At 39.4% G+C, this 288358-nt stretch overlaps 3 protein-coding genes, 1 long non-coding RNA gene and 1 pseudogene across 4 annotated transcripts; 2 read left to right on the plus strand and 3 right to left on the minus strand.

Moving 5' to 3' along the window:
- Positions 1 to 7570: 7570 nt before the first annotated feature.
- On the minus strand, positions 7571 to 11934 carry LOC113186248 (uncharacterized). The gene is made up of 3 exons (XR_003301254.2): positions 11877 to 11934; positions 8748 to 8761; positions 7571 to 7612 (listed from the first exon to the last, which is right to left on the minus strand). It is a non-coding gene; the product is annotated as an uncharacterized LOC113186248 (long non-coding RNA).
- Positions 11935 to 47060: 35126 nt separating this feature from the next.
- On the plus strand, positions 47061 to 132027 carry Ints6 (integrator complex subunit 6). Its single transcript, XM_077795163.1, has 18 exons — positions 47061 to 47658; positions 48030 to 48107; positions 48908 to 49057; positions 71965 to 72054; positions 100882 to 101065; positions 106736 to 106861; positions 108187 to 108341; positions 112453 to 112605; positions 112737 to 112869; positions 113976 to 114070; positions 116298 to 116408; positions 117336 to 117551; positions 119575 to 119701; positions 120461 to 120603; positions 121247 to 121478; positions 125240 to 125608; positions 126596 to 126689; positions 128634 to 132027. Exons 1-18 carry the CDS (start codon positions 47548 to 47550, stop codon positions 128725 to 128727), a joined length of 2661 nt encoding a protein of 886 aa, XP_077651289.1. The 5' UTR covers positions 47061 to 47547; the 3' UTR covers positions 128728 to 132027.
- On the minus strand, positions 130260 to 159672 carry Serpine3 (serpin family E member 3). The gene is made up of 8 exons (XM_026393695.2): positions 159414 to 159672; positions 153782 to 154015; positions 151217 to 151414; positions 149063 to 149261; positions 139422 to 139522; positions 133480 to 133566; positions 132898 to 132981; positions 130260 to 130308 (listed from the first exon to the last, which is right to left on the minus strand). The coding sequence occupies exons 1-8, from the start codon at positions 159670 to 159672 to the stop codon at positions 130265 to 130267; spliced, it is 1206 nt and encodes a 401-aa protein (XP_026249480.1). The 3' UTR covers positions 130260 to 130264.
- Positions 159673 to 194362: 34690 nt separating this feature from the next.
- Positions 194363 to 195072, plus strand: LOC113186290 (keratin, type II cytoskeletal 8 pseudogene; annotated as a pseudogene).
- Positions 195073 to 221924: 26852 nt separating this feature from the next.
- Positions 221925 to 275889, minus strand: Fam124a (family with sequence similarity 124 member A). The gene is made up of 4 exons (XM_026393706.2): positions 275785 to 275889; positions 267502 to 267533; positions 245839 to 246572; positions 221925 to 222821 (listed from the first exon to the last, which is right to left on the minus strand). The coding sequence occupies exons 1-4, from the start codon at positions 275850 to 275852 to the stop codon at positions 222015 to 222017; spliced, it is 1641 nt and encodes a 546-aa protein (XP_026249491.2). The 5' UTR covers positions 275853 to 275889; the 3' UTR covers positions 221925 to 222014.
- Between the last annotated feature and the right edge of the window lie 12469 nt (positions 275890 to 288358).

Consider the following 288358-nt stretch of genomic DNA (forward strand, 5'->3'; position numbering starts at 1 on the left):
AGTTGGAGAAATTATTCTAATTTTAAAAATTATTATTAAAAAGCTATAATGAGAAGAATGGCTAAATAAGTTGTGGTATGTTTTTAAAATGAAATACTACCTAAGGACAAAAATGCATACTGTTCCAATATGTGCAAAAATGTGGGTGAATCTTAAAATAATTAGGCTGAAGCCAGGTGCAGTAGCATGCACCGGTAGTCCCAGCTACTCAGGTGGCTGAGGTAGGAGGATTGCCTTAGTCCAAGGGTTTGAGGCAGACTAGTCACCATAATGAGACTCTATCTCAAAAACCAATAAAAGCTGGGTACCATGGCACATGCCTGTAATCCCAGCTGCTTGGGAAGTTGAGGCAGGAGGATCCCAAGTTCAAAGTCAGCCTCAGCAACTTAACAAGGCCCTAAGCAACTTAGCAAATTATCATGTCTCTAAGTAAAATATAGAAAGGGCTGGGGATATGGCTCAGTGGTTAAGTACCCCTGGGTTCAATTCCTGGTTGGGAAAAAAAAAAAAAACAAGAAAGAAAGAAAATAACAACAACAACCAAAAAAACCCAAATGTTATGCTGGATGAAAGAAGCCAGATACAAAGAACACATACCATATGATTTCATTTGTCTGAAATTCTGGAAAAAAAACAAATGAATCTGTAATGACAGAAAGCAGATCAGTGGTTGCTCGGGGATGGGGGTAGGTAGAAGAAGCTGATATCTGGCCTGTGTTGTTTCACCAACTAACTGCGTGGGCTTGAGAAGGTCACATCAGTTCCCTGTTCCAAATGGAACAAATAAGTAAACTCAGGTCTTAGGTACCAATAGAACTTCAAGGTCCCTTTCAGCCCTAACTTCTTTTTTTTCCTTATTTATCTTCTAAAAGTTTTTATTGACACACAATAACCGTACGTATCTGTGGGGTAGTGGGATAATCCAATATAATAAATAATCAAATCAGGGCAATTGACATTTCTATCTCCTGAAATAATTATCTTTTTTTGTGTGTGTGGAAGGAAACTTCAAATATTGTCTTCTAGTTCTTTATAAAATGCATTATAAATTGTTGTAAACCAGTCACCCTACTGTGCTGTGGGACACTGAAACCTGTTCCTCTTATCTAACTGTGTTTTAGTAACTGTTATTTGATCTTCTTCTATCTTCCGTCTCTCCTACCCTTCCTATCATCCACCAACCACTATTCTACTCTCTACTTTTATGAGATCAACATTTTATGAATGAGAACATGTGTTATTTGTCTTTCTGTGTTTGGCTTATTTCACTTAACACGATATTCTCCATTGACATCCATGTTCTAGCAAATAACAGGATTTCATTCTTTATATGGCTGAATAATATTCCATTGTGTATATATACCATATTTTCTTTATCTGTTCATCTGTCAATGGACACTTCAGTTGATTTCATGTCTTGGCTACTGTGATGCATTCAGCATTAAAATCATTGATCTTTTCTGCATCTAGACCCATGGAAGAATAAAGGGAAATGATTTGTTCATGGTTTTTTCATTGAATTCCTGAAACTTAGCATAATTTTCATGAAGTGTTTTTGCCAGATTAGGAAGGAATGATTGTCTAACAATTTTTCCAGAGAAAATTATGAATTAATAGTAAGATAGGCCAAAAAATTGAAAATTATGAATTAATAGTAAGATAGGCCAAAAAACTGAAGAAAGCGTTTTTCTTCCAGTAGAATTCTGTGCTTTTGATAGGAAATGCTGAGTAAAGGGTTGATGAGCAATTAGCAGAAGGTAGTAAAAATGAAGAAAGACAAGGAGACACCACCAACAAAATGAAGGTGCTTACCACCATTTAAATTGCTTTCTTGTTACATATTCAGTAACTGCAAAAGTTAGATCCATTTATTTTCCTGATAAGGTATTATTCACAAGCCAGTATTATTTTAACAGTCAAGGAAACCCCAAAAATGCATTTAAAAGGGCATTTGGTTAGACTTTTCTCTGAAGGAATACATTGCTTATTTCACAAAAGTCCCCTGAGGGAAACATTGAGCTCATATTTTACAGATAGAGAAACCAAGACAACTACTACTCTATTATATTTCTAAAATTAGACATTCTGAATTCATAAGCATAGCTGGCCTCATGGCATTGGATAAAGGACCATGGTCTGTGATACCTAACTTGCTGGTTTATGATCCCAATTAAATGTGATAACATATGTAAAGTCTCTGGCACACGAAAATATACATTGGAGAATAGACAGCCTTTTTAACAAATGGTGCTGGGAAAACTGGTTATGTATCCATATGTAGAAGAATGAAACTAGATCCTTATCTCTCACGCTGCACAAAGATCAACTGGATATAGACCTAGAAATTAAGACAGGCATGGTGGCGCATGCCTATAATCCCAGCGGCTCCAGAGGCTTAGGTTAGGGGAGGAAGATCAGAAGTTCAAAGCCAGGCTCAGCAATTTAGCAAGGTCCGAAGCAATTTAGTGAGACCCTGTCTCAAAATAAAAACACAAAAAGGGTTGGAGATGTGGCTCAGTGGTTAAGCTCCCCAGAGTTCAATTCCTGGTACCAAAAAAAAAAAAAAAAAGAATACAAATAATAATAAATACTGGAGAGGATGTGGAGAAAAAGGAACACTTACCCTATTGGTGGGATTATAAATTAGTACAACTACTATGGAAATCAGTATGGAGGTTCCTCAAAAAACTAGGCATGGAACCACCATTTGGCTCATCTATACCACTCCTCAGTATTTATCCTGAAGAATTGAAGTCATCATACTACATTGATACATGCAAAGTCATGTTTATAGCGGCACAATTCGCAATAGCCAAACTACGGAATCAGCCTAGGTATCCTTCAGTGGATGAATGGATAAAGAAAATGTGTTATATATATATATATATATATATATATATATATATATATATATATATATATATATACAATGGGATTTTATTCAGCCATAAAGAAGAATGAAATTATGTTATTTGCAGGAAAATGGATGGAACTGGAGATCATTATGTTAAGCAAAATAAGCCAAACTCGGAAGGTCAAGGGCCATATGTTTTATCTCCTTTGTGGAAGCTAGAGCAGAACAAGGAAAAGAAAGGCGGTGGTGGTGGTGGTGTGTGGGGGAAGTCTCATGAAAATAAAATGGAGATCAGTAGAGGAAAGGGACAGGGGTGGGAGGGGGGAAGAGAGGATGGAAGTGCTGGGGAGTGAGATTGGCCAAATTATATTGTTATATTTGTATTGTGTGCATATATGAATACATAACAAATCCCATCATATGTACAATTATAATGCATCAATAAGAAACCTGGGGAAAATGTTATCCCTGGCACATATTAAATTTTTTATAATTCATAGTTATTACTAATAAAAGGAGTAATTAACTTTATTTTATTTTTTTAGTTGCTGATGGACCTTTATTTTGTTCATTTATTTATACACGGTGCTGAATCGAACCCAATGCCTCACACATGCTAGGCAAGTGCTCTACCACTGAGCCACAACCCCAGCCCACAGGAATAATTAATTTTAACTGTTAAAATTCATAAGATGTCTTAGGAAGATCCTGAATGGTAAGACTGCTCAAGACAAAGGAATGACTTAGCAAAGTTAATTGTGTAATGATAAAGAGATTATTCTGGAATGTGAAATAAGGAAGGTGTTTTGGGTTTGGGGACTACAGAAAAGGTGAGAAACTTTGGTTGGGCTACAAACTGTAGATAGTTGGATTGTTTACATGGCACCGCAGAGGGAATTCAAAACTTTATGTATGTCAAGGGAGAAGGGGTACTGAGGTTTGACAAGATCTTATCAGGGTTTCAGGAAAAGGATTTTGGTGACCTTGCAGAATATGGGTTGAGGTGGGGACAGAGATAGAGGGAAAAGTCAGGATGTTCTATCAGGGTTTGAATTGAAATTTAATGAAGGCTGAACATGGGACTGCAAGGGAGATGGAACATTTGCAGCATAATGGCAGATCCGATTAGGACTTGGCAACCAGTCATGGCTGAGGAAGAGTGAGAAGGGGCATTCTGGAAATGTTGCTGAGACTTCAAGCATAAGCCACATCTAGCACAGTTCTGACTGGAGATCAAGTGTTTAAATAAAAGGAAGTAGATTTACACAGTGGAATGGGTTTGATTTAGGATGTGCTGAGTTTGAGATGTTTACAGAACATCCAGTTGGAAATATGGGACTGGGGTTGGGAGATGAGTCAGCTGGAGGCGGATGGAGAATCCTTCCCTAAAAGATCCCGGTTGAAACTGACCAAGTTGATGAGATCATTGGGGAAGAACAGTAGCACAAGGCAAGCACTGTTAAGAGTAGTAACCATTATAGGGGTGTGCATATGATTGTAGTGAGAAGGGCCTCAAAAAAAACCTCAAACATCTGAGTGTAAGTCCTGCCTAGGCTTTGATATGCATTTTGTCACTAATCTTATGAAAGCACAGATAACATTATGAGACAGAAAAAGGGGAAAGAGGGACAAACCTTTGTTGAAGTCAGTATTTTCGAGGTTTAAATAGAAGAGCAACCAGAAAAGGGAAGGAAGACCAAGTTTTGAAAAGGTTACATCAAACTTCCAAGAGCCAGCTTATCATCATGTGATAGAGACACTGCCTCCAATGTTCTTGGCCTTGGTTGAGGGTCAGGATATACACATAAAAGATAAGTAACAAGCTGAGGGGACATTGGGGAAATATGAAATGCTTGACATAGACAAGAAGCATTATTTAATCATGGTTTGGGCTGGATTTGGTCCAGGAAGGCTCAGAGCAAAGAAGACAGGTGAGCCCAATCTTGAAGGTGTCAGCAGATTCTGGAAGAGTGAAGAGAACACTGCAGGTCAGGGGAGCCATGTCCTTAAAGGCCAAATATTTTCTTTTAACCTATATTTACTACCAAGGTACACCAGAAAGTCTCCTCCAAACTCATAACACTTTATAGCCTGTCTCCATTTTAACTCCTAAGTTTTCCAATCATTCCTAATGCTACTGAATACACTTGTGTGGTCACCAGATTTGACAAAACAATGGTGTTTTATTTTCATCTTAAACATCAATGCATTTCAGCTTTTCTTTCAGTTTCCTATTTATTTTAGTTCCCACATTTATTAAATTATCATTGATTTTAATTTTTAAATTTAACTCTCTTAATGTCAAGTCGGTTGGCATTCTGAACTAGTAATGTTATGCCTAGAGTTTTTAAAAGAACAATTAATTCCATATTAATGTCTGAAAGTTACCCCGCACCCCTAACTCAGGAGGGACCCCAGAGTGATGGGAATCCTAGATTGCAGTGGACATTTGCTGCTCCTTGGCTTCCCAGCATGCATTCCGCCTCCTGCTCCTAAGAGGGCTCTGGATTCCTTGCTGGGAATTATTGGTTCCTCCTTGTGGCAGTTCAGCGGGACCATTGTTAAGGAACCCTGCTGCCATCTTGCCAAGTGGTCTCTGACGCTGAAGTTGCCCAATCACATTTTATTCTAGGATAGTACATATTGAACAAGGTAACTCAAGAACTGGTTAAAAAAAAAATGGAACAGGATTTATTTCAACAATGATCCTGAGATCATCAATTACTACTTAAATAATGCAGGGCTGTCCTTTCCAAACATCATTCTTTGGATTTTTTTTTTTTTTGTGTGTGTGTGTGTGTGTGTGTGAGAGAGAGAGAGAGAGAGAGAGAGAGAGAGAGAGAGAGAGAGAGAGAGAGCGCTGTCACATATCTTTCCAATAAATTCTCTCTGAACTTAGCCAGAGTCAGTTTCTATTGTTTACCAAAAAACAACAACAAAAACCTCATTCACTGACCAAACTAGAAAATCCAGTGTTTTCCACTGTCTGCCAAATTTATTACCATTGATGTGGGAAATCAAGTGAGTAGGGTGGGTAAGAAAGTATATAACTAGGTTCCCAGCTACTTGGGAGGCTGAGACATAAGGTTTGCAAGTTTGAGGCCAGATCCAGCACTTTAATGAGACCCTGTCTCAAAAATAAAATAAGAGGGGCTGGGAATGTAGCTCAGAATTAGAGCCCTCCTGGCTTCCATTCCCAGTACCACAATAATTTAAAAATTAGGGGACTGAGATGTGGCTTAGTGGTTGAATACTAATATAGCAGGCATGAGTTCAATCCTCAGAAATGCATTTAATAGAAAAAGTATAATTAAGAGATATTTTGGCAAATGATACTTTGTTTCTTTTTCAGTTAACTGAGTCACTGTCTACAGTTGCTTGCTAGAGATGATGGAGAGTCATCTTGATAGGGAGCCTTGCTTTGCTTTGATCTATTCTAGCAGAATCCTCTTCCAGCTTGCCATCTGCCTCAGGGGATAGTTTGTATAGAGTGTACAGGGGCTCCTGCGTTCAGGGGCTCCTGCGTTCTCTGGCTTCCAGGATGAGTCTGGTCCTCTCTCAGTCTTAAGAGTGAGATCTGGGTGTGATTTCTCTCTGTTAACATCCCTTAGGAGTTGCCTCAGCCTGGTTGTGTTCAGTGGTATGCTGGTCAATGTTTAAGAATTGGGTCTGTGGGGAAAAAAAAAAAAGTTCCGATTTGTAGTATTTGCTTATTTCCATGGGATACTATTCCTGATATGCCCTAACTGACTTTAGGGTACCAATGTGACATCATTGAATACAGTTTGTAAAAGATGCTAACATTCAGCTCCCTCCCATGTGTCCTATGAGCTGGCTTGAGTACATCACTGGCTATGTCTGCCTCCCAATGTCATGCCTCTCTTCATGAGTCTCTTTTCTTCAGTGTTCCAATAACTTGCATTATCTCGGTGATCTACCTAACTCCTGTACACACCTTTGTAAACTGCCACTTTGTAAGAAAATAAGCAAAACAGTTCGCACACATGCGTACACATACAAAATTTCACAAATTATCCTCATTTGAAAGCATCACTACATGGTGGTGGTCAATAGCCTTGGAGGTAGCCCCTAGTGATGCCCACCTCCTTCCTGGTATTCACCTACTTGTGCAGTTCCTTTCTAAGTGTATTAGATTTAGTCAGCATGACCTGTAGAATACGGTAGAGGTGATAGTATGTCACTTCTGAGATAAGTTGTAAAGTTTCTTTATTTTCTTCCTCCTCCTCCTCCTCCTCCTTTCTCCTTCTCTCTCTAATTCTCTCCTGGATTTTCACATGGGGGAAGCCAAATTCCATGCCAGCTGGCCCCATGGAGAGACCCACACTGTAAGGAACTGAGGCCTGCAAACAACCATGCAAGTGAGATTGGCAGCAGATCCTCCAGCCCGGATCAGACTTTGATGACACAACACCCACCAACAGCTTGATTATGGTCTCATAAGACACAGCACCATAACTAGGTAAGCTGCCGCCAGATTCTTGACCTTTGAAGATGCTATGAAATAATGATTTTAAGTCACTACCTTTTGGAATACTTGGTGATTTGTGTGTAGCAATAGATAACTGACACAGGCATGCCGACTGACGCGCTCCGTCCCTCTTACTCTTTAGGTCCCAGCAGTCAACTCCGGAGTATGAGTCATCTGTTCCCTTCTTGCCTCTCCACTGCCCTCAGCCTTGTGCAGGTCTGGACTGCTGCAGTTGGTAATAGCTCACCTCTTTGCTGACCACGCTTGGGCTACAACATCAATGGAAAGCTGTTGCTGACATTGCCCTTGTTAAAACCCCTCCCTGGTGACCCATTGCCCTTGGAATCAAGATAAAAATATTTATATCACTCTTATGACCCTGGATGAGCATAACTTGTCCTACTTCCACAGTTCGTTTCAGGCCATTCACACTCACCCAGCCTCCGGGCCTTGTCTTCACTGGTCCACTTTCTGTTTTCATCTGCCAAGGTTCTGCCTTGACTCCAGTACTGTAGTCAGGCTGTTCATACACCCTTCCCTGCAAGCTTCTCCTATCTTCTAGTCAGCTCAAGTCATCCTTCAAGTCTCGTCTTCTCAGAAGGCCTTCCCTGGCCTCCACTGAGAGAGGACTAAGTCCCCATTATGTCCCTTCACAAAATCCTTATTCAATATTCAACCAATAATTGTCATTCATCTGAAATAGGCACTATCTTGTTATATTTTATATCTAAACTGTCTAGGAGTTTGGAATATATAAGTAAATATGTTCTACCCTTTCTTCATGGTGTATATCATAATTTTAATTCAAATAATTATTTTACTAAATGATTAATGTCTATCTCCATTGCTAGGTCGTAAACTCCATGTGGACATGGACCATTGTCTTCTTATTTTCCAATGCCTGGCTCAATTAATATTTGTTGAAGAAATTGAATGAGAGCTTTGAAGTCAGACTGGAATTTGACTATTTGATCTACTATTTACAAATAGTGGGCACAGTTTCACTATCTATAAGCTGTGAACAACAACAGCACCTACTTCTTTGGGTTGATGTGAGAATTAAATCACATCATGGATGTGATGTGCTTAGAACAGTGCCTGATACTTTAATAGGGGCATATGCAAATTATTATGATTAAAATGAATTTTATATCACATTCATGTGACAAAATCATAATTTTGAGACTATTTATTGCAGTTTACATTTTCCTGAGTCATATCTTCCCCAGAAATGAGCATTTTGCTGTTGCTCAGTTTAGCTAAATGTACTTGCTTTAGGTCCTTCAGTGCTTCTCTGAAAATTTGAACTGATGCAGCATTTTCAGTTTGCTATAAATTTCCCCACTTAGAGGAAAGATGTTGAACATGTGTGTACATTTGGTAAAAAATGAGAATGATACATACCTTTCACGAGGATTCTGTGTCAAGGAGTTAGCAGCAACAAACAGGAGTCACAGCATCGTAAAGGACATGGTAGATAAAAATCAAAGTGAAAGACAAACAGGAAATAAGATGGCTACTGTGTTTGTTTATCCTGATCAGGATTTTATATAGCAAATCTTTGTTTATGTTTTTGTTGAAGGTAAAAAATGAGTAGAAGAAATAATTTGAAACATAGCCATCAACCTGCCAATGGCAGTTAGCTCTTCTAAAGAAGCATGGAGGAGGCTTTCAGTTCTAGTTTGTTTGGTAAGAATCCCTTATAACAAGAGTACATTACTTATGTATAACGTGCACATACCCAAATATGATTTAATGAATAATTAAAGAAAGAAAGAAAAAGAAAAAAGTTGAGCAAGTTTCAGTTGGCTTCATTATGATTTCTTACACAAATTATTTTTTTGGTGAAGGTACCAGGGATTGAACTCAGGGGCACTTAATCACTGAGCCACATCCCCAGTCCTATTTTGTATTTTATTTAGACACAGGGTCTCACTGAGTAGCTTAGTGCCTCACAACTGCTGAGGCTGGCTTTGAACTTGTGATCCTCCTGCCTCAGCTTCCAGAGCCACTGGGATTACAGGTGTGCACCACCACTTCCCACTTCTCATACAAATTTTATCAGCTATCAAAACTCTCTTTAATGTAGAGGGGAAAGAGAAGAAGTACAGAAAGAGGGAAAACTGGAGAAAGGGAGGTGGGCTATTCAGATACCTTTTTATTATATGGCTTCATTATTACTTAAAATATTGTAAATTTCTCAAATGTTGAAAAGTATTCATCAAGTATTTATTGATACTGTTTTCATGTGCTAAGTACGAGGAGGGACATGAGCCTTCATACAACTTTCCACCTAGCTAGACAGATGAGTCCAGCAGCAGACCCTAGAACACTTTAGAATAGGTTGAAAGCTTTAAGGTGAACACACCTTAGTCAAAGCTCATATAGTTCAAAGAAGGCAGAACTTTGAAGGTTCACATTGTAGGTGTAGGGAGAAATATAACATTGTATGAAGAGGTCACAGAAGGGGGGGATTTGCATTATGCCAGAGCATGATATCAACACTAAGCCAGAGGTGGAGCTGGAGAGTGTACAATGAAGGGGTAAAGAGCTTCAGGATATGGGTAAATACATCTTTTCTCCCAGAAACATGTTTTGTAAGGAAAGGGGAGAAAGAATAGCTGATACAGTGATTGTTGGGATTGAAAATTGTTTTCTTTTGCATCTTGTTTTTAAATATAAGAGATTTACGATAAGAATGATTTGGGGCAATTAAACAAGGTAAAGATTGGAGAAAGAATAGGTAAGCAACAGGAAAAGGCATGACAATGTGAAGAGACATGACAAGCTGAGAGGAACACAGTGAATTTGTTGGGCTGGAAAAAATATGGGGCATTTCTTGGCAATAGATGCTTATCACGATTATCATCTTAATTGGTGAAAATAGAAACATGTAGAGGTGGAAAAGACAGTGACTTGAGAGGCAGGCTTATCTACTAAGCACACAAGCAAACAAACATACATACAGGAAGTGAGGTCATCTTTGGGAATTTGGGGATAGGAATGGTGTTGAGAAGTATATAAAGTTTTGTTTTAGCCACAGTGGGAAATTTGATAAGCTGTCAAAAAGTATGAATCTAAGAGTGGTAACCAATAGCAAATAACTCAGATTTGGAGAAGACCCAATGGATACTTTTTTTGTGATTTTAGCAACATTTGGTTGACAAGGAGTACAAATGACATAATGAGTTTGGGGTTCGAAGTTTGGGACTGAAAATGGATGTGTAAATGTGAAATTAAAGAGAGGCTGCTATAATAAAAACTAACTCTCTAGAAATCTTCTCCAGAAATGGAATAGACTGCTCTAGGAAGAAGTGAATCTGCTATCACTGGAGGGTTTTATAGGTTAGATGACCACTTGGGGGCTGTTGTTTAGGATTAAGTATTGGGTGAATGGGTGACATGACTCTCTATTCCCTTTACTTGTAAGATTTTGTGATTCTAGAGCAAGAACAGCAATACCCACTAATGCAAAAAAAAAAAAAGCATCAGTTAATTGGTTGACTGATTTTATTTATTTATTTTTTATATGGTGCTGGGGATCAACCTAGTGCCTCATGCATGCTAAGCAAGCCCTCTACCACTAAGCCACAACCCCAGCCCAACTGTTATTCTTTTATTTTTATTTTTTAGTTGTCAGTGGATCTATATTTTATTTATTTATATGTGGTGCTGAGACTTGAACCCAGTGTTGGACCTAGTGCCTCACATAATGCTAGGCAAGAGCTCTACCACTGAACTACCACCCCAGACCCCAACTGTTATTCTTATTTATTTATATTTTGGTACTGGGAACTAAACTCAAAAGGGTGCTTTACCACTAAGCAACATCCCAGTCCTTTTTATTTTGAGACAGGGTCTCACTAAATTTTCTAGGCTGGAATTGAACTTGCAATCCTGCCTCAGCCTTTGGAGTTGCTGGGATTACAGGCTTGTGCCGTCTCACCTGGTAGTTGACTGTCATTCTTAATGTCAACACTAAGACTACAGATGAGTTGGAGCTAATTTATCTTTGCACTTTCAAAGGGAAAGAGCATGCCCTCTACTCTCTTATCTCCAGCTTGCTGTTGAATTTAACCAGACATCTTGGACCATGATGTTAAGGACCACAAACTAGGTTGACATATTAATATGATAGCAAGCATTGTGAAGCTGCCATATTGACCTTGAACTGCTTGAAGTTATACTTTCATACTGTTTTGTGTTATGACAGACAAACTGATATTGAACAGATGATAGGAAAATCTGTTAATTGTGAAATAGTAAGTTTGTTCAGTAACAACTGGGATATGAAAGATGAACTAAAACTATAGAAGCAACCTATGTTTTTCCTGGGAGGTGCCATCCGTGGCTCCAAGTTATGATCTCTAGTATCCTTTCTAACTAGACCACAATTAGTGAACCCCAGCCAGAGCTCCTGTGACTGAATTTCCATTTATGATTTTACATAGAACTATCAGAACCAACTCTGAATTCCTTGAGCCTTTCCTCAGCAAACTTGATAATGTGATGGCATCTGGTCATTGTCCTTACCCTTGTTCTTGAGATTCTCTTCTGTCTTCTGATAGAAAACAAGAACTGGAGACTGAAGCTTCAGAGACCACTGTAGTAAACAAAGAACAACCTAACTTAGACCAAAAATCATTGGGATGATCACTGATTTAGTGTGTTTATGGTTCTTCCCCATGTTGATGTGTTGGAAATAGAATCCCCAAAATCATATTGTGTTAGTCATCTTCACATCATGGTGACCAAAATCCCTGACAAGAAAAAGCTAGTGGAGGGAAAGTTTATTTTGGATTTAGTCCATGATGGGCCGACTCCATAGCTCTGGACCCAAAGTGAGGCAGACTATCATGGTGAAATGGCATGTAGAGGAGCTTTGCTCTGTTCATGGCAGCCAGAAAGCTAGAGAGACAGCAAGGAGGAACAGCCCCAAGGAAGAGAACCCTTCCAAGGCACATCCCCAGTGACTCACCTCTTCCTCCAGCCACACCCCAGTTACCACCTACTGCCTACAGTTACCACCCAGTTGTATTAAAAGTGGGATGGACTGATAAAGTTACAAATCTCACAGTCCTATCCTTCCACATCTGAACATTCCTGCATTAACACAGGGGCTTTAGGGGGACTCCTCACATCCAAATCATAACACATATGTTAATGGTATTTGGAGGTAAGGCTTTGGGAGAGGTAATTAGGATTAGATGAGGTCATGAGGGTAGTGCCTTCCCTGATGGAATTATAGGCTTTATTATAATAATAAGAAGAGAGACCTAAACTAGCACACTTGCTCTATCTTGAAGTGTGAGACTCTCTGTCATGTTATGGTACAACAAAGAGGCCCTCACTAGACACTGAACTGACACTAAGCCAATGCTCTTATAGTTCTAGCCTCCAGAATCATGAGACAAATAAACTTCTGTTCCTTATAAATCACCCAGTTTCAGGTATTTGTAATAGCACCAGAAACAAAATAAGAGAGTGCTGCTCAGATCTTTCTTAGTGACCAAAATTTAGGAAATTCCCTATATGCACAAGGAGAACTCCTTTATCATTACTTAGCTTGAAACTTATTCTGGTTACCACAAACTATGTAGGTTTTCTCTACATATATTTTATACAATTATTATACTCCAACATTTACAAAACTGATGAATACACTTCTACTTCTCATTTAAAAATTCTTTACTGTGATCTAATATACAAAGATTTGCAATTGTAACCACTGTTTCAATGTAAAATTCAGTAGCATTAAGTACATACTCATTATTGAGCAACCATCAACTACTATCTTCTCCAGAACTTTTCCACCGTCCAAATTTAAACCCTGCACTCATTAAACAATAACTGACTGTGATTACTTCTCGTCCCCTGGGAATGGCTACTCTACTTTCTGTCTCTATGAATTTGACTATTCTAGATTTCTTATATAAATGGAATCATACAATATTCATCATTTTATGTCTGGTTTATTTAGTTTTGCATAATTCCTTCAATATTCTTCCACATTGTAGCATATATCACTTCCTTTTAAGGCTGAAAAATATTCCATTGCATGTATATACCACATATTGTTTATTCACTCATCTATTGATGGATATCTGGATGCTTCTACTTTTTAGCTACTATAATCAATGTTTCTATGAACAAGAGTATGTGAATATCTGGCCAAGTCCTTATTTTCAATTCTGCCTAATAAAGCAATCCTTAGTGTGGAAAATGAAGCGGGAAGCATCCTAATACCATTCCTGAAATTATACTACAGAGCTACAGTAACAAAAATGGCATGGTATTGGCCCCAAAACAGACACATAGACCAACAGAACAGAATAGAAGACACATCAACCTAAATATGGTTATCTCATACTAGACAAAGGCGCCATAAACATACATTGGAGAAAAGATAGCCTCTTCAATAAATGGTACTGGGAAAACCAAAAATCCATATGTAGCAGAATGAAATCGAACCTCTATCTCTCACCCTGCGCAAAACTCAACTCAAAGTGGATCAAGGACCTAGGCATTTGACCAGAGACTCTGCACTTACTAGAAGAAAATGTAGGCCCAACTCTCCACCATGTCAGCTTAGAAACCAACTTCTTCAATAAGACTTATGAGACACAAGAAGTAAAATCAAGAATCAATAAATGGGATAGTATCAAACTAAAAAGCTTCTTCACAGCAAAGGAAACAATCAAGAACATGAATAGAGAGCCTACAGAATGGGAGAAAATCTTTACCACCAGCACCTCAGAGCCTTAATCTCCAGGTATACAAAGAACTCAAAAAACTTAACACCAATAAACAAATAACCCAATCAATAAATGGGCTAAGGAACTGAGCAGGCACTTCACAGAAGAAGAAATACAGCTGGGTACAGTGGGGTACTCCTATAATTCCAGTGGTTTGGGAGGCTGAGATATGAGGATTGCCAGTTCAAAGCCAGTCTCAGCAACTTAGCAAGGCCCTAAGCAACTCAGCTAGACCCTGTCTCTAAAATAAAATATAAAAATGGGTTGGGGATGTGGCTCAGTGGTTAAGTTCCCCTGAATTCAATCCCTGGCCCAAAGGAGGAGGAGGAGGGGGACGAAGAAAAAATACGAATTGTCAACAAATATATGAAAAATGTTCAACATCTCTATCAATCAGAGAAATACAAATTAAAAACCACACTGAAATTCCATCTCCAGTCAGAATGGAATTATTAAGTATACAAGCAACAATAAATGTTGTCAAGGATGTGGTGGGACTGCAAATTTGTGCACCCACTCCTGAAAACAGTATGAATATTCCTCAGAAAGCTTGGAATGGAACTACCATTTGACCCAGTTATCCCACTCTTTGGCATATGCCCAAAGGACTTAAAGTCAGCATATTACAGTGATGTAGCCACTTCAGTGTTTATAGCAGCTCAATTCACAATAGCCAAGCTATGGAACCAACCAAGTACCCTACAATAGATGAATGGATTTTTTTAAAATGTGGAATATTACTCAGCCATAAAAAAGAATGAAATTATGGCATTTTCTGGTAAATGGATGGATCTGGAGACTATCAGGCTAAGTGAAATAATCCAGTCCCCCCAAACCAAAGGCAGAATGTTCTCTCTGATATGTAGATGCTAACACACAACAAGGGAGGGGAAGATTAGAAATTCATTGGATTAGACAAAGGGGAATGAAGGAAAGGGATGAGGTGGTAATAGGAAAATAAAATGAATCAGACATATCTTTCCTAACTTCATATATAAATACATGACCAATGTAATTCCGCATCATGTGCAACCACAATAATGAGAAAACATGCCTAGTACCAGTCGTGATTTGTACTACAGTTTGAACGTGTCCCCCAAAATTCATGTGTTAGAAAATCAATCTCTAATGCAACAGTGTTAGGATGCACGGTATTGAGGAGGCATGTAAGAGCCCTCATGAATGAATCAATGCTGTAGTAGAAAGGTTTGATGGAGCAAGTTTTGTTTCTTGTCCTTCTGTCCTTCTGCTATGTGAGGGCACAGTGTTCTGCCATCCAAAGATACAGCAACAAGGCTCTGTCTACTGAACCTGTCAGCACTTTGATCTTGGACCCCTAGCCCCCAGAAATGAAAGAAATAAATTTCTGTTTTTTATAAATTATCTGGTCTCAGATATTTTGTTATAGCAGCACAAAGACTCTCTCTCTCTCTCTCTCTCTCTCTGTATGTATGTATATATATGTGTGTGTGTATTTGGTGTGTGTGTGTGTGTGTGTGTGTGTGGTGCCAGGGATTGAACCCAGAGCCTTGTGCATGTGATGCAAGCACTCTACCAACTGAGCTATATCCCCAGCTCCTGAACTAAGACAATATACATGAAGTCTTTCATTTACTCATTCATTTCTTCAACATATATTATACACATTATTTAGCTGCAAGAGGCTTTATTTATAAAATATATTACTCTCATTGGTCTTTATCTTTTACTAATCTGACAGGGAAGGTAATAAGGAGTCAGAAGACTGAGACATGCTGTTATGATTTAGATATTAGGTGTTACTCAAAAAATCATGTGTGAGACACTACAAAAACTTTTAGAAGTGAGATGATTGGGTTATGAGAGCCTCAACATAATCAGTGAATTAATGTCCTGGTGGGGATTTACTGAGTAGTAACTAGAGGCAGGTAGGGTGTATCTGGAGGAGGTGGGTATGGGGGTATGTGCCTTTGGGGTATATATTTTGAATCTGGCGAGTGGAGACTGTTTCTGATGTGATATCCTGAGCTGCTTCCAGCCACTACACTCTTTCACCTGATATTCTGTCTCACCTCGAGCCCCGAGGAATGCAGTTGGCCATCTATGGACTGAGATCTCTGAAATGTGAGCCCACAAATATATTTTTCCTTCTCTAAAATTGTTCTTGTCAGATATTTTAGTCATAGCAGCGAAAAAGCTGACTAAATCACATGCTCTGGCAAACACCCTCATTGTAAACAAGAGACCACACTGACAGTGAGACCCCACGCCTTTCTGCCAGGGGAAATCACACATGGAATATAGTCATGTTGGACAGTATATAATATAGTCAGTTCTTTCTTTAAAAAAAAAAACTATCATGAATCAAAATTTTAATGTGGCTGAAAAATTAAAAATATTTCTGTGAAGTACCCTACATTACTATTGTAGAAAATGGAACAAAGTTGGTATAGGCCATGCTTCTAAGAAGCTTATAATATAATATAAGGGTAAGATGAAAAACAGAAATACTCTATAGGCTAGTGTAAAATAAAAGAGCAGAAAAATTTTTAGGAGTTCAAAAAGGAAAAGATCCTATGCAGTTAAGGAAAATCCAAAAAGGCTTTGTAAAATATAAAAGATCTTTGGAGGGAAGAGTGCTGTGGCATATGCTTTGATTTTAAGCACAGAGAATTTGGAGAATTGATGGAGAAAAGGGCCAATTCATGCACAGAGAAAATATTTGGTAAGTTTTATGTTATTTTAATATATTTATTTATTTATTTTCTGTGGTGCTTTGGATCAAACCCAAGGCCTTGTGTGTGCTAGGCAAGTACTCCACCACCAGGCTCCGGGCTCAGCCCTTTTTCATCTTTTCTTTCCCTCGGGGCTGAGGATTGAACCTGGGGCCTTGTGGATGCTGACCATGCACTCTACCAGTCAGTTGCAACCCCAGCCTGTCTTTTATTTTTTAATTTTAATTTTTTTGACAAAACATTTGCAAAGACATTAATAAGGACAGTCACCAGTGGAATTCTAGGTAGAGGACAGACTATGTACAGGGTGATTGCATGATAAAGGAATGAAAAACTGAGCTGGAAACTCATGGAAACAGCTAAGAATGACAAGCTACAAAAATTATGCTCTGCTAACTAGACAAGTAAGAGGAAGTTATCAAGTGTTATTTATTTTTTTAGAGCACTGGGCTTAGAGGAAGGTTATGTATAAGACTGAACGTGTAAGAATGACTAACAGGAGGAATGTTGGTGTCGGTAGGAGGATGAGCAGTGTGGAGCTGAGTGCGTGGGTTTGATATGAAGGTACTGATAGCTATCTGAGTCTAGTTTTTCAGCAGGCAGTTGGATTAGTTTAGAGCTGGGACTATATTCCAGAATCCTCATAGTGATAATAATTAAATCCATCAGTACGACTGAGAGGGAGCAGCTATAATTTGAATGTTGAACATCTCCCTAAGACCCAGGAGTTCAGGGGTGGTGCTATTAGGATGGAGCAGAATTGTTGATAAGTGGAGCCTAGTGGGAAGTCCTTAGGTCACCGAGGGTTGCCCTGGAAGGGGATAGTGGGACTCTGGCCTCTTTCTCTCTCCTTTGCCTCCTGGCTATAAGATGAGCAGTATGGCTCTATCCTGCACTATTGCCATGATGCCCTGCCTTACCACAGGCCCCAAAGCAATGGCGCCAATCCATCATGAACTAGAACCTATAAAACCACAGCCAAAGTAAACCTTTACTTTTTTTTTTTTAAAGTAAATTATCTCAGGTATTTTGTTATGCTGACAGAAACCTAACTAAGGCAGGAGCACTTTGAGGGTGCAGCCTTGGGAGATGATTATGTTTAAGAACCATCTGGGGAAGAAGTGAGGGACCAACCAGTTATAGAGGTAGAAGGGGATTCTGTTATGTTTCAGAAATCCAGAGATGCCAGATAATTTACATTTACTCCTGGGGATTCGCTCTCTATCCTTCTCCCATTTCCTGAGGCTGCCCTATAGGGGTCCATGCTCCTGGCTTCAGGATGCATTTAGTTAAAGGGGATCAAAAGGAAAAAGGGGAATGGCTTGCCTTGGGCTGGCTGTGACCCTTATCCAAAGGTGACTAATCATTTCTCTCAAGGCATCTGCTATGCATGGATTCTGTTTCCTTACAGGCTCCATAATATTCCCTCTCCTCCTTCCTCTGGGCCCAAGAGAAGTAAGTGCTGTTCTTCTGAGTTCTTCCTATCCCCTATCATTTCCTTAACTCAACTGTGTTAGTCAGCTTTTCATTACTATAATAAACACCTGAGAGAATCAACTCGTAAAAAGAAAATATTTGGGTTCACAGTGTTAAAGGTTTCAATCCATCATTGGTTGGCCTTGTTGCTTTTGGGCCTGTGGTGAGGCTGTACATCATTGTGGGAGCATGTGGCTGGAAAGTAAGAGAGAGGGGAGGGGAGGAGGAGGCGGTAAGGGTTCCACACTCTGTTTCAGGAGCATGTACCCCAATAACCTAAGTGCTTCCCACTAAGCCCACCTTTTAAAGTCTCTCCACCTTCCAATGGCATTCAGCTGGGGATCAGTCTTTAACATATGGGCCTTTAGAGGACATTTCAGATCCAGACTCTAGCACCTTCCCTGAAATTAGTCCATTATAAACCCACCCAAGTTGCCTTGATGTGAGTGTTCACTTTGCTTTGCAGTGAGATACCGATCAATGTACCTGTTATGCTTGCAAACCTTAACATGGACAGTTAAGTGCTGGCCAGGCATGACTGGAAATACTGGGGTTGTTCTATATCCAATCAGTGGCTCTTTTATCTATTGGAATAACAATAACAGGAAATTTTAATTTTAGCCTGAATTCTACCTAATTCTTAGACTCCTATGCAGATCCTGGCATGCAGATCCTGCCATGCAACTGAATTGGAGGGACCTTTGGTAATTAAACTAGACTTCATAAAATTAATCCCCTACTTTTTAACAAAGATGCCAATTTATGCATGAAGAAAGTGAGCACAACTACAGATAAGAGGGAGGCGTCCCTAAGTCTTGATCTTCTCAAGATGCTACCAGAGAAGCCCTTCATGGCCAGGGATGTAGCTCTGTGGTAAAATACTTGCCTAACGTGCACAAGGACCTGGGTTCAACTCCCAACACCACAAAAGAAAAGAACAAAAATGAAAATAAAGGAGTCCTTCAGGCTTACTGTCTGTCTGTCACTAAGTGTTTTAATCCAATTAGCTGAAGTTTACCTAGCTACCACATTTATTTGGCCTTCATCTTATCCTCAGAACCACTGCTGGACCCAGGCTGGTGGTCATAATGTTGTTCATTGATTTTTCACTGAGTCACTGTGACTACTGGTGCTTCATTGTTGTGAGAAACTCTTTCCCTGCGACTTGGAACATGCCTTGCACTTTAATTTCTTACTTTTAGAAATTCCCACCCTGAGCATTTATTTCATTTACTTAACATATTAATAATTGCTTGTACTCTCCCCGAATGAGTGAATTCCCTGGATCTAGAGTACTGAATCCAGTCAGCTATCTTTGACTTGGATTGATTTTTTTTTGGTTGTGGATTTGCCTTACCATTTACACCCTTGTGTGCTCCTTCTTAAGAATTGGAGATTGGCTGTGCTTTGAGATACTCAGTTATGACCTAACCCTGTAGATCTGTCTTCATTCCTGAGCCTGACAGGATATAATATGGCTCATTTCATTGCCACACAAGATTCCCAGGAAATCAGTGGTATTAAGTACATTTTTCACCCTATGCTATATGTTTCACAATACTGTGAGTATATCCATTCCCTACACATCAATTCACTAAGGAAGTTATTTTCTTCATTTTACCATGAAGTAATAGAAGGTTAGGGATGTTAAGTAGTTTTCCTTGGGTAACTCGGAGCAGAGGTAGGACAGCATACTTCCTTGTAGGGAATTTATTACAAATATAAATTACACTGGTGTAAAGAAGGGTGTTTAAAGAGTTCAAGGAATCCAGAGTTAAAAAAAAATATTCTGGTTGAAATAGTCATAGGTTAGGGAACAGATGGGTTTTGAGGAATAGATAAGATTCTTATAGGTATTGATACAGCTAGAATATTACAGGGAACCCATATGTATGTGTGTGGGGGTGTGTGTGTTTGTGTGTGGGTGTAAAAAGGGGAGTGAGAGAGAGAGAGAGAGAGAGAGAGAGAGAGAGAGAGAGAGAGAGAGATTTTTTTTTTTTTTTTAGGAAGTTGGTTCACTTGATTATGGGATCTGGCAAGTCTGAATGCTACAATATGTGCCAGCAGGGAAGAGCTGATGTTGTAGCTGGAGTTCAAAGTCAGTCTGGAGCAGAATTTCTTCTTCCTCAGGAGACCTCAATGTTCTCTGTCTCTTTCTCTATTTTTGTCTCCCTCTCCCTCTCCCTCTTCCCCTCCCCTCCCCTCTCCTCCTCTTCTTCTTTTCTCTCTCTCCCCCTTCTTTTTCTTCTTTTCTCTTCTCTTCTCTTCTCTTCTCTTCTCTTCTCTTCTCTTCTCTTCTCTCTCTCTCTCTCTCTCTCTCTCTCTCTCTCTCTCTCTCTCTGTTTTGGGGACCAAACCCAGGGCCTCATGCATACCAGGCTCTACCACTAACCTATATCCCCAGCCAAACTTTTCCACATAGACCTTCAACTGATTGGATGAGGTTCATGCACATCACAGAGGATAATCTACTTTACTCTATCTGTTTTAATTGGGCTAATGTCATCTAAAAATACCTTTATAGAGACATCTGGGCAGATGCTTGACCAAATATCTGGATAACATGGCCTACCCAAGTTGAAATAAAATTAACCTTCATACCTAATAAGAGGAGAGGCAAAATTGGATGGGCTATGAATGCTAGGTGAATGGTTTGACATTCTATTAAATTATATAATATATATGTAGTATGTGGGACATACTAGGCACACACATAATTTATCTACAAAAAAATCTGAAAGATATCAAATGATTCACTTGTATGTTAAAAGCAATACTTATAGAAGTTTTTTTCTTTCTTTCTTTTTTGGTAGTAGTGGTATGATATACAGAGGCCCATCAACTAACAATGGGATTACATCCTGATAAACCCATCTTAATTTAAAATATAAGTAAAATATGTATTTAATACACCTAGCCTACCAGACATCATAGCATCATAGTTTAGGCTTACATTAACCTACAGTTGAGCAAAATCATCTAACATAAAGCCCACTCTAGAATATGGGTAAGCATTTACATATATATACATGTGTGTGTGTGTGTGTGTGTGTGTGTATATATATATATATATATATATATATATATATATATATATATATATATTGTGTGTGTGTGTGTGTGTGTGTATGTGTGTATTAGTGTACTGGGGATTAAACCCAGAGCCTGTGCATGCTAAGCAAGCACTCTCCCACTGAGCCACATCCCCACCTTGAAAGCCTATTCTACATAAAGTGCTGAAGATGTCCCGTGGTTGACTGGGAGGGGTGTCTCACTGCTGCTGTGCAGCAGAGCAAGAGAGTATGGTACTGCATATTGCTATCCAGGGAAAAGTTCAAAATTCAAAATTTGAGGTATTCTACTGAATGTGTATTGTTTTTGCACCATTGTAGAGTCAAATCATTCTTAATCAGAAGCTGCATGTATTAAAAAGGACAGGGTGTAGCCAAGTACAATGGCACATGCCTGGAATCCCAGCTATGTGGGAGACTGTAGCAGGATTACAAGTTTGAAGACAGTCCAAGCAACTCAGTGAGACCCTGTCTCAAAATAAAAAATAAAATGAAAAGGATTGGGAACATAGCTCAGTGGTACAGTGCTCCTGGGTTCAATTCTCAGTACCACCAAGAAAAAAGAGAGAGAGAGAGAGAGAGAGAGAGAGAGAGAGAGAGAGAGAGAGAGAGAGAAAGATAGAAAGACAGGAAAGGATAAGGTATAACAGAAAACTATTGGCATAGATCAGGCACATGGTAATAAATTGATTACCAGTATGTGTCAGGTATGTATACTTGTTTTAGATATACTGTCATATTTAATATTTACAATCATCTTGTAAAGTAGGTCCTAATTAATCAATGAGAACCTGAGACCTCCCTGACCCCTACTCCCAATAAACCTGCTCAAGATCTAGTCAGTGGTAGAGACAGGATTCAAACCCAAGTCTGATTCCAATCTATGCTATTATTAAAAACAATGGTAACAATAAAAGTGATTCTGATAACAGATCCTGATAACACTGTAAAATTGGAAGACTTCGGTAACTAGTCAGATGTTCTACTGACATACAAATAAAAATGTAAAATTTAGAATATGGATTAATGTTTACCAAGAGAAAACTATGGATTTTCTGGGAAAATAGAATAGTTCATATTAGAAGCTGGTGTTTGAAGACTCAGAGATTTTTGGGTTCATTCAAGAAGTATTCATTTAATGGCAACTGAGTACTAAGTTGTGTTCTATGCACTAGGGATGCATTAGTGAACAAAACAGAAAACATCCTGATCCCCCATGCTTTCCAGTGTGGGAAGACAAAAACAAACAAACAGCAAAAGCCAATAAATGAGTAAATTGCAGCTTATGTCAGTGGTAAGTATTGTGGAGAAAATAAAGGAGCAGCCAGGTACCTCACAGAAAAGTCATAAAAGTGAGGACCACAGGAGAGGAGGGAGCAGATCATGCAGATATCTGGAGGTGGCACATTCCAGCCAGAGTGAAGAAAAAAAGGAAGGAGCAAGGGAAGAAGAATAAGAATGGAGGTGAGCTCGGAGGCTCACTGCGCAGGATCTTCTAGATCCTAGGAAGTATGGCTTTTATTCTGAATGAAATGGATGCTCTTGGAGGGTTTTGCTCAGAGCTATGTCAGGATGTGATTTCTGTTTTCAAAGCATCACTCTGGCTGCTGTGTGCACAAGAGTGGGAAGTGGAGAGAGAGTGAAAACATGGAGAGCAGGGAGGAGCTATGACAGCAATCCAGGAGGAATTGATGGTCAGGGATGTGACAGAGGCAGGGAAAAGCAATCAGATCCCAGATGCATTTTGAAAACAACAGATCAGATATGCTGAAGGTCTGGTTTTGAGATGTAAGGAAAAAATGAAGGCATTTTAGGGTAGAATATCTAATAGCTGAGGAACATCAAGACTGAAGTGCCAGGGAGGGAAAAATTGTGGAGACATTCACAGTAGACACAACCAAACAAGGCAAATTTAGAATCTCTGAAGAAGGGCTGATGGGTGTGTATGACAGGAATATGGAGCTAGAGATGACAATGAAACATACTGAAACTTCAGTAATGCCAAAGAGATAAAAACCAAGAGTGGTAGGAGAAGCTAAACCTAGAGGGGCGTGCCTGTGATCCCAGTGGCTTGGGAGGATCATGAGTTCAAAGCCAGCCTCAGCATCTTAGTGAGGCCCCTAAGCAACTCGTGAGATCCTGTCTCTAAATAAAATATAAAAAAGGACTGAGGCTGGGCATAGTGGTGCATGCCTGTAATCCCAGTGGCTCAGGAGGCTGAGACAAGAGGATGGCCAGTTCAAAGCCAGCCTTAACAATGGTGAGGTGCTAAAGAACTCATTGAGACCCTGTCTCTAAATAAAGTATAAAACAGGGTTGGGGATGTGGCTCAGTGATTGAGTTCAATTCCCAGTACCAAAAAATAAATAAACAAATAATAAAAAAGTCTTAAGGACTGGGGATGTGGCTCAATGTTTAAGTGCCCCCAGGGTTCAAACCCTGGTACCCCCATCCCCCCCCAAAAAAAGTGATAGGAGAATAGGAGGATTGCTTGCTGTCCTCAATTACAATTCACAAAGCTTTGTACTTTATGATAGTCTTTGAAATAGAATGGATCAACACAGTACTATTACTGCTATTTTTGGAGGTCTCCTTCTAATGGTGATAATATCTGATCTCATGTACGATTAAAGCATTTGTCAGTTGAATCATCATATAACACATCTGACAGTTGACAGAACTTTGATTTGAAGAATTGGAAAGACAATTGGTATTCTTTTACCTTTTTGGTGCCTTTTGTTTCAGGCTGCTTGATTTGTACTTTTGAAAAATGTGTTACATTCACCTGTGGTGAGCTGTTCTATTCTTCCCACAGTCAGTAACCTCATTCTTGTACGGATTCCTTGTCTTTCTTTTCTAAATGTATCCAACACTAGGATTAATTCCTAGTTCACTGCTGTGCCTATAAATCCATAAAAGATGTCACTGCATCCACTGGCTTTTCCTTCATGTGTTCAAAGGACTCTGAATTGTAGTGGAAAGTAAGTGTCCATAAGTGAGGACTTCTGTAAACCCACAACAAACCCAAGACTGAGCTGCAGAAGTGAGAACTCTTCTCTTTATGGAAAAAGGCTTTGAACTTTTTGAAAATGTTTCATGTTGGCACTGATAGGATTTTGATGGCACAGAGGAGCAGAGTGTCCTACAAATGACCTCCAACTTGACCGTGATTTGGATTTGATTTTCCCTTAAAATCCTACATCATCATTTCTTGGTTGGATCACATCAGATATAGTCACCCCAGTGCAACTTGTGGTTATGATTTGGCCAGACCTTCTCTGTAAAGTGTCCACCATACACTCTTTTATAGACCACACAAATTTTCTTCTGCCTGAGAATACTTCACTCACCCTTTGACCATCTTCCATTGCTTTGTGTGGACACATTTAGATATTGTGTACATTATGATTGTCAAAAAAATCAAGAACTGTCTTCTAACATACAATGGATTCTAGCCTGTAGATTTTTAAATTTAGGAGTTTTAGGTTTCAAAAAATATATTTATTATTCTCTCACCAACATTCATTAAGATAGATTGAACTTTAGTGGGCCTGTAATAGCAATAGTTAGCACTAATTGAGAGCTTACCACAAAATTTTATGAGGCAGGTACTTGTATTATACCCATTTTTTTTTTTTTTTTTTTTTGCAGGTGGGGCAACTGAATATTAGACTATTTAAATAACATGCAGGTCATACAGCCAGAAACTGGATTTGAACTCAAGCTGTCTGACTCCACAGTTCCTACACTCCTATTTCTGCACTTGTTCAAGATGAACACTTTAATATTTAGGTCCTTTGAGTTTTTTCAAAGATGTTAGTATTACTGGCATTTGAGATGGGATAATTCATGGTTTTTCAGGACAGTCAGTTTCACATTTTATAGGATGCTTCAGATCCTTAGTGACTGCACTGAATGTTCATAGCTCACTGCCTGACCTCCCTATATCACCGAGAAACCAAAAATGCCCTCATATATTTCCATACGTTTCACAGTTAAATGTTTCCAACTGAGAACCAACAGGGGGAAAGTTTGTATCAATTAAAAATAAGGGCTGGAGATGTGGCTCAAGCGGTTGCGAGCTCACCTGGCATGCGTGTGGCCCGGGTTCCATCCTCAGCACCACATACAAACAAAGATGTTGTGTCCGCCGAAAACTAAAAAAATAAATATTAAAAAATTCTCTCGCGCTCTCTCTCTCTCTCTCTTTAAAAAAAAATTAAAAAAATAAATGCAGGGCTGGGGATGTGGCTCAAGCGGTAGCACACTTGCCTGGCATGCCCAGGGCGTTAGGTTCGGTCCTCAGCACCACATAAAAATAAAATAAAGATGTTGTGTCCACTGAAAACTAAAAAAATAAATATTAAAAAATTCTCTCTCTTTAAAAAACTAAAATAAATGCATACATATACACACTCATCTATCAATCTCAGAAGTTTTCTGAAAGTTTTGTTAAGTTTTTATGAATTTATAACTTATTATTATTATTTATGAATAAACTTTTTTGAGGCTAAAATATCTTGGATAATTTAACATTTGTTATAAAATAAGACAAACTCTACTGTTTACCCATGTGCCTAGCAAACTTTTTTTTTTTAATAGTGCAAAGGTAAACTTGAATTCAGCCTGTGCCAAATCTCAAAGTCACACATCTGAAAGTCATGATTCTTTTCCTGTTTCCAGACCATACACAGATGCCTATTCTCCTTTACCAGCAGATCCAATCCTTCCTCAAGGAAACAATAAGAAATAAAACTATTTATGAGAGTAAAAGTGAATTCTTGGGTCTTCTATTTTGTAAACTTAGGCTAGGCCATTTGAAAATGACTACTTTCCCAAGAATGTTGTAACAATGTACTGAGCTATGTAGTAGGAGGGATACATTCACTTAGGGAGGAAGAATGGTTAATTATAAAATGGATTCTGTAATAAATATGCTTAGAAAATTTCCCCTATTTGGTTCAGTTGTTAAAACTGTGTCTTAAATAAAATGTTTTATAATTTTATGGTATATCTTAGGAATTATCAACAAGGTAACCACATTAGGTTTTGTTCTTGCCCTCTGTTGCCTGTAACTTATCTTTTTACAATGTGCTGCCAGAACTTGACTAATACAGCAGATGAGATCTCTCGGTGTCCCTGAAGACTTAAAATTTAGGCCTCTTATTGGAACGATTTTAAATGATGTTATAGAGTTGTTTTTCTTTCTGTTTTTGTACTGGGGATTGAACCAGGGCCACTTTCCCACTGAGCTACATTTCCAGCCCTTTTTATTTTTTATTTTCAGACAGGGTCTTGCTACATTTCTTAGGGTCTTGTTAAATCACTGAGGGTGCCCTTAAACTTGTGATCCTCCTTCCTTAGTCTCCCAAGTCACTTGAAATACAGGTATGTGTCACTACACTTGGCTTGATGTAGAGATTTAAAAATAAGAATTTCCCTTTGAACACTGTGATATGACAGATAAACTTACATATTAGTGGCATAGCAAAATGTTTGAAATTCATATTATAAATCAGACAAAATAAAAGCAACTCATAAAAACGTGTTTTAGTAGTTTCTTAACATTTGATTTACTGTAAATGCCTGAAATATTTAAATACCTGAGGAAACAAGGCAGTATTTTAGAAAGTAGTTTATCCATAATATGTGTGTGCCCTAATTTTTCATTTTTAAAACAACCATGTACCTATTTTACTTACCCTTTTCTTGGGTAAGCATTAGAGATGGTTAAGAGAAATAGGGCATTGCTAGCACTTTCTAATCCTTTCTGTGAAGAAATATGCAACATCCTGTAAGTGGATTTCTGGTGGGTTTCTGCAAGGAGAGTTTGCTTAGCCTGATCTGTGAAAAGAAGCAAATCATTGGATCTGAGTAACTAATAAACTTCAGGTTCTTTATGAAAGTGAAAATGGCACTCTTTAAAGTATAAAACACTCTTGCTGGATGCTTTAGAAAAACAAAGAGCACTTTAACTTAAAAAAATGTTCTGTGCAAAAGATTGAATGAATTGAAGGGTGACATTGAGTGACAGCACAAAATGAAATGTGCAGAATAAGCTCAAAATGAAAAAAAAAAGTATTAATGTAAAATGACAGTTCTACACATAAACATATAAACGAATTAGACTAGGATTTTGTAATAAGGCATTTGATCTAACCATTCACTAATTTAATAAATATTTGTGTATTTCCATGTTATGGAAAGTAAGACACAGTCCTCAACTCTGCTAAATACTGGAATTGAAGAATGAATCAAGTGAGTCAGGAGTAGTGGTTTTCTGAATTGGGCCTGGAAGAGTGTGAAGGAGTTTAATTAGATAAGGGGGCTGTTGAGGAAGGCAAGGGGGTACTAGTGATGCAGACATAAGGAGCGAGCTATGGATTAGCAAAGTCATGAAAGATACCCAGTTGTCCTGAGAAACTATCATTTAATTGCATTTAGTGAAACATTCTATAAATGTGGGAATGAGAAAACATAAAGTAAGTTGGGTATTATAAGGATTTTGTAAAGAAACCATGAAAAACTAGAAAGAAGTATAATATAAACATGAATAGAGAAAAGGAGTTAGAAAAGTACCATTTGTGGCTAAGAAGTTTGAAGACAAATAGAAAAAAAATAAACATGTTCATTTTATTTCGGTTATTTTTAAAAGCTATTTATGGGGCTGGGGATGTGGCTCAAGCGGTAGCGCGCTCGCCTGGCATGCGTGCGGCCCGGGTTCGATCCTCAGCACCACATACCAACAAAGATGTTGTGTCTGCTGAGAACTAAAAAATAAATATTAAAAATTAAAAAAAAAAAAGCTATTTATCCCTAAACAATTTCTCCTCTACAATTGATTCTGACTTCAAACAGCAACGTTGTGGCTGACCAAATGATAATGCTGATACAGGTATTAATGGGTCAGAACAGTACATATACTGAGTTGGGGGTGGGTGGAGGTAGTAGTTGTGGAGTGGAGATGTAAGAGGTGGAATTAGGTTAAAAGAAATAATTCAAAGAAAGACAAAAGTTTCTAAAACAGGCTTAACTGTAGGTTATGGGATAAATCTAGGGCAAGAAAAAACAAGCAAGGAAAAATTCAAAAGATAAAAACACGTACAACTTCCTGGTAGAACTGTGGTAGTTAAAAACTGCCATTTGAAGATACACAGATATGTAAAGTTAATCGGATAATAGAGTCAAATGTTTTTGGTAATTGTAGAGAAAAAAAGATAAATCTTATAATCAAGGGGAAAAGTTTGGGTTTGAACTCTGCCAACTGAATTCATCACTTAATTATTAATTTCTTCAAATTTCATTGCTAGTACTGTCTTGGACTGTATTTGGGAAACGAACCTGAATGTCTTCATCCCATGTCATTCCCTTTACTGGAATAATAACTACTTAGAATTATTGTAAAGGTAGAAGTATTTGTAAAGCACGGAGTAGGATGATTCCTATGTAGAAAGACTTTTCAAATGGCGAGATTCCCTTCCTTTTCTCACACACATACACATTTTATATTTAGTTCACTTTAAAGAAAATATTTAGACAAATGTTTTTGTATGAACTATATTTTTTGTCCACGCATTTAAAACCAATTTCTATGATAAAATCCAAGAAAACAAAGTACTGAGTTGTGTCAGCTTTTGTTTCATTGTGAGATTCCATACAATGTATCCCACATGTGAGACAGCTGTTAAACCCCAGGTGCAATTTATATCTATGAAATTCTGCTATTTTATTTCTGTATGTGAAAAATGTTAATTTTCTTAAAAAATGCATATTTGTCTTTCTTCTTTGGTTTCACAAAGTCCAGTGCCTTGCATAAAGCTTCTGGCATTGTGTAGAAGATAAGGCTGGAGCTCAGGTTTGTGCAGGATTTCACATTTCTTTCAGCTTAAATGTCCACCTAAAAGTTTGGGGGTCTTCCCCCACTGTACTATACATAAGTTAGAATCCATGATATCTCACCTCCTAACTCCTGAACACCACAGTCTAATCCTAAGTAGAAAGAAATAAACCTTGTTAGATCAAGGCACTATTCTGTAAGGGAAGGCTTGCTCACCTGGTTTTGCCCATTCTCTGTTAGAATCTTGTCCTATTAACATGTAGGATCCAAACATCTATATAAAATAATTCCTGATAATGGTCATTTTTGACAAGGATAAAATAATTTATTGAAAATGACTTGATTTGCAGTGAGGCAATACAGTTGTTTATAATGTTGTATATATAAAAACAACTTTTCATGCTGTCATATTAGTGGTAATGCCAATAGCAAACTAGTATTTCTTCCTGCTGAAATCAGAAACCCAGTGATCCCCACAGATGAAGCTTTTGAAAGTCAAGATCTTTACTTAACGATATATGAAGAGTACAAATAAATTTCTGTGGTAAAATTGTAATGGTTTAATAGTTGCTGTTATCCCAACATGTGACTAATTTAAATATTATATATATATATATATATATAATAAATCATAAATTAATGATAAAAACAAATGTTAATGATAATAAACAAATGTTTTCCAACTCATAAAACATATGGAGAGAGCAAGACCATTTTTGTTTCAAAATTTTGAGACTATGGTGTGCTTTCATTGACTGTTGTCCAGATGATAATCTAGTTAATCAAATAATCAAATAAGTTTTTTAAAAAATTACTGCACCATGGCCAATTTGGAAAGCAGTTTGGAGATTCCTGGGAAAGCTGGGAATGGAACCACCATTTGACCCTGCTATTGCCCTTCTTGGACTATTCCCTGAAGACCTTAAAAGAGCACACTACAGGGATACTGCCACATCGATGTTCATAGCAGCACAATTCACAATAGCTAGACTGTGGAACCAACCCAGATGCCCTTCAATAGATGAATGGATAAAAAAAATGTGGCATTTATACACCATGGAATACTATGCATCACTAAAAAATGACAAAATCATGGAATTTGCAGGGAAATGGATGGCACTAGAGCAGATTATGCTTGGTGAAGCTAGCCAATCCCTAAAAAACAAATACCAAATGTCTTCTTTGATATAATGAGAGCAACTATGAACAGAGTAGGGAGGAAGAGCAGGAAAATAAGATTAACTTTAAACAGAGACATGAGATGGGAGGGAAAGGGAGAGAAAAGGGAAACTGCATGGAAATGAAGGGAGACCCTCATTGCTATACAAAATTACATATAAGAGGTTGTGAGGGGAATGGGAAAATAAACCAGTAGATGGGGTAGAGAGAGAAAATGGGAGGGGAGGGGAGGGGGGACAGTAGGGGATAGGAAAGGTAGCAGAATACAACAGTTACTAATAGGGCATTATGTAAAAATGTGGATGTGTAACCGATGTGATTCTGCAACCTGCATTTGGGGTAAAAATTGGGAGTTCATAACCCACTTCAATCTAATGTATGAAATATGATATGTCAAGAGCTTTGTAATGTTGTGAACAACCAATAAAAAAAATTAAAAAAAAAAGAAAAAAGTATAAAAAAAAAAAAAAAAAGGAAAACACGGGCTGGGGATATGGCTCAAGCGGCATGCGTGCGGCCCGGGTTCGATCCTCAGCACCACATACAAACAAAGATGTTGTATCCACCGATAACTAAAAAATAAATATTAAAAAAAAATTACTGCACCAATATTTTGGTGCAAAATGGTAATTTGGTAAAACTTTCTTTTTTTTTTTTTTTTTACAAAAAAGTATTTTGTTACCACATTGGAATCCTTACATGTATGAAACACTTCTTCATAATTAATATAAAAAACTTGGAAGACATCATCACTAGTTTCATTTTTTCTAACAAAATAAAAGCTACCAGCTTTTCAGCAACTACTAGGGGTCAGACATCTACTAGTTAAACACCACACATTCGTTCTTTCTAATCTTGGCAACAGTCCCGCAGTGACAGAGTCTGCTTGTTGCCCTCCCAACATCCATTCTCTCCTTCATCCTGACTGCCTCAGTTTTATTGGAGGTGGCAAAATGCCCCAAACTACATTTCCCAACCTCCCTTGCAGACATTAGTTGCGATGAGATCTGAGAGGAAATTATTAGGAGCAGTTCCAGAAAAATCTTCTTTTAAAAGAAGGCCATCTCAGCTGGTGTACTTGCTTTTCTTCTTCCCATTGCTTCTGCCAAAGCAAATCTACAATATCTGAGGTGAATTAACTAATTATGAAATGACAAGAGAACAGCTGAACAAGAAAACTGAAAAAGCTCAATGCTACTGATGACATTATGAGACCCAGAGTGGACAGTTGAGCCTGGACTGCCTACCTCTGACAGACATGATAAAAATAACTCTTGGTTTTCCTGTTTCTTATTCACAGATGAATGCAACTCTCAACTGATGGCCTGAAAAGACAATGCTGATCTTTGAATCAGTGTCTGACAGGAGCCAGCTCAGCTGTTAGAAAGTAGAATCATTTGATACATAGTTAACAGAACATTTAAAAATGCATGGAGATCCCTAGATTTAAAGTGTTACATATCATGGGGAAGATACAATGTACAATGTAAAGGGCTATATAAACATTTCTTTTAATTTTATTTCAATATCTTTTTTTTCTTAACGGTGGGCAAGTTTCCTTAATCCTAGTCCAGTTTACTTGTGTGTGTGTGTGTGTGTGTGTGTGTGTGTCGCCATGGAGATTATACTCAAGAGCCTTGTGGGTGGGTGCTAGGCAAGCGTTCTACCACCAATCCACATCCGTAACCCTACTTTAATACAAGAGAAATGCACAAGATTATTTCTAAGATACCTTACAGAGAGAACTATTAAAATGCCATATACATTGCCATACAATAAAACCACCACCACCAGGATGAGCCCCCAAATGTATAATTCCTGGTAATCTTATGAACACTAGTGATACAAAAACATTCGTGACACAAACTTTAATATATAAAAGTAATATATCTCTAAGATTTAGAGGAACTATCTAAGAAAGCATATATATATTCTATATTGACATTTCACAATAAAGGGCTGAAACGGAGTCAGAAAAGTATGTGAACTCCAGTTTTTATTTTTGCTTTGCTAGATTATGCTTTTATATAAAGAATAGTCAAAAGTGCTTTACAAATACAACATTGAGTGTAATAAAATCTCTCTTGTTAAACACTAGTAAGTGATTGGTCATTGGAAAAAGTCGGTTAAAACAGAAATTTAAAAACTACATATGACTGGATATCAGTGGTGGAGTGTGTGCTTAGCATGAGCAAGGGTTTAATACCCAGTAAAAATTTTTAAAAAAGATATTCAAATATTTTTCTTTCTTTCTTTTTTAAACTGGAGATTGTACCAAGGGGTGCTTTACCACAGCTGTATCCCCAGTCTTCTTTTTATTTCAAGACAAGGTTTCACTAAGTTGCCCAGGCTGGCCTCAAACTTGCAATCCTCCTATCAGCCTCCAGAGTTGCTAGGATTACAGGCATGTGCCATGGTGCCCAACTTCCATTTCATCCCTCAATTTCTTTAGTGACTTTTGTTTCACATTTAATTGGTTAATATAATTAATTAACATAATTCTAATAACAAGTATAACTGGTATAAACAGGTTTGGGGAAACTGCAACTGACTCCATGAGCATTTAAGCAGGAGCAGAGATTCATAAATGTATAGAGGGAATCTAGTTTTGAGCATATGCCATGCTGTGGGCATGTGTTAAAGAGGGAATGAGAGGCTTCAGTGAATCTGGAAAATGAAGTGGATGTCATAAGAGCTCCTATGTGCCCACCATCAGTGATAGATATTCCATTATAGGATGTTAAGCTATTTTATCTACTCTTTTAGAACATGGGAGATTAATGAACTGAATATTAGGATCATATTCTTACAACATTCCCTTTTATCCTTCCCATCTTGTTCTTATGGGCAAATTCTTGCCTGAGAATTTGTTTTGTTGATTGTCTCCCTGTCATTTCCCTCTGTGCCTGAGTGTTTCCCTGGGTCCCAGTTCCTATAGCTCTCATGGGGATGAGAGCCCTGTCCCTAGGCCCCAATTCCTATGGATGGGTCAACAATAACTACTGTCAGGCTTACCCAACATTTTGTCTCTGATGTTTGATCCAGGTTCTAGTGCTATTCTACTCTGCAACCTCAGACTATGTTTATTAACATAATTTAGTTTTCGTTTACTCCTCTGAAAAAATTAGAAGACTTAAGTTTGCAGGTTTGATAGATTATAGAATAGGGATGCCCAGATAGTAAAGTGTTTCTTTTCTTCCCATTTACTTCTCAGTATGTTCCTGACCCAGAGCATTGAATGCTCACAGGAACACTTGTTGAATCTCCTAGCAGTTGACTACTGGTGTGCTGGCATCTCTATTAAGAGCCCAGATGATGATCATGCTTGTCCATACTATCCCATAGTAGCCACCAGGGGGATTTCTCTGGAGCACTTCACTTGACCATTTGTCTCACTGGTCACCTTGGACAGTCATCCACTTCTCATATCTGAATTTGCCCTTCAATATAAAACATTAAATATAATGGGTATGTTAGGGTATTCCAGAAAAACAGAACAAATAGAAGACACAAAAAGTAAGGAATTGGCTTCCACAATTATCACAATTATGAAGGGTGAAGTTCCAAGATCTGCAGTAAGGATGTTGGAGATCAGCAGAGTTGATGGGGTAGTTCTACTCTGTCTGAAGACCTGAGAACCAAGAGAGTCTAAAATGTAGTTGCAATTCGAATGTCAAAAGACTTAGGACCCAAGAAAAGTAAAGGTTTCAGCTGGGCACAGTGGCGCACACCTGTAATTACAGTGGCTTGGGAGGCTGACTCAGGAGGATTGTGAGTTCAAAGCCAGCCTCAGCAACTTAGCGAGAAACTCAGCAAGACCCTATCTCTAAATAAAATATAAAAAGGGTCTTGGGGTGTGGCTCAGTTGGTTAAAACCCCTGGGTTTAATCCCCAGTACCAAAAAACAAAACAAAACAAAAAACAGTAAAGGTTTGAGACTGAAGGCAGGAAAAGATCCAAGTCTCAGCTTGAAGGCAGTCAGGTAGAAGAAATTCACTCTTACTTAGCCTTTTTGTTCCCCTTAGGCCTTTACCAGATTGGATGAGGCCCACCAACATTAAGCAGGGCAATCTGTTTTACTCAGTCTATCAATTCAAATGTTAATCTCATCCAGAAATACCTTCATGGATAAACCCCAAATAATGTTACCAAATACCTAGGCATCCTGTGGCCCATTCACATTTACATATAAATTAACTATCATACCAGGAACAGTGCTAGTTACTTTGGTCATATTCTTGTCATAATTTTTGGTTTCAGAGAAGTCAGTACCTTTTTTTTTCACACCTTAAGGTTCCCACCTATGCTCTTGGTCCTGTTCTTCCCTGCTCCTTAGACCTGCCCATACCAACTGTACTTTTCCTATGATTTTCAGTTTTCTCTTTCCTTACCTAAAAATATCTTTAGGTGTTTCCTTAAGGTGTTTGCTTAACCTCAAAAAAAAAATAAATAAATAAAAAAGTCATCTTTTATCCTTCAATTTGCCATCTCATCCCCCCCCTTTTTTTTAAGCACAAAAAGTAATATTCTCTGCCTTCTATCAATCACTAAAATTCCTGGTGATCTAATTTACCTTATTTCTTCTGTCTCAATTTTCCACTAAAAAGAACCCTATAAAGCCAATAATGGCTTTCTCAATCTAATGGCTTTTGTTCAGTCTTCACTTTATTTGATATTTCAGTTCTTTTGAAAAAAATATACTCTCTTTTCCTGACATTTTCTTTTTACTTTGGCAAGTCAGGTTTCTGATTCTTTACATTCTTCTGTTTAGTTCCCTTTTCTTATCCTGTCCTCAGATTTTGAACTTCTTCCCTTTTTCTCATTTACCAAATTCCACTTCACTTTTAGTTATTTCAACAGTTCTAACTTCCAAAGGGAAACATCTAATCTTTAATAATCCATACCTAAAAGATTTTCCTGCTTAAAATGTGTCAACATCTACATGCAAAATTTAAGTAAATCATTCAGGTCCTTAATGATTGTATACAAACCAAAGTATTTAAAGATATTAAAAGATTTAAAAAATTCTGGCTAACAAAGCAATCCTTAGTGAGAAAAGTGAAGAAGGAGGCATCATAATACCAAAACTGAGATTATACTACAGACCTATAGTAACAAAAATTGCATGGTATTGGTATAAAAATAGACATGAATGCCACTGGAAGAGAATAGAAGACACAGAGACAAACCAACATAAATATAGTTATCTCATACTAGACAAAGGTGCCATAAACATACATTGGAGAAGAGATAGCCTCTTCAATAAATGGTGCTGGGAACACTAGAAATCCATATGTAGCAGAATGAAATTGAACCTTTATCTCTCATCCTGCACAAAATCCAACTCAAAGTGATTGAGGACCTAGGCATTAGATTAGAGACCCTTCACCTACTAAAGAAAATGTAGGCCCAAATTTCCATCATGTCAGCTTAGTTACTGACCTTCTCAATAAGACTCCTAAACACAATAAGTAAAATTAAGAATCAAATAAATAAGATGGTATCAAACTAAAAATCTTCTTCACAGGAAAGGAAGAAAACATGAAGAGAGATCCTACAGAATGGGAGAAAATCTTTGCCACCTGCACTTCAGATAGCATTAATCTCCAGGATATACAAAGAACTCAAAAAACTTAACACCAAAAAGCAAATAACCCAATCAATAAATGGGCAAAGGAACTGAACAGGCACTTCACAGAAGAAGATATATGAATGGCCAACAAATATATGAAGAAAAGTTCAATATCTCTAGCAATATCAAATCTATCAATATCTAGCAATATCACTCTAGTCAAAATGGCAATTATCAAAATACAAGTAACAATAAATGTTGGTGATGATGTCAGGATAAAGGTACACTCATACATTGATGGTGGGAATACAAATTGGTACAACCACTCTGGAAAGCAATATAGTATTCCTCAGAAAACTTGTAATGGAACCAGTTATCCCACTTGGAATGACCCAGTTATCCCACTCTCCTCAGCATATGCCCAAAGGATTTAAAATCAGCATACTCAGTGATGAAGCCACATCAATGTTTATAGCAGCTCAAGTCACAGTAGCTAAACTATGGAAACCTAGGTGCCTTTCAACAGATGAATGAATGAATGAAAATGAAATAAAGAAAATGTGGTATGTATACATAATGGAATATTACTCAGCTATAAAGAAGGATGAAATAATGGCATTTGCCAGTAAATGGATGGGTCTGGAGACTATCATGCTAAGTGAAATAAGCCAATCCCAAAAAACCAAAAGCCAAATGTTCTCTGATATGCAAATGCTAACACACAACAAGCCGGGGAAGGAAGAAGTTTATTGGATTGACAAAGGGAAGTGAAGGGAAGGGAGGAGGATGGGAATAGGAAAGACAGTAGAATAAATTGGACATAACTTTCCTATGTTCATATATGAATACACCACCAGTGAAATTCTATATCATGTACAGCCACAAGAAAGGGATCATAATAAGAATAAGTTATACTCTATGTATGTATAATTTGTCAAAATACACTCTACTATCAAAAATAACAAATTAAAAATTTTAAAAAACACTAAAATATTCTGGTTAAAACACTTCAAAAACTTTTATAAATCGTATTTCATATAGAATACTCAAAGTATAAACTGATAACTTTTCAGGTGAATATTTGTCTACATGTATAAAGAACTCTTAAAACATATCTAATAATTTCCACCTCTAGAAATGCATCATAAAGGAAAAAACTGGAGATGGCTGAATTCATACCTGACTTTTTCTCACCTCATATCCAAGCTAATAAAAACCCGATCTTCATGACTTCGACTCTTAATCCTGTTGTCCAAAAGCCACTATAATTCCCCACCTGAATTATAGCAATAACCTTTTCATTATTCTGTTTCTAATCTTCTTTCTACAATTTACTCTCATAAAATAATCAGATAGCCCTCTGCTCAGTACCCTCCTATGGCTTCCTGTTAGTCAGCAGAAAACAATTTCTACCCCTCATAGCAAGGTCCTGATATGAGCTAGCTCTACCTCTATCACCTCCTGGATTTGACCTCAAACAACTTTCCTTGCAACTCTGCTTCAGTTTGGGGGGCCTCCTTGCTATTCCCTACAGCAGATCTACTACAAAATCAGGGTCTTTACATGCTTTTCTCTGGAATGTTTCTCTCTATATTCACCTGATTTGCTGGCTCATTTCAGGTGTTTGGTCATACGTTATTCTCAGGTTCTTTACTGACCATCCTATTTAAAAATATGATCCCCAGGTCTCTACCTCACCCATTTCCCATTCCGACTTTATTTTTCTCTGGACCATTTATCACCATCTGACACATTATACAGTTTACATCTTGTCTCTTTCCTCTCTCCCACTAGGGCAGGGATTTGTTCCTTGTTCACTAATTATCTTCAACATCCAGAGTATTAATTACTTAATATTTTTGGTATAGAACTATTCAATGCATTATTATAAATAACAGTAAAACATAAAATAATGAAGTGCTAATAATAAAAGAAATCATAATATATCCATATGTGGAATAATATGTACTTAATTAAAAGTCATGTTAAAATATTTAATGAAATAAAAAATGTTCACATTATATTAAGTGGAGGAAAAAGCAGAACATAAAAGAATATTTAGGACTGAGGATGTAGTTTAGTGATAGAGTGCTTGCCTAGCATGTGTGAGCCCCCTTGTTGCAAACCATAGTAATGAGGATGGGGAAGGAGAAGGAGGAGGATGAGGAAGAGGAGGAGAAGGAAGAGAAAGAAATATATAATAAGACTCCAATTTTATAAAAAAATAGCATTATATATATATATATATATATATATATATATATATATATAATTTGCTATCTCAAGGTGATGAAATTGAAACTAATTTTTGCTCTTCTGATAATTTTTTTTTTTTTGTATTTTGATGGTTTTTAAAACAAAACTTCTACATTTATTTTTTATGGTACTCAGAATTGAACCCAGGGTCTTAAACAGGCTAGGCAAGTGCTCTACTACTGAACTCATCCCCAAACAATAGTTTCTATTTTTAAAATTAAAAATACAGAAAATTGTAAAGCTTTGAAGAAAAAAAATGCTTTTCATTCAGTTGTTTCCTCTAGTCCCCTCTAGTCTGAATGAAATTCCAACTTCAATTAGAGATATGATATGTACATGTCTTTTGGCACTGATTAGATTCTGCTAGTATTATATATCTATTTTATTTTCTTAGGCAGTATTCCTTCTGAAGGCAAAAACCCATGTATGATCTATTTTTAGAGCCCATAAAACTCATTTCTATTTTCAATTATTATTTGAAAGAAAAAGTACTTGAAATGCTTTAATAGCCAGGAATGATATATAGTGTTAGTTGCTTAGGGAAACCATCAAATGATGTAATTTTCGGGTGTCTCTCACAACCACCTTAAAAACAGTTTAAAGGTATATTAGAATGATGACTAAAATGGAAGCATTTTTAGGGTTTGGTTTATCTCCCTGTTGCCTTTACTTACATATATTTTTATTACTTGCTGGTACATTATATTAAAATCTGATTCTGGAGGAAATTTGAGAATGATAGTGGATTTCAAGACTGACACTTTATATTAGAAAAGGCTAGGCTAGTATAGCAAAGACAGCAGGGCACAAATGGGCGTAAACATTTAATGCCTCATACATGATAATATATATCTTGATCTAAGGGTGGGTGTTTTTGATTGGCAGACAGGTTTCCTCCACATATTTAGGGTCCCAGTGATTGTTAATTTATGGCTTTTCAGGTTAATATAGCATGTCCACTGTATGCTAGTTGTACTTACTATTCTTTGCCTTCAATGTATTAAATTCTTCATGAGGCCATAGCATGGCCAGACTAAGTAAATAAAAATACAGGATATTCAGTTTAATTTGGATTTCAGCTAGCACATAAGTTTTTAGTGTTAGTATATCCCAAATATCACATGGTACATATTTGTACTAAAATATTATGTATTGGGCTAGAGTTGTAGCTCAGTGGTAGAGTACTTGGCCTAGCACATGTGAGGCACTAGGTCAGTACTACATAAACAAAATAAAAAAAATAAATAAAATATGGTTAAAAAATTGTTGGAATTTAACAATTAAAAAAAGTAAAAACCCCACTATGTGTAGTTTATCTGAAATCGCAATTTAATTGTGAATCTTATATTTTATCTAGCAACCCTACTAAGATAGGGACTAATTCTACTTGATTTACTACTGAATTCCCAGAATTTAAAAACAGTACCTATTTACTATAAGATAAATAAATCTCAATAATTCTTAATAACTGATGTTCTGCTTGTCTGAGAGAACCCATATTAGCAAAGAATATATATTATTATTAGTATTAATACCGCTTTAAAAATATGTATTTAGTGCCAACAAGGTATATTTTATGAACACTTGTTATTAATTTGAATAGTTATTAAGTATCAGCAAATAATATTTACCAACAGATGAAACTTTAATATCTATTAGCATATTAAACTGCCAATGTTTTATTATATTTCATGTTTTAGTCTTTTGGGGCGTCTGGAACAAAATAATATGAGTAGCTTAAAATGACAATTTTCTTCTCCTCATAGTTCTGGAAGATGGGACATATAAGGTTCTACCTTGATTCTGATTCTCAATCTTTATATTATAGTCTCTTGATATACAAGATGGCAGATTCAGTGTCTGATGAAGGCCTAATACACAGATGGCTCCATCTGTGTCCTCACGTGGTTGAAGCAATGAGTGATATCCTTGGATATCTTTCATAAGGGTGCTAATACCTTTCATGAAGGCTCCACCTTCATGACCTAATCGCCTCTCAAAGGCCTCACTTCCTAATATCATTACTTTGGGGGTTAAGATTTCGGCAAATAATTTTTTTCTCGCACAAACATGTAGACCATAGCACTTCAATAAAAATCAATGGATAACATCCATCTAGGTAACTGCACAGCTCTCACTTCTTTTTAGTCTCTACTCAAATGTCATTTTCTTGTTGATGCCTTCCCTGTTTCTCCATGTCCAAAGCTGCAACCTTCTGCACCACTTATTTTTCTTCCTGAGCACGTAGTGTGAATATAGCATAGTATAAAATGCCAACATATTGTCTTCTCATTATCTGCCTTCTGTCTTTCCATTATATTATAAACTGACGCCCTATCACAGTGCCTGACACAATACTCAGTGTGAAACTAGTATTATTTGAAAGGACTGCCATGATCATGCTCTTCCACTAGAGAAATCGTTCTACCCTGATTCTGATTCTCAATTTTTATATGTCTCTGTCTCAAACTATCTATTACAAGTAAATATGTTACTTGTCTACCTCTCCTATTAGAATGTAAAATTCATTAAGGAAAGGCGTTTTCCCCCTCTTTTATTTACTGCTAAATTCTTAGCTTCTGTACAGATTGGGTATTCAGCAAATATTTGGTGAACAAAAGACCATTGGTCAGTCAAAGAATACATCTTATTAGAATTTATAATATTGATGATATTCACTTTCCATGACCCAAGATGTCTTTAATTACACTAAAATATCATGATTTTGCCTACATCAACCCATCCATCATTCATCTAGTCCCGTCCATTCTCTCAAGTCAGTGTCTCTGCTAATCCTCTCCCTTGGTGATTCCTGTGTTCTGTGGATTACTGCAGAAAAATGCCTAATGATCTCCTTGCCCAGTGCCTTCCTATTTTAATATATCCTGCAAATTGTTACTGAAATTGTCTTCCTAAAATGACAATCTGATTATTACCCTTGACCCCCAAACTTTGCCTCCCTATCACCCAAAGAAAAAATTTCAAAATGTTTCAGTTGGGCACAGAAAACCTCATGATGTGGTCCAACCTCTAATTCCACCACTCTTCTATACACAGGATCCAGCTCATCCTGCCCGCTTTTACCTATTCATAATCTTCATATGGTTTCTGTGTGCTCAAACATCACTTTGTGAGAGTTAGCTGTTCTATCTTTTGTGCTTATATATTCCTCTAACATTTATTTTAATAGCTACCAGCACTAAATGGTATTTTACTGACTTAAACATGTACATTTTTTTTCCATTTAAATATCTAAAATTGCAATGGCATCTTATAATGCTGTCACCAGGAGGTAGTTGTGAGTAGTTGTGATTAGTTGTGATAGCCTGCACGTGTGCAAATTTTGTGGTTATTCCTGGTAGCATGACTAGACAATCCCAAACCTTCCAACTTTTTAGTCAACCATTTAAAGAGAGGCCTGGTTGTGGTCTGAAAACCCTTCAATGTCACTTACTACTAGATCAAGGAAATACTAGCAATAAAACTCATAAAATGGACACCAAGGGTTTAGAAGAAAATATCAAAGACAAGAGAATTGTATTTAAAAAATGTTGTATTACTAATATTCCTGTTGGCAGAATTCAGTACAGTGTAGACAAACTCTGATAAGAAACCACTGAATTATAGTTTAATTAGCAGCATTCCCCAACTACCAGTGGTCCGAAAGTAATAGAGTTTCTTACAATTCACAGTGTCCCAATCAGTAATTCGATTACCTTGAATTTTCAAAGCAACTCTTTAAGACAAATCTTATATCATGCCTGGGGGCTGTGAATATAATATTATATTCTCATTATCTGTTTGGCTTCTGTTTTTCCATTATCTTATAAACTCTTTGAGGACCTACCATAGTGCCTGTCACAACACTGGGTGTGTAACTAGTAGTAGTTGAAAGAAGGACTGCAATGCTCACTCTCCTCCACTAGAGAAATTGTTCCACCCTGATTCTAATTGTTAATTTTTATATGTCCATATTGATAGCTGACCTTGAATTGTCTGAGACTTCAATACTACTGTGAAACAGCGCTTGTTGAAAAGATCTAATTTCTTAATAGTAGCCCTTATTAAAAACCCTCCCCTGCCCAAGGACCATATTAGTATAATCAAAATTAAATTCCATTATATATATATATATATATATATATATATATATATATACTATCTGATTATATTGGCTGCATGGTTTCACATCTAATTTTTTATGTTTATTACTTTTCCACATTTTTTGAGGTATCTCAGTATGATCTAAAAGGGAGTGGAATGGCAGAGTCAAGGAAATGGTAAGACAGCCAAAAGAAACTTTGTTAGATTAGAAATGAGGAACACTGAGTTCAACTGATTATTTTGTTCAGATGGCACATCCAGATAGCATAAGCCAAATCATTGGCATATAATTATTTTTAAAGTGTTAACCTGCTTATTTGGTTTAAAATAATTTAAAAGGGCTCTGGTTGGCTCCTACAAATGAATTTATCAATTCTTAATTCTGTTAGAATAGCTCTACTTCAACAATTTAGGCTATTGTCTCAGCCAGAGTCACCATTCTCTTTCAGAGGTTTCCATATTGTTGGGAAAACATATAAGGCAGCAGCACCCCAGAGAAAAACCCCAACATGGCGACTAACGACCCTCTTTCTCCTCTTTGTTTCTTTCATGGCGCGAAACGTTCCCGCCAGCGCCAATGTTCAAATCCTGCTGGTGGGAAGCCTTAGCCCCAATAAGAATTAACTTCTTGGGCTCCGGAAATGACATATGGAAGAGCTTGCCAATAAACGGGGGACCCGTTATCTACCTCAGCCTGCTACCTCTTCTTAGACCTATATAAACACGCAGCCTTTGGTAATAAAGTGGAACCTCTTTGGTGATCCGTGTCGTGTGGTGTAGTGTGGTGTGGCGTCTTCCAGTCTTACACATATAATTTTCTTTCTTTTTTTGGTGCTTGGGTATGGAACCAAGGGCCTCAAGCATATTAGGCAAGTATCCATTTAATTTATTCTCTTTTAAATTGGAGCAAGAGCATTTGTATAGCATTCCTTTAAAAACAACATTAAAAAGCAAGGTTTTTTTTTTTTTTTCTTTTCCCACATACCTCTTCTGACCAATGCCCTCCCAGAAAAATCTTCCCTAATCCCCTAGACTGTAATAGCATGGGGCTTAGCACACACTACTCCAACTAGTTTTCCTCTAGCATTGCAAGAGCTCACTGCTTCTTCAGTTCAATCTGATGAAATAGGTGGCAATGCATTTAGGGGCTACATTTCAGAAAAACAAGCCTGAATCTTTCTAGAATCACCGAGAATGAATGAAGAAGAGATTACATTCCCATCTCTTGCTTACTCCAAGGTCTACACTCACTGAGGAACAGTGAGACTCTCTAGCACTCCTCCCCACCCCCTATATTCCCCCAGTCAAATTCAAACAATTTAAGCACATGTCACAAATCCACTTTACAGTGGTGATCATATTTATTGTTGTTTCTCCTTTATTGTTCAGATTTTTGAGTTTTAAAAAATTACAGTAACATTAAGGGCACATGAAGAGTACTAATAGATGCCAGTTTATTCTTATACTTAAAGCATGTAGTTCTTCATTAGTATTATTTATAATGAATCACTAAAAAATATTTTTAAAATGAGATGATCAGGGCCTGTCCTAATTCTACTGAATCACTTTCTTTAGGTATGGAAATTTGGTCCACTATTTTATGGTACTGGGGATTAAACCCCAAGTCTTGTGCTTGGTAGACCAGTGTTGTACCACTGAATTATATTCTCAGACTTTTTTGAGAAAGGGTCTCACTACTAAATCCTCCTGCCCCTGAAGTAACTCAGATTACAGGTGAGCGCCGCTGCACCTGGCAATACATTATTATTATTATTAGGTACTGGGGATAAACTCAGGGGCACTCGAGCACTGAGCCACATCCTCAGCCCTATTTTATATTTAGAGACGGGATTCTCAGTGAGTTCTTACCGTCTTGCCATTACTAAGGCTGGCTTTGAACTTTGGGATCCTCCTGCCTCAGTCTCCTGAGCTGCTGGGATTATAGGTGTGCACCACAGCATCAGGCCATTATTCTTTGAAAATATTTTTTTCAAATTGTAGATTTTTTCAAAATGTAGATATAAAGAAAAAAAGATACCTTTTTTTCTTTATTTTTATGTGGTGCTGAGGATCAGAACCTAGTGCCTTCCATATGCTAGGCTAGCGCTCTACCACTAAGCCACAACCTCAGCCCATTATTTTTCTAAAGCTCTATTCATGATGCGGATGTGTATATCTTGGCTTAGAACCCCTGCTTTAAGCCATCATCAACCAAAAGCTAAATTGTCAACCAGAGTCACTGAGAATAAAGTTGGCCTATTTCGCTAGATATTGTCTGCTTGTTAATGTTTCCTGGTTTCTGATTGCCTCTTACTTTGCTGCCTTTGTATGCCCTGATTTCTTTACTGCTTTGCCCCAGGGCCTTGACTCCCAGTACTTCTGAACTGAAAACCTGATCTTTGATCTCAGATGCCATCATAAGCATGGGTTCTGGTTACAAGCTCCAGGTTGGCTTTCTGGACTTAACTCTCCCTTATCTTTGCATCTATCCCTGTTTCTACCATACACTTCTACTAATGTCCCTAGTATGACAACCTGCCAAAATCACTTGAATCAGGGAAGAGCAAGCAGTATTCTGTATCTTGAAAGATGATTTCAAATAACTGTAATAGGCAAGGTCATTATTAATGTGTGCTTATCTATTTCAGTAGACTAGTTCAATTCTCTTCAAACATTGCTGCCTTACTTACTATCCCATCTAAAAACTCTTAATAGGAGGAAAATCCCTTAGCTTGGAATAATGGTCCTCTACTATCTACTGACCTTTCTGGATTTGATACCATTGTTGATACATCAGGGCTTTGGCCTAGCTGAACTTCACTGTTCCCCAGGAAGCCCCAGCAATGCTGTCCAAACTTCATTTTCAATATCTGGAAGGATTTTTTCACCAGCAACTTCCCCTTCCTTTATCTATATCTAACCCTGTCAGTACTTAAAAGCAGTGTTTCTCAGAACAGAGTACTGTGCAAGAAGAAAAATTTGTTATGATCCTAAAGAATGTTTCCAGACAGGCAAGGGGCCCATAGACCACAGCCAAAAACAATGATATAGAAAATGAAAGACTAACTCTATTAAAATTATGCAAACGATCACTTTGAAGAAAAGTATTGTTAAAGTACTTTGTATATTGTCACAGAACTCTTTAGATCTACAATCCCAGTTTGAGAATCACTGCAGCACATATTGACCTTGGAAAATGCTCATCATCCCCAAATAAAATTCTCTTTTCTCTTACTATCTAATCGCTTTCTGCCTTAATTAATAATATGTAATATTTTCCTAGAAAAACATAAACTCATTAAAAATGGGGACATTTTATTCATTTAAAAAATCTCTATCATACCTAGATATAGCAGGTCCTACGCAAATAGGACCTGTGTTCTATTTTATTTTGCAGTCCATACCTACAGAAAAACGTACTACTAAAATTGCACTAACATAAATTAACAAATATTAGGAAAAGTCCAAGTTATGAAACTCAAGATTTTAAAAAAGGGCCACAAAGTATGTCTTTTCTGTGTTAATAAAAACACTTTCCATGTTCAGTAGGCAAAAAAGAATTTCAGGATAAAGAATAAAATCCGGAAATGCAAGACTAGTGGGAGAGTCCCTATAAATATCTCCATAGTCTTATAAGGGCTGGGCTGTATGTCCTTAATTCAACTTGTATTTAAGGCAGTGTCTTGGTTTTCCAATTCGATGTGAGGAAACTGTTTCTCGGACTTGTAGGAGGGTACTCATGACTTTATGATAACAGGAACTTAAACAGAAAATGTTTTCCTTCACACAGTATTTCGAACGAGTTTGAAAGTCAGTTTCTTTCACATTAAAACGAAGGTAATGGACTATGATTTGTCTAAATTCCTTTCGGTGAAACAGATACTGTATTGCCCTAAACGGCTTGAGAACAGAATCTCTCCGTTTCCCTGTAGCTCGGGGATTGGGTGAGGGTCTGTTCTCTTTCTAGTGGGTCCTCCGACAAGGATCCTGGCTTGCTGCAGGTCAGGAGGAGCGAGGACCAGCCCTCCGTCCCACTCCCTGGCGGGAGCGGTGTGCCGGGAGGAGATTAGTCCCCGGTCATAAACAACCTCTCACTTCCCCTCCCCCTCCCGGCCCGCCCGCGCTGGGGCCGGCCCTCCGAGGCCCAAGAACCTTCTCCGGCGGCCGCAGGCCCCGAGCCTTCCTCGGGAGGGCGACATCGGGCCTGCCCTCTTCCCCTAACCGGGTGTTTGTTCACTTTACTCAGCTCTCCTCACTGTCCACGCTACATCGACCTCAGAGGGGAACTCGGGTTAGCCTCCATTTCCCTTCCCTCGACCCCTATCACCTCCAACAGCCAAGAAGGCCAGCAGCCCTGCCGCGCAGGCTCACAGGCTCGGCCGCCCTGCGCGCGCCGACGCGGCCCCCGCCCCCAACCGCGGTCCTTCCGCGGCCCATCCCCGCCCCTTCCCGGAGCCCGCCTCCGCGTCTGCCGACCCGCCTGCTCGCCCCTCGCGCTCGCTCTCGCGCGCACCCGACGCCCCGCCTCCGCGCGTGCTCAATAACTGTCCCCGGAGTCGGCCTACAAGCTTCCTCCGCCCCTGAGCTGTTTGAATATGCTAATGAGAGGCCAGGGACTAGCCAATAGAACAACGGGGCGGTGTGTCACGTGGCTCGGGGACGTGTCAGGGGGCGGAGCCTCTACAGCCCCTGCCCAAGTTAAAACCAGAGTGTGAGAGAGAAAAGCGCTTCAGTAGCGAGAGGGGCTGAGAAAGTGGTGACACCGCCGGGGTGCGGAGGGAGTCCCTGAAACTTCTCCCAACAGCCCCAGGGCCAATCTCCCCTCAGCCCACTCCCCTCTTCGCCAGCTCCCTGGTCCCCACTCCCTGCACCGGGGGTGGGGTGGGGAGCCAGGCCCGTCTCCCGCGGGGACACACACAGGGACCGGGAGCGGGGACGGGACCCCCAGGCGGGGGGGACGGACCGACAGACAGACGGCCGGGCTCCCGCCCCAGCGGGCAGGCAGGCAGGAGGAGGCGGAGGCAGGGGTACGACGGGGAGGACTGGGTCTGGGGAGTTTCCTCTCAACTATCGGGGGAGAAACTCCCCGCAGCCGGAGGAAAGACCCAGACGGTGTTTTCCTCCCGGGGGCCGCGCTCCCCCGCCCCGCGTAGCGGCGGTCGCTGCCGCCGCCACCGGTGCCTCCACCTCTACCATCTCTTTCTCCACCACCTCGGGCCCCGGTGTCCCCGGCCAGCACTATGCCCATCTTACTGTTCCTGATAGACACGTCTGCCTCTATGAACCAGCGCAGCCATCTGGGCACCACCTACCTGGACACGGCCAAAGGCGCGGTAGAGACCTTCATGAAGGTACCGACTGACCGAGCCCGGGAGGCGACCCTGGCCCGATGGCCCGCGGGCGGCAGGGTGGGGGGGAGGGCGGCTGGGGGCAGCAGGGCGGGGGTGTCGGGGACCTGACTGCAGGCGCTGCCGGGCTCGGGGACCCCCTCCCCCACCGCGCGGGCGGGCGGGCGGGCGCTGCGAGCTGGGCTCGGCCGGGGCCCGGGCTCCGGCCCCGGGCGGTGTGTAGGAAGAGATCTGTGTGTGGGGCGGCGTGGAGGGGCGGCCGCTGCGTGTGCGGTACTGTGGGGGGTGGTGGGGCTACTGGGCGCCCCTTCTCTGCCTATTAACCTCGCCTGTGCTTCCCTCTTGCCCGCCCGGTTCCTCCTCCCGTCCCGCAGCTCCGTGCCCGGGACCCTGCCAGCAGAGGAGACAGGTATATGCTGGTCACTTTCGAAGAGCCGCCCTATGCTATCAAGGTAACAGCCCTCGCCCTCCCCCTTCTCTTCCTTCCCTTCCCTGTTCCTTCCTCGCTCGCCCTCCCCGCCCCCCCATTCACCCTTCATTATGCTCCCCTCCCCCACCCGCTGCGCTCCCGGCGCCGAGGTCTCTTCCCCTGCGGGCTCCCACCCCCTCCCCCGCTCGAGAGCGTCCTGGCGCGGTACAGAATCGCCGGGCCACCGCCATCCCCTCCCCGGCCCGGCTCGGCCCGGCGGCGGCGGCGGCGCTGCGATCAACATGGCCGACATTTCCCCTCCGCGGCGTGAGCGGCAGCAATGAACTGTGGGGGATATTTATTCAAGTTAGCCCGAGTGACAGCCGGGCCCGGCCGCGCCGAGCCCCGGTTTGCATTAAAGGGGAATGGGCCGGGCTATCAAGGGAGTCCTCTGAGGGGCTGCGAGGATTGGTCATCTCTAGAGTCTTCCTAAGGCTGCCTACCGATGGGACAGCCTTGGGCCAACTTCAGAAGTCATCTGCTTTCTACTAATACCTTCCCACTCCCGGATTTTGGGTATTAGGTTAGGTAGTAAATTTCTTGGTGAAGTTATAAAGTATTGAGGCCATTAACCACCAAGAACTATAGAGCATGCAGATTTTTTCTTGGCCACCTTTGGAAGAGAGATTTCTCAGGAGAGAGAATTAACAGGTTAACTGAAGCCACACCAACCAAAAAGCGACGTTAACCAAACATCTACTTGGTAAATGTCAGATTATAAAGGTTGTCCGTGTATATATGAGTTTAAAAGGTGAAAAAAAAAATCTTAATTTTTCTTTTCAGGCTGGATGGAAAGAAAACCATGCAACGTTTATGAATGAACTGAAAAACCTTCAGGCTGAAGGACTTACGACTCTTGGCCAATCCCTAAGGACAGCTTTTGATTTATTAAATTTAAATAGATTAGTAACTGGCATAGACAACTATGGGCAGGTAGGTTGAATGTTAAGGTGGAAAAATAGTTGATGATATATATATATATATATATATATATATATTTTTTTTTTTTTTTTTTGTGGAAAAACACTTTAGTACCAAACTAGAACACAAAACTCCAGTATAAAACATTTCAGACTGAAATACAGTGTGTACATGGTTCAAATGTGAAATTCACCCTACACAGTGTATGGTTTTGTATCCCTCATCCCCCCAACATATGCATTTGTATTCAGAATTAGAGTCTGAATTCTTTGCTATAAAGTTGACATAGATTTGGTTTCAGTCCCCTGGAAGTTGAAAGACATGAAAGGGAAAATACCTTCCTTCAACATACTCACACTCTCCATAGTCTACCTGCAGACATGGTATACAACTATTGAAGTGGCTTATAGACATTAATTGATCAGTGGTCTTCATTTCTAAATGTTAGAGAAAATTATTATTTTTTTGATTTGGGATTTAGTTTAACCATATTGTGTAACTAGCTTGAAAGGTAAGACTTTCTTTGCAGTGCAGTAACTGGCTGAGTACATTAAGATTTTTAATGAGCATACATCATTAGCAACTATAAGGGGATGAATATTGAGTTAAATGGCAGGTCCATAGTTTGTTTTTAAATTATAAATCTTTGGAAAATAAGATGTCTGGAAAATATAAACCCCATTCTTCCTTCCTTAAACCGCTCAAGTCCCTCTCCCATCTATTTAAGGATGAGGCAAGAGATTTAAGTCATTCACTAAGGAATAATATGAGGTGGTCCATTATAACTTTTTGTAATGTTATGAAATACAGGATGCTGATGAATGTATAATGGTACATATAATAAAGGAATATTATACCCAAGGAATTTAGTTCTTACATAATATTACAAAGCAGTATTTATTAACTATAATGCTTAGATATACATTGCATTCTTTCCCAAGTTCCATAATCCACAAGTTTCATGAGTTTCACATATTTCAGGGAAATTTGTCCTGTGAATACAATTTTTATTTGCCTTAGATAGAACTAGGAAAGGTTCCCTTGTAGAAGTTTTTATGCTTTACTTTGAAATAACTCTTGAGCTCCTAGGCATCTTTAGAAATGGTTTAATTTGGTCCCATAGCATTTAAAATATATTTTGCAATTCACAATTACTCCCTTCTCCTCCCCCACCTCGTTTTGCTTTATTTTGTAACTCTTTGCAAGGTGTTGTAAAGAGTTTCTGTAAAATCTCATACTCCACTGTTATGTGTTACATGATCTTTTCTTAAGGTTCTGATTCAAACTTTTTTGAGTACAAAGTCATATTTGAAACTCCCCATTATTTAGTTGATTGTCAGGTTGTGTCAGTGTTCTGCATCACATTTTATAAGACATTTGGACACATTGACCTTCAACCACATATTAAAAATATTTCTAAGAGTGTTTCCAAAGAAAAACTGCTTGTCATAGAGGGGCTGGGGATATTTGTAACTTAAGCCTATATTTTCCTTTTCCCAGTTGCCATCTTCCACCAGAGAACATTTTAGTTCTTATAGATAAATCTAACAAAAAGTTTGAAGGGTGAAGGTGGTCTTGCTGTGCTGTTATCACTTTGACTAAGAGAAGAGCATGAAGATGAAAATGTTTTAACATGTCAGGGTTTATTAACTCAACAATAGGCAGAGATAATGCTTCTCAGTTATCTTGATGAATAAGCAAGGATACATGGAGCAGTATTAATGCTTATGTCTTGACTTGGCACATAAAAATGCAACTAGGTTTAAGATAATTTAAGAGCCACAATTTATGAATACAAATGAAGTGATCATTTAAGTGTTCAGTTAGAAGAAAATATCCTTCCAGAAGATTTTTTTTCATCATAAATCTTTTTCTGATTTAAATATTTAATAATTTCTATTCATACAAAGAATATAAACTATCAGGGATTTTTGATGTCTTAAATATTTAATACTAAATATCCTTCATGAGTTTTCCTCTATCTGTTTTCTGTGGAATATCTTTATTCTGTAACCTTGGTATTTTTATATTACTACTTAATGCTCTAAAATAAGATCTGTGAAGTTCAGAGCACCAAATTCTATATAATCTCATTAGTTGAGGAAAATGAGAAAAGGTGAGTTAGTTGGAAAGCAGAGCATGTCTGTTTTAGAGTATATAAAAAATTTAAGTTTCTGAATTATTTTCTTAACTAGATTGGGGTTAATGTGTATATATTTGTGTGTTTACACACATGGTTCCCCCCATGTACAGGCAAATATGTGATTTTCTATAACCAAAGCATAATTTATGTTGCATTTATTAGTTTACTTTAGTACACTTAATTTTTTAAGTATTAGCTTGGATGCCTAGAATTTGTAGGATATCAGTAAGTTTAAAGTGTTTGAAGAAGAGTGATTATCGGTGAATGTTTTCCTCAAGCACTAAGGATATCCTGCTAAAAATTTTAAAATTTTCTGCCTATAGAAGTCCTTATAAATATTTGATTTTGATGATCAGTACCATTTGCTGATATTTATATAGTCATGGAATAATGTAGCTTCTAGTTACACCTTCCCATTATAGTAGCACATTTTAAAATTTCTTATAATTGTAGATACATTGGATATTTTTCTACATATGTTCAAAAATTTTGAATAATGCTGAACTTCTGAGAACCACTAAAAATCTGAATCAGCCCAAATATCTAAAATTAGGAAATGTATAAAATTTTAGAGGTCTTATTAAAATTTTATATGTAAATGGGTTTATTTTCATACTGTTCCAGATTGTTCTGTTTTTCTATCAATGTTTTCACCATTGTCTTTTTTTTTTTTTCTTTTTAAAGTTACGTTCCAGTTAGGATTACTGAATCTTACACTGGCTTACAAATCATCATTTTTGCCATTGGCTTGACTCTACACCTCTACTCCCTAATAAACTAGTACTGATTAGATTGATTGGAATGATACCTGACCTACTGTGTGCCCTTAGTGAAGATAATCCTTGAGTGGTATCTTAAAAGATAATATATTTAATATATATATATATTTTTTTTCTAGGAACGGGTATTTGTGATTAAACCCAAGTGTGTTTTACCACCAAGCTATATCCCCAGATCTTTTTGTTTTTTTATTTTGAGACAAGGTCTTGCTAAGTTGTTGAGGCTGATTTTGATCTTTTGATCCTCCTGTCCTAGCCTCCAGCATTGCTGGGATTATCACATGTGCCACCATGCCCAGTGTATACTTAATTTTGGTGGGATTTTAAGTGCTGGTGGCTTTTGGATAAGGTCAAAATGAATGACTCTTAGGGAGAATAATTTTAACCCATTTTATTCTTGAGCATAAAGGTCTTTTTGTGAATCAGAAGATAATATAGGTAGAGGTATAATGCTTTTTCCCGTTTATCCATGTAGTTGCTATGTAGTACTTAGGTAGTATAAAGTCCAGACTTTCCTTTTAATGTTGATTGGTAAAGTAGTGATTCCTATTTGGGATTAGGGTTTCCCTTAGGTTATCAACATTTTGATATTTATTAAGCTATAGAAAATTTAAAAATGAAAGTAGAATAGAAAATTTTAAAATGAAAGTAGATTAGTGAACCTGAACATATGGCTGCTGAATATGAAATGGAAACCATTAGTGAATTTTTTTTTTTTCTTTTTTGAGGCAGTGCAGGAGATGGGATCCAGAGCCTTATGTTTGCTAGGCAAGTGCTCTACCACTGGGCTTCACTTTCTCACCCCTTTTAAAGATGTTTATTTTGTGACAGGTTTTCACTAAATTGCCCAGGTTGGTCATAAACTTGAGATCCTCCTCCGTAGCCTCTGAAATAGCTAGGATTACAGTTGTGTGCCACCATGCCTGGCCTATTGTGTAAATCTTTAAAGATCTTTAATGGAGGAAAAATATTTAATAGTGGTGAAAAGAAACATTTATAAATGTGTACTTCCGTAGTGTTAATAGTATTCACACTGTTGTGCAACTGATATCCAAAACTTTTTCATCTTGCAAAATTAAAACTATACCCATAAACAATAACTCCCCATTTCTTCTCCTCAGTCCTTGTGGATTATTATTCTGCTTCATGTTTTTTATGAGGCTGACTACTTTAGATACCTCAGAATGAGTGGAATCATGCAGTACAGTTGGCCCTCCCTGTCCAAGAGTTCCATATCTGTGAATTCAATCAACTGCAGATCAAAAATTTGCCTCTATAATTTAATGAAAATTGCTTTGGTAGAAAACTGAATTTTCTTTTCTTTGTCATTGTACCCAAAACAAATATCACATGAACTAGTTACATAGCATTTACATTGTTAGGTATTCTGAGTAGTCTACACATGACTTAAAGTATATGGTAGAATGTAGGTTATATGCAAATATGCCATTTTATGTAAGGGACTTGAGCATCCTTGGATTTTGTTATCTTGGAAGTGGGGGGAGAGGTTATGTGGGTTAGATCTGAAACCCACATACCTCTCTTCCATGGATATTGTGGCTGTCTTATTTCATTTAGCGTAATGTCCTTAAGATTCATCCATGTTGTAGCATGTGTCAGGATTCTTTTTAAGGCTGAATTACATTCCATTTTATGTATATACTGCACTTTCCTGTGCATTCATTTGTTGATCATTTGGATTGCTTCCACCTCTTGGCTATTAGGAATAATGGTATAATGAACATGGTTGTGCAAATATCTTTTCAAGATCCTGCTTTCAGTTCTTTTGGAGGCATACTGTGAAGTGGAATTATTGGATCATATGGTAATTTCATTTTTAGTTTTTTGAGGAAGTACCATACCATATTCTTTTCCATGGTAATTGATCCATTTTACATTCCCATCAGCAGTATACAAGGGTTACTTCCTCTACATCCTTGAAAACATTTGTATTCATTCACTTTTTTTTTTAATATTAGCCATGCTATCGAGTGTGAGGTGTTATGGTTTTTATTTGAATTTCTGTAAAATCTTGAATATCTTTTCAAACTGCCATTTGTCTACTGTCTTTGGAGAAGTATCATTTTTTCCCCCTATTCCAAAGGGGTTTATTTTATTTTATTTTTTTGATTTGTAAGAGTTCTTTGGCTGTTAACCCCTTGTCAGATAATTTAAACATATTTTCTCACATTGTGTGGATTGCATTTTCACTCTGTTGATTGTGTCCCTTACTGCACAAAAGTTTTACATTTTTATGTATTCCAGTTTGTCTACTTTCACTTTTGTTTCCTGTGCTTTTGGTGGTGTAACCACAAAATCATTGCAAAATGCAGTATCATTGAAACTTTTCTCCTATGTTTTTTTTTTAAATATTTTTTTAGATGTTGATGGACCTTTTATTTTATTCATTTATTTATATGTGGTGCTGAGAATCGAACCCAGGGCCTACCATGCTAGGCAACTGCTCTACCACTGAGCCACAACTCCAGCCCTTCTCCTATGTTTTAACTGTTAGACTGTATGTTTAAGTCTTTAATCTGTTTCAAGCTGATTTTATAATGCAAGGAAAGGATTCACCTTTTCTTTTGCATGTGGATCTCTTTAATTTCCCCAGCAATGTTTTTTTTTAAATGAATCCTCTTTCCCCATTGGTTGGTTTTGTCCTTGAACTTTTAAGTCTCCTTAAAGTATTTTTAATAACTTGGTGGAGGAACTGGGGATGTACCTCGATGATAGTGCTTGTTTAACATACATGAATCCATGGGTTCAATTCCCAGTACCTTAAAAAAAAAAAAAAAAAAGAAAGAAAGAAAGAAAAAAAAAAGTGTGTGTGTGTGTAGATACCCTTATTCACCCCTACCCATATCTATACACACAGAGAGGGAACTTTACAGCAAACCTAATATTTTCTCCCCATCTTTGTTATGTAGAAATGACTAGGAATATGAGAATTGGTATTCTAATTTTGACCTTAACTTTGAATTACTATGTAACATTGGGAAGTCAGCCTCTACTTCTTATTCCTAAATTGGCAATAATGAAACCATTATGCCCTTTTTCTTATATACCCTACTTAAACCTCTCATTAATTCTATATTTAAATGCACTTAAAAAATGAAGTGCTCAGTAGACAAAATGCATTGTAAATTAGTTTACCTCTCTTCATTTTTAAGTTTGAAATTATAATTATAAAAATTTAGTGAGACTTAAAACTGCTGTTATATGCTTTGAAATCTATTAGTTGCATATTAAATATATATTTTTCCTTGGGCTTTGTATTTCATCTTAGGGGAGGCAGGTGTGAATGAAAATAATTTGATCAAACTTCTCTCAGTGGCAGTTGGTAAACATGAGATGAAGTTTTTAAAGAAATAGGTTAAATGAAAACTTCGGGTAAAATACCGGGATGGTATTTTAAAGAAATTTATTAAAGGAAAACTGGATGTTAATAGTTGAGCAGGTAAGTCAGAAGTGTTTCAAAAGCACATTCTTTCAAAAGATTCTTTCAAATAGGGAGCTCCCCCTAGTGTGTTTAAGATGAGATTTACAGAGGTTTGATTTGCAAGGAACTTTTAAGGAGCACATCTGGGTAAATCAAGGGACTATTTTAATAAGATTTGGCTGAGCTCAAAGCAGCATGAAATAGATAAGATTTATTTCCTGTTGACCGTTAATTTTAATGGTGATAATTTAAAAAATGTTTCAAGACCCACATTTTATTTTCTTTCAAAACCCTTGGTACAACATTTCTTCATAATCTTGATACTTGGAGTCTAAGAAATTAAAACATTGTTTGGTTGGGCTCTTTTAGAAGAAAATGAAAAACAGTATCCTAAGGGCCTCATTGCATTCTTAATAGAGATTGTCCAAAACAAGTCTTAGGTACGAAAGGCAAAAATAATAGGTTCTACTTCTCTTCAAAGATAATTTTATTTTCCCTTCATGTAAGAGAATGTCAGTATTTTATGCCTTAAGCTATATACAACTGAAAATTAAAAGACCAGAAGTAAATTTAATTTGAATGGAAGAATTCCACTTAGTTGAGTATAATTAATTTATATAAGGTCATTTGAGGTTAGAATTAGCTAAAATAATTTTTTGGCAGGGTGGAGGTGGTAGTGGGGTGGGTGGGTTGGTACCAGGGATTGAACTCAGGGGCGTTTTTCTATATAGAGATAGGATCTCACTGAATTGCTTAGCACCTTGCTTTTGCTGAGGCTGGCTTTGAACTCTCGAACTTCCTGCCTCAGTCTCCTGAGCCACTAGGATTACAGGAGTGTGGCACCATGGCCTAAAAGAATTTTTAGTCCTCTTTATGTCATGGCTATCTTCAAAGAGATTATATAATTTTTTTTGAAATGTTTCTTTAAAATTGTTTTTGACCGTGATAGCCTTCACTAAAATTCATATTCTAATTAAAATTAACTAGTTTTTTCTTTTTTCCTTGGGTACCAGAGATTGAACTCGGGGACACTAGGCCACCAAGCCACATCCCCAATCCTATTTTGTATTTTATTTAGAGATAGGGTCTCACCAAGTTGCTTAGAGCCTTGCTTTCACTGAGGCTGTCTTTGAACTCAGGATCCTAGATCCTCCTGCCTCAGCCTTCCAAGCTGCTGGGATTACAGGCGTGTGACACTGTGCCTAGTATAAATTAAGTTTTTTATTTTTTCTTAGTTGATGAATGATCACAAATACTGGCCTGTTTATTTTCCACTTTTAAAAAAGTAATTTCCTTATATAAATAACTTGTTACTTTTATTAACCTTTATAATTTACATATACTTTACAGACTATAAACAAAATGTCAAAAATTTTTTTATTTGTTTTTTTTGGTTTTGCTTTGGTTTGTGTTTGTTTTATTCTTTCTTCCTGCCCCCCAAACTTTTTATAGAGAGATAACTGAAAACCCCAAATCCTAAGTGTGAAGCTTAGCAAATATCAATATATGCTTTTGAAGCATTGAACTTTTTTTTTGCAGAGTGGGGTTGATGGGGATTGAACCTGGAACACTTTACTACTGAGGTATAGCCCCAGTCCTTTTTACTTTTTATCTTGAGACAAGGTCTCACTCAGTTGCTAAGCATCCCACTAAGTTGCTAAGGTTAGCCTCAAACTCAACACTCTCTCTCCCATGTTAGCCTCCTGAGTCATAGGGATCATGGGCGTGTACCACCACACCCTGGGTGGCTACCATTGAACTTTTCTATCTACTGACACAATATGGACTTTCTGTGTGTGGATATTATTATTATTAGCTACTAGGGATTGAACCCAAGGGCACTTTACCATTGGGCTACATCCCCAGTCTTTTTTATTTTTTAATTTTGAGATAGGGTGTCAAGTGTCCCCAGTCTGTCTTGAATTTGAGATAGCTCTTCTTCAGCCTACTGAGTTGGCCGGGATTACTAGGTTGTGCCATATGCCTGGTTTTTGGTGGTCAGAAATAGCTAAAATAATTTTTTAGCCTGTTTGTCATGGATATCTTCAAAGAGATTATATAATTTATATAATTATATAATTTGTTGTAAAAGGCATTAGAATGAAAGTGATGTTAGATGTTTACTTCACGTTTCTCATAGGTGAAGAACATAAGACCTATAAAGGTTAAAATGAATAATTTTTCTACATTTATGAAATATTTAAAAGGTTCATAATTGATTTGGAATGGTTATACAGAATTTACTAATAATTTATATGTTTAATAAATTTTTCTTAAAGGCATAAACATAGATCTCTGAATCACTTTGTGGGGTTGTGTCAATAGAGTGCAGTATGAATTCTTTCAATTCCTGAGAGCATTTCATTTTGTCGTTGTGTTGCATTTAGCCTTTTTTGTAACAATGTCAAAATACTGTTGGTTACATTAGCTTAATTTGGATTCCTCTTCCTTGCTCTTTTGGAAGAGAAGTAAGAATATGACAAGATTTGGCTGACAAGATTTTATATCATTTGTTAAGGCCTAAACTCTAATACATGTATCAATTAATGGCATTTTTAATTTTACATTTAATAGTTAATAGAGGGGTATTATTACTGTTAATAGGTACTATTACTGTTAGTTAATTAGTCCACTTTTCCAAAGTATGCCAGCCAATATTAGGTCTGCAGTGATAACTTTCCCCTGGCAGTTTTGTAATTAGTTGACTATTATGTTTTTCTTTTGTTTTGACATCTCTTAAGAATTGTGCCTTTAAGATTCAGAAAAATCTGCTTGATTTATGAATTCCCACTCCACCCATGAGATCTTGAAAGTCATAGGACCTCTTAGTCTGTTTCCCTGTTAAGAAAATGAACTTAAAGGACCTATCTTGCAATATTGTGGTGATTAAGTGGTATATAATCTAATTTATTATTATAACAGCCTATAATTATTTTTGTGAAATTTTCTTTGAATTTTAAAAGTTGAAATTGTAAATACAAGGAGTTTTTGTTTTAATATGTTTTTTTTTTTCCCTAGAGCAAGCAGTGTGATATGGAAGGAACTTCTCTATTAGAACTGGCTGTGCACCAGCTTATATAGTATTGAAAATCAGCCTCTTTGAGTTTCAGATTTCTGAATAATACCAATTCTTGAAAATTTTTGTAAGAATTAGAAATATATGTTAACCTCCAACAAAGTAGCTACCTGGCACATGGTAGGAACTCAGTTGATGATGATTAGCATCCCCAATATCATACTAAACACTTAGAAGGATAAAAGCTTTCTAATCTGAAATGTGACAAAAACCAAATATATATTCCCATAAGCTTCTATATCCAATGTGTGTCCATCCCAAGAAGCTAAAATTAAGTGTCCATTATTTCCAGTAAAATTTCTTGCTATTTTTTTTGCTTTTGGTTTTGAGTTGAGGCTCTATGTTAGATTGTTCTGAAATATTTTTCCCTTGTTGTTACAAATCTTTTTCCTAAAATCTCAACTTATTTTTCAAAAACAATTTCCTAAAAATACATGTTTTTGATTTTCGAAGCAAGAAAAGTCTTTAATCTTTGAGAAAATTAAGAGCAGAGTTCACTTCTAGGACTTTACAATTGTGTGTTTTAGAATGCAGTTGTTAATAGTTAGGATGGGGGTAGGGGAAAGATGTTCTTGCCCATAGCAAAGATCAAGTGTAAAATGTTTGATCCCTTATTGTTTGTTATATGCATTTGTATGAAAAAGACAATAGAATAAACCTAGAGGGATTTTTTTTTTTTATGAAGCTATTTCTTTTTCTAGGGCAAATGTGATATGAAATTTGATTTGGTATATCAAGAAACAATCATATATGAAAATTACTTTTAACTTTTCATAGTAAAGAATCTTGAAAGGATTATGTAATCTATAAAACTTTGTTATGGACATGAAAATAGTTCTGAATATATGAGAAAAATAATTGTGGTATCATTAGTTGATGGTATTTATAAATAGTAAATGATAAGGTTGATGTTGGCATGTTAAAAGAAAACTTCCTTTGTCTTAATGCTAGAGAACCTTATTAGAAATTCGGAAACACCACAAAGTATTGTGGTTATTTTGGAATTTCAACACTGGAAACATCCAAATGGAATTATTTTGAAGAAGTTAAAAACAAACTATTATTTTAAAAAAGAAATTGAGGATGGTTGAGTATGTAGTGTCCTAAAAATGTTAGGCTGCCAGTAACACTGAGTGATGTTACAAATGCTGGATCCATGGTAATGACTTCTGGATTATCAGGAATTGGTAGCCTCTTATAATGTGTGAGTTGTCATGGTTCTTGATCATTTATGTACTTTGGCAGGTAATGATGGATGTAACATTTTTGAATTTTAGTTGTGCAATCTAATTTCTCAAACCAATAAATTAGAAGAAAATGAGTTTGCATCCATAAAATTTGGTCTAGCTGAAGTAGTAGTAGTACAAAGTCTTTATTGATAATTTAGAATGGGTAATGTCCAATTTATATTAATATAAATTCTAATGTAAAAAATGGTTATCTTATGTCTGTAGAGTTTGCATTTTAATGAGTTAATAGTAATGTTCTGAAGCATGTAGCAATCTGTGCAGTATTATGACATCCGCTTCTTAATGAGATATATTTCTATGATAAAATCATTCATTGGAGGGTTTGTATGTACAGTTAAGTTAGGAAGGCTTATAATTTTTTTTTTTAGGTTTTTCTTATTTATTTATTTATTTATTTATTTATTTATTTATTATTGATTGTTCCAAACATTACAGAGCTCTTGATAAATCATCTTTCATACATTTGACTCTATTGGGTTTTGAACTCCCATTTCTACCCCAAATACAGATAGCAGAATCCCATCTGTTACTTTTTTTTTTTTTTTTTAAAGAGAGAGTGAGAGAGGAGAGAGAGAGAAAGAGAGAGAGAGAGAGAATTTTTAATATTTATTTTTTAGTTCTCGGCGGACACAACATCTTTGTTTGTATGTGGTGCTGAGGATCGAACCTGGGCCGCACGCATGCCAGGCGAGCGCGCTACCGCTTGAGCCACATCCCCAGCCCCCCCATCTGTTACATACTCACATTTTTACATAATGGCATATTAGTGACTGTCTTAATCTGCTACCTTTCCTAACCCCTATTATCCCCCCTCCCCTCCCCTCCCACCTTCCCTCTCTGCCTCCTCTGCTGTTGTTCAATTCTCTCCCCTTTGTGTATCATTGAAGGTCTCCTACCATTTGCATGTCCTTTCCCTTCTCTCTCCCTTTCTCTCCCCCCATTCGTCTTTGTTTACAGTCAGTCTTTTCCTCATGCTCTTCCTTCCTGTTTTGTTCTTAGTTGCTCTCTTTATATCAAAGGAGACATTTGGCTTTTGTTTTTTAGGGCTTGGCTAGCTTCACTTAGCATAATCTGCTCTAATGCCATCCATTTCTCTGCAAATTCTATGATTTTGTCATTTCTTAGTGCTGCATAATACTCCATTGTATATAGATGCCACATTTTTTTTATCCATTCATCTATTGAAGGGCATCTAGGTTGGTTCCACAGTCTAGCTATTGTGAATTGTGCCGCTATAATCATTGATGTGGCCGTATCCCTATAGTGTGCTCTTTTAAGGTCCTCAGGGAATAGTCCAAGAAGGGCTATAGCTGGGTCAAATGGTGGATCCATTCCCAGCTTTCCCAAGAATCTCCATACTGCTTTCCAAATTGGCCTCACCATTTTGCAGTCCCACCAGCAGTGTACAAGTGTACCCTTTTCCCCACATCCTCGCCAACACTTATTGTTGTTTGACTTCATAATTGCTGCCAATCTTACAGGAGTGAGATGGTATCTTAGGGTGGTTTTGATTTGCATTTCTCTGATTGCTAATGATGGTGAGCATTTTTTCATGTACTTGTTGATTGATTGTATGCCCTCCTCTGAGAAATGTCTGTTCAGGTCCTTGGCCCATTTGTTGATTGGATTATTTGTTATCTTATTATTTAATTTTTTTAGTTCTTTGTACATTCTGGATATTAGGGCTCTATCTGATGTATGGGGGGTAAAAATTTGTTCCCAGGATGTAGGCTCTCTATTTACCTCTTTTATTGTTTCTCTTGCTGAGAAAAAGCTTTTTAGTTTAAGTAAGTCCCATTTGTTTATTCTTGTTGTTAACTGTTGGGCTATGGGAGTCCTATTAAGGAATTTGGAGCCCGACCCCACAATATGTAGATGGTAGCCAACTTTTTCTTCTATCAGACGCAGATTCTCTGGTTTGATATCTAGCTCCTTGATCCATTTTGAGTTAACTTTTGTGGCTGGTGAGAGGCAAAGGGATTCAATTTCATTTTGTTGCATATGGATTTCCAATTTTCCCAGCACCATTTGTTGAAGATGCTATCCTTCCTCCATTGCATGTTTTTAGCCCCTTTATCAAATATAAGATAGTTTAACTTTGTGGATTAGTCTCTGTATCCTCTATTCTGTACCATTATAAAATTTTCTTGAAGTTCATCTATTTTGAAAAAATTTAAATTCTTAAACACTTGGGGATATATTTAGCACAAGCTCAGTAAATATTTGAGTTGGAATTTACCAGAAATACTTATGTAATGCATTTGGAGAAATTAAAATATTTCCTTCCAAATATTCCTAGAAAAATAAAAATCCTCATTTTTTTTCCAAAGCAGGGCCCTAAAGCTAGTCTTACATTTTGCCTTATATATAATTAAATTAAGATTGACTTTTACCATAGCATATGGGAAATAATATACTGTCAAGAGTCTTCCCCAGGTTCTTATCATGAATGCATGCATGTCTTGTTTTTTTCTTCCTGTTGCTGATGTTCTGGGCCTGGGGCTTCAAACATGCTAGGCATAGTGCTTTATTGCTGAGCTACATCTCCAGTCCTTATAAAATTTTGTTTTGAGACAAGGTCTCATTAAGTTGCTGAAGCTGACCTTGTAATTCTGCCTCAGCTTCCCAGGTATCTTTAGGTTATAGGTGTGTGGTACCACATCTGGTTGGGAATGCTTTTCTTTCTTCCTGTTGAAAGCATAATGCTTTATTGATAACTGTTCTGGTCCAAAACATTTTATTAGCCAGTTCCTCTTCATTATCACTTGTAGTCTCTAAGCTATTTATGGGAAGACTCATAGAATTCCTTTTTTTTTTTTTAAAAAATTTAAGAAGATCCTGTTTTGTGTATGTGTGAATTTATTCTTTTGAGAGCATATTTGTAGTGTAGATGTTCAGGGTGAATCACCAGAATGGGTCTTTTTCTACTTCTTTGTCATACATTCAAGATCAACTTATTATAATGTTTAAACTTACTTAATGCTATATTCAAGCTGTGATTTAACCAGAATTGGAAGGGTAACATCTGCAGATTTCTGTGATAATCAGCAACCTAAGGAAATGATTAATCTTGAGAATAGGCAGATCTAGATGATTTGTTGAGGTCAAATTATTAGCATTTATCTTTATCTTTGTTCATCTGTCTTTGAAAATGTTTACATCTTTGCTTTTATTATTTTTTGTCATCTTATATGTTTGTTATTAAATGTTTTATTAGACAGATTTTTCCCAAGTTGATATTATTTAATTCCTCTAATATAACAGATGTATTAGGTTCTTTATCCAAAATATCAGTATTTCTTAAGTAAAATTATTCTAATGTCCATATTCCCTTCTGCTAATATAAGCACTGTTTGCCTCCTACTTTTTAGGTATTGCCCAAACCAATTTGTTGGAGTTATTTTATTCAAACTTTAGACTGCAGTTCAAGTGTAAAATTTAAATTCTGCCAGATTATTAAATATTAATATTTCAGATATGTTGAATTTGTAATTGTCACTTGCAGTTATACTTAGCCCTGTTAATGAGTTTCCTTAATGTTAATTTCTTACTCTTTCTTACATTATTATTTTACCTATTTAAATCAAATTCCAGGATTATGTTAGTCATTATATTAAAATAAACATGTAGGATTCTTCCCAGCTCTTGCTCTTTTTTTAATTCTGTTTTTACTGTTATATTTTTCAAATAAGGGATTATGTGGTTGAAAAAAAAGAATTATATTGGTGTACAATTGTGTAATGGAATTACTTGAAACTGAAAATATATTTCTTTTAACATTTTTTTTTGTAATTATAGACCTTAATGTATCCTACGATAATAGACTTCTATACACTAGCAGGTTTTTAAAAATTTTTATTTTGGAATACTAATAAATGCATATGGTTAAAAAAAGGTGAACCATTTAAAAAGTTATAAAGTTGCTCATTTTCATTCTTCAGAGGCAACTGTGGTTAATCAGTTTCTAATGTATCCTTCAGAGATCTTTTGTATATAGTTAAAAGATATTGTCATTTCTTAAGATGAATATTTTAAGTTTGACATCAAAAGACTCACTTGTGCCACACCAGTTGAGATGTGAACAATAAAAGTAATAATCTTTATGAATTCCAAAACAAACATAAAGCTGGTAATTCTGACTTTGGGATGTTCATTCAAATGTAAGCTTGTCAGGCCTTTATTGGCTTTAATTATTTATTTTGTTTGGATGTATAATTAACCAATTGTGTATTCATCCCCATATTTAATTGAACCTTCCCACCCTTAAAATATTAACCCTATTAATGACAGTAATTGTTGGATAGGCAAATATAATTAGCACATCAAAACTGATTTCATAGATCTTATTGATGTAGTTTAAGGATAACAAAAATGAAACTGATTTTGAGAAAAATTGTGTGTGTGTAGGTAATAAGCAGATAGGGAAAAAGTTCTGGTTATGTGCTGTGCCAGTGTCTGAGGCTTAAGCATTGTTGATCTAAAAAATGTTATTCTAATTGACTTAATTTGCAAAGTATGTATTAAAAAATTCTTTTTTTTTGTTTGTATAGTGTAGTACTTATTATCAGTAATATGATTAATAAGTTTTTGGATGTGAAATCTGGAAGTAAAAGTAGAATATTATGATTAATATTAATGGTTCTATAATTTAATATTTGCTTTATAACATTTGAATTTTGATAGACTTATAGCTAAAAGCCAGGAAATGTTTCTAAATGAATATGAGATGGTTTCTCATTTTAGAGTAACATATTTAGTTTTTAGTTACCACTTTTATCCATGGTAATAGAGGAAATACAATGCAGACTTCATTTTTTTCCTATTTATTGTGTGTAGATTCTATAAAGATGTAAATAAAAGAAATCTAGAGATTACTTTGTCTAGCAGTTTAAACAGTACAAGATTTTAAACAACAATCTTGTGAAATAATTATATAATAATTTTCTAATGTATCATTCAGAGATCTTTTGTATATAGTTAGTACTGTCCAGTATATGGTTATTAGCCTTTGCTGATATGCTACATGTCTCTTAAGGCAGCTCTTTTCATCTTTTAAACACATTTTGCTTGTTGCTGTTGTTTACTTGAAAAGGAATTTTTTTATGTATATTTTTTAGTTGTAGATGAACCACACACAGTATATTTATTTTTATGTGATGCTGAGAATCAAACTCAGTGCCTCACGCCTGTGAGGCAAGCGCTTTACCACTGAACTACAGCCTCAGCCCCTGAAAAGGAAGTTTTAGTTTGAAAAAAGCACAAGTTATTTCTGTACATTTAAAATTTTATCCTACTTAGTGATAGCTATAGCCTAGGATAATACAGCTTAACATCTCATTTGTTAAATTCTGTTTGTCATCACTTTCTTGGTATATAGCAACACTGAGAATAATAGTGATGAGGTATGGGTTAACTGAAGATGCTACCCTGGGAGAATCAAAGAGCTAATCCTTGATGTATGTTTTTTCTTCAATAGAAACCTTAAATCATGGGAGAATTCTAGTGTATGTCGGCACTGACAATGCTTTACAGGATTTTCAAAGGACTAACATACATGGTGGAGCATGGTGGCACAGAAACACTTGGATTCTTTGGTTTAACAGAAAATGTAGCTACTACAATTTGTACTGAATACTCAGGGCTGCTTTTCTTTTGCTTTAGAAGATTAATTATGACTTGTTTGAGGGTATAGTAAAAATCTTGTGCCTCCTCTTCTGTATCTCCCGTCTTTTGTTTAAAATGAAAAGTTATCTGATCCAGAGATCCATGTTAGCTTATATTTTTGGGGAAAATTGCCTTATTTTTACATTTTCAAAACTTTTTTCAAAATAATATGATTTAACATTTTCAAAAGCAAGCTTTTTGCAAAAATAAAATAAGCTTTAGTGAATAGTATCTACTACCTCAGTTACATTATTTAAATGTATTGAGATTTTATGCCTTGATTAAAGTATTTATCGCCATGATAATTGTTGAGAGCTATAATAAGAAATCTTAAGTTTTTACTTTATAATATTTTGGCCAATGTTAAAATCCTATTTTGTAAATGATAAAAAGATTTCCATTTGTTAATGGCTCTAGAGTCAGAACATTTTACTTGGCAGTATGTTTTCTAGTGATATGTCTGGGTTTCTTTATGCCAAGAGCCAATGTTCTGACAGTAAAACTTGGGAGTTTATTTTGCTAATGGCAAAAGTAAACTTTTAGTCCCTCTGCTGGCTGTCTTTATTGCAGCAGAGCTTTTTTTTTTTTTTTTTTTTTTTTTTTGCTAAAGGCTATTACAATGACCAAGGTGAATATTGAGGGGAAATTATAGTGGATTTCCCCCAAATTGAATGATTTTATAAACATCTTTATTAAGAATAAAAATGTAAAATAAAGAGTAAAAATGTAAAATAGTGGTTTTTTTTTTTTTTTTTTTTGTGGTGGTGTGCTGGGATTGACCCCAGGGCCTCGTGCATGTTTACATATCCAGGGAAGCCTCTTTTTAGTGCTTCTTAAATATAAGGATTGAGGAATTATTAAACTGTACAGAATTGGCACTGTATAGGTAATGACAACATATTACATGATTAAATTATAATTCTTATTTAGACTTTTGAAATGTTAAAATTTTATTTTTTACTGTAAAACATGAAAAAATCTAGTAATACTGGCAGATAACTAAAACAATGTTTTAATTTGATTGGTAAGTATATTGACAGATACCAGTGTGTATTATGCAACCACCAAGAATAAGTATATGGTACAAAGTAGGGGAGAAATAATACAAAACTGTATATAAGAAACTTTCTTGGAGCCATATGTTCTGGTTACTTTGTGCTGGTGATTTAGAAATTCATGCTGAAATAAACTCATTAATTTCAAATGTTTATATAATAGTGGTAGGAATAATTTTTTTCCTGGAGAAATAAAAAATCTTTTATGTATAAATTTTATTCATTTAGCCATTATACTCTAGTTTTACGTATTTTTTAAGTTGTTGATAGACATTTATTTATTTATTTATTTATTTATTATTTATATGTGAGACTGGAATCCAGTGCCTCACACATGCCAGGCAAGTGTGCTACCACTGATCTACAGCTCCAGCCTATAATTTTATGTATTTTTTTGAGTCATGGTTTTGTTATGTTGCACTGGCTAATCTTGACCTTCTGGGCTTATGTGATCCTCTTTCCTTAGCTTCATGAGTAACTGGGACTATAGGTGCATGCTACCATATTTGATTCCTACTTTAATTTTTATATTAAAGAATGATTCTTGACTATTTCATCTTAGAGATGAAAGGATCTTAGACATGGTAGGTGGGTAATTAAATTGGTGCAAAGGGATTGATCATATTTTTTAGTTTTTTCTATCTTTGATCTTTATCTGAATTTTCCAAAATCTAAAGCCATTATTGAACATTATTTTATCTTGTGTTTAAATATATAGTCTGTAAAAGTTGAAATTATATGTTTATGTATATATTACATGTTTATAGAACTGTAAATTATCATATGTAATTTAAAGAGTATATTTCTAAAAGTAATTATTCCTGTATATTGTGTTTTATTCAAGCATGTTTTGGGGAACATATTTTGATTTTATTTTAAAAATTGGGTAAATAATCAGAGAACAACAGGAAGTCACCATGCAAAGGAATAATACTACCATAGTTACTTTGGCTTCAGATAAATATATTAAAAAGAACAACAATCTGGTTGTCACCCCATTCATCATTGGGCGAATAAGGCACAAAACTAAGTTGATGTAGAAGTGTATCCAAGATTATTGGTTGTTACCTGTTGTACTTATGATGCTCCAGAAAGACTGATTTAGAGTTGGAACATCTTCCTTAAGTACTGACTTTGCAATTTACCTGCTAGACCATCTTGAGTTATGTCATTTAATCACTGAACATTTTACCTCAAAGTAGATAATTGCTTTATTGCTTTATGGAGAGCTAAATTATTACAGTACTTTCATACATAGCCTCTGCCAAGAGTATTATGTATATCATAAGACTCTTTGTTTTGTTGTCTTAGAAAAAGTAACTTTGACTTTAGTGTTTACCTTTTTAGATTAAACTTAACTTCCAACTTTCTGCTAAGTGTTAATACAATTCAACTACTTTTAGACATTATAGTTCTTAAAAAGTACACACAGTCATCCATTGGTATTTGTGGGATTGAGTCTAGGACCTCCAAGTTACCAAAATCCTTATCTAAAATAGTAGAGTAAGCTGTGCACAATGCTGGTTCTAGCGGCCCATGCCTATAATCTCAGTGGCTCAGGAGGCTGAGGTAGAGGATCGCAAGTTCAAAGCCAGCCTCAGCAATAATGAGGCGCTAAGCAACTCATTGAGACCCTGTGTCTAAATAAAATACAAAATAGGCTGGGGATGTGGCTCAGTGATTGAGTGCCCCTGAGTTCAATCCCTGATAGCCCCTCACAATACTGAAATGGCAGTATATTTGCATATAACCTATGTATATTCTACTCTCTACTTTAAATCATTTCTTGGTTATTTAGAATATCTAATACAATGCAAATGCTATATAAATACTCATATTGATAAGAATAAGAAGACACAATTGTTTTTCTTCTGAATATTTTCCTTTGTGGTTGGTTGACTTCATAGATAAAGAACCCCTGATGTGTAAGTATCCGGATTTGATCCCCAGCACCACAAACAAGAAACAGAACCCATGGATACAGAGGGCCAACCAATGGTCTTAATTTTGGGGTGGGCATCTTCATCCATAAGAGTCTAATATAGTATACTGTTGCTACTTAATTACAAATATGACTAATTCTGCTTCTGAAATATAATTGTCACTGTGTTTATAGGAATAGTAATGGATAAGTATTAAGACTTTTGGTCGGAGAATTTGCCTTTATATTATAATATAGAAGTGATACAGAAGACCAAAGTATTTGGTTTACAATATGGTAGATTTCAGAGTTTTGCTGATTTATTTTTGTAAAGCAACAAATTAACAAAAGTAGTTTTAGTTGGGTGAAAGAGAGAAAATAATTTTGAAGATATTAGGGCATCTTGGTTTTCTTGATCTCCCTTTGAACTAAAATGTGATTTGTAGAGACCAAGAAAGACGGAATTTATTGTTATGTGTGCATATGTACATGCATTTATTATGGATTAGAGATGTGGATTATGCACCTAACAGTGCCTGACATGTAGTAGCCACTCAATTGTTGGAATGACACAATGACACAATGGTTGTACAAACACAAGAGGGAAGTAGTTTTGTTTTTTGGTGGTACTGGGGGAAGTGATCCTTTTAATACCTTCGCAATGCAGTAAATTCACAAGTTGTGTTCAGGGAGAACTCATTTATATTGAAGTAAAGGTAACAGCATATTTATACTTTTTTGAAGCTACTTAAAGTTTTGGGTACACTCTTAACTGTGAACCTGAGCAAGTTTGTTTTAGACTATAGACAGTGAATTAATGAATGTTTAAGTATTCAAATATGTTGTTCTCAGTGCTTGCTTAGTTGTGTAGAAGAAAAGTGACAATCCTTTGCTGACCCACATGAAACAATAGCAAACAATACAAACTGGTGTGGTTTTTAAGAATTGTGTTTAAAAACACTTTATGATAAAGTTTACTATGGGCATTTTGGGTGTGGGGGAGGGTGCTGGGGATTGAATTCAGGGCCTTGAACATGTTAGACAAGTGCTCTACTACTAATTTATGTCCCCAGCCCTGAATTTACTATCAACCATTTTTAAGTCTGTAGTTCAGTAGTGTTAAGTATATTCACATTGTTGTACATATGTTGTTGCTCAATATATACTTATATTTTGTGAATATATTCAAATGTATATTTGTTTGTTTTTGAGATGGGGTCTTGCTTTGTTGCCCAGTCTGGTCTAGAATTCCTGGGCTGATAACAGTCAGCTCCTGTCTCGGCTTTCCAAGAATCTGGGACTATAGGTGTGTACCACTGTGCCTAGCTTTCAGTTTTTATTTAAATTAGAATTTAAATATTGAGGATGTACTATGGGCTGGGGATTTAGCTTGGTGGTAGATCATTTGCCTAGCATGTGTGAGACCCTAGATTTAATGCCAACACTGCAAACAAACAAAAAAGGAAGATAAAAAAAGAAAAAAAATTGAGAAGGTAAGAGGACAAATACTCCTGATAGGAGGTATTCAGATGATTTTTATTTGAAGGAACATTCTATCTTATTTAACTAACCATTTGCAAATTTACATTATTAGAATTTGGAGAGGGGAGAGTGTGATTATTGAAGACCAGGGTAATAAGGGAAGATTTCACAGAAGAGAATGATTTAAACTGGACCTTAGAGAATGAATAGGAATCAGATAGGTTTTGAGCAGGGAAAAGTTAACAGCATTCTACTTGAGGGAAACAGCTCTGAGGTGAGAATGAGTGCTAGGATCTAGCTTCATGAGAAGACCTGTGTTAGGATTTATTATTTATTTTGAGAGTGAATGGAATGAGAGGCATTGTATCATGTAGTGTTTCCCAAAATGCATTCTGTCTAACATGAGGAGGAAAGGATTGTAAATTCGTGTTTTCTTTCAATAAGAACTTATGACATTTTGATGTTGCTATGCATTCAGAATCTTCTAGAAATTATATAACTAACATTTTAACTTTATTTGACCATTAGAAACTTTTACCTTTTTCTTGGGCACTGATTTGAGAAGTATGTGCGTGACTTGTAAGTTGCATGATATGATCAAAATGTTTAATCCAGCCAAATTCCCTCCATCCATGATGATTAGGTTATAACCACTTAATTGCTATGTAAAATTATTCAACAAATGTTGAGGATATACTATAATGTATTGGACATTGAAAATTATAAATGCAATGGAAAGATGTTAGAACCATAGATTATTCTAATTGTTGTCTATGGGCATTGTCATCTCCTATTTGTTAGAAATGCAGAATGTGTGTGCTGAATATGTAGCTCAGTTGTAGGGTGCTTGCCTAACATGTGAGGCCCTAGATTCCAATTCCAATAGTGAAGAAAAAAAAAAAGTACATAATCTTGGTATTCATCCTAGACCTACTGAATTAAAAATTGCATGTTATTAAGAACTGCATGTTATTCCTATATACATTAAGATTTGTCACATGGTTCTGCATCATAGCCAATAAAACTTTATTCAAATCTAGTTGAATAGTTTACTGTTTTACTGTTAGTAGTAGAGAATTTGGTAGTTTCCATTTTCTTTTTTCCTTTTTTGTTTGCTTATCATGGGGTAGGGGAGAGTGGGAGGGTGTGTTTCACTGTGTTGCCCAAGGTGGCCTTGAATTACTGGGCTCAAAAAAATGATCTGTCACTTTGGTCCTCTGAGTTGCTGAGACCACAGGCACAAAGAGGACTGTACCTTCAATTTGAATTTCGAGATTGGCCCTCTTGAAACTTCTGTGCTTTGGTCTTAGTCTTAAAGAGTTGTACTGAATGTGCTTAATGGCTCAATTGGGAACTGTGTATATACACAGTTATGTTTGTCTAAGTCTTACAAAATGTCTCCTAGAAGTGATTATATTACTCAAAGAGGCCAATTTGAAAGGAAGATATTTTATAAGTTATTTTTTCCTTATACAGACAGGCCATTTCATTCATTGTCTCTGCTGCCATTGTTTTTGTACTCCTCTCTCCAGGCATTTTCTCATGTTGCACTATTGCTAAGCTCAGAATGGTCTTAGTATTTCCCTGGTGCCAGTTCTCATAGTCTTGTCCATATACCTAGTCATTTGATTGGACATTTTGATTACAGACATAGATTCTGATAATGTTCACCTCCTGTCTTGCCTCCTTTTAAAATTCTTATTTTAAAAAAAGCGTTTAAAGCAAGTTTCTCAGAAAATACTGTCTTTTGGTTATGGTAATTTGTAATAGCTAAAAAAGTCAGATTATTAGAATTTACTACTAGGGTCCCCATTAAAAAATTAAATACTTTAAATTACATAATATAAATGCTCAGTGTAAAAATTAATACAACAATATATTAAAAAGTGAAAAATACATTTTTCTACCTAGTTCTATTTCTCCAGGGTTAACCACTGTTTATGTCCTAAACCTTTTTTAAAAATGTAAAAACAGGTATATATGTAAAAATTTGTATATATTCAGGGGAATTATATATAGTCTGTTCTGAGAAATTTTTTTACTCAAAAAGGGAAGAAAAGCCAAAGTCTTAACCTTTTTAATATGAATGATGTGTTTTTGACTTTAGGGAAGAAACCCTTTTTTCTTGGAGCCAGCAATAATTATTACAATTACTGATGGGAGCAAGTTGACTACTACCAGTGGAGTCCAGGATGAGGTAAGTTACATTTGTATCACTGAATTATGCAAATATAGTTGAAAAATTTTTGAATATGCACTGTAGGGTCTTGAACATCTTCTAATAGGTTGTCTTTTTTTTTGATTATTTGATGAATCCAGAGTCGTCTGTCCACTAAAGTCCATATTCCTTTATTGCTTTTTAGGAGTGGTCACCATCTTTTCTTGAATAGTAATTCCTTCTGTGAAAGTTTTTGAGCATATCTCCCACCCCAATATATGTATATTTATAAATTTATGTGTGGGTTTGTATATAATAACTATTAGTAAAAATTAATTCTGATTTTGAGGTTTAAAAAAATGGAAACGACATTCTAATCATTACCTCCCCATTCCAGTGGATTGTTATTATAACTTCCCATCATTTTGACATAATGCCTGAGAGAAATGAACTTTTATTTTGTCTCAGTTTCAGAGGTGTGAGTCTTTAGTTGTAAGGCCCTGTTGCTTTTGGACCATGTCAGAGGAGTACATTATAGTGTGAGCATGTTGAGGAAGAAATTACTTACCTCATAGTGTTCAGGAAGCAGAGAAAGAGAGGAAGAAAGAAGTAGAGACTTGTGTCCCAGCACCCCCTTCAAGGACATGCCTTCAGTGACCTAATTCCTCCACCTAAGTTTCACCTTTAAAGGTTCCCCAATAGCATCATGAACTGGGAATCAAGGCTTTAACACATGGCCCTTTTGGGGACTTTGCAGACCCAAATCCTATGCATTTCACTGTGGAGACTTCTAGACTAAAGTATATAACAAAGCCAAAAGGAGATTAAAACTAGGGAAAGTGAAGATTTTCGGCCTTTTTATTTTGAATAAGTTAAATGAAGTATATGTAAATGGTATAGAGCTAACTATTCTTTAACAGCATGTGTTATACAGAGTTGTGTATGGTGTGGTATGGTGACTAGAATAGTTTTTTTTTTTTTTAACTTTTAGGTGTTCATACTGTAGTATTTGGATTGTGCTTGAACATTACATTTGTTGTTTAACTTGTTGATTCAGAAATGTGATCTTAGACTAGTGTTTTTACTGTTTGCATTTGCTTTAAAATCTATATTTGAATTCCTGTGGCATTTATTAAGGTTTAAAGTGGGAAAAGTATGGACTTTAAGTTCAATAGCTTTTAGAATTATTTTTATTGTGAGACATTGTTGAGTATAAATTACATAGGGTCAGAGCATGTGGGTTTTACTCTTGGTTTATATACTCTTCTAGCAGCGATCTTTGTGTTAGTGATCTAACTTCCCTAAATCATCAGTGAAAAAAAGATAATTATTCGTGCTTTACTTCAGAGGGTTGTGGAAATCTAAAATGAAATAATGTATGTAAATGTATTTGATAGATTGTAAAGAAAAGTATTATTTTATCTTGAAACATTGCAACCAATAAAGAATTGTGACTGCCTGATCTGAATTTGGGGAAGAGACCTAGAATAGTGTTGTTTGACCAGTTGACATTAAAGACTAGTTAGGACATAATTTATCATCATTTAGCCTGCTTGATAGCTGAATTTCTTCGGTCATTGGTCTTTCTTAGACTTGATTGACGTGTATGGCTAATTAAGATCCTGCCAATAGCAGGAGTAAATAGTTCTATCCATAAACAGAAAAAATAGAAATGTCACTTAAACCTCATATTTGAACATGTCAAATATGATTCATAGTAATTAATGCTTTTTTTTCTTCAAGATTGTTTTGTGTAAATTAAGTGTTTTGATTTGTTGTTATCTTTAATAATTTTGGTTGAAAAGTTATTTGTTTTGTTTAAACTTTGCAAGGTTATCCATTCAGGGTCTCTGTTGCCTTTGTTAGAAATGCCTTTTGGGGTACAATTTATTTTGTTCCCATAGATCTGGATCTGTTTAGTAACATTTCTTTTTTGGGACCTCCTCTAGCTTAAAATCATCTTGAAATATACATGCACATTGGAATTTTTCTTCGTTTTGTTTGCTTTCTTGGTAAGAATATTGGAGAAATGTGACTGTATCTTTATAGTCCCCCCAAACTACCTTGCTAATAAAGTTGGGAAGGTTTTCCTATGGGCCAGGATTTAACTTTTAGGTCTCTCTTTTTAAAAATCTTCTACAGTATATATTACAGTATTGAGAATAGATTTATATTTTTAAAAATATTGATTATAGATATAATTTTGCTAGTCAAGTTCAAAATTGATTACTCTTGTTACTTTTTTTCTGAGGCAGAAGGTTCATTTGTTTTAAAGCAAAGGTTTATTTTGATTATGAAATTGAAATATAGGTCTGGGAGTGTGGTATTTAGGTTTAGGAATGTCTTTGATCCCTATCATGTTTTTTTTTTTTCTTTTCTCTGTTTTCTTCCTTTTAGCACTGGGAATTGAACCTAGAGGTGCTCTACTACTAAGCTACATCCCTAGCCCCCCCTCCTTTTTTAAAAAAAAAAAAGTTGAGTCACAGTCTAGTTAAGTTTCTGAGGCTGGCTGCAGTGTTCCTACCTTTAAGTTTCCAAGGCTGGCCTCTAACTTGTGGTTCTCCTGCCTCGGCCTCCTGAGTAGATGGGATTACAGGTGTGTACCATTGCACCTGGCTCATGTTTTAATGTTGAAAGAAGAGGAAATGTACCACAGATGTATATATTATTAAAGGTTAATTTTTGCTAAAATATTGTGAAATATCCCAGCCTAAATAATTGATGTAATTCATTTTAAGGAGCCTTTCAATTCATGGTGCATATGTTCTAGATGTGATCTATTGTAATTTCTATTAGGGAATAACAAATTATTTTGCATTTATTTTTCTAAATCATCACATTTGTCTTTGATTTTTTTTTTTTTAACAGAATGAGGATATGTGTTGGTAATTTCCATTTTGTGGGATGTGTGTATATAATTCTTGGTTGGCTATGGATGTGACCTCTTAGCATTTATGGATTTGCATGTTCCATCCTTTGCTTCAGAGTCATATCATCTGCTGTGGTATATAATATTTGTTCTGTTAGTGCTATTTTTCAGGAGTTAGGTTATCCTGCTATTTTCATATCATTATTATAGCATGAGAGGAAATACAGAGCTTATTGAGGCTTCCCTTTTATTTTACAAGGAAGTAAAGTAATTGCTTGAGTTATAGCATTGTTGCCAAAATTTAGATTAGAATTGAAGATATTCCAGTGCTTTTTCCCTAATGTACCAACTGCCTCTTTGATCCTGTTATTGTATGTTCCTAAAAATTACTTTGTCCAATTTCCTGTTTGTCCATTTTAGCTTTCTGTACAAATGTCATAGATACTCTGTTCTCAACTCATTTGGTGTTCCATAAACGACTGTTACGACCAGGGTATTTCTACATAGTGAGATTAATAAAGATAAACAAGATAGATTTCTGGTTCTTAAGCTCAAAACCTTATAGGGAGATCATTTGTTAAATAATTTTTATGAGTGATAAAATAGAGATATTTGAGTAAGGAAGCACTGAAGAGATGGGGAAGGGTTATAATGTTACCTATCTTGTGCATGTGTTAGATTCTCTGTAATAAAAGTTTTATAGTGTGATTTCATTTTTGATGAACTAATTCAGGGATCTTAGGGATGATTTGATATGGTATGTGCCTCATTGCTTAAAATCTGTGGAATTTATAAAGAAGCCCAGTGTAATATTATTTTGAGCCTAGAGAATATTTAATGGAAAAAACTCAGTTTACCTCTTGATCTAAGTATGTGTAGGCCAAAATGACTCAATTTCTTGCTTATCAAAAGAATAATAGGAACACCATACCCTCTGTAACAGGTTGTCATTTAACAGTATGTTATAAATTTGGATAGAAGAGGAACAGCTTTCTGTTATGGATGAACATAGCTGTATGTAATTATTTTCTTAATTCATGACTAAGTTCTTGGACCTCACTTAAAAGAAATCAAGGCAGTTGTCTGTGGTATCATGAATTTATTTCTATTCAGTATTTTTGGAAAATTGTGCCTAGGACTTTTGATGACTGTCTAGTTTGGAATTGTATGTGTGTTATTTTTGGCCTTTAAAAAAAAATACAGCCATTTGATAAAACGGGTGTTTTGCAGTGTTTTCATTTATGATCTGTGGGTTCGATATGGCCTTGAATTCTTAACAAGGAAGCTAGTCCTTATCTCCATAGTAGGTGTTTTCAATATTGATAAACATACTTGTGGCCTCATAGTACAAGTCATTATAATATATTACTGATGTGTCATGTTTTGGTAGAATTAACCAAATTAGAATTATTCAAAGAATTTTTTTCATGTTTTTATTTCCTGCAAAGATCCTCTGTAGTAATGTTTTGCAACAGAAAACTGTTCTGTACTGTGATTCCAGAAACACGTGGCTAACTATATTGCTCAATAGAGTGGCCCAGAAGAAATCCTGCCAGCACCTTGTCATTGGTGAATGACATTCCAGGATAGTGTAGCAGTTATTTTTCTCTTCCTTGAAAGTGCTAGTAGTAGTATTATCTTTCAAATACTGGGATTTCTATATGCTGAAGAGTTCTGCATTTCTTCATCAATGTTATGATTGCCCTGAAAACTAACAGAGAAGATACTTAACTATTGGCTTTATTTATAAACCAAACCAAAAGCTTTCTTACTAGGTTTTCCAGATTTTTAAGGCCAACTAGGCCAACTACTTTTATAGTTTCTTGGATAGATGTTCAATTAGGGAACATGTTTGCAGAAAAATGTCTGAGTAATCTCAGCTATATATATTCACATTACTTTAGATTGAGGTTTTCATACTCCACCTTGTTCTCAAAAATTGATATAGAAGTCCCTAAGTTTTTGAGATGTTGATTTCTTTTTTTAAAATATTTTTATTAGTTGTTGATGGATCTTTATTTTATTTACTTATTTATATATGGTGCTAAGAATAGAACCCAGTGCCTCACACAGGCTAGGTAAGTGCTCTACCACTGAACCACAACCCCAGTCTGAGTTGTTGATTTTTATTAGTTTTTTTTCTGGATCATTCCAGGCTGTGTAAGTGGTTTTATACTATAATTATAGCTTATTTTTAACTCTTAATGATAAAAAGTCTAGACATTTTTGAAAAGTTTGAACTATCTGAAATGATTAAGAAACTAGTTCCCTCCTTTCATAATTTTTTTATTCATTGATACTACTAAAATATATCAAAGTCTGTCAAAACTCTTTCAATTGTGTAAGACTATTTAAACATATATGAAGTGGTCCCCCTCCCCCACCCCCATGAATTTTGGGAAATTTTCTCTTTCTGATTTGTAATTCAAATATTCTAAACATATACTTTCCAATATACATTAATCTTTATCAATTCAACCTCCTAACAGTATTAAGAATTTGTTGGATACAAATCATTTACACTTTCTTTCTTTGGTCCTATTACACTTTTTTTTTCTTTGGTCCTATTCTCTCAACCCCTAGATTTATAACTGCTGATGTGAAACATACATCAGTAGTTTATTTAAAGTATGTAAATGAAATAAAACGTATAATTTTAAGAAGATGAAATATTTTTTACTTAATACAGTGAATTTTTAGCAGTTAACACTTGTAATAATACCCGAATATACCTTTTTTTAAGGTTATATGGTAAGAATAACTTTGGAGGAATACTTCCAGACAAACACAATGGAGTAATTAAAAATAAATACTGGCAGATCTAATGAAACTGTACAGTAACTGTTAATCTAGAATTCTGTGGTAAGATACATCAAAATAGATTTTATTCAGAGGGTTAAGCTTTTTCAACATGCTTTTGTTAGCCTGTCAGAATCAATAAGCAATAAGAGACTCCACACATTCAAGGAAAGTTTCATTTAGAGGCATTTCATTTTAGCTTTTCCATATATCAACTACTATGAAATTTAGAATGCTAGCTTTCAAATGGCTGCATCTAATCACCTAGTATACTTTGTAAAGAATACATGCCTCAGCTCTAATTCTGAAAATCTTCAGTTGATCAGGCAGGAACCTGGGAATTTGTATTTTGTAAGTCATCCCAGTTTATTCTTATCTACAATCAAATTTGGAAGACTTAGTTTAGAACACAATATATACACAAATATTTTTAAAAATACACAAAAACGTGAGAATTAACAACTTTTAACAAAACAATATAGACATATTTTTGATTTACAAAGCTAGGAATTGTTTTAAGATACAAATAATTAGTTGGGCATAGTGCTGTACACCTATAATCCCAGCAGAAAAAGGAGAATTTCAAGGTCAAACCAGTCTGGGCAGCTTATTGACCCTATCTTAAAATTAAAAGAGCTGGGGATAAACATACCTGCTTATTGAGACACTATTTTAAAATTAAAAGAGCTGGGGATATAGCTCATGGTATTACACCCCTGGGTTAAATTCCCACTACCAATAAAATAAAATAAAAATAAATAAAGTGATAACAATAATTCTTGACCTTTAGAATTGTTAAATTTGGGAATAGGTGTCCAAGGGTTGTAGAATTGGCCTTCTGTGGATATTTTTAATAAGGTAATTTTAATCTGTTAAGGGTTTAGAATACATTATTGGATAGTTATAATATTTAACTTTCATGCTGACTGTAGTCAGTGTGAAGTCGCTGCTTATAGTATACATATTGAGGACTTTTAAACCCCAAGTATAATACAGGGTAGAGGAAGAGAGCAGCTAAGGAAAGAGGGGAGTAAATAATCCATATTATCTGTGATATGTATTTAGTGTTCCTGATTTAGGAGTTTTATCCAACAGATTATATTATTATTCTGGTATCCTTACCAAACTGTAATTCTGGTTTGGATGTCCATATAATTCACATCATGTAAAAAATATATGTCCGTGGCCCTGATGCAGGCATATTTTAAATAGTCGGTGGCAATTAACATGTAATTTTCTATAGAATTGTTGTAAAATATCCTTCCAGACTGAATTCTTCAGATTTAGAGTTGTTAAAAATAAATTTTATATTGATTCAGCAATAGTTTTACCTGTGATAGAATAGTGACAGTGATGTACATTTATATTTAGTTCTGTATTTATATCCTAGGTAATGGGGACACAAAGAGATGGAATTTAAGCAAGGTTCTTGTCTTTAGAAAGCATTGCATTTGAAAACAGGAAAGGAATAAGCATTTGTAGTACATTGAGAAATCTCATGGCAGAAATAAACTGAAGGTTCTGAGACAGCATAATAAAAGGACCTAACTTTGAGGGAAGAGTAAGGAATTGAGCCATGACATTTTAGAAAGACATGAAAAAGTGTAGTGGGAGAATGTAGACTATATGACTGAAATGTGGAAATTATAGGTAAGAGGAGTGAATGCTTGAAATGTAGATAGAGCAAGTGATACCTCCTAAGAAGATAGGACTTCATTCTGTTAACCTTTGCAGGGGAGGTTATTGAAGATTTTAAGGTTAGTTATATCATCAGATTTGCACGTTAGTAAAATTGCTGTGCTAACCAGGTGAAGACGGATTGAAGGAAGGTGTAAGATGAGAAAAATTAGCAAACTAATAGTAACAGCCCACAAAAAAATAGGGAGAGTGCCCAAACTAAGCCAGTGCTAGACAGGAAGGCAGAATTTTTTTTTTTTTTTTTGAGAGATTGGGAGCCATACAAGGCAGGTTTTCAAAGATGATGTGGAAGATGGGGTCGGGGGGAAGCCATGTGTTTCATAGAGGTTCTGAAAAGGGTCCATGGACTTCAGAATGTTCTGTAAATTTCTTGAAATCATATTTAAATATTGTCCATGTACATACACATTTTTCTGGGTAATAGGTCCATAGCTTTTAATCATATTCTCAAACAAGTTACAAAAAAACTAGTCTCTTTATTTCCAGGTTTCCAACTTGAATGTCTACTTGGATGTTGATAGTAGTAACTGAGAGATGGGGGATATAGAATAAAGTGGGAGAAAGGAAGGTAAATAATTGATACAAAAATATCATAATCTTTGGAGTAAGGATATTTTAAAGGAATTATGAGCCAACCTTTAAAACAATAACTCAAAAGACTTTCTCATGCTTTTAAACATTTTATCTTTGGAAAAGTATTTTGCATTTGAAAACAGTTACGAGCCAAATTTATCTCTGAATTCTCATAGAATTTTCATTTTGATGCAAATAAATAAGCCTTAAGTAATCCTAGTATTTATTCATCTGTTTTTTAAATTTTTTAAAAATTTTTTATTTAAGGGAATAAGGATATGAACATTTAATTACAATGTTAGAACAAGAGTATTGCTTGCATGTATGTGTGTGTGGGGGGGTATATGTTGTATTAGTATTATGTCAGTTAAAGAGGATGTTAACCTAATTACGAATACTGGTAGACTGGCTTTAATTGTATTGATAATTTTCTGTTAAACTCAGCTATTTGGGTATTTTATGTCTCTCTGAAACAGATTCCAATTTGAGAGAATGAAAATTTTAGGTATTTGGTCTCCTAATGGGGTACACTCAAAAGCATTAGGCTGCTAGTTGTTGATAAATACCTGCTCTCATACTTACTTAGCTCTATTTCCAAGGTTATTTTATCTAACCCCCACTTTCAGTTCTTTCCAGATGTAATACAGTAGATTTTATGTTGTTTAGATTTGAATATTAGGAATAAACTTTGCAGCAACTGGAAAAATATTGAAACTGTGGTCTTTACTTCAAGGCAAGGCTACATTTTGATTTAGACAAGGCTGTTTTGGTATATTTTTCCCCACGCTCTGTCTTTTCAGATTGAATTACTGATTTTTCCCCCTTTGTTTTGTTTGTTGTGGTTTTGATGTTTTTTTTCCTTTCAGCTAAAGGAGCAGCCCAGTGGTTATCAAGAAGTGCTAAAGTGCACTGACTGTCTCATGATGACTGGTGCCTCAGGGAGGGTCATGATTCCTGGATACAGGATCGACCTGATCCTGGATGTCACTTCAAGCAGTCAGATCGTGGGGAAAAGCCTTGTCTAATGGCTAGCCTTCCTCAAAAGTCTGATGCTAGTCATCTCGGAAGGCCTCAGAAAAAGCCTTAAAGGTGAGCAGAGTAGAGTGTAGTTCTCTCTGGGGGCTGTATTTGTTGGAGAATCTGATTCAACATAGAATGACAACCCTAACCTGATAACTCCAGGTTCTGTTGGTAAATTAACTTTAAGCTTATAAATTTGCTGCTGCTGATGGTCAGACCCCAACTTTTGAGTTATTAGAAACTATCATTCTAAGCTCTTTACCAGGCTCTTTAGAGCCTTAGGTTAGTATTTGTTGTCTTACACAGATGCAGCCTTGCTATTGTAGCTAAGGAACACTTTTTGGTTACAAAATTGCATTGTTGTTAATTACAAATAGTTTTTTTTTTTAATAGCTAATTTAGGTATTTTCTTAGTTTTATTTTGTCATATACCAGCTATTTATCAATTAAACTTCACGGGTTAGCAGAACAAGTTTACATTTGATTTTTTAAAAAAAAATAAAAAAAAAAAAAAAAAAAGCTGTCTTTGAAGCATTTTGGATTTATGTAGTTCATAGTTTATTGCATTTAACTTGAAGACTGTTAGTACTACCTGCTGCATTTAAATAATATTTTTAGTACCATAAAAATATTCTTGAGATATTTTGAGCATTTTAGTTGGAAAAAGTTGGATTTTAGGTCTTTTCCTTGTGATTTGAAGCACTTATAGAACCAAGTTGCTCATATTGATAAACTTGATTGTTAAATTTAACTCAACTTGTCCTGAGACTTACTAGTTTTTTTTAATCACCTATATCAGTATAAAATAAAATGGGGCCTGTACCATCCCAGTATGTATGTATGTGTGTGTGTGTTTATATACATATAAGTTTATAAATTATGTATATTACTGCTGTGCTAGTGTTAATATTATTAGAAAACATAAAAATAGAAGTTAAGAAAGATGAAATGAAAAAATTTATACAAAGGAGTTCTGAATTTTTCTTCTTGCATAATGTAGATCATGATGTATACTAGGGGTTGGCAAAACTTTTTTAAAGAGATAAGATCTTAGGCTTTTTAGCCTGAATGATCTCTGGAGTTGTTTTTTTACTATTTCTATTATTAGGTCCTTTCCACATTAATTTTAGAGTAGTCGCTTTTCCTTCATGAAATGGGTAGAATAATATTAGTAGTTAGAATATATTTAATTTAACAAGTACTTACTGAACAGCAGTGAAGTTTAGATATATAGTATTAGGTACAGGGTCATGAATTTGGTAAGAGAGATAGGTAAAGTTACAGCATTTTGTAAGAAGTAAAATGATTAAGAACAGTTGATGAGATGACATAGTTGAGAAAGTGAGGCAGGAGCTGGTTCTGAGAAATAAGTCTTGAGTTGGGCTTTGAAAGATTAAGGTTTTTAGGTAGATGGTTGTAGAGAAATAAAGATGCTAGAAGAGAGGTTGGTGGGAGGGAATCATGTGTACCTCAGTATTGATAGTTGGCAAAATGTTCAAGAAAAAGCAGCAGCAATGAGAGTGGACAGATTGGCATGGCCCTTCCTCTGTATGTTTTGCCTAAGGAACTTGGACTCTGCTGTATAGGTTGGAAAAAAATCATCGATGAGATTTTAGCATAAGAAAGAGTGATTAAATGTGCTTTTTAGAAACAGTGAATTTTTTTTTTTTTTTTTTTTTGTGGTGCTGGGGATTGAACCCAGGCAGGGCCTTGTGCATGCAGGGGAAGCAACTTTGCCAATTGAGCTATATCCCCAGCCCCTAAAACTAAAAAGCTTCTTCTCAGCAAAAGAAACAATCTGTCAGGTGAATAGAGAGCCTACATCTTGGGAGCAAATCTTTACCCCTCAAACATCAGATGGAGCACTAATCTCTAAGGATACATTAAGAACTCAAAAAGCTAAACACCAAAAAAACAAATAACCCAGTCAATAAATAAATAAAAATGGGCCAAGGACCTGAAGAGACACTTCTCGAACATGATGTACAATCAATCAGCAAATACATGAGAAAATGTTCATCATCACTAGCAATTAGAGAAATGCAAATCAAAACCACTCTATTAGATTTCATCTCACAGAATGGCAGCTATTAAGCATACAAACGGGGGCTGGAGATGTGGCTCAGCGGTAGCGCGCTCGCCCGGCGTGCGTGCGACCCGGGTTCGATCCTCAGCACCACATACCAACAGAGATGTTGTGTCCGCCGAGAACTAAAAAATAAATATTAAAATTGTGAACAACCAATAAAAATAAATAAATAAATAAACATTCTCCTCTCTCAAAAAAAAAAGCATACAAACAACAATAAGTGTTGGAGAGGATGTGGGGAAAAAGGTACACTCATACACTGCTGGTGGGACTGCAAATTGATGCAGCCAATATGGAAAGCAGTGTGAAGATTTCTTGGGAATGGAACCACCATATGACCCAGCTGTCGTCCCTCTTCTCGGTCTATACTCAAAGGACTTAAAAACAGCATACTACAGGGACACAACCACATCAATGTTTATAGTAGCACAATTCACAGTAGCTAAACTGTGGAACTAAGCTAGATGCCCTTCAATACATGAATGGATTAAAAAAGTGGCATATATACACAATGGAATATTACTCAGCAGTAAAAGAGAATAAAATCATGGCATTTGCATATAAATGAATAGAATTAGAGAAGACGATGCTAAGTGAAGTTAGCCAATCCCCAAAAACCAAATGCTGAATTTTTTTTTTAAAATATATATAAGGAGGCTGATTCATAGTGGGATAGGGAATTGGAGCATGGGAAGAATAGATGAACTCTAGATAGGGCAGAGGGGTTGGAGGGCAGGGGAGGGGGCATGGGGTAATTAATGATGGTGGAATGTGATGATCATTACTATCCAAAGTACATGCATGAAGACATGAATTTGTGTGAATATACTATGTATACAACCAGAGATATGGAAAATTGTGCTCTATATATGTAATAAGAATTATAATGCATTCTGCTGTCAAATAAATAAAATAAAAAGAAAAAAACAGTAGTTATAGTGTGGAATATACAAGGAGTAGGGTGGTCCCCCCAATTTGGATTTTTTTTTTTTTGGTCATTCCATCTAATTTTACTTCCTCATAAAAGAGGTCACAGTTGTTTATGGGTTGATTTATACTGGGCATAAAATAGGGAAACTTGGAATACCATTTAGCAATAGAAGAAGAATGAACTGACATGCTACAAGAAGAATGGATCTCAGAAACATACTACATGTAAAAAATCCATGTAAAATCCACTTAAAAATGTAACTGTCCATAGGTAGATTATAGGTTGCTTAGAGATAGAGTGGAGACTGTCTACAAGTGGTCACAGGTATCTTTTTTTAGGATATTGGAAATGTTCTACAATTGTATAGCAATGATAGTTGTACAGCTCATTCATATATATATATATATATATATATATAAAAAATCATTGAATTGAACTCTTAAAAGTAGATGAAATTTATGGTAATTAAACCTCAATAAAGTTATTAAAAATTAGAAAGAATTCACCATTATAACTTGACAGAGTAGATCTATTTAAAAAAATGTATCCATCTGGGCATGGTGACTCATGCCTGTAATCACAGCTACTCAGGAGACTGAGGCAAGAGAATTACAAAGGTGAACAACTTAACTAGACCCTGTCTCAGATTTAAATATTTTTAAAAAAAGATTTGGGGATGTAGCTCAGTGATTAAATGCTTCCCTACCTAGCATGCACAAGGCTCTGGGTTCGTGGGTTCAATCCCCAGATATCAAAAAAATATACATTTACACATACACAAATACGCCTATGCCTCCATACATTCATTTTACTACCTAAAAATAATTCTTTTTGCATAGAACTGGGAGAACTGGTTAGGATATATATAATTCTATACATAAAATGGTCATATATATTATATTTGTTAGACATATAGACAGGGCTTTTAAAGCTCAATAAAAGAAACTAGAATTCAGTGTTTTATGTCAGGACATGAAAAGAAAGTTCACAAAAGAAGAAATATGTATAGCCAATAAACATTGTTAAAAAACTGAGAACTAGATTCTGCTTTTCATCTAGTAGATTTGTAAAGATGAAAAAGAATTGGATTAGGGATATAGCACAGTGATACATTGCTTGCTTGCTTACCATATTAAGATCTTGGGTTCAGTCTCCAGTATGGAGGAAAGATTTTCATGTTGCTGGTTGCCAGTTACTTCTGAGCAAGTATTTCACCTACTACAACTAAAAAAGGTTGTTACTGTTTTTTTTTTTTAAAAACCTGTTACAAATATATTGTAATTGTAGAGTGAAACCATGTAGGAACTACTGATTAATCAGGTTATTAGTGAATTTGATAGAATTTACTTTGATTTTTAATAATTTCTCCATTTTCCTTTCCTTATTAAATATGATATGAAGAGAAACTTTTTCAGTGCTTACGTTACATTTTAAATGTTAAAATTTTAAAAATTTAATAATATACTATTATTTTCTTTTATTCCTGGCTGCCAAACCCAATATATGAGGTTGAGTTCATTCATTAAGAAAACATACCTGAACTTATTGTGTGACTTTTCATTGTTTATAGGGTTATTTCACATCTTACTTAATTCACATTGAGGAAAATAGGCCTTAGTATGCTGATTGCCAAAATGAGGCAAAGTTAGGATTTGACCATGGGTTTTTTTTTTTTTCTCTCCTGTTTCTTTAAGCTCTGTTGCTCTTTATACTTTATTTAGTATGGGATCTAAACAAAAAATAGTACAGTGTTACATAAGAATGGCCGGCCATATAGATCAGTGAAATAGAATTAATAGTTCAGAAATAGACCTATACAGTGGATTTTTTTTTTTTTTTTAAAAACAGAGCCAAGAGAAAAGGGAAAAAATAAGTATTATTTTTCCCCTACATTATTTTATTAGTACATTATGGTTGTACATAATGGGATTTGTTGTTACATATTCATACATGCACATAATATACAATATTATTTGGCCAGTTCCCCCCCCAGTATTGGTGATTGAATCCAATGTCTTGGATATTGTGGCCCCAGCACTTCCCGCTCTCCACCCTCATACTGGTCCCTTTCCCCAATTCTACTGACTTCCTTAAATTTTCACGAGATCTAGCTTCCACATGAGAGAACAGCTGATTTTTATTAACACAGAAGAGAATAAAGTTGAATCCCTTACCTGATACCATAGACAAAAAAAGAAAATTGAATAAAATATGTAAGAAGTAAGAATCTACACAACGTAAAAAAAATGCAAATCTTCATGATCTATAATTTTTTAGATATTACACCAGAAACACAACCAAAGAAAAAGTAGGCAAATTGAACTTCATCAAAATTAAGAACTTTTGTGCTTCAAAGGATACAATCAAGAATGTGAAATATAGTAATGAAATGGGAAGAAATATTTATTTGCAGATCATTTATCTGATAAAGCCCTCCTATCCAGAATATGAAAAGAACTTTTGTAATAAAAATTAAAACATTTTTCAAGAAGATATACAATTATTCAATAAGCAAATGAAAAGATGTTCACCATCATTAGTTATGAGGAAAATGCAAATCACAGTTATATTTATAGATACCATACCATACCTGCTATAATAGGTATAATTTAAAAGGCATATGCTGATGGGAATGTAGAGAAATTAGAACCCTCATATATTACTAATGAGAATGTGTGTTGGAACTGTGTTAGAAAAGGAATTTAGCAGTTTCTCAAAGGTAGACATTCTGTGGCCCAATAGCTCTATCTCTTGAATATACCTGAAAAATCAAAGCCAAAAGCTTATAAACCTATAAATGAATGTAATAGCATTATTGATAATTGTTAGTGGGTGGACATAATCCAAGTGTCCATCAGCTGATGGATAAATAAAATGTGATATATCTATTCAGTGAACTGTTATTTAGCCCTTTAAAAAGGAATACAATTCTGAAACTTTCCATAGCATGAATAACTATTGAAAACACGCTAAGTGAAATAAGCTAGAAACAAAGGACCATTTAACTGCAGGATTCCATTTATATGAATTGTCCAGAAAGAGAAATCCAGAGTTAACAGAAATAAGTGGTTGCCTGTGGCTTAGAGTAAAGGGAAGCTTCTCATAAATTTGGGGTTTCCTTTTCAGCAAATGAGAATGTTCTGGATAGACAGTGGTGATGGCTATGTTACTGCCTTCCTGCATCAACCACTCTAAAGAAATGAAATGAAATGAAACAAATAGAAAAACTCATATCTACTCTTGCAATGCCTTCTTTCCTTCTCTAGTGACTATTTTCCTTATTTTCTTTTGAATAAATTTAGAAATTATTGATAGCATCTTGACTTTCGTGCCTCCTTTTTATTCCATACTCTATTACAACCTGGTTTCCCATTATACCTTTCTTAATAAATAAAATCAATAAATTTCATCTTTTAAATTCAAATTTGTTTTTTAATTTGTCTTTCATGATGTTTTGAACATTCTTTGTTAAAGCTTCTCTCAACTTCTGTGTTTATACTCTTCCAGCTTTCCTATGGCTTTCAGTTTTGTTTTAATACCCATTGTTGACCTCAGTTTGTTTGGCTGTCTCTAAATGTTGCTGCTTAATCTTAGATTTTTCTCTTCTTTTTACTGATATACTCTTGGGTGGTTTCATACATTCCCATGGCTTCATTTATCTATCAATATTAAACAGATTCATAAGGTTTATTTTGCTAGTCCTTAATCTTTCTAATTGAATTTTGATTCTATTTAGGCATTCTCCCTCTTCTTTTTTCTTAACTTTGGGATATCTGTTCTCCCTGATAGGACATAAAATGCCTTATGATTTAATTTCAATTGTTTGTGGTTTATTAACTTTCTATTGCTTCTAAGTGCTTTACCAACAATGAACTCTCACTATTGTTCCTTGAGGACATCTTATTTTCCATGCCTATTCCTTAATTCTGGGATGTTTTCTATTTCTCATCTTCTATCTTCTATACCTACTCATTTATTTATTGAGAATAGTGGTCAAGTGGTACTTTCTGTGAAGCATTTAGACACTTATTTCTACTGATTACTCTGCACTTCTAGGATTTAGTTCTTTGTTACCACAGTTTTTATTTGAATTATGTTACCTGTTTACTTACAGGTAACAAATTCAAATAAAATTCTGGGGAGCACAGTCTACTTCTTGTGCCTCTTTGAATTGCTGGGTGTAGAGAGGCGTTTTATAAATATTTGTGCAATGTAAAGTAAATAAGTGACATCTTCTGGAATGTCCAAGTAGTTTGCAACCATCAAATTTACATATATTTGAATATTAAGAAATGTATTTAAAAGTTAAAAAAAAATTAAAATGATTTAGATGTTTTTCAGGCTTTTGCTCTTGGCTACAATCTGTTGTAACTTGAGTACTGTCATATACTCAAGTCTTTATTTATAACCCATGAGCTGATAATTAACAAGCCCTACAGCTTTTTCCTTCATTTTAGTCTAGCCAACTATCTACTGGTTACTTCATCTTGGATGTTTAGAGGTACCTAAAACTTGACATATCCAAAGCTGAACTTGTAATCTTTACTGTCTACTTCTTGAGAGTGTTTGTTTAGATGCCTTAGCCATCATTCTCAATTTCTGAGCCAGATTCATATGTTACTTAATCCTGTTGCTTTTACTGTGTGTGTGTGTGTGTGTGTGTGTGTGTGTGTGTGTGTGTGTGTGTATGAAATATATAATTTTGCGGGGGAGGTTACTGAGGGTTGAACTTGGGCATTTGACCATTGAGCCACATCCCAATCCTATTTTTTGTATTTTTTAACTTAGAGACTGAGTTGCTTAGCGCCTTGCTTTTGCTGAGGCTGGCTTTGAACTCACGATCCTCCTGCTGCAGCCTTCCAAGCCACTGGAATTACAGGCGTGCACTACCACGCCTGGCCCTAATATATTTTGAATACATTTCCTTTTTTAAATTATATTTTTTTAGTCAAAGTAATTTGTGCAAATAATTTAAAAAACTAAATACACTCTTAGGCTTATAAACAGATAGAATGGTCATATAATTTGATCTTCTAAAATTGACATTTTTGAAAGAGAAGGGGGAGAGGCTATTAAGATAATATTTAGGGTCTACATAAGTACCTGTGGTAGAATGTATGCTTGGCATGGTCACACCCAACTTAACACGAGGAGTAGATACTTAACTATTCCTTACTACCTATAGTTCTTCCTTTTGGCTTTAGGCATTCAAGTTCCTGTTTTCAGAAATCATGCTTATATTCCTTACATTCTCTTTTGCAGGTATTATTGATTTTCTACTGTATGATATGAGGAACAGGCTTTCTTACACTTTTTTTTTTTTGCCCATTTTCCTATTGTAATTCACTTCCTAAGAAAAAATAAGTATTCATACCCATACTTTTCCCTGGAATAATAAAATGCCTCCCTGTAGGGTTAGATAGACTTACAAGGTAATTTATCTGTCTCATTATCTTTTTTATTTTTTTGCTTATCATCTCTTGTGGAGTCCTAGTATGTAGGGTTGTTCTCTAGATGTAGAGATGTTCTCTAGATGGTGAGTAGTTTTTATAGGAATTGTCTTCAAATAATCATGGGAATTTCTTTTATATCTCTATTCTATTGGGTCTTTTGTGTTTCTAGACATCATGTTGTCATCTTTTCATGATTTTTTTCCCCTCCTTTTGATGGCATATTTTCATCATATTCTCTAGTAGCTTCATGGGAGTGAATTAAGACCTTGGGCTGCTAGTATCAGTTCTAACCTTATGCTTGGCTGATACTTGTTTATTGTTAGTTGGGATTCCTAATTTGGGCAATGGTTTCCATTAAGAGTTTGGAAGACAGACATTGTTCAGTTGACTTATAACTTCCCATGTTGCTGCAAAAAGTCCATTATAAGGATTGGGGGTTGGGGGTTGGGAGTTGTGGAGTATAGCTCAGCCCCAGGCAAAAATTCTGTCTCAATGGTAGAGCACTTGCCTTGCATGTATGAGGCACTGGGTTCAATCCTCAGCACCACATAGAAATAGAGAAAGAGAAAGAAAGAAAAGATTTTTGCCTAGAATGTGTAAAGCCCTGACTTTGATACTTAACACTGCAAAACATAAATAAAATAATTTCTTTCTATTGTGATCTGTAGGGTTGTGGGTTTTTTTTTTTTTTTTGGTCTTGAAGTTTTTAGAATTTTTTTTTTTAAAAAAAACAGTGATGATCTTGGTCTTTGGTATAGGTATGTCTTCATTTGCTGTCCTGGACTCCTGGAAAGCCTTTTCAATTAGGAAACTTATGTGTTTAAGTTTCAGAAATGTTATTATTTCAAAATTTTCCTTTCTCCTGTGTCCTTTTCTTCTGGATATCAGACTTCCCAATTGATTCCTTATTCTTCTTACTTTTTTAGATTTTTTTTTTTCTCCTTATGTCTTTGTTTTTTTCTGGGAGTTTTCCTTAACCTTTTCCTAAGGTTTGTATATATTTTTTAAATTGGAGTGAAATTGACATAACAAAATTAATCACTTTTGAACAATTCTATGGCATTTAGTATATCTGTTTTTCTTGCTATTAACTGAATCCAGAGTACTGTGCAGGCTACATAAGTGCTCTACCATTGAGCTGCATCCCTAGCCCTCAGCCCATCTATTAAAATAAGACATATTTGGAGTGTGTGAAATACTGTAACAAAGTGCAGCAAATTCTAGGATGGTGGTTTTATAGAACATTATTCTTTCATATACCTACCCTTGACCAGATCATCTCAGGTTGAATGTAGTTGAATTTTGAATTGTTGTTCTTGGAAATTATTAGAGAAAGTGCTGGGGATTAGAATTATCAAAAGGTTAAACCTTAGAGAAAGAAAGTTGTGGGACTCCATCTTGAATCAAATCATTCCTGTGTGTTTCTGAAGGAGGAAACCAAAATGAATCTATAAGGGCCTAATACTACTTATACTTGTCTTCTTTTTATTTGTTACATTGTGAGTAGGACCAGGGACTGTATTATATTTGAGTAATAAGATTTAAGAAATATTGTTTCACCGAAAACACTAAAAACTTTCTTTGAAGCTTTTCTTCTCGTGTATATTATCCAAGTAAATCTGAGTAATTGGGAGTAGAGTGTTGACTTGAGACTAGAGATGCCAGCTTTCTATTTATTAAATCACAAAAGCATTTAGCATTAGTTTGAAAGAATGTGTGCAGCCCTGCCCTTAACAACACAGTGCCCTCTTTGAAAATACGCATTTTCTGTAGCAAAGAAAAACATATCAACAAGCATCTATTTGAATCTTCCAAGGATTTTGGAAAGCTTCTGGCAAGGTAATTTTTTTAGGCTATTGGTTCAGTTATTGTAATTGGGGCAGAAATATTAGTGGCTTAAAAAGATAAAAAACTTTTCCTTTCACTCCAAAGAGAACTGGTTAGTAGTAGGGAAAATAGGGTGGTTCTGCTCCAAGCCATCGTTTAGGGTCCCAGGTACTTTATTTTTCATCAGTCTTTGCTTTTATTTGAATGATTGATGGTGGTTTTATAGAACATTCTGCAACTGACTTTCAATTTGTGGAAAGGAGTGAAGAATGTAGAGGGTAGGCAACTTCTTAATATGACCCTGACCTAAAACTTCCACATGACAGTTCCTGTCAGAGTCTATCAACTAGAATTTGACCACACTTAATTGCAAGGTAGAGTAGAAACTAATCTCTGTGTGGGGGTTACTAAGGGGCCAAATTAAAATTTGGGAGTTTGGGTAGGAAGAAAGAGAGATTAGATTTGGAGGGTCAGCTATCAGTTTCTGAGATTAAAGGAATAATGACAAAGAAATTAAACTTTAAAAACTTGAAAGCTTTTTTCTTTTTAGCATGACAGCTTGTTCTAAGCTTATCTCATACATTTTTGCCCCAGATCTAGAATCAGCTTAGGTTCCATGTGTCAGCAAATGGTATATGGAAAAGCTAATCTGGGCTTTAGGTTGTAATTTGATCATTTCTGTTGAGTTCGTCAATGTTTCCAGACCTTTTTATTGGATATAGCTAGGATATATATATTTACATATTTTTATTCTAAAAGAGAAAATAGGTCATGAGTTCATGTTCATATCCAATTTAAATTTAAGATAAATATTTAAAATGTACTGGTTAAAGAAAGTGTTTATGTTGAAAGATTCCTGATTTTGCAACTAGAGGAAAACCTTATTCTCACTTGTTCTAAGTTTTAGTGTCTTCATTTTTAAGATGGGGATGATAATAATAATAATAATGATTATTACGATTAAATGAGACAATAAATACTCAAGGGATGTCACAGAAGTAATTATTTTCTATCACTGTACAGAGACGAGAGACACCTAATTCTTCATGTAGGACGTCAAAAAGATTTACTTTGGGCTGGGGATGTGGCTCAAGCGGTAGTGCGCTCGCCTGGCATGCGTGCGGCCCGGGTTCGATCCTCAGCACCACATACAAACAACGATGTTGTGTCCGCCGAGAACTAAAAAATAAATATTAAAAAAAAAAATTCTCTCTCTCTCTCTCTCTCTCCCCCTCCCTCCCTCCCTCCTCTCTCACTCTCTCTTTAAAAAAAAAAAAAGACTTAACTTTGAAGAAAACACTAGTGTCATTAGGGAAGAGTAGTTATAAGTGGGATGCCTAGGTTTAGTCAGAAGTGTATGAGCAAGGGATTAACTAGAGGCTCTGATCTGCATTAATCAAGGCTGGAACATAGGATTTTATTTTTGTCAATCTTGAAATCAGTTAATGTCTCCAATTTTTGTTTTTCTTTTGCAAAATTGTTTTGTCTGCTCTCTAGGTCCTTGGAATTTAAAAGTCAGGTTTGTTAATTTTTATAAGAGTCTACTGCAATTTTGGTTATAATCTATTAAAATAATTTGTGGGGAAATTGATACTTTATAATTGTTATTTTGATAGATGAGCATTGCATCTCAGTTTTTCTATGTCTCAATATTTGTAGTTTTCATTATGTAGGTTTTGTATATGTTATAAATTGGATGTTTCATTTCAATTTCTGATTATTGTTATGTGTGTTTTGACCCTAGTACGCTGTGACTTTCTTAAATTTATTTATCTAGTACCTTTTTCTAGATTCCTTAGAATTTTTTATACATGTAATCATGTCTGAATATAGATAGTTTTATTTCCTCCTAATATCTGTCTGTGGTTTCATTATTTTTCTTGCCTTAATATACTAGTGGAAATGGTGAGAAGGACATATTCTTCTTGATCTTCAGAAATGGAGTGGGGAGTGAAGCATTTAGCCTTTTATCAGTTAAGAGTGATGTTAACTTAGATTTTCATAAATTATTTTCATGAGGTGAGGAAGCCTCCTTTGTTTTGTTGTGTAAATGTTGAATGGGTATTTTTTTCTCAAGTTTTTTTATGCATGTATTGAGAGAACCATAATTTTTCTTTTTAAGTCCTATTAATAGGGTGGATAACTTTAATTTTTGAATGTTAAACCAACTTTGTTTTATATTGTTTATATACATTTTATAAATATATGTGCCAACCCTGTTAATGTATTTTGTAGATGAGTAAACTGATAGACAAAGTGGTAATTGAGTAAACAGTCATAGGAACCCCAAAAGCAGCGATCTTGGATTGTTTACCATAAAATCAAGCAGAAAATGTATTTAGTAAGCAAAGGGTAAATGTTAGATGGAAATCCATATATTTAACAGCCATGTAGGAAAGCGAAAAGAATAAGTGTTTAAATTCGTTTCTTCCAGAACCGAAATTAACTTGGACAAATAGATTAATGTCTTTGTGGCAAGTTTACCTTATCTTCCCTCATCTTCCCAATAATACTTGTAAAGCAGTATTCACTCATTCCCTGCCCTCTTTTTGAAATCAGGATGGACCTAAAAATTACTGACAGTAGAAATTTGCCAGTTTTCAGGTAGAGGAGTAGCTGTAATGTATTTGTAACTGGGACTGTCATATCTGGTCATAGGTGTGGAGTCATTTAGTTTTATTGCTCCAGCTGACTTATTTGCTTAATACCTCATGGTGGTGAAATTTTACATTCTATTTAAAAGTTTTAAATATTTTAATTAATGGGAACTTTGGGCTAATAAGTTTTACAAGAAGGGTAGTAATAAAAGCAGGCTTACCCCGCTTTTCCCGTTTTTTTTCCAGAGGTTTTGGTTACATTTTCAGTTATTGTGTTGATTACTCATATATATCCAAATTTAAAAAATTTTTGTTTTGGAAACTTTCAAACATACATAGATGCAGAGAAAATAAAAATTAATCTCAAGAACCCTTACCCAGTTTCAATATCCATATTTTGCTGGTCTTATTTGATCAGTCTGCCTGTCACCCCTATGCATACTGTTTTGGGGAATATTTTAAAACATTGTAGACAAATCATTTTATACATACATACTTCTTTGTGCCTCTTTTAATGTATATAAGGCTGTGTGCGTCTGTACATGCATATTCATTTATTTATTTTCGATGCTATCATGGAAGATTAAGATCTGAAGAGTGCAGAATTTACTACTATAATAGTACAAAGTAAGGTTATGCAGAAGGGCTAGCATATACAAAGGCCTTTTTTTTATTAGTTGCTGGAGACAATACAATGATCTTGACATATCATACATTTGATTCAAATGGGGTATGAATTCTCATTTTTTCACGTGTACAGATTGCGGGATCACATTGGTTATACAGCCACATATATACATACAGCAATACTAGTGTCTGTTATATTCTGCTGCCCTCCCTATCCCCCCCTTCCCTCCCCTCCCATCACTTCTCTCTACTCAATCTACATTTCTACCCAATACACATTTCTCTCTTTCTCACACCATCATATATGTATTTTGTATAACGATGAGGGTCTCCTTCCATATTCCGTGCAATTCCCCTTCTCCCTCCCATTCCCTCCCACCTCTCTTCCCTGTTTAGTGGTAATTTTCTTCTCATGCTCTTCCTCCCTACTCTGTTTTGAGTCACCCCCCTTATATCATAAAAGACATTCAGCATTTGTTTTTTAGGGATTGGCTAACTTCACTTAGCATAATCTGCTCTAATGTCATCCATTTCCCTACAAATGCCATGATTTGTTATTTTTTAGTGCTGAGTAATATTCCATTGTGAATAAATGCCACATTTTTTAATCCATTCATCTATTGAAGGGCATCTAAGTTGATTCCACAGTCTAGCTATTGTGGATTGTGCTGCTATGAACATTGATGTAGCCGTGTCCCTGTAGTATGCTCTTTTTAGGTCTTTTGGGTATAGTCCAAGAAGGGGAATAGCTGGGTTAAATGGTGGTTCCATTCCCAGCTTTCCAAGGAATCTCCATACTGCCCTCCAAAGTGGCTGCACCAATTTGCAGCCCCACCAGCAATGTATGAGTGTACCTCCCCCCACCCCATCCTTGCCAGCACTTCTTGTTGTTTGACTTCATATGGCTGCCATTCTTACTGGAGTGAGATGGTATCTTAGAGTAGATTTAATTTGCATTTCTCTGATTACTATCGATGGTGAGCATTTTTTTGTGTATTTGTTAATTGATTGTATATCGTCTTCTGTGAAGTGTCTGTTCAGGTCCTTGGCCCATTTGTTGATTGGGTTATTTATTTATTTATTTGTTTGTTTTACAAAGGCTTGTTGTTTGAAAGGAGTGTTTTGTGAATGAGGAACTAAAACAAGGCTAATGTGGCTTGGAGAACAAAAAAAAAAAAAGAGAGAGAGAGAGATCATAGTACAAAACAGAAAAGAATATTGGGCTTGACTGTATAAAGGACTTTGAGACCATCCTGATAGTGATATTATTATTATGAAAGCAATAGGGAAGCCACTGAGGATTTTATTTAGAGGTAGGGGGTGGCAGATGAGGAGACAAAAGTAGATGTTGGAAGACCAGGTAGGCATTATTATCATTAGTTTTATCAATTATTTTGAATAAGAAGGTTGGTGCTAGTATACAAGATAGAAAGATGCAACAATTTCATGAGACATTTAGGAAGTTAAATCAGTAGAATTTGACATTGCACTCGTGGTTTAAGGAACAGAGAGATGGTGTCTGCAAAACTGGATGATCGTGATGCCATTTATTGAGCCTATAGAGTTTTGGAGTACTATTTTGGATGGAAGAAAATCATGAGTTCAGTTTTGAATTTGTAGTTTTTGAGGTACCTTTGAGCCATTCAAGAAATAGTGCCAAGTAAGAATAGTTAGGTACAATGAGTTATGAGATGAGTTATGTACAATTTTTGAAAATTATTTAATATATAAGCAATTGAAGCTGTGACTAGGTGGGTTGAGGGTTCAGAGTATAAGTTGGCCAAGGCCTAAGATTGAGCCTTGAGAATCTACAGCACTTAACACCTAGGTATTAGAGGTCGAGTCTGGTTTGGGAGAGAGGGTGAAAGACAGGAACAGCACAAATAGAGAAGACGAGGAAAACTTGAGTGTGAAAGCCAAAGAAATATGCTTCAAAAGTGTGACAAGTAGGTTTGAATGCTGCTAGGATGCTAAATCTTAGTGAAGACCCTAATAAAGGCCAGTAATGCCATGGTTATGGGAAAATTACTGCGTTATTTGATCACATGTGATTTATCCAGTTTTAAATTAAAAAGTCCTCCTTAGATGTTCTAAATTTAATTATATAGCAGGGATTACAAATGTTTCCTAACATATAATCTTATGTTATATCTCATCTCTAAAATGGAGATCACAAATGTATCTATCACATTCATTTGTTCTATAATGTTATATGTGATGCTTATAGGATGATGCTGAAAATATGCTAGCTATAATTATTGTTTATTTTTGTTGTTATTATCCATGTATTGAGAATTGGAAGGAGAAAGCAAGAATGAAGACAAATATTGCTGTTCCTTTCTGTTGGATAAAAGAGTACCTGGTGTGATGGACTGCTGAGTGGTAGAGTACTTGTCTAGCATGTATAAAACTGGGTGTTTGATTCCTCAGGATTATCAAAGAACAGGGAAAAAAAAACCCAAAAAAACCCAAAAAGTAACTGGGAAAAAAACTACAGAATTTTGCACTTTAATACAAGGAACCAAAAATATTTGTAAGATACATTAATTTAGTGACCTAAAATCACTATTTTGGTTCAGAAATTGATTTAACACTTTTTTTTCTGAAAGTGATTATAAAATCTCGTATTTCCCATTTAATAAAATTATTTTACATCAATAGGTCAATATTCAGTTTCTTAAAATGCAGATTGTGTTTTCAGTAATAGACTGTATAATGCAGTGTTTAAGAACAAACTTCTGCCAGGCTCAGTGGCACATGTCTAATCCCAGTGGCTCAGGAGGCTGAGACAGGAGGATTGCAAGGCCATCCTCAGCAACTTAGGCCCTGTCTCAAAACAAAAAACAAAAAGGGCTGGAGATATAGCTCAATGGTAAAGAACTCCTGGGTTCAATCCCCAACCTGAGTCCTCCCTCCCCCCAAAAAAACCCCTGAAAAACTAAAACACCCACTTCTCTTTCCCAGAAACAGCAGTTGTAAATTTGGTATATATAGTCTTCTGGTCCATATTTTCTTACTTTACTACATGTATATGTTATACAAATAGAAAAATAACACTAAATATTGCTTACTTATAATAGTGTGTTAGAGATGCTATTCAGTTCATATCATTTTGCATCTTTTTTTCCAGTTGATACTGTTTTTTTTAAATATTTTTTTTTTTAGTTGTGGATGGATACAATACCTTTATTTTATTTATTTATTTTTATGTGGTGCTGAGGATCGAACCCAGTGCTTCATGCATGCTAGGCAAGCACTCTACCCCTGAGTCACTATCCCAGCCCCTAAATACTGTTTTTGAATCAGAAATAATCTCATATGGTCACCCAGCATAAGAAAGAGGTGATGTTCCAATGTGGCAAAGAAAGGATGATCTTTTAAATAAATGGTGCTGTGTCAGTTAGATGCCTATTTGGGGAAAAACATATCTCTACCCATCTCTTATCATATACCAAACTCAATTCCACATGTATTTTAGGGTTAATTAAGTAAAAATACTAGGGTTTTTAGAAAAAAGTGGAGAGTACCTTCATGATATTTAGGACACGAAAGGTGCTAAATGTGAAATATTAAAAGATAGCACTTTTGAAAGTGCTCACAGAGTGGAAGTACCTATAAGAGACTGATATCTGGAATATATTAATAGTCCTCCAATACATTAACAATTCTCCAAATCAGTAAGAAAAAGGCAGAACATTTTAATAGGCACTTGTAAAAGAACACATTGAAGTGGCAGTAAGTGTATGCAAAGGTGATCAACTTCCATAGATATCAGGGAGGTTGAAACCCTTCTGAGATACTACTACACACATATGTACACACACACACACACACACATCAAAATGGCTAAGATGAAAGACAGCTAGTACTAAGTTGGTAATTAGCAAATGGTTCTTTCATACACTGCTGGTGGGTGTACAACCACTTGGGAAAACCATTTGGTAGTAGTTACTAAAAGTAATTATGTTTATACCCTATGATAGAGCAGTTACACTCCTAAGTGCATACCCAACAGTAAATGCAGGCATATTTTGCCATAAAGGTGTGTACATATGTGTGTATATTCAAGGTGTGTGTGTTTGTGTGTGTGTGTGTGTATGTGTATATATATATGTATATGTATATGTGTTTGTGTGTGTGTGTGTATGTGTATATATATATGTATATGTGTGTGTATGTATATGTGTGTGTGTATGTGTGTATGTATGTGTGTATATATATATGTATAAGTATGTGTGTGTGTGTGTGTATATATATATATATATATATATATATATATAGATTATGAATAGTGTGCTATTCATAATATACCAAACAACCCAAATGAGTCTCATACAAAAAGGATAGATTGTGGTGTATTCTCTCACACATGATAATGCAATAAGAACAAGTTATCTATAGCTATATGCAATATTGTGGATGAATTTCACTCCATAATATTGATGAAAGAAGCCAAAATCAAAGAGGGTCATACTCTGTAGTTTCATTTATATAAAGTTCCAAATCACACAAAACTGAACAGGGGCAGTGATGCGGGGGGGACATAGTATATGTTATTTTATGTGTATATGTTATTTATCCCCCCAAAATTGTGTTGAGATCTACCCATGAAGGAGCTTAGTGAGTGTTTATTCATTTCAGCTGTGTTACGAATGACCATAGTTTGTATATTGATTCCCTTATTGGACTTGTAGGTTGTTTTCATTTTTTTCTTCTGTTTCAAAATAATTCTGTAGTTAAGGTGTTTTGTTTCGTTATTTGGTGGAATGGGGGATTGAACTCAGGGCTTAGTGCATGTTAAGTGCATGCTCTACCATTGACTGTGCACTGCAGTGTTTCTTTTCTTTTTTTTTCTTTTTTTAAAAAATATTTTTAGCGGTAGATGGACATAATAACTTTATTTTTATGTGGTAATGAGGATTGAACCCAGTGCCTCACACATGCTAGGCATACACTCTACCACTAAGCCACAACCCCTGTCCTGCAATATTCTTTTTTATGACTTTTTGTGTGTGTGTGTGTGTGTGAAAATGAGTTTCTCTGGGAAATTTACCTGTGGCGAGGTATGCTTATGTTCAGCTCTATTTGATGATATCAAATAGTCCTTTAAATTATGTATATGTACAGGCCCACCAGGAGTGTTGGGTTGTTTTCATTATTCTATAGTTTACCATCACTTGGAGTTTTCAAAATTTTAAAATTTTGTTCATTTTATGGTATCAAATGCTGTTTATAATTTACATTACCTGATGACCAGTATAGTTGAGTATCTTTCCATGTTATAGCCCATATGAATTTCCTCTTGTGTGTTCTTAAAATTTCACCTTTAGGAAGTATCTATTTTTATTGCACATTTTTCTAATGATTAATTTTATTTTTCTTGATGTATCAAAGTGCATTCTAATGTCATGTGTAACTAGTTAAAATAAAAAATTGAAAAATAGGAAAACCCTCAAATCCTTCTACATTTACTTAGATATATTTAATACCTTTAATATGTAATTGTAAAAAATTTATGCAAATGCTTTGGGGTGAGTATCTCCTGTATAAAATGAAGCATATGTAAAATTGTTAAGAACTGTAGAGGGCTAGGGTGATAGCTCAATGGTAGAGTGCTTTCCTAGCATGTGAGGCACTGGGGTTGATCCTCAGCACCACATAAAAATAAGTAAAAATTATTTTAATATGTAAAATTAAAATTATATATATTTAAAAGATATTGGGCTGGGCATATGGCTCAAGCAGTAGCGCGCTCGCCTGGCATGTGTGCGGCCCGGGTTCGATCCTCAGCACCACATACCAACAAAGATGTTGTGTCCGCCGAGAACTAAAAAATAAATATTAAAAATTCTCTCTCTCTCTCTCTCTCACTCTTTCTTTAAATATATATATATTTAAAAGATACTGATTTTTAAATAAAGATTCTACTTCTGAAAAAAAAAAAGAACTGTAGAGATGTTTGAGGCTGTTGTGGTATAACAGAAAAAATACTGACATGGACCTGGGAGGTTATGTCACCCCCTCCTTCTCCCCACCCCCCATCTCCCGTCTCACACAAATAATATCTATCATTGGATTGTTTTTAATGATTAAAGATTTATTTTGAAGCAGTTTAGACCCTGGTGGTTAGTTGCATTTAATCTGAAGTGTATTACAGTATTACAGAATCTGTTTTTTCAATTCGGGTCTTCAGAGTGAAGTCTAACAATATCATGCATTATATTGGGTATATCTGAATAAGTTTTTACTTTTAAGCTTGTTTTTGGAGTGATAAGAGATTCAATGGAGTTTTAATATAACATGGCTTTTTATTAAAAAGGCTTTAAAAAAAAAAACTGTGTGGAAGTCTTACTGATTTCTCCCCCCCCCTCCATTATTTTCAGCTCCACTTACCTCTTAATTCCCCTTTGCCTGGAAGTGAACTGACCAAGGAACCTTTTCGTTGGGATCAGAGACTGTTTGCATTAGTGTTGCGGTTGCCTGGCACCATGTCAGTAGAATCAGAGCAGTTGACAGGTGTGCCTTTGGATGACTCTGCAATCACACCAATGTGTGAAGTGACAGGCGGTAAGTTTTTTGCTGGTAGTAATTCAGTGACTTAAAGCAGCGTTTATCTGAAGAGTTAAAATGTAGGTTTTAAAAATTCCATGTTTGTTTTTGTTTAACAAGTTAAATATTAGGAATTAATACACATATGGTTTTAAATTGCAATTATTAATGATGGTCTATGTTCTTGATTTGAATACTTGTGGTTACTGTTGGTCTCATAATGAATGGTAATTTTTTTATCCATATAGAAAATGCTGATATTTGATGTTCTTAAATTTTCCTACCTACAAAAATTGTCAATGATTTTGAAATGATAAAGCATTATTTTCTGTGAACTATGTTTTTAGAAGCATTTCATTACCCATTTGATGGGATATGCCTGGTTAAGTGATGTTTTTCTCAGAGGTAAGGAGATTAGATAGGTTAAAGGAAATGGGCAAGAGGTTTTATCCAGCTTTTTTATCACTTATTCATCAAGTCAGGTAGCCACCATGTTTAGTGCACATAAATTAGGATCTTATATAATAGTCACAGGTGTTCTATAATGTGAAATTGGTTAACAAGTGGATTAATTTCATATAGATATATATCAAATGCCTACTGTGTGTCAGCTATTGTTCCATGGTTCAGAGCTGCAGTAATTTATTTTTTTATTTTTATTTTTTTATGTGGTGCCCGGGATTGAACTCAAGTACCTCATGCATGCTAGGCAAGTGTTCTACCACTGAGCCACAACCCCGGCCCAGCAGAGCTAAAGTAATGAACAAGAAATACATGGGGTTTTTGTTTTCAAGGAACATTGTAGTTCTCACCTAAGAAATTTGATACTAAAATTTGAACTATGAGAGGGACCTCCAACATAGTCTTTAGACCCAATCATCGCTCTACTGAGAGATTAGCTACTTAAGTTCAGAGAAAATACAAGTTCTAATTAATATTTTAAATGTCTTTGTTCTAAAATTCTATGGATTTCATAAATTTGCAAAAACGATTAGCCGCACACACACACACACATACACACAGACACACATGCACAGCCCTACACATACATAGAAGTAGATAATTGTTATTCATACTGTTAATGCTCCCATTTTATAGAATACTCTGAACGGTTGTAATGCCTTCACAGTTTACAGAATTTTTAAAAATGTATGTGTGTATTTTTTTGAGGGACAGCCTGTCATCTAAATTTTACAGATTCACTGATAGCAATTTCCTATATATGTATAACATTGTTCAGTGATAGAGTCTCTATGGTTTCTTTGGAGATCTACATTTGTATTCATGAAATTTTAGTTTTCAGCTTTGAACTGACCTACTTGTTAAAATCCACACACACACCCTTTTTTTTAGACTCTAAGGTTTTTACTTAACAGATTGCAAAGGGCTCTAAGGATGTAATTTAGACATTCTCAGGTTGGAAATTTCTTACTATGAGAATTACTTAGTTTGAACTTAGAATTATGATGAAGTTATGGCACTGTATGTACTATAACTTTTTTCTTTAATGATCAAGAATATTCAGAGTGTGAAATCAAGTGAGTGGTATAGTCAGAAAGGGTCTGAAAAGAACCTTGAGAATCATGTAGTAGTTGATATCCTTGCCTTTGGGCAGTAATGTACTAAAGTTATTTTGTTTATTCTTTGAAAGGAACATCTCCAGAGGAGAAGATTCCGAAGTCACCCTTGGTAATATCTTTCAATGACCCAAAATTTTAGTCAAGAAATTTGGAAGTTTTCCCTAAATATACTTCCTGGATCCTACCTCATGTGGTTGTTCATTTGCCCCTTTTTATGCTCTTGCAAGCAGTAATGGGAAACTGCACAAATGCCACTCACCTTTTCATATATCTGAATAATGTTTATCTTTCTTTTTTAATTTAAAAGAAAGAATGTTCACTAAAGAAAGGTTTGGAGAGAATGCCACCAGAAAAGTAGTAACAACAAAAAAGTGAATATCCATTGGTATTTTACTATATAAATATGTGCACAATACTAACAATTCCTGTGTTGTTTTTTTTTTAACTTAGTTCGAGGAAGGTTGTATTAGTGCATGAGCATTAATATTTCCCATTAAAGAGTAATTCGTGTTTATTAAGGAAAAATTAGAAAAATTCACCTATATTGCCAAAATAATTAGTATGTTATTATATTTTTGTTTATGTTTTTAAAAATATGCAATTGTCATTGTATGCATTGTTCTTGTATTATCAGGTAATTTCATGAGTGCTTACTTTGTGCCTAATAAGTGTTCTAGATGCTGGAAATACATTAGGAACAATAGACAGAAAACTTATATCTTTGGATTGGGTTATAACAGATAATAATCATGTCAAATGAATAAATTGTATTTTGGGGAGTGTCGCCTACTATGAAGAGGAAAAATTAAGGATTTGGGTGTAGAGAGTAACTTGAGACTGAGAATGAGTATTCTTTTTTTAATATTTTTTAGTTTTAAGTAGACACAATATCTTTATTTTGCATTTATGTGGTGCTGAGGATCAAACTCAGTGCCTCAAGCATGGTAGGCGAGTGTTCTACCCCTGAGCCACAACCCCAGCCCCAAGAGAATGAGTATTCTTAGGTAGTTAGGAAGTGACATTTGAGCAGAGTTTTGAAAGATTCAGTTAAACCTCAGGGAAATCTATAAAGAGGAGGTAGTAAGGGAAGAGATGTGCTTTGTGTATGTAGGAGTAATGGGAAGGCTGATGTGGCCAAAACATATATAGAAGTAGAGAATAATATCTAGGTTTAGAGAGAAGCAGTGTGTTAGTCAACTTTTCATCACTGTGACCAAAATACCTGCCAGGACAAATTAAAGGAGTAAAAGTTTATTTTGGCTCATGGTTTCAGAGGTTCAGTCTATAGTGAGCCAACTCCATTGCTCTGAGCCCAAGATGAGGCAGACCATCATGGTAGGAGGGCATGGGGGTATTGGGGAGAGAAGGAAAAGGGGCCACAAGGAAGATGAACTCTTCCAGAGTGACCCACCTGCCTATAGATTCTACCTGTCAGCCCATGCAAATAGGATAGACCTATTAGGTCACAGCTTTCAATCTAATCATTTTACCTCTGAACATTTCTGCATTAACACAGAGGCTTTGTGGGAAGAGGAGGACCTCGTATACAAACTGTAACAGGCAGGGACAAAATATTGAATTGCCTTTTAGGTCATAATAAAATATTTTTTATTTTCCTAGTGTGATGGGAAGCCATTAGAGGGAAGGAGATCTTTCTATTTCTGATACATCACTTCAGCTTTTAGATGAGAATGCACTGTAGAGTGATAAGAATGGAAACAGGGAGACAAGAGGTGACTACTTTAATTGAGTGCTAGACTTAGAGGTGGTAAGAAGTAGACAGATGCAAACAAGGATGAGGACAAGGGAAGAAGATATAAGGGGAGTAAACAAGGATAGGGTAAGGACGAAGAGCTTGAGAAGAAGATTTACATTAAACAGGGATGAGAGGTGGGAGGGAAAGGGAGTGAGAAGGGAAATCGCATGGAAATGGAAGGCGATCCTCAGGGTTATACAAAATGACATATAAGAGGAAAGGAGGGGTAAGATAAGATAATACAAATGGAAGAAATGATTTACAGTAGAAGGGGTAGATAGAGAAAAGGGGAGGGGAGGGGAGGGGAGGGGAGGGGGGATAGTAGAGAATAGGACAGACAGCAGAATACATCAGACACTAGAAAGGCAATATGTCAATCAATGGAAGGGTAACTGATGTGATACAGCAATCTGTATACGGGGTAAAAGTGGGAGTTCATAACCCACTTGAATCAAACCGTGTAATATGATGTATTAAGAACTATGTAATGTTTTGAACGACCAATAATAAAATTAAAAAAAAGAATAAAAAAAAAAAGAATTGATTCCCAGATGATTCAGTTGGCTTGAACAACTAGAGATGAATGACTATGCCATAAATTTAGATGTTTACACTGGGGAGAGGCAGGGGTTTTAGAGATTATACCCAGAATAAATTTCTAATACTTGTATTACAATACCCTGGTTTGAATTTTGGCTATATCACTGTACTAACTTGAATAAGTGGTCTGTTTTCTCATTTGTAAGATGGAGAATAGCCCATAGAGTTGTTGCTAGGAATAAATAAATTACATGACAAAACAATTAAGACAGGGGCTAGGGATGTGGCTCGAGCAGAGGCTCTGGGTTCGATCCTCAGCACCGCATAAAAATAAAATAAAGATGTTGTCCACCGAAAACTAAAAAATATATATAAATATTAAAAAAAATCTCTCTCTCTCTCTCTCTCTCTTAAAAAAACAATTAAGACAGTGCTAGACACATTCAGATTCAGTATTTAATTGGTAGGTATTTTTACAATTACATTTATTATATACAGGTGAGTTGTTTGTGATGTACTACTTATTTTCTAAGTAAAGGTAACTTTGAGGATTTGAGTCACTACCACCTAATGTTTTCTTAGCAACCTTTACAAATCACATTATAAAATAAGTTAACATTGGTACTTTGATGTGTCAAATATATGTAGCTTGTGTTCTGAAATTATTGATAAGACTGCATGTCAAGCTTATTACAAATAACATTATAAGATAGTAGGTCGAAGATTTTTAGCTATCAAGGTTTTTAGTGTTGGTCTGGATCAGCATTGTATAACAAATATAATTCAGTTTTCATATGTTGTTATAAATCTCAGAGTTAATGATAAAAGTAGCAGGTGAAATTGTTAATGATATTTTGTTTAAATCAGTATATCCCAAATATTATTTCAACATGAAATTTACATTTTTCACACCAGGTCTACAAAATCAGTGTATAGTTTATACTTACTGTACAAGTCATTTTGGACTAGCCATATTTCAAGTTTAAATAGCCACATCTAGCTCTTGTCCACAATATCAGACTGTAAAGATCTAGATATTTGTGCTGAAAATCTGTTTAAATTATTCCCACTAGTATATTTTGGGGAAAGGTTGGGGTTTTTTGACCATTCTGGGTAGCAAACCCAGGGCCTTATACATACTAGTCCAGCGTGCTGCCATTGAGTCATATCCCCAGCTCTAAATTAGTGTTGTTTTTTTTTTTAATTGCTAGCATTTTAGTGCTTTTTGTAGATTAAAATGTTCAAAAGGAGAATTAATTTAAGATAGGTAATGTTAAAGTAAATAAGCCAAATGAAGTTCAGAAATGTACATGCTACCATTTATATATTAAAGTGCAATATTTAATATATATAGTAACTGCCAGTATATATAGTAACTTCCATGTACTTTGCATCAGTCTTAGGGATAAATCTTTGTTAATGGGAATAATATTTGGGGGGAATTTTTACTACTAGATGTTATTATCCAATTATATTGGATAATAATTGGAGATAGTGCTCATAGAGAGGATGCATAGTTCCCCAACCACCACACTGTGGTTTGTTGAGACCAAGATTTTATATTTAATCTACCTATAATTAGAAGGAAAAAAAAAAAAAACTATCCTCATAACATGGGAGTTTTGGGTGGTTGGAAATAATAATTTTTGTTCATTCTTCCTTAAGATTATGAAATAAGTCAACTTTACCATTGAATTTTTTGTTAGCATTATCAGAAACTCACTCACCATAGTTCTCGCTAAAGGCTGGAATTCTTAAAACTAACTAGTCTACCTAATTTATTTTTATTTTATTATTTTTTTTTAATCTCAGGCCGCTCATACTCTGTATGTTCTCCAAGAATGCTTAATCAATGTCTGGAGTCCTTGGTGCAGAAAGTACAAAGTGGGGTGGTAATAAACTTTGAAAAAGCAGGACCAGATCCTTCCCCTGTAGAAGGTATGATTGCACTTTTCTTATAGACATTCTAAACTTGCTTTATCAATTATTGGAAGAGAAAAATTACTGTGTATTGGCCTTAAGATTAATAAGGCCAAGTATTGAGATGATAGAAGGGAATGTGAAATAGGAAAGTCAAGGTAAACTGAAAGGTGGTTCAGTAGATTGCCTTTTTATATTAATTATTGTTTATAGCCTTTAATTTTAGTAAGAGTCAAACACCTTTTTAATAAGCAAATTTTAATTTTGCTTTTTAATATTATTATATCATTGTTTCTATTTGTTTTTAGCATGTCCCTTAATTATCAGAGTGTTCAACTATAGATATTTAATTCCTACTATTGTTCGAAGGTTTAAGTTGATCAGAACTTAACGGTTTCTGGGGGTCCAAAAATGAAGAACCAGCCTTTGCCATTAAGCTTGATTCTTTTAACTCAGCCCCTGTTGGCTATATTCTTAGCTTCTGTGATTGTGAACTATTTGCAATAGTCAGTAGGTCTAAGAACCATTTGGATATTTTATATCTGAAACCTTATGTATTGTATGAAACTTACTTCAAGAATTAGAAAGACATTAATGACACTTGATAGAGGTGATGCACTGGAGTGATCATGGAAGAAGAGAAAGGTCAGAGATGAAAGATTGTAGGTATATGACTTAAGTTATATGATTGTGTCTGGTTTTAATTAAATTTAAATTAATTAAATTGTTAGAATATATTCATTTTAAAATTATTTTAATACTTGGCTTAGGCAACTAAGTAAATGTTTACTATATTGTTGAAGAGAATTGTTAAAATTTTGCTAGAATTATTCTAGATTAAAGGCAGTTGATTTGAATTTAGGTTTGCATATTATTTTATTAGGCTTTAGTTTAAAATGATTTGTAAGGAATATTCAACTAGCAATACTTAAACAATATTTACTGTGTGCCTAGCACTTGTTTTGACACTGTTTTTGGACTCTAAATGAAGGTGGCAAATTAGTTGCTTGGTGGTGAAATGGCTTCATTCATTAAACAGATGAGTTTCATAAAGTATTTTTTACATGTTCTGATGGACAAGCAGAGGATGCTCTGGGACCTTCTTTCAACTGATGAACTTTTCCATGGAATTTACAGACTTTACTGTCTAGTGAATTGCAATCTAATTTAAATGTTAAGCAGTCATCCTATTCTGCCATATTAAAAAAAAAGGGAAATCCAGAAACGAATGAATTTTAGGATATTTTATAGTTAAGTAATAATGAATAATTTAACTTTTCGGTTTTTTTTTTTTTTTCCCTCTAATGATATATGCTTTCTTTGTCTTAACATCTCTGCTACAGATGGGCAGCCGGATATATCAAGGCCTTTTGGATCTCAGCCTTGGCATAGCTGTCACAAACTCATATATGTCAGACCAAATCCTAAAACTGGGGTTCCTATAGGTCATTGGCCTGTTCCAGAATCTTTTTGGCCAGATCAGAATTCTCCAACACTAGTAAGTACCAGAGAGATGACTATATCCGCCTTTTGTATTATTTCTAAGTATTATTGTCAGTTAAAGGTGTGGCTCATTTGCAGGAATTAGACAGATGTTCAGAGTGCCATCATATGCTGTAGTATATTGTATTGTTCATAATGAACCAGTAAGAAAAAAAGGCATCTGTTCCCTTTAGAATCTAATACAGTGCTTATATTTTGTTATTGGCATCTGGATACAGAGTCATAAATGCAATAAGATTTCCTTTTTGGACTCTAAACATAATGTAGCATGTGGATTTGTCTCTGGGACGCAATTTGAAATTTAAATGAAGGCTTAGGAAATTGTTCTAACAGTTTGCCTGCAATCTTTCAGGTCTTAGTCAGAAATTGATGTTGACTTGTCTGATTTTAGTTATGTTCAGTGTTGCAACTTAGAGATTTAAGTTAGAAATGATTTTCTAGTCTTGTTTGTATAAATTATTTTTAGGAACAGTGAATGAAGTTTATTCAGTGATTATGGTGAATCATCAGTATTCATTATATGTTTCTGATAATAATATGTTATATTTTATTAATTCTTTTTGGTCTTCTTGGTGCATTTTGTTTTATCTTAGGTATTTTTTTTTTTTCTTTACTTTCGTTTTTTTCTAATATCTGAGGACACCAAAGGATATTCTATTGGGAGAACATGACAAGAGGTTTTTTTTTTTTTTTTTTTTTTTTATTAGAAGAGTTATATTTCAAAAAGCATTAAACAGCCTTTAAAAATGTTCCATGCAACTATTATTTATGAGTTAAGCAGAACCCGTTTGAAACCTTTTGTACCTTAAATCTTATATCAGTTATACAAAATTTGTAAACTTAGGTCCATTAGGTCTTTATTCATTAGGGATTTAATGAAGTACAACAAGAAATTAAGGTCTTAGAAATTTCATTGAGGCATTTTGGTTTATTTTCTTTTTTTAAATTGAACCATTGTAGTCTAGTTTTAGAGTGGCCTTTAGAGAAGCTTTTCAGTTTCTTTGGTAGTTTTCCTTTCTTTTCTGACCCATTTTAACTCTTACCATCCATATTTGTAAGAAATGCTGTTTTGTTATATCTTTTATTATGTTTAATACCTTCAGCAGTACATATGGTACTTGGCAGACCTTAATGAAAAGAAATTCGAATCCTTACTTATTAATATTGCTCTGGTGGTCTATTGCAAATTGTTAAAAGCCATAGAAAGTAAGTAGATTTCAGCTGGAGGTAGAAATACTATGAGAAAAAAGTATGGAAGTAAAAAAGAAAGTGGTATATTTAGAGGAGAACAAGTAGCTGGGCATGTCCTACACATGTGTAGGAAATTGAGAATGCTATTAGCTAAATTGCTAATGACTTTAAAAGCAAGGTTATGGAGGGCTGGGGATGTGGCTTAAGCGGTAGCGCGCTCGCCTGGCATGCATGCGGCCCGGGTTCGATCCTCAGCACCACATACCAACAAAGATGTTGTGTCCGACGAGAACTTAAAAATAAATAAATATTAAAATTCTCTCTCTCTCCTCTCTCTCTCCCTCTCTCACTCTCTCCAAAAAAAAAAAAATAAATAAATAAATAAAAGCAAGGTTATGGAATGTGAGCTTTTTTCTAGTGGGATTCCAAGAACAATTGAAGATGTTTTTTAACAGTGTCACTTTAGAAAAATAAACGTGGTTGGTGTTAAGTGTGGCAAAATTAAAAGGAGTGAGATGGAAGGCAGGGAGATTACATATAGGGCTAATGATATGGTTCACATAAGAGATACCAAGAGTTTTGAATTAAGATGACAGAAGAGAGAATCATCAAAATGAGATAATATTGGAGAAAAAACTGGCAAAATTTAGTAACTCAAGGTTCTCAGGGGAAATAATTTTGTAAATTATAACTATCAGACAAGAAGTGTTACTACTGAATGTGATTTATTAGAAATTGGTTCTGAAGGCTGTGCACCTTTGGTTAATTATTTTCTTCTAAGCCTCAGTTTCCCATCTGTTGAGATAGCTCCTATCTCATAGCATTATTAGGGGATAAGATGAAATACCAAGTTTTAGAGGATTTTTCCCTCTGCTTTTCCTTTTGGATCTCAGTATTTTCATTATAAAAAATAAATATGTTTCACAAACTAAAACATTAGATGTAGCTAGGTACAGAAGCACAAGAGAAATAAGACAATACTTAACCTCCCCCCCCCCACCCCCCGGGAATTGAACCCAGGATGCTTTACCACTAAGCTGTATCCTCAGACCTTTTTATTTTGAAACAGGGGTTTGCTAGGTTGCCCAGGCTGGCCTGGAACTTACTATCCTTCTGCCTCAGCCTCCACTGCACCCAGCTATTTACTTAACTTCTTAAACCCCACCATGGGTAACATATCCATACAGGCAACTCAGAGTACAGTATTTCAACTTAATAGAGGGGTGGAACAGAGCCAGAGGAGGTGGGTCCTCACTGCCTTTTGTGTTTAGAGCACAGGGTGGTGGGGAGTGTCAGGAAAGTCTCTTAGAGATTGGTTCTTCCCAAATCATTCTTAAGAATTTAGTGTAATGGCAGTATGCAAAGGAGAAAATGATCAAGTAGTCAGGGTTAATATGTGAAAACATAGTCAAGAAAGGTGATGACCTATTGAAGAATTAGAGCACAGAGTCTGTCTGTATGCAATGTGGTGGAAATTCAGGGAACAGATCATCTAGAATCTTGTTTGTATGTGACATGAAAAAAGTCTGGACCCTATTTTAGATGATTGATATTACTTTTATTGGTAAAAGTAATTTTAATAAGTTAAATAAATAATGAAATAAATAATTACTTTATTTAATAATAAAGTTATTTGGATAATTTTAGGTAGGAAAATCATATGAGCATATTTATATTTTATGGCATCAGGATTGTTTGGAGGGGGCTGACTACATTAAGGAGACTACTTATATAAAAGAGTTGTATTAGTCTACTCTGAGAAATATAAAGACTTGAATTAAAGTTTCTAGAGAGTTGAGAATTTGTTCTTGATCAAAGACAGCAACTAGTACTATACACCTGCTGTTTTGGAATAAGTGTTATTTTACTTAGGTCTTTGTGACAGTTAAATATAGATGTGGGGGGTGTGTGCAATATCAAGGATAGTATTTAGGTTTTTAGAACAGGTTTTGTGATTCGGGGAAAAATAATGAATTAAGATATAATGTATATGAGGGACCTTTAGAAGATTTAGTTTACATCAAATAAATAGTTGGATACTTAAATAAAGTAGATCTGGTCCCCCACAGTAGAATTGAGAGAAGCCACCAGGGTACAGACAGTAACTGAAGCCATGGAGTTATTAAATAATAAATAGCATTACATTCCTTTTTTTAATATTATGTTTTTTATACCTGGTAGAGGGGTCTCTAAAGCAGAGTTCGTATACCACAGGGATAACCTGAATAATCCACTGGGAAATAGGGAAGGAAACACTAGAACTTAGATTAGTGGTTTTATTTTCTCCTAACTAATAATTAATTTAAAAAGCACTTTGTTTTATCCCTTATGGTCCTCTCACTAAAAACTTCACCAATTGTGAAGAAAATAAGAGCTATAGGGCTACATCTTGAGATTTCTTAACAGTAGTGCAAAATATAGTGAAGTGGTCATCATTTTGGTTACTTTGTTACTTATGTATTTATAATGTACATCTATATTAATAACATAAATATATATCTGAATAGTATTGTAAAATTTGATCAAGGTGTATAATTAGTTTGGAAACTACCAAATTACTAGTCTGTACAAGTCATTAATTTGTTTCAAATGAGGACTTGGGAGTTTCTATACGTTTCTTATATCTTGAATATAAAAATTAATTGAATACTTAATTACAAAATTTTGTATTTAGCTTCTGATAAATTTGATTTTAAGACTTAAAAAGATTTTCATTATATATGGATTTTATAGTGTTTTGTCTTTCTTGTGAATATTATATAATTCAAGAATTTCAGTTTAATGGTTCTTTTAGTAGTAAATTGAACTCATTAGCAACACTAAGGAACTGAGTACCTTTTGATAGGCAAAGGTACTTAAAGTGAGTTGTTTCTGGTATTTTGTATAAATATTAATACCAAGACTTTTCCTTGTAGCCACCTCGTACATCTCATCCTGTAGTGAAGTTTTCCTGTACAGACTGTGAACCAATGGTTATAGACAAACTGCCTTTTGACAAATATGAGTTGGAACCTTCACCACTGACTCAGTTTATCCTGGAAAGGAAATCTCCTCAAACATGTTGGCAGGTAAGCTAAATAACTATAGTGATAAAAAATTTTAAATGAAATGGTTCTTGAAAAGCTAAATTGAACCAGTGGCTTGCATAACGTTTTTTTGAAGGTTATTAATATGAAATATTAACCACTATTTTTAACAGGTATATGTGAGCAATAGTGCAAAATATAGTGAACTTGGTCATCCTTTTGGTTACTTGAAAGCCAGTACAGCACTGAACTGTGTCAATTTATTTGTGATGCCTTACAATTATCCAGTTCTCCTTCCCCTTTTAGGTAAGTCACTCATCATGTTCTCACATATAAAATTTTTCCTAAGGATGAACTTTGAGAATATTCCTTAGTAATTTTCATTCTGAAAAATTAATGAAAATATTTTAACACTTTAAAATATTAAGCCTATTTAAGGAAAATTTTATATAACAATCTGTCATACTTGTGATAAATTGAAAGTTGATATTGAAATATATTTTATTCTATAAACTAGTGAAGGTATTTGTATTTAAATTTTTTAAATTAAATATGCTAGTTTTTCTGTAACTGAGTTCTTACACAGAATCAAGAATATAGGATTTCTTTTGGTGTATTAAACATTTTGTAGGTGCATACTACATTCACAAAATCTGAGTGTATTTTCTAAGCAATTTATATAACTTTATCTTCATTTATCAAATATATTCAGCAAAAGAATCAGTTCCAAAATGTTATAAGAAAGCTTGAGGTTAGTTTCTAGGTTAGTTTCTGGATGTCATATTTTGAAGAGTATTACTGGAGAAAACTTCATTTCCTTCATGAAAAGGATCAGATTTTCAAGTTATAGTCATAATATTAGTAAATATGTTTTAATAGAAAATGTTGCCAGAAATGGTGGCACATGCCTATAATCCTAGCCACTTAGGAGGCTGAGGCACGAGGATCCAAAGTTTAAGCCTGTCTCAGCAACTTAATGAGATCTGGTCTCAAAATTGGAAAAAAAAAAAAAAAAAAAAAAAAGCTAGGGATGTGGCTCCATGGTAAAGTACCCCTGGGTTAAGTGTCCAGTACCAAAACATTTTAAAAAATAAAATAGAAAGTGTACGCATACTTCTTTCTTCAAACAAATTGTTTGGTGTCTAGGTTAAACAGGGCATGGGTTTCCTTGTATATTTTTTATTCTACTTTATTATTAAATGTTTCAACTGTAGTTGGCACCTTTTCATTTTCAAAATGGTATTAAACACCAAATCTAGAGATTTTACTGCTTTTAATTTTGTTAAAAATGTTTGACTAATTTTACTGTCTCACAAGTAACAAAGCAGACTTCAAAGAGGAAACTCTTCGATTTGGCTTTTATGTGTGAAAACAACATGTGATGATAGTTTATTCACAATATATATTTCTAGATGACTTGTTTAAAGTGCATAAAGCAAAACCAACATTGAAATGGAGACAGTCATTCGAAAGTTATTTGAAGACAATGCCTCCCTACTATCTCGGGGTAAGAATATTATTAAAAGTTGAATGTTATAAAATTTTATATTGTGCTAATAACTTATTGTAGGTGTTATAAGTTTTCATTTATTGCTGTTATAGTTTAAATGCCTTGAAAATTGAGTGTACAAATGACTGGCATAGATGTAATGATAAAGATAGGTTTCAGTGATTTACAGAATAATGAATCATGATCATGAGAACATTTATATAGTGCTTTCCCTAGGCCAGGTACTGTCTTAAAGCACTTTACACGTTACTTCATTTAGTTCACATAGTCAACCTATGAGGTTCTTAGAAATGGTTATTTTCCTGTTTCACAGATGAGGGAACTAAAGCACTAAAAGGTTAAGTTAATTTTTCCAAGGCTACATAGCTAATATATGGGTGGACGAGAGATACCAGAATTCAGTCTCCCTTTAGAAGGAGTCTGGCTTTAGAATTATGCTTTTAGCTGGGAGCGGTAGTGTATGCCTATAAGCCCAGTGGCTTGGGAGAATGAGGCAGAAGGATTGCAAGTTCAAAGCCAGCCTCAGCAACTTAGTGAGATCCTGTCTCCAAATTAAAAAAATAAAAATGGCTAGGGATGTGACATAGTGGCTAATGCCCCTGTATTCAATCCCTGCTACCAGAAAAACAAAAAGAATTTATACTTTTAACCTTGATTGTTGGTACCACCCTTAAAATTATAGGTTTATAATTATTTTTAAGGGTGAAAAAATGATGTGTGTTGTATTATTTTCTAAAACATCTAGAATACCTTTTTAGGTGAATAAGGGGTATGCTCATAGAACCATACACTTTTATAAGACTGGACTACTTTAAAACTAGTGGATCATAGTTAGACTAATAACATGGTTTATTAAATACATTTATTTAGTTTGTGAAAAGTAACTTCTTAACAAAAAGACTAAACCACTTTTAAATATTACTTCTGCCTTTTTTATTGTTGTTGTTTTTTTGCAGTGCTGGGGATGGAATCCAGGGCCTTGTGCATACTAGGCAAGTGCTCTACTACTGAACCACATCCCCAGCCCCAACTTCTGCTTTTGCAGAAATGCTACAGCTTTTTGCTATAACTTTCTAAATGGTCCCTAATATAACTAGAAGATTATAATTTCTTGAGCTTTGAAAATCATAACATTTTATGGTTATAAGAGATAACTTATATTGAACGTCTAGCACACAGTACCTTCCGTGTATAAGAGTGAATGGGGAAGAAAACTTAGTGCATATGTTGACTCATTTATGTTTCATAGCAACTCTGAGGACTTGGCCAAAGCTGCATGGGTATTAAATATCAGAGCTGGAATTTGATTCCAGATTGATACCAGTGCTCATACACTTTCTAGTTTGTCAGAGATTTTTTTTTAATTGCACAAAGTTCTCAATTAGTCTGTTCTTATAATTGAAAGTTTTTCACTGTATCATATCCATTATAAATTTAGATTTTTTTCCTCATTTTTTTCTTCAGAGCTTGTTTCATTTTTAGCTAAGTTAATGATAGTAATTGTTAGCACCCATTGAATGCTTACTTGTGTACCAGATGCTTTTATAGGTGATTTACATTTTGTAATCCCATGACAACCTTAGAAGGGCAGGTAGTCTTATTACCCCATTTTACTTGTGAGAAATTGAGGCATAAAGAAGTTACATAACGGGCTGGGGATGTGGCTCAAGTGGTAGCATGCTCACCTGGAGTACGCTGGGTGCTGGGTTCGATCCTCAACACCACATAAAAATAAAATAAAGATATTGTGTCCACCTAAAACTAAATAAATAAATATATTTTTAAAAAAAGAAGTTACATAACTTGGTTCAAGGTCATATAGCTTGTGAGTGATTGAGTCACTACCCATCCAGTTATCTAAGGTAGAAATCTTGTATTTTCCTTAAGTATTTTTCTTTTCACTTAAATACCCAAGTTTTATCACATCTTCCTCTATAGTGTGTCTCCTGTTCCAAATGAATATTTCCCAATGGTTAAATAGTCTAGTACTTCACCCTTCTTGCCTTGAGAATTATTATTTTGACCTCTATTCCTTTTTAACTATTTCAGATGCTCTTTTTGCCACTGACATACATTTTACTTTAATACAAATATAGCTATATTATTTATTTTGGAGGAAAAGAAGCAGAAATTATTTTGGAGAATTTTAAAAAATAAAATCTATACATGGGCCATGAATTTTTAACATGCTTAATATTGAATTATGTTTCCTTTTTTCCCATAGCCCTTGAAAAAAGCTGTTAGAATGATGGGAGCACCTAACCTAATAGCAGACAGTATGGAGTATGGACTCAGTTATAGTGTCATTTCATACCTCAAAAAATTGAGTCAACAGGTAATGTCAAAAAAATAGAAGTGAGCCGTTAAGTAATTGGATGGATTTAACTAATATGGTTAATTGGTGAAAGGCTAGTTTTAGATGGTTCTAATGTTAAGTTCCCTTATATTAATTCTCTCATAATATATTACATTTTAAAACCATGAATCATATATTAAAATGGTTTGTCTCAAGTCAGTGTTTTGAACTGTTTCTTTAAAAGTTTTATAGTAATTCCTAATTTATGACATGGCTTCATTACTGTGGTCATAGATTTCTTTTATGTGATCATACCTAGGTTTTCTTTTGAGAAATTTGACTAGAAAGTTATTTTTCTTAGGAAAAAATTACCAATTTCTGTTGAAGTGTTTGTATAAACACTAAATTTTATTTTTCTGCCTTTAAACCACATTGGTAGATACTGTGATTGTCAAGCAGTATACAGTTTAACTGCCTGCCAAATTATTAATGTCTTATGCAGTACATAATTTTTTCAGTATTTCTGAATCTCTATCATTATTGCTAATCAATATGGGAGGAATCAAAATATTGCTATTTACTTTCCAGGAAAAAGCTGCATTACTATTTGCCATATCTGTGAATACTTAGTTATATGATGTCCTTAAGCAAATATTGATGAGATTTTTCTTCCTAATTTCCAATGACCTCTGAATATACATTTTCATTTATAGAGCATTTACACTATAAGGTTTAAGTATAATAGGTATTAATCTTTTAAAAAATTGTATTTGTTGTGCTTCAAAAGTTTAAATTTGTAATGATACAGAATCACAAAACCTTATTGTTTAAGCTGCGTTTAGTTTCCCTAGTACTTGACATAAATTATGCTTGCTTCAGGTTTTATAATCTTATTTTGAAAAACACAGTAAATACTTAATTTATAGAAGAGCTATCAAGATTTTATCTTCTTTGTTTTTACTTTAGGCCAAAATAGAATCTGATCGAGTCATTGGATCTGTAGGCAAAAAAGTAGTACAGGAAACGGGAATTAAAGTCCGAAGCCGATCACATGGTTTATCAATGGCATATAGGAAAGATTTTCAACAGCTGCTCCAGGGAATTTCAGAGGATATCCCTCACAGACTGCTAGACCTTAATATGAAGGAATACACTGGGTTCCAAGTTGCTTTACTAAATAAGGTAATATTCGATTTAGCACTATTATAGTTATGTTCTGTTGTATAATTGAATAAATCAAATTTTCTGTTGACATTCAGTTTGTTGAGACTTTGGAAAGTACTTCTCTACCTCTGCAGAATAATAATCATTAGAACTATCATTGAATTATTGAATTTCAGAATTAAATAAAGTTATGCATAGTATGTGAATGAATGGGTGAATTGATGGAAGAATGAACTTATTCATTTTATAATTGAAAAAATAGAGGTTTAGAGATTGAGTCACGGAGTTAATGATAGAATTCAATATGGTTTGGTACCTATACTGATGACCCTAAAATGCTTTATGAATACTTATTGAAACTAAATTTATCCCAGCATTTTTTTTTTGTAAAAATAGGCAAGCTAATTTTAAAACTTATATGGAAATGTAAAGGTTCTAGAATAGCTAAAACAATTTTGAAAAAGAAGAATAATGTAAGAGGACTTACACCATCTGATTATAAAACTCACTATAAAGCTACAGTAACCTCAGTGAATGTCTGATTGTTCCAGCATCCTTTGTTTAAAAGACTTTTTAAAAATCAACTTAATTATTTTAGCACCTTTGTTAAAAACTAGTTTGACTATATGTGAGGACCTCTTTCTAGTCTTTCTTCTGTTTTGTTCATCTGTATGTTCTTATGCCAACACCACATATTTTGAACTTGACCCTTATCTCATATTCTTTGAAGTTATTATTTTCTGATATGTAAGAATTAAACCATAAATTTCTAGGAAAAAAAATCATAGGAGAAAATCTTCAGAAGAAACTTTTAAAAATGAACAGGTAAAACTATAATCAGACACCACTTCACTCCTGTTTGAATGGCTGAAATTTAAAACACTGAAAAGTATCAAGTGTTGGTGAGGATGTAGAATCACTGGCATTCTCATACATTGCTGATGGCAGATAGTTTGTGGTTTCTTAAAAAGTTTAATATATATTTGCTATACAGTTCAGCAGTTCTATTTGTAAATATCTACTGAAGAGAATTAAAAATAATGTTCAACTAAAAGGCTTTGCATGTAAATATTCATAGCAGCATTATTTATATGTTTAATAGCCAAAAACAATGTAAGTGTTCAACTACTAGGTAAAGAAAGATGTTGTCTATCCATTAAATGAAATGCTGTGGAAGAAAAAGGAACAGACTACTAGTAGATGAATAATACAGATGAATCTCAAGAACATCATTCTAAATAAAGGAAGCCAGATACAAAAAATTAGATATTGCAAGATTCTATTTATAAAACAAAATATAGAAAGACAGGAGGCTGATCAGTGGTTGCGTGGGGCTGAGAATAGGGATTGATTACAAATCAGTATAGGGAATTTTCTGGGGTGGCAAAAATCTTCTAAAACTGGATTGAGATTGTGGTGATAGTTTTGGAACTATAAATTTACCAACCCATATCAAAGCAGTGATTTTATGTAAATTATATATCAATCTGTTTTTCTAAAATAAACTTTCTGTTTTAAAAATTTGGACTGTAGGATGAAATTGACCAAACTCTACTGTATGCATGAATGAGTATATCACAATGAACTATACTTTATATATTAACTATAATGTACCAATTTAAAAACCAATAAATAAATAGAAGGAATACAATAGAGGAAGGGAATCAGGGAAAGGAAAGAAAAGGGAAAGTCCTGGGGATTGAAATGGAGCAAATTTTTATGTGCACTTAAGAATATGTCAAAATGAACCACACTATCATTATAACTATTATGCACTAATAAAAACATTTAAAAATATCTTTAGAGTTAGATGTGAATTTGAAATTATTTGGTTGCACTCATTATCAAATTTCCTTTTTCTCCCCCCACTCTAAAACAGCACATTAAGGTTATCATAATATGGTAGACTCTTTTTTCCCCTTAAGGAAATTAGATACTTTACATATCTTGTTTGCAGACCTATGCTGTAGGCTAGAGATTTTAGTCTTTACTCTCTTAATTTTGTTTGAAAATAAATTTTGTCCTTATTGTCTTTCAATAGGATTTGAAGCCTCAGACATTTAGAAATGCTTATGACATACCAAGACGGAATCTTTTGGATCACTTAACAAGAATGAGATCTAATCTTTTGAAGAGCACCCGCAAATTTCTTAAAGGACAGGATGAAGGTTAGATTATGATTAAAACATTCAGCATTTTGGGGGTAACTTTTTTTCTTTATCACCTGAAAAAGTATGGTAATGTTTCAGTATTAGTATTTTCTGGTTGTAGATTTAAACAAATGAAGTAAAAGGTGAATCATTCCTAATTTTTCTACCCTCTACCATCACTGTTGCCCCAAATTCTGTTTCCCAGAGATAGCAATCTTCGTTTAGTTTCCTTTTTGTGGTTTTCCTCATATATAAATAGTCTTACACATATTCATTTTCTTGTCATATATTAGTATCTGATGGTTTCAATCTAGGTGGTCATTGCATGGCATGTTCTAATGTTTTCTTACTATATCCCGTGGTACCATTCACAAATAATCTCATGATAGTTTAACCCTTGGTCATCTGGGGTTAAAATATAGAAAGATAATTTATACTACTTTTTTGTACAAATTATTATTATTAAATTTTATTTATTTGGAATAGAGTAGAAGACATGTATCATTTATGGCAAGGTTACATATTTTATTTACTGAGAGTAACTGTAGTATTTTTGTTTTTGTTTTATTTGGAAGGTGAGATTGGTATTTTAAACTTAACTTGAAAAATCTCAAAGACTTTATCATAAAACTTATTATAATTGCACCAAACTAATTGAGAAAATGTAATAAAAGGGAAGACTTGCTAGAATAGCACTAGGGTAGCATTCATATAGTTGATAACTAGATGAACTATGATTTTAGTGAGGATAACTTTTGTTGTATTCTCTTGTAAAAGATCAAGTGCACAGTGTTCCTATAGCACAAATGGGGAATTACCAAGAATACCTCAAGCAAGTACCTTCTCCACTAAGAGAACTTGATCCTGATCAGCCTCGAAGGTTGCATACATTTGGCAACCCCTTTAAGCTGGATAAAAAGGTAATTTTGAAATATTCTATTACATAATTTGCTTGCAGTAGGCATTATCAATTTTAGTGGTTCCTAATTTAACTAAGGTAAGCTGAAACTGTTATCTGGTGGAGTACTGAATAAATGTCAACATAGTTAAAGTATAGTTATTTTAAGTGGAATTGGGATTGGGTTGTATAATTATGTAAATCCAAAAAATTATATCTATATAAGTATAAAATTACATAATTTTATAATCTCTGTAACCCCCCACAAAAAAAAACCAAAAACACACTTTTGGGGGAGGAGGGTGGTTAAAGAGAATAGAAAGGTGGATACCAGAAGTTGTGATGAAAGGGATAAGGAAAGGAAAAATATTCATCAGCTTGACTGGAGTCTCCCACTGCTTGTAATGTATTATAAATAATGGCTCACCACACACACAAAAAAACTGGTGAGGCGATAGATGTGTTAGCTAGCTGATTCAGTCTTTCTATATTGAATAGATAGGTCAAAACATCATATTGTATGCCATCCATACATATACCAAATTGTTTTTTATCAAAGTAAATAAGTAAATTTATCAAACTAAATAAATAAATGATAAACAATTTTTTTTCTTAGAAAAAAATTATATGTAAGTCCAAGAAAATTATATGCTTTTTTGTTATAGGGTATGATGATAGATGAAGCAGATGAATTTGTGGCTGGACCTCAAAATAAACATAAACGACCTGGAGAACCAAATATGCAAGGGATCCCTAAAAGACGTCGGTGTATGTCTCCATTATTAAGAGGCAGACAGCAGAACCCTGTTGTGAACAATCATATTGGAGGAAAAGGACCACCTGCACCTCTGACTCAAGCACAGCCAGATCTTATTAAACCCCTTCCTCTTCATAAAAGTAAGAGTTCTAACTTTTAAAAAACATTAGTTGTTACTTTTTGATTCTTTCTGAGGGAAGAGGTTTTTGTAGTAGGAAATAGAAAAAAAATTGATTGGTAAAGTTCAGTGAATGCCTGGGGGAGAGATTTTTTTTTTTAATTGGCATGTGATAATTTTTGAATGGCTTTAATGAGTATTTGCTGGAAACTTCATATATTCATGGTAACTCTGTTAGCTGTCATGCTTTAAAATGGTGTTAGCAAATCCCAAGTTTGGAAATAATGGTTTTGAAAGGAACATTATCAGTACCAGCAAAAACCAGCTTTCCATTGCATTTAAATACAAAAGCTAATTATTAAATACATGTATTATTTTGAACAGCACTACACATTGAGGTATAGCAGTGAACAAGACAAGATCTCTGCCTTCATTTATAATGAGCAAGGGAGAAAGTCATCGAAGAGTTAATTAGAAGTTTGATAAGTGGTACAAAAGAGAAGTTAAGTATATTATGGAAGCATTTGGCAAGAGTGTTTAACTTACTTTATGAGGGCAATACACTGAAGATTAAGTTGAAGGATGAATGGGAATTTGTTAAATAAAGCTGTGCATTTTCCTATGCTAGAATAGTAGTCTGAGAAGAATATGTGTAAAGATAGTAATGAGAAAGGGACCTAAGGAATTCTGGTGTAGCAGTGGTGTTGGGCATATGGTAAGATAAAACTGAAAGATAGAAATAATCATGGAAGGCTATTGTAAAGATTGTACAGAGCTATTGTAAATATTCTCTACTTGATGCTAAGGACAGTGAGAATCTGTTGAAAGATTTGAAAGAGGAGATGACCTGATCTAATTAGCATTTTTTAAAAACCAGACTGACTAATGTGTGGAATATTATCAGGGAGAAGCAAAAATGAATGTAGGAAACTCTTAATGAATTAATGGATTTATTAATTGTAGGAAAACATATTATATACCTCCTAATGAATTACATAGTACTCCCTCTGAAGTGGATTTGACTCCCCCTCTACTCCCAAGCAAAACAAAACAAATTGAATGTTAACTACCAATTCATGGGAAATACAAGGGATGGAGAAACATGTTTTAAATGATAAAAACCAGAGATATAATCAGCAAAATCCGGATTGTAGAAAACGCTGCCAGGCCAAGAATCTATTATGGTTTATCCTCCTCACCCCCCCTCAAAAGAGAATATGCATAGTAAAAAGGGGAACAGAAGGATTTGTTCATGCTCAGGGACCATTAAGAAACCCAGGGAAGAGATGTTTGTGACCTGACTGTGGGCTTGTGAGAATATGTGCTCGAGGAATATTTGGACATACAATAAAGGACATTGTGATTGACTTGAATGTTTGGGTCAGGCTTCTGTCTTGAAACATACTGGATAGACTGGAAGAGAGGGGAAATGTGAGTTGAGTTTAGAAATGCATATTAGATAGGCAAGTAGAAATCCAAAGAGGAATATGAATTTGGAACACAGGATTTGGTCTAGAAGGATAGGATTATCATTGCAGTGAGGAAAATGGTAGGAAAAAAAAGAGCCAAGAATAGAACTTTGAAAATGCCCAAGTTAAGAAGAGAGGGAACAGAAAAGGAGATTGAGAAGGAAGAATCCAAGAGATATAGGAAAGGAAAGAATTTAATGTAACAAAAACTAAGAGAATTGAATGAGAAATGAAAGAGAATTGAATAGTTGGTGATCTCACATATTTAAAAAGGAGATCTATTGCTCTTTGGCTGTTTTAACAGTTTCTGTGGAGTAAGGCAGGCAGAAGCTTTAAAAAGAGGGGTGGAGAGAGAAATGAGAAGTGAGAAAATAGAGATGATCAGTTTAAGAAGTTTAACTGTAAAGGGTAGATGGGGAAGGTGAATGCTAGCTAGAAGAGTTCATCAGGTTGAAAGTCGTGATTTTTGCCTTGTTTTTAAGATCAAAGAGAATAGAAAGTAAAGTGCTGATATGAAGGAACCAATAGAAAAGGATAGGTTGAAAATGAAGATGAGAGAAGATGTAATCAGTACAGTCACTGAGAAGGCAAGAGGAAACAGTCCTGAGTGCTATGAAAGAATGCTGCTTCCATTGAACTGAAGGGGTGTGAGTACAGATTAGGGGGAAGCACAGAAAAGTTTCTGGTTCACAGCTTCATCAAATCTGGGGTTTTCCTGCAGATGCCATAGGAGAAAAATAGAAGCAGAGAATTGGAACATTGGTAAAAAGGTGATCTATTAGGGGAGATAAACCTCTGATTGATAAGAAAGTGGCTATCTTGCAGAGATGTGATCAACAGGGAGAAAGCAGAAGAATTGCTAGAGTAATAATCTAGTGTTAAAGACCAGAGGCAATACTACTGCAAAGATGAGAGTTATGCACCTTCATCTATGAATTTGTGTTGGCTAGGAGAGGCAAAAGTGTTAAGTGGAGAAAGTTCTTTGGAGATAAGAAATTGGGGATTGATGAGGTGAGGTACTTTTTTTTCTTTAAGTATTTTCATAAATTTATTTAAAATTTTAAAAAACAACAATTGCAATGACATCAAATTATCAATGATAGGCCAGGTTCTTGATAGGTGATCTTTTAGACATTGGTCACCATACCATTTCTTCCTAAACTTTAATGTGCATGAGAGTCACCTGGGGGGGGGGTCTAGTTCTTATTATTCAGTCTGGGATGGTATTCAAGATGGGCATTTTTAGGAAGGTCTTTGATGATACTAGTAAGGACCTAGAACTATGTCAGGAGGGACGTGGTGGGTATACTATGAACCAGGTGTAAGAACTATCAGTGGCTATAGGCATGTACCCTGGGTTCAGTATTAAGATATAGTGTTGAGGAGAGAGAGGATAGGTGGCAATGTGTTCCGCCTCAAAAAAAAAAAAAAGAGTTGTTTCAAGAAATCTTGAAATTACACTGGGAAATGAAAGAATCACTCTTGGAGAGTGTGTGTGTTCCAGGTCTGAAAAGGAGAGCAGATTCTTTGTAAGAGTAAAGTATAATAAAGTATAAATTTCTGTTGTGGTAAATATTTAATAAAAAGGCATTTGCAACTCATGGAATGGAATTTAGGAAGAAGTTATGAGATCAGGAGATTTGTGGGGATGAGTGGACAGGGGAATATGAGTAAATAGGACAGAGAATTTAGAATTCACCTGCTTTCCATGGGGAGCAAGTCTAGTAATATGGTGTTTAGGGCAAGCTCTCAAGCTTTTGGGTCTAATGTGTGCACCAAGTTGCTTTACATTGCTCAATTCTTGGGGTCTATATGAATGGTTAAAAGAAAAGCACGTACTATGAAATATATATATTACCTGTTTGGTGTGTTCCCCACAGACTTTGGGATAGTATAAACGATTTATTTTTACCTCTGATAATAGGCTGAGGTAGATTGGAATGAGCTAGGGCTTTCTGAGGTAAAGATGACCATGATAATTTTAATCATTTTTTTCACTAAAGAATTGAAAACATACTTGTTCAATAAAATTGCCAAAGAATAAAGTAGAGAATTAAAAACTGATTGAAATTGGCTTTATTTTAAGTTTTTTCCCTAAGGGCAAAAGTTGTACAGATTTTGTAAATATTGTGATTGCTTCACATTGAAACCCACCATATTTTTGGCAAGACTTGGGGATCACATTATTTGTTAATTTGCATTTGCTGAGGAAGTCAGTCGTGATTTGCTTTAGTAATGTTTTTTTTGTAGCTTTCTTTATTGTGTACATTCATATTGGCTCTCAATTTTTTTCCTCCTTTATCTTTGTGTTTAGTTTCAGAAACCACTAATGATTCAACAATAGATGATGTGGTTGAAAATCATGTTGCAGACCAACTTTCATCAGACATTACACCAAATGCTATGGATACTGAATTTTCAACATCTTCAGCCAGTTTACTGGAACGACCAACCAATCATACAGAGGCTCTTGGTCATGATCATTTAGGAACTAATGACCTCACTGTTGGTGGATTTTTAGAAAATCATGAGCCGCCAAGAGATAAAGAACAATGTGCTGAAGAGAATATACCAGCTTCTTCACTCAATAAAGGAAAGAAATTGATGCATTGCCGAAGCCACGAAGAGGTCAATACTGAACTAAAAGCACAAATAATGAAAGAGATCCGAAAGCCAGGAAGAAGTATGTATAATTAGAGACAAATCTCAGATTTATTTTCTGTATGTGCTCAAAAAAATCAGAAGTCAAATTATGTAAAAGTATATATCTGATTCTAGATCAGTCTTGAACAACATCTGAGCTACTTTTAATTTGATTCTTTATTCTGCAGAATATCTGGCTATGTCCAGGTGTGGAAGGCAGCAAGGCCTGAAAGCTAAAGAAGAACATGCAGATAAATTACCTGTAGCTCCTACTATAACAGTCTTGAGTATTCTGACAAGAACTAGAATTTTAATATAGCAACTCACCCCAAAAAAAGATATAGTTAATATTAAATAATTTTATATCTGTAAAGTTCTCATCCTAATGCCTACCACTGTGTTTAAGTTTTAAACTACGGCAGTGACAAAGAATATGTTTAGGCCAAAAAACTAAAATTATGAAAGCTTTGTACTTTATGAATGCAAAAGAACTTTATGGGGAAAAAATCTGAATATTACTGATATTCATTCAGAAGATGTTAGCAGATCAATGAGTGATCTGTAGGTAGGCCATAAGAGGGTAAGATTCAGTCCTTGGCAGAGTTGTATGTGAAACATTGAGATTCCAACAGCACCCTTATTCTTTTTGTGTTTTTCCCTTCCTTTTACCCACCATATAGTTTAATTTAGAATTTAAATTATAAGGAGGGATTTTTGTAAAAAGCCATTTGCCTCTTACCTTTCAATGGTACTACTGAAAAGCTTTTTATTCATCCTTCTAAGCTTTGTTTAAAACCTTAATGAGAGCTTTTGCCAAAAAAAGTGACAAATTATTTAGTTTTTATTGATAAATATTTTCTTTCACATAGATATATTAAAATGTATTATAAAATCTTTAAAGAATGGTGATATTTTTAGGTAGAACTTTTTTGGTCTCAGTGTACCTTAATATAAAAAACTGCAAGATGAAAAGTAATGAATGAAAATATAAATGAAAGCCACTTATTTTTTTTTTTCTTGTTTGAAGAATATGAAAGAATCTTCACTTTACTGAAGCATGTGCAAGGCAGTTTACAAACAAGACTAATATTTTTACAAAATGTCATTAAAGAAGCATCAAGGTAAAATAAACAGTTTTATTTATTATTAATTATCTTGAAATGAGTTTCCAGTTTACATAGGCAGTATTTTAACAGTATTTGTTATTTATTTACTTTTGTTTATCCATACATATGGCACGCTGAGATATATATGTAGTTCTTTTCAGGGGGATGGGAAGTATTGGGGATTGAATCCAGGGGCACGTATCTACTGAGCCACACTCCCAGCCCATTTTTATATTTTATTTAGAGATGGAGTCTCCCATAAGTTGCTTAGGGCCTCGATAAGTTGCTGAGGCTGGCTTTGAACTTGTAATTCCCCTGCCTTAGGCCTTTCAGAGATGTTGGGATTATAGATGTGTGCCACGATGCCCAACAAGAATTCTCTTAAAACATAGCCACACTGTCAGTGGTGGCACACACTTGTAATCCCAATGACTTTTGGGAGGAGGATAGCAAATTTGAGCAATTTAGACCCTCTCTGAAAAATAAAAAAGGGCTAGGGATGTACCAGTACCACCCAGGGGGGGAAAAAGAGCCACATAGAAATTATTCAGGAATTATGGAACTTTTCTCCCTGCAGATGACTAAGTATTTTCAATATTATTATTCATCCTTCTCTGTATTTTTTTTTCCCCTGGTGTTTTGTGTTTTATAGCCTTTAGTTTTTTACCTTTTTATATTAATAGAAATTGGTGATTAGAAATAATTTAGAAAGGCAATATTTGAATGCATTTAGTTTGTACATGGGAGTACATGTAATCAAGGGGACCAGAGTTCAGCAAATGGTCCTTATTCAGAGTGTTAGTGTTTCAGTAGTCCAGGATTATGTACTTTAGTACAAGGAATGTGGATCAAGGTTATAAATGTAAACTATGAAGTGCAGTTAATTGGAAAGCATAATTGTACATAAAGCTTAAAAACATTTTCTACTTTTCTTTCAAGACAAATTTTAGTATTATGAGAAACATTAGGATTTATTTAATCTGATTCAAATATAAACATACTTATCCTTCAATTAGTCCCCTGTTTATTTCATGCTATATTATAAAAAATTTTGGAGAGAGCAGTTAATTTTTTCTCTTTCTTTTGGCATTGCTAGAGCATGGGTCTATCAGGATGAGGTCATAATTTTTCATACAAATTTGAATATTTAACATAATTTGTTCTTTGTAACTTTTTTCTGGTGAGTTCAAACTTCATCCTGAATTTAGCTAGAATATTGATACCTGAACTCCACTTCTTAGAGAGTTGTGTAATATGGTGACTATTTGTGTTATTTTACAAATAAGAGGAAGTAAGAATGGAATGTCTAGTAGTGTTTCAGGATATTATAAAAAAATCAGTGATATTTACATTTATATAAATGAGTGCAATTTTAATCTACCTATGCTTATTACTTAAATTTTTCAAGAATTAACACTCAAAACTTTCAATTGTTTCCTGTATAATAGCTATCTAATTATCCTTGATTTGCTATCTTTCAAATTATAATAGTAGAACACCCTTGTTTTTAAATGCAACTACCCAATTTTCATTTCTCTCTTCTTTTTTGTGTAATTCATGTTTTGTTCACATTCCTTTCAACACTCAACTTTCAAAGAGCAGAAGAATATAGTACAGTGATTGCTTTGGGAGTCCAAATTTTACTGAGTATTTGGAATGCTTGCATATGTTAGTATTCCCTTTGCCCTGCTTTTACTCTTATGGTTGTAGGAAAAATAACACCTTTCTTGCTATTTGTAGGTCTATATTTGTTGCAGGAACAAACCAATATTGTTTGGGCACAAGTAATAGTTTACAAATCTTCATCAATAGATTTTATGTCATAGAGTGTTGATTTTCATTTCACTTTTTAAAAAATCTTCCCCAAAGCAGATTTTTTTCTATTTTAAAAACATATATTCTGGTATATGTCATCCATTAAAAAGTAATTGAGAACACTATTGTTTGTTTTCCAAACAGGTTTAAAAAACGAATGCTAATAGAACAACTGGAGAACTTCTTGGATGAAATTCATCGAAGAGCCAATCAGATCAACCATATTAATAGCAATTAAAGGAAAATGAGAATGTGGCCACTTATTTCACTATCTTCTCCAAATACAAAGTAAATACAAGACTGTTGTGATCTTGCATTCATTTTTTGACATGCATTGTTGGCTATTTGAAATACTAAAAGCAAATCTACAGATCCTTTTTCCATCATTTTACAGTGACCTTTTCTTCATTTTGGTTTATTTTTGTAATGTGAAAAGTATCACTCTAAAAAACATTTTTATTTAACAAACTAAAAATATTCCTCCAAATCTCTTGCTTGTCATTGACTCTTGCGTGTCAATTTCCCTCAGGTTCTATTTTCTTAAACCAACCTTTAAAATTGTCACCTCTGTTAAGGTTGAACTTTGCCAAAAAAAAAAAAAAAATTAATAAGAAGTTACTTTGTAATTTTTGGGGAAAAAAGCACATACGTTAAAACTAGGTAATGTTTTGTATATACAGTTATTTTGGATATATTATTGTAAGTTGTACAAATGTATTTTGAAGAATATTTAAGAAAGCACTTTTGTTATTCCATCAATAAATGCTCTATTTTACTCTTGTGTGGTTTAGGAAATAATCACATTCAAAATAATCATTTACAAAACATCCTTAGATAATGGCCTTAAAGGCCTTGCTTTTTAGCATTGGAAAACACACCACTTGAAGTTCATATTTGTTAAATCTAACTGTAATTACATGTTACATGATCTGCATTGTTTCTTTACTATTTGTTCATAGCTTTTGTTGGCCACATCAATATATTCCCATTTCTGCTTGGATCATGGAAATGGCTATGTCTGTGGCAGCAGATAGACTCTAAAAGCTGTTTTAAAAAGCAGACAGCTTTGGAAGTTACTGATTTCCTTATCTCCTTTCAACCCTTTTTCTTTTCTCATAGGATTCTGGATGGTACTAACTTGAAGTTGTTAGTTAGGGAGTGGTAAGTTTGGGGAATGCTACACACTCTGTAATAGCTTGCCTTTAGCAAGTTTGATGCCATGCCAAGCTTATAAAAGTCCATGCATGACATATTAGAGGTTTAGCGGTGATCTCTTCATTCTGCTCTGCAATTCTCAGACTTAAACTCTCAATTTTATTTAGAAGCTAAATAGGAAAGGAAACAGATTTAAGATGATTTTGTTCATTTTGCATTCCCTCTGAGTTATACAGGCTGAGGAAAACCGAAACGGAAACCATCCATTCTCCACCCTCAATCCAATGTGACCTTCTTTATCCTTATTGAGGATGCCATCCTGTGACTTGATAATTTCACCATTCATAGATCACTGCTGTGCCTTTTAGTAGTTTTGAGGGTAACTAGTAGAAAAGGTTAAATTTTTAGATTTGAATTGAGAGGACAAATATGTCTATAAAATTATAATAAAATTGAAGTATTTTTAGCTTCATAACATTTGAAAATCACATACCCTTGTCTTTATACACTTTTATCAGAACATTTTTAAATGTCAAAGGTATAGCAAAATGAAATTGTAACTAAAATTTTTATGAAGAAAAACACATGAAAATGTAGAACATCCTTGAGATCTGCTTAATTCAGTCAAGGGGATTTGAAACTCTCCCAATACTGAAGACAAATCCTGTCAAGATAAAGAAGCATTTAATGTAACATTATATAGTATTTTCATATGCAATTCTTTGAACCTTTTTTTACCTTTATAAAATATAATCAAGTAAAGCAAGATACAATTTAATAATTGGAGTTATTCAAGTAATTGCCCATAGTTACATTGCTAAATTCAGCAAGAGCTACACAAAATCCAGAATGTACTGTCTGGTCTTGAATTTTATGTATTTAGATTCAGAGTAATAGAAGACATAAGTCATTCAAATAGAAGTTCATACTTAATATATATGAAAAAGATTAATTCCAATGGCAGTTTTTTTGGTACTGGGGATTGAACCCAGGGGCACTGTATCACTGAGCTACATCCCCAGCCCTTTTTTCTTCAGAGACAGGGTCTTGCCTACATTGCTTAAGGCCTTGCTAAGTTGCTGAGGCAGGCCTCAAACTTGCCATCCTCCAGGCTCAGCCTCCCGAGTTGCTGGGATTGCAGGCATGCGCCACCCACCATGCCTGGCAATAGTTGATTTCCATTTCACAGATTGCTTATGAAGTAATGATTCTTTAGACCCTTGACCTTTAGTACATTTTTCAGAAAGAACTCTATAGGGACTTGGAAGTATCAGTTTATTCTGTCTCCTCTTTTTGACCTTTATCTCTCTTCCATGACATAACCTCATGCCAAAAATCTAGTCACAGAGTTTGAAACCCATCACAACCAAGTTTAATATCTCATCTCTCTCAGGCTTCTTTCATTTATTTAAAACAAACAAACAAAAACTACAGATGAGTTGGTTAACTTAGTGAAATACTTGTTAGAGAATTATTCTTGTCAGCAAAGAAAAATATGATATCTGAGGCAGGTATGTCTTGAAACTCTTAGATCACTAAATGACCTTACATTGGCAAATGGTATTTTCTGAAAGGTTAATGTTGGAAGTTTTTACATTGCTTTTAAAAAAAATGTTCCCGTGTGTCTAATTTGTCGATTGATTCATTAGTTGCTCTTATCTTTAAGCTTTGTCAGTTTGGAGTAGTGAAGGCCGAGACTTGTTTCTAATTTTCTCAGTAACTGTCAATAGCCTCTTTGATTTGGGTGATATGGACAAGAGCCTTCCAGAAAGAAATGTAAACAAATTCACAAAGGCTATGCTTAGATTTGTGGTGGATTATTGAACTAGTTTTGAATTAGCCTTATATTTTAATTCTGATTGCTAAGGCAGTTCTGAAAACTAAAGTGGTGTGTCATTTCCTAGTTCAAGAATTGTACACCATTTTTATGCAGTTAATAGAATCTCTCTTTAACTGTCATCAATCTTTATTGGCTTATCAGCATTTGGCAATGACCTTTCTGTTAAAGTTTAGCCTTATCTTGGTTTCTTGAGAGTAGAACCTACCTTTTTTTTTTTTTTTGACATGTGACTCTATGCTGCTTGTCCTGAGTGATAAGTGACATTTTCATCTAATCACTATGGGGTTGGGCAGATCATGGTGATAATACTAAGTGGATATATTCTGTTGATGGACTTTTTCTCCCCAAATAATCCCTTCATAGATTATCTTCATCCTTTTGTCACAAAAATGTTCCTTTTATTTCTAGTGCAAGTAATGGCAGTATGCAAATGATTCTCAGATAAAATGATGTTGACAGTATTTCTTTAATTTGTGTAAAACTATGCTTAATTTTCATAATTCTAACTTTTGACTTTTTTTCCCTCTCCATAAATAAAAGTAATGCCTGATGTTTAGTTAAAGTAGATCCACCTTTGCTTCATTTTATTAGTCTTGTTCCATCCTATTTATTTTTAATACACTGTTTAGACTTGCCAACAACTCTTTACTGAGAATCTCTTCATTCCTAAATATTGTCGGGGGGGGGGGAGGAGGAACATTAAGAGAAATAATTTAAAGATTTTGTATCATGTTATTGAAGCTTAAAGGACATCTGCTTTTCTTTGTGATGTGCAAGGCATTGCCTGTATCACACCATCTTTGGGTTGAGATAAGACTATATAGTGGGACTTAAAAAGTTCTAAGGCAAATATTTGATTTTTGAGAAAGATAAATAGAAGAACAATATAAAAATCCAGATGAATTCACTAGAATTCTAGAGTCACTAGGGGTGTTCTCTGAGACACTCTTGGGGCCTGAGGAAACTGTCTTTTCCTAAAATGATAGGAAAGCCTAGAGAACAACTGGCCAGGGGAAGAAAGCCGATATAGAGGTAGGGGTTATAGCTTAATGGTGGAGTACTTCCTAGCAGGTACCAGGCCCTGGGTTCAATCCCCTAGTGCCATCAAAAAAAAAAAAAAAAAAAAAAAAAAAAAGCTATTTACTTTCATCATGATTTCTTAGTCTCCCCAAAAGTAGATACCTACAGAATTAAAAAAAAAAAAGCTATAAACTGAGAACAAAAAGGCAGAAAACATGGAGAATAATAGTTCTGCTGTACTTATAAAATAGTCAGACTATAAGACAAATTCACAACTGAAAAGCTTCTGAAACACTATAGAAATAGCTAGAAGGATTGCCTGTTTTAGGTTGTAGGAACAGATGAGCCATTTATTCATAAATATTTAATTATCTCAATCCTATTAAAAAATACCTGTGCTGGGTTCTCTCAGGAAAAAGATGAATGGCCGATCTGCCTTAAAAACAGGAATCCGAGACCTTTTAAGTAACAACAGAGCTGCAAGAAAAGAAAGAATGGAAGAATCCCATTATATCTGTTATTTATCTGAAGAAAAGCACAATTTAGATTGGGTACAAATTCAATTATATACCTTTTTTTTTTTTTTTTGAAAGAAACCAAAGCATTCTATGACATTTCATTTTTTGGTGTTTAAGGTGGGTGCAAAAGGGAAAATTAAGAATAAAAGATAACAGCCGAGCCTCTTATTTTTCAAAGATTCCATGGAATAAATTTCTTATAGAAGGTAATTTTAAAGATAATTTTTAAAATGATTCTATTTCTTGTTTACGAGATGATGGTATAAATCCTTTCCAAAATGAATCTCTTCCATTTTTCAAAAATGTTTTTGTTTTCTGTTAACATTTTTTTTTTTAATGTTATACTAACTTCTGGACTGGGGTTTTTAATGGAAAGATTTAGAATGGATGCAACTGGTCACATTTAGCAAGGGTAGATAGACAGGGGCCAGCGTGTGGTGGGGGTTTCTGGACATACCTGTGCCTGCTGATGCCTTGGTGCCTTCCTCCGAAACCTCCAGCTTGGCTTTGTGTATTGCTTCAGAAACATAAATGCCATCCTGGCCTGGCCCCAGGAAAGGAAAAAAATGTGTTTTGCTTTTTAACATTTTTCCAGACATTTAGTCTAAGTATTTGAGTACATTTTAAAAGAACGTACTTAAAACTTAGTTTCCATTGCTGCTTACTGTATAGCTAGGGAGAAATTGTTTAGAAAATTACCAAGTTTCAATATTTTTATGCAACTTTCAAAAACCCAACTTGTTAAATTTATCTAATAATTCCCTCCTCCCCACCAAAATTAATATTCAGGCACTGTCCCATGTTTTCAATAATTAATTTTAAAAGTGAATCCTAGTTAACATTAAAATCTTCAGCCAGTATTTCTAAAACTTTAAATAATGATAAGAATTATATGAGTTAAAGGGCAGATTCTGTAGCCCAGTAATCATTTTCAGTAGGCTTCTGTGATGATTTTCCTTGAATCCCTTCTTGGATTGCATTTCTAAGAGTCACTTTTATGCAACCTTATTTATTTATTATTGTGGTGCAGGGGATCTAAACCAGAGCCTTGCAGTGGGTCGGCAAGTGCTCTACCACTGAACTATCTTTAAATGGTCAAGTTACAGGTTTTAGCTTTAAGAGGCATAATTTGCTGTATGAAAAATGTGTCTAATGTTGTGCAGCTGCATTCTGTGTGTCAGTTGCCTCTTGGCCCCAAATCTGCAGAGAAAATGGGAATGTCTAACTAATTGTGCTGTGCACTAACAGTCTCAAAAGATCTAAGCTTAGCAACTGGGACTGTGAGTGATGACTTGCAAGTGACAGAATTCTGTAATTTAAAAATTAACCATTTTGAAACAATTCTCCAAAGATGAAATGGTAGTATATGGGATAGAGAATGAAAGAATCTTTAGAAGAAACTTCAGCTATTAAAGGGGGCTGTTAAGTCGATAAGCAGAATTGGAAACATGCAGGTTTTAAGACTCAAAAGCCCATTTCCACCCCATCCCTCCACTCAAACACTACCACTTTTCAGAAAGTGTGTTCTAGTCAGCTCTAGCATGCCAACTAAAGGGATCTATAGCCTGCGTGTTAGAATAGTCAATTTAATGTATTTCAAGGGAGCTTTTTGTCTGTTTGGTTTTAGCCTAATTCATTTGCATTACTCTTGCACATAGTGTCATATGGGAAAACCACCCCAGAATATAGAATATGCAGCATTTCATCCATCTTGTAATTAAGGTATGTCCAGGTATTGTGAGTTAGCTATGGTCACTATAAGGAACAATCATTTGCCAGCATCAGGGGAGGGACAGAAAGGAACCAGAGGAAGGAGAAAATCCATGGAAACATTGATTTGGCACCAGAGAAGAATCTGGTTTATTTAGCAGTTAGTCTTTTTCTGCAGGACTTTTGAGAAAATAAGTTTATTTGTCAATAATTAGCCCTTCCTACTAGCTCGTTGAGCAACCACAGTGCCAGAATTAAAAACAATTTCTGGATAAAGAATGATTTGTTGACAGTTGTGACAAGGTTTTACTAAGAAATTTCTGTGACTTCACTACCGTTTAGTATGATGTCTGAACATTTTAAATAAGTGATGAAATGAGTAGAGCTCACTATGAAACTTCAACTCCATCCTATAGACTAAAATACAGTCAGTGCATGTCTGTGTTAGTCTGGGCATGGTGTGAGAAATGTGGCCAACTGGGATGGATGTCTTCAGGAAGATAGGTTGGGTTATTTCAATGTCTTGAAAGTGAAGAGTTTCCTTTAAATAAGTTTTCTCAATTAGACTACAGAAATGGTACAATAATTGTCAGCCATAAGCCAAGATCCATAACCTGTCATGCCTCAGTATTGACATCTCTTAAATTTTATCTCTGGCAAGAGTTGACATTCCAAAAGACCAACGTGATAAAAATGAGAATTTGGGAGATTCTGTGAGTTTTGAGTTTGCCTTTTGATCTTGGACTACACCTCCCTTTGCTTACTTTGGTTAAGCAATGTTGAAATGTTATGCAGCTTATGAAATCAACCTAGAAGACGCTGAGCATTCGAGGATTTCCTGGCCTTTTTCTCTTCTGAAGTGTTGGCAGCTTAGTGTCTTTGAAGATCATACAGATCTTTTTCCTCCAAGTCATTTTTAGGTGCTTTTCCACAGTTGATTAAATGTAGGAGACGTGGCTAAACTCTTTTGCACTTTTGTTTTGAGTAAGGAACTTCTCAGAGCTAATAAGTTGTAATGTTTTCAATGAATGTTTACAGGAGGCTCCCAATATTTAGTGTTTAGTCATAAAACCATCTATACCACCCCTGTGCTCAAATTTACTGGACTAGCATTCTAGAAAATATGCTTAGGGAAATGAGCAGTATAAACCCATACACTCCCATTTACATTTCAATACCTAAAGCAAAGGCGTGGGCCCTTTCCTGCCCTCCCTCTGTCATACTTCCCACTTCCATAACATCTTCTATAAGAAAATGTTGGTTAGTGTGTCGAACAGCAAGCACACAGCAAGTCTCGGCCAAATGATTGTTTCAGTTCCCCTGACTCCCTTTGTTGATGGAGGCCATTACTCTTTTGTATATGGTTGGTCACATTCTCAAAAGGATTTGGAGTCTTTATATTGTGACTGTGTAAACACGAGATTTGCAAAATGGGTGTCTCTACATTTACTGTATTGTTAGGGGCTTTAAAAAATTATTTTTTCCAGAACTTGCATCTAGCTTACCTTTCTCATCTTGTCATTTAGCCGCTAAGAGATGGAGGGTGTGAGTGTGTGTGTGAATTTCACATAGAACCTAGCTCAGGATATAGAGAAACAACACTAAGAGGAATCTGAGATGTTCTTCTGAACTTAGGCTGTAGTTAGTTTCTTTCTCCATTTTTCCTAGTGTTTATCTCACTCATTACTCCTGTCTGTGTAACTCTGACCAAACAGCTGATGTGATGTATGTTAATTCATGTACTCTGGATGGTTTGCTCATTTGAAGTCATAGTAAGTCAAAGTAAGAGAGCCTGGTACTTCTTACTGAGCAGAGATTGGAAACTGATTACTTGCTTATAAAAGCAAAGAATAGTTTCGTGCTTGTGTATAAGGAATGTTTCCTGGACTAAAGGAAGTGGATCTATCTGTATCAAAACCTGGTGATCCTAAAGGAAGTATTCAAAAAGATTCTGCTTGGTCTCTTTACTGTGAATGAGACTAGAATTACTTTTTAAAAAAATATATTTTTCTTTTTTAGTTGTTTTAGTTATTTTGCTTTAGTTATTTTATATTTGGTGCTGAGAATTGAACCCAGTGCCTCACACATGCTAGGCAAGTGCTCTACCACTGAGCTACAACCCTAGCCCTAGAATTACTTTTAAAAGTTTCATAACACCTGGTGTCAAGGAAGTCTGGTGGGGGGGGAAATTGTGCCATGGGTTCAACTGAGCCTTGAAATGATGTTGAGTCAGTTCTTCAAATAGGAAAAAAAAAAAAAAGATACAAAGAAGAGACAGGTGACTTTTAGGTAGGGAAGGAGAACTTGAATAAAATGATTCAGGGCTTTGAAACCAAATGGAAAAAGGCCAAATATTCTCTATGATTGTACAAAACTGCTTGGTGACCTCTTGTTAATTGAAGGAAGAGAGGTCAGCATTTTCCCATCACGTCCTCTCTGGTTAATTCTCAGCAGATGTTGTGTTATATATTAAGACCTTTTATTTCTACAATTAAGAAATGAGGTTGGTGATGGCGACCTCCATTTTAGAAATAAAGAAACTGTTTCTTGGAGGTTCAGTGGCCATGTCTCAAGAATGAAGCTAGAAGCCCACTTGGGCATAGATGTGATTTGACTAGTCTTGATTATGTTTAAAGAAGATCATTGGAAAACCATACTTTAGTAGGCAAACTTTACTATAACAGGCCAGATATTGAAAGTTTATCTATTGTGAGCCCTGTGGTGTTTGTTATTACAACTCAGCTCCACATTTGTAGTAGGAAAGCAGCCATAAATTATTTTTAGATGGATGGGAATGGCTGGCCATCATTTGCTGACTCCTGTCCTAAAGGGATAAAACTTATTGGGAGAAGGTTATAATGCTGGTGTGTCTTGTCAGTAAGAAACATGAATATAAGCTTTGCATCTGACATGTGGAAACTGCCAGGTAATTATTCAATGAACCATTGAATAAACATATTTATGTTGGATTGAACAGATATAAGCAGACTTACTGTATTAGGGGAAAAAATGGTGAGGTGTTGAAACAGGGGCTCTTAAAACTACGTGGCTTGTTAGAACTTATGAACTTTGAATGTCTTTACCAATGTGGGGGCTACAGGGTGTAGGTTAAGGTCAGACCTATTTGAAGACACAGGACTGATGGCATTTTAGCATGTTCTTCTAGGACATAAAGGAGATTTATGAGTTGTGAAGGAACAACCAGTAAGCTGTAGCAATTAATTATAGTGGTGTGGACAAAAAGATCAAAATGTCACACACACCCTTTTGCGGAGGGGGGCAGTAGGTATTAAACTCAGGGTCCTAAAGTTTGAACTTAGATGATCAAAAGAAGAGTAGAATTGCTGTCAGCAACAGGATGCCATAACTGAACTCCGGAATCTTGAGAAGAGAGCAAGCAAGATTGGATTTTGCACATAATTGAAGATAGATTGCACTTTAGTTCTTCATCCCTTGCTCCTTCGTGTCCTTTGATTTTTTTTTTTTCCACTGTAGTATTTTTCCTTCCCCTGAAGTGTCATTAAGGAATATTTCTGGTTAAGTCAATCACCAAGTCAACAATATTGTATTGGTGGTTGTGGCCAAACTTGACTATTGTGCATATTTAGGCAATAAGTACAGAGGTTTCCCCCCACCCTCCCACCATGCTGGGGATTATCCAGGACCTATCATATGCTAGGCAAATGTTCTACCCTGGAGCTACACCGCCAACCCCAAGGTGTTGGACTTTTATAGAAGGGACCCTTGCTTCCTGTGTTCTATTTGTTAAGTAACTGCCTTTCAACTGGTCACATCTAAAGCTCAAGTCAAGTCTTGTCTTGTAGATCAAATTCACGTTATTCTTTGTGATTGCTTAAGAAGGAGATTCTGAACAAAGTTTTAGAACACTTGACTGTGTTATGATCATCTTACATTCAAAATAGTGATTCTCAAGTTTATCAGGTAAGGGGAATGTGAAGACCAATGAGAATGCCTGCCACACTTTGTCATCCTCACACAGATAATTTACCATCCAGAGTAGAAATAAACCTGAGCCTTTGGGTTGGCAATAGTTTATTCTGAGAAGATTCTGGAATGTAAGTTCTGGCATTCTGCTCCCTTTTATGTTTGATGTAAGTTCAGATTACAACTGAACACAGCCCTTTTTGATTGTTAAAAGCATGTCAACTATGGGCAAAGAAATTCAGTGTATATGCTGGAAAGGAAAACATTTTAGGGCAAAGATATAAGACCATGAGTTATTTGAGGAAAGGAAATTTGGTGGGTGAGGGGGAAGTTCACGTTTAGCTCATTAGAAAAGAACTGAGGAGGTACAGGGAGTGAGGATGGGAGAGGAGGCAGCAAGGAAGGGTGACTGGGAGGCTGGAATGACGGCGGGAGGTTCAAATGGAAAGTTCTGTTGCTGTGCCTGTGCCTCCCTATGAGCCCAGTGGCAAAGAACAAAGCACTGTGGCCACGGGCGGCACTGGGAATGTAGTCTCTAAAATCTGTGCTTAAAGGTCTCAAGGCATAGAGTGTTATCAAAAGCAGCACATTCTTATATAAAGCAAAGCAATTTTATCCTCTGATATAATGTTTGACTTTGGCTGTTTAGCACTGAGGGCTCTGGGGAAGCAACGAAAGCCCCTTAAAGTATAACAAAACTGTCCCAAACGTAATACCAACAAAGCTTGGAAGAATTGTTGTTACCTGAAATTCCTTTTAAGTTAGCTTTGAGTGGATCAAAAAGATCGGTGACTCCCCAAGCACTTAAAATGCTCTTTAAGTCGAATTGATTTTGGATCCTAAATCTAAAAAATAAGAACAAACCATCAACTTTCATTTGGAATTTCTACTCAATGTGCTTCACACACACCACACGAAGTCCAAAGTTCTAACGTGGAAGTCAGGGTCCACCCCGGATTTCATTTCAGCCTTATCTTCGATTGCTCCTTCCTGTAAGCACTGCCCCTTGACCAATCTGACTGCCCACAGCTGTTTCCCATCTGTATGCTTTTGCTCAGGCTGTTCATTCCAAGTTTCCCCCTTTTCCCTTAATCACCTTTTAATGATTAAAGATTCCTCTACTGTTACCTTCTTCTCTTCTCTCCAGATGTTTTGTGACCTTGGTTCGTTCTTAAAGCTCCATTAACATTTGTTCTACTCTAATGTATAGAACATTCTGCTTCCTATTACCATTCTTCATGATAAGCTACCCACAAAAAGAGGATATCCATGTTCATTTTTCTTTCTTAGTAATAATATTTAATGATTACTTACATTGTTCTAGGCACTATGACAGAGCTTTGTATGGATTATCTCATTTCATCTTCATATGACTCTTATTATTATCCTCACATTACAGATGGAAAAAGTGAGGCTGCTCAAGATGATCTAGCAAGGACGCGGGGGAACCTCAATTCAAAGCGAGACAGTGTGAGTGCAGAGTCCCAGCTCTGATCATCTGCACTTGCTACCTCCTATTTCAGGTGGCATCACACACATAGGTGCCCAAAAGAAGTGACTGATCAATTGACAATTAATAGAGCATCTCACTTACTGTGTTTATATTGGATAAGACATTTTCATGTTTGCTGTGTGTAGTGTGTGCCTTGATGCAGAGCAGAGAAACTTGGTTATCCTTTTGAGCAGGAAGTATCAGCACACCAACTTTACAATATTTCCCCAGGGGTAAGGCCTAAAGATTTAACCACTGAAGGATCCTTTCAATGGGATGCTGCTGTTTTTCTTTGGAAAAGAATTTTGAAGTGGAATTTAGATTTTTTTTTTCCTATAAACCAGAAAGAATTTGCCAGAAAGTAAAAATACTGGACAGGACCATTTGATATCAAAGGTCTCATTGCTATATGAGACAGTGTGACTAATGTTTTAAGCAAAAGTAGCAGACTTTCTCATCAAAGTGTCTTTTGGACTTTCAGAATAGTTTCAAAAAAAGGTATGTGCTGCCTTCATGTATGCTGACATTTTCAATGTCCATCAATGACCACCTCTTCTGAAATTTTCTGAAGTACTTAAACATACCTTTCAAGAACTCTAAATGCTGAAACATAGTGGTTAAGAGTATATGTTTGAGAATCTGGAGCCTGGGTTTGAATACTGGCCCAACCTCTTTCTAGGTGAGGGAGTAGTTATTTCACCTCTGGTGCAAGTGACTTCACTTCTCTTTGCCTCAGTATCCTCATCTATAAAATGAACATAAGAGGAGTTCTTGTTTGTAGGGTTGTGAAGGTTAAATGAAGTATCCTTGTCAAGTGTTCAGAACAATGCCCAACACAGCCTGTGTACCTATTGTTGCCATTGTGGTTTTATTGATGTTTCTCAAAAGATATTGAGAAAGAGTTATTGTCTCTTTGAAACCAAGTATAGTGATTAGGATGGGTGATAAAACTGAATTTTTAGAAAATTAAGAACAGCAGTGAAAGGGAGGTATGACTACAAAAGATTAAAGAGATTTTCTTATATGACTACGGAGGTAGATCAAGAAGAAATGCTATAAAAACAGCTTGAGTAAACAAAAAAAAAAATGCCCTTTACCAAAACTAGAAAAAAAAGTATGAGAAGAAAACTATAAATCAATATCTCTTATGAATATAGATGTAAAGACCACACCAAAATACTAGCAAATTGAATCCATACCATATAAATCGCATGATAATCAAATGAGTTTTATCCCAGGAATTTAAGATGGGTTCAACATATGAAAATTAAGATAATGCACCAGAATCAGAATAAAGAACCAAGATCACATGATCCTCTCAACAGGTGCAGGAAAAAGCTTGATAAAATCCAACACCTTTTTTTGTTGTTGTTGTTTATATTTCTTTATTTATTTGGCACCAAGAATTGAACCCATGGGTACTTAACCACTAAGTAACATCCCCAGCCTTTTTTTTTTTTTTTTTTTTTTTTTTTTTTAAAGACAAGATCTCAGTAAGTTGCTTAGAGAGTTGCTTAGGGCCTCTCTAAATTGCTGAGCTAGCTTTGAACTTGTGATCCTCCTGCCTTAGCCTCCCAAGCCACTGGGACTATAGACATGCACCATGCTGTGAATGCCTGTAATTTGTTTATTTTTATACACCCAGGCTGAAAGTAATTTTAGTCCAACACCTTTTAATGATTAAAAGCAATCATCAAATACTCAACTAACTTGGGATATGAGGTAACTTCCTCAAATTGATGAGGGGCATCTACAAAAAAACCCCGCAGCATCATAGTTTGTGGTGAAAGACTGAAATCTTTCCCTCTAAGTTCAGGAACAAGCAAAGGATGTCTACTCTCACCATTTATGTTTTACCTTGTACAGGACAATTACACAGGAAAAAGAAATAGAAGGCATCTAGAAAGGAGAAGTAAATCTTCTTTCACAAATGACTTGGTTTCGTATATAGAAAGTCCCAAAGAATACACACACACACACACACACACGAATGATTAGAACTTTAGAACTAATAAATGAATTTGTCAAAGTGGCAGCAGACAAAATAAAAATATAAAAATCACTTGTGTTTCTGTACACTAACAATGAACAACATGAATACGAAGTTGGGAAAACCATTCAAGGTTGGTTCAACAAACAAATCAATAATATAATTTATAACACCAATAGACTTAAAGATAAGAATGACATGGTTATCTTAATAGATGCAGGGAAAGTATTTGACAAAATATAGCATCCATTCATCTTCAAAACACTAGAAAAACTAGGGGTAGTAGAAACATACCTCAACATTGTAAAAGCTATATATGTTAAACTCCAGACCAACATCATTTTGAATGGAGAAAAATTGAAAGCCTTTCCTCTAAAAACTGGAACAAGACAAGGAGGCCTTCTTTCACCATTTCAATTCAACATAGTCCTTGAAACTAGTCAGAGTAATTAGGCAAAAAAAATAAATAAATAAATAAATAAATAAATAAAAGGATACAAATAGGAAAAGAAGAGCTCAAGCAATCCCTATTTGCTGATGTCATGATTCTATATTAGAAGACCCAAAAAACTCCACTAGAAAACTTCTACAACTCATGAATGAATTCCAAAAAGTAGCAGGATATAAAATCAATACCCATAAATCAATTGTGTTCCTATACCTCAATGATGAATCATCTGAAAGAGAAATTAGGAAAACTATCCCATTCACTATAGCCTTAAAAGTAAACAAACAAACACTTGGGAATCAATCTAACAAAAGAAATGAAAGACCTCTACAATGAAAACTATAGAGCACTAAAGAAAACTGAAGAAGACCTTAGAAGATGGAAAGATCTCCCATATTCATGAATAGGATAATTAATATTGTCAAAATGGCCATACTACCAAAAGTGCTTTATAGATTTAATGAAATTCCTATTAAAATTCCAATGACATTCTATGACATTCTTCATAGAAATAGGAAAAGCAGTTATGAAATTTATTTGGAAAAATAATAGGCCAAGAATAGCCAAAGCAATACTTAGCAAGTGAAGCAGGAGGCATCACAATTCAGCTCTTAAATTATGCTACAGAGCTGTAGTAACAATTCCACTTACAATAGAATAAAAAGGAATAAAATACTTAGAAACAGATTCACCAACGTAAGTGTAAGATGTGTCCAGTGAAAACTACAAAACATTGCTGTAAGAAACAGACCTAAATGAAAGACATCCTGTATTGATGGCTTGAAACACTTGTTATTAGAAACCAATATTCTCCCAAAGCAATCTACAGATTCAACATAGTCCCTATCTAAATTTTACTGATCTTTTTGGGAGAAATTGATAAGCTGATCTTAAAATTCATATGAAAGTGCAAGGAGCCAGGAATAGCTAAAAATATTGAAAAATAATACAGTTTAAGGACACATGCTTCCTGATTTCTTTCTACAAAGCCACAGTAATCAAAACTGTATGGTACTGGCAAAGGTTTCAGATGTTTATGCCAATAGAACAGAATTGAGAGTCCAGAAGTAAACTCATACATTTGACAATGAATTTTGACATTGGTGCCAGGAAGATAGTCTTCAACAAACAATATTGAGATAAGTGGGTAGCCATATGTAAGTGAATGATGTTAAACCTTTATATCAGATCATAAACAGTGACAGTTGAACATATAAGTTGAAGTGCACAGGTCCACTTATATTGGATTTTCTTTCTTTTCTGGAGATTTGTAATAATTTGAAACAAACCTCTCTCAGTCTAAACATATAGTCCAGAAATACCAAAAATATTATGAAAACAGGCATGAATGCACAATTTTATATACAGAATAATCTATTTTACCATTTACTATCATAAGATATTATGATAATAATATCTTATATATAATAATATATTATGATATTATAATCTATTATATATGATAATATAATCTATTATATATGATAATAGTATATTATGATATTATAATCTATTATAAAACTTAAAATTTATCACAACTTAGGCATATTACAAACCACTGTATATGGCACCATTTGTAATCCAGAGAAACAAAAACAAATGCAAAGATGGAGTATAAGTCATAACTATGTAAAATTAACTGTAGTACATGTTGTTCTACTGTGATGCTTTTGTAACTGCCTCTTGTTACTGCAGTGAGCTCAAGTAGTATATTAGCTTACAGTTCCACGTGACCCTGTTCATCTCTGTATGAGCAGGTCTTTTCTCCAGTACATTGTGTATCTCCATAAATAGTGATTGCTAGCACATTTTTCACCATAAATAATATATATATTATACAAAAAATTTTGTTAAACAACTTTACATCATTGTTAAGACTTCTGGTCAACAGCAAGCTATTAGTTGTTAAGTTTTGAGTGAATCAAAAATTATATGCAGATTTTCTACTGCAAGGGGGTTGATTCCCCTAACTCCCATGTTGTTCAAGGGTCAAGTACATAATAATTAATTCAAAATGAATCAAAAGCCTAAATGTAAGAGATAAGCCTATAAAACTCTTAGGAAAAAAGCATAGACATTATCTCTGTGTCCTTGGTTAGGCAATGGTTTCTTAGCCATGGCATCAAAAGCACAAGAAAGAAAAGAAAAAAAAATAGATGAACTGAGCTTCATAAATGGACAACTTTTGTGCTTTAAAGATGAAGAAATTGAAAAGACAACACACAGAATGGGAGACAATATTTATAAAACATATATCTAATGAGGGTCTAATATCCAGAATAAATAAAAAATGATTACAACTCAACAACAAAGATAACCAATTTAAAAACGGGCAGAGTTAGGTGCAGTAGCACATGCCTGTAATCCCTGTGGCCTGGGAGGCTGAGGCAAGAGGATCACAAGTTTATAGCCAGTCTCAGCAACTTAGGAAGGCCCTGAGCAACTTAGCAAGACTACATCTCCAAATCAAATATAAAAAAGCTGAGGATGAGGCAGCAATTAAGCACCCAGGTTCAATCTCCATTTCCAAAAATAAACAAACAAAAATGGGAAAAGGATCTGAATAGATTTTTTTTCTCAAAAATGCATAAATGATCAACAAGTGAATAAAATATGTCATACATTACTAGTAATTAGTGAAGTACAAATAAAAGCCACAACGAGATACCACTTCATAACAACTAAGATGCTTTAATAAAAATTGATGGACAGTAGCAGATGTTGATAAAAATGTAGAGAAACTGAAACCCACAGATAAGTCATGGGCATGTAAGATCGTGTAGCCACTTGGAAAACATCCTGGAAATTCCTCAAAATGGGTTTCCACATGACCCAGGAATTCTCTTCCTAGGTGTATTTCCAAGACACTTAAAATATATATCCACAAAAAATACATGAATTTCATATACATGTATTTTTCAATCCAGAGAAACAAATGCAAAGATGTTATGGTTTGTTTGGCAAAAAGTGGAAATCAACAGAAAAGTGTCTTAGATCTCCAATATTTATGAATTAATGATTCATAAATATAAATTTAAAACAAACAAAATATAGTATCCATGCAACAGAATATTATTCAACTACAAAAGGACTGAAGTAGGGCTGGGGATATAGTTCAGTTGGCAGAGTGCCTTGTATGCACAAGGCCCTGGGTTTGATCCCCAGCACTAAAAAAAAAGACTGAAGTACTGATTCATGCTATAAGGATGAACTTTAAACTTTACATAAGTGAAAGAATTCATATACAAAGAACTACATGGTATGATCTAATTTACATGGAATGTCCAGAAGAGGCAAATCAATGGAGAAAAGTAGACTAGTGATGGCCTGGGCCTGGGAAGAGGGAACTGAGGAGCAATGGCTAATGGGTGTGGGGATTCTTTTCTAGGTGATGAAATGTTCCTGAATTAGATAGTAGCAATGGTGGCACAATTTTGTGAATATATTAAAAACCAGTGAATTGTGCATGTTAAGAGTGAATTTTAAGGGGATTAAAAAAAGAAGAAAACAACTTTAGAAAAGTATAGACCACCCATGATGATGATTAACAAGTCTTTGAAGGGGGCAAAACTTGTTTTGGATATATGAGGTCTGGTGGATTTTAAAGACTGTGTTGTAGATATGGTTTGGATGTGTTCCCCAAAGACTCATGTGCTAGAAGCTTGCCACAGTGTGATGGTGTTGAGATGGTGCAACCCTTAAGAGGTGGGGCCTAGTGGAAGGTGATGAAGTCACTGGGACAAGATCCTTAAAGGGATTAATATAGTTTTTTGCAGTTAGTTATCAGGAGAATGTGTTGTTTAAAAAAAAAAAAAAAAGCAAGCCTGGTCACCAAATCTCTCTGCCATCCTGTTCTTCCATTGATCTCTCCCTCTTGCATGGACTCCTGCCATGATGCCATCTGCCATATTGAGATGTAGCCAGAAGGCCCTCACCAGAGCTGTGCTGATGCCAGCACTATGTTCTTGGACCTCCAGAACTGGAACTAAATAAACCTTTTTCCTTTATAAAGTGCCCAGCCTCATGTATTTTTTCAAGCCAATAAAAAACAGACTAACACATGACTAACTTCCTACTATGTTGACCTTATCACCAAATGTTTTATTTATCAAATGTGTATTTGGTATTTGTGGATTACATGGTCATGGATGTACATGATCCTTAAACACTCATTCTTAGTTTTCTGGTTATTTCTTTAATATGATAATCATTCCTAAGAAAGACTAATGGTCCCTCTGCATTTTATTCTATTTCTTTATAAGTAAATGGTTACTTTGGAAGCTAGACATCATAATTCATCCAGAATCTACTAATGCACTGCTTGGTTATGTTTAACCCCAAAACACATCTCATTGTCACACAATTTTTGTGTTGATCCCAACAGTGTATAAAATGTTTTGCTCTTGTGCAGTGAAAACTGCATGCTGACTGCAGAGCAGGCTATACTAAATGATGAATGAATGATTTGAGGGAACTAAAGGTAATTAGTTGTTCAAAAGTTGACTTTGGGTCTACTATGGTCCATAGTTTATATCTAAACCTAGACTTAAAACAGTTTTAATTTATTTTCAGTTTATTCCCTAAAGGCATTAAAGCTAAATTTAAAAAAAAAATTAGTTTTGCTTGTGAAATGTTCTTATTTTCCTAAAAATGTCTACCCTTCTTGAGTAAGAGGCTTGATAGACTTAGGGAGATCTTAAAAACTTTTATCGGAATGAAATCAAGTTATTAACTAACAGTTGGTTCACTAAGATCCCTGCCTTCTCCCCCTCCCTCCCCTGACCTCCAATGTTTTTCAGGATCCTTGCTGGAACATTTGGGACTCCTAAGGCAGAATTGGAAGACAGTGGAGATTTGGGGCACATTTTTTTTCAAGGGAGCGGCACTGGGCTTCTTCCCCTGTCCTGAGAACTGGTTGTGGCATGAAGTTGGAGGCAGAGCATCTGGTCTTGGGAAGACCCCCTCAGGAAGTAAGTTCACTTCAGTCTGTGCCATGAGCAGTGATTCTGAAATGCACTCCCCATGATCTCCTCCCAGGGTCTTGCAGAATCCTGGAACTGGCCTGGGGATTTAGCAGGTCAGCAATTACCTGTGTCAGAGGAGCCAGGGGAACCAAACAGTGCCAACCCTGGGAAGAGACTGGAGAGTTCTCAATGGAGCTGCACTTTTCCCTGGGGCCCCCTGCTTACATCAGCTGCTTCAGGAAGAGGCAGCCAACTTTATCCTAAGACAGTGGTGAAACCCTGCAGCAGGCTGCTTTTTCTCTACATTTAACGACAGCAGCCTCTTCCTCTCTTCACTGAGCTTCTCTCAGATATAACAGGAAGATAGGGTCTGCTTCTGCTCCACGCCCCAGAGATCTGTTGAAATATCCAGGCTTGGGGCTTTGGTAGTCTGAATATTTGGTTTTAAGAGAGAGACTATATCTTAGAGTTCAGTTCACCTTCTGCTCTGGACTGTGCCTGATCCCATTTTAGATCTTGGCCCTAACTCACTGGGTCTCTGTATGTTTTTGTTCCAGCACACAGGCTTATTTTTAACTGCTCAGGGAAGAACTGCCAAGGCCACTGCCCTTGCCTGCTGAGAGCCCTGGCTGTGGAGTGAAAGCTAGGCCACCAGTGGATGGAGCATGACATCACATTGCAAAGGAGGCCCTGGACAGCGACACTTTCTTATTGCTGGTCTACAAATCTATTATAAATTCTCTCTCATCTCAACTGCACCAGAGAAGCTCAACATTTAAAGAAATCTTTGGTGGGATCCCTTCATAAAATAATGAGTCTTGTTAACACTGTGCTTTGGAAAAGCAAAATCTAGTGCTATTATTTCATTTGGAAATTTGTATGGGTACTTATTAGGGTTTCTTAAAGGAGGGATTCCCTCTGTTTAGGACCAGTAAGAACCTTCCACACAGAGACTTCAAGTCTCACATTTTTATGCCTTAATTTGGCTTCTGATTAGAATTTTATTTGGTTAGTTTCATAAGCCATCTTACCTCTTTGGTTTGGGGGAAATGATAATTGTATTACTCTTTAAGATATGGTAAGATTTGGGGCACATTCTTTCAAAGGAGCAACACTGAGCTTCCTCTGCTGTCTCAGAAATTGGTTGAGGCAGGAAGCTGGAGCAGGGGGTGTGGGAGCATGATTTCAGAAAAGGGTGCTGGGTCAGGTGGCAGGGTGGCAGCAAACACAGATGACCTGGCGGGAAGACCCAGTGAGAACAGAGTGTCTTGGGGCAGACCCTGGGAAGTAAGTTCATTTTGGTATGTGCCATGAACTGGTCAGCAGTGTCTCTGAAATGGACTCAAACTCTAGGGTAATTTCCCATTGTCCTAAGCTCTGGAGGAGTATTAAACAAGCCAGTCCAGTGGGTAAAGAGAGATGCTTCAATCAGACCACTTGGCTCCAAATCTGGGCCCTGTGGACGGCTGTAAAGTGGATGGAGCCACTTACCTGGGGAGGAAAATGTCCATCCTGGTTCTTCTCAGCCTGGTGGTCCAGAGGTGGATGACTCTGGCTGTGAGGTGTGGTTCAATGTGGCCCAAGGGGGCACCTCTGTCGCGGGGCAGCACGAGGAATAGACTTGCTGTGCTTCCCAGGTAAGGTAGCTCCAGGACCCCCACCTGATGGCCTGCAGTGTCCTGGAACTGGCCTGGGGATTCAGCGGATAACAAATTAGCTCTGTCCTGGGAGCCAGGGGAACCAAATAGTGCCACACTATGGGAAGAGGCAGGTTTACAGGACTGTAAATAATAAAATAGAAGATCTTCTTGCTCTCAGGGAGCAGCATGAGGCTGACGACTGTTGAGTGACGTGGTCCCTTCACTGATCCTAAGGCCCAAGGGCCCAAGTCATAAGGTCTGCAGTGGCTGGGCTGGATGATGATGATGGCACAGGGTAGAACCATATACCCTGTCTTAAAGGGGAAGCCCATTCAATCCTGGCCTGGGGACCCAGGCCTTTTGTGCCAGATCTCCCTATCTTTCAATTAAAACTCTAAATCCAAATTTCCTATGAGATTTCCCAACCTTTAAAGCATGACACAGACCGAAATAAAAACCATGAGTCCAGTCTAGATTTGACCTGGAGACGGACCAATCGTAACCTGTGAACTAAACAAACAGGTCTCAGGAAGGGCAACTGGGAGCCCATGGACAATGACTATGGCTGGCTGGGGACAAGTCTAGGCTGCCAAGCAGAGCATAATTTCAAAAAAGTGTGATGGGTCAGGTGGCAGGTGGCAGCAGACACAGATGACCTGGCAGGAAGACCCAGCAGGAGTTGCTAGTGAACAAACAGACAGTGACTGGGCCCAGTGACAAGAAAAAGATAGTGAGTCATGTAGGCAATCCAGGAGGCAGCGAGCCTCAGGTGGACCCCAGCCCAGATCCCTTCCTTGGGAGGATTTAAAGACCAAGGTCTTGGCGTGTGTCAGGAAACAGCAGAGTTGGCTGCGGGTGAAGGCAGAATCTTAGGCTCAGTAGAAAGTGACGGGGACACAGTTCCTAGTGCGTATTTCAGCTATTCTGTGGTTACTTATTCACTGTCCTTTGTGTGCCAGCCACCATACTCTGCACCCTGGGTGTGCTGGGAAGAACAAAAGCCACCCAGAGCCTTCCTGTCATCACACAGCCAACAGTCAAAACACCCAGCACGGTGACAATAGCAATGATAAAATGATAAAAATAAAAACCATAATAAATTGTTCTTGCACATTTGTTTATCCAGTAGACATCCTTCTCATCTTACTCGACCTCCACAAGCAATTATTGGTTGATTAAACAGATAAGTGCCTTTACTGAGCACTCACATGTGCCTGGATGGAAACAAAGCAGGACTACTTGCTAGCTTTCTAAATGCCAAAGTTCCAAAGATGCCGATTGAAATCTCACTGGTTTTTCCCTGAATAAGAACATAATGAGACTCAGAGGCTGCAGGAGGCTAAGCCTTCAGCAAGATTGAGGCTTGAGACATGGCTTCAGAGAAGTGTGTAGCAAGAAGTGGGGCCTGTTCTCCCCTGCGGTACAGGGCCTGCTGAGTCCACCACCCACAGCAGGCTGCTGGGATGGGGACCTCCAGGCATGCAACAGCATTGGGCAAACCCCGCCCGCCGCACCTCTATCTCACCAAGATGAGTGACCATCAGGCAGGTGGGTACACAGAACCATGGCATTTCAGGAGCAGTGGCTGCCAAGCAGAGCCTCCTCTGGGAGGCTTTGGAAAGCATTTTAGTCTCAATCTTCCTCCTTGTTCAGCACCCATTTTATCAGAGTTCCTGCCAGGGCAGGCAGTTCAGTTCAAACATTTTTGATTTCACATTAACTCTATTCTTATTAAGTGCAGAAGGAAATGTCAAGCATGAAATTGAGTTGTGCTCCACATCTGTGTCCACACTGTCTTGTCAACACACATGGTACACAGACCCCTTTCTCTAAGTCTTTTGCCACCTGGGCTTTCCTTTGGCCAAATCAGTGGCCCTGACAATGGACCCACATGGAGACACATCTCAATCCTGATCCTTTGGGAGCAGAGGCCTGACCTTCCCTCTCCTGCCCACAGGGCTCCGGGCTTCCTCCCACTTCAGACAGCTTAGGGGAAGGGGCTTACCATAGTTGACCTCAGCCATTTGGTGCATCATGGGGACCTGGAAGATGCGGCCACGAGCACAGGTGAAAGGCAGGGGCTGTGAATTGGTGGAGGAGAATCTCCTCCTCCACGTGCTTTGGAAGGTCATGGTGCTCACCAGTGCGAGCTGAGCAGATGCTGCGTTGATCTGCTCCCACGGCAGGCCACCTGGGCTCTTACCTGCAAGCAGGAGAGCAGGGGTGTAAATGTGCGTTATGATTGAACTGAACACAATATTTGTGTAGAGAAGGAGTGCAGAGTTAAAACAAACAAACAAGATCTTTTTTGATGTAGTATTCTCCATCTCTCTCTCCCCCCTCATGTTTCCCAGTGTCTTTTTGGTTTACTAAAAATGTTTTAATTCCCTGTCTCAGCTGCTCGTACTGCCAGGGGATCTGAGGTCACACTAGCTGCTCTCAGCTTGGGCAGTGGGAATAGAAAGTGAGAACTCAGAAGTGAGTCTGAGTCCCTGACACCTGCCCTCGGGCTCTGGGGGTCAGTGAGGCATTTCCAAAGATGGGCTGCAGCCTACTTGTTAATATCCATTAATGGTGAAATATGTACACACTTCTAAAGAGCTGCTGCTGAAGACCATGCCTTTGTTCTTCCCTGAGCATTTTGGAGGGCTCCCTCTGGTTCTGTCTGAAGCCATTCTTTCTCTAGGCAGACCCCTGAGGAACTAGGTGTAGTGACAGGGAGGTGCCACACTGTGTCACCCCTAGATCTCCACTGACCATTGTTGAGCTGAATCCCCTTCTGAGACAGCAATGTCCAGAGCATTGTCTCTGGAGGGTGAGGTTAAAATTTCGTGCATCACCAGAAAGAGGACAGGCAGACTACCCCTACAGGGACAGTTTTTTTTTTTTTTTTTTTGTCTGGGCCCTTTATTTGTTTAATAAACATATTCTTTGCATTGGGCTTTGTTCTAAATATTGGAACAAATTCTCACTGACTCATCCCTGTTATTCCTTACTTCACAGATCCTTGGAGAAGTTGGCCAATGCCATATACTTGTGATGGGCAAAGCCACCATCCTTCAGTTACCCGAGAAACCTTGAATTCAGACTGGAAGGGCCTGGCTTCAGGCTCTGCCCTTGGGATGGCTGCACTAATGGCTACCCTTTCTTCGAGGACAGATTTGTCCAGGAATTGAGAAAGCAGCTAGTGTGGCTTTTGCAGGGGGCAAGGGTGGGGGTGTCCTAGCAGCACAAGGAGGTGAGAGGGAATGAAACCTTTTAAAGTAAATTGACCAGATGTCATGAAACATTGGAGAAAATTGAGGAAGAATTGCAGGTACTTCAGCTCAATGAGTATATATTCTATCACTTCCTATTCTACTTAAAATTTTTTTTGTAGTTATAGATGGACAGAATACCTTTACTTTATTTGTTTATTTTTATGTGGTGCTGAAGATCGAACCCAGTGCCTCACACATACTAGGCAAGTGCTCTGCCACTGAGCTACAGCCCCTGTCCCCTATTCTTCTTTTTAAACAGCTTTGGTATTGAACGTAACATGAGTAATTACCAAGGATGCTAGAGTCCCACACTCTGTGTTAGAATCCTGGCTTTGTGGACTCTGGGCAGACAGGGGGCTCCAGCCTCAGTGCCTCAGTTCCTCCATTTTTAAAATGGTAACAGTACTACCACCTCCCTCCTAGGACTGAGGTGAAACTAAACTCAGATAATGAATTTCCTTCTTTCTTTGTTTTCTTTTTTTGGTACTAGGGATTGAACTCAGGGGCACCCCACCACTGAGCCACATCCTCAGCCCTATTTTGTATTTTGTTCACAGTCAGGGTCTCACTGAGTTGTTTGGTGTCTCACTATTGCTGAGGCTGGCTTTGAACTCAGGGTCCTCCTGTCTCAGCCTCCTAAACTACTGGGATTACAGGCGTGAGCCACAGCGCGCAGCTGAGAAAATGAATTTTGAACAGTGCTAAATAAATAAATTAAGTGCTCAGTAAATATTAATGATTTTCAATAAGAATTACAATGGCATAGTGGCAGGTGCCAGACCTCTCTGAATCATCCCTCATTGCTGGACAGTTAGGTTATAAATATATTTTTCTTCAATGAAACTGAGCTAAACATCTTATTGCATACAACTTTTTCTTCTTTTGAATTATTTCCATATCCTAAATCCCCAAGAAACCATTTTTCAGCCCCTCTGACATTTTATTCTCACAAGGGGTTAACTGAAGATGGGCACAGAGCTCAGTGGAAACTTACCCTGCGGAACAATGACATGGGACAAAGCCTGTAAGGTATGTCAGAGGTAGAGACTCTGAGGAACTCTTTTCTATGCATTCATGTATGTGTGTGTGCATGTGGTGGGGGGTGAGTGGGGTGGGGACAGGGACAAAGTCAGCTTCAGTTGTTTCACAGAGCATGTTATTCAAGGGTAGAATCTCCCAAGAAGACAAACTTTCGCTGCAGTGGAGCGCAGCCCACGCACCCATCACCATGGCTTCTGACAAGTGTTGGGTGATACTCTGTCTTTGCAGCCCTCACTTTAGCCTTATGTAGGAGGATGGTTTTCTTTTACCTGTGATTGGTCTGGATGCCCCTTCCTTGGCCCAGATGGTAGTGCTGTTGGGCTCACTGAGGTCAGCCGACTGCAGGCTGCTGTTGGCCCACCAGGAGACCTGCTCCACAAAGCAGGGGGACAATGGCATTCCAGCTTGCACAAAAAGGGTGCAGGCCAGCTCCATCTCGGAGACGTGGCTGGAGTTGCGCAGTGTGGCATAAACAGCATGCAAGAAATCTCTCACCTTAGGGTCTGTGAGAAAGAAGTAAGGATAAGCAGTCAATGGGGACTGTGAGGAAGAAGTCAGCACAATGTCCGTCTGCGTGTTGCATGGAAATGGGACCTCAGCAACACACTCTTATTTCATAAGGTGTATCCCTGTGCGTAGTCAATTTAGAAAAGTCAGAGCTAAGCCCGCTCAGGAGTCAGCCTAGCTGGCTGGGAAGAAACCCTGCTGGGGACACGGCTCAGTGGTAGAGCACTTGCCTAGTAGGCATGAGGCCTGGCTTTGATTCCTAGCCAAAAAAAAGGTAGAAGTTGGGAAGAAGACATGCTAGATCTGAAAGAATCCAGCTGCAGTAGGGCACAGGAGTGCATGCCTGTAATCCCACTGACTTAGGAGGATGGCATGTTCAATGCCAGCCTAGGCAACTTAGAGATATCCTATCTCAAAATGAAAGGACTGGAGATGTGGCTCAGTGGTAGAGCTTCCCTGGGATCAATACCCAGAAAAAAAAAAAAAAAAAAAGAAAAAGAAAAAGAAATCTGGCTGCAATGAAGTCAACTAAGATAAGGAGCTGTTCTTTTGTTCTAAGATCCTGATTCAGGATTGTGGACAAGTGCTGGACTAGAGTGTCTAGAGCTAGGACAATGGAGGTCCAAAGTGCAGGGTGAAGGGCTTTCAAATATTTGCAAAGTCAAGAGCTTTATATGCAATGTCACAAGTAACAGTGATGGGCAGTGGCCAGGATGTTGTGTTGTCAAGATACCTTTCCTGGGGCTTTATATGACAGCATGTCATAAACCCAAGCAGCCTCTTTTAGAACTATGCTTTCAATTTGAAAAATACAGAGGAAAGGTAAGAACATTTCCCATCCCCCATCTCCCTACAACTCAGCAGAAGGCTCGTATTATTGCATTAGTGAGAAGCTACAAGATTGTTGAGGAAATAACCATGGAGAGAGTGAGTAACGAGCTTCCACCTCCTTGGACGGCAGCTAGATTTCTATTTCTATACTATTTACAGATTGCTGCCTTGTCTCCATAATCCATGGTAGATTTTATTTTCATGCTACTATTTACAAGCTGCAGCTTCTAGACTCCCAAGACATCCCATAAGCTGGTATTCTGGGGGTGAAGCTCTGTAGGCTGCCTGCAGGATACCTCCTTCCTGTTCTCCTCTGTGCCTCACCTCATTCTCAGGCACATCCCTGTAGCTGTCCCCAAATCCTCCCTGCAAGACACAATGCCCTGCCATGTCGCATACTGAGATGCATCTCTCACTCAGCTTGGGGTCTGTCCAATCTTTCAAGTTGCAGAGGCCAAACCAGGAGGCAGCAGAAGACCCCTAAGTAGCCTGGCTCACATCCTTTGGGAGGGAGCACAGTACCCAGAATTCACCCTGGTTATGGCCCCCTGGCTGCCAAGTATAGTAGCAGACAGATGTTATTCATCTACAAATCACTCACTACTTCTTAGAATCCTGCTTAGAATCTTAGAAACTGCTTCTTAGAATCCACAACTCTAAAAAGCTGACTTGATCTCATGAATTACAGCCTAACTTGAGTTCTTGCATTGTATCATAGTGAGAAAAGAAATGAAAGTCCTTACAGTCAGATTTTACCTTAGCCAGGGAGGTCATCTGTATTTCTGGGATCACATCTCTGCTGCACGTTGGCTGTCTGCAGAGGAGCCCTGAGACATTTCACTAGTTCCTAGTGTAGAGTGATCTTAGGGGTGATCCTGAGCTTTTTCTCTGTCCCCTGACCTTCTCTGGGCCAGGAACCAGTGTTCTTACAAATTAACAGAGCAGAGTAAACTGGCTTGCAGTTGATTTTAGCATGAAGACTGATCTCCATCTGAGCCTGGCCTGTCCTTGCCCATTTGCACACAGGAATATGCCATGCCAGAAATGAAAACTACTCTAGGCTGACAGTGTCCACAGAGAGTGTGCCGAGTGCTCTGCGTTCCTGATCACATTCAGTTCTTCCAACAGCCCTGTGAATGAATGCCTATTGTGATCCCCATTTATAGAGGAGGGAGCTGAGCCAGAGAAGTCCATTCTCTGGCTCAATTTCATCAAAGTAGTCAATGTCCTGTTGCCCACAGGGCAAGGAGCCAGTGGGTTGTGGACCCTCTGCTTGGATGGCTTTGTTCTCTTGGGGATGAAGGTGGCTGTGGAGCAAGTAGCCTCCTGTTTTGCTGTATTTGCTGTATTCCAGATCCTTTTCTGTGATGTGAGAGTGAGAACCAGCTTCTCCCACAGCCCTTGAAGCAGAATCCTGTCGCTGCTGGCTCTCTCTCTGCCTTCCATCTCTGAAATAGAAAGCTGCCTTTCTTGCTGAAAGAGGGGACATAATCAGGTAGTTCTAAGAAAATGCTGAGGGAGGGAAGGAAAACAAAGAAAAGAAAGCCACACGGGCTGTGGGACACCAGGGGTAGAGTGAGGGAGGTGTAAAGGGCTTGAGGAGAGGGTCCCTGGGACGAGTACAGAGTGATGGAAAGTACCCAAAGAAAGTCAAGAGTTCTGCTGCAAAACAGTCTTTCAGCTCATTTGAGAGACTGGCATGGAAAGTACCTTCCTTTTTAAAATAAATCTGCTGCATTAACCTTCTTAATTATGACACTGAATCTGGTGGGTCTTGACTTTGTAAGGTTAAGGTGTATAAAATTCTCAAAGTGCAAGAACTGTCTTTTGGATGCTAATATTTTAATTGCCAGAGAAGGAAAAGAGGGTTTTTAGAGTGGTCTCCAGTGAGTTGGGCTGGGCTGAGAGGATCATGACGATGCTTTGGCGAGAAACAGAGAAGGCAGGGTGCTTATATATTTATGCAACTTCCCCATGGCTTAGAGTAGAGCTGAGGGGTTATGAAAAGAATAGGATTTGGAGTCAGAAAATATAGCATTTGAATTCTGGCTCTGGCACTTGCCCATTAGGTGAGCTGAGTTTTGCAAGTCATCCACTCGTATTTGTAAAATAGGAATATGAATAGAGGCTTAATATTGTATATGGTTTCTGTGAGGATCAAATGACATCATGATGATAAAAGTAATTCCATATGCAACATGAAACAGAATTCTTTCCAGGGGCAGATCACCTTTCATCTCTGAGGCCTCTCTCTGTTCCTAGTCCTGTTCTTGTTCTTAATAGAAAACACTGAAGTGTTCTTTATTAATCTCCCTGGACAAGGAAGATCCCTAGAAGTCGGGACTCTGGGAAATGGCGTGCTTCAGGAGTGAAAACAAGGTGCTCTTTGGAGACATCTCTGGTGCCTGTTCTGAATCTCACACTGTGCTTTGAGGATCAGAGGCGGGAACCCTGGCAAAGCTCCTGGTGGTCACACAGCGTCCAGATACACAGGAAGGGGACAACGCTGGTGTGTCACACTGTAGACTTGGACAGATCTTTCTGTTGATTAAAAAGGCACAGTACCCCTGGCCCTGGGCGTGTTTTGCTGAGGACTTTATACTGTGCTATTGGTCTTAAAGAAAAGACTGGGCGGGGGCAGGAAGTGGCACTGGTGTTAGTTTTAAGTAGCACACACATGATTTTCAGAGCTATCCTGATGCAAACCAAAGCATAGAGATATTCTATTAACCAGAACTCTGAAAACGGCACATTCTTGTTCACAACTGTTATAGCTCCATAAGATAAATAAAGCAGTTTATGATTAAGAAAATTAAGTGGAATTATTATTATTACTATTAGTATTGGTTGAGTGGGGTATTGGGGATTAAACCCAGGGGGGCTTTACCACTAAGCCACATCCCCAGCCCATTTTATTTTTTATTTAGAGACAGGGTCTCACTAAGTTGCTTAGAACCTCGCTAAATTGCTGTAATCCTCCTGCCTCAGCTTCCCGAGCTGCTGGGATTATAGACGTGTGCCACCATGCCCCGCAAATGGGGTCATTGTTCCACAGAGTTTGACTATTGCGCATTCTTGACATTTGGTGATTGTTGAATGAGCTGAAAGGACACCCTGATGATCTTCACATCTGGTTACCAGGTACTGACACTGTACCCGACAACCAGAGCCAATCACAGGGTTTCCTTTCTCTGCAGGTTGCAGCAATTGCAACTGTCTTTCCCCCAGTCCTGACTTCAGTGAGGCTCTATTTTAAGACTAAAATGCCTGCCCTATCTTTCACATTCCTCGTTATTTTTCATAACCCAGCTCAGATGTCTCGTCTTCTGGGGAGCCTTCAGATCTGCCAGGGGAATAAATCATTCCCTTCCCTGTACTAACTTATCTCCCACAAATGCACTTATGGTGCAGGGTTAGAGTATATTACTACTATGAGCCTGAGCTGCCTGTGTTCAGGGTTTTCTGTACACATCTGTATGCCAAGACCCTCATGCTGTACCAGTACATGCAGTTGGTGCCCCACGGCCCTGGGTGAATTGCCTTGCACCAGATCTAATGGGGTTGAAGAATAAGTCTGTGGCTCTGTGCACTGCTGGGATATACTTATCGAGAACAATTAAGTTCAATAAACTATTTTCTGCTTCAGTATCCCCAGAGAGAACCCACATTTGTCTGTGGCCAGCATGGTCACCATCATTGTCTTGGAGCGTCGGACGCTCAGCTGGAGCCTTAGGGCCTGACATGTTGGGTACTAACCTCTACTCGCTAACTCAGAATTCTATTTCAACGGGAGCTCTCACCAGGCTGTGTTGGTATTGGCTCTTGTGCTTTCTGGCAAATCAGTTTATACAAAGGTTGTCCCATTCTTCTTATTAAGATCTTATTCTGAGATAGAGAAGAAAAAGCCCGTGTGTGCTTACATGGAGATGGTGAGTGGATACCAAAGCCAGGCATTGAGCTGGTCCCTGAGAAAAGTTCAGCTGAGGCTGAGCTACATTCAAGAAACTTGCTGCTGCTAGCAAAGATGCTCTAAGATACAGAATTCATAAAAATAAGCCAGCAGATTGAACATTGGCCAGAAGTCACAGATTCATGAAAAACATGGGCTTTGGAGCCAGAGAATCTGGGCTTGAATCCAACTCTGCCCCTTACTGGCTGTGTGACCTCTAGCAAGTTGCTTCCACTCTCTGTGCCTAGTTGCTCTTTTTCAAAATAAGGATGATAATAAAGTCACCAACCTCCACGGGACTGTTGTGGCAATTAATTTAATTAATGTTTATAAGGTGCTTGCAACTCGGCCTGGCACTATAAAAGACCGTGTGAAATGAAACCAAATTATTACTGTGGAACATGATGCTAGAAGTGAGCTTTAAAAATCAAGGGTAACTGCCATTCCAAAGTCTGAATGCCTTCCTGCCCAGTAGTCATCTTTCTGCATGAGAGCACCACTGGGGGCTGAGCTCCTGCCTCCCTACCCCCTACCACCTGAGCAGTGAGCGAGAATGAGAAGAGTAGGCATGAAGAGGGAGAGGGTGAAGAAGCCTGCACGTGGGGGCCTCTTACCGTGCACGGTGTACCCCAGAGCGCCTGCCAGCTGCTGGCCAGTGTTCCCCTGGGCTCCAAACTGCAGGATCTCCAGCGGGAGGGACACGCCGGTGGGAGAGATGACAAAGTTTGTGCTGTTTCTACCTGCTGCTGCGCTCCGGTAGAGGCGAAGTGCAAACTCAGTCTTTAGCATCAGCAGACTTTGGGGGAGGTGGCTGTGCCCTCCAGGGAAGCAGAAGTGAAGGAGGAAGAGGGTGATGTGCAGGAGAGGCGACATGGAGACTGCTGCTGCTGCTGGTCCTGCAATTCAGAGGGCAGAGAAGCGGATGAGGAGGGATGCTGGTGGTGCCACCAGCTCATCCCACAGAGGACGCTGCTGCCCCACTCTGATTGCTCTGTATTTAGTGGCTGGAAAAGGCCAGAACAGGGAGGCCTTCATCCAGCTGCTCTGGTCCCCCGCTCACAGTCCCACCTGCCCTGGTGGCTTTACTGCACGTTTTATGTTAGCATTGGGAATATCTACACTTGCTGGGATGCTTTACAAAACCAAACCAAGGGTTGGAAGACCTGCTTCATGTCTTTGGCAAGACCTGAAGCAAACCATTACGTTGGGAAAAGAAACGTAAGAACATCCTACTTTTTTCTTTTGTATTTAGCCAACTTATAGCTGTGCCATGTTTATCACAAATATTATGACGACTCATCACCATCATCATCATCATCATCATCATCATCGTCTACCATGCTAAAAGGGACTTTGTACATTCTCAATTGTTCCAAAAATCTTACTTGGTAGCTGTTAACATATTTCATCTCCAGGGATAGTGATTACGGTTTAGAGAGCCCAGTGACTCATGTACATGGGGAAAGCAACAGGGCTATAACTTAAATCCTGTTTTTCTCTCAAGAATACACATGTGCATTAAGATACTGATATATGAGTTAATTGTGAACTAGAATGCCAGAATTCTTGTGATGTGAATCATTCTCATAAAAAGAACACTTTCACAGAGAAGAGAATTAAACAAAGTAAACCCCTACACCAGAACTGTATCCTCCCAGGGAAGGCAGAACATCCACAGGCTAGAAGTTCATGCCAGAAGAGCAAAGAAATGTTTTCAATGGCTATGCCACATATCCAGCCAGCAGCAATTTTGGCTGAGTGGTCTAACTCTGAAATCACATGGAACTTCCTGTAGAAGTTTGCAAGCAAGACTCTCAGTGTCCACATTAGATAATGACCCAAGGCAGACAGCCTGTCTCTCGTTCTTCAGCTCTTTCTCCAGGTAGCCAAGTGCAAATGCAGCACCAGATAGATGTCTTTGGTACCACAGAAGTGGGGATGTGCGTGTGTATGCACACGTCTGGGGGTAGAGGGTCCCAGCCCAGGGTCATTTGTGAAAGCCTCAAGCCCCACTTCACAAGCCTTGCAGCTCCTATAACCTCCCATAGGAACACGCAGCTCCCAGCAAGTGGACCTGGACCTCGAAGTCCCGGGCTCCCCATGACCCAAGCCCCGCCATAGTTCATCTGGGAGGAGCTGCTTACTCACGGACTCTTGGACCAAAGGGTTGCGCTTCCTTGGTTGGTTCTGTTCTTGTGGGTCTCCAGTATTAATGTGCTCCCTTTTAAAAAAGTGGAGCAGAATCTGCTTTGAATCACAAGACAGCACAGGGAGGAAGCTGGCGACGGCCGTCTCTGCCGGCGATGTCTCTACCACTCGGGCCAAATTCCTAGAGGCTGGAGGTACTGTAGGGAGCCAGGAGAAGCAGCCCAACCCCAGCAGCAAAGCCCAGATCGGGAACAGAGTGGGACCCTGGGGACAGAGCCAGCCACGCCCGTCAAGCCTTCTTAGGCTTGTGACCTGGTTGTACCAGCAAGGAACCCCTCATCCAGCCCTTTGTCACTTTGAGGAATTCCACTGATAACTCTGTAGGGCTTTCGCTGGGTACCAGGTACTTAGTGCTTCTCCCCCTCCTCCTGTGAAGAGAACAATAATTCAGTCTTTGGGCCTGACCTGAAACTTTGAGCAAATGGAATTCTGCAATAGACAAGGAAAACAAAGCAAGGTAAGGAGCAGTTGGGAGCAGGATGTTTTGCCTTATTTATTACTAATCAAAGGGAGTGCACTCATTCATGTATAAAAAGCAATATTTACAATCTTCTCAGATACAACAGCTAAAAAGCACAATGAATTCATTTGAGAGAATGGGACCTTATTGTCAGTGAATAAATGCACATTTTTGGAAAGTATGGAATTCTGCAATAGAGAAGGAGAAGAAAATTTCTGTCAAAAGTTGTTCCTGTGACTGATCCAGAATGACTTACATTTCTATTAAGGCCTTAGGCATTGCATTCTGTTCAAAATAGAATGTGAGTTATATGTTGTGAAAGATTAAAGAAAAGAAGAGAGGGATTGAAAATAAAAGCAATTTTTAGTAATTATCTCTCAGGCATCTGTTAGTGTTAAAATGAAAAGTTAAAGGACTATTTTTAACCTGACTACCTATTTCCTTATAATCAGTGGGTAATTCATTTTATTTATTTATTTACAGTACTAGGGGTTGAATACAGGGGTACTCTACCACTGAGCTACATCCCAGCCCTTTTCCTTTGGAGACAGGGGCTTACTAAGTTGCCCAGACTGGCCTTGAACTTGTGAGCCTTCTGCCTCAGCCTCTCAAGTTGTTGGATTACAGGCATGGGCCAGCCACTGAGCTCTGCAGGGTTTTCTATTAAAGCAGAGTTGTATTGCTGACGTCCATGCCTGGGATAAATTACAGTTCTTAATAATGTTATAGTTCTGTAATTGTTTTACACGAAATCTTCCCAAATCCTTAATTTGGATTTAATTTCATTATTGTATGCTTTGGACTTTAAACAATAGTGTGCCAGGGGAATAAATATGTTTATCTTATTTTATAACATCCAGGGAAGGCATATTATCCACCCATCCATCCATCCATTCATGCAACTGGTCACCTGATCACCTGCTAGGTGCCAAAGCTCTGGACTGGGTCCTGAGCTCAAGTCTTCCAGGACCTGAGTCTTGCTCACTGAGCACTTATTTAGAAATGGTGACAAGAAAAGCCATAGTAATTGTGAGGGCTGTCTCACAACATCGTGGAGTCCACATGGCTGGAATGATTTGAGCAGAGGCTTGGTTCACTATTGGTCAGTGGTACAGTGGAGAGGAACTTGTAAAACAACTTCCCAAATTAAGACTTTATGAACATTCTTTCCTAACTCTAAGAATGTGCCATTCTAAATTCCTTTAAAAACACTTTCAGGAACAATGTTAAGGTAACATAACATACAAGAGATATTTCATATGTAGGTTAAATATTTTTTTGTGTGTGAATGAATGGTGACTGATTTTCCCTTTGTGTATCCAGCTGTGAACCTGGGTGGGCCACTGATGTCTCTGACCATATAAGTAGAGATTATACTATTATCCTATTCATTTCTACTGTGCTGGGATAGATATTTGCTATGCAGCTAAAGGGGGCTTGATTCTTGGAGTTATTTACTCATTGTTGTAACAACAAAAATGGTGAGCATTATTGAGCACTTGCAGTGTTCTAAGTGCCCCTGCTAGATACTTCCCATGCGCAAGTACAACAAAACATCACAACAATCCTATGAAGAAAGTATATTATTCCCATTTTTAATTAATTTTTTATTTATATATGACAGCAGAATGCATTACAATTCTCATTATACACATAGAACACAATTTTTCATATCTCTGGTTGTATACAAGTATATTCACACCAATTCGTGTCTTCATACATGTACTTTGGATAATAATGTCCATCACATTCCACCATCATCTCTAACCCCCTGCCCAAAGAAACTAAGGCTGAAGAGCTTAAGATTTTGCCCAAGGTCCTGCCAGCCTGAGCTGGGGTTTGAACCTGGGTTCACCTTGACTCTGAGGCTTATGTTTTTCATCACAGTCTTAGTGGTGCCTGTCAGGGGCCACGATTTGGGTGTCTTGAAATCTTTTGTGGTAGTGGGATTTGAAGGTCTTTGGTGGCCAGCCCAGACTTTCTTGGCTCGTGATGTGTGTCTCCTCCACTTGCATTTACTTGAGATTCTGCAGTGAATCACCTGTAGACAGATTACAATGAGCCACAGCGTCTTTTTAATTATGGTGCCTAATTTTTTCACAGGCTGATTTCTTATAGGCAAAAACAAACCACTTTCAAACCCGGAGGTCTACCACTGGGATGGATAGAAACACTGAATTTTAATTCTGTTAGTGTGCAATACATAGTCAACTCCTCTTTGCTGTGTGGGCTGCTTGTCTGGGGTTGTACAGAGAGAGTCCCCATGAATACCTCTGCCCTTGAGGAGTCCATCATGGAAAAGAAAGTATGCCTACTGATTGACCCACGGATGCCAAGGGATGCCATTGAAAAAAGTTCCAGGATGTGGCCAGATGAAGCCAGAAAGCAAAGGAAGGGTACCTAGCACTTGATGTCACAGAATTAGACAAAACTGGCAAGTCCCTTGAGGCAAACCATGCAGCTGAACTTCCGCCTGTCCTGCCAGGAAGAGGATAGAGAGGACCGCCTCTGGGTTTTCTGCTGTGGAGATTGACAGTTGGTATATGGCTCTTACCTTCTACTTAGGTACCTAGTGCATAGGGTCAAAATGAACTCTGGGATTTCTCCACCTTATAACATCGTTTAGTAGGGCCTAGTGAAGAATGTACGTAGCCCTGGCTTCCTATAACTGCTGCTTACTAACTACAGCCCTTGGGCAAGTCACTGAGCTGCACTGAGCTTTTAGTTAACTCTTCTGCCAAATGGGCTCATAATACCTACCTCTCACTGTGAAGAGGCAAGGAGACAGGCTCTATGAAGCCTCTAACACAGTATCTGATAAGTAGGAAAGGCTAAGAACATCAGCTTCTTTGTGTTGTGTCCCCTTGTGCTAGTCAGTTTTCTGTTACTATGACAAAACACCCAAGGCCATCAACTTGTAAGATGGAAAATTTTAGTTTGGCTCACAATTTCAGAGGTTTCAGTTCATGCTTCCTTGGCCCCATTTTCTCTGGGCCTGTGGTGAAATAGAACATCATGGTAGTGAGCTATGTGGTGGAACAACTTGCTTACCTCATGGCAGCTGAGGAGGAGGAGAAGGAGGAGAAGGAGGGAGAGGGAGGGAGGGAGGGAGAGGGAGGGAGGGAGGGAGGGAGAGGGAGGGAGGGAGGGAGGGGGAGGGGGAGAGAGAGAGAGAGAGAGAGAGAGAGAGAGAGAGAGAGAGAGAGAGAGAGAAAAGAAAGGACAGGTTCAATATCCCCCTCAAGGGCATGAGCCCAGTTGATCTAAAGTTCCTCCAACTAGGCCTACCTTTTAAAGATTCCAGCACCTCCCAGGAGTACCATGGTCTGAGGACAAAACCTTTAATACCTGTCTTAAAAGAAAAAAGTTTGGAAACTTTAAAAAGATCTCTGGACTGAATTCAGAGATAATTTTTATCTAACTTGTAAAAACTTTTATCTGATTTGTAACTTGAGGCTCAGGAGATTGAGGCAGGAGGATCACAAGTTCAAAGACAGCCTCAGCAACTTAGTGAAAGATCTTGTCTCTAAATAAAATATTAAAAAGGCCTGGGGCCCATGAGTTCAATCCCTGGTATCGGAAAAAAAAAAAACAAGAAAGAAAAGCAAGTACTTCATTGTTGTAGTTACCCCAGGTGCTGAAGGTTGAGTTGGCCCTTCTCCTCAGATCATGCCATATCACAATCCACTGTTTCTTCTAAGGAATGTGCTTTGAAAAAATGTGTATTGTTATTTATGTGTATTAAAAAGTGCATGCATTTTGGATTTACACAACTGTTTTTATGTGTCTCACTAACTGTCCTAATGTTTTTCAGGAAACACCCTTTTAAGATCCATGTGGCACTCTGTATGCATCTGATCCTTGCTGCTGGCTGCTGGGTGCTACTCCACAGAATGCAGCTGCCTCACTTGCTTTATCCATTCTCCTAGTGATGATCATCTAGATTGTCTCCAACTTGTCCCCAGTGCAAACAACCCTTGGACTACTCTTGTGGACTGTGTGGGAATTTCCCTAGGAGGTTTACTGAGGAAGACAATGTCAGGGCCATAAGGCAGGCATCCATTTAATTTGAATATATGGCTCCAGACAAAGCTCTAGACCATCTACATCCAGTATACCTCACCAACATCCACATCCCTTATCTCTACCAATAATGGGTATTTTCTGTCTCTTTTATTTGTCTGGTATAACAGATGCAAAGTGGTATGTCATTGTGTTAATTTGCACTTGGGCAGTTGCCAGAGACGTTGAGCACTTCATAGTGTGCTTGTTATTTTTCTGTTTCTTTCTCTGAAATTGCCTGTCATATCCTTTATCCATTTTGATATATTGTGGGTTTTTTCCTTGTTGATTTTCAGTCCACAGATAACATAAATTCTTGCCAACTTCAGGTCTTAATACCTTCTTCCTTTTGTGCCTTTATCAATTACCTATCTCCATGCTGTCTTTTGTTAAAAAGAAATATTCCATTTTGATGCGTTTAAATTGCTCTTTCCCATTGATTTGTAGTGCCCTTTTTCTCATATATTAGGTTCTCATGTGCATGTGGGTTTGTCTCTATGCTCTCCATTCTATGCTGTTGGTTGATTTGTCTTTATCATTGCGATGGCTTTAAAAGATACATTACTGCCTGTGCAGTGACTCACGCCTGTAATCCCAGTGGTTCAGGAGGCTGAGGCAGGAGGATTGCTGGGTCAAGGCCAGCCTCAGCAACTCAGTGAGACCCTGTTTGTAAATAAAATACAAAAAAAGAGCTGGAGATGTGGCTCAGTGGTTAAGCTTCCCTGAGTTCAATCCCCAGTACCATAAATAAAAAAAAAATAAATAATACCCTACCATGTAATAGGGCAAGTCCACACTTGATTGTTCTTTTAAAAAGTTTATTCAGCTTTCCACAAACTTTTATTGATTCTACAAATCATTTTGAAAATAAGCTTATTAAGTACCTCCAAAAATCCAACTAAAGTTTGACTAGAATGGCACTGAATCTATAGATCAATCTGGAAAGAATTAATATCTTTAAAATGTTATTTTCCCATCCATGACAGTGGAATATCTTTCCATTTATTAAAATCATCTTTTATATTAGATTATTTTAGTAAAACTTCATGTATTCTTGATTAAATTCCCATGCTTTATACTTGTTGCCATGTTAAATGGGTTATTTTTTAAAGCAGTTTAGATTTCTAGAAGAATTGGTCAGAGAGTACAGTAGGGCCCTCTCATCCACAGGGCCAACTATCTAAAACATTCTTCAGATGCCTGAAAATGCAGATACTACCAAACCCAATGGATGTAGTATTATTTTTTTCCTATATGTAAAAATCCTATGATAAAGTTTAATTTATAAATTAGGCACAGTAAGAGGGTCTGGGATTGCGGCTCAGCGGTAGAGTGCTCACCTAGCACATGGGAGGCCCTGGGTTCAATCCTCAGCACCACATAAAAATAAATAAATAAAATAAAGGTATTGTGTCCAACTACAACTAAACAATAAGTGTTTAAAAAATAAATTAGGCACAGTAAGAGGTTAAGAGATTAATGGCAATACCTAATAATAAAATAGAATAATTATAACAACATGCTATAATAAAATTTATTTAAAATGTATGAATTATTTATTCCTGGAATTTTCCATTTAATAGCTTTTGGATTGCAGTTGACTACAGGTAACAAATTCAGAAAGTGAAACTGCAATAAGGGAGCCCATTATACACAGTCCCACAACTCCTCCCGGCCGTTTCTCCAACTATTCACATGGTTGCATTGATGTAGCATGTTTGTTAACTAAGGTCCATAGTGTACAGTAAGGTTTACTCTTTCTGTCCTATCGTTCTACAGCTTATCTCAAATGTATAATGTCATGTATCCACCATTGCGGTAATAACCTTCAGAATACTTTCTTTGCTCTAAAAATATATGTGTTCCACCTAATCATTCTTCCCTCCTCTCTTTCCCTTCAACTCCTGAAAACCACTCACCTTTTTACTATCTTTATAGTTTTATTAGTCAGCTTTTTGTCACTGTGAGCAAAATGCCCAACAAGAACAACTTAGAGGAGGAAAAATTTGTGAAGTTCATAGTGGGCTGATTCCATGGCTCCGAGCACAAGATGAATCAGAACATCATGGCGGAAGGGGATGGGGGAGGAGAATGGGGCAGGGGCCTCAGGGAAAATGAACTCTTCCAGGGCAGGTCCCCAGAGACCCACCTCCTTCAGCCATTCCCCACCTACCTAAAGCTGCCCCCCAGTTCATTCAAACTAGAATGGACAGTCCTCAGAATCCAATCACTTCACCTCTGAACATTCCTTCAGTAACACAGGAATTTTGGGGGGGACATCACATATTTAACCCATAACAGTAGCTTTATGTTTTCTGGAATAGTTAGGATTATACAGTTAGCAGTCTTTTCAGATTGGGTTCTTTCACTTAACAATATGCATTTAAAATTTCCTCCATGTCTTTTTGGGGCCTGACAGCACATTCATATTTATCACTGAATAATATTCCAGTGTATGAATTTGGCACAGCTTATTCATCCATTTATTCATTGAAGGACATCTTGATTGCTTCCAAGTTTGGGCAAGTGTAAATAAAGCTGCTACAAACGTTTGTGGGCAGACTTTCTTGTTAACCAAAGTTTCCAATTCAATCGGGTAAACAAGAGGCAATTGCTGGATTGTATGGTAAGACTATACTTAGCTTTCTGAGAAACTTCCAAACTGTCTTCTAAAGTGGTTGTGCCATTTTGCATTGGCACTAGCAGTGAATGAGAGTTCCTCAGGGTCCTTGCCAACTTTTGATGTTGTCGGTGTTTTAGATTTTAGCCATTTAAGTAAGTAGTAGCATCTCATTGTTCTTTTAAGTTGCAGTTCTATAATGACATATGATGCTGAGCATCCACTCATGTGTATTTGCCATCTCTATGTTTTCTTTGTGTGGGTTTTTTTTTCATATCAGGAATTGAACTCAGGGGCACTTGACCACTGAGGCACATCCCCAGCCCTATTTTGTATTTTATTTAGAGACAGGGTCTCACTGGGTTGCTTAGTGCCTACCTTTTGCGGAGGCTGGCTTTGAACTCACAATCCTCCTGCCTCAGCCTCCAAAGTGGCTGGGGATTACAGGCATGTACCGTTGTGCCCAGCTTTGCCTACTTTTTAATTGGATTGTTTGTATTCTTGTGTTGGATTTTAATCATTCTTTGTATAATTTAGACATAAGTCCCTTTTTTCCTAGTTTGTGGCTTATCTTTTCAACTCTTAATTCCTTTTTTTTTGTTGAAACACTTATAGAATGTAAAATGGTAATATTCACAAGAACTTCAGGGGGAGATGGCATGGGGACATAGCAACAGAATCAACTCTATGGTCACGTCGTACATAAGCAAAATAACCACTTTTTTTGTGGGGAAAGAGAGGAGGGAAATAAGGTAAGGGGGAGTTGAAGACAACAACAGTCAAAATAGATTTGAAGCATTGTGGAAGTGCTGACTTTGCAAGTGGGCCCTTGGTGCTTGGTGTAGGGTGAATGTTCTGCTCTTGGGGTACAACAGTGGAGGCCACACCTCCACTCCCCAGGTTGTTGCTGCTGTATCCAGCAGGCCCTGAAGGGTGAAGAGAGGGCTTCACAAACAAAGGCAGGATTCTGCACACAGGAACCCACCCCAGCAGGATATCAGGAGGGAGAGGAGCTGGTGAGGTGGGTGGGATTGAAATTAAAATACTTTATTTCTGTTTCCAACATGTGAGGGTTATTGATGGTGATAGTGATGAGATTCAGTTGGTGAATGCAGGATGAGGTGATCTTTACAAAAATTCATTTTGTACAGAGTGGAAGAGGGAAATGTGTGACTCCGGGGGTAGTTCGAGGAGACCACAAAGACTGGCACTGTTCTGGAATGTTCTGGATGCAGAAGCTCGAGACACAAGGTCTGTATGGACAGCCATACAAAAAAGCAAAGACTCAGCCCTCACCCCCTGGCCCCAGTGCTATGAATCCAACAAGCCAATTGGGAAGGGCTGAGTGTTGGAGCTGGGCCCTAGACACAAAGCCTCCCAAGAGGCCAGTGGAGCTGGCCCTAGGGGCCTGTGGGTCCTGCTGGCCTCTTAGCTGAAGGTGTTCAGGGTGGAGGTCTTGGTGGACAATTCAGAGGTTATCACAGGTTATCACTTTGGGGAAAATGTCTTTCACTGAGGCCCAGTACATTAACCCCACTCCAACGGAGCCTAAACCTGAGTGTGCATGAATATTCGGGAAATTTCAAGCACAGTGGGTTTCCCAGAACCTCTACATTGGTCTTGGCAGGGTACATCATGTTGTGATTGCTTTTTTTTTGTTTTATTCCAAGGAATTACTCCTCATGCCCAAACAAGAAGCTAGATTCAGGATGTTAGGGAGCAGAAGCATCATGCATGGAAAGTCAGTCCTTCAAAGAGGGTGGCGGGGGGTGGGGGGAGTCATTGCCATCTTCTGGGGACTGGCTAGTCTCCCTCATGGTTTCATCTGCCACTCTGTCTCATATAAGTCATCACACCAGTGGTGCAGGCTGGCAGAGGTCTCCGTCTTTCACAGGGGCAGGTGTTGCTTATTGTTAGCACATGGTGGGCAGCAGGTAGCTCACGACACTCCTGGGAGAAGTAGGCAGTCAGTGCTCACATGTTCCTGCATGCCAGGACTCTATGCAAACTGGGGTGCCTGAGCGACCTGGGCTCCCCTCACAGTCTATGGTTTGCAGTTGCATCTACATATTGCATGGACCCTCAAATTACTTAAGCCATTGCATTTTGGGCTGTATAAGTTGTTTCCAAGTGATATCACAACTTACCAGATATTCCATAACTTTTCTGTACAGTCCAAAACATGCTTATGACATAGGGGTACACCAGATGCTTATCTCATTTGAAGGTAGGCACCATATGCTTTATCAATAAAGGGATAAACATGTTTACAACTTTTACTACTTTTGAGAAAATATGTTTACAAGCAAATGCACAGTTTTGATGGAGAAGTGGTTTACCAGTTTTAAGCACAGCAAACTGGTCCTAATTCATGCCTGTTAAAATGCAGGACGAGGCAGCCTTTACAAAAATTCATTTTGCACATCACAGATTAGACAAAGGATAAACCCTGGTTCCTATTGTTTACTTCAATGTGTATTCAGCTGAGTTTGGATTTTCCAATATAGTAGACTTGTCATCCTAGAATCAGGGTAGTGCTGCTTTCGTTTGGGAGTAATTCATTTATAAAAAGCAGCAAAAATCCTCAGAAAAATAATGGAGATCTGATTGTACTGGCTATTGGTGGTTTGGTTATGGATTTTCTGGACAGTATATTCCATGAGGATAGAGAAGTTTTTTCTTATTGAGGCTGTATTCCCATTTCTGAGAATGGAGTTTAGCATATGGAAATCCCTCAATACCTATGGATGGATGAATGGGAGACTAACTTTTTAACAGATACTTTGTCACCCCATCCTCCATGCCAAGGAGTTCAAAGTACTATACTGGTTTTATCTTTTGATCAAAACCTTCTTCCTTTTAAGATAAGAAAAAGAAGGTATTTGAGCCATTGTAAAAAATAAGAATAAACGAATCCTTTAGAAATTTTGCCCTCAGCTTGTTACCCAGGTAGTGTCCTGGTAAAGCAGGGTCTCTTGGCTCCTTGTCCCAGGCAACTCTAGTTTCAGGCCAGCTCTGGGGTCCTGCCAATCACATTTAGGAAACTGGCCTCCTTCCTGTATCTCTCAGGCCTGGATTCATCCAGATTCCATGGTTTTCAGGGAAGGGGGCTTATAGCAAATGCTTGGTTTCTAAACTAAGGAGTTCACGGGAGCCCTGAGTCAGGGCAATGTTGGATTTCTTCCCTGGAGAGGCCCACGTATGAGCTGCAGTACCACTAATGGGGCAAGAGCCAAGGCCTATTTTGCACCGTGGCCCTGCAAGTGTAGTGTAGCAGTGAACAGGGTCACCATCATGGCCCTGCCTCTGCCATGTTGCTACTCACGGAATCGTCTGGGCCCATTTTTTATAATGTCTTTGAGCCTCCGTTTTTGTAAAAGAGGAATAATATATCCATCTCAAGTTGTCAGTATCCAAATGAATCAAAGTATATGAACGTACTTGTTGAACCATGAAGTTCTACGAACACAATATTCTTAGATTTTTAAAACAAGAGCCAAGTTTTATTGAGAAGTGCTATGAGAAGCCCTTTGCAGGCATTACCTCATTTAATGCTCACACCTTTAGGAGGTAAATGCTCTCCCCATGGTCATGGCACAAGTATTTTAATAAAATAGGAAAAAATATAAGGAAAAAAGCCCAAAGTAGCCATGATTCCCCTCATCCACTGGTAATCATTGGTTCTTTCAATTTTCTTTCTTCCTGTGGAAGGGACGTTGATGCTGGGTGAGTTGAGGGGGAAGGAGACAGGTATGTGTGTGCAAGGCAGTGCATACCTCTGACTCTAGTGTGGGGGAGGTGGCACCCTCAGGAGGGTTCAGAGAGACAGGGGAAGAGCTTGAGACTGAATCTGTTGTCTGAAGTCCACACCATGTTCTCCCTGGCTAGTGCATTAGTCAGGGCTCTGTGGCAGGATGGTGGGGTGGTGGGGGGGAGGAAAGCACGAACGTACAAGCACTGGAGACCTAGGAGAGCCAGTGGTATAAATTCCAGTGCAGAGAAACCCAAGAATAGCCAAAGTTTCAGATCAAGTCCAAAGGCTGAAAAATACCAGTGTCCTGGAAATTAAGCAGAAGTCCCCTCTTCCTCAGTCTTTTAGCTTATTCAGGTCTTTGGCTGATTAGATGAACTTCACCTGCCTTAGGGAGGGCCAGGGGCTTTACCAGTCTACCAACTCAACTAACTGATCACCTCACCCAGAATCATCCTCACAGGCACAGAAGGAGTAATGGCTGACCAAATGTCTGGGCATCCTGGGGTCAAATCAAGTTTCTAAAATTAAGCATCACAACAAGGTATAGTAAGATGGTGAGTCTTGATTTCTAAAACTCCTGTACCTTTTCCCATTCTGTGAGGCCAGCGGGGCCATTTGACCCTTCTGGTAGACATTGTAAAAGCTGGGAATGTAAAATGACCACCAATAGGAAAGTAAATGCACTGGAGGAAAGTAACCCAGAGCAGACCCTAGAGAGTCTGCTATCCACTAGGGACATCTGTGGCCACAGCACTGAGGGTCTGGCCTGAGCTAGCTGAGCTCTAGAGTTAACAGCAGGACCTTCTGGTTCCAAATGCCTGGCTGACTGAGGCTGGCCAAGTCCTCCAACTAGGGGAACTTTGACCACATGATGTGCTTGAGAAGGAAGCCCTCTAAGTCTGGATGCAAATTTATGCAAAGTAGCAGGTGGACCCATGAGTCTGGGTGCTTTTTCCCCACCACGAAAGCAATGTTGTTCTGAACCCCTCTAGTCTCTTACATTTTATTTCTCCCACCGCGTCGCCCTCTGCACGCCTCAGCAGAGTGTTTACTTGGTCTCATTAAGGAGGCAGCTGAGCCTGGGAAGAACTGGGAGATGCTGGGATGGAGGTCTGGGGGAGGGGGCTGCTTCTCCCAAAGCGCCTTTGGGACAAGTGTGTGACAGGCTTCAACACTCCTAGGAGGCTGGTGTTAAACAGTTTACCATGTGCCAGATGCCCACTCAGATACAGAAAGTACCAAGGGAAAAAAAGAAATGCCCCACTAGGGAAGACAGAGGAAGGTACAAATAGTTAATATATTTAATCATTACAACAACCCTGGGATTTAAGAATGATTGCTGCTCTTTTTTTTTTTTTTTTTTTGGTACTGGGCATTGAACCTAGGGGTGTTTTGCCTTTGAGCTACATCGCTGGCTCTTTCTTTCTTTTTTATTTTGAGACAAGGTTTTGGTAAGTTGCATAGAGGCTTGCTAAATTGCTGAGGTACCTCAAACCCGCCATCCTCTTGCCTCAGCCTCCCAAGTTGCTAGGATCACAGGCCTGCGCTGCCAACCTAGCATGATTGCCCATTTTTTTACAGGTGTGGGAACAGGTAAGAAAAACTTCCTTCTTGCCCACCTTCTGCCTCTCTCTCTCTCCCTTTCCTCTTTCCATCTCTGTCTGTCCTTCCACCCTATCCAAGCACCTTCCTTTCTTTCCATCCTTTTTTTTTTTTTTTTCATTAAACAAGTTTTCAAAGAGCCTCTCCTATGTCCTATAGTGCCATGTCCTATGTTAGGTGCTGGGAATTAGCAGAGGGAAAAGATACACATGGTCTCAGTCTTCTTAGGCATATACAGTCCAGTGGAATTATAGTTCAATACAAGTGACAGTATAAAAGTGAGACAATACCGTATTTTGCCACATAATCATTGCAAGTTTTATGCTTTTTTTTTTTTTGCAGAAAAAGTTATGTGCAACCATTATGTGAAACTTTTTTTAAAAAAAATTGTGCCTATTTTATTAAAAGTCATTTAGGGCTAGGGCTGGGGCTCAGTAGTAGAGTGCTTGCCTAGCATGTGTGAGGCGCTGGGTTCAATTCTCAGCACCACATAAAAATAAATAAAGTTCCATCAACAACTAAAAAAAAATATTTTTAAAAATTACTCTTTTAAAAAATCATTTATTACTAAACTGTCTTTGGTGAAAGATTAGGATGTACAGATTTCTTTGAACATATGTTAAAATCCAATAGTTCAAATCCACGCACATCATTTATTTGTGACAGTGTAGGGAACATTTTTCTGGTCTGAAAAATGAAGTTAACACATTAGCTGTTATTGATTTGTGCATTATAGTTGAAATATGACACTGGAGAAAATTTACTATATAGTATTGCCAAGTATGGATTTAACAAAATTTTAATCTTCTGTGTCTAAAGATTCTGTACTTCTATCATTGGTTCTGTGGTCTGATTTGAGGTCCTCAGAGCTACTCACCTAAGATTCGCTGACTGGTTAGTTTGTAGCGCTCTAAACAACCAAGCTAACCAGCCTTTGGCAATATACCCTCAATGCGCATGCGCTGAGAATTCTAGGCTGGGAGCTTGCCCCAGTCAACAAATGGACATCCCTATGCCACGAGTGAATACGCTGAGCTGTTTACCTTTAAAACAGCGTGGCAAAGAGAATTGTACCATACAGCAATTATGCGACGAAAGGGTACAAGCCGATTTTTGGACTGACAATAAATAAATAAATAAAACCAGATTTTGACAATTATATGACAACGACAATTATGCAGTGAAATACTAGTATGATGGTAGGAAAATGAGAACATTAACTGGGGCTCTACCCTAGTCTGCAGGTGTCAGCTAAGTTCACTCAGCTGGTGAGAATCAAGCCCCTATTACCTGTCCCTTGAGCCTGCGGGTCTTGCTTGCTGTGTGGTAAGGAAGTGGGGGTGTGGACACCAGCTGGGTGAGTTGGGGTCTGGCACTTAAAGAGACAACCATTTCCTAGACCCATGACTGTGACTTTAGGAAAATCCCCAGCTGACCAGCGGTGGAGTTTGAACACTCCAGCCTAGGCCATTTCTAACTGGCATTGGCCAAGGAGCTTCCTGCCCCGACATAGTCCTCAAGGACAGGAGCCACATCTGCACCAATTACAGAATCTCAGGAGAGTGTGTCCTTTCATCTAATATTTATAAAGTGCTCCAGGGCTGCAGGGCATGACAAAGGAATTGTGTGGAAATGGGACAGGACCAGGCGTGCTGTACTCCCTCAGTATATGTAAGCCGAAAATAAACTCTACCAGGGCACCATCTCTGCTCTTAAAAACGTAGAATTTTTATAGAGAAGATAGACCTGACATTAGTTAACAACAACAACAACAAAAATTCTTTACTCACCCACATATGCTCCATTCATTCATTCATCCATCTATCTAAAAAGATGCTGTCTTTTGAGCATGGACTTTGGGCTAAGACACTAGAGTAGGTTTTAGAAATTGAAGAAAAGAAAATCAAAGTATTGTGTGCCCCTTTGAGTCTGAGGGTGAGGAGACAGCACATATGTGGCTTTTCTAACGTGTGCCGACTGCACTGTGGGAGTCATCAGGAGCAAAGGACATGGGCTCCTAATGTCAGTAGGGCAGCGGCAGGCAGAAAAGGTTTCCTGGAGGAGAGGCAATTTAGATAAATGGGTTGTTTAGTGAGAGGTCCTGTTTCCTTATAGGGGAAGAGTATTTCCATCCCAGAAATGTCTGAGCAGGAGAGTGTCCTTTTCAGACTCCGTGAGAAATCAGTCATGGGAAACAGGGTAAGGGATGGCTTTGAGACCTTTCCACACAGGGGGCTGACACTGGACTAAACTTGGTTCTAAACAGGCACAGAAGATGGCCTGTGGGAGCCCCAAGAAGGAATGCATGGCTCTGACTTAGAGGGCCTTCACTGGGAGTTGCTGGGAAATTTGCCCGAGGAAGGACACACTTCAGGCAGAGGAGAACCCCTGCATGGCCAAGGACATAGACGCATATGGCACACTCAACTTTGACTTCCAACTCCTGTTGATCAGTAGACAGCTAAGCCCTCTCTGTGGCCTGACCAGGTCCACAGGGACCTGCTGATGATGGGAGACGCATGTGTACCGTGGGACCCAGGAACCCTGGCTCTGCTGATCGGCCACAGGAGAACACCTGGCCCACGCTGGTCTGCTAGCTTCTCTCTCTTGAGATTGGAACTGAGAAACTCAATGGCTAGAAGTAGGCCATGAGCCCCAGTTAGGGCAGAACACCAGAGAGAAGCTTTTGGATCTCCTGCTATGGGCCTCTGGCTGTCATGATTCTCTTTTCTGAACCCTGGTTATTCAACTTCCCTTAGAATTGTTTGAGATTGTCCTTCCAAAAATTCCTTTTATTTTTCCATTAAGTAGGCTTTTGTTGTTTGTAACTAAAATCATATTAACCAATAATGTGTTTTTCAAGGCCAATTTCCCATCTACCTCCTCTGTCATGGGCTGCGTATGCTGGCTTTAGTATCCCATGGGACCTCGTTATACCCAGAGTATAATATGATCATGCTCAGGCTGGAGGAGAGGATGGGGGGGCATAGACAGGAAGGAGAAGCCAGGGTGGGTCTGACCTCACCCCAGTGCCCACATTTCAGACTCTGCCGGGTCCCAAATTTGAGTGTCCTGTCAACTCAGGCCTAAGGAGGCCCAATGACAATGACCCTATTGCATGTTCGTCATCTTTTCTTTACATTTTCAGAACATTTTAGTAATTCTTATTGGTCAGGAGGCGGTGTTAGGCTTTCCCATGGGACTCAGCAGGAAGCTGGAACAATACGCACTCTGGGTGCATGATAAATTTAATTAATTTGTGCAAGAATATTTCAATTGCTTTCTCCCTCATATGAATGAAATCCACATGATTTCCAGTCTGTTTCTATGGTTTCCTTCCTCTGTTCAGATGCATTAATCAGCCTGTCAGTTTATTATGGATTTTGGTACCTTTTTTTCCCATTCAAATTCAAGTCCATATTAATTTAGTTTTCATCTCAACAGTGTTTAAAAATAGAGCAAAATTATTTTGACTTGCACACAATCAGGCCTTTAAATGTTTCAGGAGTTTGTCACAGCAGTCTAGATTTCCATTGCTTTTCTCTTGCCACAGATGAGATATGGCTGTGATCTCCTGTTTTGTCTTGTAGCAAGTTGAATCAGCCTTAATCTTCTCTGTAATATTCATTTTTGCTTAAAGCCTTTTTTTTTTGCCTGTCAAACTCTAACATGCAGCTGGCCTGTACACAGGGTTGGTCTCAGCAAATATGTGCTCATGGAGGGAAATTAGTTATTCCTTTTATATTGGTTGTTGAAAAGCATAACACCCCAGAGCCCCTCATCCTAAGACATTGGGAGGTCATAATTCAATACTGCTCCATAGAGCTGAAGCCTTCAGTCTGAATGCTGTCCTTGGGCTTGTTAGCCCTACCCCAGCATGACAAAGGAGGACACAGTGTTCTCACCTGCAGGGTTGCTGGCACAAGCCCTTGTTTGCTGATAGCTCATAGAGGTGTAGAGGTTAAAGACATGCACTTGGAGTCAGATATGAACTGGGTTGCTGATCTCTCCTACTGGCTTCTGAGATCTTGGACTGCTTCTTAACCCCACTAAGACTCCAATTCCTCACCTGCAAGGGTGAGGGTAATAAAGATCTACTTCTTAAGGTTGCTTAAGGGGACACATAGAAAGCACTTGGAATAAGACCTCCTCTAATAGGAACTACTGCATTTTTGGGTACTTCTTGATACAGTTTGGATATTGAGTGGCCCCCACAGATCTATGTGTCAAAGTCTTGGTCCCCAGAGTGATGCTATTGGAAGGTTGTGGAATCTTCAGGAGGGGCCTGGTGGGAGGTCCTTAGGTCATTAGGGTTATATCCTCAAAGAGGATTCTGGACCTTGCTCCTTTTCCTTCCTCTTTTGCTTCCTGGCCACAAGGTGAGCAGTTTGCTCCATCATGTGCTTCCTGTCATTGCCAGCTGACACCCCACCAGAGGCCTAAAAGCAATGGGTCTACCCAGACATGGACTGAAATCCTTAAAACCATGAACCAAATAAACCTTTTTGCTTTATAAGTTAATTATTTCAGGCATTTTGTAATAGTGATGGAAAGCTGACTAACATACCTTCTGTCCTGTTATATAAGAAAACTCTTGTTGCTAGGGTTTTCTTTGCTTGCATGGACTAATATGTTGATTCCTTTTGCTTTAAAAAAGGACCACCTACTGGTACTCTTGGTACTGGGTACTTAGTCAGACACTTCTTGCATATACTGTTTGTTTTAATTCTTATAATTTCCCTGTGAGGAAATTTCTCTCTCTTTTTTCCCCACATTTTTTATTGGTGCATTATAGTTGTACATATTGATGGGATTTGTTGTTACATAGTCGTACATGCACACAATATAACATAATTTGCACAATATCACTCCCCTGCACTTACCCCTCCCTCTCTGCCTTCCATCCCCTGGTCCTTTTCTTCTATGAACTTCCTTTGATTTTTAGGGGATCCACCCCCATCTGTTTTCCTTTTTCCTTTCTAGCTTTCATGTATGAGAGAAAACACAGGACCCTTAACCTTCTGAGTTTGACTTATTTCATTTAAAATGATATTCTCTAGTTCAATCCATTTTCCTGCAAATGCCATAATTTAATTTTATTTGTGGTTAAGTTAAACTCCATCATATATATATCACATTTTCTTTATTTACTCATTAATTGATGTTCACCTAGGCTGGTTCCATAGTTTGGCTGTTGTAAGTTGTGTTGCTATAAATATGGATATGCATGCATCACTGTAGTAAGATGATTGATTTCCATAGTGGTTGTACTAATTTACAGTTCCATTAACAGTATAAAACTGTTCCTTTTCTCCACATCCTCTCCAGTATTTATTATTATTTGTATTCTTGATGACTGCCATTCTGACTGGTGTGAGATGAAATCTCAGTGTTGTTTTGATTTGCACTGAAGAAAGTTCTCTTACCCGCATTTGGACAAGGAGGGCCTTGAGACTCAGAGGTTGAAGCATTTGCCGAGATCACACAGCTGATGGGGGACAGGATCAGGAATCAGTTTTGATTCTTGCTTAGTTATTCAGTGCTTTTATTTTTTATTTAACTTTTGAAGATCTTAAACCACATCAATCTCAATTATACAGTCACCATTTTGAGGGCAGGAACGAGGTACTATTTCCTTGACTTCCCAAAGTGCCAGGAATAACTGATAAATAATTATTGATCGATCTGCATAAAAGGCTTTGATATCAGACAGCTGACCAGTCTTATGAAAAGCTTTTCTCTTTGAGAAACTTCAGATCCATGAGTTGGCTCCAGGACGCAGGGATGAAAGCAAGTATTATGTTTTGAGGATAGGATTGGGCATCAAGTCTGTAACCCTGGAAACCTGCTTTGCCAGTAAAGTGAGCTTGAGTCAAGTTCATGGTTAAGGTTCTTAATACTTTTTGACCTTCGAGCCCTGTATACAGAGACAGGCAGTCAGCATGGATTACGGGAGCCCCAGTCAACCCCTACCTCTTAATATTTGGTCTCCGCACAGAAGTGGGCTGCCAGGTACAGAAGATTAATGGGTCTGGATTATCTGCCTGGGCAGATTAGCTGGCCCAGGATGGAGCAGCTGAGTGTCCTTCAGCTAAGTGGAGCTCATTGTAGGTCAGGGCTGTGGAAAATTCTGTGCAAGGTGGAGGTCTTGAGAGTTCTGCTCTCTGTAGCACTGTGTGAGGGCTTTGCCACCACAGAGCACTATGGCCTGGGGGCTTACACAACACGTCTGGAGGCTGAAGTCCAAGGTCAAGGAGATGGTCATCTTCTCCTTATGTCTTCACGTGGTTATTCCTCTGGGTGTGTCTCTATATTAATATCCTCTTCTTACAAGGAAACCAGTCCTATTGAATTTGGGCTCACCCTGATGGCCTCATTTTAACTCCATTACCTCTTTAAAGGCTCTATCTCCAAAAACAGTCACATTCTGAGGTACTGGAATTAGGGCTTCAGCATATGAATTTGGGAGGGGGCCACAATTCAGCCCATCCCACTGGGATTCATTGCTATAGCAAAGAAGGCTCATCACAGGCATACCAGTAGTCACTGTGATGTTTGGTATTGACAAAGGAGCTTGTCTCTGGTGGTGGGTGGGCGGACTGTAAGGAAGGGGTTTATCTCTAAACTTGGGCTTGGGGGCCAGCAGGACACACATAAGGTTCTGAAAGAGACTATTTCAGTGGGAGCAGGGGAGCTAAACACTGGGCAGATTGATAGATAGTAGGAAATAGCTATAGTAATGGCTGCAGTAATTTTTTTTCTTTTTCTTTCTTTCTTTCTTTTTTTTTTTTTTTTGTTGTACCAGAGATTGAACTCAAGGGTGCTTAACCACTGATTGGATTAGCATTTTATCTAGAGACAGGGTTTCACTGAATTACTTAGGGCCTCCCTAAGTTTCTGAGGCTGACTTTGAACTTGAGATCCTCCTGCCTCAGCACCCCCCACCCCCCGCTGGGATTACAGGTGTGCACCATTGTGCCTGGCTGCAGTAATTATTTTTAACTTGAATTCATATACCTTACAAATAGTATACACACATACAAACACCTACATAGTATATATGTGGGTGCACAGTATATATGTAGTATTACATATGGTGTCTATAGTAGTATAGTCCCTAGATCTCTGGGGCTATCCCCTTTTCTGATCATAGCTCCTTATTATGCCCCAGACATGATTTTGCATTACTTCTAATTCACAGCATTGCAGTCTCCTCAGAGGTTTTCCTCCACCAAGTTCACCTCATTTTGCAGTAATGACAGCCCCCAGGAAAAGCACAGATTGGATTAGCACACAGCACTGTTATCTCAGCACCCTAGGGATTCACAGCTGTGATTCACAGCTGTGAAAAGCTGGTTCAGCCCCACTCACTTTCTTGAAATCAGCAATGACCTAAACAACGGACCCCGATGCCCAGGAAATTGAGCTGGAGCCAGTGCTCTGAAAACTGAGAGGCACAAGACAGAATGAAAATTTTATGGGTCCCAACAGTTGAAGCTGCGAGGCAGAATTTATTGATTTGTCCATGTAAGCCTCCTAGAGCTCAAATTTCTCACAAAAATTGCCAAATTGTTTAAATGCAAATGCTGTAGCTATTTCAGGCTCCCTGGAGAGTTTGACTTTATCATGAGACTTTAGTTTATAGATCTATTCCTCATCTAACATTTTCAAGACAAACATCCACTCAATGCAATGCATATTTGGAGCTTCTGAGAGGAGTATGGTGCAACATGGAATTCCTTAAGGAATTTAGAGTAGCAATGAAGAAGTTCCCAGCAGCCCAGGATAGCACTCAGAGGAAGCCGGAAGGAAGTGCGATGTAGGCTGAGGGGAGAGATTAATTCTGATATATGCATGGGGGAGTAATCAATGAAGCATCATTTCCTTCTGGAGAGAATGTGGAAACTGGGTAATAGACTTTATTTCTTCCTTTGCGTTTTGGAAAGAAAGACTGTGGGGCTGGGGGGAGGGAACACATGGAAGGGAAACACTTTGACTTTGTACTTGAGGGCAATGGTTATTTGGGTGAGGAGAAAGAGACCTTGTGAGACAAAGCTACTTGCAGATGTTGAATGAGCTGGCGAGGAGGGAAGGCAGGGATACCGTGGGGTGGATGGCGTCAGGAGAGAATTAAGACCCACCCTCCAGTTAACACAGAACGGAGGCCAGCTGAAGTGGCAGAAACCCAAAGGGCAAAAATACTGTCTGGGACACAGTGGTAAAAATAATACACTGGAGGCGAGGCGGGGCGGGGGTGGGGGGCTTGGGTTGTGGCTCAGTGGTAGAGCCCTCGCCTAGCACTTGTGAGGTCCTGGGTTCAATTCTCAGCACCACATGAAAGTAAATAATTAAAGGTTTTGTTTTTTTTTTTAAAAAAACCAAAACACAGTGGCCAAAAGAGTAAATTGGTGAAAATGAATATAGCTCTTTTTTCAAATATTGAGAATTTTATTTTTTCAAATGGTCATTTTAGCAATTTTTTTTTTGTGTTCTCTTAAACATTTTTTTGCTTATTTTCTGGACTATGAAAGATTGTTAATAGTTTTAGATTTTCGTTTTTGTTTTGTTTCCAACTTGCTTTCTGCTGATTGTGACTTTTACTAATTGGTCAATGTTTTCATGAATTCTTTAAAATTTTGCCCTATATTAAAAGAAAATTGGCCCAAAAGAAGTGGTTTGTAATCACCTGCTCAGATTTTTGTTCCATCTGGAAAACTTTTTGATTGCCTGTAAAAGCAGTTTTGTCCACTTTTTTTTTTTTTGTTTGTTTGTTCCGGGGATTGAACTCAGGGGCACTCGACCACTGAGCCACATCCCCAGCCCTATTTTGTATTTTATTTAGAGACAGGGTCTCACTGAGTTGCTTAGCACCTTGCTGTTGCTGAGGCTGGCTTTGAACTAGAGGTCCTCCTGCCTCAGCCTCCAGAGCTGCTGGAATTACAGGTGTGCCCCACCACGCCTCGAAGTTTTGTCCACTTTTTAAGTTGCTATTATTTTAAATTGTTAATTCACTTTCAGTTAATAGAAAAACAACTGTCCCAGTTTGCCTAGGACTGGAGGGTTTTCTGGGACATGGAACTTTTGGTCCCAAACTGGAGGGTCATGGGCAAATAGAGATGGTAGCCACCCTAGGTGGCAATGCTTGATGTGGCAGAGATGGCGAGTGCCCCCCACACATTGTGTTGCAGTCTTGCCCAGCCAGGAGCACATTTCCCAGCCTCCCTTGCAGCTAAGGGTGGCCATGTTATGGTTCTCATCAATTGTTGGGATGTGAGAAGTGCAGAAGGAAATGTGCCTTTTCTACCTTCTGTATGACCTGAATGTCAACACCCAAGGCCACCTTGAGGATACCAGGTATTGAAGATGTCAGGAATTCTGGTGAGCCAGGTTCACGAATGACTGCATGTGGCTAAGGATTCCACCATCCACCCTGTTACCCCCACTGAGGGGCTTCATGCAAGCAAGAAACAAGCTTCTCTTGGGTTAAACCAGTGAGATGTGTTAGTTAGCTTTGGTTGCGGTGACCCAAAGACCTGACCAGAACAACTTAGAGGAGGAGAAGTTTATTTCGGAGGTTAAGTCTGTGGTTGACTGACTCCATAGCTCTGGGTGTGGAAGGAACCACAGAGGAAAGCTGCTCAGTTCATGGCAGCCAGGAAGCCGAGAGAGCTTGAGTGCAAGGAGCCAGGGATGATATCATCCTCAAGAGCAGACCCCTAGCGACCTACTTCCTCTAGCCATGCCCTAGCTGCCTATAGCTACCACCCATCAATCCATTCAAATTGTTAATTCCTCCAATAGATGAATCCATTGATTGGGTTACAGCTTTCCTGATTCAATCATTTCACCTCTGAATATTCCTGAATTGTCTCACCATGAGCTTTACCTCATATCCAAATGGTAACATGTGTCAAGGTCTGTCTGTTCCATGACTTGGTGTTACCATAATTAACATATTCATACAAATTTTAAGAGAAGTTTTACTGTTTTGATGGTATAATCTTTTTGTTTTAAACTGGGGATTGAACCCAGTGGCACCTTATCACTGAAGTATACCCCCAGTTTTATATATATATATATATATATATATATATATATATATAAAAGAAAAAAATTTTATATATATAATATATTTTTTTCTTTTGTGTCAGGGTCACTGAGTTACTGAGGGTTTTGCTAAATTGCTCAGACTGGCCTCAAATTTGGGTTCCTCCTGCCATAGCCTCCTGAGTCTGTGGGATTATAGATGTGTGTCAATATGTATGCCTGGCTGGTTTAATTCTTACTATGATAAAAAGTCTAGGTAGGGAGTTCTAACATAAATTTTTTTTAGTTGTAATTGGACACAATACCTTTATTTTATTTATTTTTATGTGGTGCTGAGGATCGAATGCAGCGCCTTGCATGTGCTAGGCAAGCTCTCTACCACTGAGCCACAACCCCAGCCCCATAAACATTGCTTTTACCAGTGATTTCTATAACCGTCATTTGATATTTTCATTGTCAGTTTGAAGCTACAGTGAAAAGACTAAGATTCCCCCAAATTGATTCAGGCTTCTTTTGGACTGTGGCAGAGAATTTTCAGAACTAGAATAGTGGACATAGCCGTAAGGCAAAGGCCCCCAGACAGACTTCCTCTTTGAGAGTGGCTAGAATGAAGGAAGGGTAGGTATGTGATTACTAAAGATAGTTTTTCTTTCATTTAACCGCCAACTCATGCATTTATTTTACCTTCCCCCTAAGCTCATGAAAACTCTATATAACTGCCTCTTGACACCCAATCTAGAATTTCTCTAGAAAGTTAAGCTGAGCTGGCAGTTCTATGCATCCACAGTCAAGCAGAATTTCACTTAGGTTTTTTTTTAAGTCTGGGAAAAATAATGCTTACCTTTATTAATTAAATGAGGATGTATTTTAAAAAATGCCTAGTGATAGCTGACATTTAGTAGATGCCCTATAAATCTTTTTCTTCTTTCATTGCAAAAACAATAGCATTGATTTTTTTCCTTCCTTTTGCCCACACAATTCAAAAGCTGTAGGGGAGTCTTGTTGATTTGGGTCTGCTGAGAAGCGCACACCAAGATGCAGTTCGATATGCAGGGGATTTCAGGAGGAGGCAGGGAGGTTCCTCTGCTGGGATGCTGGTCTGACATCTGGGAGAGGAGAGAGGGGAAGAGGGCAGGATGGGTAGGTAGAGTTTAAGAGTTTGATGCAGCTGTGCAGCAGTCTTGGACAGGCAGTGGGGAGCCCCAGAGCAAAGATTGCCTATTAGAGGAAGCTGCCCTGGGCAGGAAGGCCCAGGTTCTCAAAATTCCACTGTCTCCAGTCATCCCCTGGGAGCAGCCCACAGAGAGGTGGCCTTGCAAGCTGCTTTGCATCAGAGGGGACAGCCACTGACAGTCAGCTACATTGCCTGCAGCAGGTTCCTTGTGGAAGGAGGAAATGAACCACACATTTGCACAGTTGTCAGGGATAGAGGGGGAGGTGTTCCCCCAAATGCACAGAAAAACCAACGGCAACAGTCTCTACTATTATTGTCTGTGGAGGGTTTCTTATTGATTTCATGTTAGAGCTAAAAACCCAACCTTCAATACCAGGACAAATAAAAACGGGTACAAAGTCCTGCCAGGACAGATGGGATTTTGCAACATAGCCAGTAGGTGGAAAAAGCATCCCACAGAATAAAATTCAAAACAGCACAGCAGTGTGGTCTGAAAATTCAGGGCTGCTTGGGTTAATTCCAAGGCCTCCAGATGAAACTGCAAAGTGTGTCACGCGGCCGAAGGTTCTATTGCTGGGTGAATTAAGTCTGATAATTAATTCTCCGCTTTTGAGACGTGGAATGAGAAGTTCACTGAGGCCTGGAGCACGTTGGGAGAATGACAGCCCTTGAGGATTAGCAGACTGAGGCTTAAGGAGATTGCGGGGAGAAACCTATTTTTGTTTTCCAAGCCCCAAAAGAGACAAAGGTTTAAAGGAGAGTTAATGGGGGATTTAGAAACCTGGGCTTTGTGAGCATTTTCACTGGCTCAAGTTACTGGGCTGATCTGGATGCCAGAGTCGTTAGAATAAAAAAAGGGAATCACCCTGCACTGAGAGTTCTAATCTTCACACAGAAGATTGACAAATTCTAATTTTAAATTGTTGGTGAAAACGTGGTGTGGTCCAAGTTTTGTGAGAGGCGCAGTTTACATAGTTCCTGCGGGGGAGGGGAGGCCTTTTTTAGAAAAAGGATAAATAATAGGAAAACAAATTAGGTAGGAGAATAAATATTTAGAATGAGAAAAAAAAATCACAGCAAATTACAGATTGGAACTATCTGACAAGTAGTACACAATTCACAAAATGAATCTGGTATTTTAGTAAACAAAATGATATTTGAGTGAACTGAGATACTTTTATACTATCTTTTTCTTACTGTTTTTTTTTTAGCTGCATACTTTTGGACCTTCTTTTTTTTTTTTTCAAAGAAATTGTTTTGCATCTTTTTTTTTTTCCCTTAGTGACTTTTATTAGGCACCTTTATTCCCTTCCCCATCATGCTTGAAATATACTTCATGGGTTCAACCCCCAGCCCAAAACTAGACTCAGATCTCTTCAGAAACTTAAAGTGATGACATATTCAATCTTCTATCCCAAGAGCGAGCATCCATCCAGCTACCTAAGGGTTAAGTGATATCCCTGCAGCTGCCACAAAAGCCCTAGATCTCAGGATGCAGCACACCTGTTAAGAAAACAAGTACACACTTTATGGTAGAGCACATAGATTAGCTTTCATGAAGCCCAGGGTTCAAGCCCCAGCATCCCAAAGTAAATGGTAAAGGTCCTATTCACTTTCATTTTAGTGGCATATTTTTATCTTTAAAAAATAGCTAGCTAAGCACTAATTTGGTGCAAGTGAAGTAATTTTTTAAAAAGTATTTATGTTTTAATTAAGCTAAGTAATTTTGAGTATGTAATAAAATTACCCTAATTTTGGTATTATCCTCCCCAATCATGAATTCAAGAGTTCTCATTATTGCTTCTCCTGGCCACTATCTCCTGGGCTCATGAGATGGTCATCCCTCAGGATAGTGTAGATAGGAGGATCATAGACACACCTTGTCCAGCTTCACTCCTGGCATTAATGGAAAATACAGGGTAGGACCTGTAAACAGTCATTGTAGTACCAAGTCCATAAAAATTTTGTATGGAGACAATAAAAGGTCATTTTAACAGAATAAGTTGGATTGTTTTACTATTTATTTATGTATTGGTTCTGGGGATCGAATCCGGGGCCTTGTAAATGCTAAGCACATGCTCTACCACTGAGTTATGTATGCCCTCGGTCTCCGGTCACCTCTTCTTATAACAATGATTTTGCAATATCATTTTCTGTAGAGAGACTGGGAAGATAGCATAGTTAAAAAATATTTTTTAAAATTGAAGTGAGGGTGCATCCAGTATATGATGTCACATCCTGAATGAAGTACAAAACAATATAAAGGGTGAGATGTTCTTATTATATTATGCCCTGTAGGTTTGCGTGTTACATGCAAATATCCTCATAAATTCCATTTTATGTAATTCCCATAGGGAAAAAGAGAGAATGAAGTACAGTATGTTTGTAATTGTATGTATTATATTACTGTGTGTGTGTGTGTGTGTGTGTGTGTGTGTATACTGAGTTCTATGGAAAGAAAACTGTTTTTGACTGTGCATCTATCAGCACTGCTAAAAATAAAATCAGATAAGTTAGGAAAAAATTAACTTCATTGCTACACAAAAAAGACTAATCTTCAAACTAGATGGGAAGAAGCTTGACTACAATAGTTACAGTACAGATTATAAAGCATGAAAGAAGAAGTATTCTGACTTCTTTTCCAATCAGTTGTTACACAGTAACAATTTTTTTTCGGGATGAACAGAGCTGTTTAAATCATAATTTATCCCCATTGAACTGGCTTAATTTTAAGGAATTATGCTGACAGGGAAGTAAGTTCATGTTTCCTGTGTGTGATCAGAGACATCATCTCAGGGGACTCAGAATGACTGGTAATTATGGGCTGCTGGACTTGGGCATAGCTACATGGTGGCCTCCAGTTTTATTTTTCTTTAACAAAGTTGAGATCTCTGCTCACATTTTTACATGTGGGGGACTGGAAAAATTTTCCCCAGAGAAGCCTCTGGCTTGAAACACTGCGAACCTTGTTTCTGCTCTACCCAAGTGTTTAGTAATGGCAGGTACAGAAGAACACGTTCAGATACCAGCAGGACCCAAGCCCTGAGTCTTCACGTGTCTTCATGCTGTGAAGTGAGCACTTTGGGGCCAAGGATGGGGACCTTCCTGGAAGCCATCCTTAGTGCTGAGACACCAGCCATGACTTAACTTGTATGTGGAGGTGACTGTAAGAAAACATGGAAGGTTAGGTCTATCCCCCAGACCCAAAGTTAATACCTCCCCAGCTCAATTCCCCTTTAGTGGGATCCAGGAACATCCCACACCCCCTCTACACTCCAATCAGGAAACAAATGAAGGGGAAATAGAGGTCAAAAGTGTTAGGAACTCATGGTGAAAAGAGCTCAGTTTTGCTAATTTACCAAAGTATTTGACGACATACACACAGGTTGCCAGGAAAGAGCCCATGGGAGCAAGGGTCCCTTCTCAGCAAATGTACTTCAGGTGGGAGTCCAGGGGGAATTGTTCCATCCTTCCGTGTGTGAGATGTCCTTATTTCAAAGTGAGACAAAAATCTGAGATGCTGATGTAAAGGCAGTTCCCTCTTCATGCGAAATGTTCCTGAAAACTTGCTAAAAGTTTGTGAGAAAATGAAATGAACATGAGGAGATCTGTGGGCAGAGGAAATTGCTTGATTTTAGAGGGCTCAAAAATAATAAAATCTCAAATGATATGTCCTCTTTTTAAAGGTACAATCTTCAATTTAAATTTTAATTTTAGGAAAGGTGTTGTGTTTATTAGGTTGCAAAACAAAACAAAACAAAATGTGCAAAAGATCACACATTGAAATGACCCTGAGTCATATCATATCTTGTCTCCAGGTTTCTATGACCTCAAGGCATCCAGTACTACTGGTTTCTTGTGATCCAGTTCTATTCATGCAAATATTTATGTCTATACACAGTGGGGAACACCTTACATCCAAACCACAACAGTGTATTATGGTCTTTTTTCTCTTTTAAGAAAAATAAACACAAGCCTACTACTGACATCATTCTATTCCTTACTCTCCTCATTTAATGATGTCAGAATTTGTTTCTCATTGTAAAAATCTTTGTTATTCTTTTTTAATACAGCTGCCATAATCTATTTTCAGAATTCATTTAACTATTAAGGAAATTTGGTTCATTTGTCACTTTTTTCCCCCTAGTATAAAAAAGCTTCAAGGCAGGCGTTATTTCTCAAATGTGTAAGTATGCTTCCAGGATAAATTCTTTGAATTGGAATTGATATGTAAAGGGAACATGGGACTCTGGTTAGATCCTGCAGCCACAGAGTTTGTATTGGTGCATTCTCATCTGCAGTGGGTAATGGTGTTTCTTTCCTTCATGTTTGCCTACAAAGTTTGTCTTAAAACTTTTGATCCTTTCCAGTTTGATAGACTTTTTTTTAAAGGCATTTAAGTGTGACTGTAACATGCAGTTCTTTCATTACGAGTGCATCTCTCTGACCTTGCTTCTCTTGTCATCTTTGTTTCTCTGATTCTCTTCTTCCACTTTTGAGATGGTATTGATTATATTGAGCTCACGCCAGCTTTAAGCTCAGCTCATTAGCAACATTAATATCATCTGCAATTGGGCATGCTCATATTTCATTTTCTTACTGTGGGTCCCCTGATTTTCTTTTGCTCTGATGATCTTTGTTATTGACTTGTAGGAGTTCTTTGTATATTAGAACAATTAGTCCTCTGTTTGAGACATGAATTACAAGTGACCCCCCCCCCCCCAAAGGTTTGCTATTTGGATTTGACTTTGCTTGGGATGGTTTTTATATTTAAACCCTTAAAATCTTAAGTTTTATAGAATAGAATGGATCTCCATTTATTTTTATTTTTATTTTTGTGCTACACTTGAGCCTTCCTTGCTCTGGGGTTAACAAAAAATTCTCCTGTGTTTTCCTCTTCCCTAATGGTTTCATTTTAGTTTTTATATTTTAAATATTTGTATCACTTGGGGCTTATTTTGGCATCAGGTATGATGTGTGGTTTTAACTCTATTTTTTTAAGATGACTACCCAGTTAATCTAAAATTATCTTCCTCACATTGATTTGAAATACCATCTTTATTAATAAAATATCTATCTATGTCTCTCTCTATTTTTTTAGGTTTTTGATCTGTCCATTTATTATTTGTGCATAAAGTGTTAAGTAGCTTTATAATTTGAATCTCAGGGAGGGACAGTTCTCCCTTATCTGTTTCCTGGCTATTTTTGTTGATTTTTCCTATGAAGACTTGTCCACTAAAAAAAATAAATAAAATAAAATAATAAATTCTGCTGGTGTTTACTTGGAGTCATCTTAAATTTATGGACTAACTTAGGGATGATAAAGGATATTAACTAATACTAACTAATGATAAAGGATATTTCTATCTAAGAACGTGCTAGGTTTCTCTGTTTCTCCAATACCTCTCTTCTGTCTTGATTTTTGCTACTCTAAACAATATATGAATTATTTCTCATTTGTGCACATATGTCTAGAGAACTGAGTTTTTGAATTGAAATTGCTAGTGACTTAAATAATAATTTAAGCAAAGGAGAGGAAGGGGATGGCGTCAGGGGATGGCCCAGCCCTGGTGCACTGAGGATACTGGGAAGCCTTGAGGGGAGCTATGCCAAGGCCTAGAGACCTTCTGCTGACCACTGAGGGAGCCTGCATGGCCCTGTGCTGAAGGAGGGGCACACAGGGGTTCTTCTCATCAGTATTTGAGGAGGGGTAGACATGATGCTTGCTCTAGTACTGAGATCCAGATCCTATGTGGACAATCCTTTTTCTAATGGTCCAGGGACTTTGCCAGCATCCCTAAGCAGAGGTTGGGATCCTCAGTGACCAGGTTGGGCAGGGGAATGGTGCTGAAGACCAAGCCCCCAGCATCAATCTTGGTGGGCATGGTTCTGGTGGCACTAATACCACGTTTGAATGCTTACTTTCCAGTAGTTATTTTATGAAATAAAGGCAGAATACAAACCCACACAAATAATGGCACAATCACTGAGGGGCCAAGGTAGCATTCTGGCTCTGTCTTCAGAAGGGGGCTTAGAGTCTTGGTATAGCGTCAGAAAGCCCAAGGCAGCTGCCTTTTCTGGTCCTTGAGAATGAAGTAAGCAGAAAAAATCACGAGTTGAGGTTCAGATGCTGTCCTGGCAAACTCCATGGGGTGTTTTCATGGTCTTGCTTGCATATATATATATATATATATATATATATATATATATATATATATATATAATTTGTGCACAAGTGCTATATATATAGCATAAATGCTATAACTGATATATAACTAATATGTATAACTAATATATATATGTGTGTGTGTGTGTGTGTGTGTGTTGTAGATGGACACAATACCTTTATTTTATTTATCTTTATGTGGTGCTGAGGATCACACCCAATGCTTCACACATGCAAGGCAAGTGCTCTACCACTGAGACACAACCCCAGCCCTGCTCCCAATTTTGGTAGTGTTTAATTTAATGTCGCTTGACATAAATTGACTGCTGGCTGGGGTTGATTTTTTTTTCCTACCTGGAGAATTACATTGTAATTGCTCTTGTGGAAAAGACTGTTTACAGTGATGCTTTGAACTTAGGCTTTTTTTTTTTTTTAACCTCAGTATCTCTGTTACTTAAGACAGTCAATGTGCTTTAAGTACTCTATGACTTGTCTCTTAGACTTCTTTGTTTTATTTTGCAGCTTTGGCAGTGGGGAGAGGAGTCCTGGGTTACACATGGAAAGAAACAGTAATGGTTAATGTGCTGTCCAACTTAATTATCCGTATTGCCCAATTTGCCTTTGATCTTCAGGAGTCTATAACATGCTAAATATTTTATTCATTGTTCATTTAAAAGTAGGTGTGTGTGTAATAACTCACTAAACAGGGAGAAAAAACCTTACTGTCCTTTTCTGTGGCCTGTCAGAGCACAGAAAGAAACAAATCATAGCTTCTTGGACTATTTTCAAGAGTCCTATTTATCCAAATGATGAAAGATGTGGGGTTTTTGTCAGGGGCTGTGTCCTTGCTTTGCAGGCGCGGGCTTCTTTTTTGTCCTTTTGATGGTTTCTTGCACATAGCTTCTGACAGGCAGGTCTGGTGGCCGAGGTCTGATGTAGAGTATGCTGCCTTTCCCAATTAAAAAAAAAAAAAAAAAAAAAAAAAAAAAAAAAAAAAACTAAGAAAACTCTACTACTTGTTATATGTGCATTGGGCTTGTGTATTTACAAAGCACTGTTATAATATCTCCTAGAGACAGTGCAAGTGGAGGAGAGTGCTCAGTGGCCCTGGGGTATTAATGCATATTAATGTGTATGTGTTACGTGTGCCTAGATCTCTATAGCATTTGCACAATGATTTGCAATTTACAAAACACTCTTACAAATACATCCACTCCAGGAGAGGAAACTACTTAGTGTCCCTGCTCCCTTGGGTATAAATAAATATTAAATTGGGCTTAATAGCATCAGGATTGCTTCCTCTGTTAAATTAGATCCTTTACTTAATACTTGGACACCAGCAGACTTGTGGCTTCACGGAGGACCACTGATTTGTGCCGGGAAGGATGGCATTATTCTGCTTTTACAAGTTGTCTTATCAGCTCTTTCTAAGTTTTCCCTTGATAGGTTCATCGTTTCTCACAGCTGGGAGCGAAGACTCAAAGCAGTTGCTCTTTTGTAAGTTGTCCTGGCTCTGTCTGCATTTCCTGCTCATATTTCTTATCCTTCTTTTTGCATTTTCCAAGCCATAGGTAGACAGTCCTTCACTTGGGACACCAGTGAGCGTGGGTGAGTCAGGATGACTGGGGTTGGTGGGGGAGTCCTGGGTCTGCCATAGGCAAGCTCATACCCACAGACCCATTTTCCAGTTCATTATATTTGGGGATCTCGGTTTTCCTGTGTGATAATTTATGTCTTTTCTCAGCACTTCTCTCTTATGTCACCATGGTTGGATAGAAATTGAAGGCAATGTCAGATGCTGGCTGCTCACATTCCTATAGTGTTTTGGAGGTGCCTGGTTCTGCAGTGGGCTGATTCCTTCTCCTTGACACCTGCTCTGTATTCAGAGGCTCATTCAATTTGTATGTCATGGAATCAGTGATTGTAGTAATGAAAGCAATGGAGTGAGAGCCATTCCAAATAGCCACCTCTCAGAGTCTTACACCCTGTTTTACTCTTGAAAGAATTGACTAATTTTAAAGAGAATCTGACGTCCAATCTCAAGAAACATTGTGAACTATACTTATGGCTAGTTTTCAAATGGTCCCTGATATCCATTTTTAGCTTCTGCCTTTCAGTAGTAGAGCTGTTTGAGTTTTAGCTAGGTACAGGTTTCCAGCTCCAAAACCACGATTCCCAACCTGAATTTGGGCCAAGGAGATGTGAGTGGATGTAATATGGGCAACTTGTGGGTTTCTACTCAATGAGTTTTGACCTAGCTTCCCTCTTTCCTTTCCTTTCCCTCCCTCCCTCCCTCTCCCTCCTCCCCTTTCTCTCTCTCTCTCTTTCTTTCTTCCTCTTCACTGGAAATGTAACTCAAGGGCCTTTTATCATTGAGCTACATCCCCAGCCCTATTATTATTATTATTATTATTATTATTATTATTATTAATTTTGAGATAGGATCTCACTAAGTTGCTTGGGGCCTTGCTAAGTTGCTGAGGCTGACCTCAAGCTTGCCATCCTCCTGCCTCAACCTCTGGAGTCACTGGGATTACAGGTGGCTAATGCTTCTCTCATTTATCTTCCCATGTTGGGGGCTGTGAAGCTGCCTCCACTTTCTCCCAGCCACTTACCTGTAGACTGGATGCTTGGCACAGTACAGTAGCTTGGTCTGTTCTTTAACATAGCAGGTAATTAAAAATATTAAGCCTTTGTGCAGTTTATTGTTAGAGAATACAATAGATCCCAATGAAACTGTGTATGTGAAGGTCAGGTAGCTGGTCCCTTCTCTCCTTTCTCAAATCTGTCTTCAAATAGTTGTCAAAGAGAGGCCAGTCTGCTGCTTAAAGTCTTCTGGGGCTCCCTAGGCTCCTTCCATGCCAAGCACAGCCTGGCTAAAGATACAGCATAAGGCCACATTAGAATTTCTTTTGACCAGAATCCACATACTTCCTGACTCAAAAGCATTTAAATATTAGGACTTTGGTCTTGACCTAGAAGCAGCTCTTTGGCTCCTTCTCAGTCATCTTCAGCCTGCTGCCGTCACTCTGGCCTTCAGCAAGTCCATCAGGGTGACCCAGAAATCCTACAAGGTGTCTCTCTGTGGCTCTGGGGCCTTCTGTTCAGCAGCCACTCCTACATAAGTATGCCTGGTGCCCACATAAGTTCCTCCAGCTTCTCCCAGCTGGGCAGCAACGGTAGCTTCTGGTGAAGCTTGGGCGCTAGCATGAGTCTGGGTGGTGGCTCTGATGGGGCTGGTGATTATGGGGGGTGCCCCAGCATTCACTGTGAACTGGAGCCTGCTGAGCTCCTCAGGCTGGAGGTGGACCCCAACATCCAGGTTGTGCATACTCAGGAGAAGAAGCAGAACAAGATGTTCAACAAGAGGTTTGCCTCCTCCATCGCCAAGGTGCAGTTCCTGGAGCCGCAGAACAACATACCAGAGACCAAGTGGAGCTTCCTGCAGAGCAGAAGATATTTGCAGCATCATGAGAGCTACATCAGCAACCTTCGGCCAGGCACAGCCGAGAGAGATCAAGTATGAGGAGCTGCAGATGCTGGTTGGGAAGCACAGGGACGACCTGCACTGCACAAAGATAGAGATCTCTGAGCTGAACTGAACATCAGGCCCTTTCAAGCCGAGATGGAGGCCCTTAGAGGCCAGAGGGCATCCTTGGAGGCCGTCATTGCTGATGCTGAGCAGCGAGAGGAGCTGACCATTAAGGACACTAACGTCAAGCCGGCTGAGCTGGAGTGAGCCAGCGGGACATGATGCAGCAGCTGTGCAAATACCTGGACCTGGATGTGGAGGTCGCTACCTACTGCAAGCTGCTGGAGGGAGGCGAGCTGGCTGGGATCTGGGATGCAGAACGTGAATGTCATACACCACTGGCTACTCAGGAGGGATGAGCATGTCCCATGGAGCCACTCAAGCCCTGGCCTCAGCTATGGCCTGTGCTCCTTCCAGCCTAGCTTCAGGTCTGCTGGGGGCTCCAGTTCCTTCAGCCACACCAAGGCCATGGTTGTGAAGAAGGCTGAGACCCACAGTGAGGAGCTGGTGTCTGAGTCCTCTGATATCTGCCCACGTGAGCAGCCACTATATCCCCCCTCCCAAACGCCCTCCTACTGCCCCAGTTGCCCCAGGCCCATGAGGGAGACAGTTGTAGAGGGGTGTATGGGGAACAAGAGACTCACCTAAGGCTCTGCCCTATCCTTCACCCACTCCTGAGGCACCCTCTCTAATGCCTGGGATAATCCCTCTTGCCTAAACCCTCACCCCAAACCAATTCATTTTATTTTTTTGTCTCTCCCTAAATAAAGCCTCAGTTGCCCCTCCCCCCAACTGGAAAAAAAAAGACTTTGGTCTTCTCTCATAATAAGAAATCTAGAGAAAGGTGTTTCCAGGGTTGGTTTAGTTTAGTAGTTCAGTGATGTCAAAATCCTCTCTGACCTTTGCTTTCTGTTCTCTTGCATTTTCCCTCATAGTTATAAAGTGGTTGCAACAGCTCCAAGCTCACATTTTCTCACAAATCTAAATGGAGGAAGGGAAAAGGAGCTTCTCCTTTTCTTTTTATCAAGAAGGAAAATCTCCCAGAAATCCCTAGCAGATTTTTTTGCAGGTCCCTTTGACCAGACAGAAATCACATTGTCTATGCCCTGGCTGCAAATTGACTGGGAAGCGAGGGAATACTGTGGAAGGGAAGCTGCCTATGGCACTCGGGAGCAGGCCATGCCTACAGGCAGGTAGCCAGTGTGTGCTCCAAGAGCCCCACGGACATCCCTGAAACAAATACGAGTGTAAGTTGAAATACAAAAAATGTATTCCCTGTGACCCTGAGGCCCATCAACATTCCTTGTTAAGACTTATTAGTCAGTACACCTCTGACCAAAGTAACATAGTACACGTTTCATAAAACAAATATATCTGATTTTGTTTAAAAAATTCACTTTCCTAGTGCAATTAAAACAGGGATGGTGGGAGAATACTTGTTGGAATGGGATAAGGTTAATGCCACTTTAATATCACTTTCTAATTTTCATGTTTGTGTGTTTAAGCATTGAGCACCCTTGCTCACAAAAATAAGTTTGTGGGAATAAAAGGTATTTTATAGCAGCAAGGAGGATGGGTTCCTCGGATCTCTTCTGAGTTGTGTATTAAAATGCATATGGCGACCTATAACACAAATTAAATAGAAGGCATGGAGAGGGTGGGACCTCCACAGGGTGGGAGGCAGGTCTTTCTCTTGTAAAGTGGGAGAAGTCGATTGGAAATGGGGAAATGGGAAGATGGAAAAGAGGACCCTCACAACCCCTGTACCCAAGGGCAGTCAGCAGATGGGTTACAGGAAGAGGGCAGAGGAGAGTGGAGGACTGAAAATGGGTTTCCTCAAATTCATCCAAGCCCAGTGTTTTTCCCCTGGAAAGTCTCCGGGGTCTTTTGTGGACTCCAGTTTAAAGACATCTGGTTGTGAGGATCAAACAAGATAACAGTAAATCATTTCTTCCATTTGTATTATCTTGTCTTACCCCTCCTTTCCTCTTGTATGACATTTTGTATATCCCTGAGGATCGCCTTCCATTTCCATGCAATTTCCCTTCTCACTCCCTTTCCCTCCCACCTCTCATCCCTGTTTAATGTAAATCTTCTTCTCAAGCTCTTCGTCCCTACCCTGTCCTTGTTTACTCCCCTTATATCAAAGGAGTCATTTGGTATTTGTTTTTTAAAGATTGACTAGCTTCACTTAGCATAATCTGCTCTAATGCCATCCATTTCCCTCCAAATTCTATGATTTTGTCATTTTTTAATGCAGAATCTCAGCACCACATAAAAATAAATAAATAAAATAAAGATATTGTGTCTGACTACAACTAAAAAAATAAAAAGAAATCCCTTTCTCTACTAAAAAAAAAAAAAAAAGATAACAGGTAAAAGCCTTTGTATGCTATAGAGAGTGTGAAAGTGTCGTTAATGATAACTTTCTCTGTTGCATATTTCTGGTTTTTTTTTTCCTTTCCTCTCAAAATCGTGACTACATCCCACAGAGTAAAACATGGCTTGAAGTTACTTCATCTTCTAAGTCCTGAAACTGCCCACTGTCAGGCCAGCTGGCTCCTCTCCTCCTGCTCCCTGAAGTACTGAAGTATAAAAGAAGGTTGGAGGGAGGAGTGGGAGGCCACGTTTTTGAGGGAGTGTTGACATATGGGGGTGGAGGCTGGGGCAGATTCATGGGAGAGGGTGCCTTCCTTTTCCCCGGCTGCTCCTCCATGGTGTGTGTGTGTGTGTGGTGTGTGGTGTGTGTGTAGTGTGTGTGTGTGTGGTGTGTGGTGTGTGTGTGTGTGGTGTGTGTGTGGTGTGTGTGTGTGGTGTGTGGTGTGTGTGGTTTGTGGTGTGTGCGTGTGTGGCGTGTGGTGTGTGTGGTGTGTGTGTGGTGTGTGTGTGGTGTGTGTGTGGTGTGTGGTGTGTATGTGTGGTGTGTGTGTGGTGTGTGTGTGGTGTGGTGTGTGTGTGTGTGTGTGTGGTGTGTCTGTGGTGTGTCTGTGGTGTGTCTGTGGTGTGTGTGTGTGCGCGATGTGTGTGGTGTGTGTGTGTGTGGTGTGTCTGTGGTGTGTCTGTGGTGTGTCTGTGGTGTGTGTGTGTGCGCGATGTGTGTGGTGTGTGTGTGTGTGGTGTGTGGTGTATGTGTGTGCGCGATGTGTATGTGTGGTGTGTGTGTGGTGTGTGTGTGGTGTGTGGTGTGTGTGTGTGTGGTGTGTGTGTGGTGTGTGTGGTGTGGTGTGTGGTGTGGTGTGTGTGTGGTGTGTGTGTGTGTGGTGTGTGTGTGGTGTGTGATGTGTGTGTGTGGTGTGGTGTGTGGTGTGGTATGTGTGTGTGTGTGTGGTGTGGGTGTGTGGTGTGTGGTGTGTGTGTGGTGTGTGGTGTGTGTGTGTGTGATGTGTGTGTGTGGTGTGTGTGTGTGATGTGTGGTGTATGTGTGGTGTGTGGTGTGTGTGTGGTGTGTGGTGTGTGTGTGTGCGCGATGTGTGTGTGTGGTGTGTGTGTGAGGGGGTGGTGGGGGTGGGGGTGGAGGGCGGCATCTTCTCATCAGGTCTGGTCTATGTGAACAGAGAGAAGAGCCATGGCAGATCACCATTGCTCCCCCCGGGGTCCCTGTTCTAGGTGCTCAGGAGGTCCCACAAAACTGGGATCTTGGGGCTTGTTGGGCTGCAGAGTAGGACAAAGATGCTTGCCTGGCAATGCAGAGTCACCAGCTTAGGGTAGCCATGCCACAGCATCACTGTCCATGGTCTTGGGAGCTGCCTGGCGTTGTGGTTCTTGCCAGCAGGGTATGGGGACCACAAGTTAGATTGGTGACAATGACCAATGAAAGAGGAAGAACAACTTTAGTCCCACCATGTGAGTGCTCCGTGTGGAAATGTCTTCGGCTTTCTGGTCCTCCTCCTTGCCCCAACACCAGATGAGCAGTCCCAGAGGAGGGGACGGGAAAAGGGGCCACCTCCCTCCATCTGTTCCATGTCACACTCTTCTGCTGTCCTCAGCCTGTAAGGACTGACTGTGCCACTGCTTCACAACTCTATTGCGTGACATCACCTTGGTAGCTTGAGATCCTTCATGTTGGGGCTATTTAACCACCAGCCTCAGCAGAGCCACAGCAGGGCTTCCCCTGTAGCCAAACGCAATGGGCCTGCACCTCGGTAAGGGTAAAGCTGATAGCACAACCACAAGAGTGAGCCAAGGAAGTTCTGTTTCTTGCAGCAAGTCAGGAGTGCACTGGGGATGATTCTCAACGTGGGATCTTCCTGAACAAAGAAAGCAAGGGGCTTTTAGTGGGGAAGCTGACACGTGTTCATGTAGGAAAGACTCATCAGCACAAGTACTGGGGAGGGGAGAGGGCACATTTCTGAGCATGCTCAGTTCAACATCGTGTGTCAAATGTTCAAAAATATGGCAGGTGAGGATGCTTCTAGAGGGAGAATTTAGTACTGCAATGAGCAAAGTTTACTCTAGGTCACCTAAAAAGAGTGAGTCAGAGTGACTCCACAATTTTGTCTAGTTTCTTTTAAGTTTTTCTAGAGGTTTTATCTAAAACAAACAAAACCCCAGAACTTTGAAGGAGCATTAATAATCATTTAAAGGGGCAGCAGTCCCCCATCCCCAGCATAGGTGACTGCCCCTAAATATACCTGTCTAGTGGCTAATACCGCTACCTGCTCCACCCAAGCTGAGATGGCTGTTAGGGTACTCAGCATCTGTCAGCACACCACTAAACCCAAGTTCCCAGGATCAGCAGCCTCACATGTGGGTGGGGGCAAGAATGTGAGTCAAAGTGGGTTGGGATTTAAAAATGGACCCAACAAAATCTTGTAACTAAAAGGAGACTATTTTTATCATAGAAAATGACTGAAAAGCTATTAAACAGGATGAAAAATGTCTTTGGGGGGGGGTCTGCTATCCAGCAGAAAAAGTTGAATTTTGCAAAACATAATGGTATATTAGAAAAGCAATGTTTCTTGTCTCTCTGTCTGTCTGCCTATCTCTCTTTGTCTCTCTCTCTATATATATATTTAAAATTTTTCTGGTGCTGGGGATTGAACCCTGGACCTCCCAGACTCCCACAATGTTAATCATTTGCTCTGCAAGTGAACTACGCCCCCAGCCCCACATTTCATAAATTGAACCTCCTCAATGAATTATATACCTCAACAAAACAAGAGAAGTTGAAAAGGGCCCATTATAATTGAGAACTACTGATCATGCTAGGAAGTGTTGGGGGTCTCAAAGAATTGTTTACAATGTAATCCAGTTGACTTTGAACCCTTTCCTCCCTTGGACTTGAGCCACTGTGGCCTCTTGATCTCAGAGCAGCACTGTTGAGTCTTATTTCCTGGCTCCTGGGCGTGGGTCTTCCCTCACTATCTGGCTGGGCGGGCAGGATCCACATATGCTGATTGACAGTGCCCACTCCTCTCTGGAGGTACAGGGCTGAGGCTGGCCCCTGTCTTGGCCTAGCCCTGTCTTGGCTCCAGAAGCCAATTCTGCAGAAGCCTCAGGATCACCCTCCCTCTGGTACTTAGGCCGTTTCTAAGGATGAGCAGCTGTGCAGAGAATTAGTTCTTTTGCTGTGCAGAATCCTTCAACGAGACTAATTGTTTTTATAATAGTACTTTCACAGGAAGGGGAAAAAAAAACCCTCTCATAAAAGCAAATGGATTTTCTCTCTGCTCAGAATGCACATCTTCTGCCCAGCAGGTACTGAAATGCAGATGGTGTGTTCACATTCCCAACTGGGTATTTAGTGGGGAAGGAAGGGGTCCAGCTCTCCCCGCCCTCTCTGGCACCAACACTGCCAATGCGGCATTTATTCTTTTCTTTGAGATTCACTTGGAGCAGTGATATCTATTTTAAACAAAAGGTAAAAGATTCAAGATTGAGATGGGATTTAAATCAAGAATTAAAAAAAAATAAAAAGGGTCCTCCACAGTAGTTCCCAGATTGGCAGTATATAAAAGACCCAAGCCTGTTGCCTCTAAGGTGCTAATCGTGGGTGATTTCAGGAACATCAAAAAGGTTTCTGTAGCCGTCAGGACCAAGTGTGACTGAAACAGAAACTGGACCTCAGTAGCCATAACCAAAAAAGGACCTGTCATACTCATGTAAAAGAGTCTAGCAATGCAGGGCTGGTACTATTCAAGGAAGCTTCTGTGGCACCAGGCTCTCTCCAGAGAGAGAGCCTCCTTCTTCATCACAGATGGCTTCTGCCCCAGATGTCAAGAGAGGCTCTTTTCCCTTGGGCACTGTCCCCAACTTGCAGCCAGGACCAAAGGGAATAGGCAAAGTGCAAACGTGATGGACCGTGACCCAGCAGTCACACTCACTGGTATGTACCGAATGAATTAAAACTGAAGTCCATGCAAAAATGTGCACACAGATGTTTACATTAGCTTTCTTTGTAATTTCCAAGACTTGGAAGCAACCAAGTTGTCCTTCCGTAGGTGAAGGGACAAATAAACTGGTACATCCAGACAATGGAATATTATTCAGCACTAAAAAGATATAAGCTTTCAAGTCATGAAAAGACATGAAGGAAACATAACTGTGTATCACTAAGTGAAAGAGCCAATCTGAAAAGGTTACATACTGGAAGATTCCAAGTACATGACATTCTGGAAAAGACAAAACTATGGACAATAAAAAGATCAGTGGCACTGATCAGTAGTAGAGGGCTTGCTTACTCATGTAGGGCCCTGGGTTTGATCTCCAGCGCTGCAAAAAGAAAGAAAGGAAGGAAGGAAGAAAAAAACAAAAAAGCTTAAGTCAGTTGTGGTGGTATACACCTGTAATCCCAGCTACCCTGGAAGCTGAGGCAGAAGGATTGTGAGTTAAAGGCCAGCCTGGGCAACGTAGTGAGATCCTGGGTTTTTCATTTATTTATTTTTAAGTATCCTATTAGACTATAATGGAATGAAACTAGAAAGTCAACAGCAAGACAAATTATAGAAACCACATAAACACATGAAGATTGAACAACACTCTCTTAAATGAAGAATGGATGAAAGAAGAAATGAGAATAGAAATCAAGAAATTCTTAGAAATGAATGAGAACAGAGATGTATCAAAATCTGTGGGGCAGTATGAAAGCAAACACTGCAGCTTACCTCACTGAGCATGCACAATTCAGTGACTTCAACCTTCCATTTCCTTAATTAGCATAATTTTGAACCAATAGCATCACTACTTTTCCAAACTCTAATTAGCATAAGTTTCAACCAATAACAGTGACCCAAGTGCTATATGAACCCCTAGACTAGCATACTAAAAAGACCATGTTGCCTATAAGGTGGAGAAAAGCTAGTATTTGGTCCCCTCACACTGTAAGAGCTCTGTTCTTGTTTCTATTCTTCAGTAAATCTTACTCTTACACTCACTCATCCTGATCTGCGGATTTCATTCTTTAAATGCACAAAACAAGAACCCAGAAAGAAGAAGAAATTGACAGGGAAATGCTGGGGTCTGCTCCAACACTGGAGGGCATGGCCCACCATTAAGAGCAGCAGCGCTTCTTGGTTGCAGAGGCCTGCAACCTTGTGCAGACCCCACCCACAGGAGAATTGGACAAACTCTGGTCTCACCCACCAGCAGCTATGGGAATCCAGTTTCATCTCAAAACTGCAGTTTCAATATGATCTGCCCAAATGGAATCAGGAAGATATGGAAAACCTAAATAGACCAATATCAGCTAATGAAATTGAAACAGCAATTAAAAGTCTTCTAAAAAAGAAAAGGACCAGATGGATTTTCAGTTGAGTTCTACCAGACTTTACAGAAGAACTAACACCTGTTTTTCTTAAATTAATCCATGATATTGAAAGGGAAGAAACACTCCCAAATACCTTCTATGAAGCCAGTATAACTCTGATACAAAAACCAGGAAAAGATGTATCAAGGAAAGAAAACTCTGACCAATATCCCTGAGGAATACATAGATGTAAAAATCCATAGATTTACAAATACATAGATGTAAAAATCCTTAATAAAACATTAGCAAACTGCATTCAAAACCACATCACCATGATCAAGTGGGTTTCAGTCCAGGGATGCAAGGTTGGTTCAACATATGCAAATCAATAAATGTAAATCATCACTTAAACAGAATTAAGAACAAGAATCATGTGATCAGCTCAATAGATGCAGAAAGGCTTTTGATGAAATACAGCACCCATTTATGTTAAAAATGCTGGAGAAACTAGGGATCAAAGAACTTATCTCAACATTTTAAAGGCCATTTATGACAAATCCAAGGCCAATATCATACTGAATATACTCTAAAATTGGGAAGAAGACAAGGCTTTCCACTCTCACTACTCCTATTTAATATAGTCCTCATAACATTAGCTAGAGTGATCAAACAAGAAAAGGAAATCAAATGGTTACAAATAGGAAAAGAAGAAGTAATATTTGCCAATGACATGATTCTACATCTAGAAGACCCAAAAAATCTCCACCAGAAGCCTTTCAGAGTTTATAAATGAGTTCAACAAAGTAGAAGGATACAAGATCAACACCCATAAATCTACAGCTTTCCTAATACTCTAAGAGTGATTTAGCCGAGAAAGAAACCAGGAAAATCGTCCCATTCACAATAATTTCAAAGAAAACAAAAACTACCTTGGGAATTAATCTAATCTAGGATGTAAAAGAGCTCTACATTGAAAATTATAGATCACTGAAGAAAGAAATTGAAGAAGATCTTTAAAGGTGGAAAGACAATCTATGTTCTTGGATAGAAAGAATTAATATTGTCAAAATGGCATACCTCTAAAGGCAATATACAGATTCAATGCAACCCCCATCAAAAGACCAGTGACATTCTTTACAGAATTAGAAGAAAACAATTCATAAATTCATTTGGAAGAATAAAAGACTCAGAACATCCAAAGCAATATTAAGCAAGAAAATCAAAGCAGGAGACATCTCAATACCTGATCTGAAATTATACTACAGAGCTGTAGTAATAAAAACAGAATGGTATTGTTATCAAAAAAGACACAAAGACCAATGGAACATAACAGAAGACACAGAGACAAATCCACATACCTACAGTCATCCGATACTTGACCAAGGTGCCAAAAATATATTTTCAGACTTATTTAATAAGACCCCAAAGCACAAAAATAAAACCAAGCATCAAAAAGTGGGATGCCATCCAACTAAAAAGCTTATTCACAGCAGAAGAAATGGTTAAGAGTGTGAAGAAGAGCCTACAGAATGGGAGAAAAACTCAGCCATCTACTCCTCTGATAGGGGATTAATATCTAGAATATACAAAGAACTAAAAAAAAATAATACCAAAAAACAAATAACCCTGTCAATAAATAGGCAAAAGAACTAAAGAGAAACTTCTCAAAAGAAGAAACAATGGCCAACAAATATATGAAAAAATGTTCAACATCTCTACCATTCAGGGAAATGTAAATGAAAACTCTAGTAAGATTTCATCTTACTCCAATCAAAGTGGCAATGATCAAGAATATAAACAATAAAAAATGCCCAGGTATACTTGTACGTTGTTGGTGGAACTACAGACTAGTACAACTATACTGGAAAGTATTATGGAGATTCCTCAAAAACCTAGGGATGGAACCACCCTATGACCCAGCTATCCCACTCTTCCCTTCCAAATGTCTTTCTACATTCAACTAGGAGGCTGAATTCTGTTCTTTACAGCTAAGAACTACTTCAGACCAAAGGGTGGGAGGACGGATCCTGGTTTGAAACTGGACCCGGCTTGTACTTAGCTGTGTGCCATTGGACAGCTTCCTTCCTCTTACCAAATCCCTGTCCTCCCAAGGATAAAATCGATAAATAAAACAAAACCAATCAAGTTGGGTAGCTGTGAGGGTTAAAAAGGACGTTTGCAAAGCATTTAGCAAAATGCTCGGCACACAATTGGCACTCAGTGAACAAAAGTGTAGTATTCCAGTGAAGTGAGCATACATTCCCTCTGTCAACGTATTTGATTATTTTAGAACTTTCCTGCCACAAAGATGCAAAATGAGGGCTGGGGCTGTAGCTCATTGGTAGAGCACCTGTCTTGCACATGTGAGGCACTGGGTTTGATCCTCAGTACCACATAAAATTAAATAAAGATATTGTGTCCAACTACAACTCAAAATATATATATATATAAAAGTTGCAAAATTAAGTGTTGGAAGTGTTGGAGGTAAAAGCTGCTCCTCTATACCCTATAGAGGTGGTTTCCCCACCTGTTCTAGGGGACATCTGAATTCTCTGGAAGTCAGTAGTGGGTCAAGTGCTGTTTCTCCAGAATGTGGTGTGGTCATTCTACACTGGACATTGCCTTTCTCATGGGCTCTAATTAGGCTAACTCTATGGTGGCCCTGCAGATAGTAATTTGGGTGGGTCAGGGTGAAGAAATACAGGCATTAGTAGCAGGCATGCCTTCAGCAAGACTTTTGCAAATGTATCACTTTATTGCATGCAATATAAAAACAGCTTCTTTTTATTCACATCTCTTTTCTTCCCCTCATCAGGCACTTTTCCATAGCATTTAAATTTTTCATCCTGGCCTCCCTTTCCATTTGGTCCAGATATCCTCTCGGGTTATTTCTGGTTCAGCTGTTTAGAACATGCTGATTTATGGGGCCTTGCTGGAGATACATGGCAGGGAGTGAGCTGCCAAATGCGGTGGAAGACATTTGCAATTCAGCAGAATGGTCTTAACTATGGTGCCATCTCTGTGCTGTCTAGAGGTGAAATGATGCAGGAAGGAATCTCAGACGGCATAATTAAATGGACAGACAAAAATCCAGACAGGCGGGACAGTGCTTTGAAGATCCATGTTGGTTATATAAAATCAAATACATTCCCAAATTGGTTTTACTTAGCCAAGGAAAAACTGGACAAACTGTGATGACTTAGGGAAGTCAGCGACATACTTCCATCTGTGCAAATGACCTCCATGCCATAGCGAAACCCCTCTGTGGACCAGAGAGCTCATTTGTCTGCGTGTTTCCAACGGCTCATCTTTGTTCCTCCTCTGACAACAGACAGACTCGCTCCATCCTCCTAGCCCTCCGCTCTGCCTCTACCCCTTGGCCCTTCCTAATTCTGGATGAATATTATAAGTTACCAAATGGAGATGATCAATATCAATTTGGCTTTGTGAATTTAGGACATCCCTTGACCTAGTCCAAGTGTCAGAGATCTGACTTTTTCTTTTTATCCCGGAGCAATTTTTAAATTAAATTTATTTAAGTGATACATAAAACATTGGGCCTTCGTGTATCCCATGGAGTAATGTGGATTATATAAATCCCTTCTCCTCTTTAAATCAAAGAGGGTGTGAGTGTTTACTGCCTCTGAAGGCAAGTGTGGCATAATGTTGGGGGACCCTGAGAAGCCTTCTTGAACCCTGCCCCCAGGACTCGGTGGAGAGAGTAGAGACTGGTGCATTTCTCTAACTTCTTTGTGGGAGCTTTTGATTTCTTCCACTTCTCTTGCCGTCCTTCTTCCCCTGTGTGTATTTATTCCCCTTTCCTCTGCCCTGCTCCAAACATTGAAGTGGTAGAAGAATGTACTCTTGATTGGGAATGGAGAGAATGGAGAGCTCCATTCCCATTTCTTCTCCCTCACTCCAAGCTAGGAAGGTGAGCAGGCATCTTAGAGGCCCTGCTCATGTGCTCTGCTCCTGGTTGCAGAGGGAAGAAGCTGATCTCCTGTCAAACCAGACTTTGTGGCCCTAATTACACTGACTGACCAAGGATGGGCCTGAAGTTTTGTATATTTGACTCTGGTAAAACTCTTCTCGTGTCATATGAAACAGTTCAGACTCTGACACCAGGAACCCTCTTGCTTCCATTGGCCACAAGCGGGACTTTCCTGTTTTAAAAAAGATGGTTTACAGTTAGCCTTGCTAATGACCACAAAGTCATAGGCATGGAGTTTTCATTGAATCTGTCTAGAACTTACGAAAACTGAATTTACTGCTAAATAACTATGTGCTACGTCTACCATGTTTTTACCATCAGATTCATTTAGTAAATGTGTTGTCTCTGAGAATAGGATTACTAATTGTGCATACCATGGACTATGTGAATAAATAAATACATTATTATTTTATTAAAAGAATCCTACGTGGGTGGGACTGCAAATTGGTGCAACCAATCTGGAAAGTACTATGGAGATTCCTTAAAAAATATGGAATGGAACCACCATTTGACCCAGCTATCCCACTCCTCAGTCTGTACCCAAAGGCTTGCAAACAGCATACTACAGGGACACAGCCACATCAATGTTTTTAGTGGCACAATTCACAATAGCTAAACTGTGGAACCAACCTAGATGCCCTTCTATGGATGATTGGATAAAGAAATTGTAGTATATATACACAATGGAATATTACTCAGCATTAAAAGAGAATAAAATTATGGCATTTGCAGGTAAATGGTTGGAGTTGGAGAATATCATGCTAAGTGAAGTAAGCCAATCCCAAAAAACCAAAGGTCGAATGTTTTCTCTGATAAGTGGATGCTGATCTATAATGGGGGTGGGGCATGGGATGAGTGGAGAAACTTTGGATTGGGCAAAGGGGAGGGTGGGGAGAGAGGGGGGGCATGGGATAGAAAAGATGGTAGAATGAGACAGACATCATTACCTTAGGTACATGTATGATTGCATGAATGGTAAGACACTACTTTGTGTACAATCAGGTAAGTGAAAAATTGTGCTCCATTTTTGTACAATGAATCAAAGAGCATTCTACTGTCATGTATAACTGATTAGAACAAATAAAAAAGATAAAAAAATCATAAATGATAATAAAATGTTGGTTTTATTATTTGTGATTGGGGGCATGTGATGGCTTTGAATGTGTTCTCCAAAAAGTGTTAAGTCGGAAAACTAATTACCCTAATATGACAATATCAAGAGGTGGAGATTTAAGAAGTGATTAGGCCAAAGGCTCCTCCTTCATGAGGAGGGAGGAGGGCTCTTTATAAAAAGGGTGCGTTTGGTCTTCTTCTCTTTCTCTCTTTTTGCCTTTTTATCATGGGATGAAACAGGGAGAAGACCTTTGATCTTGGGCTCCCAGACTCCAGAATCACGAGCCAATAAGCTCTGTTCATTGGAAGTCATCCAGTCCATGGTGTTCTATTTTGGCAACACAAAACAGACCAAGAGAGCTTGAATTGAGAAATGCTGCTGCTTAAAAAGACTCCATCACATCTTATTCTTAAAAGTTTACCCCCCGCCCATCCCCATTCAAAATCCAGCTCAGTGGTTACTTGCCTAACTTCTCCATATGATCAATGTTATCCCATAAAAACGAAGCAACAGCAATAAAGCTAGAGTCATTTCAAGTGGCAAAATGATGCTTCAAGTTCTATGTACAACAACGGGTAGTTTCTAGAAGGGTCCATAAGCTCAGGCTGCTTACCTCACACCTCAGTCTTCCTTCTAGGTACCTCTGTGTTGTTTTTCTTCACCTGCTGTATCATAAGCTCCTTAAGCATAGAGTCCATGTGACATTCAGCTTCACATGTTCAAAAGCAACAGAACATATTTCATGTATTTATTTAAAAGAAAGAATGATGACAGTCCACTGTTAGTTGTGTGATCTTGGAGAAATGTCTTATCCTCTGTATGTTGGCTTCCTCATTTGTAAAATGCTGATTACTATAGCCTCCAATGCTAAAGATTAAATGAGATCATATATATGAAGTACTTAGCACATGGCCTGATGCACTGAATTCTAAATGAATGTCAGCCGTTTATTTTATTATCATGATTAACATTAACATTTCAGTAAGTACATTAAGGTAGGGGGTTTCCTTGCTGACCAAGAGTGCAGTGGTAAATGAGGGTTAGATATGATCAATGTTATCCCATAAAAATGAAGTAACAGCAATAAAGCTAGAGTCATTTCAACTGGCAAAATGATGCTTCAAGTTCTATGTACAATAATGGGTTGTTTCCAGAAGGGTCCAATATATTCTCAGGCATACACTCAACACATACCCACAAAATACAACTCAACCTTGCCGTAAATTTGATCTACAGCCAACATAATTGCGCCTGCTATCGAGGGAGTGCATATGGTGCTGGCGGAGCTCTGTGCACCCTTGGAGGGTTCTTTGGGTACTCTGCTCTTTCCCAAGGGCTCTCCAGGGGAGGTGAAATTCATGCTTATTTCTGTCTTCATTTTCTTAGAGTCAGCTGAGGGCTTTTTGGTCACTTTGAAACCCTTAGGTTAAACAGTCCAAGTAGGTTTGGTGAGAATCTATTAATGATGGTATGGAGACAGTTTTTCTTGCTGCAGATTGTTTTTTTCTTCAAAGCAAGAGCTGGAATATTTCTCCCCTTCCCATTCTGCAACTCTTCCAATTTCACCAAGGCATTGTGATGGCTCCCTTGTGTTCCCAGACCAAGCACATTCACTTCCTCTGGAAAGCTTTCCCTTGATCCCTACCAAGAGTTCATTGGCAGTACAGGATTTTTTTTTTTTTTAATACTAGGGATGCTCTACCACTGAGCCACATCCCCAGCCCATTTTATTTTTTATTTTGAAACAGGGCCTTGCTAAGTTACCCTGGCTGGCCTAAAACTTGTGATCCTCCTGCCTCGGCCTCCCTAGTCACTGGAATTACAGGTGTGCACCACTGCACCTGGCCAGTGCAGGACTGTTTTATTATATGATATCACTGCATTACCTTATTCTGGGGCAAGGGTGTATTTAAAGGTTTGTTTCTACAGGAAGACAACCACTAAGAGGTATGAAACTGTTTTTGATTATTTTTATGTCTGTATATTATGTCAGGAGGGTTTGGGGACAGTGGGATAGACAGCTCTGAGGCCTTCTTTTTGAGCCTGCCTGGGGCACAATACTGTCACATGTACAGCTAGAGTTCTAGTGGCCACCACCATGGACCAGCTGGCCCCTCCCCTGAATTCCTTCTATTGCATAAGCCCAGATGACCATGTGACCCCCAGATAGGGCGTGGGAGCTGCAGTGAAGGCAGGGACCAAATTCCCCATGGGAGCAGCAAGTGGGTGCCTTGGGAAATTCAGTTATCTGTAGAGACAGAGGAATCTGGTAGATCATGTCCCCTAGAGTTGTGGTCTAAAATTATAAAGGAGGTTTCCTCATCCATTCGGGCATTGTTATGGTTTGGATACGAGGTGTCCTCTAAAAGCTTTTGTGAATGCAGGAATATTCAGAGGTAAAATGATGAGATTACGAGAGCTGAGACCTCATCAGTTCATCCTATTTGAATGGACTGACTGGGTGGTAATGTAGATGTGTGGGACATGGCTGCAGGAGGTGGGTCACTGGGGGCATTCCCTGGAAGGGTGCATCTTCCCCATGGCCCATTCCCCTGACCTGCTTCCTGACCCTGCATGAGAGGAACTGCTTTCCTCCACTGGGCCCTTCCCTTGTGATATTCTGCCTTATCTCAGCCCTAGAGCAATGGAGTCGGCTGTCTGTGAGCTGAAACCTCTAAGTTGTTCTTGTCAGATGTTTTGGTTACAGCAATGAAAAAACTAACTAAAACATCTGTTCATTCCTTTAACACAAAGTTGTTGAGCAGCTTCTAGAGGCCAGGCCTTGAAGGGCAATGGTGTGTGGATTACAGGCAGTCTCTGCTGTCAGATAAGAACATAATGCCATATACAGATAAGTGCATTTATAAATTGTGATCAATATTACAAAGGAAAAGAGGCCAGAAGCTGAGATGGAGAATCAAAGGAAGGAAAGGCACACAGGAGTGACTAGAGAGACGGACAGGTAGAGAGAGACAGAAACACGGAAGCCTCCTCGAAAAGATGACATTTATTTTATTTCTTAAAAAACTTGTATTTGTTCTTTTTAGCTATACATGATAGTGGAATATATTTTGATATACATACAGGGAGCATAAATTCCCATTCTTGTGGTTGTACATGATATGGAGTCACACTGGTGGTGTATTCATATATGAACACAGGAAAGTTATGTCTGATTCATTCTACTGTCTTTCCTATTCCCATCACCCCTCCCTTCCCTTCATTCCCCTTTGTCTAATCCAGTGAACTTCTATTCCCCACCACCCCCATTGTGTGTTAGCATCCTCATATCAGAGAGAACAGTTGGCCTTTGGTTTTTTGGGATTGATTTATTTCACTTAGCATGAGTCTAGTTCCATCGATTTACCAGTAAATGCCATAATTTCATTTCTCTTTATGATTGAGTAATATTCCAGTGTGTGTGTGTGTGTGTGTGTGTGTGTGTGTGTGTGTCTTTATATGCCACATTTTCTTTATGCATTCATCTGTTGAAGGACACCTAGGTTGGTTCCCTAGTGAATTGAGCAGCATAAACATTGATGTGGCTGCATCCCTGCAGGAAGCTGATTTTAAGTCCTTTGGGTATATGTCGAGGTATGGGATGACTGGGTCAAACTGTGGTTCCATTCTAAGTTCTCTGAAGAATCTCCATACTTCTTGCCAGAATGGTTACACCAATTTGCAGTCCCACCAGCAAAAAGGTGACATTGAAACATAGACCAAAAGGTTAAGGAGATATGGCAGCAAAGAACAGGGAAAGGCACATCCTGGCGGAGGGAATTGCAGTGCAGAAATCTCCCCAAGTGTTTGATGAACTGAGGGACATTTGGCGGGACTGGAAGCTCCAGTGAGCAGGGCAGAAAGGTGGAAGATGAAGTTGGGTTGAGACCAAGGAGATGGATCCAGCAGGGCTTGGTGGCCTTGGGGCAGACCATTTGAGTTTTATTTCAAGGCCATGGGAAGCTCCTGGTGGACTTCAAGAGGGATAGTGACATGACCCAATTCACAGATTTTGTACCCGTCTTCATCCCTTTGTTTTTCTTTTTCTTTTCTCCTGCTGGACTCTGGTTGTCCCATGCCATCCTGCAGCGTCAGGCTTTTTGAAAGGGGATCCTCATTCCATGGCTTTGGGAGCCTCATGACACCCCTTTTCCCAAGACAGACTGGGTACACTGGTCCTCCAGAGATCTCCACCAGACTCTGAGGAAGGTGACCTCAAAGCTGGCTGTGCTGAGAGGACTGGCCAGAGTGTTGGGCACAGAGAAGTAGCTGCTTACCTAGCAGGCTGCCACCGCCTTCCCAGTCATCCTTTGGCTTCCCCATCACGACCTCCCTGGAAACCTAGTGTTGTAAAATCTGCTGATTTTCCATGTCATTTTGAAAAATAAGCAAATAATTTCAATCATTGCACAGATATGGCAAAAATGCAGAATTTTGGAATTTAGCTCCAGTAACTGGCTGCTACTCTGAAAGGGTCTCTATGCATAGCCCTTCCCCACTGAGAGGGACCACATTTGCTGTTTGATGTTATACACGTGGCTTTGGTGGTGCAGAGGTGAACCTGGAGGGAGAAGGTGGAAGGTGACAATGGAAATGATTGCCAGTTCTGAGGCAAAGAACCAGGTCACGTATCTGAACTCCCAGTTCTACTGGCAAAGCTGTGATTCTAACATGATTAACTTGGAAGAGAGCAAATAGTGCATTTGAGCTGCATTAATGTTCCTTTCCAAACATGTGGATTCAAGCCAGTTGGGTTTGGAATTCATTCAGTGTGTGTGTGTGTGTGTGTGTGTGTGTGTGTGTGTGTGTTTGCCAAGAGTTTCACGGGTGAAAAGTTTAAAAATAGTTCTGTATACATAGTTCTGTCTATAGTGGATTGTGGGTGAATTCTAGGTTGAAAAAAGGTTTGGCAAGAAAGAGCCTTCAATGTTTGACCCCAAATGTCAGCAAAGACAAGAACATTTTAGGAATCAAAGTTAACAGCTTAGTCTTACTCTTGGACCAGGGTGCATCTGGATCTGTACAGGGGTCTGGATAGAGTGACCTGGAAATATACCATGGGGGGGGAATTAAAGGCCTAGGAAAAAAATAATTAAAATTTAAAAAGAAGCAAGAGGGAAACAGGGAGAGAAAAATTCCACCTGGAAAGACTAGAAATGTCAGGATCCTTCGGTCTAGAAGGATGAAGGCGGACTGACTTTTAAACAAAGTAAACAACTGGGGTTAAGGTTAAGTACGGACATGCTCAGTTGTGACCTCAGGAGTTTTTCTCGCTGCACACAGTTTCTCCCTGGCAACCCTCCAGGACATTTGGATTGAGTATCATGAAATGAGCAGCTGGTCAGGGTCAGAGGCCTTGACTTGGGAATGTGAAAATAGGCTTTTTCATGAAAAGCACACCTGCGAGACACTTGAGAGACTCGACTTCATACAAATAATTCACGCGTGCATGCATTTGCTCAAATCTTTGTTTCTTGAGGTCCTATTTGGGACTCAAGACTAGTTTATAATTGCCTGGATAGATAAGTCTGATGCCTATATAACCACAAGAATCAGTGTTCTGTGATTTGTCTGCGTCAAGGACAAGCACGGTTCTGCAGCAGCAGGGGTACTCTGGCAGGGATAACCAGGAAGGCTTCTTGAAGGAGTTTGATTTTGCCTTGGACTTTGGTAGATGGTAGGAGTTTGATAGGCAGGTGGGCTGAGCTGGGGAATAGCCTGAGCTTTGGCTGCAGGTGGGAAGCACAAGATATCTTCAGTAGAGGGCAAAGCGCTTGCCTAGCATACGCAAGGCACTGGGTTTGATCCTCAGCACCACATTAAATTAACAAATAAAATAAAGGCATTCTGTCCTTCTACACCTACCCATAACATTTAAAAATTTAAAAAAGAGCCAATTTGATTGAAGCATAGAATCATAAATGCTAAGATGGAACAGATGATTGGCAGCCAGTGAGGAAGACTTTGAGAATGTGCTGAGGAGAGGGAATTTTTACTTGGTTGGCAAGAGGGAGCCACAAGAGGATCTTGGGTTGGGACAGGGAGTGACAAATACCTAAATAAATAATTGGCAGTTGTGTGTAGGTCAGGGATGGATTGATACTGGGATCATGGAGTCTATGTGCATAGCACAGGAGAGCAAGAACATATCTCAAAATGACGCTGAATGGCGGGCATGACCCTCCATCAACAAAACCAGTGATGTAAAATATCCTTCATTCCCTTTAAATCAAACTAAGCCTGACTCAAAGTCATTATCCTTTGTGTCACTGGGGAATTCTATTGTAGTCTTAAGTGGGAATCCCCTCCCCCAAAGAGGGCTACACCAGAGTCTAGGAGGACCATGTGGCAGGTGAGCATTGCTGGTCTCTTTGTGGTCCTCCTGCTGATGTCCTTGCTGTCCCCGAAGGCAGTGGTCCACCATGGCAGTTTCTGGACTATGAAGCCACATACCTAAAGAAGTGAAGTATTCAAATGTCCTCAATTTACAGATGAGGATACTGAGTCATATAAGGTTTAAGAAACTTGTTAAGGTTAAGGATTAGAAGACCCTTGCTTGACCTACTGGTCTACCCGTCCTGGGTATCTAGGGTGGGAGGGGAAGGAAGGGACAGAAGCACAGAAAACTTAAAGAACATGAATGAGCAGAAGTGGGAGCAGATTTGATGTGAAGACTGAGAACACTCAAGGGAGCTGGGTTTCTCCAGTTTTATTATCTTTACTTTTCAATTATGAAATTAATAATCTGCTAATTTAAAAGGTGGAAACATCTTGCTGTGCCTGGCTCGGTCTCTTGATGTCATTTATTCCCCAGAATGACCCTATGAAGAGGGCCTCACTGCTGAAAATATCTTGATGATGGAGATTTGGCATCTCTGAGGTTTGTTCCTGAGGCAAGTGCCTCAAACACTCAACCCAGCTCCACCTCCCCACAGCCCCCTTGCAAAAGAGGACACCCAGCCTGAGAACCAATGTTAACTTGATTAAGGTCACAAAGCCAAGTAATTCTCCATGGTGGGATTCAAATCCAGGTTTGTGTGACTCCCAAGCTGTTTCTTTCTACTGGCTCTCTTGGTGCTTCACTCTGGGTTTTTTGAATGGATGAGGAGGAGAGAGAAGAAATCATGAACAGAACGGAGGAATTCAGGAGCAGGAGAAGAGGTCGGGCCAGGGGAGATGCTTTTTGGTGTACAGTTGTGTGTGATGCTTTGGTGTAGATTGACTTTGGGGCACAGGTATGTAGCAGGCTGCAAACTCAGGTCTAGCTCTTAAGAAAGCACGACCCAATGGGTGGGAGAGGCCAGGTGGGCATGCAGGATGGAGCAGAAAGGCCCGACACAGCAAATGGAAAGCACCAGTGTTTATCCCTGAGAGCAAAGGCTGGGTGAGACCCAGAACAGAATGTGACCAGCAGAGTTCCCTGAGATGGTCACATGTAGTAGGTCATAATCTTGAGCCTGCTGCCAGATGTCCAGGGGTGCAGCCAGTTCAGTGTTTCCAGTGTGGGCAAAGCTGGAGATAAAGGAAATCCTGAACCAGGCTGTAAGCTCTGAAACTGACCAAATAAGCCAAGGGGCCTCTGCAATTTTGCAGAACCAGCTCAGGTGATAAACACAGGCCCTGACAGCTACTGAGCTTTATGGCCTAGGAGAATTCCAGAGCCCCTGGGATGGGGTGAGTTAGCATAGGAAGCTCGTTTGGCAGGAATGAAACATTACTCTTGGAGAAGAAATAGGAGGGGAATCTCTTGCTACCCAGGTCAGTTCCCTCTGTTTTGACAGGCTGCATTTCCAGTCTTCAGACATTTGTCAAAGGCAAAGGCCCTGGCATAGATGGTTCTACTCTTTGGTCACCTCCTGCTTCTTACCTCATTACCTCTGTGATAAAAGAGGGAGGCTGAGGAGGGCATATACAATCCTGGCCGTGGCTGAATAGGAGACAAGGTTAACTTCTGAGACCAGAGAAACCCAGGTGGTTTGAGGGCACTTGGGAAGTTGGAACAGGTTTAGATCATTGGAGCCTATAAGACATGAATCACAATTAGCTAAAACAGCAGAGGCTGGGTGGCAGAAGTGACTCAGCACAGTGTGGTCAGGAAGTTATGGGATGGAAACAGCAACCTAAAGAAGGGTTTGGGGCCCATGTGTGGGCAGATGAGAACCACAGAAAGAGCGAGGGGCAATGGTCAGCCTTGGGTGCCAGGTGGGGCTGGCAAGTCTAGAACCAGGGGAATTAGGCAGGCAGGGAGGAGCTCAGAGAAGGTGAAGCAGGGTTCTCAGGCCTGAGGGATTGGAGGGGCAGGGAGAAAGAAGGTAGTGGACAGGGAACCGAAGCTCAGAGTTGGAGGATTGGGAGAAAGAGCAACTTTGAGTAGTAATATGCCCCAGGGTCTGGCTTTGCTGGAAGTAGTTTGAAATGGAGGAAGAGGGTATGATGGAAGGTGAGGTGGTCCTCACATCCATGATTTCCCATTGGGGGAAATTCTGCCTGGAAATGATTGACAAGTGATGGTAGAACACTGGATTCAAGAAAAATCTTATCTGACCTCTTCACCAGAAAGGTCTGGAAAGGGAAGCCTTGAGCCTGCCTGTTAGAAAAAGTATGAGCATTCTTTAGCCTGAGAGAAGGAAAAGAACATCAACAGTTATGAAACACCTACTATGTTCAGGTAGTCTAGGGTCTTTTACACAAATTATATCATTTCATTTTCAAAGTGACTCTCCAAGGTAGGGATTACTGTCTAAATTTTACAGATGATGATGATGCTGAGGCTCAGATGAATGAGATCGCTTGCCCTTGGCTCCTATGGTGAGTGATAGTTAGAACTGGAAGCCAGGTCTGTTTGATGCTGAAAACTGAGACTCCATTTTTTAATTTCAGCAGAGGTTAATACCATTAAATTTATCAGGAGGATTCTAAAAACCATAGGTAAATAATGATGATCAGAGTAGGAGGTTAATTCCACATGGATGGGAATGATGTCCTTCCCGTTTATTCCTGTGTCCCCAGCACCTAGCTTGCTGACCGACACATCGTTGGGACACAGTAACTTCTTGTTGAATATCGAATGAATGATAATAAGCAAATCTATTGTGAGCAATGAATAAAGAAATGTAGGACACCTATCACTGAAAAGGAAATTCCTGTCCATTTTCAGGCATCTTCGTGGAGCGTGGGGTGAAGGGATTCATAACGCATCTGAAGACCACATAGGGCTTGCAGTCTCTTAACAAGGGGAGTTTAGGAAATTGGAGTTGGCTTTGCAACTGCAGAATGTGGACAGGGATGTAGAGGTGGCTCCGGGGTGGATGGGAACCTTTCATCTACACAGGCCATAACCACAGCTAGGAGCCTCTAGTTTCCCAAGGGGACATCAGCCTCACCACCTGCCTTCTCTCTCCAGGTTCTATAGATACAGCTTCAAGAGCTCAGGAGAAAGCCAATTCCCCAGGGGTTGTGCCAATGGCAAAATTTCTTCTCCCGCTGGTGTGGCTGGAGGACCTCTGGGGAAGCACACCATAGCACATGGGTGTTCCCTCTCCCTGAGATGTTGTTGATTTCCTCCTCTAAGCGGGAAAATCACTACCTGGACAACAGATGTAACACTATGGAGAAAATCCTGACTGAATATTCCCTGGTGAGCAGGTAATTTTAGAAATCTTAAAAAAACTTGGTTTCCTCTGAGGAATGGCATGGAGGCAACTTAAGTTACAATGAACTGAGACAATGCTGTGAGATTCTTTAGTCATCACTGTGAGCTCCAAAGCTACTCACCTTTCCCTTTTTGCCCTGGCTTCCAGGACATTCTATGACAGCAGTTATGTTTTTCTCTGTGGTTGACATAGTTACAGATTCATTCCTCTTTGCCTGAATTTTCTGTTTACGTTGTCTTATTTCATTATGATTTAAATGGCCTCAAAATTTTATAGAAATAAATACAGTGGAAAGTGAAATGCAGTGGAATAAATGGAAGTGAAGTGCCTCCCTGCCCCCTTCAGCCCAGGGAATCTTCTTGACTGAAAAGGGGCAGGCACTGACCCTCCTGGGCACAGTGACCACCAGGTGGCACCAAAGTCTTCCCACAGCCGTCTTCAGCCACACTGTTTGGCCTGAAAAGTGTTTCTGTGTGGCCACCTTTTCTTGGACTGTGCTTCTCACACTTGGAGTGTCACCAAGTCCAGAATACTCTGGGTTTAGTCCTAGGGACTGGCAGAGCTGATTGAAGGCAGTTGGTTTGGCTTCTTTCAGACACTCAACTTCTAAGATCAATGGTGCAGATATTTCCAATGAACCACTCCCACCAGGGACAGGGCGGTCAGGGGCTGTGAAGCTGCTCCATTTCTCAACCCCGTCCCAGGCACCTGGAGGGGAGAACTTTATCCCGAGAGGAGAGTTCAGGGAAGGTTCATGGGGCATGGAAGGAGACTTTTCACCTTTGTCAAATATTCAAATGAACATATGACTGTAATAGTGGACGGTAATTATCAACACCTCTAAAATAGAAATTAAGTGTTAAGAAGAGGCAGTGTGCAGACACCACCATTTATATTTGTCTCTGTTATTCATTCAGAAAAACTTTCATTTAAATAGTCACTTCATAACTAGACCTCTATGCCCCAAATTAGCAAAAACCTTTGGTAAAAGTTGGAAAAATACATATCATCTTTACACTTAGGTTCTTGATCCCTAACAAATTCATTGTCATAGTAGTTAAGTGTGATAAAATGTGTTTCCCTTGAAAAATCCCTTTTTTTTTTTCTTTTTCCCATGTGGACTTCTCATGCTGTTTTTTCAAGACTTTGAAGGATCTGACCAATTGCATTTCCGGAGGCTTGAGAAGTGGAACCTAACAAAGGAGGCAGGGAGGGGGTGACTGTGTACGTGTCTGTCCAAACCAGGCCCATGGAGCATTGTGGCCCAGGACAGAGAAGAAGGTCACCCAGTGTTCAGTATTCCCACTGCTCTCTTGAGATCCAGATTTGGGTCCACTGGCCAGACTAATTGTCAATTCTGCTCTGAGGTTGTGCGAGATACACAACCTTTATTTATTGTTTTCTTTTTTTGTGGTTCTGGGGTCAAACCCAGGCCTCATGCATGCTAGACCAGCACTCTTCCACTGAGCTACATCCCCAGCCCACCCACCATGGTCAGCTTTATTTTCCCTTAAGAATCCTCTTCAGAAATTCCTAGTCTACTCAGACAGATTGGAGAATCTGTGCATCTACAGAAAGTTGGGGGATAGGAAGATCTCTGCATTTCTCCTGATTTCTTAGGGCTAAAGTCAAACACATGATCAAGAGTTTTCCCAACTGGTCCCCTGGTTTTTCTGGGGACATGTCAGATAGTGTAGTCCAAAACATCACTGGACATCCCTACTTTGGGGCCTAAGTGCTCAAGGGGCACCAGTACTAGATCCAATTTGCTCTGCCAAATGTTCACCTCTCCTACTTTCTCAAAGGCTCATCCCTTGCCCCCATGGGTCCCTCTGATGCTTTTTATTTGTGGTACCAAGGATCAGACTTAGGGCCTCACTCATTCCAGGAAAGCACTCTGCCACTGAGCCACATCACTAGCCCCCTTTGATGCTCATTTTAACCAATCAAGGTAATCCAAGATGATTTTTGTAGGGTTCCTCGGGTTGGTTGGGGACACATGAAAAACATTTGACCTTTAGAGAAGATACTGGGTGGCACTTAGTGTAGGCTTAGGTGGGACTCTGAGAAGTAACTTGGAAAAGAGGCAAATGAAGGATGGGATGTGAACTTGACCAGGGCACTCACCAACCTGGATTTCCTGGATACGCTGGGGAGAAGTACAAGGCCAAGAAGAGACTGGGTTCCAGCGAGCGGCATAAAGCTAGGGCTGAAACGGAGACTTTCTACATTACAGAGCCTCGTTTAGGACAGAAATAACTTATTAGACAACCTCACATTTACTGCACATCTATAGTATGCCAGCCTCTATTACAGGGATAGTACTCCAAGAGGAAGGATCCAGTGGTGTCAGGAGTGCTCTTGGATGGGGAAAATAATGGTGGTACAGCCAGAAATGGAAGCCACAGTCTTCCATTTTTTAAATGTGTGCCTGTCACTCTTCAGAGTGACTGACACTTCCCGAGTACAGCACAGGCATGTGTGCGTGGAGTCTGTAGTGGGCTTGTCTTCCCTTCCCTTCTCTCCTTGTGTCATGGGGCATTTGCAAATGGTGTCTTGGACATCTTTGGGGGTCACTCAGTTTGGTAGACTGGACCATGAGGAGGGTGGGTCACTGAGAAAGGGTGGGACCAGATACCATGGGGTTGAGCTCTGAAACCCCAGTGGGACAACCGGTGTATTAAAGTGGGGGAGCCACTAAAGATGAAGATGGGAGCCATCACTGGACAGCTGGTCTGCTTCTTTTTGCCTCGTTAACTTTTGCTACTGAGGAGCTTGCTCCCCGTTCACTGGAGGTGATGTCATTGTCTCTAAGTTTTCTTTTCTCTGCCATCTGATGTTAGCGTACTGCTTTTCACCATCAGCTGCGGACTTTGCGTCATATTTCCAGGCAGGAGGTAGACTGGGAGTAGTTTTCTAGAAACGGCTATGCAGGAAGAAGCCCCTATTGTTATACATCCGGTGGTTCTGTAATCATTGGCTTGACCCGAGTAGCCCATTTTCTTGCTGTTACAACCACCAGAAGCAGTGGATGAAGACTTAGGTTCTTGCTGTTGACTGTGGCTAGAATCTTCAATCAACTGTAGGTAGGAGGCTAGCTCAGGGGTTGGCCAGCTACCACCGTTGAGTCAAATCTGACCTACCACCTATCCTTGTAAATAAAGGTTTTTTTTTGTGTGTGTGTTGTTGTTGTTTGGTTCTAGGGATTGAACCCAGAGGGGCTTAACCACTGAGCCACATCCCCAGCCTTTTCTTTGTATTTTATTTAGAGACAGGGTCTCCCTGAGTTGCTTAGGGCCTTGCTAAGTTGCCGCAGCTGGCTTTGAACTTGTAATCCTCTTGCCTTAGCCTCCAGAGCCACTGGGATGTAAATAAAGTTTTATTGCAACTCAGCCACTCAAGTTCATTTACATTTTATTTTTTATGTTACAATGGCAGCAGGTGCAACAGAGACTGAAAAGTTTAAAATCTGACAAAGTTTAAAATATTTACGATCTAGCCCTTTATCAGAAAAGTTTGCTTATTCTTGGTCCACAATTCAAAGAGACTACATTTTTGTTATTTACACTAGAGTAGAATATTACAAGTCGGAGACCTGGGAAGTCCAGGAGGTCTGAGGCAGGATCTAAGGCTCTTGTTACGAGGACGGCAGGCCTGAGGCTGTGACTCGGTCTGATGGCTGGTAATGGCTGCCTGGAAGCCGCGTTGGGAAGGATTCTGAGGCTGTATCCGAATGGTATCTGGGTACTTCCAGGGAGATGAAAACGGTGCCATGAGTAATTTAGGCTAGGAGCACCCGGCTGGGAAGTGAACAATGCAGATCCATGTTCTTCTTCCCCAAAGATAAACAGCATCCAGGGACAGCTTGGCGTGGCCCAGGATGCCGGCACTTGGCATTGCTGAGGTTTGGAACTGTAAACATACCCTCACGGGGGATTTAAATACCATTCACACTGTGACAGGAGCACACATGGGACAGGAAAAGCCAAGGTCGGGCGACAGCGCCAGCTTTAATTGAGGGTCTCCTGCACTTACCAAAGGCTAGCGGTGCACCAGTGTTTGTTCAGGACAACGTTTTGTATAGTTTCCCATTTGAAGGAGAGGGGCATTTTGTGCATCTGTGCAATCATAATGCCAGCTAAAGTGTTCCAAATTAGTTAAAAATGAAAAACATAGAATGTGTGGCCACAAGTGCTCACTGCAGAAAGCAGTATAAAGTGTGGCTCCTGTTATTTATATAAAGACATATATGTAGCCCTTAGATTGTGCTTTTTAAGTAGAAGACTAGTAAGCCCATTATACCTAATATCCTCTTATTCTTTAAAGTTAAGGAACAAGTCCTCCTCAATGATCCAAATCCACTCAGAGTGTAGTCTTCCGAGGCCCCTCATTCATTACTGTGAATGTGCTGTTGAAAAGGTATACACGAATCTAGGTTTTTGGAACACAAATCACATTTTAAGTGCACCAAGAGTCCATTAATCATGCTAAATTCTAACAAAACGCATTAGCCACTTTTGCATAAATCTAGATTTTCAGCTGTTGCCTGACTTCAAAGTGAGGCGTTCTGCAGTCTGATAGATGTTGATAGCTGTCTTATTCAGTTGACTTGTCCAAAATAATCAGGGCCACTGTTCCCTGGCAGTGTAAATAACTGGAGAACCCAATAAGGTGTGCATTCTCTTACTGTGAAATGATCTTTCATGTAAGTCCTTAGTATCTTTCCCACATTCAACATTTTGGCTTTAATTGTTTTTCTTTCACAGCATGAAAAATTGCCAGATCGACTCTGGCTGACTAGGTTTTCCTTTCATTTCAAATAATTATATGAAGCATTTAAATTGTATAAGGGCACTAAACCACGTATCAAACTGCGTAATCAAAAAATATATTTTATGACTGAAGTGGGTTGAGAATTTATTTGCATAAAAAATGTCTCTATTTTTTCACTGAGACCCTAGAAATGTACCACCTCTCAGCTATAAACAAGTGGCACGGCAAATGTGCTAATGATCCCCCTGAGATGGATAATGACGTTCCAGGCTGACCTGGGGTGCAGGCCGGAAACACTGGTGTATACAGAGAGCAGAGGGGTGGGGGGGACCTGAGTCTTGGTGTCGGCATTTGTATTTGGAAAACAAGAAACGTTCAGATGTAGAACTCCTCTATGTCGTTATCCCCAGGACCAGCCAACTCTGGGGGTGGTAACGCACCTTGGCCAGTCTGTGTGGCTTTGGGAGCATCACAAGAGGCCTTTGGGGATGGCTCTGTGAGTGTGGAGGCACTAGAAGCCGAGGGAGCAGAGACAGTTTTCACTGAGCATCTGGCAGACCTTTTGGTAAAGAAAGGGAGGGAAACCCAGGAGGCCTCTGTGGTCACCCCGCTGACAGCAGGCAGCGGTCCTTCCCGGGGCCCCTTCCATGTTGACCAACGGCTGCTGCATTTTTCAGAGGGGAGGGAGGTTTCTGCAGTGCTGCAGAACCTACTGGGTGCAGAATACGCAGAGACCACGGACAGGTCAGAGGAAGAGAGTCGCAGGCCTGTGTCCACATCTGTCTCCTGGGCACCCTCTAAGTCATCGATGGAGAGCAGGTGGCTATGCCTACAGTTCGCTACCCTGTGCTCTGGCGGATCTGTGTTTGAAAACCACTGTGGTTCAGCTGAAGAGGCTGGGGAGGGGCCTCCGGTGGGCAAACAAAACAAGGATTTGCTCCTCTGGAAAGACCAGGGGGCGCTGGGGGTGCTGCTGGTTTGTCTGGCAAATTCTTGCTGGTGCCCACTAGGCAGGCCTGTCTGGCCAGGCCCCAGGAAACGGTCGTTGTGCAGGGACGGTTGGCTGCCACTTGATGTATGGCTTGGTACAGTGGCGCTTGGTGAAGGAGTGGAGTGAGCTTTCTTCTCGGAGGAGCAGTGTGCTCTGCTGGGTTTGGTGAACTTCTTGTACACCTTGTGTGCCTGTGGGGGGGAGGGCAGAGAGCACACCTTGTTAGTCAAGACAGGGATGCGCGGTGAAATGCAGCATGAAACACAATGTGTCATCATTGGAAACTTCCAGCGATGTCTCCGCAATACAGAATTACCGGAACTTTTGTTCTCCAGATTTGGAAGCAAAGGCTAAGGCAGCAGAGCTCGGAGGAGCCTCAGGCAGACCCCTGAAGCCACTAGATGCAGCTAGTCCTCTTCAAAATAGGAAATAATACCCCTTAAAGGATTCATGGGAAGTGCCCAACAAACTAGCAAAAAGAATAAGGGCCAGGCGGTGCGTGGGAATGGAGATAAGAATTACCACGAAATGCAGAAAGAGGGTGTGCAGGGCTCATGCTTCTCTCTGACCAAAGCATCTGACCAAAGTTCTGCCCTGAAGACACCATCTGGAAGTGATCAGGATGGGATGTGCACAGATCACATTGACATGGGACTGGATTCCAGGACACAATGGGAGGGGTGGCTCACGGTTCAGGACAGTCACTCTGCCATGAGTGAGGAGCTATCAGGAGATAGATTAGCATTTATTTACTAGCTGTTAGGAAATAAATAATTCCTCCCTATATTTTTTTCTTCCAGAATGTAGGTACAAGTTAGGAGAATTGCTAACTGCTGATGAATCCTGAGGATGTTCACTTGGGCGAATACCTCACCCCTCCCTCCTGCCTGCACTGCAGCTCATAGGAACCTGCTTTTGCTGCACAGGACTGGGCACCTCTCTTCTAGGGCACATTTCCACCTGAGCTAGCTGCTTCTCTGAAATTCCCCCTCTGGTCTGTGTCCAAGCCTACAGCCAACCTCATGATGTAGATTTCAATTAAATAATGGGTTGGAGGACAGAAGGTCTGGCTTTATTTAGTATAGAACCATCTGATTTATGAATCCCTCAAGTAACAAAAGCGTTCTGACTGCAGTTTTCTAGAAGGGCTATTTCCTTCTAGTGAATATTCAGCAGACTGAGATCACGGCCTTCACAGGAACCTGGTTTTCTCACGGAGGAAATTTAGCTCTGCTACAGGTAAAGGAGGGGAAAATACAACGAGAAACATTCTATTTTTGACCACATGAAATGTATACTTGTTTGAAAGGATCAAAGATAAAAAGACATAGTTGAGACTACAGAATGTGATGACAGATACCATAAGGTGCACTGAGGGGAGACCAAACCCACCCAGCAGAGGTGGCCTTGCAGGTGAGTCTTTGAAGGTGGGCAGCTGTGCTTCTAAAGGATGGCATGAATAGAGAAGGTGCATACCGGGGAGAGAAGCCAACACAGCTGAGGCTGGGGGTTGGCAGGTAAATGAGGGGCCTGTTGAGGCAGCAACAGTTTGGTCTGGTTGGAGTCCATGAAAAGCGGTGTGTACAGTACTTGAAGGGTGCTTAGGCCTAGAAGCACTGATCAGGGGCTGGGGGCATGAGCCAGAGCAAGAGGGGACTCCAAAGAAGCAAGAGGAGTCAGTCATGACTCTTGAACCATATGGATCCCGGATCACATGCAAATACAAGAAACCTGCACTTCAAATCCTCAAGGCTTTATAGCAAGATGGTGGCACACAGCTGGGTGGAGGAGAATGGGCTGGATAGAGATACTAGTGGAAACAGGAGTACTACTTAGAAGGCATGCAGATGTCTTTGGTTTCTTAGACAAAAAAGCCACATTTGCAGTTGTTTGCATAAGGTTCTTCTCCATTGTGGAATCAGATGTTCAGTAAGTGCTATAAATTCTCTGCCTGGCTCTCCTGATCCTCTCTGCAATCCTCAGTCTCTGCACTGTTTGTATTTTTGTGTTTTGGTCCCCATATCTTGGTGATACTCGCCCCTCCTTTCAGGCTCTGCTTGGCATATTGAAATTCCCAAGTCATTCTACTAAGGGCAGTTTAAGAGGTAAAACACAAAGAGAATTAAGATTTCTGATAGTGTGAATTATGGATCTTTAAGTAAGATGACGCAAAACGCTTTGAGGGCAGGTACTAGGCAAGGTGTGCGTCTTCTCACCCCACAGGTATGGTCATGATGCAACTTCAATTTGGAGCAGTTCCAGGCTTCCTGGGCCTGGGAGCCTCACTGAATAAGTGATGGGAAGGTTTGGGCAGAGATGGGTCCTGCTAGGGTATGACCAGAGCTGGTCATTTTGTGCTCTATTGTCCCTGAGACTCCCAATCCAGCCCTGGGATGGTACTGTCCTGCTCCCTTTAATGCTCTGTCTTCTCTGCAAGGCTCTGGGCTCTGCAAGGGAGACCCTGCTCAGCACACACTTTGCCCAGTGGTGGGCACATAACAGGAGCTTAAGCATAAAATGGAGAGTCGCTTCTTTATAACAGAGTGAGTAAGAAGCAGCCCCAGCAGGCCCAGGTGTGCCTGAGAGGTGTCACATCTGGGTGGCTCTTAGAGAGACAAACCAATTTCCTCCATCGTCGAGTCTGGCTGAATAAGAGAAAATAAAGAGTGAAGCTGTGGAGACAAGGAAGTCCTTGGGGATAGAGGCGGCTTCTGAGGCAGAGGAGGGAGCAATGTTTATTAACTAAAATGTCTGTTTTATTTTTCCCAAGGATCAATTCTCCTGGGCTCCCAGTGTCATTTTCGAATCCATAAATATGCGCCATCTTGTGACTTCCATCTTTAGTCTTATTAGAGATCATGCTCTTGGTGAGGATGCTAGCAGTCTGAATCTTCATGAAAAAGAAAGCCCCTCTGGGTATGATTGCTTCTTGAAACCTAAAAGGTCAAGTTTCCCATGCTAGGGAACCTTTACCTTTTGGTGTCTAATAATGCTGTTTCTCTCTTTGCTAAAACCTGACATGACCTTCAATTCTTTGCTTTGACATGTTCAAGACCCTGAAAGCTCTGAGTAGAGGTCTGCTCTGCCTCTGGAGAGACGTCTTCAGGCCCCTTCTTGGTGACAACGTGGCTTCCAGCTCTTGGGGGCTGCCCTCCTGAGCTCCTCCAAGGGATAGCCGCCTGGCCACGATATCAGCTTGTAAATCGTTCCACTGCCAAGCACAGTGGCTTGAAAATCAGGCACGGCTGGCAGAGGGCAAATACCTGTGGTATTTGTATGATCGTTTAACAGAAACCCATCTGTCCCCTGTCTGTTTTTTACTGCATGATGGAGACAGGCGTCCAGAGGAACCTATATTCTACTGCTTGGAAGAGAGGTGGCCCCTGGTCTTTGTCACTGGGGAATGCCCACATGCCCAGTGGAGGTGCTTGCTGGGTGGGTGGAATTTGGGGCTGGCGCCATGCTGTGGATCATGGTGGGCATTCTGGGGCAGCAGCTATAGGGAGGGAGACTCGGAGCCTCCCTCCCCCACCCCCATCTAGGTCCAGGGCTGATGCACCTGCTGGATTTGCCTGGAGCTGACCGGGGGGTATTCCCTGGCTCTGTCCAGTGGCAGCGGGGTGTCAGCTTCTGCCAGTGTGGTCTTCTCTGACCCCAAGATAACTGGTGTGTGGGAAGGATGGGGTTTCTTTAGATGCCATCTCCTGGCAGTGGCTTTGTTTCCTGCCTCTTGTTTGCTTCAGCTGAGACACTAGAGGCTGAGAATGAATCACAGCAGATGTTTCCAGAGACTCTCCCCCAGTGGACCCTTCCACAGTGAAACCAGAACCTGTGTCCTCCTCACACTGAGAGGTATTTAGGAACATGGAGAGAACACTGAGTTTGTAAAGGAGAAATGCCCCAGATGGAACATGGAATGGAGGCTTGTGTACAATTCATGAACTGGACCAAGGAGCCCAAAGGGATAGAAAGAGACTATTAACCTAGTGAAGCTAGGGGCTGACAGTCGATTGGACCATGATCCTCTGGCTCAGTCACCAGATCCACAACCAAGAGACCACTACCGGATGGCCAGAGACGTTGGGACCTGCCACCTACATGCCAGACCAGACCCCCTAATGGGGAAATGCCATCTTGCTTAATATTTCCCAATCCCCAGGAAAGCCCAGGCCCTGTGGATCAGACATATTCCAGCTAATTACGTACCCTAATAAACACTCAGACTTCAAGCCTGGCTGCGTGTCCTGCTCTTGAGATAGCGGGCATTGTGCCCCAAGAACACTTATCGTTACCTCTTGCTGTCTGATGAAGCATTCTCTCTTTGCTGAAATAGGACATGTCCTTAAATTTATTTCTGTGACATGTTTAAGAACCTGCAGTTCTGAGTACAGGTTTTCTCTGCCTCTGGAGAGACCCCCTCGGGCCCCCCTCGTGGTGATAACATGGCTTCCAGGGGCTGCCCTCCTGAGCTCCTCCCAGGGGCAATGGCAATGGCTGCGATGTTGGCCTAGCCGCCTCACTGGAAGCCAGAAGTTGTCTCCATTGCTATTTAAGGAACTTTCTCAAAACAAAAGGATAGCATTACAAAAATTAATCTGCTCAGGGCAACCAGCCAGGAAGATCTGATTATGTTCCTTACATCACTAGAAAATTGGGAGTCAGTGTAGGTCCTTGAACTTTCCCTGCAACTTTGAGCACTGGTAGTTTGAGGCCGGGGATGTGACGGGGTCTGCAGGGGCCCACTTAGCCAAAGCATCTTTCTCAAGGGTCCTGATGTCAAGAGGCTCACTCCTTGGCACAGGGGTAGAACCATTTCTTCTCCTATTCCTGGTAAAGGTGATTCTGCCTCTCCTCCAGGAGCCCTGGCAGTGTCTCATGGCTTGTTCAAGGTCAAGGGGTTCTCCTTCTGCCTCACCCCTCCTCTTTCTAAGGCCATTTCCTGTTCTGTCCTTGGCAGAAATATGACTGGTGGCACTGTCTGATGTCTAATGAGCCAGCAGTGGACCTTTAACCCAAAGGAATGATAACAATCAGGGGCCGTCTCTAGGAATTTGGTCAATGGGTTCACATGAGAAATCAGATTTTTTGCTTTAAAGAAAAGCATCGTTATTTCGCCTCTCCTTTCACTTTGCTGAGTTAACTGTCCAAGAAAGAAGCCTTTGTGGTTCTTTTGTGGTTGTTTTGAATGGTCAGCAGAAAGAGAGGAGGAGGATTTAGAGGTTTTCCTTTAAGGTAAACTTCAGGGAACAGAACATCTGCCCATCTTTTGAGACAAAGTGCAAGGTGATATTGGGGAGTTTTATTTGTCTACACCCCTCTTTTGGAGAGTAAATATGCACTTCTTCCTCTTGGGAGCATATCAAAAAGTGGAACTTCTAGGCATAGAGTGAGCATACTTTTAGCTTTCATAGATAGATGCTTTCAAATACTTCCAGGCCAGGCATGATGGTTTGTACTTGCAATCTCGGCAATTTGGGAGGCTGAGACAGGAGGATTGCCCATTTGAGGCCAGACTCTGCCACTTGGTGAGATCTTGCCTCAAATTAAAAAAATAAAAAGTGTTGGGGATGTAGGTCAGTGGTAGAGCACCACTGGGTTCAATCCCCAGAACCACCAAAACAAACAAAAAAACGCCACTTCCAAACCAATGATATCGACATATAATTCTGCCCAGAACTGGTAAGCATTTCAGTTGTTCCGCACTCTCACCAAGATTTGGTATTGTCATTCTTTCTAATTTTAGCCATTCCGGTAGGTAATTTTTTTTTATCATGGTCTTAATTTGCATTTCCCTAATGACTGATGACAAGGAGCATCTTTCTATGATTGTTGGCCATCTGCTGAATATCCTCTTTGGAGAAGTACCTGCTCTTTATACATATTCTGAATTCAATACCTCTTAACTGTATGCAATGCAAATACGATCGTCCAGTCTGTAGCTTACCTTTTTCTTCTCTTATTGGTTTCTTTTGGTGAACTTAATGAAGTCATCTGCCTTTTCTACCTTTCAAGGCTGGCACTTGTGGAGCTGTTTTAAGAACTCTTTGCTACACCATCTAGTAGCCCACCTGGGCTAAGGGTGAAGGACCGAGGGGAAAGTGCCTGGATCCCTGAGGTCTCTGGACTCACGTGGAGGTCAGAGAAATATACCGCTATAAAAAATTTAGTCGTTATTTTTTAAGTCTCTGTCATTCTCTTTTGAATCTGAGCTTACAAATCACCTACAATAAATAAACAAGACATTTTCCAGAAGTGTACATTTATGGATTTGGAGGAACTGGGTTAATTGTGAGAACTTCATTGAGGGCTGGGGCTGTAGCTTAGTGGAGAGCACTTGCCTAGCACGAATGAGGCCCTGGATCCCAACCTCAACACCACGTTCAAAAAAATAGATTAAATAAGGGTATTGTGTCCATCTACAACTAAAACTAAATTAAAAAAAAACCCCTTCATTTAGTGTTCTGAGGGTTTTAGAAGCTGGGTTAATTGACCTCTGGTACCTGCAATTAAATGTGTTAAAACAAATAAATATTCATATTTACACATAACAGGTACTGAATAAATTCCTGCCAAATGAATTAAAGATCACATAAAAGACACATTATAATAAAATATATGGCTTCTTAAAAAATATGGCTTCTAAAGGTGCTTGTTAACAAGGGAATTTTAAGGTGTAAAGTGTAAATGTATACATACATATCATAAATCATAAGCACCACAGGTTTTTGATTTCGATAGGAAAAAAAGTCCTGAACACTGTGGTATTATGAACTATATCAATATCTAATAATAAAGAGAAAATTTTCTAGTTAAGAAATACCTGAGGGGTGCTCAGGACCCACTTTGTTTAATATCAGGCATGGCTCTTAGGGAAAATGTGTGGCAAGTTCACAGGAGATACTAAGTAGAAAGGGACTGGGCACTTAGAAGAGCCAGGAGCCAACCAGGCTATCGATCAGTCTGCAGCTAACAGATCTAATGAAATAATTTGTCAAACAAGAAGAGAAGATTTGAGAAAGAAACGTGCCCAGATGTAAGTCTTTTTCTTTGTGTGAGGTCTGCATTTGCCTTTGCATTTTGTCCCTATGATTTGTGATTTACGCTGCCCACTGGCTATGACACACAGGACTAGACAGTGCCAGTTTTAATATAAACAAAAGATCATGAGAATTTCATTAAGTATTCCTAATTTTAAGAAATTTCAAAAGAAATATTATTTGACACAGTTCAATGACCAGATCCTAGAAACAGATGCCTGAAATGATAAGTAACAACTCAGGTCAAAATCTCATTCTTTATCTGAACAATAATCAAGAGAAAGGGGCTATGGCTGTGGCTCAGTGGTAGAGTGCCTGCCTAGCATGTGTGAGGCACTGGGTTCAAACACCACATAAAGAAATAAAGAAAGTTACTGTGTCCATCTACAACAAAAAATATTTTAAAAAGAAGAGGGTATTTTGGGTGTGAATATTCTAGGTAACGTCTTCTTCATAATTTTGGTTGCAATTTCAGTGAGGGCATAATGCTAGCTTGTGGGATTGAACTTCAGCTAATTAGTATATTCCAGGCCAAAGGATTCTTTTTTTTTTTTTTTTTTTTAAGTTGAAAAACTTACACAAATATCTATCTGGGAGCTTGGTTGGAATCTTAGAGATTCAGTTTAACCCAAGGTTTCTCTGGCCCAGCACAACTGACATCGTAGGCTGGAGAGTTCTTTGCTGTGGAGGGCTGTCCTGTGAAGACGTTCAGCTTCCCGCCTCTGCCCATAGGGCCCCACCTCCAGGCTGCCACACACACACACACACACACACACACACACACAAATGCCCTGGATGTGTCCCCAGGGGACGGGGGAAAGGTGCAGACTCCCCAGAATGGGAATCATTGCTAATCTTTTGTTTTACAGAGACATGCTACCCACGAATAAGCTCAGGGGTCAAAGTTCTATGGAAATGCCTCCTATTATTTTTTAAATTTTGTTTTTATAAACGGATACATAAACAGAGTTTTACAAACCAAGTAGTTCTATGAAACTTCTACTGGGGGATAAAAAAGTTTCTACCCTTACTCCTGAGACTTATTTCTTGGAGCAGTGCAATTGAGAGAACTCTGGGCAAGTGTTCAGAATCTGCACATATGGTAGCCACTAGCCTGCCAGGTCTTCTTGAGGGGACTCCCTTAATCTCTTGCCAGGGCAGGTGCTCTCAAAGCCAGCCATGGAGAAGGCTGGGCTGCAGGGAACACAGCGATCCCAGAAGTGTGATGCTGAATTGCACTTCTTCCTCCTGGGCTCAGCAAAGCGCTCCTCCCCTCGACTGTGCTTGGTGTTCTTAGGTCTAGATTGGCTGGCCCATTTTTACAGAGAATGAGGCTCATTCCACCATCTGATGAAATGAGGAAGAGGTGGCTGATCTGCGGGTTCAACTGCTGTATGTGTGTGTGTGTGTGTGTGTGTGTGTGTGTGTGTGCCATCCAAAACTTTATTACAAAATATGTGGCAATCTGGCTGATTCCATTGCTGTGTGTGTGTGTGTGTGTGTGTGTGTGTGTATTCAATAAAACTTTATTGAAAAAATAAGTGGTAGGCCAGATTTGACCTGTGGACTTTGTTAACTCCTGTCAACTGTTTTTATACAAGCTTTTAAGCTAATGTTACAATTTCACTATGCCCTCGCCTATGCACCAATACTGCATCCCCTGGCCCATCTTATGTTCGGCTTAGTCATCTCCTTGGCAACACCAGTCCTGGTGCATGGAGTCTGGGCCATGCTGTGACTCACAATGATAAAGACAAGAGACAATCAGGGGTGCAGGAAGAAAGTATCAGTTTATAAACTGATAATACATAATACAATACTTTATGATACATAGACAGTTTTAAAAACAAAGTAGTTCTGTGAAACTTCTACTGGGGGATAAAAAGGTTCTCCCTTACCCTTGAGTCTTATTTCTTCCAACTAAGCAGTTAAAAGAACTCTAGGCAATGATGGAAGTGTTCAGTACCTGCACACATGGTAGCCACTAGCCTGCCAATTCTTCCTGAGGGGACTTCCTCAATCTCCTGCTAGAGCAGGTATTCTTCAAGCAGTCTGGGAGAAGGCTGAGCGAGTGGTAGCACAATGATTCCCAAAGTAGGACCTCTTCTGATCTAGGGACCAGGGGAGACATGCACTTCCCCAAACACCCTACTATCCTCATATGCCCCCAGGACCTCACATGGAACTGGAAGGAGGTCTGGTTCTACTGAACTGGGCCTCCCTGCCTGCCTTTGAGAAGGAGGAGGCTGGTCTGGTGGGTGAGCTTCTCTGAATCCAAAGTGTGGGACACTTACATATTTTTAATTTTTTGGCCTAGACTCCAACCACTAATTCAGGGACAACTGAGCTGTCAAAAAGGGTCATCAAAACTCAAAGGTAGTACTGCTGAAAGGCTGATCCAGCTGACCATATCAGAAGAGGATTCATACTCAAAACTCAGGTACCAACAAGAAGGAAGGTCCACTGAAACAGCTTCAAAATCTATCCCTGGCCTTAGCAAGTTTATATCAATGCTTTCGTGACATCTGGTTATCTCAGTCCCCTCCCTACCCTCAGTTGTGAACAACTCCCATCATTTTTTGAATCCGTGAATATACATGTATTTGCCAGAAAAGACACTGGCAAAGAGAGCTCAGGACTGAGGTTGTCATGAAAACACACAAACAGGAACAGAAATGAGAGCAGAAATACTCTGTGACACGAGCCAGTATCTTGCAATCCTGGTTGCACCCCAAAATCATCTGGAAAGCTATGAAAAAATACTCCACTCCAGAGCAACCGAAACCAAACCTCTGGGTGGGTCCCAGGCAGGTTAAGTTTAATGTCCGGACAGAACAGGGACTTCTGCTTTGGGCCAACTTTCTGATTTTTCCTTAGGCCTAGCCTCTCTCCTTACCTTTTGATTCCAGGGTCTATCCCTATTTTTATGGCCACTGACATTAGGATGTTTTGAATGACTCCATATTTTTATGACTGCATATTCTTCAGAACTTCTCTTACAATCTTCCAGCTCTACAAATCTGTGCTTCTGGAAGACTGAAGATTCAGAAAACTATGCCTTGTGTAATTTGAGAGAGGCAAAGCCAGCACATAGAAATATTTGTCTTGCCCCTACTATGTTAATTCATTTACTTTCCTCCCTCTTTTTATACAATTATTTTGGCTAAAGTATACTGACCTTGTCTTCCCAATTAACCTCTGTCTGGAAAATGACACAGATAATGGAAATTCCAGAGAATGAATTTCCACTGTGGTGTTTCCCTCTCAATAACTTTCTTTTTTTTTTTTTTTTATACTTTGTTCTTATCTGCAAATGTGTTTCCATAACAAAACTTGCTTTTTAGCCTTGAATCCTCATCAGTTCTGACCATTTCTGTGGCTTCTAGAAGCTTGTACTTGCAGTATTATCTGTTAACTCACTTAAAACGGAGAATGATTGAATACATTTGTAATGTGTATGCCAGAAACATAAGGCTGCCTGCATCAGAAGAGATCAACTGACTGCCCATGGAACAAAGGCCCAGGCTGAACAAAAGCTCCCTCCAGCCTTACTCAGAAAACAGGGACGTCATTGCCATTGTAGATTCTAAACAGTAAAGACAGACCTAATCTCTTCCATAAACCTTCTCAACTGGGGGAAGGTGTTGAGTGTTGAGACTGGTCTCTAATGACAATGCCTCTACTCAGTACACAGAATTTAGGCCAGCAACTCAGAGCGTCCCAGGTTAATAAGAAGCATGCCAGGAATCTGTCAGGAACCCACTTTCACTGTTATTCACAAAGCAACAGTCCTCATTATGTTCTGATGTTCTCTCCTGGCTAAGAATTCCGTGTGGGCTTTCTAGGGTGGTAAAAAGCAAGTAAAAACATTAAGTAAAAATAGTTTTAGAAATCCATTTTTGAAGTGACTACTCTTCAAGACACAGATGCACAAACAGGAGGACCCAAAGACAAGGGACAACTCAACACATGTTCAGTGATGTCCATGAACTAAGCATCTTCACCAAGGACAGGTGGGATGTGAGTATCTTTGTAACGTGAATGTTATAAATGGTGAGTTATCTCAGGTTTACATTTTCAGAAACAGTGACAACCTGACATGTGGTCAGTTGGCCATCTGTCTGAAGTATCAACTACTTTAACCTTGTGTGGACATGAGGCCTGGAGAACAAATCTGAATCTGGGGTCCCTACTTCAGGTTAGGCCCACCCTGGAGGTGCAGAAGATCTTCAGGAGGCCAAATCCCCATTTCCAAAGAATATGAGAGAGCTCAGGGTATGAGGATCTCTCTGGGAACACTGTAAATTAGAATGGGCCCCCAGAATTGTCTCACTGATCCTTAACTCTCCTTGTTCAGTAATCAGGTCCTTGGAACTTCTACAAACTTGGTGACCAGCCCCGACTGTACCTGGATTAGTTATGGCTGGGATTAAATTAACCTTCCATTACTCAGGGTGAGGGTCTACATAGTTAAAATTCTGGAGTATCAATGTAGGGTTTCTGATCTGCCTTCATGTGCACACACACACACACACACACACACACACACAAAAAAAAAACAAATCCACTAATTACTTTAAAAAAATTAATATTCAGGGCTGGTAATGTGTTTCAACGGTAGAATGTTTGCCTTGCATGCATGAGGTCCTGGGTTTGATTCCCAGAACTAATAATAATAATAATAAATAATAACAACAACAATAATAATAAATAGTAATAAATAAAAACTAATAATAAATAATAATAAGTAACAATAATAATATTCAATTAATGAGTATCAACTTCAAGTCTATTTTATTGATTTGAGCAACTCATAAATCTTATTATTCTCTTAAGAAGTCTAGCAAATGTTAACAATTAACTTTCTTTCATTTTTATGGTTCTGGGGATCAAATTCAAAGCCTAAGTACTCTACCACTAAACCACATTCCCAGCCCTAAAATATTTTTATTAGTTGTTGATGGACCTTTATTTTATTTATTTATTTATATGTGGTGCTGAGAATCGAACTCAGTGACTCACACATACTAAGCAAGTGCTCTACCACTGAGCCCCAACCTCAGCTCCCTAAAAATTATTTTTAAAGTAGCTTTTGCAGTTTAATTAATTTTCTTCAACATCTTAAATTGCATTTATACATTTTGTGTATTGATTTTCTCTCTCTCTCTCTCTCTCTCTCTCTCTCCCCCCGCATTGCTGAGGATTGAACATAGGGCCTCCTGTTCTACCTCTGAGATATACACCAAGCTCCTTGACTTTCTTTTTAAGTAGGTCTCATTAATAAACAAAACTTTTGAAGTACTTGAATGACTCTTATAAATCTAATCAATTAAATATATAAGCAAGTGGCCATTAAATCCTCTTAAATATTTCAGTGTTACAAATTGACTAAAATCCCTCTTCTAGCTCTTATATTCCTCAACTTCAAAGTACAAATCTAAGTCAATTCTAAACTACATTTGAAATTGGAAAAACAAGGTTGACCTTTTCTTCCAAGAGGTTAACTTCTCTAAAACAACATGTTTTAAAAAAAATCAAACATGAACTAATTTTTTTTAACCTAACAGAAAAATGTTGACGCTGTAAGTTTTGTTTATAGTCTTAGTTCTGCATTTTTTTGTTGGGGGGGGATTAGAAAAGTGTCCACCCAGGAGACAATTATATCATTCCAAACAGTTTGGGGTTGCTTTTTGAGCTGACTAAATTTCATTTGGACAGTGATTTTGGGTGGGATATGTTCAAACAAGGAGAGACAAGGAGAGTCCTCTGTTAAGGTTGCTGTAACAAGGATTCCACAACTTAAAGGGATTGTTCCCTGGGCCTATCGCCCTGGACTTTAATTGTTATCTAATTTCTCTCTACTGATAGACTTCTGCAACCCTCTCTCAGATTGTGGCTCATTTTGGCTCTCCATGTTTTTCTCTAAGATACTTAACATTTGGAGGAGGATTCAGGTGGATTCTACATTTCTCTGAAGACTTTTCTGCCTCTGCAGTCCTCTGATAACCAGGTGTTCTTGGGTTACTGGAAGGGAAGGATGGGGTTGAACCTGGAAGGCCCAGCTATTTGAAATGTCCCACCCAAATATGGTACTAAAGAAGGGACCCCAAAGCAGCAGGGCAACTGGGAGGAGAAGCAGGATTAGGAAGGAGACAATATAGCTGCTCATAACCCCCTTAGACTTAAGGGGATCTTAGCAATTTCCTTTACTGGTTTCTATGGCCCTGCAACATGCTGTCCTCTGGGACCATGAACAGGTCCACGAGTCTCCAAAGAGTCGGCTTCCTCCTTAAGTCCTAGTTTCACATGTTTATGCCACCCATTCTGCTCCTGCCACCTAAGTGACCAAGTCAAGGGACACCTGACTAAGGGAGAGCAGTTAAATACTGGGCTGAGCCAACTGGACTCTCCCTCCTGATCAGACACACAGGGGAAGGTGGTCTCACCAACAGCACAGCAGCAGCCTGCAGCTGGGTCTAACAGAAAAATGATTAGTTCTGATTTAACCCAGTTTCCTGTGGTGAAAAGGAGATTAAAGACCTTTCTATTATAACACTAGGAGAAAGTTATAAAACTGTTTATTTAATAATGACCAAGCCCTGAAAACTTTCTCCTAACCTGCTTATTATTTCTTCAGCTGATTTCATTATCCTTTCTTAAGAGATAAAGGATGGCGGATCAGCATTGAATTCTGTCCACTCAGACCAAGTATACTACCCTAGTGGTTATCAAAGACAGGACCTCAACACACACCTTTAAGAAGGGAGATTTAATTTACATTAAATTAAATTTACATCAATACTGAGGAGACACCCATGCTGCAGAATTGCAACCAGACCACAGGATAAGTGGAGCTAAAGGTTCAGATGCATGAGTTACATTCATTCTCTTTTCTGGCTTTCTCTCTGCAGGTCGGTGCTGTCCCTCTCTCTCAAGACAGAACGGTTTTCCCTGCCTGATGGAAACCACAGCTGCAGACCATTCCCGATTACATGTTGGAGCTTCAGCCATCAGGAGGGAGAACAACTTTTCTTTCCTTAATATCAGTTCCCAAATACCAAATTGACATCAGGTGCACAGATAGTCTGGGCACATCAACTACAGCCAGGGAGGTAGGATTAGTCATTCCAATATGGCGTTTTGGCTGTACTTCCAGGAACAGGGAAGAGTACTCTTACCGAGGACTGCTGGGAAGGGGACACCTTGGTTGGCCACAACATGGAGCTGTTCAGTGCTGAATGTTAAGAGAAAGGTAACTTCTCCCTTACACTCAGACTATGGTTTAGATGGTTCAATAGTAGCTGTTTCTCATAAATAGCTAAATTATGTTGATCATTTACATTATACTCGTATCTTTTGAATCAGAAGAGAAGAACACTTAAAAAATCTTATTTCTATGAAAGCTATGCCACAAGAAACCAGTAAAATATAATTGCTCAGAAACCTATAGGAAACGAACAGGCCAATGGCCGAATGTAGGCGTGTGAACTTAGCTCTTGCCGTTCAAGGTATTTTCTGTTTCTCAATTTCAGGAACTGACTCTTCTTTTTAGTGGTAGAAGGAATAAAAATCTATTTGCAAATTCCTGCAACAAATATTTCAGATAAACAATACACTAGGATAAGACCAAAAGGACCTACATTTTGGAATTTCAAAATAACATGTAACATATCCATATATTATATGCAAAAGTAGTGAAGATAAATATTAATAAGGACTTTCCTCCAAAGGAGGTTAATCTACATGTTTGCAGAAGTTTCTGGCTTGTGTTATCAGGGAATCTTAACCTGTATGAGGACAATTCTCACTTGATTAAAGTAACTAAAAATTCTTAGGTTTGATGGCTTAATAAAGTGTTTTGATCAATAGATCAGCTTCACCTGCATATTTTAGAATGCTATTTGAACCCATTTCCCGCCCCCAGCACCTCCCGACATTACATGGTTATGGTTATGTCTCTTGTTTATTATCTGCTTCCTCCTTTGAGGATATAATTTCACTAGGGCAGGAACTTCTGTGTGGGCTGTATTCTGAGCTTAGAGTGCCTGGCACAGAGCAGGCACTCTGTACACTGGCTGAGTGAAGAATTGGTTAAATTTAGGCATGATATAAATTCCTCATGACCTAAATATTACAGGTCTGTGGGATGCCAGCAGCTGCCATAAGGATTAATTACAGTAGCAGATGCTGTGGCAGGACTTTTCTTGTTCCCAAGTCAGTATGTGGGCAGCGTGCATGGCGGCAGCCAGGGCCATGTGTGAGTCCAGGACAAGGCACATAGCCACAAAAGGGGCAGTCCCCCCCCCCCCAAAAAAAAAGTAGGTGGCATTGTCTTTTAGAGTGACATGCTCAATATTTTTGCCCTTGCCACTTCTGCTCCCACTTATAGACATTTTTACAGTTGCTATAAATTTGCAGCTTGTTATTAGCAAGCCACTGCTCTATGTGGCTTATAAGGGGCCTCGTCACCTTCTAAGATTTAGTTGTCAAGTTCTGCCACAAACCAACACCTGTTCATGCATTCTTACAGCATCACTGAGTTGGCTTTGGGGATGGACAGGTAGACACCTGGTTCTGAAAAGTACAGCTTTAGGTATTTATCTTAGGAGTGCAGAAAAATTGTTTCTTGTCTATTTTACCCAGCATATGATAGCTTTTATAAATCTGGCAATGTCTAATCAGTGGGCTCCATAGTCAAAAGGTTCCCCAAACTACATTCCGAAAATATTTGCTCCTTGCTCCAATGTTTATTACAAAACTTTTCAAATATCTTGCTTTGAAAGAACAAAGCAAGAAACATCCCTATACCTAACATCTATATAAAATTATTTTGTCTTATGTTTATTTATTTATTGGTATTAGGGACTGAACCCAAGGGTGCTTTACCACTGAACTATATCCCTAGCCCTTTTATTTATTTAATTTTTAGTTGTAGTTGGATACAATAACTTTATTTTACTTATTTATTTTAATGTGGTGCTGAGGATTGAACCCAGGGTCTCGCATGTGCCAGGCAAGCAGTCTACTACTGAGCCACAACTCCAGCCCCCCTAGCCCTTTTTATTTTATTTTTATTATTTTTTTTTATTTTGAGACAGAGCCTTGCCAAGTTGTCGAGGCTGGCCTTGGACTTGCCATCCTCTTGCCTCAGTCTCCCAATTCCCTGGAATTACAGGCATGTGCCATCATGCCCAGCTATTTTCTCTTATTTCAACCTACATATGTACATATATATTATCATTTATCTATATGTAGACATAGGAGAATATGAATCTATGTATGATTTTTCTGCTGAACCATTTGAAAGTAATTTGTGATAACTTTCTAAGAATGTTATAAATCCCATGTATGTGACCAAGATAGGCATGTGTTCACAGGCGCCAATCAAACATCTCAAATTCTTATCTCAGATGGGAAGGCACTTTTTGTGGTCTGAAGAGAGGCCCCTGATGTTGGGAGCCCTAGGCAGCCACTGAATTCAGCAATGGTGGAGATGTCTCTGTGTATCTGAATTGTTACTGGGCCACAATTAGCTCTGAGGCCTGGGGCAAATGGCTTAGAGGCTCTGACGATGGTGATGTTGTTGATGATGACTATGATAGCAGTAAATTCTTAACAGTCCTATTCTTAACAGTCTTACTCTAAATTCTTTCCCCATGTTTTGCTCATTTCAGTTCCATAACCATCATGATCTTAACTGCACTGGAACTACTACAGAAAGCAGGCCCAGGAGGAAGGAGTGAGAGGAGATGAATGAAGCCACGGAGGTAAGCAGTGACCAGCTAGCTGATGGAAAGCCTTAGGCCTGGGTGAAGACCCATGGCAGGGCCCCCAGGAAGCTCTTGGAAAGTCTTACCATAATAGAGCCAGGATCTGATGTGCCTTTTGTGATGATGCACATAACCTGTCTAGACCCAGAGTGCTCAGAGTGAAGCAGAATACAAGAAGCCTCACTTGAGTGTTCACGCTAGTCTTTCCGCCCACTGTCACCTTCTAGTGCAGAAAACCATGTGCTTTGCCTAAGAGCAAATCTTTCCCTATTTTCTGAAACACAAGCCTGACCTTTGTGCAACGTTGGTGGGAGTGTAAAATGGTGCAACTACTATGAGAACCAGGATGGCAGATCCTCCAAAAATGAAGAACCATTACCACACTATCTTGCAATTCCTCTTCTGGTATATCCCAGAGAAGTAAAAGCAGGGACTCACAGAGATATTGGCACACTATGTTCACAATGGCATTATTCACAATAGCCTATAGTTGGAAGCAACCCAAGCTTCCATTGATGGATGAGTAAACAAAAATGTGACATATGCATATAATGGAATATGATTGAACCTTAAAAAGGAAGGGAATTCTGACACAGATGAACTTTGAGGACATAATGCTAAATATCCTCAAAGGTGAAATAAGGCAGTCACCAAAAGACAAATGTGATTTCACTTATTTGAGGTATCCAGAGAGTCGTTATGGTTTGGATCAGGGGTGTGCCCCCCGAAATAACATATATTGAAAGCATGATCCCTAATACAACAAAGTTCAGACATGGATTCATCCTTTGATAGCTGAATGGACTATTGGGTGGTAACCGTAGGCAGGTGAGGTACCACTGGAGGATGTGGGTCAAGGGGGACGGTAGCCTTGGAAACTGTGTCTGTTCCTGGCCCCTTCTCTTCCTTGCTCTCTCTGCTTCCTGCTCCTGGCTGCCATGAACTGACAGCTTCCTCCACCGCACCCTTCTACCATGGTGTTCTGCCTTTCTCTTGGGCCCAGAATAGAGTTGGCCAACCACAGACTGAACCTCTGAAGTTGTGAGCCCCGAATAAACGTTTCTTCCTCTAAGTTGTTCTTGCCAGGTATTTTAGTCACAGTTTTGATGAGTCAAAATCATCAAGTCAGAAAAACAGAATGGTGGTTGCCAGGGAAAGGTAGGGAGATAGAGTGGTTAATCTCTTTGGATTTCCTGAGATGAAAATATTCTGGAGATGCAGGCGGTGATGGTTGTACAACAGTTTGACGTGTTGATTGCGTGGCACCGCACACTTAAAAATAATTATAGTGGTCGACGGTACTTATCACTGTAATTGTATGTGTGTGTGTGTTTTACCATGATTAAAAATTAAAAGAATAATTCTCTAGAGTCTGCTTCAGCCTTGCATCACATCCTCAGTGGCATCTGTCTCATAGAATTGGTGTCCCCAACATTCCAGGATGGATTGGCCAGTCAATTGCCTTGGTGTGTAAAGAAGAGTAAACCAGCTGATGTGGATGAGATCTTAGGAGTTCTCTTCTAGATCTTAGAGACAGTCCCATGGCTCTACATAGGAGCTCATTTCAACTGGTAATAAGTCCTGGTGTCAAGTCATTGTCCCTTTGCAATCTTACTTGAAACCTTCTGTTGAAGGCCACTTCTCCTTTGGCCTTAGGAGAACTCAGAGAAAAAGCTTTGGGATTATCTGAAGGTGCAGTCCTTCCTCTGGGACTTGGCAAAGGAGAACAGCAGTGACTGTCATCTATAGAAGTAGTCCGTAGAACTTAGGCACCATTATTCATTACCTTGCTTATCTAAACAACTTGCTTTCAAGATTTTCTAGCCTAAAATTGCAGCCTTGTTCTCACTGTGGGCTTGAGCCTTGGGTCCTCAGCTGTGTTTTTGTCTATATGCCTGAATAGACCTGGAATTGCTTCTTTTTTTATTTGTTCTAATTAGTTATCCATGGTAGTTGAATATTTTGACATATTATACATGTATGGAATATAACTTCCCGTTCTTCTGGTTATACATGATGTAGAATTACATTGGTTGTATATTCATACATGCACATAGGATAGTAATGTCCAATTCGTTCTGCTTTCTTTCCTGTTTCCATTCCCCTTCCCTTCCCTTCATCTCTCTTTGTCTAATCCAAAGTACTTCTATTCTCCCCTAATCGTCCCTATACCCCTTATTGTGAATTAACATCCACATATCAGAGAAAACATTCAGCCTTTGTTTTTTTGGGATTGGCTAATTCACTTAGCATGATAGTCTCCAGTTCCCTGGAATTGCTTCTTATTGGCAGTGAGTAGATTTCCATTTGGATTGTGTCCTTGTCAGTCTTTTCAGATATGACAGTGCACAATCCAGCTTGAATGAGTTGTAGTACATTTGACTGTCCTTTACCTTCAGGGGACAGGTGTTCTTCAGGCACTTGGTTGAGAACAGAAAGGCAAACTGACTGTTACTTGTTAGCATGGAAACAAGCTTTGGGGGATTATCTGAAGGTGCATTCCTTCCTCTGGGACTTGGCAAAACCAGCAGGAGCCATAGACAAGGACCACCTTGTTTAGCCCAGGCTCCCTCTGTGCAGTGGCTTTTATGAATTGCCTTGGCCGACAGGCCTGGCCTGCACTGGGACACCACATATAAGAGCTTCGTGAGCCCCTGTTATGGTGATTCTAGGGGAGCAGTTGAGGACAGGCTGTTGGCACCACTGTGACCATGAGAAAATAGGGGGGCTTTACTTCCAGAACCTAGAACCAAGGATGCCCGTACATTTAAAAGGGTTGGTTTTTTTTCTCCCCTATAGATTCTGCATCACATCATTGATGATTTTCCATTTTTCTTTTGTTGCAGAAAACTCCAAGTCAAATTTGGAGCCTGTTTCAGGAACAACACTCTCAAACAGAACTTTCTGCCAAGTTGGAAATTTTCTGTATCTGCACTATTTAATGTGGTAGCCATCAGACACATGTGGCCGCTGAGCACTTGAAATGTATCTAGGTTGACTAAGAAATGGCATTTTAAATTTAACTTAAAATTTAAATTCCAGCAGCCGCATGTGGCTGCTAGTGGCTACCAACGAAGGGCATGACTCTAGAAAGAATATAGGAAATGACATGTATTTTGGATATCACACTGGTTTTATCTTATTTTCCTATTGACACTTACCCTTTACTTCAAGTTCTTCTGTATTCATTTTTATTAATCTTTTTGTGTAGTATATATTTTTATCAGCCATATTAAATCGCTTTTAAAGTGTGAGATCTATTAACAAATGCAAAAAAAAGATAAGATATTCCCAAGCTATTTTTAAAAATTAGATACTTCTACCTCTCCCTTTTGTACTTTAGGGAGTAGTAGCATGTTCATTCAAGGAGAGGGAGGCCTGGAAGTAGGGAAAGAGATCTTTTCTTCAGTTTTAGTCTCTGTTCTTTTTCTTTAACTTTGTGCTGCCTGTACAAATATTTGGTTTGTGACAATTCATTGAGCTGTATGTTTATGACTTGTGCACTTTTCAGTATGTGTCTTACTTATAGTCTTCAATCAAAAGAAAATAAAAACATAGAGAACTTATGGGCTTCATAGTACAACATTGGTTCAGTTGGATGGGAGGTGGAAAGATTCATTACAGCCTTTGACTCCACATAGCCGTGGTTTAGTATTATCGAGCATCCATGCAAATTTGGATATCATGCAAGCCCTCCCCATCTTCCCTCTGGACCAGGCAAGAAGGAAGACCAATGCCAAAAAGGAAGGAAGCTGAGTTTCAGAAGAACAGTTTTCTCCCTTTCTTATCTGATCCTAGTAAAAGACATCTCCTAATTCTCAGAAGAGGCTGAATGGCTTCCAAAAAAAAAAAAAAAAAATCTCAGATTTTGTCTTTTACAACAATTAAAAGGGGAGGAGGAAGTCTCTGGTATATGGAATGTAAGTCAATGCAGCAGGGGGAGAAAGTAAAATACAATCTAAATTTTAACAAGGCAAGGAAAAACTACTCACTTGAGATACTTTTTTTTTTCAGTGTATAACTGCATCCAATTGAGCAAAATTTGTATGTTAAACATTATAATTGAACATAGACTTAGGGAACATAGACTGCTAAAGAAAATGTGGATCAAAAGGTATTCTACCCCATGACCTAAATATCTTGACTTTGCTGAAGACTGAAATATAAATTTTTTACTTTGAAAAGTAACTTAAGGAGATGGATATGTGTATATCCCATGCTGAAATAGAAGGCTGCTCTCTGTAAACATGCAAATGAACAGCAATCCTATTCTAATGGCTATTATCAAGAATTGTGAAGGGGCCATTTGTCATTTCTGTCCATGTTAATTTGACATACTACCACTCAACATACTACTACTTTGAACAAAGGTCTGCAGTCTTGAGTCCCAAGATACAAATCCTTTTTCTTACTCTCTGAATGACCCCCTAACTTCAAAAGCCTGCACATGTATAGATTTTATAGCTATTTAAATGCATAGATCTTCTTTGAAATATTCTTTCATTGTTTCCTTTAAGTTAAGCCCAGGCCATGCTTTCATACTTTGTTCTTTCATTTATGTTATTAGAAGGATCAAGAGAAAAAAACCCTCTCATTACTACAAAAAGGAAGAAATCACTTCAGAAATAATCACATTCATTTTGGTCTTTTCGTATAAACATAATCCTTTGCATCTCATTAGCTTTTACTTGGTGCTACTGTATTATATTTTGCATAAAGAATTGGCAGTCTGTGAGTGCAGATGAAAAATTTTCTCACATTTCAAAGGGGATTATAGATCCAAAGGTACAAATCAGTTTACTCAATAATAAAGCAACGTTACTTAGTTTTTTCAAGAGGAAATCTGAAAATTATCTGATTCCTGTAAAGGGTAAACATCTCAAAGTGACTTTTTTTTTAAAGGCAGAATCTTGCCAGGTTGCCCAGGATGGCCTTGATCTCCTGGGCTCAAGTGATTCTTCTGCCTCAGCCTCCTGATTAGCTGGGACTATGGTTATATGCCACCATGCTTGGTCAAAGTGACCTTTCTGGCCTGAGCAATGTGCCTTGGCTGCATTTTGGACCAGTCATCTGACATGTGCCAAATTCTCATTTCATCTCATCATATGAGGAGTAAAGTTCTGGGGCTTACTGTGAAACCACCTGTGATTCTACTACCTCCACCTGCACCTCTGGAGGCAATGTCCCCCAAGTGGCTATGAGCATTCTCTTTTCAGATAGAGAAACATGAAGACTGGGATGACAGAGGTAGAGGTTTTTCAGAGAAACAAAATGCTATGGACCGGAACTGCCTTACCTATTAATTCAAGAAGGGCCTGAGTTGGAAAGAGCTCATGAGGTAAGGCTAGGTATAGGAAGTTCTTCAATTTCTAGGCATTATTGAATATAATCAATTATTTCTAGTGAATTTGGGACACCTACTGAAAGGATGAGAGGAGAAAGGCAGCCAGTAATGCCACCAAGGTGTTGGCCATGGAAGAACTGGGTCAGTCTCCTGTCCTTAAAACGTTCACTCAAAATAAGAGACCAAGAATAGCTAAAGCAATCCTTAGCAAGAAAAGTGAAGCAGGAGGCATCACAATACCAGAGATACCACAGAGCTACAGTAACAAAAATGGCATGGTATTGGCACCAATGTGATTCAGAAAAATAAGAAATTATATCCCATCTAGGTATGATATATCAAAGTGCATAAATGCATTCTACTGTGGTGTGTAACTGATTACAACAAATTAAAAAATGTGTTTGCTCAACCCTTCCCTGGCTGAGTGAATGCAGAAACTCCAAAGGCATCTCTTACACATTCAATGTTGAGAAGGAAGTCATATTTTCACAGGACCACGAATTTTAACAACCTAAGCCAGAATTGGAGGGTGGGAGGGGAGAATGTAGGGGAGGTGACAGAGGAAGGGAACAGATATCTTCTCCAGGCAACAACACATACTTCACAATTGTCCAACACATGAGCTTTCCTGAAGTTCCTTTTTCAGAGTGAAGATTACACAGTACAAACTCCCCAAGTGTGAAGGAATAGAGCCAGGAACCTTTAATAGCAAGTTCCCCAGGTTAGAACCTCTTGAGACATACCCTGGGGCCAGGGGCAGTTAGTGGGTGCTCAATGTGGGGGGAGGGCAAAGGAGGAGGTGCCTAGGTTTACTGAGGCCTGTGCCACTGCAGCAGAATGAAAACAGCCATGGAGAAGAGGCCCTCATCCTCCTCTTTTGTTCGGATGGAGTATGCAGACATGGTGATATGGTCTGGGGCAGTCAAGGCCACTGATTTCTCCTTGTCTCTAACTGCTGGCTCTTTAACAGGGACCAGAGTTTCTGGCAAACTGATTTGCTTCACAGTTTCCCTAGACAGACAGACAGAAAGATAGACAGACACAGCTCCCCGGGTACCTGCAGAAGGATCTTGTTGCCGTCATGGTCCTCGGTCTGCCAGCGACCCTCACTGATGGGGCTGCAGGGATTGGGCAGGAGAGGGACCAGCTCGCCTATGTCTTTGACTCGGAACTCCAGCAGAGAGGAGTCGGTGGGCACTGGGTTCTGGTCACAGGGCAGTCTTTTCAGGGAGAACTGGATGTCTACATCCAGATTGGAGAAGATGGGGAAGATGCAGAAGTCCGCTTTCCTCTGGCTGGGGCTCCGGCGCAGGATCAGCTCGTACAACTGGAGGCTGTCAGCGTAGCTGTCGTGGCGACAGTAGATGGTGAAGCGCACGATCTCCTTGCCGTAGTGCACAGGTCGGATGGCCCACAGAGGGGTCCCGGGGGCCAGCGTGAAGAAGTCCTGGCTGCAGGGCAGGTAGGGCAGGAACCTGCCCTGCACGCGCTCCGTGTGGTGGTGGCGCCAGGGTGGCCGCTGCAGCATGCGGTGGAGCTGCAAGATTTGCTCCTCACCATATTCCTCTTGCAGGAACAGCACCACCGCCAGCGCTGGTTGCGCCCCCTTTGGGGGCTTCCTCCGCCGACGCCCAGCCCGCCTCTCAGACACCCGGAACAGGGGAAGGTCAGGGTGGATCCATGCCAAGACCTTGTCGATGGCCTCCTGCAGCGGCTGGGATTCCCCGGGGTCTGCGATGATGTGTATGCTAACCAGGAAAGGGTCTTGCGCCTCTTCCACGGAAAGCTCACCTGGGAGCACAGATACAAGAATGAATGAGAACGATTACTCCGTTAGGGTGCACGGTGACAACAGGCGCCACCTTGGCAGGAAGAGAAGCTAAATTCTAACTCAACTGAATCTATGATATATGACTTTCTGACCCCAAGCTAACATGCAAAAACCTATGACAGCATCCTAGCATCCAGAGAGGAAGGGGCTGTTGCTAGGAATGGTATCCAAGTGGAGAGTCTTAAGGAAACTTTGGGGCCCGCCACGTCATCAGCTTGGGTGAACAGTCAAGGCTCTGCTGATTTGAAAGGGATAACGAGCTCAAAGAGAAGATGCTGTGTCACCATCATCTGCAGGCCATTTGGTACTGCCTAAAATAACTGTGATGCCTTACCCTGCAAATGGTTATGGTTTGGATAAGGAGAGCCCCAATACTCCAGTGTTAATGCAGGAATATTCAGAGGTGAAATGATTGGACTGTGAGAGCTGTAACTTAATCTGACAACCTTAGTTTGAATGGACTGGGTGGTAACTATAGGCAGGTGGGGTGTGACTGGGGGATAGGTGGATAACTGGGGGGTGTCCTGGAAGGGTGCAGATTCCCTGTGACCCCTTTCCCCACCCTATCTCTGCTTTCTTACCCTGACATGAGCCAAGCAACTTTCCTCTGCTGGGTCATTCCCCATGATGTGCTGCCTCACCTTGGGCCCTGAGCAATGGAGCCCCAAATAAACTTTTCCTCCTCTATGGCATTTTGTGTGTGTGTGTGTGTGTGTGTGTGTGTGTGTGTGATGGAAAAGCTAACTAGACATTTCTAGTACCACAGCAGCCCTCTGGTATGATGAATTTTTTCTTTTTTGCTCAATCACTTATTAGTTATTTAGTGCTTCTTCCTATATGCCTGGCACTGAGCAAGGCACGGGGAATACAGAAGAGGACAATGTGCTTGCCTTTCTGGAGAACACTCTAATTGATGACAGGGGACAAGTGCAGTGTCCTTGCTCTCTTTCAGAGCTCACTGGAGCAGTGGTTAGGGGTGGGGGACATGAGGAGTCTAGTAGTGCCCAGGTCAGGCTGTCTTTGGGGACTCTTGTTGGGCCATGTCCCCCTAGTGGCCTGTATATTCTGAATGGGTCAGCTACCTCCTTCAGTCCTCTGTCAGAACACCTAGAAGCATCCAATGCAGCTGTGAAGATGACTGTGCAACTTGGTGACATATTCCCATGGGGTGTCCTATGTGCTGGCCATAGTGGGACATTCCTAACTCGGATAATTACACCTGGAAAAGGCTTGCTCTTTCAAAAGATACTCTTATTTGCCTATTTTTATAAATTTTACACAAATTCATATAATTTTTTTTGATCAAATCTAAGAGCAATGAAGATCTCTTTAGGCCAATTGTGATTATCTGTTACCTAGCTGTCTTTACCCATGAACCTCACAAAGTCTACTAGGGATGTTAGGCAGAGAGTGACCAGTGGTCAGTAATGTCTGCTAAGTGTGATGTGCTAGTATGAACTGTAAATCTCAATCCATTCACAGGATCAAAGTTGTTTTTTTTTAATGTGTGTGTGTGTGTGTGTGTGTGTGTGGTAGGTAAACAAGATATTCTGAGTGGGACTGAGTCCATTTCACCCATGTGCACCTGCAATAACAAGGCTTTGATTTTGTTGGATCAAATATGCCTGAATTTTCACCTGTTAAATATCTCACTCAAACACAGTTCATTTTGTTGTTGCCTTCACTCTCATTCACTCAGTCACATGTTTCTTGAGCAATTGATATGTACAAGGCCCTAGGGACACAAGGACGCTGGCACCACTGAGGACCAGCTGGGAGTGTGTTTATGTAGACTCTGGCACAAACATACTACCTCAGAATTGTGTAGTGCATAACCTGCACAACCCCAGGCAGCAGCACTTGAAAAGAACCATAAACTGCAGGTAAGAACTTCAGAAGTTCATTTAGGTGGGAAACAGACATAAAAAATGGAAATTCACTCTGAAACATGCCTATAAGGAATGCAATAGAATAACATCTTCGAGTAGGAGTCAGATTCTGAAATCAATGCCAGATAAGGATCACCTAAAGACAATACTGCCACTGAAAATCCCCTGAATTTCCAATAAAGTTTTGGGTGGTACCGATCTACAACAAGACAACACAGCCAGATGTGCTGACGTTTCTTTGGTTGAACACCAGATGAAGTACCCAGCTTGCTGCAGGGCTGCATATAATAGACTAAACTCTCCCACTCAGAAAACCAAGCCCTCATCCCTCTATAAGAGGCTTTTGGGAGCTGAGAGGCTTCTGGAACCTAAAGATGACTAAAGTGTTCCCAGTTTTCCATAATCACAGACTAAAATGGCAGGGGAATTAATTAAACTGTCCCCCTTTCTCCTTCCCTCTCTCTGGGGAAGAATTAAGCATGATGATGTGATTCTGAGAGAGGAAAGAGCAACTCTTTCTCTCCAGGACTCCCGAGAAGGCTTCCTAGAGGAGGCACCATGTGAACTGGATCTTGAAGGGTAAACGGCATCTCACTTATAATAACCTCAAATGTGGGAGAGATTCCTGTGGGAAGAGGGAGATTGGGAATGAAGGTGCAAAACTGTACAAAAAAACAAGCACATTTGGAAGGGGGTGGCGAGTCGTTCTGAAACATGGCAACAGATGCCACTGGAAAACTGAGCTGGAGCCAAGTTGTACGGGGCGTCAGCTCAGTTGGGTGGGTGACGGAAGGTTTCAACACAAGGGTGTCAGGATCAAGTCAGGGAGGAGGCTAACTATAGGTAAAATAAAGAGCTAAGGGGTCAGCAAAGAGTCCACACAACGGATAACAAGACCTGGCCACAGGCTGCATAACTGGCCTGAGCTTTGTGACCTACCTGTATGCTCACTCTTAGCTATGTGACTTTATAGTTCCTCCTACTAAATAATGTGACATGTACCCCCCCACTCTTTGACCTGGGATTAGATGACTTGCTTAGGTTTGGCAGAGAAAGTGAGTCGTGACGTGTTTTGGCTGACCTCCTGTGCTTCTGCTGTTTCTACAAGAACATGCTCTGGTTGGCCTGCTGGTGCCAGGAGGAGAATGAGACACACATGGAGCTGTCACCCTAGCTGAGCCCAGTCTTGATCCCATGACTCTCAGACGCCAGAGACACGGGAGGAGCCATCTGGCTCATTCTGGTCTAGATTCTCTGACTCTAGGTGCAGGGGGCAAAGCAAATGACTTGTTCCAAGCTATGAACCTGAGTGGGAGTGGACGTTGCACGGCATATTTATGGATGCTGACAGAATCAGTGGCTAAATAGAAGAGGCACGGAGTCATGGACTATTTAGGAGGCACATGGTGACAGGTCCAGGAGCCCCCAGGCACGGGGAGGGATATGAGGGAGGAGGAGGAGAGGAGTGTCCTGTGGTGTTTCTGGCTGAGTAAGTGATCTGATGTGATGTTTAACTGATAGAGGAAACAGAGGCAGAAGCACAGGAATGAAGAGTCCCATTTTGGCCACTGGGCTTGAGATGTGTGGATCACTTCCAGGAGGGATGTCCTTTTGGTAATCAGACCTTTGCATTGCTGAGGTGGTGGGTTGAATTTAAGGAAGGATCTGTTACCTTTAGACCATATCCTTGTTTTTATACAGTTATCTGGGAACTGTGTGCCCCCATATTAACGCGAATCATGAAAATTCATCGCAATGACTTGGAGAACGATCAGAACTCAGGGATTATTTGGCTCTTGCTTGCTCTTTCTGCCTGCCTGGCTTCTTTCCATTTCGTTGGACGTTAACACCACCATCAGCAGAAGTGCAGTGGAAGCAAAGTAGTGACCAGGCAAACCAATGAAATTTCCCCCAGTCAGTCACTCCATTAAAGGGAGAAGGTGTCACCATCAATGACGTATAGATCTCCCTCTTCCATGATGCCCTGAACTCCCAGTACTGGAGACCCATCTTTGGTAAACTTCAATGAATGTACATGGAAAAGGACAGAAAGGCTTTGAGCAATCTGAAGGTGAAGAAATTTGCCTGAGCAAATTACAGATGAGTTCCATGAGGGGAAAAACAAAAGGTACATGGAGTGAAGGAAAACAAGTTGTGAAAGCATCAGGTGGTCCCTGTAAGATCTTGACCCAGCCAGGGACCCAGGTGACCCGATTGCTAACATGCATCCTTTCCTGGTGTTCTACACACATGAGCTTTTTTAATCCTTGCAAAAACCCTGGAAGGGGGTGTTATTACTGTCCCCATTTTAAAGAGCAGGAAATGGAAGCACAAAGAAGTGAAGTCACTTGCCAAGGACACACAGAAGTAAGAAGTAGCTGGACATTCTCTGCAGCATCGAGATCCGTGGGTACCAGGGCCCCCTTCTCTCTGCTGAATCCATTTCTCAGCAGAATGACCAGCTGCCACTCTCAACCACTCCAGCCACACTGCTACCCCCTTGCCCTTGCCCCTCTCTGTGACTCTCCCACCTCCTTCTATTGGCTGCTTTCCTGGCCACCAGCCAATAGCTTCATGTCTTGGACGCTCATTTACATCTCTTTCTTCTGTTCCTTGGTCTCTGAGGCCAGAAGCTGCCTCCCTGCTGGCACAGGCCCAGGTCTTTTTATCTCAGCGCTGCCCTGTGGGCAGCTCAAACAGGCCCCCAGCACAGTGGGCGCCCTGGTGAAAGAAAAGCAGAACACTGACCCTGAGAAAGCCCGCCGCCAGGGGAGGGAGAGGCCTGGGGCGTGGAGAGGCCCTGGGGGAGGTGGCATCTGAGTCTCCCAAACAGAGTTGTCAGGGCGCTCAGCCTTGTGCCACCTCCAGCAGTCACACAAAGGTTTCCCGGAGAGCAGTAACAAAGGCCATGGTGAGGCCTGCCTGGGTGAGTGAGTGCTTACAGCTCTGCAAAAGGGCAGGATGCCCGGCCTCGCACGGGAGCCGGCCTACGAGGCATTCCATCAGGTCCAGCGTGCCCAGCATCTCTGGCTGCAGCCAAGAGCAAGCAGGCAAGGAGAAGCAAGAGCCGGTCCCCTCTGCACTGCATGAATCAGGGAGATGGAAGGGGCCAAAATCCTGCCCCAGGAGAGCGAAGGAGAATGGGCAGTGCATTCATATGCTCGGGCCACTGCATGTGACCCTGAAACACAGACTCAAAGAACCATAGAAAGCAGCCCTGAACTGTCGTCGGGTGCTAGGGTTACACACGCCCCAGGGAAATCTGCCTGTGTGGAGCTGAATGGGAAACCAAGTATTTGAGGGGAAGGAGAGAAAATGTGAATAATTAATTGTCATGAAAAGCCTCTAGGCCTCCCTAGAGAAGCTGAGGCAACACATCCATGGGATGCGCTCTGCCTTTATCATATCTATTACCTGTCTTCTCCAAAGACCTCAGAGAGCACCTGTTCAGTCTGGGAAAAAGCAGACAGGGACTGGCAGCAGGCAGGCCCTGCCCACGGCTGGCTAGAGCACGGGAGCCAGTCACAGGGTATCAACCAGGCTTTCAAATGAGTGCGTTTTCCAGAAGTGAGGAGGAAGCCTCTCGTGTGATTGACACGTAGTGTTTCCTTTGCTAATATAAAACCGAAATAATTTGAAGGAAAGCAGAGCAAGGTCATGCCTTCTATGAGGCAGAAAGTGCACAGACAGCCTGGGTATTTGTCACGTTTTTCTCCTTTCCTGTACATATCCTCTTGCCACCTAAATTTAGCAGCAGGGGAAAAAAAAGTGTAGATAATATCAAACATTTATTAAATGCTTACTATCTGCCAGGCACTGTCTTAGATGCTTCATATATATTTATCTCACTTAATCTTTGAAACAATGCTAGGACAGAGGCCTTGTCTCTCCATTTTGTAGCTGAAATGTAAACTAACTTGCTCAAGGCCATTTGGCTAGAGATGGGGCTGCCCTAACCCCAGATCTGTCTGAACTCTAAATGTCTCCCTGACCCCTGCGTCATGCTCTGTCACCTCCCAAGCCCACCATCCTTAAAATTAACCTGTTTTTTTTTTTTTTTTCTCCAAACCTTAGCTTGCTTTGCTGAGGCTCTGCCCCTATGGTTCTGCTCCTTCAGCCAATTTGGGTGGGTGATCCTGCAGTGAAGAGAAGGACCGTGTCGCTTAGGTGGAAATCCTGCGCTTGAGTGTTATGGAGGAGGGGGCAGGGGACCAAGGCCCTTCTGGATGGCAGACTGCCACTTGGTAACCTCTGTGCTGCCTGCACCAGGGCCCCACACCACCACCCTCTGCAGCCCGGGACCTGTCAGAAGCCTCGCCCGCACTGTCCCCCACCATCTGGTGCCTCCCAGACTGGTCCACCTGCTAGAACTGGCAAACCGGTTTGTTCCTAAAGCACCTGTTGCCTGAGAGCAGGCATGTCCACTTGAAGGTCAAGGTCTCTCATTCCGATGGGATTACCTGCACTTGTCTTAGGATATGACAAGTTCAACTACCTTTCTAGAATTTTTAAGCAACTATTGATATTGCTGTCATCTTAACCCAGGTTGTCACTGACACTTTGCAAATCAGTTGCAATAATTTATTTAATCAAGGAATGTTTATTGAGCACATATCATGCTCTAGGCACTATGGGATGCAATGGAAAATAAAAAAGTCTCTGCCTTCATAGAGCTTATAATCTAGTGGGGGAGACAGACAATAAACAAATAAATATATAAGATGAAACTGGGTGGCTATAGACACTTCACTAAGCAAATGCATGTTCAATGTGATTATAAGGAGACATTTCTAAGGCAGCAGCCATAACCATTTATCCTTTACTGAATAGATCACCACACATCTTTCTAGTGCCCAAAATACTGCTTAACACCTCAGTGCCGCATGAGCCCCAGAAAGATGCCAGACTGCACAAGGGCATGTCCAGTTTCTATGGGCCGCCTGGTTTAGGGAAGCCAGCCCTAGATCCTGGATTGAGGCCCTGTAACCTCATACGCATAAGGGTGAATAAACTCTCTATTTGCATTTCTAAAGCCCCACTCTGTGTCAATGAATAGCTCCCTGGCCTTAGATACTGGCCTGCCAACCAACCCACAAGCCCTGGTGGCAGAAAACCCAAGGGAGGTGATGGTGGTGATGGTGGAGTGTCAGACACACAACCAAGATATGTCCAGGGCGCAGGCTGGCCCTGTGAATCAAGATCATGTCAGAAGACATCAGGGAAAGGCTCCAGAGGGCCACCCTACTCTGGCCCTCCATGAAGCCAGAATTCCAGAAATAAATGCCCTTGGGAAGGGGCTTCCAAATTCCTTCCTGAGAGAGTCTATTCGTCTGGAATGCAATGAGTACCCTGCCTTCATTGCTTTTTTCATTTCTTTTTTTAAAGCCAGTTCTTTGAACCTCTGAACTAATGAGAAAATGGTAGGCAATTTTCATATCCTACCAAGATTTAAGATAAAAAAAAATCTCAGGTTTTCTTTATTTTCAGTAGTTTTATAATTTAACAAGATTGGAGATCAGCCTGCAACTTTGAACTGCCAATCAAAGTGGTAAGGCTGGTCCCGATGCCAGACCCAGCAGGGTCAGAAGCAGTGTTAGGAACTGTGGAATGTGGGAATGTGGTGGCACTGAGGTGGCATACAGGGGATATACACTGAGTTTATAACATGGATAACAAGATTTTCCTCCCTTGGTCTGAATTTCCAGATCTATTGCCTACCTGACAAATCGAACATTGGCTGAAATGGTTAAGCCAAAACCTGGATTTCCACTTGACAGAAGAGAACACTATGGGATCTTTCTGATGCTTGGGCCCTTTTAAACTTTTGTAAGTAGATGCTTTGCCATAACTGCAGCTATTTGACTGGTCTCAATTTTTCTCATCTGTTGCAGAAGCAATAACCCCTGTTGATTCACATTCCCAAACCAGGACACTATTCAGAAATAAATAATATAGAGAGAAGGCAGATAACTTTAGAGACCTGTGTTTTCTTCCACTTGCAAGAGGACCACCCATTTCACTTTCGAGGTGTGTCTAAGCTTCAATCAGGGCCCTATTCCTGAAACATATGCTCCTGATGGGAGGAGGAAGGGGTAGTAAAATCCAGAGACCAACCAGAAAGACATGACAAAGACACTTTTTAAAATTCTGATGTGGTTTGACATCGATTCTGTGAGAGGACCAGGAGGTTCATATGTAATGAGCCTGTAATAAATTCAGCTAGAAACCCTTCAACAGATCTAGCATATTTGTGCAAGTCCTTAGGACTATGACGATTTTGAAGGTTTCTGAGATGGTGACACAGGTCTGAGACACACCAAGGACTCGTGCTGAATGACGTGCTAAGACCCTGTTTGTATAAAAAATTCAAGGGTTTGAAAGGCCTGAGAAAACCATGGCATTTTACACAGATCCTTTCTTCTGCTCAGGGGTCTTAATTCTTTCTAAACCACTTCTGTGCTCCTCAATGTCTTTGGTAAGCAGAGTCATCCTGAGAAAGTCCAGATCTCAACACAGTCCTGTAGATGTGGAGGTAGCACAGTGGGCTTGGAAATAACAGGACTGAAATTAATATTCATTTTGCTTTAAGAAATAAGGCAATTCCACCCAAACAAAACAAGAGACAAAAGAAGAGGAGGTTAGCCAAATCCTCTCCCAAGGATTTGCTCATCAGGGAATTCCAGGCCTCTGGGGCTTCCTCTAGAGGTAGACGGAGGGTCCTACCAATTAAATTAATGAAGATTTATTTTAAAAAGGAATTTATTCTGGCAGGATGTTGAGAAATCAGACCAAACAATGATTACCTATTACATCTGTTCTAAGAAAAGACATTATGCCTCTGCTAATAAGATATATCCTGGATGCTAGAGCAGAAAAGTCAATAATGAAATCTGGCACTGGCTTCGCCCAGGATTAAACTAGGAATGTAGGAAACGGAACTTGGGAACTCACTTTTTTGGCCTAAAATTCAGTGGAATATTCAAATGCTTTGCCAATTTGAAGATGATCTTTACCTGTCAGGAAACTGATTGGTACAGCAGTGTGTGTGTTTCTATCCTTGTTTCTAAGTTTCCTTAGGAAATATGGACTTTGGGGCCCATTTGAAGAGCAAGCTTACTGGACATGACTAGAAAATTAAAAGTGAGACTTTTCACTCAGGCCCCTGGTTTACAGGGGAAGTCAGGCAACTTGCCCAAGTTGGCCATTTAGCCAACAGCCTGTGCGGAAACACAAGGACCATCTCCCGGCTCCCACTTTGGGGCTCCGACCTTTATATCTCAGCTGTCTCAGTCCTAAGGTGTCCAAGCTAAAGGTTCCAAGGACCACAAAGTAGTAGGAGACACACCCTGACCTTGTCCTTGAGCAGTTTACTATCTGCGAGGGCAAGACATTCTCATAGGACAGATTAAAGAGAAATACCAATGTAAGTTCCACATGTTACAGTTTGATATGTAGAGATAGTTCACGAGCTTTCCCTTCTCCTGGGAAGTTTTCTACTCCCTGTGACCCTCCACTTATAGAGACATGACTGTCCACTGCTTCAGGGGGCCATGGGAAAGATAAACCCAGTTTTCAAGTTTCTGAAGTTATTTCTTTGAACTCACAGCAGACGAAACAGATGGAATGGCAAGGCTCTTTATTGCAAGAGCGAGGCTTTTGGAGACACCAACTGATGGTGACAGCTTAAACATGTCATCTCATAGACCTTGGAATCCAGTCCAGGTGATCTCTGACCTCACACATTTCAGCCTCACGATGCTCCAGACTGAGGCAAATTGCAGATGAACTATGGAATCACATAGAAAGCCCAATTCTCCCCATAACAGACAAAGCAAAGGCTTCTTGTGACTATTCTTGCTACAAAAAGGGAAAACCAGTCTTCCAAACACAGGTTGAACAGCTCAACCTCACTACCTTTATGAGCCCATAATAATGTCAGAAGATGTTAGGGTGAGATAAAAATAAGAGAGGGAGTGAAAACAGATAGAACATTCCTTCCCTTCCATACCCATTGTGTTGTCCAAAATAGCAGTTTAATAAATATGCAGAAAGAGAAAAGAAAGGCAGAAGGAGACCGATGGGTTTCTCTTAGCATTATTAGTCCATTCTGAGTATTGGAGGCCCTCGGTGGTTATGATCTGTCTTTTTGCATAATATTCCCCAAATACTTCCAACTTATTATCCCATCAGACATTAAAGACAGCAGTATAGATACTGAATAAAGATAAAAACTGCTGGAGTGGAAACACTTCCCATAAAGCCTGTGCAGAGCAATGATGGTTTTGCGATAGCCATTACTATTGCCTGAGGTGGGACTGGGAGTGAAGTGAATACCACACTGTCAGTGAGAGAAATGAAAAGACATCAACCTGATGATCTCCAAAGCCTGAGAATCTCCCTGTTCATAATATTCCACAAAGGAGCAATTCTGTCCATTGTATATAGCATTGTATATATGCACACACACACACACATATAGTGTATTATATAAATACATAAATGATATATATGAGATACACACATATGTCTACATACACACATGTACACACACATACCTCCTTTTTGTACATTAAACCACAATTTTTATGAGACCCTAGCTTGTTAATAAATCAATGTGAGAGTAAAATGGCACTTTGGGAAAATATCAGAAGCTTTACAAACTGCATATCTTTTTATCCCAGCAATTTCACTTGTAGGAGTTTATCTTCACAATGCAGGATGTTCACAAAGACTCAGTGCAAAGATGTTCTTGGCAATAGAGTTTTGTAATAGTGAAAGAGTGACTAGAGCCCATATGACCTACACTAGGGCACCGGTGAATACTGCACATTGCAGACACACAATACGACACACACACACTGCTGTACAAGTCAGTTTCCTGACCAGTAAGGATGCTTGTAGTATAGCTGGTGAGGAAGTTAGACTATAAAATGCACGTAATGCCAGTCTGGGTAATGATAAATCTATCTATGGGTATATAGATGCTCAGAAAAAAATCTATTAAGGCAGTCACCAAATCATGAATAATGATTGTTTCTGGGTGAGTGGTTTATCTTTGTCAGTTTGTATTTTCTGAATTTTCTATAGTTACCTATAGTTACTATGTATTACTCGAGTAATAAAAGTTGCTCTAAAATTAAGAAATGAACCAGGCACATCGAGGGCAGGTGTGGTGGCAGCTACTCACTCTGTGCCCCTCCTTTTTCCCTCCCTTGGGGGACTGATGGCCCAGGTAAACCAGATGTCCCTGAAGTGGCACTTCAGCTTCTCAGGGGAAATGCTGTCAGGAAAGTCTGTCTCCATTTTTCTTTCATATCCTGGGTAATAATCGACACCTTCTATGTGGTTGAAGTTATACAATTAAAACTTATCTTTGAAGCCAGAAGGACTACACCATATTTTTTTGGGGAAACGGATGTCAGTGTAGCAAAGCATCAAAGGGGTTGTCTGTTGTGGTATATGGTCCTCGCCCTTTGATTTCCTGATGCCTATCTTTGCTTATTGCTTTTTTCTTATCAACTGTCAAAGAGTAATATAGTCTAGCTTTTCAGGCTCCTATTCAGGAAAAACATAGACTCTACACCATCAAATAACCGTCTAAATGCACAAATGTTTTTGGCCTCAGTTGTTTCATTTATCTCATTGCAACCCTCAGGATCCTACAAGTAACACTGCCTCCTGCTTCTCAAAAGTCCCAAAACGTAAGGGACATATTCTGTGTTTTAAATGAATCATGCTTAGTGACGGAACACAATTTTTTTTCTAAAATTATTAATAAAATAATTCAAATATTTATCAAATGAGAAATTCCCATCCAGATGTTATATAGGACCTAGAGTCCATAGATTACAGTATTAAATTGGAATCTAACTGTAAGGAGTTTAGATAAGCCACATATAACAGGGATGATTAAAGAGCAGTTTTGATTAATGAGGAGATGGGCTGGCTTAGGACTCCTTAAACTTTCAGTGTATGCAACTTATTTGGCTCAGGGGTGGGACCAGGGATTCTGCATTTCTGTGATGATGTGGTGGCTCATGGACCACATTCCAAGCAGCAAATTTTCTAGTTTGGTAATTATATGTGTTCTTCTAAGCTAAGAACACCTTCTCTGGGCAGCTGACAAAATGAGACCAGTGGGATACCCAGTCCATTTCTGTGTTCTGTGGTTCTGAGGCTGCAGATAAGTCTCCTCTTGAGTAGTTGCAATACCCAGTCATGCCACAAATGGTGCTTTCAGGCCTGTGACCTTTTTGTTAGTGTCACCTAGAAGCTACATAGCTCCAATCCTAACAGGAAGGTCCAGGAACATCCTGGTGGCAGAAGGCCTCAACATGTAGGGTCATGGGAAGAGCTGTTTCCAGCAGATTCATCTTTCCCTGGTTAGGACAAGCTGGAGTGCAGCCGTTGTCCTCTGGCATGGGAAGAAGCAGCCCTAAGGGTGCTCTCCCACTCAGCTATAGGCACAGCAGTTGTAGGTATCTCAGATGCCCAGGCCAAGGAATGCAATAGAAACTTCTGAGTAAAGTCTTTAATCCTGTATTCACTTTGGAGGGAAGAGTGGATGAGATCAGATTGATCTGTCCATGTGCACTGCCTCTTAGTGGTTTCCCACTGTCTTTGCAGCCATGGCCATATATCAAGATGACTCAGAGCCAATCCAGCTGTGCAGCACACCCTGAATCTCTTTTGGGAATAATGCTACGTGTGGACACTATTATTGTGCTATAACATGGCCTTCGACACAAATGGGAAGACTTTTTATTTGGGGCTCATTTGCTGAAAGTTGCACACTCAACTTTGTGGAGTTGGAAGCCTATGATTTTCTTCCATGTGGAAATGAATACATCATTGCTCCAATGCTTCAATTTGTTTCATGTCAACTGTTGGGTTTATAACAGCATGCCAAACAACATCACTAGTATTATTAATAAAGCTTTTGGAAACTGAGGAAATAGAAATAGATGAAAAAAGTGAAAGAGCTGAATTGAGATACCCCAACAAGTAACTTTCTCTAGGAGGCCATGTTCTAATTTAGAAAATATTGGTGACTTGTCTGCAGTTAGCAGGGGTGTGAAGCTGCGGATGGAGTAGGTAGAGTTTTTAGTTTACCCAAAGCCTGAGCACATTGCCAACTCCACGCTAACCACCAAATTAAACTAGCTCAATGGTTAATACTGTTCTTCATGAAGATTAATGGAAAGAGAGAGAAATTAATGATCTTTGCCCGGATCTTATGGAATAAGACTCTGAAATAACATTCATTCTAAGAAACATATGGGATAAAGTATTGTACACAGAAGGAAAAAATGAAAATTATAACGTCTATGAATGGATCAAAGTTAAACTGACCACTGTTATTCTTCCAAAATACTGATCTTCCTTTTCAGGGGACATGATCAAAACTGGCTCTACAGTGAACAAAACTGATCGACAGTTATCTTCTCTAATAAAAACAGAAGCAAAATAACAAATATTCCATTAAACCAAGACTGCATTTAGCTCTTGAACTTGGGAAAATCACATCTGTTCAGATATTCCTCATCAGTGATAAGTTCTAGAGTTCAGAACAGTCTCACATAGAACCAGTTCATTCCTTGATGTGTCCTTGACACAATGAAATTCTGCTTAGTGTGTTGCTTTTCAAACTCCTAAATTACATCACAATGAGCTCAGGTTTCTCTCCAAAACACTAAGGGATTGTACAAATGTGGTCAATGCCAAAATCAAAACATGATGCCTCAGTAGAAGAAGAAGAAGAGCTGAAACAGTAACTGAGAATTAAAAAGAGCTGATAGTATTTAATTGGAGGGATACACACACAGGAAAAGAGATCCCCAGGAGGTAGGAGATGTTTTCCCAGGAACAACAGAGAAGAATTAATTGACAAGCCCTTATATTGGCTCCAAACTAGTTAGAGGGCCTTACCATCAGCTGAGATGCCTGGATTTTTCAACTTGAAAAACACCTGTGATCCACCTGATCCTTTTCCCTTGAGATGAGAGTGTGTTCAGAGGCCCAGAGCACCAGCTGGGCCTATTTGGGGCTAACCTCAAGGGAAGTTCACAGACATCATGATCCTAGGAAAGCCATAGGGTGTTGGAATAACTTTCAGTCACAGCTAGCAGCTACCAGCAGCTCAGAAGTGCTTGAAATATCCACCTTCCTCTAGGCCTGACAGGAGCGCCTGCAGGATGGGGTGAAACCACATCCTTAGCACTTTTGATTGACATTGCCAAACTGCCCGGTCGGGAAACCCAGAGTCAGGGGCTTCAGGGCATGAAACCCTTGACTCAGTAAGGGCCAAAGACCCTTCGAGATTACTTTCCGCCATTACAGCAATATTTAGAGTTTCCTCACAGTGCGGTTACATTAGGCAGAAGATGATTGGCTTATGGATATTGTCTTGCTTATGTATGATTGATGGGCATGTCCCACTCAAACCCTATAACCGTTATGTGCACTCCAAAAATAAACTGAGCTACTGGACAACGACCTGGGTCTCCAGCCAGTTCTCTCACCAGCTCTGGAGTCTGTCTGTTGACTCCGCATCTCTATCCCCCGAGACAAGGTAGCTGAGTGACCATCGACCATGAAGGGACTTAGGAGCACATTCAATAGGGTACAACTCCATTGGACCTACAGCCCATGGAAGCTCTGGGGCAGCAGTGAGGATGTGAGCAGGGAACAGGGCCTGAGTCCCTGGAAAGACAGCTCAGGAAGTTGGGGAAAGAAAAATATGGAAAAAAGGAGAGAAAGAATTTGAGGTCTGAGCAGGCTGAAGAACAAATTTAGGGACTCCTGTTCTTTTCTTTACACAGTTTATGACATATTCCCAGGCTCAAATCAGCAAAGCACATTGTCCATGGCCATTCCTCCCTAATTTCCTCAGACCAGAGAATTTCTCAGAATGTTGCCCAGAGGCTGGGACATACCCTCTGTATCATTCGATTCATCTTTGACCATTTTGTGGGTATTTTTGTTCTGGGTACTGGGGATTGCATCCTCCGAGGCCCACCGCAGCTGAGCTATACTCACACCTTTGTATTTTGAGAGTCTCTTGCTGAGTTGCCCAGGCTGGTCTTGCACTTGCAACCTTCTGCCTCAGCCTCCCAAGTACCTGGGATTAGAGGTGTATACCATCATGACCAGCTTCCACCTATGCTTTGAGAAGTACTGAAGCCAAGTTATTGTCCTGGAGCTGTGGGAAGGTGGACCAAGCAGGGCTGAAGTGTGGGCAGCAAGCATGGGCCACAGCTGCATGGAGCCCACCAGCCCAGGGAGGGTGAGCCCATGCCAAGGCAAGCCAGGGTGCACCAACCTGTAAAACTGCAGCAGCCTGAACTGGTGGATGCCAAGGCCTGTTCTGCATAGCACCCATGGGCCCTGAAGCCCTGAGCATCCATGGTCCAGTGATCTCAACCTCTAGCTTCCCCACAAGTGGTAGGAAAGTAGAAGTGGAACTGACCTGAATGGGATTGCAGGGTTAGCCAAGTGCACTAGTACTTTCCCAAACCCTGATTAGCATCAATCTGGACCAATAGCATTGACCCAAGCATTAAATAAACCCCTAGACTAGCACACTCAGGGGCAACCGCTACTGGGTCTCCTCTCACCCTGTGGGAGTTCTGCTTCCATTGACACTTTAACAAAGCCTACTTACACTCATCTTTGTGTGTGAGTTTCATTCTTCAAATTCGTGAAATAAGAACCCAGAAGGAAGAAATCGGTGGTGAGCTTCTGGGGTCTGCTGCAACACTGGAGGGCACAGCCCGCCATTAAGGGCTGCAACACGGTTCTTGGCTGCAGAGGTCTGCAGCTTGTGCGGTCCCCACCTGCCAGCCACAACAGTAGGAAGGACATGAAGCCACAAGGCATTCCTGCTGTCACCAGCAGTTTGTAAGGTGCCAGGTAAAGAGTTAGTGACTATCCTCACTTTTGAGGTGGAACCGTTTTAGGACTGCAATTAGGAGGGCAAGTAGAGAAGGTTCCTTCAGAAAAACCTCAGATAGAAACAGTTCATTCTTTGATGACACCCTATTGGCATGATTCTGGAGCTAGATATCCTTAAGACACATTATATGATCCTAAAAATGTTTAAGCTCCCAACATCTTCTAGGAGTAATTCTTCAAGTATGATTAAAATCTTTATTTAAATGGAAATATTCAATCACACCTGATGGGAATTTCATTAGTATTATGTGGCATTCTTGGTATTTTTTTCCTGGCATAATCGTTGTTTGTTTTATCCTACTTACAAGAGTTCCCCCTTTTATTCAAATCACTTAATAATGCAAATTGTGCCATTATGGTATGGCTCCATGATCTTCTCACCAGATTTCTGGAACAACAACCTAACAGTCTGAGAGTATAAATTAAACTCAATTTTAGGAAGTATGGGGACTTACTGAGATCACCTGGGAACCAACACTATGTTTAGCTTTTCAGGAGGCATAAAGGAGAAGCCTGGCCTCTCTGGTAATCGGAGAAAGGCAAATGGACCAGGTGTATCTGGGAAAAATTCACCCAAACAAAACCAAGGCCCTCAGCCACTCCCACCAGAGTCGGATAGCAAGTGACAGAGGACGTAGGCAGTAGAAGTGGGATTCTGGGATCAGTGAGGCTGAGGAAGAGGATGATGCACAACCAACCCCATGCCCTCTCCTGCCCTAGACCTGGGCATTTCTTTATGGGGTGGGGGAAAGAGCAGCGCTGTCTCTTCCTTCAGTCTCTCTACCGTTACTGACTCAGAGGCAGCTCACAGTGTTGAAAAGCTCCGATGGCTTCTTGACAGCCCTCACTTAGGGATGAACATTAGAGGCCTCCAGATTTTTATTCAAGAGAGAACAAAGAGAAAAGGTACAGACTGCTCCCTCCTCTCCTCCTCCTCTCTTCTTTGTTCGCTCTGTTTTTAGAGGAGTTTCTAAGATGTTCAAAACTTAGCATTCTAGAGCTTCTGGAGGGTCCTTAGGGGCATCCTGTCTAACCACCTCATGCAACAGAGGAGGAAACCGAGGCCTAAAAGGAGTGCTATTGTTGCCCTTGATAGGGGGCAAACCCCAGGGTTCATGGGCAGGAGGCTTGGTTCCCAGTGTGGAGATGTGGGAGGTGGTAGGACTTAAATGGAGAGGCCTACTGAGAGGTAAACAGGTCGTTGGGGGTGCTGTACTCGGAAGGGATTAATGCAGTTCTTGTGGCACCTCAGTTAGCTCCCCAGTTGTGGGTTGCTACTAAAGAGCAACAACCAGTCCTCTGGGTTCCTCTCTCACCACCCAATTTCTTCCTCATTGTAATGTCGTATGAGGACCTTGACAAGCCAAATAGATAAACCTGTGAGCTAAATAAACCCCTTTTCTTTATAAAGTGACCAGTCTCAGGCATTTTGTTATAACAAAAGAAAATGGACTAAGACAGAAGGTAAATGGTCAGAAAGCATGTAGCTAATTTGTGGTTGAACAGAACTAGAACTTACCTGTTTTCCATATTTTTTTACTGTTCTATTTATAGTTATACATAATCATGGGATTAGTTGTTACATCTTTATATATGAACACATATAATAATATGATCTAGCCCACATCATCCCCCCGTACCTCCCCTTTCCCTGTCTTCCTCCCTCCCCTGGTCCCTTTCCTCTGTTCTACTGGTCTTCTTTCTATTTTTCATGAGGCACGAAGACTTATAACAAGTCACCACACCACTCTTCTGTACCTCTCCCTTAGAGATGACCTTTCTTTTGTTCCTATCAAGACAAGCAGCATGAAAAGGCAGCCCCACCCCCCGCATTTTGAAGGAAAAGAACCAAATAGAGTGACTGGTGTTCTTTGCAGGCAGCTCTCAAGGTCATGCCTGGTAATGAAAACCCAGTTGCAGAAAAACAGGCATCAAGCTCGGTACTGAGGCTGGCGAGCCCAGGAAGCTCCTATGAGCTTATGACAAACAGGTGAAGGAATGTTGAGTAAGGACCCCTCACAGACGCAGGCAAGTCAGCCCATTTTCTAATATGAAATGATCAGCACGATGCCTAAGTCCCAACCAGGAACCAGGAGTCATTCAGAAACAGGCCGTTCCATCGAGAGAGGCTGACCATGGAGGTGGAAAGACAATGAGGTGCAGGTGCGTTGCTCCTGGACCAACAGATGGGGTCTGCAGGGCAGCCCTCAACCCTGCTGGCCACACAGAAGAGTGGCCTAGCAATGGTGCTTCAGATCAAACAAAAAACTTATCACCCTTCTCTCCTCTTAGCTCCTTGAGTATGATCATATACAGTTTGTGGAAAAATGTTATTTATTTGTTTATTTTTGGAATCGGGGATTGAACTCAGGAGCACTCCACCACTGAGCCACATCCCCAGCCTATTTTGTATTTTATTTAGAGACAAGGTCTCACTGAGTTGCTTAGCATCTCGCTTTTGCTGAGGCTGGTTTTGAACTTTCAATCCTCCTCCCTCAGCCTCTCGAGCTGCTGGGATTATAGTCCTGCACCACCGTACCCAGCTGAAAAATGTTATTTTAACAATCTACTTGGAAAATACTTTTTTTTTTTTTTTTAAGGGTGGATTGAAGACTCCTGACTTAAACTTTTTTTTTTCTTTTCTTTTCATAAAGTTTACTCTGTTATATTCCACTGACTGCTCAAAGGGCCTTCTCCTGCATGCGGGTAGGGGCAGGATTTATGCTCCTAGCTGGGTGCTGATGCAGGCAAGACCCATCAGTATCCACTCTCCTTCTTTACTACCCGAAATGCATTAGGGATAGCAATGTAGTCAAAGAAAACAATGCTGTCCAGAACCCCTTGTAACTAGAGATAAATACGTAACCAACATCTAGTCCAAAGAGATAAAAGTAACTGCTGGGTAGAGTCTTTGAAAGACTCCTTAAAAATGACCCAGCTGGGAACAGTGGCTCACACCTGTAATCCCAGCGGCTCAGGAGGCTGAGGCAGGAGGATTTGGGATTCAAAGCCAACCTCAGCAACAGCAAGGTGCTGAGCAACTCAGTGAGACCCTGTCTCTAAATAAAATACAAAACATGTGGCTCAGTGAGCCCCTATGTTCAATCCTCAGTACAAAAAAAAAAAAAAGAAAAAGAAAAAAAAAGGATGACCCAGCCAGCAAGTGCCCTCTGATCTTCCTTTTTCTTTCTTCTTGCTGAGAAAAGGATGTAATGGCTATGGTGCAGGCAGCCTTATTGTAACTCTGAGGCAACCCTGAGGATGGAAGCCCAAAGCTGAGAGTGGTGTAGCAGAATGACTGGAGGAACTCCTACATCAGACCTGCACTTGCCTCCTCTGGGCTTTTTTTCTTAAATGATAGAGGAAAACAAATCCCTACGTGCTTAACCATTTTTTTCTTTGCACTTGTAACCAAACACATTTCCCAACCAGAACACACACACACACTCACACATGTACACTCACCAAGAAGTCTCATCTCTGAAGAGTGAGGCAGAACTACAATATTTAAAGGAGAAAGGAAGAGCAATAACAGGGTATTGATCCCAGCTGTACTAAGAGAATTTCCAACGCAGACTGCAATTAAAATAACTGAGAAGAAAACATCCCAAACCAAATTACCAGTTTCGCTGACTAGGGAGGTGCTTTGTTGTGACCCAGAGGACTGATTTGAGAGCTTTGAACTGAGCAAAGGCTTCATGCAAGTGTTTTAGAAAAATCATTCTTAAAGAAATGTAGCCTCTGGGCCAAACTAAGTGGAATGAAAATGGCGGCAGGGAGACAGAGTTCAAGAGGCTGCCTCTGGTTTCAGGAATAGAAAAGCTCCGGGGGGATGAGTGCAAATCACTGGAGCATTATTTTCATGATTACTAATGGTTCTTAATAACTATGGGGCAACGTTGGGTCTCTGGTTGGCTAAAAATGATCAGAAATTGCTCACTGCAGTTATACTAATAACTAAATATAATTTGACACTAAATTACAATTCTAGACATGCAGCTTTCCCCTAGTCCCTTATTGCAAAGGGAAACTAAGCCAGAACATCAATAAATAGAATAATCCAATTAAGTGTCTCTCCACTGGGGAACTGTTTAGAATTAAGAGTTTTAACAGGATAGTGAGATAGGGCAGAACAATTCAGTATTTACTGATTTAAAAAAAAAAATCAAGGCTCTTATTGCAAATTTTATTTTTTTTTTAATTTTAAAGTAAGGGTTGAATTGATCTGAATGGCTTTGATATAGTGGTTTTAAAATCTCTATAAATTCTTTATAGACACCAGCCATCATGTATCATGAATACATTTACTTGTATTTTAATATTAAGTATAAACACTTTAAAAAAAATGTTCAGAGCATCTTTATAAGCATATTTCGTATCTTTTTTTAACCACATATAATGTTCACTTGTAATATAAGAGTTACAAATACAGAAAGATGGTTTGGTAGAAATATCTACATTCTTTTTAGCCACATTTAAGTGGAGGAATGAGAGCTAAATTGCCTAATGAGAGTCTGTGATGGTGGTGTTAACACACTAGCAGGATTTGTGTCAGAGGTGGACATTTCTTCCACATTAGGAGACAGTGACATTTGCCTACAGAGGCAGAAATACAAGGGAAGACATTTGCCCAGAGATGAGGTAGAACAGACCAAAGGGCGCAGTGGCTGTGCTCTGAGTTTCCTGTTAGCCTGTGGGAACAAGATGCGGCACTGGATGGAGGGGGCCCAATGGCTGAGTTAAGGCTGCTCTGGGAAGGTGTTCCTAGAAGCATCTGAAAGCAGCTGGTCAAGCCTGGGGCACATCCTTCAATCTGAGTTTCTGCAGGCGCAGGAGGGGCCTATCTGGTACTGAAAACAAGGTCTGATCAAATTCTCCAGGAAAAGCCTCCAGTCTCAGGGTCCGAGGTTCCCATATTGTTCTTTGTCCAGGACCCCTTTGTTGATCACTACTTCCGATTCAACATACAGTACATAGATGTCCCCTGTGGCATTGACCCCGAGGGAGACTGTAAACACAACGCGGAAAGACATTTAAAAATACTTACTGCTGGTGGAGGACAGGTGGCTGTAGTCAGACCTGAAACACAAAGAGCTCCGTATTAATAGGAATACACGTCATTTTTGTTGATCTGCGTGACTTCTTCAAGCTACAAGTTGAAACAGTGGGGACAGCATTTGACTGGTAAAGAAATGTCACCACTAGAAAACTACCGTGCTGAGGTTCATTCTGTGCAAACTATAGTTATGTCTGAATTTGAAAGCAAAAATTTGAAGGCACTTGAGAAATGGGGCAACGGGGGTGGGGGGGTCCTTCCTATAGGCTCTGTGGATTCCTCTGATGAGACTATGGGACTCTCTTAATTTGCTGGCAAATTTTCAAGTGGTTTGTTTTGCTGAAGAGAAAGGCCCAAAGTTTTCAACAGATTCACGCCTCCCCAAAGACTAACCCACTGCAGATAAGCACCTTTAAATGTTCCACCACACCATGGGGAGTGTTTATTTGCCGATGTCAGCCAAGGATCTCTATGGGAGGGGACAGAACCTTGGCTGCTAATTTGCCCACAGAACCAAAGACACGGGGGATGCTTCCATGGATTCCAGTTCCACTGAGAAGAAATCCTGCTGGATATTAGAGTAACGGGATGTAGGCTATGGTAGGGGAGCGAAAAAGCAGGGTTAGGGCTCTGTGAATGGCCCATTTGGATTTTATGCTGAAAAACCTGCGGCTGGCATTGAGCCGTTATGAGAATGGGAATCCGGCCAAGGATCTGCCTTGCTTAATCTCTGCTAAATTTCTGCCCTACTTGCGTGGTTGTTAAGACTTCCCTCTCTGGAAAGGAATTTGGTGTAGAAGCTATTTCTTTTCTCCCCCCCAGTGCCCCATAGTTATTCTCGGTAGGAAATTAATCACTTAAGCGCATAGGGATTTATTCTGCCCGGGTAGATAGGGGACATAGTTATGCAAATAAACTGCTTAATTATGTTTAATTTTATAGATATACACTCCTTTTATTTCCTTGGTCTCATGTTGCCTTTCTGAATCATCCAATTTTCCTTCCACTGAGCTTCTTACCACATTAAGAAAGTACATACAAAACTTAAAGAAAAAGAAAAAAAAATCACAAGAAGCATGCCTCTTACTGGTTAAAATAACCTGCATCTCTCAGACCAAATGCACTGATTTATTGCAGAGGAACCAAATGAGAGAAAAACAGCATGTGGTTTTCTCTTTCAAATGAAATATTTTAGTAGTCATAGAGTCATTGAATTTTAAAACTGGAAAGAATAACAACTTCTATCATTTGCATATCCCTGTACATATTACAAACTGCCTTTGCACATATCTAATTCAGTTTTTAATTGGTTAACTGAAAAGCAAAAGAGGTACTATTTGTAAGGAGGCAGGAAGTGAGAACTGATAAGGGTTTGGACTCAGGGTGCAGGGTAGGTAGCAAGGGATGAGCTGGGAAGTAGGATGGTTTGGCTAGGGAATGGCGACATGCCTGCTAAGGGGGGATGAAAGCATCAGTGATAAGCAACCTCCTGAAATCTAGCATATGTAACCCCAGCACTGACACTTTCTGGAGCCAGGCAGGGCATAAATAAACTTTAAGACAATACTTAGAAATGGAACTATGGAGAAATGCCGTGAATGCCCACCAAAACACCCCCTGTAGTAGATGCAACAGCAAAACCATTCTGTTGCAATACGATCATCTTAAGATGGCCAGACTTTAAAGAAATTTCATGACTATCCAAATACAACATATAACAAGAATGTGCAATATTACTATTTCTCTTGTATTAAAAATGTGTCAGTCATTTCAGCTAGGATTTTCCAAATACTCCTGAAGCAGATGGGATTCACATATGCAGACGTTTTAAAGATCTGCGTACAGATGGATATGTATGCAGAATGAAATTTACACTGGAAACGTAGTTCAAGAATCTTAAAGTGCAATGGTAGTATTTTAGGACCGGTGCTAGCGTAACTGATGCCCCTCTAAGAATCCCCCCCCCACCTCTCAGGATAAAGGGTACTGCTTGGGTTAGGCCTGCCAACTGGTCAGTCTTCAACAGTCATTCGTCTGCTCGATCCCTACCCCATACAGCAGCCAATCTTTGCAAAGCACAAATCTGATGGTGTCTTTCACTGGATCAAATTCAAGTTTGAGAGTTAAAACACAAACCCTCACTCCATGGTGATGGTCTCGGCCCAGCTCCGCAGCCCAACTTCCATGCCTGTCCACTATCAAAACAAAGCAAATGGGAAAGAGTCCCTGAATCCTCATGCTGCTCTCCAGCCTCTGATCCTAAGTTGATGAAATTTGTACAGTTTCCACAATGATGGAGATACAATTTTGAACTGCTCTTTTCAATCAACACCACCCTACCATGCTGCTACATAGCTCCTATAATTATCATTTTAGAGGAAGTGATGCTCTATAATTCATTCAACCATTTCCCTTTTATTGGCTATATGATTGTTCCTGATTGTTCACTTTTATAAAGCACAGAGTGATATTTATGACTATAGCTTTACATTTCTTTTCTTATCCTTAGAATTAGCATGAGTGGGAAAACAGACTAAGTCCAGATATGAATACTTCCAGAGCTTTTAATATTCCAAATAACCCCAACAGATCATTTACTGGAAATACTGCCAGGGAAAGATGAACTGTAAAGCTTACAATCATTGTGTGCATAAACAGATTCAAATAAATTCAGGGAACAACCAGATATCTGGTCAGGACTTGTACTCTTCAACATTTTAGGGTGGGAAGGAAGAGCCGTTGGGTACCTGCCTTGAGATTTGTATATTGTTCTTACATCATGAGAATTCACCTGACTAGCTCTGCCTATGACATTCAAGCTTGCCAGAATGAAGCATGAAAGATGAGTTCATGAATTTTAAGAAATTTCTGAACATATGATACACATAAGTACAATAATACAAATTTTAGTACATAGTCTCTCATACCTAACATATACAGAGATGCATTTCCAAATATTTAATATCTGTGCCAATAATAAAAAGTTAAGATGTAGTTCCTTAATTTTTTTTTAAAAAAATATAATTATATGTGTAGACAATATATGTAAAGACTTTCTGTACTTATGGTAGCTTATCTCTGTTAGCAGTCTACTTGCCAATTTAAACATATGTTAATTTTATAAAATGATATCTTCCTAAATTCTCTTTTCCAGAAAAATTATGGCATAAGAGCTTTCTCATTTTAAAATTTATTCCACCAAATTTTTTTCTCATTCACCTGTTTAAACTCTCAACTGATGGATTTTTTAAAACTCTCTTAAGTCACAGTGAAGTATGAGTTGAAGGCCACCAAAAAGGCAGGGCATGGTATGACCTTGCCATGGGTCAGAAGCTCAGTGACAGCTGACACAGAAGTGGAAGTCCATTAACGTGAGACCAAACTCCTGAATGAATATAATCCACTGGGTCAGGTCACATGTGAAAAAGCAGCTTCCAGGGCAAATCCCGGAGCCCTGACTAATGAAAGTCATCAGAAAGCATTGACTTTTATTTGGATTTACAAGGAACTGCCTGTCCCTTGATTAAGGGATTCTGTTTCTAAAGCTGGCTTACACCGTCTGCAGCTGGTGTGCCAGTTCTTTCAAACAGAAAGAACACAGACGCACAAGACTTGCTTTCAGGTGGGTTTGGAAAAATGGGAGTTTCAAAGTGACATCAATCACCACAAAAGAAGACTAGTGTTGGCTTTTAGTCTTGGCCTGGATTAGGTGGGTCAGGTGGCAAAGGCAGCCTTCCAAGCAAAAGAAAATGAACAGAAAACAAAAATTAGTTAAAACCGTTCAAACAGCTTCCTTAACAGGCAAAGTCACTAGGTGGCAAGCACGCTAGAGACCCAGGCTTCAATTCAGGTCACTAGAGAGCCATGTGCCTTCTGAGGGTCTGTGTCCCCATCTGTAAAACAGTATTAATGATGATAGTGAGGCATGCCCTGCAGTCTGTTGAATGTTCTGAATGATGATCAAATTGCTTAAGGTATATATTTAAAAGTATCGGAATGTCTACTGAGATGAGTATAAAGAACCTACAGTCTTAAGTTCACCATTATTACATACATAAGATTCTAGTTTTACCAATTGGCATATTCTTTGTGTTAATAATAATGATAGAATAAGAAAGAATCATGGACTGAGATTGACTTATTCCAGGCATTGTTCTTAGGGTTTTCTTTTTTTTAAATTTTTTTAATATTTATTTTTTAGTTCTCGGTGGACACAACGTCTTTGTTGGTATGTGGTGCTGAGGATCGAACCCAGGCCGCACGCATGCCAGGAGAGCGCGCTACCGCTTGAGCCATATCCCCAGCCCCTTAGGGTTTTCAGTGTACACACTCATTTAATCCTCACAACCACCCAGTGAAGGAGGTCTCATCAATGCCCCCACTGCACAGAGTGGGAAACTGAGAACACAGAGAGATGAAGTTAACTGCTCCAGGTTCCATGATTCCTAAGTAGAGGAGCTAGGGTTGGAATACGGCAGGTGCTCTTGCAAATTAATTTTCAAAGTGACCACAGTCACTGTCAGTGAGACTCACAAAGTTTCTTGGAACTGTCTCTTTGATCTGATAAACAGGACTGACCATTCTCTTAGACAATACCCTAAAGTCTGTTGTTCCCGTTTTGTTCTCAGCTACCTAGCAACAATGTCCCTGTACCCAATCTGTGATGATCCTGAACAGCCCCAGCTTTCTCTGTCTGACCCCTAGGTTTCATTGAGCACAGCCAGGGGATGAAGGTGGGGGACAGCAAATCCACTCCTGTCTCTGTAAATATACAATCACTCATCTCAACCGGTCCTCCCTCAACCCTGCCTGAACAATCTCAAATCTCCGTCATCCTGTATGTAAGGTATGTGTGTGTTGTGTGTGGGGGGGTTGCATTTACAATGACTGGAAACCCCACCTTCCCTTCCCTCCCTCTGCTTTGATCCGAGGCCCATCCATCCACCTGTGGTCTGAAGTCTGCCTGCCTCCTCCTCTTCAGAAAGCTTACGTTACACAAGAGCATCTCTCCTCCTATGTCTTTATACTTTCCCTTTGGACGGAATCCCTCTGTCAGTTGTTTGAATTGCTTAACAACTTGGTGCAGCGGGTCGTTTTCGACCAGCCTCCAGAAACCACAACAGTCGCCCAGTCAGGACCTGTGTTGAGGAACACAACTCCCCTCGCCTGACTCTCCCCTCCTCTACAGCCTCTCTATGCCCCTCTAGCTGTCACCTCTTCCTCACCTTCGCCTCCATTCTGGGGCCACTCTACTCTGGCTTCTGCCTCTACCACCCCACCGTTATCTCCATTAATCCAAAGACACTTCACATCTTGAATAGTTTCTCAGCAGCACAGCTGCTCTCTCCTTCTTTCCCTCCAAACTTAAACTGCCCTTGACTTTTAAGATATCACATCCTTTTATTTTGTGACGATCCTTTCCCAGGCTCCTTTCAGCTCCTTCTCCTTTATCTGACATTTAAACACTGTGGTTTCTCAAGGCTGGTCTTAAAAAAGACCACCCGTGGCACTGAGTTGTCACAGGAGTCAATGAGCCAATGAAACACTTAGAGGCTCAGAACAGTAGGTGGCACTTACTAAATGCTAAGTGATGTTCCCGCTGACCTTGAGTTGACTTAATCTCTCCTAGGGCTTCAAGTCCAGTGTTTGGTAGACAGTTCCCAAAGGTGATGTCACCATGCAGCTCTTCCTTGAGCTCCAGATGAAGCTCTACCCACACTGTGGACTCATCATGTTAACTTGGCTATCAAGACCTCAGGCCCGAGTTGACCATGAAACATCTCATACTGTGCCCAAACTTGATTTGGAAGGGATCACAGACTACCTAGAGAATCAGATAAAAACTAACTTTTCATAAAAATTTGTAAAGTGCATTATTTTTTACATGCTTGGAGCAATTTGTGGACCTCAAATTAAGGATCACTGCCATAGTGGATGTGTCACTTGAGCTGTGTCTTAAAACAAGGATAGAGTTTCGTCAGGTGGACAGGCATGCCAGGTGGAAAGGACACAGCTGGCAGGGAGGACAGTTTGATAAAGGAAAGGCATCAGAAAAGCCTGACACATGTGGCTAGGTGCAGGTGCAAAGGACTTGCAGAGAAACAAGGCTAGGGAGAGGATAGCTTAGTGGGCACATTAAATTCTTGTACTTGATAGAATAGTCATAAAAGTTTGGGAGAGAGACAAGATAAAACTTGTTTTAAAAATAATAATGAGGAGGCTGGGGTTGTGGCTCAGCGGTAGAGTGCTCGCCTAGCACATGTAAGGACCTGGGTTCGATTCTCAGCACCACATAAAAATAAATAAAATAAAGGTATTGTGTCCAACTAAGCTAAAAAATAAATATTAAAAAATAATGATGGCAAACATTTACTGTGTACTTTCTATGCACTTTATACTCAGTTTCCACAGGAGATGTAGGAATATATGGCAAATACAAAACTATTGAGCATGCATTGAAATTATATTATTTACCATGCTATTTTATCTGAAGGATGCTAGCAATGCAGTAAGAATGCTTTAAACAATTTTGTCCTGTTACAGCCACCCTTTGTAGTAATAGAGGCAGAGAACAGAAGCTCTGGTGTCAGCATGATCAATGTGACCCTCCCAGGAGTTCTGGCAGCTGTCAGGCTGATGCCCAGTGTCTGGGGTGATGTCACCCCCTGGGTCAGGGCTTTCTCTCCCTTCTCTAAGGCAGAGCCCTTAGAAACTTTTTCAAGGTCTGTTTTAGGTAAAATTGAAAACTAATGAACTTTGTTTAACTCAGCTACAAAGTAGCAGGTTCATCTCTCTCTGTGTCTTCCAGTCAAGGTCCAGGGGTGGGGGAAGCCCAGATTCTTCTATTAAAATTGATAAATAAATGCTGGAGATGTGGTTGTGGCTCAATGGTGGAGGGCTTGCCTAGCATAGCAAGGCTCTCAATTTGATCCCTAGCACCACTACATAAATGAATAAATAAAGTCAGTCAATAAATGCCATATATATAAAGTGCAAGGACAAGTAATTGGGTTACTCCACCAGATATGATCCCAAATTAGGATAACAGGAAAGCCTACTGCAGAGTAAGTGTAAAGTCCCTGATCTGGGGTAGGGGTGGTGATGGAGGCTGCAAGGAAGGGTGGGGTTGACAGCAGGAAGGACTGTGTGGGGGTCAGGTTAGAATCCCCAGTCCATTTTGGGCCTGGACACTCTTCCTGCCCTCACAAGGTTGCCAAACCCTGAGATTAGCTTGAAACCTCTGTGACCTTTCAGGAATGTGGCTTTCGGTAGTCTGGGCAGCTCTTGCCCTCTTCCAGGGTTACTCCGGATAGGAAAAGACACCCCTTCCTCCCGGGTCAGCACTTGCATCCTGCACTTTGCGCTGACTCTGCGCGAGAAAATCCTCTAGAGATAGGGGCTGGGTGGAGGCCTTTACAAGGACATTCATCTTCGAAAAGACATTTGGCTTTTTGTCCCACTCAGGAAAACAGTGCTGTCGGGAAAGGACTAATTAGTCTCCAAAGGTTCGCGCTAATTATTCGAGTTTGTTGAAGCGAATAGGACTTTTTTTTTTCTTTCTTTTTAAACAAGCAGGGCCAGATAACAGCCTCGCTTCCATCCGGCCGGTACTCAAGGCGAGCGTTTCAGTCTGAGACAGGTGGCCTGAGGGGAGAGGAAGTTCGGGGTGCGAGGCTGGCGCAAGTCGAGGAGGCAGCCCCATTAGCATAGAATAAAGTCCCACACTAAAGTCATAAAGTGAGAAATGCCATCGTCTCAGCTGACTTTTGAAAGACTTCCATGCCTGTCAGGCGTCCCACCCTCTTCCTGAGGTCCCCATCCTCACAGCGGGACTCCCGGGGGCTCCGGAGCTACAGGAGCAAAGTCCTCACCAAAGGCTGAGACAAGTGCAAGCTTATCTTTAGTCTCTAACGACGATGCTAAGGGGACACTGCATCGGCCTAACACTCACGTGATGGCGGAGGACAAGTGGGACTGGGATGGGATTACCCTTGGGTCCTTCCACTTTCCTCCCCCCCCCGAGATGGGACCCGTCCTGTCCCCCGGGCAGCCGAGGACCCGGAGGCTCTGCTCCCTGGGATGACCCGGAGGGGCTAGCGGTCCCCCGTCCCTCCGCTCCAGCCCCTAGGGTATTCCCGGGGACGCGGTACTGCGCCTCTGTCCCCGCTCTGAGGCGCCGGCTCCGCCCTGGGGATCAGGGGGGTCCCAGGCCGCCCAAGAGCCACCACAACTCAGAAAACGCCCCCGCCCGCGGCCCGGCCCCACGCGGCTCACCCTCCGGTCTCGGCGCCAGAGTCCACGTTCTCCTCCTCCTCGCCGCCGCCGCCCACCTTCGCGTCCATGGCGCGCCACCTGGCCGCGCTCCCTCCAGGCCGCACAGCCCAGCGCAGCCCGGCTCGAGCCGACCCGGCTCCCTTGGAGCGACGCGCAGCCCGGCTCGCGCAAACAACTCCGGCTCTAGCCGCCGTCCCCGCGCCGCGCCCTCTCCCGGCAGCGCCCGGCCGGGCACCAGCGGCCGCGCCCGCCCCGCCCCTCGCTGCTTTGCCGGGCGAGCGCGTGTGCGCGGGGTGCACCGGTGAGCGCGAGGGTGTGCGCGTGTGCACTTGGAGATCTGCGCGCGCGCGAGGGTGGTACGGGGCGAGTGTGTCAGGATGGGTGCGTGTGAACGAGGGTGAGCTCCTTTGCATGGGATGCACGCATGTGCATGGGATTCGCGCGTGTGCACGAGCGCGTGTGAGCCCTAGTGTTTCGCTTGCTTGTGTGTGGTGCGTGCGCTCGAGTGGGAAGAAGTGTCAGGGCGCGTGTCTTTATGGGCTGAGGTGTGGTGCATATTTACAGTTGCACATGCCCGTGTGTGTGCTGGGCGCATGTGCTCCTTTGTGGTTTGTGACCCTTTGAGGGAGATGGGGCACGGGTGTACCTGGTGCCCACTGTACGGAATCCTGAGTACAAGGGTTTGCCTGAGGTTCTCCAAACCTGGCGCTGCACAGCAGGGAGAAATTCTCGACTGCAAGGTGAAAGTGGGGAGGGATCTGTTGGTTTTTGGGACCAGTTCAAACACCTGGGTGTTTTCTTTTAGTTGCTTCAGAATTGTCAACGCTGAATTATTATCACCTTTCTCATCGCGGGTCTGAGTGGCTTCTCACCACGCAACTTGCCAGCTTATAGTAGGTGTCCTGAATTCCTTTGTTATTAAAAAGTACCTTTAAAAATAAGAGTAAAGAGCACTGGATGGACCTGCATTCAGGGGTTGTTGCAGCAAGAGGATAATGGATGTTGAGAAGTGGCCCCTCCACCGGATCCTGGGTTCAGGATCACCTTCTCTCAGCTGAGGTGGAGGCAAATTGGTGGAGTGGTTGAAAGTGGCATCCTGAACAACTGTGATTTAATTCTGGAAGCCCTATCCAAGCCATTGGAAGACGCTCACTTCTTTATTCTAAGGCAAGCTATTTAACATCTTTGAGTCTTAACTGCCTCATCTGGAAGATAGAGTTATTACTGTCTACCCTGTATCTCTATTGGTGAGTGACATGGGATAGTGTCTGTAGAACACTTAGCATGGCTCCTGTGCACACCAAGCACCAGCCACAGGCAGCACAAGCTGTGTGCATTCGCCCCCTCAACTTGCAAAGCAGGGTTGCCCAAGGTGATGAGTGATACCTCAAAAAGGAATGTAGTCTCTTTCCCCTTCCTTTCTCCTTCTCTTCTACTCTTCTTTCCTACTTATCTACAGAAATGTCACCTCTTCCTAATTCTTTCTTTTAATATTTATTTTTTAGTTGTAGTTGCACACAATATCAGTTATTTTTATGTGGTGCTGAGGATCAAACCCAGGGTCCCACACGTGTGAGGCGAGTGCTCTACCACTGAGCCACAACCCCAGCCCCACCTCCTCCTGATTCTTATTTCAGATAAATTACACAAAAGAGAAATCTAATGAACAAAAACAGAATAGAAATGCAATCTCATCATCAGGAAAAAGCACAGGTTAGTATCCCAACCCCAAATCTATATAGGCCTTACTGAGCTAAATTCCTTGTACCTAAAACCAGAAACATGTAGATGATATTTGAGTGGTGCTCATTGGCTGAAATAAAGGAACAGTTCTTCAGATGGTACTCCCCCATCCCCATGCACTGATTCCTAAAAGAAAATTCTCAAAATGGCAAAGAACATTATGGATAATGGACGGCATCAATAATCATTTTAAAGTTATCAATTCATTCAATGATTATTAACCAAACAAGAGGGAACAGAATTTAAATTGAGTGTCAGAGAAAGTTCTCTCAAGGAAGGGATATTTGTTTGAGCCCTCTCTGCCTCAGGACTTTTGCACTTTTGTTCCTTCTCCCTGGAACACTTTCTCCCAGATTTTCTGCCAGACTCCCTCCACATTTCCCTCAGGGCTCTGTTCAGATGGCCCCTCATCAGAGAATCCTTCTTGATTATCCTCCATTGAAGCATTCTGCTCTACTCTTTCTCATAACCCCATCAGTACCTGGTAGATGACATATATATATACTAATTGCCTGCTCTTAGCTCCTCACTCCTATCCCAGCTCCGAGAGAACAGGCACTCAGTGGGCTCTGTTCACTGCTGTATCCTTAGCATCTGGACCAGTCCTCACAGCATCCCAAGTGTGAATGGGAAGCAGCCCTGAATGGGGATATGGAGTGAGGAGGGCGGTCCAGGTAGAGAGACAGGCAGGTGTGAGACAGCATGAGCACTGAGCTTTCCACTAGAGGGGGGAGTGAAGAAAAGCCCCGTGACCAGAGCTGTACAAAATGGCGCAGGCAACAGAGAGAATCCAACATAAATGTCAGGCTTCCAGGAAGTCACCAGTATTACTATAACTTATTTGGAAAGTAGAAGGACAAATGAAATGCTGATGAATCCATATTGAAGGGAGAGATACAAGTGGCCTAACAGGTAAGTATAGTAAACATTCTACCATCTCGTTATCCTCCGGGCCATAAGAGAATCCGCCTTTTCATATATTTCTAGACATTTAAAACATGTATCTCATTTGAACCTTGATGAAGTTCTGTGAAGTTTATTTTCCCAGTTTACAATGAAGGAAACTAAACCCCTTGAGTTCTAGTGCCTTCTCTTAGATCACCTGAGCAGTAAGTAGGGGTGCCAGGTGGTCCACTTAATGTGGATGGAGTCCACGCCATCTATTTTAGTTTCATCACAATGATCAAAAGACCCAACAAGAACAACAGAGAGGAAAAAAGTTTATTTGGCTCACAGTTTCAGAGATTCAGTCCGCAGTACGCTGAATGGATGGCTCTGGGCAGAACATCATGGTGGAAGGGTGTGGAGGAGGAAAGTAGCTCAGGACATAGCCACCAGGGAGCAAAGAGAGCCCTTCTTACCAGGGAGAAAATATAAACCCCCAAGGCACACCCCTCCAGTGACCTACTTCTAGCTATGCTCTACCTGCCTGCAGTTACTGCTCAGTTAATCTGTGTCAGTGGATTAATCCACCAGTTAGGTTAAGGCTCTTATAACCTAATCATTTTACCTCTTCCTTTTCTTGCATAGTTCATCATTGGCATAGCTGTTGGATGGCAAATGGGTGATGTGAGTCTTATCTGGAATTCAAGCTTGAATAGTGTCACCGTGTTCTAGTTATGCATGGCCTCCCACTTTAGTTCCTAGGTCTTGGTAGCCCCACTTTATTGTATTTTTGGTCTAAGAGCTATTCATATGTAACCAGCATAAGAACCTGATATTGATTGGCACAGGGTATTTAGCCCGTAACCTTTACATGGCTTCCATGTTCTATTTTCATGCTATTTAATGCTGATCACTCTAATCATGGAGATTGAGTACCCCCTTCCCTTGCCCTGTAAGATGGGGTCAGAGGAGTGTTACTGATCTGATTTGGGTACCCTGCCTGCTGCTCTAGGGATGTTCCATCGGAGCCTGAGGACAGTGCTGCAGGAGCACTGATGTATGGCAGGAGGTGTGACAGGCCAGCAAATGTGAAACCTGACTTCTGGACCTGAATTGTCATAGGTCACTTGTTTAAATGTCAGACATTGTGCTATGAATTTTGCATACGTGATCTCTTTAAGGCTCATAAAAATCTTGGGAGGCTTCTATTGTCCTTAAAATGAGGTCATTAATATGAACCTTAGGAGATTTGAAGCCCTTTAGAAACTATGACTGCTTGTGAATGCAAAATGGCATTGATTTTTTAAAAATTTCTTTTTTCTCAGAAAGTTCTGAGCATCTCTCTGGTGTTGTATTTCACCCATACTGGCCATTTATTTCTCCACTGATATTATTGCATAAGTTTTTGTCTTAGAAAACAAGGCCATTCATCCATCTATTACTCAAACACTCCGTGTGCCAGGCAGTGGCTGGTGTGGAGAGACATTGGGGAGCAGCCAGAGTTAGCTCCTGGCCTTCTGTGAGTTCTTGAGGTCAGAGTGGGCAGTTGATCATGTCCCATGGTCTGAGGGCATGGATGGCCTTGTCACCAAGCCCAGCCTTTTTTAGATGGCTCCTTGAAGCATCCTGACTGTTGCAGGGTACCATTAGCCGGAGTAGGGCCAGAATATCAAAGGCCTTTACTGGAGAAAGCAGTTCAAAATGGTAAAGGGCATCAACTTTGCTGATGAAAGAGAGAAATTTGTAACTAAGGAGGCATAAAGTAATTGGGAGAGAGCCAAAGTTCTAAACCACAGGAAATAAATGGCATTAAGATAAAAGCTCTAAATCAAGAGACTGAAACAGAAATAAAAATTTCCAGGAAATGGGATTGGCCTGCATTTGAGTTTCAAGGTAGAGAGACACTTGGTCACTTCCACAGTGTGACTCAGTGCCCTTGGCTTTAAGGCCAGCTTGCCCTGACATAGTTCTTTAAAGTAACTTATCCAGCAGCAAAGAAAACATGTTGGTTTGGGAAATTTTCTTCATTCATTCATTAATTATTTTTTAAAGATTCCCAGAAACAAAAATTTCAGGTTAGAGACATGGAAAAAAAAATCACTTTCTTCCAAGTCTCCGGAAGAGTGTCAGATGTGAAAAATAAATATTATGATCATGACAAGAAAAATTATAAACTATTGACAAATCTCTGTAGACAAAGAAAGCCACTAGCCCCACATGCAAGCATAAGGGGACCAGATGGCAAAAGGATAAATGAAATGAAAGATAAACTGTTGAGTTGGAAAATAATCCCATTAAAATATGACTTCACTTTGATGGAGGAGAACCGAAATGGGGTCCTGCCTCAGAGCCCTCCAAGCCCTCAGCCTGTAGTTTTTCGGGTGAGATCTGAGGTTAAGCCAGATACCCACCCATTCGCTCATAGGCACTCCCAACTGGCAGCCTGGTGGGCATAAAATGAGAGGGGAATGTGAAAGACTTCTGGAAAAGTGCTGTAGAAATTTAAGAATGTGAAGGAAACTCTAGACCAAGTCACTGGCCTCTGGGCCCCTGGGGGATAGACATGCCTTCTGGGGATTGTCCTGAGTCACCTACTTAAAATGATGCTAAGGACTTAGACTAGTAAAGCTTCAGCCCCAACCCCTTCTCATGCTCACCCTTCCCTCCAGGGACCCATGGAGGTTCCAAGGCTCAGTTGCCTGTGTCTTATCCTGCAAGGGCTACCACAGCAAACACCATAGACTGAGTGGCCTCAACAACACCAATTTATTGTCCCACAGTTCTGGAGGTCGGACATCGAAGATCAAAGTTGGTGTCTTCTTAGGCCTTTCCCCTTGGCTTGTGGATGGTCATTTTCTCCCATGTCCTCGCTGGCCTTTCCTCTGCATGCATACCCCCGTGTCTCTGTGTGTTCAGATTTCCTCTTCTAGACACCATCACATAGGATTTGGGCTATTCCAGTGCCCTCATTTTAACTCAGTCACTTCTTTGAAGATATAGTCCCATTCTGGGGGTTAGGACCTCTGTATATGAATTTGGGGCGGGGGACACAATTCAGTCTACAGCACAGCTTTTGTAGCTGTCTCACGTAGGAGGCAAAAGCTCATTACATGTAGGACTGTGGGCTTTGACTCCAGCCAGACCACCCAAGTTCAAATCTTCTCTCTGACTAGATTTGGAATCGGAGACTTGGTTTCCTTGTTCATACTGCAGGCATTTTGGGGACTGAGCAGTTACTGCATGCAGAGACCTGAGACCTGAGACTGTGCCTAACATGTGGAAAGTATTAGGTGTTGTAATTTTGCTCTGCAGTCAGTTTTCAAATCTCAGTCTTTCTCCATGACCTCTATCAGCTTCTGCATCAGAGAGTCCCAGTACTCTCTAACCTTGTCCATATGAATGCCATGAACTTATAAGATCATTCCTCAACATTATACTGACCTGTGTATCCTGCTGGATCTGGTAAAGTAAGATGATCTTGAGCCCTGACTGTCATTGATGGGAGATCCAGGCAAGTTACTCCCAAACCTCAGTATGGGGTCATTAACGTTATGACAGCAGTGTTTTTGACTCAGTTCAGAAACATGTATGAGATCCTGTGAGAGCCAATGGAGGAGGAGAGCAATACCTCCTGAGGAGGGTGGGAAGAATGAAGTGATGGGAAAATATTTCCTCAAATGGATCATGTGAGTTGAGTTTTAATGAGCGAATAGAGTTACCCAAGAGACAAAGAGGTGAAGGGCCCATAGATTTCTTCTCTGAGGCTCAGCTGCCCAGCCTTCTCCAGTATCACCCCTTAGCACTGCTGGTACAATGATCTTAAAAATGTCCTGGTTCCTCTGCCTGGCCCAAGGAAGACCTTGATCTTTTCCTTAGGATCTTCCTGTCCACCTCAATTCTTGTCTTCATTTTGCACCTGTTCAGGCTATGCAGTTTGAAACTGAGATACAAACCACAGCCACCAGTTCCAGTTCCAGTCCTTCCTACTCTCATTTCTGTCTGCTTACCTGTCCCTTGACCTCATAAAGACCTCTGTTTAAGCTTCTCAGAGTGAAGCCACACTAAAGTGTCTTTTCCAGCACAGCTTTAAGACATTTCCTGGTTCTTCTCTCAAGCCTCCTGGTATTCCTGAAATGGATCCTGTCCTTCTGGCCCCTCAACTACTCTGTCCCAGGCACTGGGGGATACCAAAAAGGATACCATTTTTCACCCAAGGAATTGCTAGCTGTATTCAAGAGTTTAAAAGTAGACAGTTTGAAAATGATGTGATAGTCTTTCTTAAGCCCTAAATTGAGCTGAGGGAGTCTTCATTAACCCATACCTGTGGACATCGAACTATAACATTTATCATATCACTTACTGATTTACTCACTTTGTTTGCTGGGCCCTTTGCCAGAATTGTCTGGGGATCCAGAGCCCTTTTCTGAGTTGTGGGTTTACAAGTCTTATGGGCCATTGAATGAAGAGGCTGCCTCCCTGGGTGGGCTGGCTGGCTACTGAGCTAAGCCTTAGGTTCAGACAGCCACTCCACTGTTTGACCAGTAAGTCGTCAGGGCCCTAGCTAAAATGGCTGTCCTTAGGGTGGAAATGACCACTGACAGTTTCTTTAGGGTTCTCTGGAGCTGGCAACCATGCTGCTTGCTCTTGAAATTGTATGGTTGCTGTTTTTAATATAATCTCAGAGCTTGACCTTGTCAACCCCCCTAATAACTACCTTCAAAATAAAATCTGTTCACCTAAAGCTCCTGGGCCCTTCGCCTTCCTCAGAAACATTACCCAACTGTGTGCCCCTCTACTCTGTGTATCATCAACATTCTATGGCATCTCTCCCATCAGGGTTTAAAAGCACTCAATTTTTTTTTTATGTCCGAAAGGAAAAATGAAGGTTTTTAAGATTTTATCCTCTTTCACCAGCTACTACTATGCATCAGAATTTCTGCAAGTGTTGTCTGTATTTATAATTTCTATTTCCAAGGAAAAGTCCTGGGGAATGAGATCGATCAATTATGTGGCATAAGGAATTCTATTATTATATATAACTATAAGGCACCAGTAAAATATGTTAAGCTGGAAAAATAATGTCTATTTTCTTTTCATTACAGGTGAGGTGCAGTTTTTTTTTTTAGTGTCCCAGGCACTGGGGACACCAAAAAGATACCATCTTTCACCCAAGGAATTGCTAGCTGTATTCAAGAGTTTAAAAGTAGAGTTTGAAAATGATGTGATAATCTTTCTTAAGCCCTAAATTGAGCTGAGGGAGTCTTCATTACCTTTCAATCATTATTGACATCTCTCTCCATCTTGGGATGGTGTCTTCCCCTGGTTCCAGGGTAAAAAGGCCCCTGGTTTTTGGTCCCACTCCTCTGGTGGCATCTGCTGGGTCTCCCATGCTGCCTTCTCTGCTTCAGACCTGTGGTCTTACCATCTTACCTCTTTCCTTGCACATCTTATGGGCACTTTCAATTTAAGTCATGGAAAACCAAACTCATGATCACCACCCCTACTCCTTCACCCCCACCCATGTCACGATTCCCTGTTCCTTATCTCAGTGAGTATTGCCATCATCTGTTCTAGTATGAAGCCAGTGACATAGGTCACTTATTTTTGGAAACTCTTTTTCTTTTTCAGCTACTTATCCCTTCATTGCCAAGTCTAGTTTTTCTTGCTTGCTAGGTGTGCCCTGGAATTTTTCTCTTGTTTCTAATCCACTGCCATTATCTTAGCCCACTCTTCTCTGCTCTCTAGATTAGTTTATTGCATTCATCTCTCAAATGGCTTCCCACATCCATTCCACTCTTCCCCTTTTTCCATTCATCATACTACAGCCAGAGAAAAGGCTCTTCTGGAAGACAGATCTGGCCATATCATCCCCTCCATAGCTGAAAGGATTGTAATCCCTTTCAGAATGGAGACCAGAATATACCCAACGTCCAGCCAGGGTGTCCCACCCCTCTGGTCACACTTCCATATTTTCTATTCTCCAACTACAATGGCCTTCTTTCGTTTTCCAAAGGACCAAGTGTGCCTCCACTCCATGCACAGGGCCGTTGCATTTGCCAGTTACTCTACCAGAAACACTTCCTGGCCCATCTTCACCTGGTTTGCTCCTACTTGGGTATCCGATCACCTTTCAATCATTATTTTCTCCCTGACTCAATAAGCACCCCCTATTTTAAGCATTCTGAGGACTTCAATAAATTCATCATTTTTATATTTGTTTGTGTGATTCTTTGGTCATTTCCTCCTTCCTCCTTTAAACTGTTAGCTGCACAAAGACGAGACTGTTCTACTTTCCACTGAAACTTCTCATTATCTAACATGGTGCCTGTCAAATGTTGGATGTTATCACAACAAATGTTTCAATGCCTAGCACCCAATACCCAGCCTAGCACACAGTAGGCACTTTGCAAGTATTGTTGAAAGATGAACAGATCACATGGGCTATAAACATTCTGATGCCTTTTCTAATTCCTTGAAAGAAAGTTGGAAAATTCCCCAAAATTATCATTTTTTTTTTTTAAAAAGACTTCAATTTTATTGAAGTGCTCATCACAGGCAAGGCAGAGTATATGGCAGATTAGACTCCGTTCAAACCATTGCTTCTTCCCACTGGGAGATTTACTGGAAGAGACATGAAGAAAGGGTACACTGAGTTACAACAGCTAATTCCCACAATCCCTTAAGAACTGACCCAAGTGGACACTGGGTGACCTCTGGACTCTTCCAGGCATGAGTAATCTAATCTGGAAAACATTATATTGTGAACTGGCTGTATTTTGATGCTTTTACTTTTTCATAATATTTTCCAGAATTCAAAGTATTATATCTGAGTCATCTCTAGGTGAATTAGATCACTTTCTTCCCCGTCTATTTGCAATTGAAAATCTCCAAATGTGATGGTTGTTGTTGCTGGATCACCCCAGGGTACTCACAGGGTAGAGGTCACAAAGCACCAGGAATTGTTTATTGGAGGTTGTAGAATCTTCTATTCTGGAGGGGAGAAGGGTGGTCTTTTAAAAAGAGGGATTCCTCAATTCCTTGGGGTTAGGGTAAATGTCCTCCTGCTAAAGGGGAACAGACTGATTCCATGAGTTCCCCAGGTCTCTTCTGCATTATGATTCCATGATTCTATTAATGTTTGACAGAAGGGCAAGTATAACTGTGTGATTCTGTATAACCCCTGAGTTTTCTCCTGGGGATGAAATTGAATAGAAAATGGAATATATCATAGTGATGGGAATCTGGCTGTGTGCTTTGGAATAGTAACTAGCTGCAGGGTTTCATCACCTTGGAAACAGGCAAAGCCCAATGTGTGGATCTGGGAGGGCTTATGGTACTGACTCGACATTTATCTGGATTTGAATTCATGGTGGGAGGGAACACATGTGATGTTTTATCTGTGAATCTTGGAACGCTGACATCTGATGTTCTAAGTGATCTAAGATACCAACAGTGCAGAAACCAAAAAGATCAAGGTGCAACTCCTGGCTTTAAGTTACAAAGGTGGGGATGTGTGTCCGTGAGCTATGGAAAGTTTTAGGTTGTTTTGTACATGATGCTAAATATCAGAATGATTCATAAGGGAAGAAAAGCTGCTAAACATCTGCCCGTTTGGTTTACATGATGCCAAATACTGAGATATTTGAAAACATTCAAATGTCTGGCATTGGAATGACACATTTCTGGATGAACAATTATGTGCTTTTCTTCAATTCTCCATTTTGGTGCTGCATAAATTATTTTTGCAGAATTTCCTCATTAAATATTACTCAAAATTATACTGCATTTCCAGAGGATTTTTTTTAAATAAACATATTCCCAGTCCATCATATAAGTTTTCCTAAGAGAAGGATTCTGGAAACTTCAACTTGACCTCTCCGCAGCCCACATTGGCACCGTGCCTTCCTCCCTAGGGCACTCCCTTCCTTTGGCATTCATGACACCTGCTTGTCTGCGTACTACTTCTCCGATTCCTTTGCTAGATGTTATAGATTTATGTGACTCCTAGTCTTGGAGTCTCTCTGTTCTCGTCCCTGTCTCCTGCCCTTCTCATTTTTCACTTATTTTCTTCATAATTCTATACATTCTCATGAATATAAGTTCCATTAAAATGTTGATCACTTCTATGTTTATATCTTTGGCAATTTCTCCCAGATGAACTTCAATCCCAAGTCTAATTGCCTACACAACATTTTCGCTTGGGTGTCTCAGCGATGTACCAAATGTATCACGTTTTAGACAGTAACTGTGATTTTCCTCCTCAAACCTGCTTTCCCCCCCTATTTTCTGAGTAAATGACCTCACTATCCACCAGAAGCCAGGGAGTCGTCTTTGGTATCCCCATTTCTTCAACTTTCCTATCCAGCTATTGTACCTCATAAATATGACTTGGTTTCCCCTTCTCTCCATCTCCACTGCCATCCGTTCAGTCCAGGCCAGTGTCATTGCTGACCTGGATGACTTGCAGGAACCTCCTAAATGGCACCCTCACATCCACTCTTGCCCTCAAATAACCTATTCCATGAAAGGTGGAGAAATGCCAATCAGATCTTGCTGCTGCTCTACTTAGTCTTTCTATGGTCTAGTTTGAGCAAACAGGGACAGCAGGAAGAATGCACATGCAAGACAATGAATTATGTCTTAGAAATGCTGAACTTGAAATACATGTAGATTATTCAAGTAGCACTTTCTTGGCAGTTGCAGATAGAATTCACAGCAGCAGATTGTCTTCGTTAGGGCTGCTATAATAAAACACCATCGATGAAATGACTTAGAAACAAAAAACAAAACTGTCTCTTTCAGTTTTGGAGGCTGAAACTTGTAGATCAAGGTGGCAGCATGGTTGGGTTCTGGTGAGGACCCCTTTCTAGATTGCAGTCAGCCAACTTTCTGCTGTATCTCCACAAGGCAGAAAAAAAACAATATAGTTCTCTGATCTCTCCTTATAAAGGCACTAATCCTATTCACGAGGACTAATACTATCACCAACTCAGATTTCAGCATGAATTTTGAAGGCACACAATCTGTAACAGAGATATAAATATGGTAATTGCTATAGTAATTAGGAACCATAAAGAAGATGCTACATAGAGGGTTCTGAAGTAAAAGTCTCCCATTAGCACAGCTGGGTGGGGCCATAGAATTTAAGAGGTTGTAGAGAACTGGAAATTCTAACATGCAAAAATTCCTAGAAGTAACTAGTCTTTTAAGGGCTAATTTGTATACTTGCAAGCCACAAAAGATTGATATACAATCAACGTCCTAAATCATTAGTTTATAGTAAGAAATGCAGCTATAGAATTTTCCCAAAGACTTAAGTTTACCACTTAAGATGTTCTCTGCCTAAAGACAAATTATAACCAGAAGGCTTCTTGGTGAGCATAGAGTCCAAGCTAAGGAAACAAAGTGAATCATTTTTATTGAATCCTTGTTCTGGAACATTCCAGCACATGGTTCCAGATCTTGTTGTGACTGTGGTTTGGAATTCTGTGCACTTATCTGATCTTGAAGTTAGTATAAAAACAGTGAAGCAGTTTTGACTACTTTATGAGGATTTTTTTTTTCTACAAATGATTTTTGTCTTTTATAAAAGATAACAAAACAGCAAATACATAGCAAAAGGAAAACACAAGGCTTTGGAAATGTTTAACACTTAGACGGAAATAGTTAGCTCAAACTATATATCATAATTCAAATGGTAACTTTGTACTCTAAACAGGAACCAGCTGGAAGAATGTGCTAGTTTATTAAATGTTTTGCCTTGAGGAAGATAGAACAGTTTTAGCAAAGAGTCATCTGATTTCTCTCTTCTGCTTAGGTATTAGAAAAAAATAAAAACGAAGAGCAATAAACTCCAGGCACCTGTTGCAACTCCTGCGGGGGTGGGGGAAACTCAGTGAGAAGTCAGCTCTGCTCTGATGAGCAGAAATTGGAAGGAACACAGTGA

The sequence above is a fragment of the Urocitellus parryii genome, chromosome 2 (genome assembly GCF_045843805.1).
Source record: "Urocitellus parryii isolate mUroPar1 chromosome 2, mUroPar1.hap1, whole genome shotgun sequence".
NCBI lineage: Eukaryota > Metazoa > Chordata > Mammalia > Rodentia > Sciuridae > Urocitellus > Urocitellus parryii.

Excerpts from the sequence above, each read along its gene's own strand:
- Ints6 (XM_077795163.1), top strand. The coding sequence starts at position 47,548 with ATGCCCATCTTACTGTTCCTGATAGACACGTCTGCCTCTATGAACCAG. Across the intron at positions 101,066-106,735 it reads AATGTGTGAAGTGACAGGCG|GCCGCTCATACTCTGTATGT; the intron begins GTAAGTTTTTTG and ends TTTTAATCTCAG. Across the intron at positions 116,409-117,335 it reads TCAAAAAATTGAGTCAACAG|GCCAAAATAGAATCTGATCG; the intron begins GTAATGTCAAAA and ends TTTTTACTTTAG.
- Serpine3 (XM_026393695.2), bottom strand. The coding sequence starts at position 159,672 with ATGTCGCCTCTCCTGCACATCACCCTCTTCCTCCTTCACTTCTGCTTC. Across the intron at positions 154,016-159,413 it reads TCTGGGGTACACCGTGCACG|ACCCTAAGGTGAGAGATTTC; the intron begins GTAAGAGGCCCC and ends TCTTTCTCACAG. Across the intron at positions 149,262-151,216 it reads AATGGCTGAGGTCAACTATG|GCCAGTTCCAGGACACTGCA; the intron begins GTAAGCCCCTTC and ends CTGAATCCCCAG.
- Fam124a (XM_026393706.2), bottom strand. The coding sequence starts at position 275,852 with ATGGACGCGAAGGTGGGCGGCGGCGGCGAGGAGGAGGAGAACGTGGAC. Across the intron at positions 267,534-275,784 it reads TCTGGCGCCGAGACCGGAGG|GTCTGACTACAGCCACCTGT; the intron begins GTGAGCCGCGTG and ends TTTGTGTTTCAG. Across the intron at positions 246,573-267,501 it reads CCACCTGTCCTCCACCAGCA|GTGAGCTTTCCGTGGAAGAG; the intron begins GTAAGTATTTTT and ends CTGTGCTCCCAG.